Raw genomic sequence first — 288,358 nt, forward strand, 5'->3', positions numbered from 1 at the left:
TATACGTTTGTGTATGTGTGATTGTGTGGGTGGGTAGGTACTACAATAACAAGGGTGAATAGCTCTTTTAGCATTACTGAGGTTAATTAAAAACTGAGACAAGTAGAAATGATTATCTCGCCCTACATCCCATTTTTCTGTTAATTTGTTTTACAAAGTTATTTACCAACCATGAATGAATACTTAGTGGTTGTTTGAATATACTTATTTTCCATAAGCTAATATGGTACATTTACCTACAATGTTTCTTTTTTAACATTGCAGTATGCTTAAGACAAGCAAAATACAAGCATCAGCAGTTATCGTTGGAAAGCTACAAGCAAGAAAGAGATCAAACAAGTGAATGAATGAAAGTGACTTGAAGGAAAAGAGATTCTGTGAGAAGGAGACTTCCATAATTATATAATTTATGTCATGAGAGGAAAATATAATCGAGGAAAAAAACCCAGCATGCTATAAAATGTATAGATTAAGAAAACAAAACAAGCTCTTGGATATTATAAATATGATAGCCTACCATTCTTGGGCATTTATCCTAGACAAATGCAAACTTAAATTCAAGCAAAAATGTGTATACTAATGTTTATAGCGGCTCCATTTGTAATAACCAAACAGTGGAACAGGCCAAATGTCCTTCAGTGGGTGAGTGGTAAAATAAACAGTAGCATATCCATGCCTTGGAATACTACTTAGTAACAAAAAAATGCACAGTTTATTAACACATATAAAGATTTGGATAATCTCAAGAGAATTATCCTGAGTGAAAACGCATCTCAAAAGGTGACATACTGTGTAACTATATTTACATCTCATTCATGAAATAACATTCTAGAGATGGAAACAGATTAGTGGCTGTCAGGGGTTAGTGATGGGAGAAGAGGGGATGGGTATGCTTATAAAAAGATAGCACAAAAGAGTCTTGTGTTGATGGAACAGTTCTGTGTCTTGATTGTGATAGTAGTTACGCAAATGATAAATTTGCATAGAACTGCATACACGCACGTGTACAAACAGACACACACAAAAGTGTTTGTAAAACTGGTGAAATCTGAATAAACTCTGTGGATCGTGCATAAGACGATGCGCATATGACAATGTGTGGGTTTTGATACTATACTATAGTTATGCAAGATGTTACCATTGGGAGAAATTAGTCAAAAAATTCATGAAACCTCTCTGTATCTTTTTTTTTTAACTTCCTATGAATCTATACTTATTTCCATATAAAATTTTAAAAATATGGTAGACTAAAGAAAAATCAGTACAAGTTTTTGGAAAATGTAGTTAAGTGTGTTTCCGATAAATTAGAGAAAAAAAAACACAAAACACATGGAAAACAGAAAACTAAAATTTAAAAACGAATCTAGCAGGTTCAATAATTGACTAAAAGAATACTGTAATTAGAGAAAAAAGAAAAAGGAGAGGAAGAGTATTCAGAGGCACAGGCTGCATAATAGTTTACATTTTCTGATCCATAAAGATCTATATTTTATTTCTACTTCAAAATGGATTCTGAGCTTAATACGTAGTGGATATGCAAAAACAGCTCACTCTCACTTAAGTGATGTTAACCAAATGATGGCCTGATGGCCGAATCTGTCCCAACACCTATTTTTGTACCGCTTGCAAAATTGAACAATGTTTTTTAAAAAATAATTTTAATTGATTACATTTTAAGTGGTTATATAAGTAGGTACACAATATCTTAAATTTTTCCTCTTGGCTAGCAAGCCTAAAATATTTACTATCTGGCATTTTAAGAAAACATTTGCAGCCCTCTCATCTAGAGGAATCAGGACAATGAATGTTCCATAGAGGTCAGGTTTGGATGACACCAAAGAGTAGCCTACCTGTCAAAATCGGGAATTGTTCAGATGGGAAACGTGCTCCATAATAGAGATGGACACCTGTTTTATTTAATTCAATTTATTCAATTGAAGAAAGGGTCACACTAACACTTTCTTATTTTAAGTCTTTTCTGTTTTCTTCTTCTCCTTTTTTATTTAGTTTCTTTTTTTTAATATTTACATATGTACATTGTTTTAAGAAACAAATGGCTCAGCAGGTTTGTTATGAAAACAACAGCTTCCTCTCCTCTCTTCATCCATTTCTTCTTCCCAGAGACAGGGACTTTCAGCTTCTTCACCAACAATACCTCTTTAAAGCTATTTTGCATCAAATAATCTATCAGTTTAAAATACTTGAAGAAGCATCTCTATCAGCTCTAATCTGGGTTGGTAGTTAGCTGGGTCTTGTGCTTTACTGTCATTTTGGTAACTTTATTCACTCTCTCTCCTGGATAGAATATTCTGTTTCCTTTTTCTCTTTCTCTCCCATGCCTTACTCATTTTGGTGCTTCCATTACTAGTAACTTGAGAAAGAGTGCATAAGAGGTAATTTTTTTTTTTTTTTGAGGAAGATTAGCCCTGAGCTAACATCTGCTGCCAATCCTCCTTTTGTTGCTCAGGAAGACTGTCCCTGAGCTAACATCCGTGCCCATCTTCCTCTAGTTTTATATGTGGGACACCTACCACAGCATGGCTTGCCAAGCAGTGCCATGTCCACACCCGGGATCTGAACTGGTGAATTCTGGGCTGCTGAAGCGGAATGTGTGCACTTAACCAATGCGCCACCAGGCCAGCCCCCAGAGAGGTAATATTCTTTAGGTTATGTTCTCTTAATTAACTTCTCATTTTTGATTGACTGTTGGTTGGGTATTGAATTTTAACTCAAATGCTCTTTCTTTTCTTTAATTTTGAAGACACTGCTTCATTGTTTACTTCCAGAGTTTCCAATGAAAGCTCTGAAGTCATTCTATTTTATGATACTTTGTATGTGTCTTCTCTCTCTCCTGCTTTCTCTTTCTCTCCCCCACCCCATACAGGGCCATAGCTTCCCATGCTATGAAATATCATAATTTTCTACATATAGATCTATTTTTCTCCATTTTCCTTAGCAGTTAGTACATTCTTTCAATCTAGAAATTCAATACTTTTTAGGTATAAAAATGTAAGTTCCATAGCTCTTTCCCCTAAACTGTGACAGGTTACATCTCCCTAGGCCTCACTGTTTTTATTTTTAAGAAAAGTGCCCTTATTTTTCTAAAACAAACTGCATAAAGTAATAATTGCCAATCTGCGTTGATGGGTACACAATGTATAAAGACATGATTTGTTATCAAAAATAGCATAAAAGAGGGGGCTGGCCCCGTGGCCGAGTGGTTAAGTTCACCCACTCCGCTGCAGGCGGCCCAGTGTTTCGTTGGTTTGAATCCTGGGTGCGGACATGGCACTGCTCATCAAACCACGCTGAGGCAGCGTCCCACATACCACAACTAGAAGAATCCACAACGAAGAATATACAACTATGTACCGGGGGGCTTTGGGGAGAAAAAGGAAATAATAAAATCTTTAAAAAAAAAATAGCATAAAAGAGTGGGAGAACAGAGCTCCATAGGAGAGCAATTTTTAAATATTAATGAAATTAAATTACTATTAACCTGAACTAGCTTGTTATAAATTGTGATATTAGGGGAGATAACTTATCCTTATAGCTTTAGAAATTCCTTAAGGAGTACAGCATTCTATTGAGAGAATATCAAGTAATCTTTTTTTCTTATTCCAAAGTGTAGTAACCAAATTAGCGTATGTCTTAGATGCCCTGGGAGACATTACAGGTCCTAAGAACATGTAAGAATGTTACCTTACAGTGCAAAAGGGACTTTCCAGATGTGATTAAGGTTACAGATCTTGAGAGGGGAGATTATCCTGGATTGTCTAGGTTGGCCCAATCTAATCACCTGAGTCCTTAAATCTGAGAGTTTTTCCTGGGTGAGTGAGAAAAATAAGGTGGAAAAAGGAGAGACTTGAAGTATGAGAGAAACTAGTCCCATACTTCCTGGCTTTCATGATGGAGCATGGAAAGCAGACAGAGCTAAGGAATGTAGGTAGCTTCTAGAAGCTGGAAACTGTCCACAGCTGATAGCTAGCAAGGAAACAGGGATTTAACTCCTACAAAAGAACCCAGTTCTGTCAATGACTTTGATGGGCAAGAAAACGGTTCCTACCCCAGAACCTCTAGAAAGGAACATAGCCATATAGATGCCTGATTTTAGCCCTGAGAGACCTAATCAGACTTCTGACATATGCAACTGTGGAATAATACATTTATGCTGTTCGAAGCCGCTAAATTTGTGATAATTTGCTAAGGTATCAATAGGAAACTCGTACCCACATTGTTAAATTTTCCCTAAAAATATATGATAAATACATGAATGAATTAGCTAGCATAAGCAGTGGGAAGAGGATCGTGGTGTCTGAATTCTTCCTGAAAAGTGACATTTAGACCTGTAATTTAAAGGCGGGTTACTTTTAACTAGGTGAAGAAGGATGGAGAGAATGACTCTAGACATAGTTTGAGTGCCCTTAGGTAAGTCGGTGAACATTACATTTCCTAGAACCAGAAAGCAACTGATGTGGCTCAACCAGTTGACTATATTCAATGAACAATGGACTAAATACTTAATCATATGTCTTTAAGTTCTAAAATTTTCTATACCTACTAATATCACTTCTTTTATGCATTTTCGTCATTATCAATTTCCATGAAAATCAAAGCAAAAAGAGAAAAAGAACTGTAGGATAGAGAATATATTATTATGTTGCCTTTTGATGAGTTAATTATCAGTAGATTTACAGAATGTAAGTGCTGAGCAGAACCTGCAAATAATCTAGAACAGTTCCTCTTCATGTAGATGAGAAAGCAGAGGCAGAGAAGACAAAAATTGACTTGCCAAAAATTATATTAGTTAACATCAGACATAAAAAATCCTCTGCTTTTCTGATTTCAATTTCAATGTTTTCTTATTTCAGCCAGCTGTCTATCTGCTGCATCTTTTTTTAATTCCTTTTAGCACATATTTAGTGCTTCTACACACTTCTCCAGGTTACAGTGTTTTGTCTGTGTGTGCATGTGAGAAAGATTCACCCTGAGCTAACATACTTTGCCAATCTTCCTCTTTTTTTTTTTTGGCTTGAGGGAGACTAGACCTGAGCTAACATCCATGTCAATCTTCTCCTATTTTGTATGTGGGATGCCTCCACAGCATGGCTGATGAGTGGAGCAGGTCCACACCTAGGATCCAAACCCACAAACCTGGGCTACTGAAGCAGAACAGGCACAAATTTAACCACTTAGCCATGGGCCTGGGCCCATGTCTTCTAACTATTACATTTTCAGAAAAATTGTTACATTTAGTCTCTGCACCACTACTTTGATCTCTTCTGATAATTTGTTCACTAAACATACACATTCAGTCTATCATCCCTAGTAAGTGAATCATTTGGGGATGCAATTATAGAACAGAAAAAATGCTGCTCTAAATGGTGACTTGTATGAAAATAACTAATCTTTGTAATTAAAGTGAAATTTTTTCAAAGAGCTCTCTTCCTCAGACCAAGACTTCCTACCGCTAAAAATTAAATTACTTTGGCGACATTTTGAAGATCTGAAGTCTTCTCTCAGAGTCACTGGGACACACAGAGTTCTCCAGCACATGGCCCCGGGGAAAGCTTCACTTCTGAACAGATGCTAATGTTTCATGCAATTTAGCAGTGAATATGGTAATGAAACAATTTTATTTAACTTCAGTCTAGAAGGGAGACACAACCTGCATGACTCGATAATGTTCAACTTGAAACTGCCTTAAGGGTATGGAAATTGACACCACCTAAAGTTGTCTAAAATTTACAAAGTACTTAAAATGTCTTTTTGTGAATAAAAATGTTGTTTACTTTTATCTGTATTTGGAATGAAGTTTTAATCATTCTAACCATATTATAATTGGTGTGGCAAAGACAAGAGATTGTTTTATTGGCCTTCTGTCTGTGTAGATGAAACGTGGTTTTTTTTCATAGTAATAATGTCTGATAAAAAGAATGCATATTTTAGAATGATAAGATATCATGGCTGAGGAACAGCAAAGTTCACATGAAATGACTTTCTCTCTGCAAGTCTTTATAAACTATTTCAAAGAAAAACGTATCTTGATGAATTTGTGGGTTTGACTGATGTTCACATTTCTTGGATCAGAAAATAATGAATAAAGAATACCCTCCAAAGTTGCAGTGATTTCTCTTTACAGCAGCGGCTACACTAAAGCATCCAAAAAACACTGATCTAGTCTACAGCTATCATCAATTATCAGCGTACCATGGCTACAGGTCAACTGTAAGCACACCAAACTGACTTTTAGAAAGAACTTTACATTTTCCTTATTTGACACCAAATACTTAATAAACTACTCATATTTATAACCAGGACTCTATTGGCATATCATTATATCCTGTCAAATATTCAAATTTCGATTGCGTTTGCTAGTCATGGTGATATTTAAATTTTTCTCTGTCATTTTAATAGTAAGAGGATCCTGAGAGACTTGGATGTTAGGATTTCATTCTGTTGTAACCAGGAGAACTGGGAACAAACTGCCGTTTTGATATAGTAGCTGGCAAAGCAAAATAAAACAAACAAACAAAAACAAACGGCACCATAACAGGTAATCAGGAAGAGTTTAAAGAAGGGATTATTTACCTGAGTGGCTAGGGTTAGGGCAAATCAAGAGAGATGTTACTATCTGTGGGAAAGAAGGGTCAAGGGGTAAAATATGGTTTAATCCAGAGAAAGAACTGGAGCTGGAGCTTTAGAAAGGGCAACAGGTAACAACTTTAGATTTCTGTAGAGAAGTGAAGCCACTGGCTGCCCTCACCCTATACCTGGCCTCTTATCTCCTGCCAGTGTCTCCCAGTAGCCAAACCCAGTGGGTCCAGAGGTCACAGAATTCTGCCAATTTAATCCATAAATTCAGCTTCCTGGAAGATTCATCAGGATAGAGAAATGTGGAGACTGGATCTTGTGAGGAAAAGGAAAATATTCTTCATGGGAAGAATTCTATTTTACTACTTTCAATATTTCCTTCAACTTTCCTTTTTCTCTGCTCTGTCCTTCATGTGGTAGAAAGAAATGTATGATTTGGAAATTTGGAATGAATAACTGATGCTTTTTTTCTCTGAGGATTCAGTGTGCCCATGGAAAATATGTGTTCTCTGTTTGCTATACTGGTCTCTAATCTGCACTGATCTACATCTGTATTACCTCTGATGGCCTGGCCTAGTCTTCCTAGCTCTGCATTAGAGAGGCCGTTTTGTTTTTATGCTAATCTATGTCGTTTTACTGGGGTCTATCCATAATAAAGGTAATATGTTGGCCTTGATATTTACTCCTTATTTCATATCTCAGCTTGTTCAGGATCTGAGAAGAAAACAGAAATGCTCTATGTTGGGGGATCCCTAGGAATCCCAAGCACTGGGAATTTACTCTACATGGTACTTCATTGCCATAATTACTTAGCTTTCTCAATAGAAGATATAACCTGTTTTCTACTTTGCTAGGAGGAATAAAAACTGTTTTGCCATATACTTGAAATGGAGTATTGATAGAGATATGCAATCAGCATTCTCCCCTCTCAGGCAGAAAGGATACTGCCAAGTCAATCCTGAGATGATCACCGAGTTCCGTACAGAGTGGTTATCCGGTAACCACCATCAATAGAAAGAATAGTGTGGTGACTTGAGAAAAGCAAGGGTCAGAAAATAATAAGCGTCAATTCTTAAAATATTTAAAATAAGTTTTGGAAAACATGTTCAGAAATACCTGGAAAACACTATGGAGCCAGGTGATTTTTGCTAATAAAGCAAATGAATCCTTCTATATTCCTAACTTGCCTCACATAATGATTTCTCTGTTGAATCAGAACCAATACCATCAAGCCTAGTTGATTTCTTGCCCATCACAGGACAAATAAATTTAAAAAGTAGTATTTGTTTGCCTTAGTTCATCTTTAACATTGAGCATAGTTCTACTTTTTTGTCATTTATTGAGGTTTAAATTGTATACAATGCAATGCACCCATTATAAGTGTACAGGTCAATGAGTTTTGTCAAATGCATACACCCATGTAACCACCACCATGATCACAATACAGAGTACAGAACTTTTCCATTATCTCACTCCTATTTTCAGTCAATACCTCCCCACTCTGGGGCCCAGTAAACAGTGTAGTTCTTTCTGTCACAACAGATTGGTTTTGCATGTTTCATAATTTTACATAAATGAATTAAAATTGTACGAAATTTTTGTCATTGCCAGCAAATGTTTTTGATATTCATTCATATTGAGTGCATCAATAGTTCATGTCAATTATTGCTGAGAAGTATTCCCTTTAAAGAAATTCATTACAACTTATCTGTTCTCATACTGATGGGCATTTGTGTTATTTCCAGTTTTTGATTGTTTTGAATAAAGTTTTGTGAACTTTCATGCACAAATCATTTTGTGGACATATATTTTCATTTCTCATTGTTAAACACCTAAGAGTGGAATTGGAGTATCCCGTAATAAGCGTAGATTTAACTTGATAGAAACTGACAAGCAGTTTGTCAGAGGGCTTGTACCATTTTACAATCCCACCGGTAGTGTGAAAGACTTCTGGTTCCTTCACAAACTCACCGACCTTTGATATTGTCCATGGTTATAATTACAGGCATTTTAAATGGGTGACTAGTGGTATCTCATTGACTCTCACTTAGTTTTGTAAAATTTAAGAAACTATTCTTGATCCAGCCCTGATAGCCCACTTGTTAAAGTCTGGCCCTCACTGCTTCAGCGGCCCGGGTTCACTTCCTGGTCACAGAACCACACCACCGGTCTGTCAGTTACCATGCTGTGGTGATAGCTCACATAGAAGAACTAGAACAACTTACAACCAGGATCTACAACCGTCTATTGGGGCTTTGGGGAGGAAAAAAAATGAGTAAGATCAGCAACAGATGTTAGCTCAGGGCGAATCTTTCCCTGACAAAAAAAAATTAAAAAACAAAAAGAAATGGTTCTCATATATTTATGCAAAACATTTTCTAAATTAATTTTTATTTGCTACCAATGAATTGATGATACCTTGATGATATATGCAAATATATTAGTGTGTGAATTAATATTTAATTTTAATTACAGTAATTTCTAAAATTAAGCCCATCTTCTCATGTTTCTTGATGTTAAACAATCTTTAATCCTGCTAAATAAGAGTTACCACTTCTTTAGCACTTACTATATCTCAGACACTCTTCTAAATGAACACATATTAACTCAATTATCAAAACAAACTGAGTCATGGAGAAATTAAGAAAGTTGGCTAAGATTTGCAGTCAGAAGTGTTGGAGCTAAGATTCTTAGTCTGGTTTAAAAAGCCATTCCTTTACATATATGCTATTCTTATTCTTAGGTTTTTTTTGTTAAGTCCTCTTTATGTGTGCGCCAAATTTTAAGCTGAATAAGCGAGGATAAGGAGAGGAAGATTAAAAATGGAAGAAAGAGGTAAAGAAGGAAACATGCAAGTGAGGAAAAACAAGTTTTAAGTGAGAAGCAGCTGATTTTCCTTTTACAATGTATCTATTTATATCTGCAGGAATAAATCTTACATCACTCACGTTTACTCTGAATTCAAATGGAGTTTCTTATCGGGGATATATAAAAGCTGGTTAAACCATTTTAAATCCACTGGAAACATACAAATAACGAATTTGTAATGTAAAAAATTAAGCAAATAAATATTTATATATAAAATCAAATTTATAATCTTTTCTCTGTGTACTCTCAAATTAAAAAAATGATATTTAAACAAAAACTAGAGCTAAGAACACAGATTGTAGGTGTCTCTGAATATTTGATATTTTTGCTTACTTAGAAACCTTTTTTTAACCAGGTAATTTATTAAAAATATAGATTTGATAAGCATCTTGACACTTCAGAGCAATTAAGAGGAGAGGAAAAAGGAGGCTATCTGAGGAAAATTTCTCCATATGGAAACATGAAGAGTGATGAATGTATGTTTCCTTAACATTTATGATTTTATCATAATTATAAACATGTGCATGCCTTATTATTGTTGTCTTATAGTCAGTGGGGTCATCTGGAATTTAAGCAAAAGAGCAAAATCTATTGACACTTTAAATAAAAAGGCAAGGGGGAGAAGCTTCAGATATCCGTGGATACAGGCTTAAAGGTTTAGGGGATATAAGCCTAAGTAGCTTTCTGGAGATTTAAAGAGATTTTGCTTCATGTAATCCCTTGCTTCTGGATTCCCAAGGCATCATGACATCGCTCGTGGTCAGCAGGCATAGGCAGTCTAAGTATATGTTGTCTCCTCTTGGACATTGGGAGCTCTCTGGAGACAGCAGAGCACACAAGCTAATTAAGTTTCTATTTCTACAATGGCTTCTCATACTAAACGTGAACAAGGTAAGGTAAACGTGATATGAAATTGTCCTTTACAAAATTCAGCTTTCTGGGTGTACCAAGAATGATCTGAACCATCATTGACCAAAATTCTAGAAAGTTAAGAGAGCAGCCCTATACCATCAGCCTCAACACTCATGGTAATATTTTCCCATTATTCCAAATCTGAAACAAATTCCTCCCATGTTCTGACTTCAGACACACATGACCAAAAAATAAGAACAGAATCTTGTTGCAAGCCATTGTCCCATCTGGAAATGGGAAATTAAAATGACAAAAACTTTAGCTGACTTTTGTTAACCACTTACTAAAAACCCCAATAACCATTGCCATGGAGAAGAAACTGAAGTTCTAAGAGAGCTAGTTACTCATAGAAGATCACACAGATGACAAGTAGCAGAGCTGTGATTAGGATCAAAGTCTCTCTGATTTCAAAGCTTGTCAGATCACTAGGCTCTGCTCTCAGGGCAAAAGAGAATCTTCACTTTATGCCTCAATTGAATCTATCTATAAAATGTAAAATGATACATTTGATTGTCCATTCTCTTGAACAAATGATAATGGTAATGTGCGTAGTATCCTAGAATTTGTGTAAAAATGCATTTGTTTCACTGTTGTGTATGTGTGTGTACATATATCTACATAAATATACATATCCATCTACCTGTCTATTTATCTCTCTGTCCATCTATCTAGTCATAGAGCTCTACTTTGAATGTTTGCTAAGCCTTCCAAACCAAGAACGCAATTTTTCCTAAGTCCCATTCAAAATTCACCCTCATCATTAGACACATCTACCCCACGTGGTGCTAGAGGAACTAGAAATCACTCCACCTTCTTCCTCTTCTTGCCACAGGGGAGATTAAATGTCTCAGTCTGTGGATAACACTACCCTTTATCACAATCACATTGACCAATCATAATTCTTCCCTTGAACTTTATATACAGACACTAGATGCAGGAAATTATCACTTCTCTCTGGAGATGGAAACAAAACAAAAACAAAACAAAAAAACATTGAGGTGATATAAACCTGTTATATTCTGTGATCATGCCTCCTGCTTTCTCCTTCCTTCTGGTTCAGAAGGAAACCACAAGAATAAAGCTAACATAGACAGAAAACCACCCAGGTTGTTTGTACAGGGATATATTAGTTTCCTATAGCTGCTGTAACAAAGTACCACAAACTGGGGACTTTAAACAAGAGAAATTTCTTTTTCTCACAGTTCTAGAGACTAGAAGTCTCAAATCGAGGTGTTCTCAGGGCTACGTTTTCCTTGAAACCTATAGGGGAATGCTTCCTTTCCTCTTCCTAGCTTCTCATTTCCTAGTAATCTCTGGCATTCCTTCACTTGCAGCTGTATAACTCCAGTCTCTGCTGTTGTTATCACATGGTACTCTGTGTGCATTCGTCTTCACTCGGCCGTCTTCTTATAAGGACACCAGTCATAATGGAATAGGGACTCATCCTGCTTCACTATTACCTCTCATTACTAGTTACATCTAAAATGACCCTATTTCCAAATAAAGTCATATTCAGAAGTACCAGGGGTTAGGAATTCAACATATCTGTTGTCTTTAGGGGGTGGGGGTCAAGGTCCACCCATAACATGGGGCCAGAAGGGGAAGGGAAGAGATAAAAGGAGAAATATTTGAATCTGTAGGTCCTGTTGTACAACAGGCCAATCCTAATCCTGAAAATTCCAGATACCAGAGCTGAAAAATTATATTTTATGTTTAGCTAGTTTACTACAAATAAAATAATTTTAATATACTTGCTTTACTTCTCTAATTACGGGCATTCCTATTGCTTGTAACAACAAATTCTGCCTTTTTGCAAAGACAATTATATTTTGCCAAATGTAAGATCTGTGATTTAGCGATGTACCTTCTGTTCTAGAGCAAGGTATTTTATTAATGCATGAGTATTTTATCCGTCAAACTAGGATCCATGCTCCCTGAAGGTTCTGTTAGCTTTAGGAATGATTAGAGTGCCAGGAGCCTTAAGTCTCTACCCTCTTTACCTACAAACAGTCTTCTGAGTTAGTTTGGGGGAGTTGACCCTTGCCTACTTCAGGGTTTCTCATAGCATATTCCATAGCCCTCTTGTATCAAATAATCTGAGACCATTTACTAAAAGTACAGTCTCTCATGCCCTGTTTCCAACTATAGAATAAAAATCTCTGAGAAAATTTATGGAATCCATTTACATGAGATCGGTGTCCCCAGTAACAAGCAAGTGTTGGCAACAGCATGGGTGAATCCCAATGCATCATGTCTCTTCAGTGAAAGAAGCCCAACTCAAAAGGCTACATGTTATCTGATTCCTTTTATATGACATTCAAGAAAAGGCAAACTTACAGAGACAGAAAACAGACCAGAGTTTGCCAGGGCCTGGGGTTATGTGGAGGGATTGACTACAAAGGATCATGAGGGGATGGCGAGGGGTGGGTAGGAACTGTTCTATACTGGATTGAGCTGGTAGTTACATGACTGGATGCATTTGTGAAAACTTATGGTACTATAAACACAAAAAGTCAATTTCACAGCATGTAAAATATGCCTCAACTTTGAAAATAAATTAAATTTGACTACTTGAATGTTTTTATTTTCCTTTATAATTTCTGAAATTAATCTTGCTGTGTTCTTTGACTCATAGATAATTTAAATTTTTGTATTTTAAGTTGTATCTTAACTTTAGAAAATGCCTCTTTCATATCTAATGTTGTCTTATTTTATGCTTTCCCCTTATCTGATAATAAGACTATGATTCATGCTTTAGTTTTACTTAGACTTGCTTCAAATTACTTTGTCTGTGACTTTATATACAGCTTTACAGAATCACTTCTTTTTATGTCTCTTGTACTCAGTATTGAGTTAGGAATATTTACATACTCAACCTGCAATCTTATATTTTTCATAGGTAAGTTTAATATCTTTCCCACACTGATTGTTACAAGATGAAGAATGTATAATCATATTTCTTCTTCGTGGCATACTGAAGACAGAAAAGTTGGAAAAAGAAGAAAATACTACTTTAGCACTTTCTTCATGACTAAAACACCCTGCAGTTTTTTCTAGCAATTAAAAATCAGACAAAACTCTTTCCATGTTGCTGAAATTGCCTATGCCCATTTGACTGGTTTTCTAAATGCATTTGACAGTGTGACGATCTGTGAAAGATGTGGCTGCAGCTGTAACCTCATAGAGATTTCTGAATACCCAGTTAGGAAGGAAAGGCCCGTATTTAGTGATGGAGTCCCCAAACATGCATTTCATTTTGTGCATGTAGAAGGAGCCATATGCTTCACTGAATGTAATGATGAATTATAAACCACCCATGAAACAGGCACCAGTGAGAAGGCAGAAGGAGGAGGGAAGTTAATACAAATCAATGCGCAAGGCTGAAATAAATTGAACCAACCATGCTTTCATTTTCTACATAGTTTATATTTATTTTTTCATGGGGGTCTATATTTAAGGAGTTCATTGTTATTTGTGTGTTCACTTTTTGACTTGGTCTTTAGAAGAGGATGAATGCCATTATTCTAAGTATTCCAATTAATCTTATACTGTGTTTCTCTAAAATTTATATAGTTCATACTAGCTAAAGGCTATTGGTTTTTAAATGTGTGATAAATAATTATTTTCATTACATTGGGGAATTTTTCTCTGGTGTCAGGTTACTAAGAAATTAAGACTTGAAGGACTGCAACTTTTTGAGACTGCTATAATGAAGTAACTAAAATTATTCTCTTACAGCTATGGTTACGATATAGCAACCTTGCCCATTCACTGTGTATATATGTTGTTTTACTAATAGTTAGTAAGCAAGGTTTACATGAAATTTGCATAGATTCCAGATCTATTTACTTAATAGTGGTAAAATTCCTAAAATCCAAGGCCGAGAGCAAGAAGAAATTAAAAATCAGAGTAAAGGAAATCTTCTGGCATAAAAAAGATATATTTGCTTATTTCACTGATTTTACTATTTCTACCTTCTTCTCTTCAGTACCCTGAGTAAATTATAGTTCATAATAGCTCTTGCACATATGGTGTAGAATAAATTCCATAATTAAAATAAACTGACAATGAAAAAATGCCATTTGAATATATTATGCTACTCTTCTTAGGAATAACTTGTATCACATTTTAAATTTGTAAATCATGACCGCATCTAAGTCTAGTAACTGTCTAAATGTTCTAAATATTTCTAGTCCAATTATACCAAATATTTGCCATCTTTGAATACAATTAGTTAACAAAGAAAGGGGCATTAGTGGCAAATTATATATTTCTAAAATATTAAGATTTAGGAAGAAAACAAGAACAAAACAGATTTAAAGGGATTTGGTAAATCTCTGTAGTCAACACAAAGAGAAACATCTGGAAGGCTGACACTATACCTTATGTATCCTTTTAGTAACTGTTCCTACTGTAGTGTCTGACAAATGATAACTGCTAGAGTTAGTGCAGGATTTTCTGGTTGTGGGATCTTGATTGAAAGTCACGTGTAAAATAAACGGCATAACAATAAAATATTATAAAAGAATATGAGGGACATAAAAATATTTTTAGCCATAGTTATAGTGGAATAGGAGCTATTCAAAAGGCAGCAAAGCTAGTTTTGATTTTCTTTAAATTTGAGTTGCTATAGTGAGAGGATAGGCTAAATCATTGGGGATATTTCATAGGAAAATATCTTAATCTTAATAATATTTATAGATAGTTTCAGAGAAAGTTCTTGCCCTTTGAATTAGGTTTGAAGTGGCATATATCTTATTCCCACGATGCCAGTGGACAACAGCTTTCACAGAAGCCCAAAAAGTTTTCATGATACAGAGTGACACCATCCAGTCTCTGTCTTCATCATTATTCTAAGACCCTCCAAGACTCTTGCTGCCAAAAGATCGTTTTGGAACGCAATAGCAACAGGCATGGTGGCCACATGAGCACACTAGCAGACCTCTTCCTATAAGGAGTACAGTTGGTCAAGAGCCCTGGCTTATGCCTTGAAAATCCATCGCCATGTTTGTGCTAAGGCCACGACACCCATTATGAAGCGCAGTGGAGATGCTAAAGGAGACTCATTCTAGAAGACTAAAGACTACTTTGTGAGCCAAATTTGGCTTGAGTATGTCATAACTTTAAAGAACCCCCCATAGCATGAAAGGTAGTCTGCAAGACTTTTTTTTGTTCTTTTTCTCCCCTACTTGGGGGCAGAATTGCACTGTACAATCTGAAGGCACCCACTCTAGCCTCCTTCGTACAGGTATTCCTCTTGATCAATTCCTTGACATTTAATCCTTTCCTGGCGTGCTTGTCTGAGGATCTAGATTAATATCCTAGCATTATAATTTTTGTTTCTAAAGAAGATATAAAAATTTCATGCAACTCCAATGATAAGAAAATATTTTCCTGGAGATTCTGATCATGTGATATCACAGAATTGGATTTATTTTCCCTTACAAATCTGTCTTGAAAATTTATAACTTGAAAGAGCGGAAACTCTTTATATCAAGAACGGCAATTCTAATTTTACCTGGAATTACTGTCTTAAAATCCATTGGTAAAACACACACACACACACACACACACACATGTTTTAGCAGTAAATGAAGGGAGGACTATTAATGGAGTATTTCATTATAGATAAGTAATATAAATTGGAACTTTATAGTTGAAGTGAGAGAAACCCAAGAAATCACACAGACCAACTTTCTCATTTCACATTTGACAAAATGGAGAGCCCAAGAAATGAAGAGGTTTCTCTGAACAGAACAGCTTGATTGCTGCAAAGATGGAAAATATATATTGAGCATTTACAATGTATAAGTCACTCTAATAGGTACCTACATGAACTTTGTAACGTTTAAACCTCAAAACATCCCCATAAGAAAGACATTAACATCATTGCACCTGCTTAATTATTAGGAACATATTTCTCAAAGTGCTTTAAGTAAGTTGCCTCGAGTCCCATATTAGGAAGTGGCCGATTCTGGTTAATTCACATTTCACAAGCTGAAACTTGAATGGCGTCTTTGTCTGATGGTCTTCACTCCTTTCTAAGAGCCTCGTCTGACATTTTTAAAATATGTTCTTAAAAATCCTCATATCAAAGTACAGCCACTTTCCATCACTTTATTTCACTGGTAGCATGAATTTTTATTTAAATATATGGGCAAATATATAGGATTTATCTATCAAATAAATATTGTGTCTCTTCTTTGCAGAACATGACCATGACATTCTATGTACCTACAATGTGTTTATTAAGGAGCAAGCTTCTTTTTCATGCTTAAGTGGAAGCATGCATAAAATGATTATAAAATAATGATCAATTTATCTTATATTATTGGAAGCTAAGTGCACAGACAATATACTAATTTTTAAATATCAATGTTCTCCTATAAGTAAAGGTTGATTAGTATTATAAAATTCCCATTTTGAAAAAGTTTTAAGATGACCCACAGCATTGCTAGAACTTAATGTGATAAAACCTAGTGCTTTAAAATAGAATAGGCAAGCACACTTTTACTTAGCAGTAACAATATTCTTGTCATTTTTTGATTACTCCACTTTTTAAGCAAATCATTTTTATTTTAATCTTGCTATATATGGTACTACATAGACAGACATAAGATAGTAGCTGTGACCAAAAAGGTCCTTAATGACTACACGAATTCTAAGTCTACACTTTACTCTTTCCTGAACCCTATCATCCAACTTACTAGCCGGCCTTTTGTAAAACCATGGACAGAAAAAAATAAAACTCTTTAAAGTGTGGCTATCACTGACAACTATAGAAGAGCTGTTTATTCACACTATTAGTCCTCAATTTTTAGACCTCAATTTTAGACCTCAATTTTTAGATCTCAATTTTTAGTCACTCAGCAAATGTTACAGAATTAGACCACACATAGCATAGAAAAAGCTTCCTAGGACTCTTCAATGGATCTGGGAAGAGACTGACGTAATATGCTGTTACAGGTAAAAACTAAAAAGAATTCTGTATAGTGGAAAATCCCTTGCAGGCTTTGTTCAATGCGAAGAGAGTTGTAAGAAAGCTTGTGTGTGTGAGTGTATGTGTATTGGGCAAAGTTCCCAGAATAGACTTAAAATGAGGCTTCCATTGTGTGAGGTCTTTGACATGGTGGGAAGCACCATTAAAAAATTCTCACTGTGCCTTACTCGGGCCAAATTCTGTCTTCTTATGGTCCATCAATGTCATATTTCATAATCATTAAGACACAAGTAAAAATAAACTATTTTTATTTATCTTTGTACCATATCTTAGAACCCCTATATACTTGGTTGTTTTTACTTTCAAGCTATCTTTGCAGGCATAGATAAATCATTTAAAAATAATAACAAGAAAATGAATAAGAAAAAAGGCACTTGGCTAAGCTCTTTACAGGTAATATTATATTTATTCTTTGTGACAAATTTATGAGATAGGTACATTAGTCCCATTTTATAGGCTCAGACACTGAGTCTGAGGATACTCAGCTAATTTCACTATGGATGCACCTCAGTGAGTGGTGGACCTAGAAATCATGGGGTTAGAGAAAATATAACATAGAGAGCATATCATTTTCATCATTCTTACTCTGATATGAAATTAATGACAATGTCAACAAAGGCATGTCTATAAAACAGGTTCAGAATTGCAAAATATTTCTTACGCAAGTTAGGCTATACTTTTCCTTATCTCAAATATTTCAAGAACTGCTTACTCTTTCCGTATAAATTATGCAATATTCACACTGATACACTCAATATTCTCTGTTCTGTGTACCTATTGGAAGCTCCTTTATTCACAAAGTACACTATTTCTAGAAAATGCTCCAAAAGTGCTCTCTTGTTTTTGTGTATGCTATCTCTTATGTTATGCCACTGTACATTTCCTTTCTGCTTCAAATTCCTTGAAGTTTCAATGCCTGAGAAATCACATAATGAAAGCTAGTAAAAGCCAATGACCACACTACAAGTGCAATCTTCCAGTGGTTCCATTCTCTATATAGCAGAGCATTTTTCAATTCTATTCAGAATGTACTAAACCTCTTCTCCTTAACATGAACTTCAACCTGTATAACTTCTGCCCATAGCTTCATGACACTAACTCTTCCAAATTATATGCGGAATTGCAAATACACAATGATACCTTAATGGCAACCAGAAATAATAAGCGGTAACATGATATCATCAAAATATGTATATATACATATATGTGTGCGTAGGGAGGTGTATATATATATATATATGTATGTATTGGGGATATATGTATATATTCCCCAAATGAATCATGATTCCAAGAGAAGTAACTCGCTTTTCAGTATGAAAAATCATCTTCACTCTTGTGGAAGCAGTTACTCCTACAGGCCTCAGCTTTATACAATAACTCCATTTTAGAAAAGACTATTTGCTTTATATTTGCATAGATAAAAGGCACATTTAGTGGCTTTACAAAGCAAGAGATCATCAAAGGTGATTTCAAGTCTTCACATCTTGAAAACAGAAAAATGGCTTGTAGCCTTCATAGCAGTGTTAAACATTTTCTTTGTCTTCTTCTTTAGATAAAAGAGTGAATTTTGCCAGCACTGATCTTCATAAGGAAATAATGGGTCTCTAGTTTTCTGAGGTGTAAATGTGAAGGAAATACAAATATATACTAGAATCAAGGTGCCAAGTAGAATAGCAAGTTATTTGGTCCTGAATATATATTTATCTTTCTCCTAGCATAGATAAACTTGCAATTGACAAAAGTAAGTCTTCTAGAAGTCTTAAAATGTTGTTGATCTTTGTCTCAGAAATTAGGAAAAAACCCCACAAAACCCTATTTTGATGTGTGAGGGAACACATTCTATTTTGCAGTCTTTTTCGGATAGATAGAAACAAAGCCTAGATTATGTTGCTCTCTAGATAACAATATCTGATTTTCCTTCCCTAATCTTTCAATTAAAATATTTCCAAGTAAAGAAAATACACAAAATACTTAAGTAGAACTTTCTCGCATTTAATGAAATGCAAGAACTAATGAATTGTACTTAATGATACGTAAAATTAATTAATGAAATGTAAGCTATTGCCCACCATCCTAAACCAGTTGTGGCAAGTGCAGACCAATTAGTCCCAACCCTTAAGCAAATTTTAACTCCTCAAACTGTGTTATTGCTACATAAGATGGATGGATATTGGGGAAATCAATTACTAAATCTGCTGATGCGTTTTTATTAAAACTCAAGAAAACCTAGAATATATGCATTAGGATAGAAAATATTTGACTCGGAAAACAGATTGAGATGAATGTTGGATGTCTGAACATGAGAGGGATGTTTTGTGATTTAAAATTAGCTCTAAACAGTCTTCCAGCCTGGGCCTGCATAACTATCATGAAACTTAATTTGCTGTTGTTGTTTATGAATACCCCAGATAAGCCCTTGTTACTCTAACTTCATGGAAGTCAGCAGAGACCAACAGCTTTTTGCACTCTTTCTCTTGACCTTGTGGCAAAAGTCTACTTACCTTGTTTAACAAAAGAGCAGCTATAGTGAAATTAATGCAATCATCTGCCAACTTGGTTTTAAGGCATCCCTCAAACTTGGTGGTGCCTTACACTGTGCAATCTTCATTGCTTACTGATAAGAGGCAGCATTCTCATCAAGTAAACTTATCTCCAATGGAATTCAATTATAAATCTCCTCCATACGTTTCTACCCATTATTTTACTTTATTTTATTTTTTTCTGATGAGGAAGATTGGCCCTGAGCTAACATCTGTGCCAATTTTCCTCTGTTTTGCATGTGGGATGCTGCCACAGCCTGTCCTGATGAGTGGTGAGTAGGTCCACACCTGGGATCCAAACCTGTGAACCCCAAGCAGATGAAGTGGAGCACTTGAACTTAACCACTACAGCACTGGGCTGACCCCACTAACCATTATTTTAAAATTTTTAAAACTGGCATGAAATTCATGACTACTTAGCCTCTGTCGAAGAGCTGTCCATACACAAAACATATTTATTGAACATCTTCTAAAAAATCTAATATCTTTTTTTATTGATGGGTCTTATCTTGTGACTGAAATAAGATATTATTAGGTTGTTTACACCATAGTATGTCTCAACTCATCCTTAGAATAAGATCTAAGACTTGTAACTTATTCCATTCATAAGAAATTGCCAACAATCTGAAGATAAATATGTATTTTGCGTGTAAATAAGAGTTTTGGAATGCTTTGAAAACAAGGGAATTTTTTTCACTTCAGCAGGAACCCCAATTTAAAATATTCAACTGATTAAAGAACTATAAAGTATACTAATATTTCCCAAGGTGGTGGCTATTGTAAAGAACCACCGTGGGGTATGTGAGGGCAGGGCAAGGGAGACATAACATGGAGAATACGGAAAATGTCCCAGCTGATCATTATGTTAAAGAGACAACTCTCGCTAAATCTTAGCCTTTGTATTACCCCAAAACTTCATATTTTTGAAAATTTCAAACAGGTCATAGAAAGTCATTAATCAATTCCAGAATATAAAAAAAATTATGGGACAATATCTGGATGCAAATTATACAAGAACAATCCCTAACAACCTCAAGGTGGCTGTGTAATGGCAGCAGAGGATCTCAAATAAAAATCTTTAAAATTTTTCATGAATTTATCCATCACAGCAAGGTCAAATTGGCCACTGTACTCAAACAACACAGGAGGGAAATTCTTAGAAAGTTGGTGAGGATGTCTCTGGATCATGCCTTGTATGTCACCAACATAAAGCTGGTAAGACTATCAAGACAAAATTTGGAAAAGAACTCAAACAAGCCTCATGGTCCTTTGGAAGACTTCCAAATAGATTTCATACAACTGCAGCCTGCAATTGTGTTAAATATGGTGTGATTAATGCTTATTTATTCTCATTATGGATTGAATAATTTTCTTTCTAAAGTCTCTGGCACTGACAGTGAAAAAATTTTCTTGATCTCATGTGGGAAATTCCAACCTAACCATCCATCCACCAGGCACACATTGAAGAGCTTCACTAAGACTTGAGATGTACTCAGAAACCTGCCCATCCATATTGCCCCAATTTACAGTAAAGGCAAAAGACAAACAAAATATAGAAATCTAAACCAAAATGAGTAAAGTCTCAGATAATGTCAAACCTCTTCTGGAAAAGACATGTGAAAAAGATTGCTTCAAATCCTACTGAAGAGATTTTACCAGGTAGTACTAGTAATTATCAAAACAATGAATTCTCAAAGTGAGACCATATATACATATATATTAAATATATATAAATATATATAATTTTTTCAAATAATAAAAAAGGCAGGAAAGGGGAATAGAAGACACAATCAACAACAAAAAAACCAGAGGTGACAAACAGAAAGCAAAAATAAAATGATGTTCCTAAGTCTAGTTGATTAGTAATACTGGTTAGTAAATCTAATGGAATTAGCCAGTTAGGCTATTAAATAATAATAGCATAGACATTGCAATTAAAATGTGGATGTTGACATATTTGATTTTTAAAAAAAGCATGATTCAAATATATACTAACTACAATAGGTATACTTTAAAGACACAGATGAGTAGCAAGTAAGCAGATGTTAAACAATGTGTCATGTAAACAGATTAAGGTTAGGGTATAAAATTTAATATCTAATAACATAGATTTCTTTTCTTTTTTATAAAGATTGGCACCCGAGCTAACATCTGTTGCCAATCTTCTCTTTTTTCTTCTTCTTCTTCTCCCCAAAGCCCCCCAGTACATAGTTGTATATTATAGTTGTAGGTCCTTCTACTTCTGCTATTAGGGACACCGGCTCTGCATGGTTTGATGAAAGGTGCCATGTAGGCTCCCAGGATCCCGACCGGCAATACCCTGGGCCAACCAAGCGAGTGCGTGAACTTAACCACTCAGCCAGGGTCTGGCTCTCATAGATTTCAAGAAAAGAGTACAGTCAGCCCTCTGTATACTTGGGTTCCGCATTTGCGGGTCTGGAACCAGCAGATGTGGAGGACCAACCAAAGGAGTCGAGCATCTGTGGATTTTGGTATTCTCCATGTGGGGGTGTTTTGAAACCAATCCCCTGCTGATACCAAGAAAAATGACTGTATTACCAGAAAAGGAAAGAGACACTCCATAAAGATGAATGGGACAATTTATCAGAAAAACATAAATGTGTGTGTCTAATAAGACAGCCTCAAAATACGTAAAAATAGATACTTCTATACTATAAGTAAGACATTTCAATACCTCTTTCAGTAATTGATAAAAAAGCTGTACAAAAAAATTTCATGAATACAGAGGAAAAAACATTATCTACTTTGTTCTATTCCAAAAGAACAAAATACACTTTTTTTCCAAGTGCACATGATATATTTACCAAATGGACCATATGCTGAACTATAAGAGATCTCAATAAATCTAATGAATCAAAATCATACAAAGTGTACTTTGACCACAACAGAATCAAAGTAGAAAACAATAAAAATATCTAGAAAAATCTTCCAAATATGGAAATTAAAAATATGCATTTTAATTATTTATGGGTCAAAGATGAAATCACAAGGGAAATGAACACACTTTGAAATGACAAAAGATTACAACATATAAAGTGTGCTTATATAAGAAAAGAAAGAGCAAAATTTTGTGAATTCACTTTCCACATTAACAAATCAGAATTAAAGAAGAAAAATAAATCCAAAATAAGTAGAAGACAGGAAATAAAAAAATAAGAGCAGAAATCTATGAAATTAAAAGCAGAGAGATACAGAGAAAATTAAAGTCAAGTGATTTGAAGTTTGACTAACCTCTAGCTAAACTGATGAAGAAAAATGAGAGAACCCAAATCACCATTCTTAGGAATGGGAAAGAGGTTATTATAGAGGTTCCATAGATACTATAAGATTAACAAGAAAACAGTATGACCAAACGTACACCAACAAATTCAACAATTTAGATGAAATAGACAAATGTCCTCAAATACACAATTTACCACACTTGACATTAAATCTTAACATAGAAAAAATATTACATTATCAAAAACTTTTCCAAAAAACTTGCTGGTCCAGATGATAGCAACGGTAAATTCTATTGAAATGTTATAGGAAAATATAACACCATCTTACATAAGCTTTTTCAGAAACTGTTGGATGAAGTATTACAGCCCAACTCCTTTTTCTTCCTTTGGAGGCTAGCATTACCTTAATATCAAGAACTGACTAAACTATTGAAAACAAGGAAGAGAAGGATAAAGAGAGGGTAAAAGGGTGAGAGAAAGAGATTACACATCAGTATGTCTTACAGATGGAAAAATCCTTTCAAAAAAATCAACAAGTTGAAACATTGAACTTAACTATAGATAAAGTGGGTAACACATCAGGACCAAATACTGTTTATTCCAAGAGTGAAAAGTTGGTCTAACATTTGGAAAACGCACAATGTAATTTACCATATTAACAGGAAAAAAGGACATGATCCTTTCAATATATACATAAAAAATTTGAAAAAAATTCAACACATTCATGATAAAAATGTTTAATAAATCAGGAATAGTAGTCTAGTGGTTAAGATTTGGCACTCTTACCACCACAGCCTGGGTTTGTGTTTCAGTCAGGGAACCACACCACTCATCTGTTGGTTGTTGTCATACTGTGATGACTGTGTGTTGCTGTGACACTGAAAGCTATGCCACCAGTATTTCAAATACCAGTAGCATCACCCATGGGAGACAGGTTTCAGTGGAGCTTCTAGGCAAAGACAGACTAGGAAGAAGGAACTGGCCACCCACTTTTGAAAAGATTGGTCATGGAAACCCTATGAATAGCAGTGGAGCCTTGTCTGATACAGTGCCAGAAGGTGAGAGGATGGGGCAAAAAGACTGGGCAGCATTCTACTTTGCCATACACAGAGTCCCTAGGAGTCGAAATTGACTCCGCACGCTAACAAAGTAGGTGAAACTTCCTCAAATTATTCAAGGGCTTCTATGAAACTCTGCACCTGACATTATACTCAATGGTGAAAGACTTCAAATTTTTCTCTTTGAAATCAGGGATAAGGCAAGGATGCCCACCTTCTTCTCTTTTCTTCAGTATTTTACTGAAGGTCCCATCCATTGTACAAAGCAAATAATAAATAAAGGGCCTAAAGAGAAGAAAAAAAGAAGTAAATACTTCTCTAATTGTTTATGATATGATTTTTACAAAAAAATTCCAGAAAGTTGCATGAGAACTACCAGAACTAAGTAATAAATTTAGCAAGGTCATAGAATTCAAGGTTAATATATAAAAATCAATATTTTGCGTGTACTCTGGTTACTATTAGAAAAATTTAAAAATTATTCCATTTATAATTGGGTCAATAGCATAAATACCTGGAGATAAATTTAACAAAAAGATGTCCACAACCTGTGATCTCAGAACCACAAAATATTGAAGTTAAATATAACATGAATAAATGGGAAGATAGGTAACGCTCATGAATTAGAAGACTGTATTTTTGTTAAAACAGCAAATCTTCTCAAATTTACCTATAGATTCAATTCCATACCAATGAAAACTCCAACTGGCTTTTGGTGAATATTAGCAAGTTGACTATAAGCTATAAGCCTAATTGAAGAGTACATAAAATAATCAAAGAAATTAAAACACAAAAAGATTGGAGGACTTGATCTATTTTCAAGATTTACCATAAATTATAATTCTATACTAATCAAAGTGATTTGGTACTGGCAAAAAGATAGACTTGTAAATCAGTGGTAAAGAACAAGAATTCCACATCTGCTCACATATATAGTTAACTGATTTAAAGCAGATTCCAGAGCAATTTCATAGGAAAAATGAAGCCAACAAAGTATGCTGGATCAAGAAAATATCCATTGGAAAAGAAACAAACATCAAATTTCACCTCATACCATAGAGAAAAATTGACTCAAAATGGATCATTGACCTAAATGAAAAACTGAAAACTATAAAATTTTTAGACAGAAGTAGGAGGATATCTTTCATACCTTGAGGTAAATAAAGATTTCTTAGTAAAAAAAATTCATGACTTGTAAAACAGAGCAAAATGAGAAGTTGAATTTCATCACAATTAAAGTTTTTGTTCTTTGAAAGATACATTTAAGAAAATGGAGAAATGCAGACTGAGAAAGTATCATGAATTTGTGTATCAGATAAAGGTTCTGTAACCAGAATATTTTAAAAACACGTGTCAATAATAGAAGAATAACAACAACAAAACCACAATTTCAAAGCAGGTAAAAGATTTGTACAGACACTTCACCAGACATAAGAATAGCAAATAATCACATGAAAACACGCTCAACGTCATTAGCCTTCAGAAAAATGCAAATTAAAGCCACAATGTGATAGCACTACACACCCATTAGAAGAGCTAATATTAAAAAACAAATCGATTATGCCAAGTGTTGGTGAGTTTGTGAAGCAACTTTGATTCTCATGTATTCCTGGAAGGAATATAAAATGGTACAAAGTTTGACAGTTTTGTTTTGCTTTTTTTTGGCCGAGGAAGATTCACCTTGAGCTAGCATCCATTGTCATCCTTCTCTTTTTCTGCTTGAGGAAGATTAGCCCTAAGCTAACATCTGTGCCAGTCCTCCTCTATTTTACTTTTGCATATGGGACACCTCCACAATGTGGCTGGTGAGTGGAATATGTCCGCGCCCATGATCCGAACCCACGAACCCAGGCTACTGAAGCAGAGTGAGCAGAACTTTAACCACTTGGCCATGGGGCTGGGCCCTGAACGGTTTCTTAAATGATCATTGTTTACCTACAATATGACCTGTCAATCCATTCCTACCAGCCCCCTCAAAAAATGAAAACACATATCAACACAAAGCCTCATACACAAATGTTCATGGCAACTTTATATATAGTATCCCCTAAATGGAAACAACTAAAATGTCCATCATTGTGTGAATGCACAAATGGTGGCATAGTCATATAATGGATAACCATTCAGCAATAAAATAGAAGGAAATTTTGACACACGAATCAACAAGGATGGATGTCAAAGTCATTATACTGAGTCAAAAAATCCAGGCAAGAATGCATATATATTGTATTTCCATCCATTGAAATGTTCTTTGCAGCATCATTTAAAATAGCCAGGGTACAGAAAGAGCCTAAGTGTCCGTCAATGGATGAATGGATAAAGAAAATATGGTATATCTATACAATGGAATATTATTCAGCCATCGAAGAATGAAATCTTGCCATTTTTGACAACATGGATGGACCTTGAGGACATTATGCTAAGTTAAATAAATCAGAGATAGACAAATACCATATCATTTCACTTATATGTGGAGTCCGAAAAAAAATCCCACAAAACCCAAGCTCATAGATACAGACAACAAATTTGTGTTTACTGGAGGTGGGGATGGAAGGTGGGTGAAATGGGTGAAGGGAATCAAAAGGTAGAAATTTCCAGTTATAAAATAAATAGATCATGGGATATAATGTACAGCATGACAACAACAGTAAATAAAACTGTAGCACATATTTGAAAGTTGCTAAGAATTAGATCTTAAAAGTTTTCATCAAAAGAAAAAAAATTCTATAACTATGTACGGTGACAGGTAACTACACTTATTGTGATGATCATTTCCCAATATATACAAAATATGGAATCATTATGCTGTCCACCTGAAAGTAATATAATGTATGTCAATTATACTTCAATAAAATGCGTATATATTGTATTCAGTTTATACAAAGTTATGCAAAATACAAACTACTTAGAAGAAAGCTGGTCAGTCATTGTGTTGCCTGGGGTTGCGCATGGAGGGAGCTTTGCTTTAAAAGGTATACTAAGGCAGTTTTGGTGGTGACAAAAATATTTATCTTGATTGTGGTGATTGTTTCAGGGGTGGAAATATGTATCAAAAGTGATAAATTCTTCACTTTAAACATGTTCAGTTTATTGTAATTCAATTATCTCACAATAAAGTTTAAAAATTGAAAAAACTATTGGCTCCTAGCAGAAAGATGAACAGGAATTTCCTATCTTGGTCAACTCATGCTTAAGTTCAGCCCAGACCCTCATGGCACATAGGGTTAAATTTGATTGATTAATTCTCCCTTTTGGAAAAGGTGATCGCTACCTAAGTTAGTTCAAAATGAAGAAAAAAATGAAAACATAAACAGGTAGGCCTTGATTTAAAGCATAGCACCTTAACGACTAAAGGGGAATTCGGAATTAAATTTCTTTCTTTTATCGTAAAGCTTTATTTCACAAAGCATAAGAGGCTCAGAAAGTGGGAAAATCCTGCAAGCTATGGTTCAGAGAAAACAGAGGCAGTACCAATAACCCAAAAGCCATAAAAGATTGAGGGGTGCATGGGAGTTGACAGAGTGTAAAACAGAGCAGTCCTGAATATAAAATTGTCCTTTCTAGGTTGAATATGTTTCATCTACGGAGAACATTCTTTTACATACATCATTATAAGCATTCCCAGTGTCTTTAATATTACAAAAGTCATCTAGGAAACAAGCAAGGACATCATATACGGGGCTTTGTGGTCTTTTGGGATTAAGGAAGGGTGCTCTTCTTCGGTTTCATTTGTCTACTCTGGGCTTAGTAGTGGACTGAAAATTCTGGTCACAATCAATCTCCAAATATTAGTCGGTGTCAATGTTCAAACATGTGATTTCCAGAGTCTTAAATGCTATTTTGGAATCTCTGTTCTGTCAAGTAAGCCAAAACAAAGGATCATGCAACAAAAAGAGTGAGAAAACTGATTGCTCGCAGAGAATAAAATACCGCCAGTGGGACACTGATATGCAGCCTCTACATCGGAACTCACTATCCCAGATGGTGGTTTATCCTCCAACTCTGGATAAGAATGTACACAAGGAGGGGACTGACAATCGAGGCTGCCTGAGTCTGCATTACTTAGCTGTTTGCACCAGGATATTTTTGTCTAGGAAGTCAAGACGGCAAAAGAATAAATAATTTCTCATTTGCTTCCGAAAACTCTTACAAACCAATTTTTCTGGGTAAATGGTTTTCTTATTTGGGCATATGGTTGCCTTATCAGGCCAACAGTGTGCTTACCTTGACAAATAGCTAACCTATGAGAACAATTATCTGCTCATCAAACTTGACTTCAGTAAGTGTTAAGTTTCTATCTACTTTGTTAAACACAAACTTTATAACAGGAAAATGATATTACCCAAAGATATAGAGAGAGAGAGATATATATATAAATATATATAATAACTGATAGGCTATATGCGTTAACCAAAGAATGCCATTAAAATCTATTGCTTCCCTTCTCACTCCTTCAATGTCACTGGATGGAAACTCCAGCAGGCCAAAGGCTTTTGATCGATATTAGATGTTAGAATAGACTTACAGTTAAGTTTCACAACACAGTCTCCAAGAAATGAGATTGTTCATCCGATATGTTAATTATACTTCAGTCATTGATCAAAGGGGAGATTTCTCACTTCACTTCCGGAACCTGGAGGTTTCCACTTGCCCTCCATGCGGGGAATATGGTCCTTCTTCCCTCTTCCTTGCCGTCCTCCCCCTCTACTCACTAAAACTGTTTCATACCTTGCCAGAGTTCAAACATGGTGGTGGTAAGTGGGAGGAGGAAAGCATATAGCCAAGTTCTCATTTTGCCTCTGTCCTTTCTAGTGGGCACTTCAGAGAATCCTCACTCAGAAGCAGTGCCTCTCCTTCATCTGGCTTCTCCTGCTCCCTTTCCAATACGTGATTTTTCTTTTGTCTACCTCGCTTAGACCTGCTTTATGATCCTGCCATCCTAGCCTAGAAGATAGTCTGAGGCAGGATCCCTTTTAAAATGCGTACCATGACTACCCCCTGGGTTTCATGTTTCAGTTGCTATTTACAGTTGTTAGAAAGAAGTGCAGTGATTTACAAAGTAAGCAACAACCCCCTGGAAGCCCACATTCTTTCTCTCCTCTCTTCTCTACCCAAAGTGCTGCCAATGACAGGTAGCCACAGATTGGTATCTCTAGATTCCTCAGGCAAGTGTCCAAAATCATTCCTGGGTCAGCCCAGAACTGCAGGGCACCACGTTGCGGTTCTCTGAGTGATCTCCCTGCAGGGCTTCTCATCAAGTTTAGGGTCACAAGTCACCTTCATCCTTCATTTCTTGGGGGTGACAGTTGATTTGGAATTTGGAGGTACTTTCAGAGCATGGCAATAATTTTCCTCAAGGACATATCTTCAGAAACACACAGTTTTAAAAACCCCTCTTGACTTTTTATATCCTTGATTTAAGTGAGGTTTTTCAAAAGTGTTGGAAAGTGGAATGCTTAACTGTTTCCTTGGAAATTTGCATTTTGGCCAGTCTCCCAACTCACTTTGGAATCTGCTACCTATGCTATCTCAGACATTCACAGGAAATTTCCAAATTAACATCTCGTCACAATGTTTCAAAGTTATACTCCAGAGAGACAGAGAGAGATGGAGCTTAGTGTCATTCGTAAAAAAAAAATTAAATGAAAGTCTAAAATTTTTTTCCTCTACCCATTATCATTATATTTAGTGGGAGAAAAACAGATTACTGATAGAAAAAGAGCAATCAATGTTAATTGTTGTATTGTGTAGAAATAGGGAAAGATTTTACGTTTTTGAAATATATTTTTTATTTTTCATATTATTTATAATAATTACGTACTGCACTCACAATCAGGAAGCAAAGTAGTTTTTCTTTTTTTCTTATAGAAAAGAAACTTGAGAGTAAGAGAGAAGCGTTCTGAATAAACAGTTTCAGGGCTTCTACCTTTATTTTTTCTATTTCCTCCTAGGTTATCACCTCAATTCTCACAAATCCTGCCAACCAAAGACTAGGGTGCATGCATATGTCATACAAGAAATTGCAACATTGTTAAGTCTCTTTTGAAGTATGTTGACCCGAATCTAAAGTTAGAAATGCATATTTTGGTGTCACACTACCTTCTCTTTGGTCCTGTCACTAAAGTTTTAATGCCCTCAGACGACAGCAGAAAGTTTTTTTTCCTTTTTAACCTCGTTTTCACTCTCTGAAAGTCTAAATATGCCTAACTAACTACATTGGCTAAGGTTGGCATTTGAAAATGCCAGCATATCTTCACAGTGTAAAGGATCTTTCACAGTTTAAGAAAACCCACACCCAGGGTAGGTTTGTTTGTGTCAATTAGTCAGCTTAGATATCCCACAAAACACAGGATCTTTTCAAGGCAGCACACATCTAGTTAAGACTCATTCACTGGGACAGGAAAATATCAGACTTCTTATTTCCTTCTGTGAATATAAATATATATTTAAAATACGGTAGATAAACATCTTCAAAGACATTTCTTTTAAAAATGAGATGTTAGCATTATTTTACTGATGTCTGTGACTGAAAACCACCTTGAAATATTTAATGACTAAACATCTGCTAATTTCTCATCAGAAAAACTCCTGCTGAGAATGAGGTGGAAATTCAGCATAATTTAGATGATGCAACACTGAGCAATCAGTATGAAAACAGCTTGCAAACTTATGACAGTGGCTTGAATTTTACTGATAAAAAAATGAAAAAAAAGCTATAATTTTCCTATTTTATCATTTCCCCTTGCAAATAAAATTGTATTTTTTAATTGAGCCTCTAAGCAGACTTCTGAACTTGTTCCAAATGACAGCTGCAATGTTAAGATGTCAAAGAAAATGTATCACTAATCCCACCAATTTTTAGATTTCCTTCATATATCTATACATTAAAAAAAATAAACAAATATTTACTTGTTATTGGTGCATTGGTCTTATCTTCTTTACTTCACTCTCTCTTTGGTGATATTCAAATATGTTTCACATTCAGATTTCCCATACTACTTTGTATTTAATATATATATATATACACATATTTTTAAAATTTCAATTGTGGTGTTGAATTTCATGTAAATTCATTGATTAGTAAGTAGTAAGCAGCATGATAAGACAGAGATAATCCTGTGTAAGTTGACGTTACACATGCAGCTTTGGGTTTTTATGGTTGTCCACTTTGAAAAGCAGAATCTTAAAACCAATATTTAGAGTTGGCTAAGAAATGTATCCTTAAGAATAATTGAATTTTACATTTTGGTTATGTTTTACTCTCAGACTTCATTAAGATACATTATTTGTTAATAATGTAAAACAATTCTATGTTGTCAATTTACTTTTGGAATAAGAACAGTTGAATATGTAGTTATAGAAACCTGGGCTTAGCAAACTTTTTCTGTAGAAGGCCAGGCAGTAAATGTTTTAGGCTTTGTGGTCATATAGTCTCTGTTGCATCCATTTGATTATGCCATTTCAGCATGAAAACATGCATAGACAATGCATCAATCAATCAATCAATCAATAAGCATAGTTGTCTTCCAATAAAACTTTATTTCAACAACAGGTAGATGGTTTGACTTGGCCCACGGGTTATAGGGCTAACTCCTTAATCTAACACATTGCTATAGAAAGAGATAAGTTCTATTATTCAAAATATTTCTAATGTTAATACTCCATTTCCTTTACACTATTAATTGGTAAAAATTTTTAGTTGAAAGGAGAGTCTTTTCTGGTCTTTTTTGAATTCTTCTTTTGTTGTCTATTCCTATTTTTTAATGTTCATTTTTATGATCATATAGAGTTCCTCACGGGGATGTATTTGTTTTTATAATCTCTTTTGCAAATACTTCAATATTTTCTTGAGTTCAGTTTCTCAACTGTATTAATGAAATATCAGTGGTGTGTGTAGGATGGGATCTTCCTCACAATATTCTCTATGGAGTTCTTTCGAATGATTTGCTTCCTTGGAAAGTCTAAATAATTCCATGGTTATGTTGCTTTTTTTCTCCCTAAACTATGAATTCCCCTATTTTGAATTATTTTTCTATCTAGTTGGCTCAGGTGTTTGACAATTAACAAAGACACACAGGAAAGGGTTGAGGGGAGAAGAAAGGACAGGCAGAGGAAAAGTGGGTGGGCATATGAAGGAAGAAAAAAGATGTTATTTTGTTGCTTGGGAGAAAGATTGGCTTCCTAAATGAAAGTTGAAATGAAAAAATTCACTACTTACGGTTTTACTGAGAGTTTTCATAAGACTCAAAGTATGTCTAGCAGTAACACATTAAATGGACACTTGTTATAGCTGATTACGCTATTCCCAGTTACCGACGCCCTTCGTCTAATTACATTTCTCCCCTAAATTCCATGTGACCTTCATGGATTCTTTATGGCAGGAACTTCTCCTCCTCTCTCATTGACATCAACTTTGACCTAATGGCTTGCTTTGGACAACGAAATGTAAAAACAATGGATGTGTATTGCTCTGAAAGAAACCTTAAAATCCTTTTGATGGTTGTACCATTGCTTTCTCCAATCCACCACACTAACAGCATGGCGTAGCTTTGGACTCTTCTTTCAGAGTGGATTCTTAAATGAAGAAGATACGTGCAGCAGAACTGAGCAGCACAGCACAGAGCCAAAGCCGATTTGCAGTTGAAATGTAGCATAGGTGAGAAATAAGCCATTTGTTGAAAGAGATTTTGAGGTTATTTGTTACTATAGCATAATCTAGTAAGAGCTTAAAAGTATGAAAATTGTCTAAGGAGTGGCCTGATACAGTCACTAAAACCTAATACAAGTGGCATTGGCTTCAGCACCAGACAGGAGATAGCAAGAAAATTGTTCCTGGAGATTGGACATAGAGAGTCATGTTCTGCCCAAGCCCAAAGCAACTGTTAAAATTTGTATGATAACCAGAGAGTTATGTATTATAACAATTAAGCCTATAATTTATTAAAGATGTCTGAGAAAACTGTTTCAAGCATGGCTTAGTGTTTACAGGCTAGGTTCATTAAGAACCTAAAAGAAAAAATTTAGTTCAAATAAGATTCAGTAGCTAACAAGAGAGTCAGCCTGTCCTTTGTAGCTTTGAAGTATGCATTGATTTCTCCTCCTCACTTCCTTTCCTACCAAGTTCTTTCTGAAGAAGGACCCAAAGTCTCACACTGACCTAGTTAAGAGAATGAGATATTAATCAACGTTGCCTCTGTTCCTTTATTTTTCTTAAGAGAACAGATTTATTAATGTCAGATATTGTACTTTACTGGTCAGTTCATGGAGATGAGTGTGTTTAGCTCTGGTTTATGACATATTTAAAAAAATTTGATTTATGTGTAATTAACATGACTAATACAACTTTTCTGTCTTGAATCATAAAGGGAAAAGAGTTAGCATTCTCTACAAAAATAAAACTAGGCTCCAATCTATTTTATTTTTTCATAATCACCTCCATTTTGGATAATCATGATAAAACTTAGAGAAATTTCCTTTCCAGATAATTTGTTTAGTATCAACACATTATGAGCTTATTTTATCTCAAGCCATAGACCAATGTTAACATTATAAAAGGAAGTATGTTTTTTAAGTGAAGGTAAGTAATATTCCTTTTATATGCAAGCAATCCAAATCTGAGTAATATTGCCCTATAAATATTTTTCTTATTTGGAATGTAACCTGTAACATTTTTTATCAAGTATTCAGAATAATTCAATTGCTATAATTATTCTTACTGTAGCAAACCTAACTTCCATTTCCTTATTTTTTGGAATTTCAGTATAAACAAATAAAATTCTCAAATAAATTCCATTTTGATTTGAATACATGTGTAACATAAATTAGCATGCATCATTTTTTTCTCTTTATATATACATATCCATAAACATTTTACGATAAGCTAACATTCTTTTTACTGAATTTATGAAATCGAGAAATTTTAAGACTTTTGAAACATTTTTATCGATTAAAAAATGTGATATCATTGAATCAGAAGACAAAATGTAATTAAGTATTTGAGTCCCAGTATATATATGTTTCATTCTATTGACATTTTCCCTATCAAAAGTCAATGTATTTAAAAATAAAGGAAAATATTTAAATTCATGGTATTTATTTTTCCTTATCCTAAATTATATTTAAAAATATGTGATGTCATGATATAATAATAAATTGATAAAAGTGCATGTATCCTTCAACATGGAAAGTGTTGTAGTTGTTAATTCATGAACTCTGGTTTTCAAATGCCTGGGTCCCATTCATGTGTTAATATGTATCAACCAACAAAATTGTCAACTTTGCTAATCCTTTTAATATTTAATTTTCTTATCAATATAATGAGCTGAGTAAGGTATAGAATTCAAAAGATTTTTGTAACAATCAGATGAGATATTACTTGGAAGACACAACAATAGTAGCACACTCCCTAGGTTAAATTTATACTACCTAATTTCATCAATATTCTTTATTTTTAATTATTTTTATTTAATTATTATTATTTTTTAAAGATTTTATTTTTTTCCTTTTTCTCCCCAAAGCCCCCCGGTACATAGTTGTATATTCTTCATTGTGGGTCCTTCTAGTTGTGGCATGTGGGACGCTGCCTCAGCGTGGTTTGATGAGCAGTGCCATGTCCGCGCCCAAGATTTGAACCAATGAAACACTGGGCCATCTGCAGCGGAGTACGCAAATTTTACCACTCGACCACGGGGCCAGCCCTTATTTAATTATTTTTTAATTATTCTTTCTTATAAAAAATTCCTGCTTCATAAACCTAGGTAAAGACTTTTATTACATAATATTTGATATTTTTTGTGTTACAATATTGAAAAAGAGTAAAACAAGTGACATTCAGAAATTTGAATAGAACTGCTTAACACCAATATTTATGTCAAAAGTTTATATTGCTTAAGTGATGACAATACAGATAGAAAAATAGATAACAATACAAATAGAATAATAAGCTACTACATAGTTCATTGGAAATGTGCATTTATCAAATATTTTCATCCTGAATTTTTATTACCACCAATAAAAGTACAAATGTGTTTATTTTGAAATCTACAATTCAAATTACACTTTAGCACATAAATAATAATAGAATTACTGCACATGCGCTATTGAACTAAAACTGCCAATTTTAAATTCTACTTCATCAAACTACTGAAATACAATATAGTATTTAACCTCTTCTCACATTCAAATGAAATACACTAGTATAATATATCCTAGAAACCTACTCTAATTTGTGGATGACATGCAGTGTGATAAATCTAATTTATTGATGTAATTGTATCAAAATACAAATTTTACACTACTTATTTATAAAAAAATCTCATAGCAGATCCTATTAAACCGATTAAATGACTCAAGTTATTCATGAGAAAGAGTCAATAGCCTCGATGTATTGTACCAAAAAGCTAAAAAGAGTAAAAACTTTAAAAAAGGCATTTATTTCAAGGAGTTATAGAAATAATTTAATAGTAAGGAATAATAATAAATTATATAATAATAAGGAAAACAGAATGAGCCCTTAAAAGTGAAGGAGTGAAACAGAAATTAATGGATTAGATAAGAGGAAAATTGTAGATTTAATAATAAATAAATACAAGAATCTATTCTTTTAGAAGAGAAATGATAAGGGTAACCCATAACTTTGACCAATCAACATTAAAATTTAAGTAAGATCAATAAGCTACAAAGGAAAATTACTTTAAGTATTTGAAGTAATTTTGAAAACTACATGAAATGAAAAATTTGCTAGAAGAAAATATAAATTAAAAAAACTTACCTTTAATGAAAATTTTAAGTCTAAGACAAATTATGTTTTAGAAAGAGAAAGAGAAGCTTTACTACTAATGTATTTTGTGGTAATACACAAACAGTGAATTTCAGTGGCTTAAACGATAGTTAGTTTCTCTGTTACATGTTCACGATGAGTAGTCTGAGAGTTCTGTTATGCCTTGTCCTCACTCAGGACCCAGATACCAGAGCAGACACCACCTGGAGTACTGTTGATCCCTTTGAGTGAAGGAAAGACAAAGTGATGAGTTGCACGCTGGTTCCTCAAATTTGCCTGTTTTATCACTTTTGTTACATTCCTTTGGTCAAAACAAGTTATATGGCCACATCTAACTTTAAGATGGTGGGGAAGTACAAGTGAAAATATTCCGTGGTTAGTTCTAATGGTTGATATAATTTTCCCTTCCAATCACCAAGTATTTTCTGTGCTCTCCTTCCTATGTGCATGTGGTAGTTAATGTTATGTGGCAACCTGACTGGACCATGGGGTGCCCAGATGGTTGGTCAAACATTATTTTGGGTGTGTCTGTGAGAAAGTTTTTTCAGATGCAATTAACAGTTGAAGTGATAGACCAGTAAAGCAGATTGCACTGCCCCTTTGTGGGTTAGGTTCATCCAGTCAGTTGAAGGATGAAATAGAACAAAAAGGCTGACCCTGCCTAAAGTAGGAGGGGATTCCTTCTGCCCACTTCGTTGAGCTGGGACCTAAGAGTTTTCCTGCCTTCCCACTGGAACTGAAGTATCTGCTCTTCTTCAGTCTCCATCCTGCTGGCTTTCAGAGTTGAATTTAAGCCATCAAGTCTCCTGGTTATTAGGCCTTAAGAGTCAAACTGAGACTACACCATCAACTCTGTTGGTTCTCATACCTCAGCCTTGGACTGAACTGCAGCATCAGCTCTCCTGTGTCTCCAGATGGCCAATTCACCCTGCTGATCTTGGGACTCCTCAAGCTCCATGATTGTGTGAGTCAATTCCTTGTAATACATCTCTTTCTGTATATATGTATATATCCTGTTGGTTCTGTTTCTCTGATGAACCTAACTAATACACTGCACAATACCTTCTCTCTCACCTCAAAGGAGACAATTTGAAGCCCTACTCATTTTCCGCAACCACATCAAAATCCAGGATCTTTGGCTAATGCACAGTGATCTCTTCATCAGGTCCATCAAATATTTAGGAAAGTTGCCTCCTCCCCTCTTGCAATATACAAAGTTTACCCACAATAAACACATTTGTTTCCAGTAGGGTAGATTGGAAATGCAGGAGTGATTAATCCATATAAATCTTTGTAGGTACTTTGAAGACTCTTCTATATGGGAGGAGAGAATGTTCCTTGATTAGGTTGTGAATCAACTCCCCAGTTCATGTTCCCCATGGTCTTGTTCTGACCTCTTAGACCTGCATTCTTTTTTACTTCCCTGGACGCATCTGAGACAACCATGCTTTCTTCCTTCAGATTAAGTGACTCTCCTTCTTTTATAACTGGGAAGTTTTCTCAGTCTCTTTCCTGCCTATATATGTTTGCTGACCATAGGACATTTTAGTCTTGTAAAGTCACAGAGATCCTTTTGAAAGCATACAACTCTCCAAAACATAACTTTTTATCTATATAATTTCACTCAGCTCTATTTGTAATAGTCACACCTATGCTTCTTTGCTGGATGAACTTTTATTTCTGCTGTGTTTTCTTGGTTTCATTCCCACAGTGCGATTCTTTTTCTTTCCCACATTAAGGTGGCAAATTAGACTCTATCAAGTCTCTGTAGGAGAGCCATGCCACTGGGCTTTTCCCTAAACTATTAAACACAATTGCAGTAATTTTCTGGAGCCCTTACCCTAAATTAAACTTGTATTCTGAGACAACTTAATTCATTCAGAGATTTTAAAAATAGATATGCCAACCATAAAATTGCTCTGTTCTTTCCAAAGAGACTGAGAATCAATCAGTCTTTGTCACTCAAGCATTTTCAAGTTTATATTTTGATATTTGAAGATAAGAGTCTGGTGCCTCTTCCAGTCCTACAACTAACTGAAATCTCGTAGTGCCTTTATTCACTTTCGTGTATGCTTGCAGACCGGCCAATTCTCTTCTGAATTTCTCTCCTCCTTGTGATATCTTTTCTTACAGTACTTTTTCAAACATAGCTAACTGGAATCTGCGTGTTTTAAATACTTTTAGGCAACATATCAAATTCTCTATTATATAATAGAATTCAGTAGAAATTATGATAAACATTACTTAATCAAGTATAGTTGGTTTTATCCCTTATCCTCCATATTTCCTTTCATTCTTACATCCTTTGCCAAAAACAACATTAAGATTTTTATGGTACTGACTTGTATGGACACTTTTATTTTTTCACTCATCAAAATAGCAAGTAAATATGATTGAAATATTTATCATTAAAATGAAGATTACAAAAACAATTTAGGGGAAGAAAAATAATTGTATCCATACCTAGGATGAGATCTTTACAGCAATTAACCACTTATTTTATCTCCCAACTTCCTAGTAGTCATGGCCAAAGTTAAAAGCAATGTTATATAGTTATGTTAAAAGGAAGCCCACAATTTTACTTGGGGAGACATTTTCATGGCACTGAATTCCTGGACAATGGTTTTCTATTCTGCAGCATAAAGGAAACAGTAAGCCATAGAGTAGGTACAATGAAACTAATAGTTTGTAGGTGATCATGAAATATTCTTCAAATAATCCTTCCTTATGTCAAAATTTAATTTAAACAAATAATAAGTACACACTTTATATAAATAAAGTTCTTACTATATGCCAGATCTTAGACTTTGTCACTGAACTCATGCAGTTTAATTGGGCAGATACGTAGTAAGTAAATTAAAAATTACAATTAATATTAGAACTCTAAAGGAAAGAAATTTGTTTTTTATGAGAATTTATAATACTGTGATTGACCTATACAGGGAGTAAGGAAGGGTTCTGTGTAGAAGTAATTCTTCAGTTTGATGTGAATGATCTTTATCACTGGGATGGATAAAATAGAGCCCCAAAGATCACATGTCCCGAATTAATTAACAGAGTTAGAAATATTGAATGTTATACTATAAATATATATTCATGTGCTACTCAATGGCTAACTAGAATAAGCTTTCTTTCTTTTGATCTTTGAATTTTCACAATTAATTTGAGAGTACGCACTTGCCCCTTTGTCATTCATATATTTTGACAACTTGCTTTAATTTCAAAAAATTATGTTGTCAGTAATCTAAATTTTACTGACATATCGAAATTATGATTAATAAAATACATCATTTTAAGGAGAGAAAAGTTGTACCACACACTTTTATTTTGACCTCAGCATGCAAAAATATTAAATTATTTACTATTCAATCATATCTTACTATGTATAAATGAACCTTAGATAATATGCCATTTACATCTTAAAATAATTAATATTAGAAGACATAAGCCTGATAGGCTCAAACCCTTACAATGTTCATAATGAATTTTTTTCAAATATGTCTTCTTGCAAACATAAAACATTAACTTGAGCCAATCACATATATTGCCATGAAACACTAATATGTAGAAACAGCCATATTTATTTAATGGAATTTTGTGCTTGACACTGTGAGTGGAAACAACAGAAAAAGTAAATCAGAAGCAATACAGGAATATATCAAGTTCGAGAGTTGAAGAGAAATATATATTTATAAATGTATGTGTGTGTAGTTTTATATATATTTAAATATATACAGTTATATATTTTTATATAATTATATAATCATGATCACATATATTTGTATTTTAAAATATTTCAGCAGTTTAGTCTTTGGGAAGGAGATTTCTAAAGCTTTTTTCAAAGTAGTAATTGATAATAAAACAAGGATGATGTTTGCTTTTTTGTAACTGTTGAAAGCAATTGTAGAGTCAGAGACGATGTAGTTTAAAACCTGTAATTATGGGACTTCTCGGCGGAGCAAAATGGCGGGGTGAGCTGACCTGGGATTCTCTCCCCTCCAAAATACAACAAAAGATTGGAAGAACTGAATTTCAGAGAATAAACATAATGCCAGCTCGTTAGAGACCTACAACACCAAGAAGTCAGAGATCATACACCTTGCTTACACCCTCGGAGGTGCTGGAACGGTAGGAGAGAACATCGCTCCCTCCCCTAGAGTCTGCGATCGCTGTGGCGCATGTCGGGAAGGAGTGGGGGAGGGGCCGCACGACCGGGGGATCATCCAGGACTCCTGCCTCTGATTCAGTGGAGACCCGCTGATGGGGGGAAAGCTTCCGTCTGCGGGGACCCTATAAATCAAGGGCCTTGGGAGACCAGAGAACAGAACTGATCTGAACCCAGACCGGCGCGTGTAACAGCCCCTCCCCCCTAACAAAGCCAGTGAGCGCAGCCATCTTGCCCCAAGGCGGAGAGCTAACACGCCGCTCTCGACCCCCATCTAGTGGTGACAGGCTGTAACTGCAACTGAATTCTACCACCATGAGAAAAAACCGCTCCTCTACCATCCAGCAATTTATAAAAGCCCCAGACCAGAAGGAAAACAATAAAAACACAGAATTAAGTCCTGAGGACTTGGAATTAGGTAAACTAAGTGATAATGAATTCAGAGCAGCTATAATCAAAAAACTCAATGAGGTAGAGAGAAAGATAGAGAAACAAGCTGAGTTCTGGAGTTACTTCACAAAAGAGATTGAAATCATAAAGAAGAATCAAACAGAATTACTTGAGATGAAAAACACAATGGACCAGATAAAACAGAATACGGATTCCCTGAATGCCCGTGTAGACAACATAGAGGAGCAAATCAGCATAATCGAGGACAGACAGGCTGAATGGCGCCAGACAGAGGAAGAAAGAGAACTAAGAATTTAAAAAAATGAGGAAAATCTCCGAGAGATAATGGATTCAATGAGGAGTAAGAACATAAGGATCATAGGAATTCCTGAGAATATGGAAAAGGAAAATGGAGCAGAAAGTGTGCTTAATGAAATTATTGAAGAGAACTTCCCAAATCTAGGGATCAACGGAGAAATGTGTGTAGAGGAGGGTTTTAGATCTCCTAGATTTGTCAATGTAAAAAGACCCACCGCAAGGCACATAATAGTAAAGTTGGCACATAGGAATGATAAGGAAAGAATACTCAGGGAAGTAAGAAAAAAAAAGAGAATAACCTATAAAGGAGCCCCTATCAGACTGTCAGCAGATTTCTCTACAGAAACCCTACAAGCTAGGAGAGAATGGAGTGATATATTCAAAGCTTTAAAGGATAAAAACCTTCAGCCAAGAATACTCTATCCAGCAAGAATTTCCTTCAGATATGAGGGAGAAATTAAATCTTTTCCAGACAAACAAAAGGTAAGGGAATTTGTAACTAAAAGCCCTCCATTACAAGAAATCCTCAAGAAGGCTCTCATACTTGAAAAAAGAAAAAAGGGAGAAAGGGGACACAATCCACAGACTAGGGAGACCGATGGATAGAACCAGAACAGGATAGCAAATATTCAACTATAGCATTAGGGTAAAAATAAGGAAACTACCAAAACAAGGACGATCTTAGCACTCTAACTACAAATTAATAAGACGAGTTGGAATAAAAAATGAAAATAATTATTTAGGAGGGGAAGAGCAAAGGGTCTAAATCAGTATTGGTTGAGTAAGTAAGAGACCACCAGAGAATAGACTATATTATACACGAGATTCTAAATACAAACTTCAAGGTAGACACTAAAATAAAGTACAGAACAGAGTCTCAAATCATAGATAAGGAAAAATCTAAGAAACCCAGCATAAGAAATTGCAGTATTAAATGGGTAGTCTAAAGCACACAGGAAAAGAAACACAGGAAAACAAGATAATGAGCGACAGATTGACAGCATTAAGTCCACATGCATCAATAATCACTCTCAATGTGAACGGATTGAACTCTCCAATAAAAAGACACAGAGTGGCAAAATGGATTAAAGAACAATATCCAACAATTTGTTGCCTCCAGGAAACACACCTCAGCCCCAAGGACAAACACAGACTCAGGGTGAAGGGGTGGAGGACAATACTTCAAGCAAATAGCAAGGAAAAAAAGGCAGGTGTTGCAATTCTCATATCAGACCAAGTGGATTTCAAAATAAGACAGGTAAAGAGAGACACAGAGGGACAATATATAATGATCAAAGGGACACTTCATCAAGAAGAAATAACGCTTATAAATATCTATGCACCCAACACAGGAGCACCAAGATTCATAAAGCAACTATTAACAGACCTAAAGGAAGATGTTAAAAACAACACAATAATAGTAGGGGACCTCAACACCCCACTCACATCAATGGACAGATCATCCAGACAGAAAATCAACAAGGAAATAGTGGAGCTGAATGAAAAACTAAAACAATTGGACTTAATAGACATATATAGATCACTCCACCCTGAAGGAGCTGAATACACATTCTTCTCAAGTGCACATGGAACATTCTCTAGGATAGACCATATTTTGGGAAACAAGGCAAGCCTCTACAAATTTAAAAAAATTGAAATAATAACAAACATCTTCTCAGATCATAGTGCTATAAGGCTAGAAATTAATTACAAGACAAAAAGCTGAGAAAGGCACAAAGATGTGGAGACTAAACAACACACTACTGAACAAGCAACGGATCGTTGAAGAAATTAAAGAAGAAATAAAAAAATACCTGGAAACAAATGAAAATGATAGCATGCCATACCAACTCATATGGGATACAGCAAAAGCTGTATTAAGAGAAAAATTCATCGCAATACAGGCACATCTTAACAAATAAGAAAAATCCCAAATAAGCAACCTTAAAGCACACCTAACTGACCTAGAGAAAAAAGAACAAATGAAGCCCAAAGTCAGCAGAAGGAGAGAAATAATAAAAATCAGAGCAGAAATGGATACTATTGAAATGAAAAAGGCAGTAGAAAGGATCAATGAGACAAGGAGCTGGTTTTTTGAGAAGATAAATAAAATTGACAAACCACTAGCCAGACTTACAAAGAAAAAAAGGGAGAAAGCTCAAATAAACAAAATCAGAAATGAGCGAGGAGAAATAACAACAGATTCTGCAGAAATACAACAGATTATAAGAATACTACAAAAAACTATATGCCAACAGAATGGATAACCTAGAGGAAATGGATAAATTCCTGGACTCCTACAATCTCCCAAAGCTCACTCAAGAAGAGGCAGACAATTTGAACAGACCAATCACAAGGAAAGAGATTGAAACAGCAATCAAAAACATCCTAAAGAATAAAACCCCAGGACCAGATGGCTTTCCTGGGGAATTCTACCAAACTTTCAGAGAGGATTTAATACCTATCCTTTTCAAGCTATTCCAAAAAATTAGGGAAGATGGAACACTTCCTAACACATTCTATGAGTCCAACACCACGCTGATACCAAAACCTGACAAGGACACCACGAAAAAAGAGAACTACAGGCCAATATCACTGATGAACATAGATGCAAAAATTCTAAACAAAATTTTGGCAACCAGAATTCAGCAATTCATCAAAAGAATCATACATGAGGATCAGGTGGGATTCATACCAGGGACACAGGGATGGTTCAACATCCGCAAATCAATCAACATGATACACCACATCAACAAACTGAGGAATAAAAGCCACATGATCATCTCAATAGATGCAGAGAAGGCATTTGACAAGATCCAACAGCCATTTATGATAAAAACTCTGAACAAAATGGGCATAGAAGGAAACTACCTCAACATAATAAAGGCCATATATGACAAACCCATAGCCAACATCATACTCAATGGGCAAAAACTGAACCCCATCCCCCTGAAAACAGGAACAAGACAAGGATGCCCTCTATCACCACTCTTATTTAACATAGTACTGGAGGTCCTGGCCAGAGCAATCAGGCAAGAAAAAGGAATAAAATGAATCCAAATAGGGAGGGAAGAAGTGAAACTCTCGCTGTTTGCAGACGACATGATCTTATATATAGAAAACCCTAAAGAATCCATTGGAAAACTGTTAGAAGTAATCAACAACTACAGCAAAGTTGCAGGGTATAAAATCAATTTGCATAAATCAGTAGCATTTCTATACTCCAGTAATGAACCAACAGAAAAAGAACTCAAGAATACAATACCATTCACAATCGCAACAAAAAGAATAAAATACCTTGGGGTAAATTTAACTAAGGAAGTGAAGGACCTATATAATGAAAATTACAAGGCCTTTCTAAGAGAATTGGATGACAACATAAGGAGATGGAAAGACATTCCATGTAGATGGATTGGAAGAATAAACATAGTTAAAATGTCCATTCTACCTAAAGCAATCTACAGGCTCAACGCCATCCCAATCAGAATCCCAATGACATTCTTTACAGAATTAGAACAAAGAATCCTAAAATTCATATGGGGCAACAAAAGACCCCGAATTGCTAAAGCAATCCTGAGAAAAAAGAACAAAACGGGAGGCATCACAATCCCTGACTTCAAAACATACTACAAAGCTACAGTAATCAAAACATCATGGTACTGGTACAAAAACAGGTGCACAGATCAATGGAACAAAATTGAAAGCCCAGAAATAAAACCACACATCTATGGACAGCTTATCTTTGACAAAGGAGCTGAGGGCATACAATGGAGAAAAGAAAGTCTTTTCAACAAATGGTGCTGGGAAAACTGGAAAGCCACATGTAAAAGAATGAAAATTGACCATTCTTTTTCACCATTCTCCAAAATAAACTCAAAATGGATTAAAGACCTAAAGGTGAGACCTGAAACCATAAGGCTTCTGGAAGAAAACGTAGGCAGTACACTCTTTGACATCAGTATTAAAAGGATCTTTTCGGACACCATGCCTTCTCAGAGAAGGGAAACAATAGAAAGAATAAACAAATGGGACTTCATCAGATTAAAGAGCTTTTTCAAGGCAAATGAAAACAGGATTGAAACAGAAAAACAACCCACTAACTGGGAAAAAATATTTGCAAGTCATATATCTGACAAACGCTTAATATCCGTAATATATAAAGAACTCTCGCAACTCAATCACAAAACATCAAACAACCCAATCAAAAAATGGGCAGGAGACATGAACAGACATTTCTCCAAAGAAGATATACTGATGGCCAATAGGCACATGAAAAGATGCTCATCATCGCTGATCATCAGGGAAATGCAAATCAAAACTACACTAAGATATCACCTTACACCCGTTAGAATGACAAAAATATCTAAAACTAATAGCAACAAATGTTGGAGAGGTTGCGGAGAAAAAGGAACCCTCATACACTGCTGATGGGAATGCAAACTGGTGCAGCCACTATGGAAAACAGTATGGAGATTCCTCAAAAAACTAAAAATAGAACTACCATACGATCCAGCCATCCCACTACTGGGTGTTTATCCAAAGAGACTGAAGTCAGCAATCCCAAAAGTCCTGTGCACCCCAATGTTTATTGCAGCACTGTTTACAATAGCCAAGACGTGGAAGCAACCTAAGTGCCCATCAACAGACGAATGGATAAAGAAGATGTGGTACATATATACAATGGAATACTACTCAGCTGCAAAACAGAACAAAATCATTCCATTTGCAATAACATGGATGGACCTTGAGAGAATTATGTTAAGTGAAATAAGCCAGCAAGAGAAAGATAATCTGTGTATGACTCCACTCATATGAAGAATTTAAAACTATGGACCAAGAATGGTTTAGTGGATACCAGGGGAAAGGTGGGGTGGGGGGTGGGCACAAAGGGTGAAGTGGTGCACCTACAACATGACTGACAAACATTAATGTACAATTGAAATTTCACAAGATTGTAACCTATCAATAACTCAATAAAAAAAAAAAACTGGAAAAAAAATGAAAAAAAAAAAACCCTGTAATTATGTTTATTGTAAAGAGCAGCTTAATCTTTTTATTATGCAAAATATTTGGAGGCCATAAATTGTTAAAAAAAGGCATTCAAAGACTTGAAACATCATATAATAAATATAATTAAGTAAATATGAAGAGGCCAGCAGCATGGTGGAGTGGTTCAGTTCGTGTGCTTGGCTTTGGCAGCCCAGGATTTCGCTCATTCGGATCCTGGTGATGGACCTAGCACCGCTCATCAAGCCATGCTGAGGCGGTGTCCCACACAGCACAACTAGAAGGACCTACAACAAGAATATACAACTATGGACTGGGGGGCTCTGGGGAGAAGAAGAAGAAAAAAGAGATTGACAATAGATGTTAGCTCAGGGCCAATCTTTAGAAAAACAAAAAAAGTAAATATGAAATTATTGTTGGTATCATCTAGACACTTGTCAGTCATCCAAAGCAAATGCACATAATTTAAATTTTTATTGAAGTTTTATAAAAAGGTCTAAGGTTAGATTTTCTACTAGTCATTGTGTCTCCTCAAATTTCAAATATTATGGTATCTGCTCCCCCAAAATATTTTTCCTACTTTTTCACCCAAAATCTTTTCAGTTTTCCCATTTATGTTCATCTTCTCATTGCTTTCTCTAAAGCTATCCTCTACTTCCTATCTCATTGTGTATGTCCCCATAACAAACCCATTCTAGACTTCTATCATATTCTTCTGTGACATGCCGTTTTTGTCCTTTTAGTGTAGAATTCAATTTAGTCAATTCTCCCATTTATTAAAAAAAAAACCTTCTCAGCTCTATTTTTCCAAGAAAGATGAGAAAATTTGAGTACCCAAGCAAACATGATGTCAAGAAAAAAAGTCTGGAAAAAATATTTATAAACAAGAATCAGGAGTCTTTCCCTCCTTTGTTTACTTTCTAGTCAGAAGTAGAATTTAGTAAGTTACACTTATTTAGAAATACTCAAATATAAATTTGAAAATTCACGATTGCACTTTTTAATTAAAGGAAAATATAAACACATCAAAGAGATTTTCAATTTCCAAATAAGATGAGATCAGTTGTCAACTGTTGAGAAACTGAATCAAATTACCTATTAACTTTGAGCAGCAGGGTAGCTGTTTCAAGCAAACAAAACTAAATAACAGGGACACATGTTCAGGACAGAGTGCCTAAAGTTTTAAAGCAAAGTCAGAGTCTGTCTCTCTCCCTCCCTCCCTCCCTCTCTCTCTCTCTTTTTCTCTTTCTCTCCCAACCATAATTTTACCAAAGGTTTAATAATACTTGACAATTAATGATGTCAAGGACTAAGGCCTCAGAAGCAATTTGCTCCAAGTGTACTTGTGTTTCAGATTTTAGGCTAAAGTTTGTTTTCTGCTGATGATTTGTGATCTTCTACAGACCAGACACTACTGGAATTTATTCAACAGAAAATCCATACTTTCTGGCCCCAAGAAAGGACCCCCAAGTACAACAGCGGTTAAGTGCTTTCATGTACTATGGTTATTGGTACCTGAATCATATGCTAACAATTGTCCCATTGTGTGCTGAGCTTTAGTAGATGGTTTAGTTTGGAACACTGTATAAGTCTTCTTCTGGAAATCAGGATTTTCCCACTAGGGGTGGCCTAGAGTATTTGTGCTATTAAAGATATTGGAAATGCTGTATTTAATGGGATATTCATGCTATAGGAAAATTTGGTATATTTATGTTAAAATTTGAATTTGTATCCCCTCAGTCTACTACGACCTGTGAAAAGTGAGGGTGCATGTGATAGGAAACAAAACTACCTAATTCTAAAAATGGAAGAAATTACTCCCTTAGATTATTCTCGATAGAAATTCTTCTCGGGCTTTAATAATTGTATCTGTGCTTACACACCAGACAAAACCTATATGGGCATGAGAGAACAGAGGATGGTAGGAGGGATGCAGGGTAATGGGAAAGTGGAGAAGGATAGGTGAATCCATAGATTCAAACTCACTTTCACAAATTTCCCCAGAACTTTTAGAAAGTGAACATGTAAAAGAAAGTGTGAGGTAATACGAGAATCACCAGATTGCTAAAATATACTTCTACAGATAGAGATATAAATACAGATACAGATGTAGATACAAATATAGATGTTGACAGATATAGATTCAGATGATATAGATAGATGACATATAGATGTAGACATACATAATTCAGTAGTATACTTCTAAACACATTCTGTTGAGTTTCAGGAATAAATGAAAACTAAACCTTGTGGATAAATGAAATGCTGCTACTTCATAGATTTACATTTAAGTTGTTTCTTAGTTGTCAAATTTGGCATTACTTAAAAATTCTTCAGTATTTCTGTATCATGTCTCATAATTACACTTAAACATAAAGTAATTAATTAAATAATTGTGTGTAACATTGACAAGTTAACAACTTAGGCTTTCATCTTGTTTTGACTGGTCTTTTACAGTATCTTCTAAATTAGTCTTCTTTTCATTTACATAGGCTGTTATAATATAGTCATTCTTTTCTCTGTGGATGGATCATTATTAAGGACAAATCAGATCATGGCATTTTCATTTAACAGGTTTTAATGGTGCCTTAACTTCAAGCTGAAATAGAAACAACTTAGCATTGCATACAAATCCCTTTGTGATCTGGCTTCTGCCTCCATATCCTTGTATTAAAATATACTTTCAGTTCCACTAATCATTTCTCTATACTAGAAATTTCCTAAAAGTACAACACAATGTAGTGTTCTATGATATGCATAGATTTCTTTGGTCTAGTTTTTGCAAAACACTAGTCTTATTTCACAAGACTCAGTTTAATATGTTTAAAATGGCACCAGGATTGTATTAAGCTTCACTCCAACTACATTCTTTTAATGAAATCTTATTGATTTTTTTAAGTCATAATATAGCTTACAAAATTCAAAATGTCTTCCTCCATCCCTTTTCATCTTACCATAAGGTCCCTCTCCTAGTGACAACAAAGTGATAAAATTCTTTGTGTGTACACTTCTAGAGTCACTGCGTATGTAAGCGAAGACTATTCCAGATACCTATGTCCTGTGCTTCACTGTTATTGAAGCATCATGTTAGATATGAAGGACATAACATGAATAAAACACAGTCTTAAAAACATAATTTGTTTTTAAGAGAGTATATTATAGAAGCAATTGAAATACAGGCTTCTACAAGAAGGTTACAATTTAATGGCCTACAGACTTTGTGTTTGACAAGTAGATACACTTTGTTTAGTCTACAGAATATTTAGAATATAAGCCGTAATTATTTATCAGCAGGTAAAAAAAATAATTTCCATTTTTTCCTTGAAAAATAGGAAATATGGACACCATGGACCCACTTTATTTCTTTCTCTCTGTGTGTGTAACTTATATATTGTAAAATTCACTCTTTTTGATATGTGTGTGTGTGCAATTCTCTGAATTTTGATGTGTACTGAGTCATGTAACCATACACACAATCAAAATAGAGAAAGTTTCATCACTCCCTCAAAAAATCTCCCTTGTGCCGCCCCTTTGTAGTCAAACACTTTCCCCACTTTTAACCACTGGCAATCAATAATCTGTTCTCTCACTAATTTTGTCTATTGCAGAATTAGATTAAAATGGAATCACAGAGTATATAGGGACAGATGCCTTCTCTGAACTAGCATAACATATTCGAGAGTCATCTGTGTTGTTGCTTGTTCAAGAGTTTGTTCCTTCTTATTGTTAAGTAATATTTCATTGTATGAATTCATCACAGTTTATCCATTCACCAGTTGAAGGGCATTTCAGTGGCCTTGTTGTAACTGACCAATGTTGTAATTGTGAGCAAAGTTTCTATCAACATTCATATAGACATGTTTGTATGAACCTAAGTCTTCATTTCTTTTGGGAAATGACCTAAAAATCCTCTGTGACCTGCCTATTCATTTCTCGCTCCTCCCTTACTCCTAGCAAACATTGAACTTTTACTTTCTCAAGAGTTTTGCCTTTTCCAGAATGTCATATAGTTGGAATGATACCATATGTAGACTTTTCAGACTGGTTTCTTTGACTTAGTAATACACCTTTAAGATTCCTCCATGTTTTTTCACAGCTTGATAGAATATTTCTTTTTAGCACTCCATAAATGTCTCATTGTTTGATATACCAAAGTTTATTTACCCATTAACCAGCTGAAGGACATCTTGGATGCTTCCAAGTTTTGGCAATTACAAACAAAGCTCCAATAAACATTCATGTGCAAGCTTTGGTTTGGATATAACTTTTTAATTTGTTTGGATAAATGCCAGGTGTGTGATTGTTGGATTGTATGGTAAGAGTATGTTTAGTTTTGTTATGAAACCACCAAACTGTCTTCCGAAAGTAGCTGTACCATTTTGCATTCCCACCAGCAAGGAATGAGAGTTCCTGTTGCTCCAAGTCTTCACTAGCACCTGATACTGTCAGTGTTTTGGATTTTTGTCCTCTTAGTAGATGTGTAGTGGTATCTGGTTGTTTTAATTTTCATTCTCCCAGTGATATATGAGGTTGAGCATATTTTCATATGCTATTTGCTATCAGAATATCTTCTTTGGTAAGGTGTCTGTTGAAGTCTTTGGCTCATTTTCTGATTGGGTAGTTTGTTTTCTTACTGTTGAGGTTTAGGAGTTCTTTGTGAATTTTGGACAACAGTTCTTATCTGTACGTCTTTGGCAAGTATTTTCTCCCAGTCTGTGGGTTGTCTTCTCAGTCTTTTGAAAATGTCCTTAATAGAGAAAAAGTTTTTAACTTTAATGACATAAATCCAGCTTATCAATTCTTTCTTTCATGGATAGTGGCTTTGGTGTACTATTTACAGAGTCATCACTATACCCAAGGTCATCCAGATTTTCTCCTATGTTCACTTTTATAAGAAGCTGCCAAATGGGTTTCCAAAGTGGCTCCCCTATATGAGAGTTCAAGTTGCCCTATATGCTCAACAGGATTTGATATGTTCCTTTTTTATTGTAAAGCCATTCTAATAGGTATATAGTGGTGTTATATTATAGCTTTAATTTGTGTTTCCCTCTTAAGTAACGATGTTTAATATCTTCACAAATCAAGGTTTCTGCTTCCAAGTTCCTCTGATCATGGAGAAGTTTCTACTTTTAGTTTTTCAGGTGACAATGCTGTTGATTCTTTATCTAAATTACACTAGGCAAGTGGAGTTGGCCTCAGGACAGGACTGGGAGAGAATAAAAAGAAATCAAACAAATAAACGCAAAGAAAGAGGACTCCCCTCACACTCCGGCAAATAGAAGTCTCTTTTCCAAGTTCTCTGCTTGAAATTTGGGTTTTCTCCTGAAATTTATGCTGCCCAGCTAGCTGCTCACTTCTGTGATTTGCCACATTCCTGAGGCAAAAAGTAAAATAAAAACAAAACACTCATTCTTATTAAGGTATGTTATTTAAGTTTTGTCCTTGATCCCTATCCTGTCTGCTATTGTTCATTTTTTGGAGTCTTCAGGCAGTTGGCAGATATGCACTGTGGTCAGCTCACCCTACTTAGGCCGGCACCAGAAGTCAGGACCTGATATCTTGAATGGCGCTCTCTGACTGCTTTATAAAGAATGCGATTCCTGGAGATCTTCAGAGAACCCGACAATCAAGATTACACGCAGACGCGTTTCATGTATTAACTATGGACCTTATTAGCTCCTACATACGGTTGTGACCACTTCTACAGCACAAGACTGCGGGAGTTCATAGGAGGAGCAGATAAGATAATTGGGGGGAAGCAACTATTCTGAATTGAGCCCTAAAGGATGACCAGACATTATGAATGCACCATATTGGTAAGAGTTGAGGGAGAAGATGGAACGACGTTCCACACAGGGATAGTAGGAAAATAATTTTGAGTTGTCGAGATTTCCCTCTGGCTGCTTCCAATCTTGTTCTCTGTTGAGCAAATAGAATTAAAGGCAAAATTTCTTTCTAATCCAGAAAACCTCTTCACAAAGGTAGAAAGAAAACAAGTCTATTACTGAATAAGTATTAAAACAGAATGTGATGTGCACAATGAGCTATCTTCTAAGACATTGCAAAAACAGACAAAAACCTTACCCTTTTATCTAGCCAAGTAGACACAACTCATTACAGACATTTTCTCAAAATAAATAATAACTAGTCCTGAAGTAACACAAATTGACAGCACCATTTGTCACATGTAGTTCATCCTGGATTCACCTGGTAATGGAGATAGATGGCCGTGTTTGCTAATTTGCTTCATTCGTAAGAAAAATAAATTTCTCATATCTTTATAACAGCTGGTAGTTTTTACACTTGAGGCAAAGATGCTTCAAGTTAGGCACTTAGCCTCCTACAGAAACTGGGAGATGGTGATCCCATCTTCCTTGATGATTCCATTTCAGAGAAATAATGCCCAAGTCCTTGAGAAAGACATTTCTGGCTCTTAAACTAGAAAGAGGTCATCTTTCAAAAAGGTTTACATACATTTTAAAGACAAAAAAAGAACTTAATAATTACTTAGATTACAATTACTTAGAATTTACAGTTACTTAGATTAATGCTCCAAGAAAAGGAAAGGCAGGGAACTCTCTTCTTTTATCTTCAAAAGGAGAGTTTATTGTTAATTTATATTTGTCCTTACATCCCCTACAGTCTCATTGCAACATGCCACTAGAGTAATCCTGCTAAGACTTAAGTACTATCAAGTCATTCCTCCGCCCATAAACCTCCCATCCCACTTAAGCCTAAAAGCCAAACTATTAAAACAACTGTTGTCCCCTGTACCTGAAATCGCATTAATCCAAATATTCACTGAGATCATTCCCTCAGATGCTTTAGGTTTTTGCACAAATCTCAGGATCTCAGTGAGGTTTTTCCTGACTCTTCTATTTAAAGATTGGCACCTGAGCTAACAACTGTTGCCAATCATTTTTTTCTTTTCTGCTTTTCCTCCCCAAGTCCCCCCTACTACATAGCTGTATATTTTAGTTGTGGGTCCTTCTAGTTGTGGCATGTGAGATGCCACCCCAGTGTGGCCTGACGAGAAGTGCCATGACCGCGCACACAATCCGAACCAGCGAAACCATGGGTGGCTGAAGCAGAGAGCTCAAACCTAACCACTTGGCCACAGGGTCGGCCCCCTGACTGTTCTATTTAAATTTGCAAACACCCTTCCATGCTGCACTCCTTGACCCACATTCTATTTTATTATTCCAAGGCATTACCAATATGTAGGCCAACAATAGTGCCATGGTTATCATCCAGTAAATAATTGTTCATGTGATGGTATGCAATTTCTATTAAACAAAGATTTTCTGAAGTAATGAATGAAAGGAAAAGGTTACAAGAATGGAGGAAGGAGGGGCTGTTCCTAGGCTGAATAGTCAAATTTCCCCGTGCTCTGTTTTGAAGGCCCAAGGTTCACAGGTTCACAGCCAGGCTGTGGAGGCATCCCACATACAAAATAGTGGAAGACTGGCACAGATGTTAGCTCAGGGCTAAGGCAGGCAAGAGTCTGAATTTCAATAAAAGGAAGAGGGTGATAGTATGTTAATGGCTTTGGGAACTTGTTAACATGATAAAATCAACCAGACTTAGTGGTTGATTGGAGATGAGCCATAAAATATAGAAAGCAGTCAGAGTAACTTCCATGATTTCAGAATGAGCAAAAGGGCAATTAATGTTAGCACCCACTAAAATGTGAAATGCAAGGAGATCACTTTGGGGTGGATAATACTGATTTCTATTTTAGTCCTGAGGTTAAGCTCTGCCTCTGCCATTTACTAGGAGATGTTAGAAAACATCCATAACCTCCCACTCCTTCAATTTCCTCACCTGTAATAATAAAAGATCACTTACTTCAAATACATATAAAGCATTAAAAAGAATATCTGGTATATAATAAGGACTAAATGCATACTCATTATTTTGAGACTATTATTTATATCATTATTATATCATCCAGAAGCAAATGGATTTATGAATATGGGTTTATATTTACGCATTTCTCTGTGTGTGTGTATGTATTCAGTCCTTAGACCAATTTGTTTATAAATTAGATGACAATTCCTGTTCTTCTGTGAGCTTCCTGTGGTCACAACTCTATTTATTTACCAGGTTTATAAGAACTGCTAATACGTTATTCATGAGGTAATTCAGTCTACACAAATTATTATGTCCATAATGACAGTTGTCCAGAAAATTTTAAATTTTAAAATAATATTAATATACGGTAAATATATTCTGGTTATTGACAAGATTCAAGAGAAGTAAAATTTATTATATTTTAAGTTTTCTGTATCCAATTATTTATGATACAGATTTCATAGGCAGATCAAAGTAAAACAAATTTTCAGTTTTGTACAGCAATGAAACTTTTAAAATAAAATGTTCATAGAAATCTTGTAAAAGAGTTGAGATTGGAGATGAAAGCACTAAAATATGTGACTATAAAACAATATTTTTTTAAAAAAACTGTATTTTGGTCTTATTTTTAGTTGTTCTATGTAATTGATTTTGGGGATATATCTCTTCTGTCCAGGTGAACAGAAGTGGCAGTTATAATTGACCAAGATGTCCTTAATGTTCCCCTCAGCTTGACTAAACTTTAGACAGATTTCTTCCTCATACATAGGCTCCTGACCTCTCTTTTCTTAGAGCATTTACTTTCAAAAACTTTTAAGAACAAATTCTTTCTCTGCCCCTTTGAGATGTAAATCTTCTTCCAGCCTCTTGGCAATTTTACAACCTAGAAATATCTTTCTCAAGGCCCAGGGAGCCATTTCTTTGAAATGTAATCATCAAGAAAGATGGCCCTTATCTTCTTATCTCTGTAAGGGGAAAGGAGCTTAACTTCTAGAAGCACCAACTAACAAATTCTGATGGCCTAGTCCCATTGACCCATCTCCCTGCTGACAGTCCTTTTCCTCAAGTTTACACCAGTGCTTAAAACTCTCCTGCCTTCTCTTTTAGTGGAGCTAAGTTAGATCTCTCTCCTCTGTTGCAATAGCCTTGAATAAAGTCTCTGGTGCCTGTTTAACTTATCTGGTCCAACTTTTCCATGATATAATATAAAAATGAACTGAGGAGTTTTTTAGTGTTTGTTTTTGTTTGTTTCCTTGTTTTTGTTTCTGGGGATATATTCACTTAACATTATATGAGATTGGCTGACCATTTACACCAGGAGATACCTAAGTTAAAACCACACATGATTATGTATTATGGATGGGAAAACTTCACTCCAAACATTCTACTCTCTACATATATAGTATATGACACTAGTAGCTGTGCTTAGATCATGAAATATCGCAACATAGGAAGATATGCAGAATAGAATGGAATGTGTTTTTCTAAGCTCTTTATCCAGCCTTGTCTCCCCAGAAGAACCATAAACAATGCTTTCATGAAGGAATATTAAAAGGAAAATAACCCCAATGGATTGCAGACTCTTTCACATGTGGCACATGTGGCTGATGTGTAACTCTAAAATGATTCTCTTCATTTATTTATTTTTATTTTTTTATAACTGTTGCCAATCTTCTTTTTTGTTTTTCTTTCTGCTTTTCTCCCCAAACCCCCCAAGTACATAGTTGTATATTCTAGTTGTGGATCCTTACAGTTGTGGCATGTGGGACACTGCCTTAGTGTGGCCTGACAAGAGATGCCATGTCCGTGCCCAGGATCCTAACCAGTGAAACCCTGGGCCACCAAAGCGGAGTACGTGAACTTAAACACTTGGCCACGGGGCCAGCCCCTTCTTCATTTATTTTTGAAAATAAATCCTAGATGCCTTTTATCCCATTCCTGTTTACTCACAGAAAAGGAGTAGTCTCTTCTACAACTTTTCACAGACACTATTGTCTGATGTAATAACAATTGTAAAATATTGATGAAGCCAAAAACATGATCTCATTCTTTGGGCAGAGATTTTCAAAGCTGGAAGCTCAAATTGGACACAGCCTTCACTTCTTCTCATGCTGTGACCTCTAGAGCTCATTAGAGTTGCTGATTCTGGCACATCTCTGGGTGAGCAAAGAAAGCATGTGAGAGGTTAAATCAATCTGTGTTTTGGTAAATAGGGTGTGGAAAGCTCAAGTGCAAAAGCCATGTCTAGCCTGTTTTCTGCTTGGCCACAACTATTAAATAGGATAAGTAGCAAATGTACAGTGTCAAGATGCTCGCCCTTGACAAGAGAAGGAGAAAAATACAAAGGTAGTAATGACTCTGTCTTATTACCAAAGGAAGATAAAAAAGCCAATTGCCCTCTGAGCTACCCATTCACTGCCAAATTGCAGGAAAATAAAGAGCAGCTTTAGGCCCCTGGTACTGAGAAATACATTACTATCTTAAACCATGTAGTTACTCGTTATTCCTTCATTATGGAGAGCTATGACCTTCACTTCTTGACCACTAGATGTTTTATAATGAGTAAACTTTTCTTTTAGGAAAATAAAAGTTGTTTTCAAGTTTTAATAGAAAAATATGGTTTAAAGTACTCAGTTAATATTTTATTCAACATTTATTAGGGAAAATACATATTTAGTGCTACTATATGCTAGCATTGTCCATGGCACAGGGGACAATGATGATCATAGAGTAAATACAGTCTTCAGAGAGAAAGCTTCCAGTGCAGTGAAGGGAGAGACATTAATCGAATGCATAATTACAATGATGATAAGTGCTCTAACAGAAAAGGACATGGAAAATTGAAAGCATGCAAAAGTTTCGTAAGAACAGTGAGATATACAAGTTAATATATTGTACACCCTCAAGTGTATAAAATGGATAAAGCCATAGTATGAAAAACTTAAAGGATATTTAAACAGTCTGCTAGCTGTGGCTCGGTCTTAATAATTAAATTACTGAAAATCTTTATATTCTTTATTGTGTTTTTCAAATTTTAATAATGAAATTGTGAAATGATGTAAATATTTCAAAAGTGCTGTTTTATTTTCTGATTAAAATGAATAACTTGATAATACAAGTAGAATCAGGAAAAATATTATTGCATAAAGAACATAAAAATGCAATTCACATTCTCTGACAGATAGATGTAAGCACTTCTTTAAGCACTTAGAAACATAATTTACTGGGTCAAAATGTTAAATATTACTGATTTGTTACAATTTGTGTATAAAATATTTCATTGATTTTCATACACTTATGTTGTTTATAGCTACACTGATAAAAATAATTCCATGAAAAAAAAACCTTGTAGATATAAATGAGGTTATTTCTCTGATAGAAAAAATAAAACCTAAAATTTCTTATTAATACTCTACCATTACTAACCATCATCCTCTCACTTGATGAGGGAGAAGATATTCAGGAATTTTCTGTCATTTTCAGAAAATATAAGAGAGATTTCATCGTGATAGAAAATTGCAAAGACTCTTAGCATAATGAGTCGAGGATACAGATTTCAGAAATAGAGCCTAGGATATACACTTGTGTATTTAATTGACATAGAAAATGGCTACAAATTCCTCCTTCTGCTTTACAATGCGATTTTCCCACTGCTCTTCTCAAGAGGTGGGGTCTATTTCTCCATCGAGTAGAATCAGGGTTGGTCAGGCGAGTTGTGTTGACTGACAAAAGGCAGCGGAAATGCATTAAGGGCATTCTGATACTGGGCCTGAAGAGGACTGGAAGTTTCTACTCTCACCCTTTCGGCAAAACGATCTGAAGCTGCCGTGTAAAAATCCCTTATCCTCCTACTGGAGGATCATAGGTCACATTAAGCAGAACTCTCTTGGCTGAGTCCCTCTAGAATTGACAGCCAGCAACAAACATCAGACATGTAAGCCCATGTTAGAACATCCAGCAACAGTAGAGTGGCAAGATGACTATGGCCTTATGATTGACCCCCGGCAAGATTAACAGGAGACGTGCCCATGTAAGCCCATTCCAAATTGCTGACATACAAGATTATGAGAAAATAAATTGGCTGTTTAAAGCTACAGGACTTTGTGGTAATTTGTTATGCAGGAAAGGATAGCTGGTAAATCTCCAAGACATCTAGTTTCTTAAGTAAAATTAAATCTGTCCGAGAGACTCTGCTATAGTTCCATTGAATAATAGCCAATAATAAAAATAGTATGCAATATTTATTGGTAAGCAATGTGCTAAATATTTTACATTTATTGCCCCTAATAATCCTCAAAGTAATAAACTTAGTACTTTCTGATCTCAAATTTATTGATATCGAAACATTGAGAGAGAGATAAAATGTCCAACTTCCAAAACTAGAAAGATATACAAATAATTCAAACTCAAGTCTAAATTTTAAGGTAATATTCTCAACCAGTACACACACTGCATCTCGTTCCTCTCTATTATCTCATAATTTCCAAATATACTGTCTATGCTAAACAGTAAAAATATTGAAACTTGGAGTAAAACCATACCTTAAAGATGAGAAACAAACCAAACAACAATGGTATAAAATGGGATAATTTTTTCTCTATCTGCTCACACAGAGATTCAGAATGCCTCCTAATAGAAGTTTCAATAACAACGCCTGTAGGAAATATATGTTGTCTTATTCAGCTAACAGAATTCATCATTACATAAAGAGCAACGGCTCATATTTAGCTTATCAACAAATAGGGATGGTGGTAACTGGGGCATCCTCAGAAATGTAGGATTATATAAGCAATGGGCTATAATCACTGAGTCATCAGAAAGCTCTTACAAAAACAAATAAAAATTATATGATAGCATCAGGTTAGGACAAGAGAGGACAAAATTAAAAAATACAAACCAATACACTTCCTTAATATGATGTTGCTACAAGTGGAAATGAATTAAAGATCAAATATACACTATTAACATTTATCTGGTAGATATCACATGTGTAGTGAAAAAAATATGTAAAACATAACATATCCCCAATATTTTGAATGATTGTAGGAGAATAAGCATGCATTTTACGAGCATTCATAATGAGAAACAAAATGAAACGCTGCTTTTCTGGAGCAGGTTCTGGTCTGTTTGAATATTTCTCTTTCCGAGATTAAATGACAACATTTATGAAAAAGAATATTCAAAGACTTAGCAAGAAAGGTTTGTTTCCCATAAATTTACAACTTTAGTAAATAGCACTTTAAGTTCACCTTTGACGTGGCCTCTCTTAATGCTTTAAAGTAGCATGCAGCTATGGATAAAACGTGTTCTCTCTCCTCCATGTACACATACACACACACACACAAATGTATGTATATTATCTATACAATATACATATAGAAGATACCTCTCTCTATATATATATGTATAATTATACAGCTGCATTTTATTTCTATATACTGTCATCAAATATCAAATATTTACAAGTAAATTTAAAATATATGTAACAATACAAAACTATAAATGTAAAATGTACAAAAATTTAACTAAAGATGACAAAAAGACACAGCATGTTCATGAATTGGAAGACAATATTATTAAGATATCAGTTTTTCCCACATTTATCTATAGATTCAATGCAATTCTAATAAGAGTACCAGTAAGGCTTTTTTTAAATAGAAATAGAAAGGTTGCTTCTTAAGTTTATATGAAAATGCAATGAAAGCAGAATAGCTTAAACAATTTGAAAACATAAAACACTGAAAGACACAAATAAGACAACTAAGGATACGATAAGTAGAATGATGAAACAAAAAAGATTGACATACCAAATATCAATGAGAAAGTAGAGCGTCCAGAAATTTTATGCATTGCTGATTGGAATGTAAAATATTACAAATCCTTTGGAAATAAGTTTTTCAATTAAACGAAATGCATGCCTATCCTAGACAGTTCAGAGGTTTGTTTTCTCCTAAGAGGAATACTTATAAAAGAAGACTGATTGCAATCTTTCTTTTCTAAAGAGAACTAATCTGGAAACAAATGAAATGTTCAATAGTGGAATATGTATAGAAAAACACCTAAGGAAAAATATTGATTTAAATGGCCCTTGAGATATCAGATTTGTCTTTTTATCCCATCAAAATATTAAATGACACATTGGAATATGATTTGTAAGCTGTTAAAAATGTTTTTAGGTCAAGCTATCATGTAAAAATTCATGAGTCCTTGAATAATACAATATTGGAGAGCATAATGAGAGATATTTTGAGTGCTACGCTGAGGTTTTATTTTACTAGTCAGGCCATAGCTGTATAAAGAGGTTACTTAGCTCTGCGCTTATCATTTTCTTCTCTCAAAAGATACTGCATTTTAAATTTAGGTCACTGACCCTTTTATTGTACCTTTCATTTTTATTTCCATTGAAGAATAAAGTAAGACATATTCATTCTCAATTTTCTCTAACATGATCTTTTTTTCAAGTGCATGCAGTGTCTTTTTAAGTAGAATATTGAAAGCCCTACCAATGTATAAACTAATTATATATGGATAATTAAGAAATTTTCACTTTTTCATAATTAAAAAAATATCATACAAATTAGGTTTCTCATGTCTTTTTAAAGACCAATTCAATTGTTCACAGCAGCATAGCTACAACCAAAACATAACTATACCAAACACTTTCTAGCAGGGAAATAGTTGAGTATATATGCAATAACATAATGAAATATCATGTTGCCTTAAAATAATAAAAGTACAAATATATTACTAATATAATCTCTATGCTATATTTTTGCTATGCATGTTATTATTTAAAATAGACGCAGATGATGTACAGGACACATTTGTTCCCCCAACATTAAAATAATGCATAGCTATAAAAAATATATAGATCTAAATCTCAACTAGATCTAATTTTGGGTCTTGTTTATCCTATTTAGCTATCAACACTCACTTAAGTAGTAGTATGCAGAGGCACAAAATTTGTCCTTCAATGTGGTACATTCACAGACATATTTTGTTCGTGGAAAATTATATACAAAAATATTAATAAAAACCAACATAGGATCTGTATTACTGGAGGGAAGGAAGGATTTGTCTGTTGAATTTGGTGTTCAAAATACATCTATTGCTTTTGCTTTCGCACCAGAAAGATTATTTTGACAGTTGGATTTGGGACAATTTTTACTTTGTCTTTATATTGTGCTGTTAAATATTTTAAAAATCTATTTTAATCGACAAAATTGAACCATTAGTTTATTCTTGAAAATAACCCAGGAATAAAATGATAGAATCTAAAGTGGATATTTCATATAAATATGTATGATATTTTGAGGGCTGGCCCAGATGTGTAGTGGTTAAGTTTGCACGTTCTGCTTTGGCAGCCTGGGGTTCGCTGTTTCAGGTCCAGGGCATGGACACCTATGTACCGCTTATCAAGCCATGCTGAGGTGGCACCCCACATATAAAGTAGAGGAAGATTGGAACGGATGTTAGCTAGGGGCCAATCTTTCTCAGCAAAAAGAGGAGGATTGGAGGCTGATTTTAGCTCAGGGCTAATCTTCCTCAAAAAAAAAAAAGAAAAAATATGTATGATATTTTGACTTCCTATAGGCTATAAAAATAATAGTCATAAAGAATTAAACTATACACAATCATCTACCTATCCAAATGAATTAAGACAATATTCACACATAATTTCATCTCCTCAATATTTTAAATCAGTCTCAGATATTACATGCATTCTGTTTGTTTACCTCTGTTATGGGTATGCCACACTCAATAAAATTTTATAAGAAGTTGTATATAATGAGTTTTGCAAAATTTTCTCATGTAATTACTACATTTCTGATTGCATTTCTGTCAATTATAACAGCTTATCTTCCAATATATTCTCACTTTGGATTTAGTTTCTCGGGAAGATAACTCTAAAGAGAGAATGAAATGTAAGGAATAACAAGAACACATAAATGAAGCAGATGGAAGAGGAACAGAAAATGTCTCAGTTCTACTTGAGAAGAAATTTGAAAAGTTTCCTTGGAAAAGTGCAATGTTGTTTTTGATTAGAAATGGAGCTAAAGATGTGTGTCCAAGGGGGGCTGATAGAGCCAGGCCATGAGAAATGCATCTCAGAACCTAGTACCCATGAGGGGCAGACAGAGAACAAATTTCCCCTTTGCAGGCATATTCTCTCCTATGAAGCAAGCCCGTTAACCATTGTCTCACAGAAATGAAAAGGCAGAGTCACCTTAAATAGTGACTTCATTGTAAGAGATGGTAAATAATTAAAAATATGGTATACATGAATATTTCTAAGGTTAATAAATGATTATTCACAAGACATAGTGTGCGTTTCATTCTTCAAGTGAGTTTTTTCTTTAAGATTAACATCTCTAGAACATTACAAGTTAGGCTACCAGAAGCTGAAAGTAACAGAAACAGAGCTCAGAGGAGCATAAACAATCATGATTAACTCATAAAAAGCCTGTCCAGAGTGTGAGGCCCAAGAACACACTGGAGCACCACAGACAGAGGGCAGACTCGGAGCCAGGTCATACATCTCTTCTCTGGTCATATGCTAAATCTCTTCTTGTGACACTTCCCTATAGTATTAACATAATAGTGACTTCTTTATAGAAATGGATGTATGTGAAATGAAATATCTCTGTAAAGCGTTTGGAACCAAAATCCACTCACAGTAAGAACTCATTATATTTTAGCTAGTAGTATTATCATGGTTAACAGCAGTAGAAACAGTAGTAGTACTAGTAGCAGCAGCAGCAACAGCAGCAGTAGTAATAATAGTGTAGTACTAGCAGTAATAGCAGCATTAGCAGTAGCAGTAGCAGTAATTAGCGCTCCATAATATCATCTGACTTCAGCCTCTTTCTATTCTTTCACTGAGCCATCTTAAATGCTGTCTTCCTCCTCAGCCTGGTAGCAATAACCCTAAAGAATACCCAGGCATTGTGTTGTTCAAACGTTGCTCAGAAAATTTGAAAGGTCACCCCTTTCTTGAACTTGATTTTGCTGTAGGTATCCTTTCTGCCAGATGCAAGGCATGGCTTCATTTTTCTCTCACTGAGGAAATTGTTCTGTCTTTATATTTCTGATCTGTCTGTCTTGGATCCCCATTAGTCTGATGACATATATTTATATTTATACTCTGGGAATTTATCTTTGAGGCTTTTATATTTCTGAAAACAAGTATTACCAAGTGTAAGCAGCTTCTAAAATGGCTCCCATTGACATGCTGCCTCTTTTGTAATACCCGCTCCTTGCTGTGAGGTGGACTCTGTGTTGCTTCTACCGAGGGGAACATAAAAGTGATGAGATGCTATATCTGAGATTTGGTTATAAAATGTCTGTGACTTCCTTCTCTCTCTCCAGGGAGACAGCCTTGGCTCTTGGGGAGAGGAAGCTCTAACGCTGTGAGCAGCGCTGTGGAGAGAGGCTCATCTGGGAAGGAACTGATGGCTCCAGCAAACAGCCAGTGTAGATCTAGTGCCTGCCAACAGCGACTTCAGTGAGTGTGGAAGTGGCCTTGTCCCCTAGTTGAATCTTGGGATGGCTGCAGCCCCAGCCAACAACTTGATTGCAGTCTTATGCCTTGTTAGAGTCCCTGAGCCAAGGGACCCAGCTAAGACACACCCAGATTCCAGCCCCACAGTCTCTGTGAGATAATAAATATTTGTTGTTTTCAACAGCTAAATGTCTGAGTAATTTGTTACGCAGCAATAGATAATTAGTAGATTCAAAATTAGCAGAATACCAGAAAGATGTAAGGATTGATTTGCACATACCAAATTTAGATACTTTTCTAAATTTACCCCTTACATATTTACAGATATTATATTCGTAGAACAAAGAATATCTAAAATTTTTATCATTGTAATTTTCATGGGAAATTATGTCATTACCACAGTTATTGTAATTATTTTTAAATAGGCAATTTCAACTAGATTGTTTACTCTCTTCCCTTGAAAAGAGTTTTAATGAAATCACGAATCTTGTTAAATGGGTGGTATATTTTTTAGAACATTTTCTTCTCACAGCCAAAATTATCAATATGTTATTCTGTACCCGGCTCCATTTGACTGGAGCAGATGTGGATGCCTGGTCCAACACGTATATACCAAATTCTATCTTTAGGAATTTGATACCAGTCTTAGACACAGGGTTGGTACAAAGATAGAACTCTTTATCACCCACAAAATTCCCCTGCCCCATTTGTACACAACACCTCCCCCACGTTCAGGCTCTGCCAATCTGTTCTAGTTTCTCCACATAAAGTTTTGCCTTTGCAAGAAATTCATATAAATGGAATTATATAATAAGTATAATTTTGCCTGCTTTTTTGTTTTTTATTTATGATAATGCATTTAAGATTCATCCATGTTGTTGCCTCTTTTATGAGTTTGTTATTTATCCATTCCCTGAGATATATTTATGTTTTTTCTAGGTTTTGGCCATTGCAAATAAAGCCACTATAAGCATTTGCATCCAGATAGTACTTGCGTCAACACAGGATTTTATTTCTCTTGGGTAAGTTTCTGACTTTGTAAGAACCTGCCAGTTTTGAGAGTGGCCATAGCAGTTTGCATTCCCTTCATCGACTCACGTGGACTCATTTTTCCTCTTCTTCACCAGCACTTCATATGATTTTTTTAGTTTCTTAAAATGATATCCATTAAAATAGCTGTGCAGTGATAGCTCATGGTTTTAATTTGCATTTCCCTAATGACTTATGATGTTGACTATCTTTTCATTTGTTTATTTGCTATCCACATCTCTTGTGGCAAGATATGTTTAAATCTTTGTTGCCTTTTTAAAATTGGGTTATTTGATTTGTTATTATTAAATGGAGTGTGTTCTTTATATGTATTATGAACGCATTTTTAAAATCAAATTCATTTGTAATATTTTTCTTCCAGTGTATTGCTTTTCTTTCATTCTCTTGACAGTCTCATTTGAAGACCAGATTTTTTTAGAATTTAATAAAGTTCAGTTTATCATTTTTTTATAGATAGGTTTTTTGGCATCATATCTAACAAAATTTTTGCTTAACCTAAAGTCACAAAGATTTTCTCATATGTTTTCTTTTAAAAGAGTCATAGATTTAGGTCTCACACTCAGGTTATTGATTGATTTTTACTTATTTTTTTTATACAGTATGAGGCAGGGATTGAAGTTCTTTTATTTGCATGTGTATGTCACTGTTCAGTACAGTTTGTGTTTATTAAATATAAATTGACAATATGTATGTGAATCTTCTGGATTCACTCTACCATTCCATCAATCTTTATGTCTACCCTTTCTCCAGTAACAATCTCTCTTGAATAATATAGTTTTCTTATAGGTCTGAACCTCAGGTAGTAAAAGTCCCTCAACTTTGGTCTTCTTTTACAAAAGTGTTTTGAGTATTATAATTTATTTGCCTTTCTCCAAATATATCAGGTAAGTTTGCTAATATATATATATATGTGTGTGAATATACACACACACACATATATCCTACAGTGAGGTTAATTATAATGCCTTAAATCTGTAGATCAGTATGAAGATAGTTAACATTAGTCTTCTAGTCTATGAACATGGTATACATCTCTATTTGTCTTTCTTGATTTATTTTAACAGTATTTTGAAGATTTTAGTGTACTTGTATTGTACATATGCAGTAGGATTTACACCTAATTATTTTACATTTGGCACTACTGTAGATGATAGTGTTTATTTTTATTTCAGTTTCTAATTGTTTATTGCTTTGTTGTAGAAATGTAATTCAGTTTTACATTGATATCACATTGAGTTTTGTATTGGCCTTATAGGGACTTGTTAGCTAATATTGTAGTTCCAGTAACTTTGTGATTTTTAAAGAAATTTTTAAACATATAATTTGGCTGTTAGTAAGCAAACATTTTTATATCTTACTTTTAAAAGTTTCTGTCTTTGTCTTTCTGCATTTGCTAGGACCTTCAATATGATACTAAAGAGAGTAGATATTTTTCTCTCATTCATGATCTTAGTCTTTCGCTCTTCAGTATGAAATTAATTTAAAATTTTCTTTGATATAGTTAATAAACTTAATATATTCTTTTATTCCCAATTTACTCAATATTCGTATCATAAGTGGATGTTGAATTTGCTCAGAAGCTTTTTCTGAATTTTTTTATCGTTGATTTTGGTTAGTCTGTTCACATGGTGAATTACATTGCTTGATTTTGGAATGTTGAATCAACTTTGATTCACAGGAGAAAACATTCTTGGCTGTATCTATTATTCATTTTATAGAATGTTAAATTGAATTTTCAACTATTTCTTAAGATAACTTTTGTGTCTATATTTATGAGGGGTATTGGTGTCTAGCTGTGTGTTCTTTTAATTTCTTTGCCATATCTGGGGCATGCTGAACCTCTGAATGATTTTCAATATTCTGGAAGAGTTTGTGTAGGATTTGGGATTAAGTTCACATTAAATGTTTGGTAGAGTTCACCACTGAAACCATCTCAGCTTGAATTATGTATGTGTGTATGTGTTTGTATAAATGTATTTAACTAAAAATTCAGTTTTTAAAAATATATAGTGACATTTTGGTAATTTATCTTTCTGTGAGCTTTGCTGGTCATATCTTTTGAAGGAATTTGTCTGTTTCATCTCTATAGGTAACTTTTTAGTATAATCTTATATTCTCTTATTATTCTTTTAAAATATGTAGAATCTGTAGCCCTGCCCCCAGTTTCATTACTGATATTGACCATTTGCACCTTCTATCTGATTTTGTCTACTCATCTGATTAAAAGTTTAACAATTTTTTGGATCTTTATAAAGAAATTTAAGAATATTTTTCTACTGTATCTCTGTATTTACTCTCTGATTTTTCTGTTATCTCTATCATTTCCTGCTTTCTACTTCCTTTAGGTTTATTTTCCTCGTTTTTCCCGTAGTTTCATACACTGGTAGCCTAGATCATGGATTTCAGTTCTTTCTTTCTTTTTAATATAAAATTCTAGTGCAACAAAATTCCCTCTTAGCACAGGCTTAGCTGCAACCCATAAACTGATATATTTGTTTTTATTTTCATTCAATTCACAATAATTTATAATTTCCCTTGTGATTTCGAATGTAATTCAGAAATGGTACAAGAACACACTTTATATACATTTAATTATTTTTAATTTGTTAAGATTTATTGTATGACCTAGAATATAGTGCATCTTGTGAATGTTTCAAGTGAATTTGAGAGGAATATACATTCTCTTAGTGTCAGGTTGTAGTGTTCTATAAATTTCAACTTCATCATGTTGGTTTATCGTGTTGTTGAAGTATATTATTGTAATTTCTGATATTTTATCTGCTCATTCTATCAACTACTAAGAAAATAATTTTGAAGTTCCCAACTATAGTTATGAATCTGACTATTTCTCTTTCAGTTTTGTTTTATATTTTTCCAGCTCTCTTACTAGGTGCTTATACATTCTGGATTTTTATTTATTCTAGAAAATAGGTTCTTTATCATTATAAAAGTGTCCTTCTTTTTCTTGGTTATTTTCCAAATTCTCAAGTCAACTTTTTATAATATCCATATCCTTTGGTTAGTATTTGATTTGCACATCTTCTGTCACCTTTTACATTTTAACGTATCTATAGACATATATTTTAAGTGTACCCTCTGTTTTTACTTGCTGCGCTTAGACTGTTTATACTTATTGTAGTTATTAGTATTATTGGATTAAAATCTACTGTTTGACTATTTTCTACTTATTCCATTAAATCTTTATTTTTCCTCTTTTTCTGCATTCTTTGTATTGTACATTTTTAAAGATTCCTTATTATCTCCACTATTGCCTTATTATTTATATTTCTTTTAAAACTTAGTTATTGGGCTAGATTTCATGATATTCATCTTTAATTATTCAGAGTCTACCTTCACATAATTAGCTTGTTTAACAGCATATTGCCATTGCTGCTCTCCAATCCCCTGAGATATTTTTTGCATAAATTTTAATTTAATATATGCTAAAAACTCACACAACATGACTAATCTTTTTTACTTTAGACAGTTAATATCTGTAACAAACAAAAATTTAAATAATATATTATGTTTTTAGCTTTTTTATTGCACGCAATGAATGATGTTAACAATAGTTATTTTAATTCATGTTTCTGTTTTTTTCTTGCAGGTTCTACATTATCGTAACTATTTTTTCTTTAAACACTCTTCCATCCAATATTTACTTTAAAACATATAGTCTAAAATTACACTCATTTGTTACACCTAATATTATAAAGTAAAAGCATAATTTGTATCTTAAGGTACTTAATTTTCTCTGATACAATGAGAAGAATAGGATAATTTGTTGCTTCGGAATTTTCCAGTGTCAAATTTGAAAGGTCCGTTTATATGTTAAATTAAGCTCTGAAAAATATATTTATTGAATTTGAAATTATTATCTTCAAGCTACTTTTCATTATTCATTTTTATTTTACTCAATATTCATTAAAATTGGTAAGAATATACAGCTGGTCATGTTTAATTGATGTTTTACTCTTTAAAATTCCTGAAATAATTTATCATTACTTGTTTTCTATTAATGAATATAAAAAATAAAAATGAGAATATTAATAATTAAACGTAATAGTTAATATACTGTGTGATATTCCTGCTCCTTGTTTCGGGAACAACCGTTCACTAATTCCCTTTTTTCTTCACCTACAAAACCTTATAACTGTCAATTGCAGAAGATTCCGGGGATCACCTACATAGTTATTGCAGAGAATATTTAGGTCAAACGAGCGAATGAAAACTTGCAGAAAGAACAGAAATATCTTAATTCTGTTATGTCAAATCTCAGAAGGAAAACAGTAGGTCAAAAAATGGATTTATTAGTATTTTTAAGTAGGACGTTTAATACACCACTAACATCATACAATATTCAATAAAGGACATACATATGTATTCAAACACATATCTCATCTCTTCATAGTCAGTGGTTTCTTCTTCTTTTTCTTTTTTGAGAAAGATTAGTCCTGAGCTAACTACTGCCAATTCTCCTCTTTTTGCTGAGGAAGACTGGCCCTGAGCTAACATCCATGCCCATCTTCCTCTACTTTGTATGTGGGATGCCTACCACAGAATGGCTTGCTAAGCGATGCCATGTCCACACCTGGGATCCGAACAGTCAGTGGTTTCTTAATTAGAGTGATAAGTAGATTTTTCACAACAATGGCAAAATGAAATTGTCATCGTATGTCATCCAAATGGATAGCTTTAGCTTGAAATAGTTATTTTGATGTCTGCTTTTCCTTCAAGATTTTTCCAAAAGCCTATTATAAATTGGACAAGATAATTTCACAGAAAAAGAATTAATACTGGAGATTTTCTTTTGCCTCCAGAAATGATCAAATATATTACAAATATCACAAAATTATGTCATTGAATCACATGCATTATAACTATAACCATCTATAGTCTCTCTAAGTACTATGATTAAGGTCTCAATGCCTGTGGACAAGAGAGTTAACATTTTATAAGCATTGCTTTCATACTGACTTGCCCCTTGTATAACCATGAGAAAGTTATAAGAATTATATCTTAGTTTTTTAAAATCCAAATCTAAGTTTCCAGTATTTTAATAATAAATAATATGTATGTCTCTGTGTTTTCTTTTTGCCTATGCTGTTCTGTATAAGGTAATTTGACCACTGCTTGTTTGATTTTATTGCTTTTGAACATATATTTTATATTTATTTTTAGTGCTTATCTCTGTATTTATCATATGAATATTTAAAATTCAAATTTTCACAAAATGTCTGGAATTCAATTGCTACTTGTATTTGGTGGCCACACCATATGAGGTTTTGTTTCCCTCTATTCTCTCCATTGCTTAGTCCCTACCTTCGGTATAGATTAGTTGGAATTTTAAATCAAAATTAGTACTTACAATATTGCAATATTAAATTTTGGCATCAATTATTAATTACATTTAACAAAAAATAATGAAAATATATTTTAATATTGTGTCTTACATCCTAACACTACCTTCTTGAATTTATTATCATTCTGATTTTCCTCATTGTTGTTTATTCTTTGAGCTGTGTAAGGGTTAGTTATAATCTAACTTCTTGTATTATAAAAATCGTATTTTTTCTTCTAACATGAATAAGCATTTGATCGATTATCTAATACTGCACTCAAAACTATTTCCCTCAGCACTTTGAAATAATTGCTATGTTGTCTTTTATATCTATTTGTTGTTGATGGAAAATCCAATGACTGTATTTTATAATCTTCTTTTCCTTTCTGGGTGCCTTTAATGTTTTCTATCTTCCCTTTATGTTCTGAGATTTTACTACTATCTTCTTATTTGTACCTGGTGGTGATTTCAGTGGAGAGAATACTCTTGAAACTTTGCTTTTTTGATTTTTCTTCCTTAAATTCCTCTTGAGACAGGAACCAGCCTAATGAGACAGGGCCACCTTCAAGGCCCCTGGCCTAACAAGATAAGGCCACTAACCAACCCACAAGCTAGGAGAATCACATAGAGACCACCAAGATCCTCACTCCACAGCCTTTGGCCTTTCTTGGACTTACCCATGTGCCCTAACACACAGGAGTCCACTCCTGAGTGGACCACTAGCCCCGTTAGCATAGTAAAAATCACACCCAGGGGTGGAGAGCTAACATGCTAATGATACATACGTGGCATGTAATAGCATGCTATGTGACAGCTCAGGCACAAGCACAACCCCACCTCTACATGCCATGACAAGGCCCTCCTCCCCAACCTTTGCCTAATAAAAGCCCCACAATCCCACTCCCTAAACAGCCAGCCACCCGTCCCTTTCCTCTCTGCATTGGCTCCCTTGTGCCTCTCCTGGGCATAAGCTGATAAACTTTTACTTTTCTGCTCCTGTTTGTTGTCTCTCTTGATTTTTATCCTGGGGGACAAGAACCCAGTGTGCTGGTCACACCCTCAACCCAACATCACGTACAGCTTGGAAGGTAGGAAATTATCAGAAAGGGATGTGAAGATATTCTATCAAGAGAAAGGGATATTGGCATTATTTTGAATTGAAGATGATGAAGGAAGTCATAGGTAATTTTATGGATGATCATATAAGATTTATTTAGCATAAGTAAATGGAGTCAGTATTTTTTTCTGCCATCTTTCTTCTTCCCTGTGTTAATTTCTTATGTTTCTAATAGAAGCCCCAGAGCAGAAATAATTGCATTAATTACAAAGATTAATACCATAACCAAAATACTATATTATGTGTACATATTCTTTCAAATAAAATTTCCAGGCAGAAAGACTGAATTAATTTCCCAAACCCATAGTTGAGCTAAAATCTCAGAAGAAATTATGTAAAAAATCACCAAATAAAAGATAATTAAATAAACTCCATAATATTAGAGTAGGGGTACTTTAGCTTATGATGCATAACAGATTATAAATTACTATTTTATGAAAATTCAGTCATAACCCACGAATAACTTCTAGTTTTGATCTTTCTTTCATCATTACTCTCCGGTAATATTAACAAGCATCAATACAAATTTCAGCTGCATTTAAGTTGAAAAGTTGTTTCTATATTAATATTACTTAGTAAATTAATATTACATATTTATATTAGTCATTTACAATGTGACAGGCATTACGCTATGTTTAGAAATCTGATATAAATGGAATCTAAACACTTCTATGACATGCTCATTATCTAAGGCAAGAATCTTTCTTCAAATGTGACCCAGGGAGCCCTGAAGTTCCTTTCAGGAGGTCCATGAAGTCAAAACTACTTTTATAGTTATATTAAAACATTACTTGTACATTTCAAAAGTTTTCATCACAAGAAAAAATTTTGTAACTATGTATAGTGATAGATGCTAACTGGATTTCTTTTTCTGCTTTGTCTCCCCAAATCCCCCCGGTACATAGTTGTATATCTTAGTTGCAGGTCTTTCTAGTTGTGGCATGTGTGACGCCACCTCAACGTGGCCTGACGAGTGGTGCCATGTCCACGCCCAGGATTCGAACTGCCAAAGTCATCAAAAACAAGGAATGTCTGAGAAACTGTCACGGCACAGAGGCATGTAGAAGACAACACTGCTAATCAAAATGTAGTATCTCGAATGATAACTTGGAAGAGTCAAATGACATTGGGAAATCTAAGGAAATTCGATACGGACTTTAATAATAATGATCAATATTGGTTCATTAATTGTAAACATTGTGCCATATTTATGTTAGATGCCAACAATGGGGGAAACTGTGCCAGGTAGACAAAAAAATCAATATAATGTGTTCATAATTTTTCTATAAACCTAAAACTATCTTAAAGATTATGTTTATTAAAAACTTGTGAGAGAAATGTTTTTTCTTTCTATTATTTTATTGAAATCACATTGGTTTATGACTGTGTAAATTTCAGGTGTACATCATATTTCAGCTTCTCTACAGACTGCATCGTGTTCACCACTAAATGTCTAGTTCCCATCTATCACCATATACATGCTCCCCTTCACCCGTTTTACTCTCCCCACACTCCCTTCTCCTCTGGTAACTATCAACCTGTTCTTCTTATATATGTGTTTGTTTGTTTCTCTTCCACATATGAATGAAATCATACGATATTTGCCTTTCTCTGTCTATTTCACTTAGCATAATACCCTCAAGGTCCATCCGTGTTGTTGCAAATGGCACAATTTTGTCCTTTTTTGTGGCTGAGTAGTATTCCATTGTTTCTCCATTCATCCACTGATGGGCACTTGAGTTGCTTCCACGTTTGGGCTGTTGTGAATAATGCTGCAATGAACATAGGAGTGCATATATCTTTTCAAATTAGTGTTTTCATGTTCTTTGGATAAATACCAAGAAGTAGAATAACTGGATCATATAATTTTTTTAAATTTTTTGAGAAATCTCCATACTGTTTTCCATAGTGGCTGCACCAGTTTGCATTCCCACCAGCAGTATATAAGGATTCCCTTTTCTTCATATCCTCCCCAACACGTGTAATTTCTTGTCTTTTAATAATTGCCATTCTGATGGGAGTGAAGTGATCTCCTTGTGAATTAGATTTGCATTTTCCTAATAGTTAGTAATGTTGAACACCTTTTTCATATGCCTGTTGGCCATCTGTATATCTTCTTTGGAAAAATGTCTGTTCATATCCTCTGCCCATTCTTTGATCAAGTTGCTTTGTTTTTTTTTTTGAGTTATATGAGTTCTTCATATATTTTGGATATTAACCCTTTATCTGATAATACGGTTTGCAAATATTTTCTCCCTGTTGGTCAGTTGTCTTTTTGTTTTGTTGATGGTTCCCTTTGCCAAGCAAAAGCTTTTTAGTTTGACATAGTCACATTTGTTTATTTTTTCGTTTCCCTTGCCTGAGCAGACACGGTATTTAGAAAGATACGCTAAGACTGATGTCAAAGAACAATCTACCTATGTTTTCTTCTAGGAGTTTTATGGTTTTAGGTCTTACATTCAAGTCTTTCATTCATTTTGAGTTAATTTTTGTGTATGGTATAAGACAATGGAAATATGTTTTATTTAAAGTAAATGACGTGGGCACAAAAGGGAAGAAAATTCAAGGGTGAGGGACTAACAGAGATATTATAATGATTCTTCAAATTAAATATTGAGGAGGAGATCAAATCAGATCCTGAGATGATAAATTACTTACATTTCTGAGTTACTATTTCAGATGTGCATGCATGTATATGTAACTATGTCGTGTCTTTCTCTAATCACATCAAAATATGTAAATATTTTTAATTACAAAATACTTTTAGAACCCATAAAAACTTTAACCTTTATTTTTTTGATAATGTGATGCTTCCAGGAAATTTAAATAATTAGCCATTTCTTAATCACAGACTGAGAACAAGTTCATGGGGAGTAACATATATGTCACATATATGCCATAAGTCATCAGTCTCTTAAAGAAAACCTGTAGTGTCGCAGAGTCAAATTTGGCTTACCAAATTTGGTGATACTATAACATAGGGTGGATATTTATGCTTATATTTATATTCAGGGTATGCTTTCAGTCTAGGAACTAACTAAACCTCACTTCATGATGATATAGAATTTTTTAAAACTTTTATATATTTAGAAAACTCTTCATACGGGATTTTCCTTCTGTACCTATGAAAGAATAAGTAGACATATTTTTGCAATAATTTCCTAATAATTATAGAAACTCCGCCAGTTAATCCTGCAGTTCTCAAAATGTGACCCAAGACCTCACAGTTAACTCAAAGGGACACTAAGGGATAGTTTAAATTTTTAGCAAAATACGGTGAGATTTTTGGATTCTGTGTGTTCTAATAGTATTCATAACTACTTCACAAATGGAGCTATTAGTCATTTCTTCTGGTGCAGCAATGAAAAATAACTACTGAGAAAGTAAGGGTGCTATAAACCATGAAAGGTTGGTACCTCTGGTTTAGTAACCTTAATGAATGGTAGAAGAGCGTGATAGCAACATATTTGAATGGTTTTGAATTTTTAATAGGATCATTGTGATTTTGTAACATAACAATATTTCTTCCACACCCTAGAAACATTTTATTAAATACTAAGTATAACAAACTTTCTACAGAGGAAAAGTTAAAATTACTCCTGTGTGTATGTGTGTGTGTCTGAAATGTATTTTTTAGGAAAAGATCATAGGAGAAAATGGCTCAACGAAGTTCAAATCAGTGTTTTCAAATTTTCTAAGAGCCAATTCATACTACTTTGATTTTAACCACTGATACAGGTAATTGATGGAAGAAAAATCCAGTTGCCCCATGAAGTAGTAAGTCATATGGAGGCATATAATGTAACTTAAGAATGTTTACATAATAAGAAATAAATTAAGATTAAGGATGGTTTGCAATACTTAGGTCATGTTAATGGGAACAATTAAGAAGAATATTAAATTATAAACAGAGTATAACATGTGGCATAATATTGAAGTTGAATTGATCATTTGGCCATAATTGTATTTGACTATAAAATTAATTGCATGATTTTAGTGGTAATAAGCAGCATTTTTCTTTGTTAGCTGTATCTCACATCAAATATTATTTTAAAGTTGTTTTCAAATGTTTAGTTCCTTTCATTTTACTTTTACTTCAGTTAAGGTTTTCAACTTTTAATAGTGGATCAATGGCATTTTAGGCTATTATACTGAGCTAATAAAATATAATAACAGCGATATATGGTTTCTGTGATAATCTAAAAATAGCATATAGTAAGCAGTCAATTTTCTCACTTCAATTAAATAATGACTGTATTGAGGGCAGGAGTGCAGGATGGCAATTGGGAATACGCTGATTCAGAGAACAGCCAGTGCAGGAGCTTTAGAAACGTATTTAAATATCTCTTACATAACTTCCTAGTATTACTTGCCTCACTTTTATAGATCCTTTTAGATTCATTTTGAATTAGGAGTATCTAGGCACCAAAAACTAAATTATCTTTAAAATGATGTGATTATATACATTTGTATTTATACTATGTGTGGTACCCTTCCATCGTTTGCAAACCAATGAATATCAGACATTTCAAATAAAGAAGCTATCTGACAGAAAACTTAGGTAGAATAATCCCATTTGTATAATTTCCTCTATAAAATATGGTCCCAAATGCATAATCAGGAAATGTTATTTCCTAAAGTGGAGCTTGGCCCCTGTGCACAACTGTTTTTGATTGAATTTCCATTGGTAACTCTTCTCTGTATGATTCTAAGAGATGGATAGATTAAACATGACTTTACACAGGGTTCATTCTCCCCTACTTCCAACTAGGATGATTACATGTACAGTTATTCTAGCCTCACTTTTAAAGAAAACCCATACTTTAACAAATAAAAATTTTAAAAAGCTTTTAGCTCTAGAGGGAAAGCAATCTATCTACCAATGTGAAAAAGTAGGGAATAATGTCATAATTTATGAAACATTCCCGTTAATATTAATATCCCACCTTTAATTGGTTCCTCTGGACATTCAATCAACTCAACATATTCAATTTTACTGAGAACACAACTGTTTCAAAGAGTTTTTTGAAACTCAAAAGTTTCAAAGAGTATAACTGCTAAAAGTGCAGACAGGAAATTATGGTCATTAAGTCTCATACAGCTTCAGCTACTTTTGAAAGTATTTTGACATCCTGTAAATATATTAAAGAACCATTGACATAAAAATTGTATGTTAAGTTAAACTGTATTATTTATTTTTTTAGAAAAGCATTCATCTTTGACAGGGAATACTTTCAAAGGAAAGTTACTGATGTGATTTAGGATACTTGTAAGTGTATGTGTGCTGCACTATTTTCCTGGAATTTTAGGGGAAGATATTCTATCCAAGGATTTTCTTTTCAACCCTTTAAAATTCTCAGGCCCTTAAAGAATTCAGGTAAAAATATTTATTGCCGCCTCTATCGTTTGACCAAATCTATCCCAACACACAATGAATAAAGACAAAACATTACTCAGATTCATAGAATGAAATTGTTTTTGTTAAGAACAGCAATGTATGTGAAACATTCTCCTTTAGAATAAATAGCAAAAATTCCATTCATGTGTCAACATAACTATCCTAATATCATCAAGGTCAATGAGAAACTACAATACTCTCTAATCCCGTTATATCTGTTCTTCTTTACTCAAGTCTCAGTCCCATAAGTTGCCCACTGAGATCACCATACCAATACAGGAATGGGGCATAGGTTTGGGTATATTTTCTTCTCTTTCAATAACTTGTTACACTCAGAGTTACCAGACAGTTATTTACACAAGGCCTTCAACTTTTCATCATTTTATAATTTCCAAACTCAGATTTCCTAATATTGAAATATTACCAATATCATTTAAAATGTACTTGAAAACAAGTTCAAAGACCATTTTTTATTTTGAGACAAGAGCATTTGAAATGCAACGAAAGCTATGTGCTATTTAGATCCTAAATGGGAATCCAAACATGAATTACTAGCGTAAAGAAAATTGCCGTGAAAAAGAATATGAAATATTTAGGTTATTTTTAAAACTCAGCTAATAGAATGACTAGAGGACAATCCCAAAGTTTACCAAGACACGACATTACTCCACAGGAATTTTGGGATGTTTTCCCAATAACCTAACTATCAGCATGTATTTTTGCTAGTCCTGTAGCTTATATGAGTTTATTTTGCACACTTTTTTCTTTTCAAAGGGAAATTCTTACTATACATTCAACCACATATTTACATTACAATATTTCAATTTGAAAGTGACCTTTTTCAAAATATTCCCATTTGAAAGCGATGGAACTCTATTGTTTTTGAAACTATATAAAAATAATATTTGTCTATTTAGTATTCTACTCTACTAATATACCATGAGTATTGGGCAGAGGTTCTGTAGTTTCAAATATACAACTAAATAAGCTAAAACGATGAAAATCCCTTTATGTAAACTTGCTTTGCTCTTCTTATATTTTTGTTTTGTTTTATTTTGTTCTAAATTCTGGTGTGTAGGATTTTCTGTTGTTGTTCTGGTAAAATATTTATAACAGTCTTGATTCATGTTTACACATTTTATTCTGGAAATAATTTTGAAATCAACTTATGGTTTTAACAGTATCATTTTATTTGTATTCTGTTTGTTCTTGAATGATTGCTTTGTTTTAATTCATGTTATTTTATAGAGCATATTGCTGGATTTAGCTCTTTTGAGATGAGAATTTTTGTTACCATATAAAAGCAGATTACTGTGGTAAATATGACTTGTAAGGTGTGTATGTTTCATTATTTTTGTAATGTTTAAGATTATCAGTAGAATTTTATCTTATGTTACAAGGTCAAAATTAGGTGTGAAAATATCTACCTTCAAGGAGGATGTAGTAGTCACAGCAGGTCAATGCTTCCTATGAAATAATTAGAAGAAATGAATACACAAAAAATTACATTCTAAAGACATTTGAGAGATATATATGCTATTAATCAGAGTGTACCTTCAAACAATTTTCAATTGCAATGTGAGAACTTTAAATTACACATTCCTAATTCCTCTCTTTTACCTTTTGTGGTATTTTACATTTATATGTTATATAATACCACAATGCATTAATGTTTATATCACCATTTAACTTTTAGAATGATAACAATAGTAAATGTTATTCATATTTAAATTCATTTCCCCCATGTCCTAAGATTTTCATTTCTTCAAATAGATCCAAGTTTATATCTGTATCATATTTTTTTCTTCCAGAAGGTCTTCCTTTAACATTCTCTGTCTACTGGTAATAGATCCTCTCAGTTTTTGGTTATATGAAAGAAAGTTTTATATTTCCTTCATTTAAGAAGAAAAATGTAGAATGCTCACAGAATAGGAGAAAATATTTGCAAAATATAGATTATATAAGTTTTGTATCTAGAATATATATTTAAAAATCTTACAACTCAATAAAAATTTATAAAATGTCACCTAAAAATGGGAAATTTTTTTTGAGGAAGATTAGCACCGAGCTAACATCTGCTGCCAATCCTCCCCCTTTTGCTGAGGAAGACCTGCCCTGATCTAACATCTATGCCCATCTTCCTCTACTTTATATGTGGGATGCCTACCACAGCATGACTTGCCAAGCGGTGCTATGTCTGCACCCAGGATCCAAACCAGCGAATCTCGGGCCACTGAGGCAGAACGTGTGCACTTAACCACTGTGTCACTGGGCTGGCCCCATGAAAAGGGGAAATTTTTTGAATAGATACTTTATCAAAGAAGATATATGGATGGCAAGTACTCGTGTGGGAAACTGTACAACAAAATTAGTCTTTAGGATAACACAAAATAGAGTCACAATGCCATACAACTACAAATCCTCTAGAATGGTAAAAATGTAAAAAGACTGTCTGTACAATTGTTGGCAAGGATTTGGAGCAATTGCAACACTAGCATATGTAGTGTAGAGATGATTGCATTAACACTTTGGAGGACAATTTTCCAGTTACTTAGAAATTTAAATATTTACCTACCAAATTGCTTAGCTATCATACTCTAAACATTTGCTCAAGAGAGATGAATATGTGTCTGTTCAAAGATTTGGTTTATTGCAGCTTTATTTGTAAAAGCAAAAACTTGGAAACAACCTAATAAATTTTGGTTTATCTACAAAATGGAATACTACACAGCAATGAAAAATAATGAACTGTTGATACACACAAGGGTAAATCTCAAAACACTTATGTTGAGTTTTTAAAAAGCTAAAAAAGACACATACTGTACTATTCTTTTTATATAAAATTCTTCAAAATACAATCTAATGTATAGTGGCAAAAAGCAGCTCCTCAGTGGCCTGGAGTCAGAAGACGGGAGAGTGAAATGTATTATAAAGAGGTAGGAGGCACAGGAAAACTTCTTGTAGTGATGTGTGTGTTCACTATCTACATATACCAAAATTCATCAAGATGTATTTCTAAAATATGTATATATTATTGCAAAAGTAAAAGTTAAAAAAAAAACCTCTAGAAAATAAGAAAACATATCGTGGTAGTCTTTTCGTAAAAATAAACAAATTTTTAAAAATGTAAAAGAAGAGGCCAGCCTAGTGGTGTGGTTGCTAACTTTGCAGCTCTGCTTTGGTGTCCCATGTTCAAAGGCTCAACTCCCAGGCACAGACCTAGTACCACTCGCCAAGCCATGCAATAGCGCCATCCCACATAAAACAGAGGAAGATTGCCATAGATGTTAGCTCAGAGATAATCTTCCTCAAGAGGAAAAAAAAGGGAGAAACTAGAATAGCTAAAACAATTTTAATTTTAAAAAACTGTAGAACACATACTACGTAATTATCAAGAGTGTGTCATATTGGCAAAAGCTCAGACACACGATTCAAGAAATAGAATAGAGACTAAAAATGAAACCATTTATAAGTAGTCAACTGATTTTCATCAAAAGTCAAAGCAATTCCATTAAAAAATGGTCTTTTCAAAAAACAGTCCTGAAATAATTTTGTATCCGTAAAAGAAAATCTCAACTGATAATCCACATTGAATTTAAAAATAAACAAACTCAGAATAGATCATAGATCTAAATGCAATAGCTAAACCTAGAAAATATGTGGATGAATGGGAGAAAATTCTTTTCAGCTTTGGCTTGGCAAAGTTTTTTTTCTTTTAGATAGAACACAAAATCCACAAATCATAAAAGAAAAAAATCAACAAGTTGAACTTCATAAAAATAAAAAAAATCTTTGTTTTGAAGGACGTTGTTGTAAAATGAGAAAATGAGTCAAACAATACAAAAATATTTTGAAAACACATCTGAAAAATCATTTAAATATATATTGATAATAATAATTTAAACAAGTGGATAATGAGAAAATATTTCAACAGACACTTCACAAAAAGAAGATATATGAGTGGTAAATATATGTATAAAAATAGGTTTAACATCGTTATTCATTAAAGGAATACAAATTAAAACCAAACAGATACTTCTCTCTACCTAATAGAATGATTGAAACATTTTTTGTAGTTTTAAATGGCAGTATCAATTGCTGGTTCGTAAGCAGAGAAAATAGAAATTTCATACACTGTCAGCAGGAATACAAAATTGTAAAGTTACTTGCCAAAGTAGTTTGGACACTTCTTAAAATTAAACATACACTTATTATATGACGAATCATTTTCTTTCCTAGGGAATTATGCAAGAGTAAGGAAATCCGTGTCCTCAAAATAGCCTGCATATGAAGGTTTATAGTAACTTTATTCACAATTACACAAAACTAAAATCGAAACTAATGTTCAATTGATGACTAAATAAGCATACTGTGGTACAAGGAAATATTACTCAGCAATAAAAATAAGGGAGCCATGCAACATGGTTCACACGTGGTCAACACGTATCACACATGATCAGCGGTATCACAAAGGTGATACATCAAACACCACCACACACAACACCATGTGATACATGCGCAACATCATAGATAAATCCCATGAATTATGCTAAATGAAAACAGCTAGATTAAAAAGTCTACATATATATGATTCAATGTTCTTAACATTCTAGAAAAGCCAAACCAGATCAATGGTTTCCAGGAACTGGGGTTTTCAAGATGACTGCCCACAAAGAAACACAAACATTTTTTGTGTGATAGAAATGTTCTCTATTTTTATTTTTGTGATGGTTAAATAGCTGTATACTTTGCCCCCCACAATTTATAGGACTGCACATCTAAAAAAAATTTTACTATATATAAAGTATATCCCAAAAAACTGACTTAAAAATATCTAGCAAGACTGGTCAGGAGAAAGAGAGAGATTTTAGTTACTAATATCAAAACTGAGAAAAGAATACATCATCATAGACAGATTCTATAAATTATCAAAGAAAAGAGAAAAGAGACTTTTAAATGCTTTATGTTAATACATTTGGCAATGTATGTAAATCAGATAAATTCTTTGTAAATACTCTCTTACAAAACTGAAATATGAAAAAACAGAATTTAAAAAATACAGAAGTCTTTTATCTATTAAGAGATAATTTCATAATTAAAATAGTTTCCACAAAGAAAATCCAGGAATGGATGACTCAACTGGTCTAAAGCTCTGAATATTTCGGGATAAAATACCAATGAAGTATACACGTATTCAAAGGAAAAAATGAAAAGAAATGAACATTTCTCGCATCATTGTACGAGGCCAAGATATGCCTTAAGGTGAGGGCACGAGGTGGTAAAGAACTTTTGCTACCGCAATAAACAACTAGAAACATAGACACATTTATATACAAACAACTATTTTCAAATATTTAGACAATAAGGACTTGTTATGGGCTAAAATTATGTCCCATCCACCCCCACAAATTCATGTGTTGAAGTCTCAACCCTCAGGCCCTCAGAATGTGACTCTGCTTGGAGATTGGGCTTTAAAGAGTTAATAAAGGTAAAATAGGGTCATATGAATGGGTTCTAATGCAATATAACTTGTGTCCTTATAAGAAGAGCAGATTAAGACACAGACACAGAGGGAAGACCATGTGATGACACTGGACAAAGATAGCCTTCTACCAGTGAAGGAGAGAGGCCTTAGGAGAAATCAAAACTGCCAATCCTTGATCTCAGAAATCTAGCCTCCAGGATTGTGAGAAAATGAATTCCTGTTGTTTAAAACCACCAGTGTGTGGTAGTTTGTTATGGCAACTCTAGCAAATGAACAAGCATTGCAGGACTGTGACCCTGAGAAAAGGGTAACAAGGTAAGTCCTCCTATCACAAAGTCTTTCTGCCTGTACCAAGTTTCCGGACTGCAGCATATGAGGAAGTAATTAAAACAGAGCATAGCTGTCCCACTGACTTGAGGACACAAATATGGTAGTTTTTGGAGGTTAAGGGAGATGGAATTTGAAGGGTAGACTGCTAAAGAGGAAGAATCTATGGAGATGCAGAGCTCCAAAAGTTTTCATAGGTGTCATCTTGAGTCTTTGGTTGAATATGAAACTGTACATATGTACGGGGAAACTCCCTCAGTCTTAGCAAAGGATTATCACTGAAGACATATAAGTGAAACAACTCTTCAAATAATCTTTCAAGAATGGAAGATGTTTGAATTCCGTCTAACCAAAGGAGAAACACCTTGAATAAACACTCACTGTGATTACCATAGACAATAAAAAAGCCATTCACTAATATTAGGGCTTAATCAGCCTTAAAGTAATGTTTGCTATTAAATACATCTTATCAAACCTTAATATAAGTGTTGAAAGGATCAACGTGATTTCCAAGTAACTAATCTTCCTGCTAATCTTAATTTTGATACTTGACAAAGTAAGCCTCTATTATCCAAATTCACAAAAATATAATATTAACAAAGACTAGATTGAATAAATTTACCTAAGAGAAATGAAACCATATTTTCACATGAAGGCTTAGTCACAAATGTTCATGGCAGTTTTATTCATGAGTGATGAAAAGAGGAAACAACCCAAATGTCCACCAAAAGTTGAATGACTGAAAACATTTTAGTATCCATAGAATGGAATAGCAGGAATGAAAACCAATTAACACACAAGGGTGAATCTCAAAATAACTATGTTGACCATCTTTTCATGTAATGATCAATTGCTCTACCTTCTTTTGTAAAGTGTATGCTTAAATATTTTGCCCATTCATACTGGGTTATTTTTCTTCTCATTAATGAGTTTTAGGAGTTCTTTATATATTCCGGATGTTGTCATTTGTAAGAAAGATATTGAGTTAATAGACAAAAATCAATGCATATTGTATGACTCCATTAATAAAAATTCTGGGGATAACAACCAATTTTATACTGACAGAAAGCCGATTGATTTATTTCTTTAGGAATGCTCAGTTTGAGAACATGCACATAGATTATTTGTGCATTTATTTGGACAAAGGTATTACTGATCTCCCTTGACACTTCACACCCAAAGATTCTCTACTGTGGGTTTGAAGGTAAGAAAATATCATTCATATCAACAGCTGGTGTGGAGAGTCATTTAATTTCACCATTCTAGAGGTTGTATAATGATATATCTTGGTTTTATTTTGTATTTCCCTAAAGGCTAATCATCTTAAGCAGGTTTTCACATTATTATTTGTCATCTGGATATCTTCTTTGATGAATTCTGTTTAAAATTACCCATATTTCAGTGAGATTGTCTTCCTAATTCCTAGAGTTACAAGAAATTGATACATTACAGGCACAAATCACTTGTCAGATATACGTTTTGCAAATGTTTTCTCCCAGTCTGGGTGTTGTCTTTTCATTTTCAGAACTATGAGAGAATAAATGTCTGTTGTTTTGAGTCATTGAAATGCTGTTAATTTGTTATAGCCGTCCTAGGAAACTATGAAAACAACTGAAAGAGTTGCAAGAAACAGACTCTTTCTGAGGAGGATTACTAAGGGAAGCCCAAAGTCAAGAGGGAAGAGAAAAACATAGACACGAGAAGAATCTAAAACCAGGGGCAACTATTGATAAAGCAAATAATCAATTAACACAACTCCTAGACAGATTGATGTAAATCCTCACAGCAGAGGCCCATTTGCCTTAATTCCTAACACGGGATAAATCAGGTCTGGCTTTCAATAACAACAAAAGCAATAAAAATATATGGCACACCAAAAGGAATGAAACAGTCTGAAGAGACAAAGAAGCACAAGAACCAGACTCAGGTATAATGTAGATATTTGAATTATTAGGCATAGTATTTAAAATAATTATGATTAATATATTAAGAGCTGTAACAAAAGAACTAGCATATAAAAACAGATCAGTAGTATAAATAGAGAAATGGAAATTCTAAGAATCAAAGGGAAATGATAGAAATCAAAAGCAGTGTAACGGACATGAAGACTGCCTTTGATGGGCTCATTGGTAGACTGGACACAACAAGGAAAAGAACTAGAACCATGAAGATACGCCAACAGAAACTTCCTAAGCTGAAATGCAAAGAGAAAAAGAATGGACGAAAGAGAACAGAACTTTGAAGAAAGGTGGGACAACTTCAAAAGATGTAAAATACGTGCTGATGGCAAAATAGAAGAAACAGAAAGAGAAAATGGAGCAGTAGAAATATTTGGAGTAATAATGGATAAGGACTTTTAAACTTAATGAGAAATACCAAACCACTCCGGAAGCTCAGAGAATACCAAGCAGAATAAGTAAACCAAAACAATACCCCTTTCCCCCAAAAACCCCTACATTTAGGCATATGATATTCAAACTGCAGACAACCAAAACAGAAAGAAAATATTTAAGAAAGCAAAAGGGGGAAAAATTACCTATAAATGGCCAGGAACAAGGATAGAAATTACCATGGGCTTTATACCACAAATCACAAAAGCAAGTAGAAAGTGAATTGGAGTATTTAAAGTGTTGAAAGAAAAATACACTAACCTAGAATTCTATATGCAGAGAAACTGTCCTTCAAAAATGAAGGAGAAATAAAGACATTCTCAGACAAACAAAAACTGATGGGATTCATTGCCAGCAGACCTACTCTGTAAGACATGTCAATGATTTTCTTTAGGCAGAAGGAAAAGTTAGATGTCAGAAACTTGTATCTAAATAGAGAAAGAAAGAGTGTTGGAGAAGGACTAAATGAAGGAAAAGAAAATATCTCATTTGTCTTATTCATAATTTATCTAAAGAACAGCTTTATTTAAAGTAATAACAGTAATAATGTATTGGATGATTATAGTGTTTGAATAAGTGAAATGGATGACAGTGATATATAAGGGATGGGAGAGGATTGGGAATACTGGTAGACATTTCCTGCACTACACAAGAGGTAAAATAAAATCTGAGAGCAAAATTAAAACCTGAGGATACAGAAAAATAGGTCTTTGGCAACAAATAGAATACAATCACAAATTGGTCGCTATTAATCCAAATATATAAATAACCATTTTAAGTAGGAATGGTAAGTATACCAATAAAGGACAGAGATTGTCACAATGCATAAAATAAGGAGAACTAACTACATGTTGTTCACAACAAACCTATTTTACATTTAAAAATTCAGATAATTTAACAGTAAAGGGACAGAGAGTGATAGAGCATGCTGACACTGATCAAATGAAATCTGGGGTAGCTATATTAATTTCAGACAAATCACACTTCCATACAAGGAAAATTGTCAGCGTTACCTTCTTTATAGAAGAGCACTACAAAATCATAAAGAGGTTATTTCTTTTTAAGAAGTTGTAACCATCCTACACTTGTCTGCACCTAACAACGTCTCCAAATACGTGGAGTAAAACTGATAGAATTGAAAAGAAATATGAAATCCACTATTTTAGGCGGAGACATCAACATTCTGTGTTAATAATTGATAGATTGAGGATGAAGAAAATCAACAAAGGTTGGTCTGAGCTGCACTATCAATCAATTTGATCTAATTGACATGCATATAATACTTCCATTAAATAGCTGCAGAACGCACACTTTTCAAGTTTGCATGACATTTTTACCAAGGTAGGCCAGATTCTGGGACACAAAACGCACATTAACAAATTAAAAAAATAGAAATTACATAAAGTATATTCTTAGATTACAGTGAAATTAAATGAGTAAACAATAACAGAAAGATAGCTGGGAAACCAAATATTTGGAAATTAAACAACATATTTTTAAGTAGCAAAAGTGTCAAAGAAGTTTCAAACGAAGTTTTAAAAATGATTTTCAATTCAATAAAAATGAAAATACAACTTGTCTAAATTTGTGCGACGCAGCAAAATCTGTTCTTGGAGGGATCATTAAATGAAGATATTTGAAAGGAAGAAAGTTCTAAAATCAATGATCTCACCTTCTGTGATACTATGATTTGTAACAAGAAATATATATTTGGTCTTTGTCCCTGTTTCTGGCAGTGCTTTGTAAAACTCTTGGGATTTCCTACGTGATGAAAGTGATAAAAGTGACTGGATATTCATAACAAACCCCTTCAGCTCCAGGAGGTGACTTTTGGAAAGCACCTTGGGATGGGACCGGTCACCAGAAAGAGTAAGTGATTACAGGGTTGGAACTTTCAGCCCCCTAATCCCCACCCCCCACACACAGGGAGAGGAGAGGCATTGAAGATTGAGTTTAATCACCAACTGCCAATGATTTAATCAGTCATATTTCTGTAATGAATCCTCCATAAAAACCCAAAACAATAGAGTCTAGAGAGCTTCCAGGATAGTGAACATGTGGAGGTGCTGGGAGAGCTGCACGCTTGGAGAGAGCAGAGAGCACGGAAGCTCTGCCCCCTTTTTCCCATACCTCGCCCTATGCATCTCTTCCGTTTGGTTGTTTCTTAGTTATATCCTTTTATACTCAACCAGTAATCTAGTATATACAATGTTTCTCTGAGTTCTGTGATCTGCTCTAGCAAATTAATCAAACACAAGGCAGGGAGGATCATGGGAACCTCTGATGACCTCTGATCCAAAGCCGATAGGTCAGAAGCACAAGTGACAATCTGGACTCGTGATTGGTGTCTGAAGTCGTTTGTTGGGGGGTGAAGTCTTGTAGGACTGAGCCCTTTACCTGTGGATACGCAGTATCAGAACTGAGTTGAATTGTAAGATATCCAGCTGGTGTTCCAGAATTGCTTGGCGGTATTGGAAAATAATATATATTGGAGCTTCCATCTTAGGAAACTAAAGAAAAAAGAATGACTTAAGTTTAAAGGAAGCAAAAAAGTAATAACCAAAAATTAGAACAGAATTCAGTGAACTTGAAAACAGGAAAACAGTAGAAAAAAATCAACATAAGATTGACACAATATGGCAAAAGCCAGTTCTTTTTTAAAAAATCAATAAATTGCTATATCTCTAGCAAAGCTAACAAACAAAAAAAAAGCAAACAACAAAAAAAAACCCCAAAAACAAAACACTACTAATATCATAAATGAAATAAGCAGCATCCCTACTGATCTTATGGAAATGAAATGATAATAAAGGAATTCTATGAACAACTTTATGCCCACAAATCTGATATCTTCAGTGAAAGAGAAAACTCCCTTAAAGGACACAAATTAGCAACATTCACACAATGAGAAATAGACAACTTGAATAGACATGTATCTACTAAAGAAATAGAATCAGCCTTTAATTCCCTTCCAAAAAAAGGAAAGCACCAAGCCCAGATGGTTTCACCAGAGAATTCTACCAAATGTTATAGGGTAAAATTATACCAATTTTCCACAATCTCTTCCAGAAACTAGAAGAAGAAGAAAAAGTTGTTTATGAACATGTGAGGTCAGCATTACCCTAACACCAAAACTAGATAAAGATATTGCTAACATGAAAAACAACAAACCGATCTCTTTCATGAGCATAGATACAACATTCTCAACAAAGTATCAGCAAAATGAATTCAACAATGTATAAAAAGAATTATACACTACTGCCGAGTTTTCAAGACTGGTTAAACATTTGATTATTAATCAAAGCATTCCACCACATCCACAGGCAGGCAAAGATGTCCTTTTCCATTACTACTCTTCAATATCATACTGGAAATTATAGCTAGGGCAATAGCACAATAAAAGGAAATAGAAGATGCACAATTAAAAAGAAAGAATTGTCTCTACTTGCTGATAATTGTTTCTACTTGCTATAGAAAATCACAAGGAATTAAGTAAAAACCAGACAAACATGGAAATAATAAATGAATACAGCAAGGTCACATGATAGATAGTTAATATGTAAAATTCAGTTACCTTCCTATATACTAGAAATGAACTACTGGAATTTGAAATTGAAGGGAAAAACACTACCATTTGCAATAAAACAGCCCACAAATTAAATAATTACATATAAGTCCCCCCAAAATATATAGAACCTATATGTATAAAACTACAAAACACTGAAAAAATCAGATAAGTTCTAAATAAATGGAAAGATAATCAGTGGTCATGATTTGAATGACAGACTATTGTTAAGATGTCAGTACTTCCTAACTTGATCTATAGATTAAATCTAATCCTAGTCAAAATCCCAGTAAACTCTTTTGCAGATATTGACAAACTGATTCCAAATTTTTATGAGAAGGCAAAGACCTCGAATAGTCAGAACAGCACTACTAAAGAGGAAAAGCAAATTTTGAGGACTCACACCGCACACCGCCTGACTTCAAGATTTTAATGCTTCAGTAATCAATACAGCATTGTTTTAGCGAAGGAATAGACACATAGGTCAAATGGACTGAAACATACTGGTCAACTGATCTTTGAAAAGTGAGAAATGCAAGTCAATGAAAAAGGGTAGTCTTTTAAATCAATGATGCTTAAACAATTACAGATTCATATGCAAAAAAAAATGAAGCTAGACATAGGGCTTACAGCTTTCACAAAAATTAATGTAAGACAGATTTTAGGTCTAAATGTTAATTTACAAAATTTCTTGAGTAAAGGTGAAAGAAAACATGTATGATCTTTAGTTTGGTGTTGCCTTTTTAAATATAGCACAAATAGCATGATCCATCAAAAAAAATGATGTGGACTTTATTATAGTTTGAAAGTTCTCTGCAGAAGACACTATGAAGAGAATGAAAAAAGAAACAAGAGGCTAACAGAAAATATATATCTGAAAAACAACATTGTATCCAAAATATAAAAAACATATTTAAACTCAATATTAAAGAAATGAAGCCAATTAAAAAAGTGGGCAAAAGATCTGAACAGACATCAGCGAAGAAAATACACGGATCATAAAGAAGCATCCGAAAAGATACTCAACATCATTTGTTATTGGAAAAACACAACTTAAAACCACAATGAGGTATCATCACATACCTATTAGAGTGACTAAAATCCTGAAAGACTGACAATATTAAAAGGTGACAATGATACAAGCACAGGAACTCTCATTCATTACTAGAGGGAATGCAAAACGGTACAGCCACGTGGGAAGACATTTAGGCAGTTTCCCATAAAACTAAATATAGTTTTACCATATGATTCAGCAATCAAGATCAGAGATATTTACCCAACTGAGTTGAACACCTGTGTCCACAAAAACCTACACACAGATGTTTATAGAACCTTATCATAATTACCAAAATCTGGAAGCAACCAAGATATCCATCAATATGTGAAAGGATAACAGACTGTAGTACATCCATACAGTGGAATATTATTCAGTAATAAAAAGAAATATGCTATTAAACCATGAAAAAGACAGGATGAAACTTAAATACATATTGCTAAGTGAGGAAAGCCAGTCTGAAAAAGCTGCATAGTTTACGATTTCAATTATATACATTTTTGGGAAAACAAAACTATTGAGACAGTAAACAGATCAGTGGTTCCTTCAGACTCAGAGGAAATGAGATAAATCCTTGAAGCATAGAAGATTTTTTAGGGCAGAGAAACTATTGGGTATGATATTATGATGATGAAATCCAGACAGTAAGCATTTGTCAAAATCTAAAGAATTTTACAGCCCAAAGAGTGACCTTAATCAGTGTAAAGATTTAAAAATTCATTCAGAGTTTGGAGATTTCAAGGTGGAATGAAGAATGTGACCAAATAATCTAAATGTATTACAAATCAATGAAACAACTTCAATAAAGGGAGTAGGGCAATAAAGCAATAATTTAATCAACTTTGGATATGAATGGAGTCTGTAAGATAAAGGCAATGGAACTGCACATAAGCACAGAGTAGTGTTGTTTTCCATAGGGTACAGGTTAACTATTCTGAATCTACTCCACATATATACTGGAATTGAATAAGTAAGTAAATTGATGGTGGGTGTGCCAGGCCAGGTTTCTCACTGTTGGAGTGAGAGTTTACAGAAAACAAGTGGAAGAAGTGAAAATAACTCATGTGTTAATGGATTCCAATATATTGGAGACATCAGTATGAACTTGTTTTAGCTTAATACAGACACAGATGATTCCATATAGAGATAATTCTATATGACATGACATGTCTACATGATATGTCTATATACATGACACTCCTGTAGCAATGAGTACAACTAGCAGCCAGATCTTGTTTTCTTAATGTCATTCTCCAAAAAAAGAGCCCGAGATCCTTGCAACTGCTGAATCTAGGTCTGGACAGAAAATATACAAGTTGATCTAGGTAGTGTCTCACAGAGCAGAAAATAACAAAAGGTTTGTTTTAAAAAATCCTATGATGATAGAGTACATCAGAAGGACCCAGGAACAAATGGAAAGAACTCAAATGGCGAAATACTTGTATAAAACAATTTAAGGGACTTCTGTCTCCAGCTCCACATAAAAGGAGCTTGGAAGTCACCACTTCATTTTAACAACAAGTAAAAAGCTGGTGGAGTGAAAAAGCAAAACCAAAACTTTTCTTAGATCAGAAAGAGAGGGGAGGACACATGGCAAACCTCTGCTGCCAAGATTTGAAAGACAAGCAAATACGGAGAGTCATGGTGTAGAGGCACTAGCCTACATGCCCTTTAAACCATGTGTCTTTGGGGTCCCTTGTCTGGGCTACACTCCAGCACTCATGATGATAACAATCCTGGACTTGGCCAACCTGGTTGTTTCTTGTGGGATAATTAGTACAAAGACCGTCACAGTCTGAATGAACACGGAGGCCCTCAGGAAGCTCTGGGCCTAGGAATGCAGGTCATACAAGGATAGTCCTCCTTGGCAAGCACGCAGCTTTTATTCCTCTGCCTAGTTAAGCAAGCCTCTCTCAGGGGGTGGGTAGCAGTGTATGCTTCCATCCAGCCACCCACCACTGGATCTTCCCTGTAAGTAACTCCTAATAAATCCACATGTCTCATTCGCCATCTCTAGGTCTTTTCTTCTGTCTCTTGGCAGCCTATCCTGCACTGCTCACCCAGCTGGGTGTGTGGCTAAACACATAGCTTACCTGAGCAGAGACTCACGACAGGGAAATTGCCCTGGGAACCAGTGCCAGGGCAAGAAAACTGGGCTGGAATTGATGAATCGCTGGAGTCTCTGTGTGGACAAGTCTGAGAGTTAAAAATTCCAAGAGGACCTAGTCATGGGGGCCCCACATTATTGTGAAATTTTCCTCTGGGAGCTATACCACCTTCCCCCAATAAATATCAGAAAAAATTCCCTTCTGCTACTGCAGGGAGAGGGGAAGAGGAACCATTCTGAAATACCCCAGAGCACACTGTTTTTCTTAATAAGGACCACCCCCCCCCCCCCCGACCAGGGGGAAACTAGTTAACTAAAGCCTAACCTGCTGGGGTATTATCAGAACCTAACTGACCTGGGAGAAGGGAAATACCCAACTCCAGCCTGCTGTAGCCAGCCTGTCCCACCTAAGGGGGAAGAAAAAAATTGAGAAGCACTTGTGATGTTCCCAGTCCAGAGATACAGACTCATTAAGACTGAGACCCAATCTTAGAACTGTACAACGCTTCCCCTCCCTGCACACCTCACCATCACGTCACTAAGGCCTATTTATAGTAGTTCCTCTTACCTAGTACACCTTGTCCAGCTACCAAGAAGAAATTACAAGGCATTACACAAGGCAAAAACACAATTTGGAGAGAGAGAGCAAGCATCAAAACCAGACATGGCAGGGAGGTTCGAATTATGACACCAAGGATCTAAGATAATTTAACATGATTCCATACTAATATAAATAAATTATGGAATAAATAAATAGAATTCTGTGCAGGAGAATTCCAAATAATGAACGTAGATACTCTGTCCTTATCAAGGTGGAGCATAACTCCCCATTCCTTAAGTGTGGGCTGCGCATGATGACTTCCTACAAAGAATAAGGTATGGAAAGAGGATTGAGTATCTTAACCATGGTGAAACTTGACAAACACTACCTCAGCCAGGTGATCAAAGTCAATATCAAAAGTGGAAGTAATGTTTTTGTAGATACTCAATATAGTGTGATAAGAATTTCACGTTACTTCCATGTCTTCCTTCCAAAAACCATTACTGCAAACTCATCATGAGAAAAACATCAGACAAATCCCAATGGTATTCTTCAAAACTGTCAATTTCATAAAAACAAGCAATGTCTGAGAAACTGTCAAAGCCATGAGGAGCCTAAGGAGACCTGACAACTAAATGTAATATGGTATCCTGGAACAAAAATAGGATGTTAGGGAAAAATATGGAAATCTGAATGAAGTACAGTCTTTAATTAAAAATAATATACCAATATGGGTTCATTAATTGTGACAAATCCACCATGCTAATGTAAGATATTAATAATAGGAGAAACTGGGTGTGGAGTATACAGGAATTTTGTTCTATATTCTCAAAAATTATGTAAACCCAAAACTGTTCTAGAATAAAACAGTTTATTATGAATATATAATTCGACTATTTTATTAAGAAAAATGATATGAATCAATAGTGCAGGTATAAAAACATGAGCTTATTTTTTCAGTAGCATAACTCTGTCATTTCAGCATTTAATACCAAGCAAATATTGTTTCCTCACAGTCTCTTTTAACCTTGAATGGTTGATGGTTTTTCTCTTTGTTTCTATTGCTTACTAAACAGTCTTGACCTCTCTTTGCTATATCTAATATATCCACAAAAATGCAGTTATTCTGTTGTTAATCATACCCATCAATTTCTCTGAGAGTTAGATAAAACACTAAGTGAAAATAGATTTAATAAGGATAGACAGTGATTCACAGTGTTCCAAAGATGCCATTAAGATAACAAATAATGCATGTCTCTTTGAATAGATGAAAAGGAAATTACTAAAAAATAAATAAAAGTCTGCATTAGTTTTGTTTATGACATAGTTTAAACCATATTTGTTTTGCTTTTTCTAAAAGCTTTATAGTTATAACCATTTCTTCTAATCAGTGATGTTGCATCTTCCCTCCAAGTGATTAATACAACAATTGGTACTTCCATACAATTACTAATGAAAAGGCATTAAACTTTAATATCAAAGAGTAAGGCATTTTATTTAGGTATGCATATATAGATATTTTTAATAACTTTATAGATACATAAGTAAGTCTACAAGATGACTGGACTAGTGTTCATATTAAAAGTAGACAAGAGATAGAAATCATTTATGCGGCGTATTGTATTGTAGTTCCATAATGCAGAAGGGTATTTAAAACGCTTAAACATTTTTAAGTTGTTCTTCTGAGGTTTTAGGCCTATGGAATGTATGATCTTTAATTTATAAATTATATCAGTAAGCCTCTGAAAAAAATTATATACTGGAAATTAAAACTGAAAAATATAAACTTTAAATAGAGAAAAGCAAGTAGAAGTGAACAAGACAAATGAACAGAGTATGGGAGTTCCTGAACAGTAGTCTTATCGAGGAGAAAGAAAACATAGAGTAGATACTAGTGGACTCTAGGCACAACACACACACACACACACCCCTACACAACCCTTATGCTCTTTATTTGTACTTCACATTTTTTACTCAATTTTTTCCTACTGTACAGATTTCTACAAATGCTGGAGATGAGATCATCCTTATTCATTTGTTGACCCTCACATTCATTTATTGAACAAATGTTATCTACATGTCTGCCATGTACCAGCTATTTTTCTGGGCACACATGATCCCTGCCTGCATGAAAATTTCTACTGAAGTCTGTTCCAGCTCCTTAGAAGGATGATCTTTTTCCTCTTCTCTAAGGGTTTTCGGTGGGAACTTGATGTCATTACTGAGCTTCTTTGGCCTTTGGCTAGAAGAGAATATAGCTCTTAGTTTGAATGATAGCTAGAAATGGTCCCCAGCATCCTAGATGATCCCTATTCATTGATGAACTGATTTTCACAGGTCACTGACCCCTTCAGAAGATGCAGCACAGCTTCAGTAAAGCCTGGCTCTTTCACACTCCACATTCGTGCACATTAAATAAGCACTGGGAAACAAAGCTCTAGATCACAGCTTCCATCATTTAAGCACGAAACAGTAATGTATTAATTGTAAAAACAAAACTGGTAAACATATATATCAAAGGACTGTAATGTTAACATTTTGATAATGGAGGATGAGAAGTGAGAAGATTATTACAAATGGGCCATACTAAAAATTTTATGCTTTATTAACCCAAATTGGATTAGATGTTGCATCCAGACATTTAAAATAAATAATCGTAACAAGGTAATTTATGGAGATATTACCATTTGTTTCTTTCTACTGTGAGACTATGAACTAATGAGGTATTTATTCTTTTCTTCTCTGTCACCCAAAAAGGTGGCTAACCCTAGGTGTTTGGGTACTAGGACACAAATTGAGGGGCTACTGATAACTTTTGTGTTGCATAATTGAAAACTGAAAATGCTGCAAAGTGGGATCATTTCCCCAAGATCTTGTTCTGTTTTGGAACCTGTACTCTTGTGATGGACAGCTCCTATACTCACCAAAGCTTTCAGTGCCCACTATTTGTCAGGAATCTGCCATGAAGAAGGAGCAAAATTGACCATGATAAAGTCCCAGGAAACTCTTATATTATTTAGTTATTTTTTTTCTATATCTGCAGGAAAGGACTCGAAATAACGTGACTGAGATTGAGTTTCTCACTACCAGAGGAGTGGAACTTGAGCCTAATAATATTTATATCAGAAAAAAAAGGTGAATTGTAATATTACTTGACTATGCATACTATGAGGAAAACTTATACCAATTAGAGAATGGTTTATCTGATTTTGGTTACTCTGACTTCTAATAGCTTCTGATAACTAGATACAAGGGACCCTTCATCTGTGGGCCCAGTGTGTACCCAGTCGGAATAATAGCATATGTAGCTTAAATACTGAATGTATCCTGTTAATTTATTCAATTAATGTCTATAGTGTAGTAACTATGTGCTTGTTCTTTTTAAAGTATTTAGGATACAACCGTGTACAAAACAGAAAAATTACTCTTCTCCTGTGTAATATCATCTAGTTAACAGAGACAGCCAATGGGCAGTTTAAACAATGGGGTAAACAAGAAAACACGTTATTATAATTGCTTTGATAAATGAAATCAAATAATAGTAGGTGTAGAGAGAACCGAGTACTACTCTATGTTGGATGGTCAGGAAAGGCAATTGGAGAAGGCTGCATTTAAGTAACTGTTAGAAAGAACTGGATATTTAAACGGAGTAACTTGTCAGGCAGGAAAATTGGGTGAAGGCCTTAAAATGACAAATTCAGTGCAATCAAGGACCAGAGAGAAAAGCAATGTGGCTAGATGGTTTAACCAGCTACAGTTTAGTGAGTCATGAAGAGGAAGCTCAGAGACATTTCGGAGGAGGAGTCTTGGGCCAAGCCATGATAGGCCTCACAGACTAAAGCAAAAAGTTTAGATTTTATGATGAATGCATTTGAATCCATTGCCTGGATAGTTTTGATTTGGTGAGTAAAACAATATATCTTATGGTTTCAAGTATTCCTCTAACTTCTTTGTGAGTAGTGAGAAAGCCCAGAAGATGGCAATCAGGTGACTGCATAGCTTAGATGGTTATTAACGCTAGCTTGCTCAAGAGCAAGTGTAAGAGGAGAGGAATAAAGTCAGCATGTTCCAGATGTATTTTGATGGGCAGAGATGTAGGTATTGCTGATTTACTGAATGGAGGGAATAAGAGAAAAAGAGGAATACATGCTAACTCCTTTCTCTGTGGCTTAACAACTGAGAAAAAGTCTGCCAAATTCTGAAATGAGGAATTTTGGTTAGGGTTAGTTTATTGGTACTAATAATTTTATTACTACTCTTACGTATATAGTATACTTAGGTGAGGCAATGTGGAGTTCGGCTGAAATATTAAGTGGAGGATATAAGAATCTAGTGTCCAGTGAGGGCCAGAGATACAAATTTGGGAAACATTAACATATATAGTATGCAAAATCATGTCTATGTGTGATTAAATAGCAGGAAATTAAATATAGCAAAACATTAAGGCTGAGGATGAAAACTTTAGGCCCTTCACAGTCAAGATTTTACAATGGAGAAGATAGTAAAGATGACTTAGGGTATGTAGCTAGTGATATGGAGGGGAAAACATCTAAGATACTGAGGGATTATGGTATCCAAGGATAGAAGGTTATTAAAAAAGGAGGAGTACCCAATGCTACTCTTAGGTCAAATAAGTAGAACACAAAGAAGTGACCATGGCAAGATGGAGGTCATTGGTGATAATGACCAGGAAATCCGTTGGGATAGTGAGGGAGGAGGGATGGTTTATTTTGGCTTGATGATATAAAAATGTAGAGGAGGAAATACAAGCATTGATTATAGACACCTTCCTGAAGAAGTTTTTCTGTGAAAGGAGGGAAACAGAAATAGTAGCTGGAGGGAATGTGTGCAGGTTTCTATGATGGTGAAAAGGTTGAGAGAGAAACTGGTGATGGAAGATGGCCTTTGAGAAGCCACTAGTGGATGGTATCCATGGCACATGTGAAGAATTTGGACTTAAGTAGTACCAGGGCTATTTCATTCACAGTAACAAAGAAAAGGTAGACGAGTGTCGATTCAGATTAAGGGGTTTGGGTAGAATTGGTTATAAGAAAATGAGGAGAGTTCTTTACCTAGGCATGCTCTACAGACCAAAACGCAAGGGTTCGTTTTAGTGTCCCTAAATGAAGATGGGTTTTAATTCCAGATATTTCCACCCAACCCTAAATTCTCTCCAGCTGTTAACTTGCTCTTGTTAATTACCAGAGTCTAAATGTCGTTTGTGATAACTGTTAATTTTCTTTTCAAACACTAATTCAAAAAGAGATTAAGACCAGTTCTTTGAGAACATATTTGAGATCTTTTAGAAAAAATATTTAAATTGAGGAACTATGGCTCAATTTCATTGCTTATAGTGGAAATTGATAAAAATCAAAGTAGAGAAAGATAGCAGCTTGATGGATAGTAGTGACTTTTAGCATTAAAATAATACCTTTCTGAACATACGAGGGTGCTGCGTACTTTCTAAAGTGTACTTGCTGGAAAATTATTGCAGAAGAAGAATAATAAAGTTTGTGTTTTTGAACTTCACCCTTTTCTTTTTTCAATGTCAAAGCAACTCATATTTCTCTTGGAATGTTCAGGTGGAGAGACTGTATCTGGATGAAATATATTCCAGTGGGGAAGAGATCACCAATTTACTTTAACACTTCATCTGTGAGAATTTACTCTTTCCTATGGAGGGTAGGGGCTGAGAGAATGAGGCTTTGCATTTGTCCATTTACATTCCAGTCACCGAAATAATAATAGCAACATGGGATCTAGAGTAGAAAGGGTGCTTTAAAAATAAAGGCCTGCTCTCAAATCTTAATAGCTTCCACTATAAAAATTGAAGATAGTTCTTCCTAGATTCACTGTTTCAGAGAACTGTTATTAGTTGAGTCAAAACTTTAAATGGCGTTTGTTGTAAAATAAACAATTGGTATATGGCATTCGATGAGAGGGATGGTCTGGGAATGGTTTATTGTGACAATGCAATCACTTTCAGGTATTAAATCCCAGGATGAAAACTATAAATCATTCACCTTGCCACAGTGAAATTTGACTTATTCTCGTGGCCAACATCGGTAATAGACACCAAGGGCAAATGAGTCAGAATAACTTGATGAAAAAAACTCTAAGGAAATCACACATATTTTTCACCTCTCGCATGAACAAACGTGTTAAATCTTCTCTACTATCAATTCTTTAACTATATATTAGCCATGATTATTTTTCTGTTATGATATATTTTATTATATAACATTTATTAAAATATGAATGAGTTAAGGCCAGGAACATATACAAAGAATGTAATTGGTTAGAAAAAGTATATGTTTAGTTTTTACCATGATCACTTAAATTGTATCTATAATTGATAAACATCCCAGTTGATAACTGTGTCCCTGATAACACGGCGCTGGTATCTTTTGTTTGATTTTCTGGGTGCAAAGTATACTTTAACCCACACAAGTTATGAAAACAGTGGTATAAATAGCCATATAATTTATTGCAGAGTTGAATTTTATATTTATGCAATTACACGACCTTCAAGGTACTCCAGAAAGTGTTTCTCAGATTTTACTGTGTATATGAACCACATGGGATCCTGTTAAAAAGGCAAATTCTGACTCAGTGTGTAGGGGATAGAGGTTAAGACGAATTTCAAACTCCTTAGTAACACCCACGCTGACATTCTGCTGATCACTGTTTAAGTAGCAAATAACTTAAGTATCTATGCTCTGTGATATCAATAGATAAATGAAGTGAAGTAAAATGTTCTCGGTACTAAGACTGGTTAAATTCTAACGTGATTTTTGCCCAAATGAAGGAAACAATAGGCTATTAAAAGTACGTTTTTGGTTCCCTTTTTTTCCCCCACATTTCTTATTTCTATTTTAAACATTCAAACTAAAAATACTTTCATTAATGACTCTTGCTGACTCCAAAATCTACAGTACAGCTCAGAAATAAGAGCACCTTTTACAATAATGTGTTTTTTCTGGGAAATGGTAACTTTTGTAGCCATTCTCCCAATCATTCTTGCTCTCTTCTCCCTGCTTCTGTACAAGGATCTGACAATGCAGCCTCAACTTGACTTGTTTAAAAACGGGAACAGTGGCAGAGATGAATGCCCAAGTCCAGAGACTTAAAGACCACAGACAATCTCTTTACTCTTTATTTTATTGGAAAATATTAAAATATCAACTTTCACCATATTCAAAACTTTCTTTCAATCATGTCAAGGCACTGAAAAGATTTATTCAAAACTAACAGCTGAATGGCTGAAGATATTCCATTTGGGGGCTCTCAATGGAAAATTCAGGAATGCTGTTTATGCTTTGAAATTCAGTTTATTAATAGGAAGATTTTTTAAAACTCCATAAAATGATGTATATGTTTATATTCATATAAATTTTTAAAATACAACTCTTACATAGAATATAAAATATATTTTTATGTAATTTTTCTTCCCTTGAATTAACGTTTGCATAGTAATAACTACCACCTGCAGATCCCACAGCAATGGAATTCCAGGTCAACAGCTGCAAAAGCAACAACAGCAGCCGTAACCTGGTTTTCGAAGGAATTGGAATCATCTTTCACAGGTATACTTCAAGTTGGTGTAAACACATAATTTCCCGAGCCAGGTTTCAACTTTTGTATAGTAGTCATAAAGACAGTAGTATAACAAAGAGTTATATATATTAAATTTGAAAGCACAGTCTCTTTTGCTCCATCATTATCTTCAAATACATCGTGTAGGCTTGATTAAATTTATAAAAATAACTGCTGCTATTAGAAAAAATGTAAAAGTTTGAGATCTAGGGAGGTGGGCACACAAAAATAAGGCATATTTTTAGAAAAATAATTTTAACCTATATGATTATAAATTCTTAGCAAATTAGTTTATACATTGATTTATTATTAGTGACAAAGTTAACAGTAGTGTTCCATCCTTTGCTCTTGAAGAGATGACTTAGGAGGGGCTCAATTTTACTCCCAGTCCTGCAATGTTTCTTACAGCACATTCTTAACTAACTTTCACGTGTAGAAAAACTTGTTCTCAGAATTGTTCATAAGCAATCTGATGAAATATTTTGCCACTATGATAGTGGACTTTTCAAATGAATAAAAAACTGAGTTCAGAAGATACTATTTTCATGAGAATATCACAGCAGCAAAATAAATGTAAGGAAAATGTTCAATCTACTACGATTAGTGCAAATAACTGCAAAGATTACAAACATAAGCAGATCTCTTAATAATTTCATCAATCCTACCTATTTTCTTCTCTCATTGAGTCTTCTATCATTTTATCTAATATTTTTTATTATTGTTTTGGAGAGAAGAGTGGCCCTGAGCTAAGATCTGTACCCATCTTCCTCTATTTTGTATGTGGGACGCCACCACAGCATGGCTTGATGAGTGGTGTAAGTCCGTGCCTGGGATCCGAACCCACAAACTCCAGGCCACTGAAGCGGAACACACAAAACTTAACAACTGTGCCACTGGGTTGGCCCCTCTTCTCTCATTTTAAATCCAATAAGTAAGAAAAAAATGTTCTTCCATTATTGATTTTAATGATCCTTAGTTTTAAGTATGATTATTGAATAAAATGTATTGAAATGAATTTCAACATGAGTTGTATTTGACCACAAACAATAGTAGTGTATATTATTTTGATTCGTAGTTAACCGTAGAACTACTTTAACTGAACTCTGAAATGAATCACTGTACTTTCATCATGTTCATTGGTTCACACTTAAATTACACGTACTTTACCCATATTTGCTGAATCAATGAGTGGATGAGTAAATGAATGGTTGCCTATCAATAAAATGAAACTGGTTATATGTTTATTTTTTGTCTGGCAACCATCTCAGATCATATTTATCATGTAATTGAAAATAATTTTATACTTTTTCTCAGTCTTACAAAATTTTTCATGGTTAATTTCCTTTAGAGTATTTTAGAAAATATTACTGCATTTTCATCTTTCTTAAATCTAATGTACTCTTTTAGACTTAAGATTAAAGAAGGCTAAATGATTGGATACATAAAATTCTAGCCTAGGCAAGTAAATAAACTATTCATAAGTTATATGTGAAAACTGTTTCTGACACTTTCAACAATGTTTGCTTTATATTACTCATCATTTCAAATTTAATAACAAAATACATTTGTCATAACATTGGATTAGACATAATCATCTATGATGGTATTTTTGAAAAAAAAAAAAGATATAATTTGAAAGTCAGTGAATATCCATGGTTCTTCTCAGAGAGAGTTTTACTTTTGAGGCATTTCATGAATCATCACTCATAAGAAAATGTCTACGTTACAAAGTAGTTCTGAATCTCACAGTGACTTCAACCATGAAATTTAGGATTTTATAACAAAACATGAAATTTGACAATAATCAAAAGCGTAGTGGACACTTAGTGGTCACAAGAGGCTAGGCCCTCTTCTGAATGTGGAGATGATACATCGTGGTGTTTAAAGGGCAAAAGGTTTAGGTCAGTCGTGTTTTTCTTTGAAAAATTGTCATTCAGATAATTTTGTGACTTTGTGTTATTTACATAACATATAAAGATATGTGTTCATTTGCCTCATGCATTTATTGTATGGGATTTAGCAGTTTACTGCTCTAGCACTGAAGATGGAGTGCTGGAACCAGACCAGGACTGAGAAATCTGCTATCCACATGGCAGATATATAAACACATTGTTCATTCATTCACTCATTTGTTTTTATTTAATTTTTGCTTTATAATTTATTTTTCCAAGCTTTATTGAGATATAATTGACACACAACATTTGTAAGATTTGGCTATACAAAGGTGTACTTGCTATGATACACTTATATATTGTAAAATAATTACCACCAAAACCTTAGCTAACACCAGCATCATATTAGATAGTTGGCTTTTTTTTTTTTGTGGTGAGAACATTTAAGATCCCTCTTAGCAACTTTCAAGTATGTAATACAGTAGCATTAACTATAATCACCATGCTGTACATTAGACCCTCAGAATTTATTCATCTTCTAAATCACTTTTAAATGTTTCTGTGGATGAAGTCAGGAACCAGGATAACTTGGCAGGTTTCTATTATAGTCCAGAAAGTTCAGGATGGAGATTTTGCAAGATGGTGACCAAAGTGCAAACTAAGGAAAATCTAAGAAGCATCTAAATATAAATGTTTTGATTTTTCCTTTAAAAATATTGGGTTTGAAGTCAGTTTTCTTCCAATTCATAAGTTTAAAAATTTATTTTAAAATATAGAAAATCATTAATATCAGGAAAAAAACTTTTATTCAAGTCAATTTAACTTCCCTAACTGGGTAATTACCTAATTAATTTCTTCTCCTTGATCTAAAATTCATTTTTAAGCTAATAATATATTTTTTACAACTGTTTGCCAGATAGAAAACTTAATTTTCTGTATCCACAAAGTAATTAGCTGGTGGGCTCTTATCTCCTTTAAGTGATATAGCCAATAATGGAGAAAGAAGGGAAAACATTCACTGTTGTTATCACAATTCTCAAAGGAAACATTCAAATAAATGATTATTGTGAAGTGTTCATTTTATGAAAATATGAATGTATGAGTATGAAATTACTAGTATGAGTAGTTAAATTTGTTAAATGGTTCCATGAATTAATGATAGTGCCAATGAAAATTAAAACTAGAAATTGTTCATTTTTTTCCTGCAAAATTATATGTTTCATTGATACAGAAGAGCTATTCGTTTTCATAACTACATAGTCTAAAGCTATTTCTTATGTATTGGTTTGCAATTTTAATACATTTTGGCTTCATAATTTATTTTTCCTGCTACTTGTTATGTGGGAAACAGTAACTCTTTACATGACAAATGAAACAAAAATATGTATCAAACAAAACAGGCCTTGAATGTCTTCTCCTTTTTATAAACCTTTAATCAAATTTCAAAAAGTTAACTTTTTTCCTATGTAATCTGAGTTCATAAAAATTGGTACTACAGGATAATTGCAAAGTTCCATGCTTTCAACCAAACTAAACAGAAGCAAACATACAATGCATGCAACATAGGTGTAAATTAAATCTATTTTTAAGTTTGGGAGCCTAGCAATTTTCTTAATGCTATTTAACCATGGCATAACGTGCAAACTGTACTAATAAATTAGAGGGCAAAGAAATGTGCCTCAGGTGTTAGTCCAGAATTTATGCTGGTGATAGACGTTAATTTTATGCATTATTGAGCAGCAATTATCTTGCTTCACATACCACCATAATATTTTAAACTACTTTCATCTGAAATGGCTCCTAGTTATCATGAGAGCTAGAAGTATACTAAATTGCATGGCATATCGCATTTGTTAAGAAAACAGAAGCTGATCACTCGATTAGTCAAGAATTAGATGAGTCTACACAGATAGTTTCTGTGCTGAGAATACGAAGGAACAGATGTATTAGCGTACTTATGTAACCATGTTGAAAACATGCCATATTATATTTATTCCTCTTCTAGAAATATAAATAATCAGTGAAACTACATTTTGACTTGGCTGATTATTGTTAATGCTCACATAGAACCTTATAATTTCAACTTAATGTTTAAAATAGATCACATTTAATTACCTTTAAGTTGGACCTTCTTTAAAATAAAATATAGTAACTATGTAATGTTATTAACATGATATTTTGTGTTTTTAATAAAATATATCTTTATTATCTATAAGCCATAATTGTCATAAAGTATGATATATATATTATTTTACATATATAAATTTACATTTATGTCTCCTTTCTATCATTTTACGTATTTATCTGTCTATGACTAAGAGAATTGGATAAACTGAACATGAAAGAAATGAAGAAATCAAGAGTGACTTCTGATTATTTCCACTGAGTAACTGTTTAGATGATATATTTAGAGGAATATTTTAGTTTGGGAAAAGGTCTATTCAGGGGAGATCCAAGTGTTCATTTTTAGATGTGTAAAAATTTTGAGAAATCAGTCTGACATCCAAACACACCGATTGATCAATAGGATCTGTGACTCTCAACATGCTCAGAAGGCAAAACAATAGTCATCTTCACAGAGATTATTTTTACACCCATAAAAATAGATGAGATAATCTAAATAGAACATAGAGATTAAAGGAAGCATAGTATTGACAATGAGGACAAATATCGAAGAAGAGAGGTAGATGTGGGGAAAAACAAAAGGTAACTAGAGAAGGAAAAACCAGAGGAGAAAAAAAAAGTGTGGTGTCAGACCAGCTGAAGCAGAAATAGTCAAGGGGGAAGAAAAAATAAAAGACCAGTAGGTCAACTGTGAAGAATACTGATGAAGGGTCAAGTGAGATGAGTCCTTGGCAATATGAGATTATTGGCCAGTTTGACGGCTCACTGTAGTTCTCTCATGAATTAGAAGTGGTGAATATGATATTTTTCGGATGATTCTTTTTGGCATTTGTCTATGGACAGAGAAAATGAAGCAATAACTACAGGGAATGGTGAAAACACTTTCATTTCTTTTTTAAGATTGGCACCTGGGCTAACAACTGTTGCCAATCTTTTTTTTTTTTCTTTTTTTTTCCTGCTTTATGTCCCCAAATCTGCCCTGTACATAGTTGTATATCTTAGTTGCACGTTCTTCTAGTTGTGGGATGTGGGACGCTGCCTCAAAGTGGCCTGACAAGTGGTGCCATGTCCGCGCCCAGGATCGGAACCCTGGGCCGCCGCAGCGGAGCGTGCAAACTTAACCACTGGGCCCCGGAGCCGGCCCCAACACTTTCATTTTTAAAACTGTTTCTGGTATTATAATTTCCACACAGTGAAATGCACAGAACTTAAGTGAACAATGACTTTTGATGATTATCATCATGAATGTAAACAACAGTCAAATTAAGTTATAAAATTATTGATGTAATTAACACCTAAATTAAGTTGTAGAAGCCACTTCACATCCCTTTTTTTGTCTGCCTCCTCAAAATCCCTACACAGAAGCATCAGTGCCAATTTCCGATTTGTATCACAATAGATTAGTGCTACAGTTTTTGGGGCTGCATAAAAATCTGAATCCTTCATTTTGTACCAGACATTTTTCTCAACATATTGACCTCGAAATTCTTGAATATCATTATGCTCTTCCTTAGTTTTCTCTTTTTCATTGCTAAGCACTATTCTATTGTAGGAAAATATCCCATTTAATCATTTTTCTCTTGATACATGTTTTCCTGTTGATGCACACATTTCTTTCCTGATTTGAGCTATTATAGGTAATATAATGTAAGACCAACCTTATTGTTACAAGTGTTTTGTGGTCACATGATTTCATTTCATTGGGCAAATATTTAGAAGTTGAGTGGCTAGGTCACAGAGCTAGTTGTAGATGTAACTGATAAGAAACTGAAACAAATTTTCAAGGTGTTTTTACAATTTTACATTTCAGGTATGTATGAGTTATAGTAGGTCTTGCAATCTTGCCCATGTTTGAAATTACCTTGGTATTATTAGTCTTTTAAATTTGTGTCCAGTTTAGAATGTGCAAATAATATCACACATGGTTGAAATTTGCATTTTCCCTGGTGACTAATGATGTTGGATAATTTTTCATGTTCTTATTGGTAATTTCCATATCTTCTTTTGTGAATTGTCAATTGAAGTCTTTGGCTCTATCTTATTGGAGTTTTTAAAAAATTAAGTGTCTTTCATATATCCTGATCAAAATTTCTTTTTCAGATATATGTGTTTTTAATAGTTTTTCAGTGTGCAATTGATTATTGATTTTAAATGGTGTCTTTTGATAACTTTAATTTTTCATTTTGATAAATTCCTTTTACATATTTGTATGTTTTATATGTTCTTTGAGCTGTCTAAAATTGATTTGCCTATCCCTAGATTCACAAAGATATTCCCATATTCTTTCCTTGAAGCTTTATGATTCCAATTTTTACCTTTAGGTCTATGATAAACCGTGAATTAATTTTTATATATACAGCGCTATAGGGATTGAGTTTTAATTTATTCATACTGGTATCCACATGTTGAAGCATAATTTGTTAAAAAGATTATCCTGTCCTTATTAGATTTTGTTGGAACTTTGGAGCCTTGCCAAAAATCAAGTGTTCTTTATGTGTGCCTCTATGTCTGGAATCTCTTCAATTCCCCCTATCCATTAGTATATACCTAAACCAATACTGCACTTTTGTTATTTTTGTAATTTATTTTTGAGGAAGTTTAGCCCTGAGCTAACATATGCCCCCAATCCTCGTCTTTTTGCTGAGGAAGACTGGCCCCGAGCTAACATCTGTGCCTATCTCCCTCTACTTTATATGTGGGATGCCTGGCACAGCACGGCTTGACAAGCAGTGCATAGATCTACACCCGGGATCTGAACCAGCAAACCCTGGGCTGCCAAACTGGAACATGCGAACTTAACCGTTGCACCACCAGGCCAGCCACCTATTTTCTAACTTTAGAGAGTATAAATTTTTCCTTTTTTTTTTTGGTGAGGAACAGTGGCCCTGAGCTCACATCTGTTATCAATCTTCCTCTTTTTGCTTGAGGAAGATTGTTGTTGAGCTAACATCTGTGTCAATCTTCCTCTATTGTGTACACAGGACACCACCACAGCATGGCTTGATGAGTGGTGTGTAGTAGGTCTGCGCTTGGGATCCAGACTTGCAAACCCCCGGCTGAAGCAGAACACGTGAACTTAACCACTACTCCATCAGGCTGCCCCCCAAATTTTTAAGTTTTTATCAAAAATGTTTGGGGTATTTTTTTTCTTGCCACGTTTGTTTCAATCACCCTGCCATTTGCTGTCAAAAAACAAAAACAAACCCTGCTGGTATCCTTATCGATATTACAACTATAGATTGGTTTATAAAGAATGGACTCCTTAGCAACACTGAGTCGTCTACACAACGGAAATAGTACAGCATATCTTCCCATTCTTTAGATTTTCTTTTACTTCTCTCAGTAATGTTTTCCAGCATTTAATGTGGAGTTCTTGTTCACTTTTCTTTATATTTACTCTTTGGTAATTATTTGTGTTGCAGATATAAATGGTATTTATTATTCAACTATTTAAAAATTAATTATGGTAAAATACATATAAAGTTAAATTTACCATGATAACAATTTTAAGTGCACACTTCAGTGGTACTAAGTGCATTCATATTGTTGTGCAAGGATCATCACCATTCATCTCTAGAACTCCTTCACTTTGCAAAACTAAAATTCTACACTCATTAAACAATAAATTCCCATTTCTCCCTACTCGTCTCCCCTGGCAACCACCATTCTGCTTTCTGTCACTATGAATTTGACTACTCTAGATAGTTCATGTGAGTAGACTCATACAGTATTTGTCTTTTTGTGACTGGCTTATTTCACTTAGCATAATGTCCTCAAGGTTCATCTACGTTGTTACATGTATCAGAATTTCCCTTCCTTCTTAAAGCTGAATAATATTCCATGGTCTGTGTATACTACATTTTGCTTATCTATTCATCCATCAATGGATATGTAGATTGCTTCCACATTTTAGCTTTTGTGAATAATGTTGCTATGAATGTGGGTGTACAAATATCTCTTAATACTCTGCTTTCAATTTTTTTTCAGTATATACCCAGAAGTGGAATTGCTGAGCCATTCTTTTGTTTAATAGCTTTATTGAGGTATAATTGATATACAGAGAACTGCACATTTTTAATGTGTATAATTTGATGAGTTGGGACATATGCAAATACTCATGATGACATCACTATAATCAAAGTAATAGACATATCTAATTTCTCTCAGCATACCCTGGGCTCCTTTTGTTGTATGTGTGTTAAGAACACTTAACATAAGATCTACCCTCTTAAGTAATTCTATTTTTAACTTTCTGTGGAACCATCATATTGTTTTTCAAAGTGGCTGGTCCATTTCTCATTCTTACGAATAGTGCAAAATTGTTTCAATTTATCCACATTCTTGCCAACACCTGTTATTTTCTGTTGTTGCTGTTTCTAACAGTAGCCATCCTAATGGGTGTGAGGTGATATCTCATTGTGGTTTTGATTTGCATTTCCCTGATGATTTGTGATGTTGAGCATCTTTTCATATGCTTGCTGGCCATTTGCATATCATCTTTGGAAGAACTTCTATTTAAGTTCTTTGACCGGTTTTTAGTCAGGTTATTTGCTTTTGCGTTTTTGAGTAGTAGGAGCCGTTTCTATAGGCTGGATATTAATCTCTTATCATATATATGATTTGCAAATATTTTCTCCCATTCTGCGTTGCCTTTCCACTCTGTTGTTTCCCTTTCTGTACAGAAGCTTTTTAGTTCAATGTAGTCAATTTATCTATTTTCTTGCTTTGGTTGCCTTTGCTTTTGGTGTCAAATCCAGGAGAATCATTGCCAGATCCAATGCCATGAAGAATTCTTCATATATTCCTCATATATTTTTAGAAATATAATTAGTTTTATGTCAAATATGTGCCCAGCAGCCTTTTGAAATTCACTATGAGAATTTATTTTTTTCAGAATTTCTTTAGTATTTTCTGTGTACTCAATGCACCTTCTGAAAATAGTGCGCTGCTGCTTCTTTTGTTTTGCTGAATTTCATTGACTGTGAGCTTTGGTAAAATGTTAATGAGTGGGGTGAGATCAGACTTCTTTGCCTTGTGCTCAAACATATGGGAAATGTTTGAACTTTTAGCTTAATGTATGATGATGGATAAATGTTTTTCTTAGACTCCCCTGATTTGTACTGAAAATGATCTCTTTTATTCCTAGTTTGATAAGAATTTATAATCATAAATGGATTTGGCATCTGTCCTTTTATTTTCTGCTTCTATTGAGATAATTATATTACTCCTACAAATTTTCCTTAATGTACTGATTTACACTTTATTTTTATAATTAAAACAATCTTGGATAAATGGAATAAACCTAAAATAGACATAGTATTTCATCCTCTTTCTATATTGCAGAAATAGGTTTGGTAATATTTTGCTAAGGATATCTATGTTCAGGAAAGATATTGATCTATAATTTTCTATACTTCTAATATCCTTAACATGTTTTGGTGTCAGAGTCATCAATAAAATTGATGACTGTATCAATTTTACTGTATCAATAAAATTATTTGATAATTATACTTTTTTTCCTCATTTTTGAAAGAGTTTGTATAAGCTAATTTTTCTTTTTTACTTAAATGTTAGGTAGCATTCAACAGTTTTATCTGGCTTAGAGTTTTCCTTTCAGAAAAGTTTTGACTGTAAATTGAAATTTCTATGATAGATAATGAAGTGCTATTTAGATTTTTATGTTCTGTTATGTCATTTTTGGTTAGTTGTATTTCTCAAGGGATGTGATTTTTCCTCAAAGGTGTTGAATTTATTGGTAGAAAGCTATGTGTGCATGTTTTCTACTCAATTATTTTAAATTCCGTCCCTTATCTAGTGATAACTACTTGTTCACTTCTGATTTGGGAAATTTTGTTTCCTCTCCTTTAAATCTTGATAATCTTGCTAGAGTTATCAGTTTTATTTTTGTTTCGAAGGAACTTTTTCCTTTTTTTGTTTTTTTGCTTCTTTGATTTATACTTTTTATTTTCAAATTTTATCTTTATTATTTCTTGTCTTCTCCTTATTTGGGGCATAATTTGCTGTTCTGTTTCAAGTTTCTAAAGATAAAAACTTATATTATTGATTTTAAACCTTATTATTTATATCATTTTTGTTCCTGTACAGCCATTTAAATCTATACATTTTCCGATAAGCACTGTTTTATCCACATCATACATAATTGAATAGAATGTATTCTCATGTTGAGTTGGAGATATTTTATAAGTTCTACTGGGGTTTCTTATTTAAATAATGCATTATTTTGTATTGCATAATTTAATTCCTAATTATTTGGGGATTTTCCATATAACCAATTGATACTGGTTTTACTCTGTTACTAGCGTTGTTAAAGAATACATGGTACATTATTTCAGTCCTTTGAAATGCATTGAGATATGGTTTGATGCCCTAGTATATAGTTTATCATGGTGAATGTTGATCTATTTTGGTGAATGTTGCATACATTCTTGAAATGAAGGGGTTTTCAAAAGTCATTACATTTAGTATTCTATAAATGTGAATTAGGTTAGGGCTTGGAGAACATTGTTATGCTTTAAGCACTTTTTTGGTTCTCTTTCTTTCTATTACATAAGCAGAATCATTAAATTATTTGGATATATTTGTGGATTCTTTTTATTAATTTACTTGGCATTTCTTGGTTTAATTGAGTATTTCTAAGTGTTTCTTCTTTAAATATCTTCTACTGGCTTTTAACTGTAATTCTTTGACTTATTATATAGTGTTTATCCTAGAGCAATACTGTCCACTGAACCTTTCTGTGGCAATGGGAATGTTCTGTTATCTGCACTGTTCAATATGATAGCCACTAGCTACGTGAGCCAATTGTACATTGAGAATATGGCAAATACAATTACGAACATGAATTGTTAAATTGTTTAGTTTTAACTAATTTAAACTTAGATATGTGTGATTCATGTCTACAACACAGCTCTATAGTTTACTATATGCTTCATCACTAAAAAAGGAATTTTCAAATGGTATTATACTCTTTCACATAAAATATGGTATGAGAAGTACCAAATGTTAAGGTGAACCTTGTGATTACAAATTTAGGGTGAAACTATCTGCTTTAGAATGGGTTTTTATCCAGCAAATTTTATTTGCTTAGGAAACCATATGGAGAAGGTAAAGAAAATATTCTTCTGGAGTTGAAGGTTTTCCAGGCTAGTGTGAAGGAGTTGAGATTTAAATGATGGAGCAGATATTGGTGAGGGTAACATGTATCATGAGACACAGTGTTAGTGGGCAGGATGACTTGAAAGCAACTAGCACTATGTTTAAGGAAGTAGAAAAAAAAATTGAGATCAAGTCATTTGTTTTCCTGTAACAACATGAATTTGAAGTCTTTGAGAAGAAAATAATATGAATTACTAAGACACCAAAGAATCATTACTTTATCTCCTTTACTAAAAGACACAGTTTCTGGAGTGTTATTGTAAAGATGAGGTGAAAATATGAATAGAATTTATTTAGCACAGGGCCCATTATGTTGTAAGCTCTTAGTATATGTTAGTTCTTTCAACTATTGTTATAATTTGCCTTTTTATAAAGTGTGATGCTATGCTGCTCAGTATGATGAACCTGTCACAGCCAAAATCATAGGCCCCAAAACCAGACTTCTAGCTCAAAAATTGTATTACCATATAGAAGCTTTATTTTTTTAGCCTTGGATCATGAAAAAAGGGGATAATAATAGTATCAACTGCTTAGGGATTTTGTTAAGATGAAATGAGTTCATACAAGTATAGTGCTGAGAACTGTCTGGTCCTTGGTAAGAGGATAAAAATATTAACTATTATTATTAATCATTAACTATTAACTATTATTTACTGTCTCTGGTTTATGAGAGAACTATTTCTGGCTTGGTGGGGATTGTGCTGAAATATGGAGAGTAGAATTTAACTAGAAAAATTAATGGGGTAGAGGACTATTTAAAGACAAAGGGAATGCTGGTTGCAAAGCATATTAGAAAAACTAGAGGAATTCCAGCATGGCAGAAATACAAAGAATAGACAGAAAACCTGAGATAGTTTAGAATGGAGAAGATCAAATGGGGAAGAAACAAAGTGCAGTGTGGTTTTACCCAGAGAAAAGTAGAAAGGCAGTAAATTGTTTCAAGCAAGGAATTATTGCCCATTTATACCAAGAATTGTGAATTCAAAGGCCTACAAAGGGCAGGTAACTACCACAAATACATGGAGCATCAAAGAGAAGACTCTGGAGGGTAATAAGAGCAGACACACCACTTAAATAATTCACACTCTAAAGAAAACATCTAAAGTCCCCACTTTCCAAATTCTAATTGAGGCCAAAATATATAACTTTAAACAAAAAATTATTTAATGATCTTATTCTGTAAAACAAACATTTCAAGAAAAGCATTCATCCTAAGTTTAAATACAACAATGATAACAAATGTAGGCTTATATATGTGTGCATATATTCTTTTATAAAGTAGACATAATCAATTTGTAATGATAAAGAAGCTATTGATTTTTCTTTATTGCTTAAAATTGAGGTAATTATAAATGAAAATGAATAATACCATTTTTCTTTTTTTTTTTTTTTACAGGGGTTTGCAAACTATAATCTTCAAGGCAAATTCACTTTGTGGCCTGGTTTTGTATGGCCTGAGAGCTAAGATTGTTTTTCATGTTAGCAAAGGGTTATAAAATATAAAACAAAACAAAAACAAAGAAAACCATGCAACAGAGACCATATGGTCCTTAAATCTTAAAATATTTAGTGTCTGGCTCTTTGCACAAAATGCTCGCCAACTTCTGTTTTAGGTAATAATAAACACAATATTATTTAAACTTAAAAATGAAAAAGAATTCAAGGGTTTAATGGACATAAACTTTAATTTCATAGTAGAAATAATATTGAGATTTTGACAGTGAAGATAGTAGGTTACCTAGAAATTTTGGCCCTTAGTATGATAGCTTCCCATATATATATACAAGAAATATATATATATATGCCACATACAAACACATATATATGTTTAAATAAATGTTTATTAAGCATATATTAAGTTTAAATATATGAATATTAACAGGAGATACTGCCATTTTTTAAAGATTACCATTAAAACGTGTATATGATATGGAATAAATGTTTGCTGTAATAGATGTCAGTGGAGAGCTTAAGGACTATAATTTACATAAAGTATAATTTAAATAAAATTATAAAAATAACTATCTCTTGTAGGTTATTTCATGAATAGTCCTCAAAGAATCAGGCGCCTGTATCCATGCCCTGTTTCAGTCCTCTCATATTTTGATATGGGGCTTGGTCATGTGACTTTTTTAGACCAATAGGATAATGAGACACAAGCAGAAGTTTAAGGACTTATGCATTTAGGGCTTTTTTCTCTTAAATGTTGCCTGGAGACTGTCAAGTAAGGCCAGAGTAGCCTTGTAGAGCAGGGAGATGAAAAGTACAGCCCATTGGCCAAATCCGTTTTGCTACCTGTTCTTATAAATAAAGCTTTATTGGCTCATGCTCAGTTTGTTTGCATGCTTTCCATAGATGTTTTCACACTACAATGGCAGGATTGAGACGTTGTGACAGAGACCCTACGGCCCAGAAAACCTAAAATATTTACCACCTGGACCTTCACAGAAAATACCTGCTGAATCTTGTATAGAGAACGAAGTCCACACAGAAGAGGACCGAGGCAAACATGCTGACAGGCACACCGCCTGCTAAAGACGTGAATGAAACCATCTTCAAACTTTCATCCCAGGCATATGTTTGAGCTAAGGTGAAACCAACTGAGAATCACCCAGAAAACTCACAGAACCTTAAGAACTAATAAACCACAGTTGTAAGTCACTAAGGTTTTGAGTTGATGTGTCACTTTGCAATGGATAATTAAATTTGGTGCTTTAAAACGTGTGGCATTTACTTTGGGTTTGTGTGGCAGGTGGAGTTAGAAAGGGCCACAAGGAGACCACAGGTAGAAGCTGGCAGAGCGAGGAAATAATTACCCAAGGTTAGATAAAAAGCAGCACACGCTACAAAGTGACAGAAAAATTGGCAAAAATTTTGCCTCCAGCAACTTGGAAAAATGGAAAATTTGCCAGATTGACTATGTACCTGGCTAAGGACTGTCTTGGTAGAATGAAAGAAGTGCCAACTGGCTCTTCTTAGTTGCAATCAAGATCTATTGGGTTAAAAAATAAAGCTGTTTGTCCTCCCCAGTCTCTGCATGAGAAAAAAATTTCTCAAAGTAAGAACTGGCCTCAGTGTAATGATTAAATTAAGGGTGAATCTAAGATTTCTTAAGACCTCTTAAAGAATTATGGTGTTGCATAGTTTACCCTTTCAGCTAGGTGAAAAGACTTTTAGGAATCTTAAGATTCTTTCCACAAATAGCCTCCTATATGGCCCAATGTCAGTGGGATTCAAGAACTAGTTCTCAGGGACAGGGGTAGGCATTCATGTGACGTGATTTGTGACATTCACGTGGCATAAATACACCCATCTTGGCTGGCTCACAAATTTCCTTACCATTTGACAATTGGCTTTCACCAGTCGATGTCAAATGGCATTCCACTGTAAATTAGACACACTCAGAATGAGTAGTGAGGGGCCGGCTCCATGGCCGAGTGGTTAAGTTCGTGCGCTCGGCTGCGGCGGCCCAGCTTTCGGATCCTGAGCGCAGACATGGCACCACTCGTCAGGCCACGTTGAGGTGGAGTCCCACATCCCACAACTAGAAGGATGTGCAACTAAGATATACAACTGTGTATGGGGGGGTTTGGGGAGATAAAGCAGGAAAAAAACCCACAAAGATTGGCAACAGTTGTTAGCCAGGTGCCAATCTTTAAAAAAATTTTAAAAAGATGCAAAGCTGAGCCTGAGCCTAGATCCTTATTGTTAAAAAAAAAAAGAATGAGTAGTGAGTTTCAGACACCATTATTTTTGTGTGTATGAAGAAGAACCCTCACCTCTCAGCTTCAGTCTCCCTGAAATCGCAAAGTTGTACCGAAATAGAGCCATGAACCTGAGATTGACAAAAGCAGTATCAGAGAGGCCTGAGATACTTGAGAAACCTGAGGCTTGAACAGAGATGAACTGGATTCTTTACGGAAGGGAAAATCTTTTGGAAAAAAAAAGGAAAATCACTTCCATGAGAAAAAGTGGAACTATGAGAGTGAGAGTGAGAGTGGCAGAGACGTGCCTGGAGGAAGTTTACGTGAAAGAAAACCTCTTACTAGTTCTTGGTTTTGTCTTTCCAGATTTGGGGTGCTAAAGAGAGGAAGAATCTGGAAGGCACTGTAGACAAGTGCACACCTTGACATTGAGGGTCAAGGAGTCCAAAGGGCTGAAACATAGTGCCGAGGGGAAGGGTATATGTTTATTGTGGTCTGCTGATTTAGCTTTTACACTTCTCTTTTGAAGAGGTCACAATTTCCATTAATTCAAAGTAGAAGCAAGAGATTGACATCAAAAATTGGTCATTGAGATTTTAGGATGATAAAATTAGATAAGATTTTCAGCTGGTGATTTAATAACCTTAGTTACAATTTAAGAGAAATAAGCATAGACAACGTGAATTGATCTACTAAAACAACAAAATCAAACCAAATGCTTGAGAAAGTACCATTTCAAGGCAAGGAGCTATATTTGGGTATCAAAAGAAAAAGGGAGGGGCTGGTTCCACTGCATAGTGGTTAAGTTCTGTGTGGCAGCCTGAGTTCTGTTCCTGGGTACAGACCTACTCCACTCTACTGCAGCCATGCTGTGGCAGGGACCCACATACGAAATAGAGGAAGACTGGTACAGATGTTAGCTCATGGCAAACCTTCCTCAAGCAAACAGAGGAAGATTGATAAAAGATGTTAGCTGAGGGAGAATCTTCCTCAGCAAAAAAAAAAAAAAGGAAAGGGAGAACAACACTCATCATTATGGATTTAACATCCATGTGAGTAAATGTGAAAATATGCTTCAGGCAACAGGAGATTAAATAAGTTTGAAATGTCATCTCAATTAGAGTCGGACTAGAGTTTTTAGTCTGCCAATAAGACTGTGGTGGTATAGACAATGGTTTGATTTTATCTTTTATTGAATGGCTGCCTGAAAGAGATTGTATTTGTTCCGTTGAAACCTATATCCCTATAGTAATCAATGATAAACACTTTTAACTTACTGACGTAGTATAAACTGATTCTGAACTGTATAATTTTGCAAATTGAGAACATTTTCCAGTGATAGGCTTTTATGATCAATTGAGTGTTGTTAGGACTCAAGCAATTTACTCAAAATACTGTTGTTTCTTAGATTCAAATAGTAGTTATTAGCACAAGCATATAAATGTACAGGGCTAGAAACACTGTAGGAAATATTTGTGCAATACATTTAATGAATGTCATGAGGTTATCCAAATGGTTGCAAGTGGAAGGTCTCAGCATGTCTATAGTTGCATGGAAAGGATTCAGTGATTAAGACGGTTGGCATTTTAAAACGGGTAGTGAATAATCTGAACTATCAAAATTAATTTTAAGTATTCTGATTGCTGTTGTTTTTAAATTTGGAAAGGAATATAGCTTGACCAAAAACAAATTAAAATTGTTGCCACAAAATGCATTTCCTTGTTTGTGTTAAAATATGCCATTAAAACAAATAGTCTTTACATGCCTACTGAGCTGATAAATCCCATCACACACTCATTTTTCCCTGTGACACATTTTTATGGCTGCTATTCTGACACTGTTAATAACTTGCATGATAATAATCGCATGATTTTTGTCCCCCCATCTCTATTGTGTTCAACCTTCCATTCTTCACAAGACAGCCCAGAAGAAAACACCGACGGGAGTCTAATTTTAACAGCAACTTGGATCTTGCTGTACAGAATTTGACTCGACCAAAACGGGTAATGTTAATGTGGTGTTTGGGTTAAAATGCAGTTTCAAAGCTCTGAATACTATTATTTTAACCTCAAAAATAATTCTTGGAACACTATTGAAAAAAATCTTAGAATGTAATGTTTGACATAAAAATAACCGAAAACATAAAGCATGCTATTGAGCTGCCCATCAAAAAGTCGTACACCTGTGAAAGTAAGAGCCTATGAAACTGTCGAGAGTAAATTTTTTAAAATAGTCCTGGTTCTTTATTTTATCATCTGTAATAGAAGAATTGCATGAACTTGTTCAAACTAATCATTTCAAATTAATAACCTACAACTCTAAGGTTAGGAAAGTAAACTTTGATCACATCTCCAAATTTATTAAATGATAATTTTGTCTCAGTAATTGCTGGTATAATATTATTCTAGTGTTGGCCAAAATTAAGTAAAACCTTACTTATGTGGCAGAAATTATATTAAATAATAAAATAATATATGAATATTAGTTATTGTAATGCTTACCACAATATATGATGTAGTTATTTTTAATCCTCATTTTACAGATAAAGAAACCAAAGCTCAAATAATAAGTGGTTTGCTAATAGTACAGATTTATTTTATTAAGTGGCAGAGGCAGGATTTGATACATTTTCTTGAAATATACTGCACTTCATTGCCTCTTTGATCTCAAATTAGTTTAACTTCTGACAACAATTATGTGTTTTTTTACCCAACCTATATTTATTTAGTGTGTACTGGGTGTTTGTTGTTTTCTTAGACTCTCAGGATACATTGGAGAACAAAATATATTACGTACTTCTTCTCATAGAATTGATGTTGGATTCGAACTAATAATTGGTAAATAAAAAAAATAAGATACCATCTTAAGAAGACTAAGAAAAAGGGCTCACATAAACAAGAATACAAGGAACGCTTTTCAGAAAGTGATATTTAAAGTGAGTCTTAAATGGTGAGACAGCCCTCATGAGACAGTTGGAAGGGTTACAAAGGCTTACCACATACTGTTGGATTCTTGGTAAGAAACAAAATAGAGAATGTGGTGGAAGTAATTTAATGAGACATAAAGTTTCCCCAAATTATTAAAAGATATCAACAAAATTAAGACACCCAATGGTAGAGCCGGCCCGGTGGCACAGCGGTTAAGTTCGCACGTTCTGCTTCTCTGAGGCCCGGGGTTCACCTGTTCAGATCCCGGGTGCAGACATGGCACCACTTGGCATGCCATGCTGTGGTAGGCATCCCACGTATAAAGTAGAGGAAGATGGGCACGATGGTAGCTCAGGGCCAGGCTTCCTCAGCAAAAAAAGGGGAGGACTGGCAGTAGTTAGCTCAGGGCTAATCTTCCTCAAAAAAAAAAAAAAAAAAAAAGACATCCAATGGCATCCATATAAAAAATGACTAAATAACTTTTAAAGAGATTTGCAATCCAAACACATACAAATAAAACTTTAGAGAAATTGCTACTGGAATACTACTTGGGAAACATATACATATGTAAACCAATATATATAGTAAATTGCTATGATCATTACGATGGTATAAATAATTAGAAGAATATTACAGTTTAAGTGAGATAAATTATATATTTAATTAAAATACAGGACAGTAAAAGTATACTCCTGAGGATGAGGATAATGGAATAAAGTATCCAAAGTTTAATACTGCACTTGAGAATATAGTAAAAGTACAAATTAAACATGTTGATCTGTTAAATCTGGGCTATTTAGGGATGATCCAGTTTCTAACAAAATCATATTAGTAATAGAACAACAAGATATTCTAAATTTGGATATGCCTGTTAATATGGTTTCAGAAACTTAATGCAAAAACTACATGGAGAATCATGGAGATGTAGCTTCAACATCATCAGATTCACATTCTTTTAAAAAATATACAGTATGTTTGCAAAAAAAGTGATCATATACTGGTCATAAAGCAAATCTCAACAGTTTTCATAAGGTCAAAATCACACAGCTTACATTTTGGCATACGAAACAATTAGTTTGAAATTAGCATCTGACATGTAACTAGAAAATACCCATAGTTTGGTAAATTAACAAAATACCCTAATTAAATAAACCATTAAAAAAAATCCTAATTGAAATTATGACATTTAACTGAATGACAAAAAAAGGAATACCTATCGACATGTGTGCAATGCTGCCAAAGTAAATTATGTTACTTTAGAGGCAAATTTAAATAAGAAAAATAGTTTTAAGTTCATGAGCTAATATTCATATTAAGAAGTTAGGAAAATTTGTGGAAGGAGGAAAATAAAAAGATCAAAACAAAAATTGATGAAATAGAGAGAACTGCACTGGAGCAAATGAAATCAAATGTTTGTTTTTAAAAATACTAAAATAATATACGTACCAAGCAAAAATAATGAAGACAAAGATACCAATTATCATCTCTTTGATTCAATATTGAGGATTCTAGGCAGTGTAGTGATGCAAGAAAAAGAAATGATGTTATAAAAATGGGAAAGGAAGAAATAAAGCTCCCATTTTTCATGAAGATGTAGAACATGAAGATGTGGAACACTTGAAAAATCTAAAGACAAATTTAGGGATATAAAACTGAGTTTAGAAATCGTATAGGATACAAGATCAAAATAGAAAATTCCACTGAGTTTCCATAAAACCACAAAGACTTGGGAATGTAAATGCATACAAATTCACATTTCAGGAAAATACATAAAACATCCAAAATATTCAACAAAATGTGCAAGATACATACAAGGAAAATTATAAGACACAAATGAGGGAAATTAAGAAAAAATATCTAGTTAATAAATATATCATGTATATGGAAGCCTGAATATTAGAATGATGCTCATTGTCACTAAACTAATCTAAGATTCAAGTCAATCATAACAAAAACTCTAATAAGTAGATTCTAAAGCATAGATGGGAAAAAAAGGAACAAGAACAACCAAAATATTCTTAAAGAATAGAAAACAGAAAAGAATTGCTCTTCCAGATATCAGGGATTACTATAAATCTGAAGTAATTAAGTGTGTAAATTAGGACATGAATAAATGAAAAAAAAATTAGTTGAATAGAGCAGTAGACAAAATATTTTTCAATAAATGATACTGAGGCTATTGAATATTCACATATAAAAAATAAACCCTGACTCCTCTCTTCTGCCCGAACATAATTCTAAGTGAATTGTTTGTCTAAATTCAAATTTAAATTGTACATGTAAATTGTATATCATAATATATAAAAATACATTCTTGACCTGTAGATCCTTTTAAACCAATACTCAAAAAATCACTTCCCACAAATGAAATGATTAATAAACTGAACTTTATTAATATCAAAAACATCAAAAGACCAAGAAGAAAGTGGAAATAAAAGCCATGCTTTTGAAAATGTATTTTTAACTTACTTGACTAAAATATCATCAACAAAATAGACAGATAGATAACAATATGAGGAAAATATCAAACTATAAAATCAGCAAGAGATGTTATCAGCCACTTTAAAAAGAGAACATCCCAAAGTCTGATATGAAAATTGCCTCACCATCATTATTTATCAGGAAAGTCAAAATTTGAAAAACGAGCCTACCCTGATGACTAAAATATCGAAGATTGAAAATCTAAATAATTCATGAAGATATGGATCAATGGATCTTTCGGTGCAACAGTTAATCGGTACAACTACTTGGTAAAAATAACTACTGACATTCAGGAATATCTACTGAAGTTGAACATGTGCATACTCTGACATGGATGCCCATTTGCACCAAAAAATATGTACAAGACAGTTCTGAAAACTTTAAGTAGCTAAACCTTAAAACAACACAAATGTCAATCAATGATATAATGTAAGAATGAATTGGGATATATTCATATAATGCAATTTTATTTAGCAATAAAAAATAAGGGACTCCTTCAAGCTGTATACAAAGATAAAATCTCACAGATGTAATCAATGAAGTCAGGCACAAAGAAATTCATTTCATGCTTTCCTTGATGTCCAGTTTATCAATAAGCAAAATTAAACTGTAATTTTAGGTGTAAATACATAGGTGAAAAAACTCGAAAGAAGAGCTACAGAGTAGTTACATAGAAGTTAGGATAGAGCGAAGGAGGAGCTTTGAGTTTCTGATAATGTTTTCTCTTTCCGTGTGGTAATTACAGAAGTGTTTAATAATAAATATATTAAGCTATACCTTAATATTTCATACTCTTTACCTTCACCATAAAAAGTCAAAAATTATCTATACTTAAGACAGAGAATAGAAGTGAGAAACTAGAGATAGTAGGTATAAAAAGATACATTGGAAGAAATATGCTGTTCACAAAAAAAGGGAAATGGCTGGCGGTAGGGGATATGTGAGTAAAGTTTTTGGGGATTTTTTTTCAAAATTATGGGAGGCATTACAAAATGGATATATAATCGTCAACATAGTAATATTTAGAATTTCTTAAAAATTTATAAACTGAGAATGATTAGTTATAATTACAGACAACAGAATCAGAAAGTTTATACATTTGCATAAGAGGATAGAAAGCCATAGGACGATATTCAATATCACTGTAGTAAAAAAGATCAAAAACAATATTGAAATTTCAAATATATGTTTATCCTACTACATTTACAAAAAGTAAAAAATATATATGTAATGTGTATATTGCGGGACAAGTGTATATTTTGAGGAGAAACTTTCTGATACACAGTTATTTATAGTAAAATATTGTTCAAAATTCTAGAAGAATATCTGATAAAAGTCCCCTAAAACTTTAAAATATGTGTTCTTTTAGAAATTCCACTTATAGGTATTTAATAAAAATGAATAACATTTCTATATTCATAATAATCATATGCAAAATTTTATGACAACATTGTTAACAGTTTCTGAAATAGAAAATAATTAAAGTTACTATCTATGGAAAATTGACCAAAATTATTATATTTATGGATATATGAAAAGGCACCTGATATAGTTAATTCTTACTTATAAAAGTAGTTTGCGAGAAAATATTTGGAATTCTCCTATTTTTTGAGTGGAGTACCTAATACACTTTCTAGTTACCCGCCTATCTTCCCACATATTTTCATAAAGAATTAAAAATAATAATGATAATGGACAATATTCATGTACTGCTTAATTCAGGTCAAACAGTTCAAAATTCTTAACATTTATGATCTTATTTAACCTTTACAAGCGCCTTGTGATAAAGATATTCTTCCAAAATCATCTGTGTTTTTTCAGATTCAAAAATGTATGACATAAAAGGTTAATTAACCTGCCCCTAACAATCCCTAAGTGGTAGAGTTGAATTTTAATTTAAGGATTTGCTTCAGCGTTTATACTCTTAAACAGTAAATTGAACTCTCCTCACTAGAAGGTATTGTCTTAAAGCAAATAAGGAAACAAACATAATCTCAATAGTTTCTGTTTTTCCATTCTGTCAGCTGTTAAGTCTCATAGATGCCTCTTTTCTGGAGAATTGTCCTCTGCTGAATGGAGCTGCCTCACGAGGGAAGTTCCACGCCCATGAGCAGCCCGCAGCCAATGGCTACCTGATGTGGGTTACAAAGGCTGGACCAGACCCTCAGCAGGGATAACTCTTTGGTACAGTTGATGCTCCAGAGGGGTCCCTCAGTGGATAGGGCCAAAGCTAGGCTTTATCTGACACCAAATCTTTGCTCAGCTCTGTCTTACTTTCCTGTTCTGGCCTACTTCCTCGCTGTAGGCGCTTCCTGAAGAACCCTCTCCCAACAAACTCTATGCACTTGGATCTTTGTCTTAGGCTCTGCTTCTATGGAATCTGACCCAAAACATTTAAACTTCTCACATCACATTTTCAAAATGTGGATACATAGAAAGTTGAGACAATCATGAAAATAAATGAAGTCGACTACAGATAATGGACTGGAGAATTGAGGCCATTTCAGAGAGGCAGCTGTTCTGGAAGAACGCAGCCAGGTGTGAGTTTATCATCCAGGCTCAATTTTCCCAGATATCTATTTTTGAGAGATTCAGAAAATATTTAATTTATGTGAAAAATGTGATGATTTTAAATTTGACAAATCCTGTAATTAAAAAAGTTATATTATTTGAGATAAAATATGTTTATAATCTCATATGGCATGCAGGATCCACTACCAGATTTCTGTATTTATAACTTTCTGTATTTCCTTCTTATAATCAGAAAATAAATTACAAAATCCAGACAATATTTTATATTTAAAGTCTCATCTGATCCGGTTGGGTTTTTATGTAGCAACTAATGTTTATTTAAATCTCTCAGCATTTTTATCTACTCATTTATAGCATTATATGTATTAATAATACTTAATAATGATTTTAGAAATTAATTTAGTAATTAATAATATCATTTAGACAAGAGAGATGAAACAGATACATTAACTAAATTTACTCTCGGGGTGACAATGGAAAGGTGGTGGATCAGACTATTAAAGATTACATTTAAACACTATTAAAGATTATGTTGCCTGTGATCAACAAAATTGATCAGTTTTTCTGTTCCACCTTGAAATGAAATGAAATTATGAATGAAAGTATCAATTAGAAAGGTTCCTTAAAGGATATTGAACTGGTATAGGACAACTTATACATTCACAGGAATAATCAGTTCCTTGTAAGAACACCTAATGAATCTATTGACTGTTGAATTGAATTGACCAATTTAAATAGTGGATTAGGCTTCAAAGAAATACTTCTTTGAAGGCCGATCACAAAGCCGAGACTTAAGGGGAGAAATGTCAAAGAATATTAGAGCCAAGTTTGAAAACTAATATACACAACAGAAGTACACATACGCACGGTTTCCAAACTGAGTTTTCTGTTTTCTTCTCTTATGCTTAACTTTGTTCACCACAAATCATTTCAAAATTCATGTTTAACATGAGAGTTTCACATTTCTGAATGTCTATAAAGCTGTTTCATAAAAATAACTGGTCGATAATGAAAAGATTTACATCAGAGACCATTAGGTTTGGGCGAATGAGCTGGCTGAGGAGACTCTTGAGGAATTAGTGACAGACAGTAAGTCTGAATCAGAAAAAAAAAAAGAAAATATAAGGTCTGCTAAAAAAATATAAAATAATCCATTAAATATTTATTAAATTAAAATAGAGAGAAAGAGCAGTGTTTCTCAAAATTGATCCCTGAACCAGCAGCATTGACGTTACCTGGGAACTTCTTAGAAATCCAAATTCTTGCAGCCCACCCCAAACTTATTGAAAATTAATCAGAGGGTGAGGCCCAGAAATTTGTTTTAATGCATCTTGCAAGTGATTCTGATCTACCCAAGAGTTTGAAAATGACTAACATATACAGTAAAATAGAGATTTTTGAGCATAGAACTCAGCATGACACTCAGCAAATTTTGCAAATTAGAAATTGTGTTTATTTTCATTTAAATGATATCTTAACTTACAGATCATCAGGTCTACAGATATTTGTCCCTACTAAACAATCTAAAAAGAACTAATGCATAATTCAAAGGGAAACTATTAATTTCCTAAAATAGATTGATGATTGATATGTTAATCAAGGTTTTGTTATAAGAGCAGAAAACACTCCAGGTATTTTAATAAAATGGGATTTATTCAGGAAATTTGTTGGTTTCAAAACAAGTGCAAAGGGATGGGGAACAGATATCACGAGGAATCATAGAAGAAGATCTGGAAGTATAGAAGTTACGAGAAACTACCAGTGGCCCAGCTGCCTGCATCACTTAAAAAGGCAATTCACTACAGATGTCCTGGAAGCTACTGCAAGCATCATTTCTTCCATCTGCCCAAGCCTTTAGCAATTTTTGAAGGTGTTGGAGAATAATAGCTTCTGCTTTTCTTCCAATTTCCAAATCTCACAAATGTGATTTGAATTTGGGATCCTGCAGTCAAGGGAGTCTGGGATACTAGATACACGAAAAGATATTAGAAGGCAATGGTAGGTTTTAACATGAAAAGAAAGCATCCTACACAATCAGTTTGTCTCTCTAGATGCTCAGCTTTCAAACACATCCTTCTATACACGTTAAAGTATAGAAACGATAATAACCAAAAGCATCATGTTTCCACTTTATATGATACAAACATCATTGTGCAAAAGAACAGATAATCGCCCTTCTCCCCAAAAGGGAAGACACAAAATCTGTCAATCACGGGAGCCATCTCTGGGTGCCCCAAAGAATCTTCTGCTTTCCAAAAATATACCTCCTTCCCACACAGCAGTCTCATTTCTTCATGATATTCAGGATCAATCACCACAGCCATTGGTTATGCTTCAGTGGCATAAGGAACCCCCAATGGCCAGATGGTATGAAGAGATCAAAATGGACAGGAAGTAGTATTAATCTCTAGTTCACTGGAATCATTGCTGTGTTCCACAGTGGAAGAGCTACTATCTTGGAGAAAACATTTAAATCATAGGAAGGCAAAAGTGGGGGAATAAGAATTAAGGAAAATTAAGAGTGTAATTAAGGGTTGCAGTGAGAGAGCATTCTGCTTGCATCTATTGGTTCTTATATCTGAGTTCTGGCTTTGAAAAAAGTACTATATTTTAGACTCATATGTCAATATTCTGTTACAACTCTTTCTAGATGATATGTATACAGAAAGACCATTAACCACCACAAGGTGTTGTTCATTGCCTCTTTTGCTGTACAATTATTGACTTGTCAAAAGCAATGTTGTGGGCCAGCCGGTGGCACAGCAGTTAAATGAGCACATTCCACTTCTCGGCGGCCCGGGGCTCGCCGGCCGGGATCCCAGGGGTGGACGTGGCACCACTTGGCACGCCATGCTGTGGTAGGCATCCCACACATAAAGTAGAGGAAGATGGGCACGGATGTTAGCTCAGGGCCAGGCTTCCTCAGCAAAACAGAGGGGGACTGGCAGTAGTTAGCTCAGGGCTAAACTTCCTCAAAAAAAAAAGCAATGTTGTGTGAGGTAGCAAGAGAATGAATAAGATATTCTCTAAATCCACATGTGACAATGTGGACAGAAGATCAGAAGCAAGGAAGGTAAGTCCATATTAAGATTAATTCACTTTTCTAATAAAGAAAAATATGCTCGCTTTGTCAATTTTGCAAGAGATGCAATGTAATCAACCAGCTACAAGGTAGCTAGTTTGTTCTCTCCTGGAGAGATGGCATATTAGTGGCTCAGCACTGGTCTCTACCATTGACAGGGTACTCAGAAATGGTGACAGATATTGTGGCTAGATATGACTTAATGAACAAGTATGGTCTGGTTGAGAAAACAAGCTAACAATTATACAAAGACTGAATATTCAGTTCTCCTGATTACCAAGATGCTCCTCTATAGTAGGTAAACTTTGGTGTACATTCAAATAGGACACAAAATATGCTCGAAATACCTATGTTACTATTGACATAAAACTGTCACTAATCTTCAAGTCAACGAGTCCATGACCATACATCAAACAATTACTGGCTATAAATAAATGTATATTTTATCTCTGGTTATATTCTATACTAAGGAAGGCACGCACCAACATCTACTTTGACATTCTAATCATTGGGAGGATTTTTCCATTGTTTCCAACATAACCATATAAATACTGGGTTACCATGCATCATCAGACCTCTTTAACTGGTACCAGAATCTTCCAGAAGACAAGATTGAAAAATGTTTTGTATTATTTTTCCTTAAATTTCTTTGGAAATATCCATAAGTCCAGAAGAGAGGTTTGGATGGAGAAATCTAAATATATCATAAGCACCTTCCATGCAGTTGAAATCATTGTCAAAAATTATAAAAGGTCTGAGATTTTTAAAGTACTTGCAAGCCAACAAGTTAGGCTGCCATGGTTTCATGGATGCTGGTAGTTGACAAAAGATTCCTGAGTTTGACAGAGATGAAGAGAAGTTTACTCCTCATGGAAATGGTAGTAGCCAGATCATCAGCAATTTTTACCAACCTCCCAAGGCCAAATTTCCATAGGGCAAGGTAAAGAGAGTCCAATGACAACAGCAGCCGTGTTGTGTTGCATTATAAAAGAAGAACTTGAGCTTAGGAAACCTGGATCTTTTAAAATGGGCAGGAAACATGCCTTTCTTTGCTCTTGAAGAATATATTCTATTTACTATACTAGACAATAATTATACTTTCTTTTGCTGTGGAGAGATTAATTGAAATATATATGTATGACAAAATTGTATCTAGAATATACAGAAAACAATATGACTCAAGTAGACAAAGAGTTGAGTTAAAATATGGGCAAAAGTTTTGAAGAGACACTTCACTAAGTATACAGAAATATCTTATAAGCACATAAAAGTATGCTCATTACCTTTAATCATCAGGAAAATGCCAATTAAATTACAATAAGCTTCCTCTACACCCAAAGGGTATATAATATTTAAGAGACTGAAAGTACCTATTCTTGGCAAGGATATGGGATGATTTTTTTCTTCACACATTGCTGGTGGAATTGTAAAAATATACAACCACTTTGGAAAGACTTTGGGGTTTCTTATAAATATAATTTATTTTAGAGGATGAATTTTTAAAATTACTTTTCTGAGGTCACATTGGTTTATAACATTGTGTAAATTTCAAGTGTACATTATTATACTTCAGCTTCACCGCCAGAAGTCTAGTTTTCCATCCATTACCATACATATTTCCCTGGCACATACAATTTTATTTTTAATATACAAATCATCAATGCCACTCTCAGGTATTTATGTGGTACCTTACCTGTTTATCGTTTTTATCCTGTTACCAGAATGTAAACACTGTAACAAATATTCAAATTAAATTTCTAAATCAGTGGCTTCCAACTCTGGCTGCATTAATATCTGGATATTTAACTGTTTATATATATAATATGTATATATGATACACATATTGTTAACTATATAATCAACTATCTGGACTTTTTTTTACATACCTTTACCCTTTGTCATCACACACACACACACACACACACACACACACTCACACACACAGGCCAGTACTTAAGCCTCACTCCAAATAGAATCAGAATCTGTAGGGCTGGGTCTGAGGATCACTGCACCAGATGAAGCAAAGCCCATAGGAGCTCAAAACTATGTCAGCCATTGTCACAAGTGTCAGGATTCCCAGTTGCTTTAATTGTTTGAAGGAACAATTAAACAGAAATACAAACTCATTGAGGCATACTTTGTAAGTAAATCTTAAAATCATTGGTGCCAAATGTCTCCACGACCAAAGTCAGAAATTATTTCTATCCATAAAATATTAGAAATATTACAAATAAAGAAAACCAGTATATGATAATTGGGTTTGAAATCTAATTCCTTCATTGGCCAGCTGTGTATCTTTGAAAAACTTAATTATAAATTCCATTCCACATGTAAAAAAACTGCCACCTAAGGACCATCTTGGAATTTCCATATAATCAGCATAAACCACTTGGAAGAGTACTTGGCACCTGAGCTTTCAATGTGTTAGGTATAATACTATTAGTACCTAATATCAGTAGTAATATGTATATTTTTGTCTTTGATTTTTATCTTCCTGCCAATATCAAGATAGTGTCTTGTAATGGATCTATAGTCATGGTATCTATTTTGTTTTTAATTCTGATTCTTCCAGCTGATATTTTCCACAAGAGTAATTAAATTGATTTTGTATAAATATTTTATTTTTTTTTTTATTTTTGGTGAGGAAGATTGGCTCTGAGCTAACATCTGTTGCTGATCTTCCTCTTTTTTTTCTTTCTTTCCCCCAAACCTCAGTACTTAGTTGTATATCTTAGTTGTAGATCATTCTAGTTCCTCTATGTGGGTTGCCACCCACCACAGCATGGTTTGATGAACCATGTCCGTATGCCCGTGCCCAGGATCCGAACTGGCAAACCACAGGCCACAGAAGCAGAGCTTGAGAACACAACCACTTGGCCACAGGGCTAGCCTCCAATATTTTTATTTTTTAAATAAGATGGTGATATAGCCTGATAAAACAATGAGACCCTGTAGCCAGTTGAGAGAATTAAATAGGAGCTAACTGATGAAGATTTAATTATTAATATGTATTAACAAAGCCAAATTAACCAAACTTTGTCTTGATATTGCAAAATGAGAATGGTAGTTTTAATCTGTTTCCATGATTTTATCTTGTATTTACAGCATCTGTATTTCACAGTTGTTTCCAGCTGCATGACAGAGGCCTGAATTACATCTTCACTAAGTGATTTCCAGGTGTAAGGCTAAATGATTTCTGAAATATAAGTTCATGTATGTATGTGTGTGTGTTTGTATGAATGGCCAAAATTAGTTATTACATCACTGACCAATTTTACTTAGCAACTGTACTTAACTGTACGTGAAAAGATATTAGATTTTTAATTTAAAAGCTATAGACAATCCAACTATGCAACTCTCATTAGAATCAGGGACCTGATAATTTTCCTCTCAACACTGATTTTTTTTGGTATGTTAAGCTGTTTGTTCATGTGGTTAGAACAATAAAAAAAAAATTAGTTGCAGTGGGTAAAATGTATTTCAGACCATACATATCACCAACTTCCATTTGCCACTACTGACATTTAGATTATGAGCAGCAATTAAATTTCCAATTTGATTTTTGCAGTCTAAGTTAAAATGATCTTTGATAATATAGAAGTGAGAAAATATTCTCTACCTTTTTTAGAGTCCACATCAGATGATGGTTACACAAGCCACCAAATTTCCAAAAGCTAGTATTGTTACTTATTGTAACCCGTATAAATATGTTTTTATACCTGTAGCATCACATGCAAAGATTTACACTGTTTTTCTTTTTAGTTATATATCTCCCAAATAATCTTGCATCATGATAATTGATATTTTTGTTGCTTCTGCCATATTTAACGTTGGTCCTGGATATCATGGAAAATACAAGGAATACCACAAACAAGTTAGAAATAGAGTTATTTGAGACCTTGTACCAATATCTTCAATATTAAGTATTATGTGTCTGTAGGAACTATCTATTCAGAAGCAAGAGAAACTATACAGTTCATACAGTCTTACAGAATCTTTTAGAGTGAAAGAATGCCTGCTGCCCTCTTCAGTAATCTCCTACCACCTGATACAAATGGGTATCAATTTTTAGGTCGCATCTTTTTCCATGACTCCCAGCAATGTTTCCTTATGACATCAGAGCTAAATCCAGCATACACTTTTAGGCTATGGTATGGATGCTAGTCTGAAAGAGATGAAAACTCACTGTAGAGATTCAGTCAGAAGTGTGATGTGTTCAAAAAGATATGTACATCTCTATGTTCATCGCAGCATTATTCACAATAGCCAAGACTTGGAAGCAACCTAAGTGCCCACCATAGATGAGTGGATAAAGAAGACGTGGTATTTATATACAGTGGAATGTCACTCAGCCATAAAAAAGACAAAATCGTGCCATTTGTGACAACTTGAATGGACCTTGAGGATATTATCCTAAGTGAAATAAGTCAGATAGGGAAAGACAAATACCACATGATTTCACTCATATGTGGAAGATTAACAAACACATAGATATGGAGAAGAGATTGGTGGCTATGAGAGGGGACAGAGGTGGGGGGAAGGTAAGAGTGGTAAAGGGGCACATATAAATGGTGACGGATAGAAACTAGACTTTTGGTAGTAAACACTGGGCAGTCTATACAGAGCTGAAATATAATGATGTACAATGTAACATTTATACAATGTTATAAACCAGTGTGACCTCAATAAAATAATCTTTAAAAACTTGAAAAAACAATATATCAGTCAGAAGCCCATCGCAATGTTCTAGGTAAGAGGTAATGTGGTTAAGGTGATAACAATGGGAAGAGAAACTGTTTGGATTGAGGTTATAAATATTCTAAGTTTTAGCCAAAAGAATTTGATTATGCTGGATATAGGATGAGAGCACAAGAGAAAGAGTCAAATCCAACTCAAAGTTTTTAGTCTAAAGGGTACATAAAATGAAGGGACACTGTGGGCAAAACTAATTTTTTGGAAAAAGTGAAAATCAAGAATTAGGTTTGGTTATTTCAATTTGCAGATGCTAATTAGATTTCCAAGAGTGGAATTTCAGATGGCAGTTAAATATGTGAGGGTCAATATCTGGAGGAAAGTATGAGAGATTTTATGTATTTGGCGACTGAATTAACCCTCAAATCTCTGTGTCTTAACATAACAATGTTTCTTAATTCACAGTTCAGAATCTGTTGCAGACTCTCCAAGAAACGGACCGGGTGTTCTTGTCCCTGTCATTTTGTGATGCCATTGTCTTAAACACACGGCCTATGTAGCCATCACAAAGAGTAATAGAAAATATAGAATATCACGTGTAGGGGTCATTATTCCTATACCTGCAGAGTTCCATATACTTCTTCCCACATAATATTGACCAGCATGCAATCATCTGGCACTAAACTAATTTCAGAGGAAAGCTGAGAAAGGGGTTTATGCTGTCTTCTCACGAATAGCAAGTGACCAGTAAATACTCTGCATCTGACACATTCTATTAAGTAGAATGAAGGATCTCTTGACAGAATTGCACTTCATTGTGGGTAGATGGTTCTTATTTACTCTGTACAGAGAGATTTCTTTTGACACAGGTGATATTGTGGGCAGAGTTATCTTGTGCCATAGAACACAATTAGGCAAGGCTATCTCATGCCATAAGAAGCCTTGGAAACGGAGTTGGGAAAAGTATCTTGTGCCATAACAAAGGGATAATTGGACGGGAATATCTTGTACCACAAGGGGGCTTTGGACAGAGGCAATTTGTTATAAATGCTTGTGTTTCCTTAATTGGGAGAATCAACTGTGTTGAATGTTGCTCACAGGCTAAGTAAGATGACTTCTGAGAAATGATCATTGGATTCAACATTTAGAGGTTAACTGTTCTTTGAGAAGAATGATGGAGACAAAAGCCTGTTCAGAGTGGATTCAGAAGAGAATAGAAATATTATAGCTGTAAAAATCAGCAGAGAAATGAGTCAGTAGGCAAGAGGAGTCAATGAGTCAATAGGAGAAGATGTAGGGTCATCAGAGGGACTTGCTTTTTCTTCTTGTTTTGTCATGTATTGGCTTGTGCAATTACAGGACTGATTCCATAAAGATGAAATAGTCAATCACAAAGAAGTAAACAGGAACAACTGCGTAAGTAATGTGATCAAATAATCAAACAAGCATTGGATCAAGTACACAAGAGCACCTGGCCTTACACAGGACAGTAGATGTCTCATCATTCCATCAAGAGGGGAGGAAGACAGCTAAGAATTCTGGTAGTTTTGCCTGTTTCATTTTGGATATATTTTTATCCAAAAACCTTTGGGATTCAAATACCGGAAAACTAGAGGGGATGCACTGGAACATCATGAGTGAAAGTGGAGTGTGGGATACTGGGCACTATGAATGTTGTTATTACTGATAATGACAAAATCTAGGGTTTCACCATGGAATAATGGCTGAATAGACAAGAGGAAAAGATGTTTAGAGAGGAATTCAAGGATTTGAGGATGCATAATCTGTGTAGCTATATCAAACATAGCTTTATTTACTTTTATATTTCTCAGAGTAGATATCCTCCAAGAAGATTCGAGTCTCTCATAAAAATAGACCAAAGTGATCAACTTGGACCCCTAAAGCATAAACTAGATATTGCAAAATCTTGCTTAACAACTTTAAAGAAAATATTCCTGTTGTTCTGTCTCAAAATAAAGATAGACAATTCAAGTTTAGTTAAATGAAAACTAAAATTAAGCTTATGAAGTTTGACATCCTAATTATTTCTATTTATCATTAGTAATTACATGAAAATTAAATGTAAAAATTAATTCATTACTCTTGTCCTCAATGCATACACATCTATCAATCAGAAAGGCAAAAAGTGGTGCAATAAAAATTTTGCAAGAAGAAAATTTTAAACTGAATAAGATTAAAGACCAATGCCACATAAGTATGCCATTATAAAACAGAATCTAATATAAAACAAAATTTTATTTTTTGAGGAATATTAGTTTGACCCAAAACCTCACATTTAATTAAATTACTAAGCCCCATTTTTATTTTTTATCAATTTTGATGATATAAATATATAGGTGCTTAAGTTTTTAACAAAAAACTTCAATGTCATATTTTAAACACCTTTAATAAAGAAGTAAATGTAATGTCAAATTAATACCAATTTATGACCTAATCTGTATAATTATTAAAACATAGCTCAGGAAATAATATGAAGACCTGAGCAAATAGAAGTCCAAAATTTTTTATATAATTGAGTCTTTCTTAAACTGCACTCCAAAATATAACAGGACAAAGGAAGAAAGAAGAGAGGAAGAGAAGGAGGAAGAGAGAGAGAGAGACTGAAAAAAAATACCCAAGAATATTTTTTCCAATTCCAGGAGAAATGATGCTACAGTACAATATACACTTAAAATTGAAGGAACGAAAGCTCAGTTCACTGTGTTCCCGCAACTCTTCTTTCTGGAGTCCTGCCAAATGTCAGTATCAAGGTGGCTATTTACATATAGTGCCATAACATGGTGAGCTTAAAGGTTAAAGTCTGTAGTGGAAAGAAGTTCGCTAAAAAGGCCACCCTTTAGAAATAGGAATGTCTTTTCACAAGTAATGTTAAATGGGGAATTAAGGCAATGACCCAAATATTAAAGTAAAACAAACTCTATGAATCTGAGAGAAAAATAGAACTTCGAGGCTTAAATCATCACAAATTACTGTCTACATTCATCAAATTAAAGGGGTGATTGCTCAGCAAGCACTTTAAATGGGCTACGTATCCTCCAACTGAAGTCATTTCCCTATGCAGACACTGATTTACTGACTTTTGTTTTGTTCTTTCCAAAATCTCAGTAATTCATTTCTTCTAATAATGCGTTAATTTTGATATCAATATAGGAACCAATTTTATAGTTAGTCTATACTAAGTAGTTGTGCTGATTTTAATTTTTTTTGAAATGCATACATTATAAGGGTCAGACAAATAAACTTGTATTGCAGGTACAATAGGTACAAAGGTATAAATTGCATAATAAAATTTTATTCATTCGAGTTATCTAAAACATGTAAATTGGAAGCACATGACCCCTACAATGCTACATACCCATTTTTTCCTAAACTCCTTTGAGACCAATGCTACAGGCTGGCCTAGTGGTGTAGTGGTTAAGTTTGTGTGCTCCACTGTGGTGGCCTGGGGTTCATGGGTTTAGAATCTAGGCACGGACCTAGCACCACTCATTAAGCCATGTTATGGTGGCATCTCACATAAAATAGAGGAAGATTGGCACAGATGTTAGCTCAGGGCCAATCTTCCTCACAAAAATAAATAAATGACTAAAACCAATGCTGTCGGAGCCAACTAACTCAAGTATGTGACAACCATCAAAGGGCCCTAACAATTAACGTGCGCTGGTAGCCTGGACAACTTTCCGCTTCAAATTTTTTCCTTCCTTCCTTCCCTCTCCCTCCCTCCTCTAGCTCTCATTCTCTCTCTCTCATAGTTCTTGCTTTACTATAGGACAACAATGGAAATTAGGACATTGTAAAGGCTCTAAGAAACATTCACTAAAAATGGGATACTCTCTTGGAGTTTTGACTGTTTAAGCCTAACCTAAGTTATACAACTTTTTTTTTTAAAAAAAAGGAAGTTCATATTTTAAATAAGATGACAATTTTAAAGTGAAATTTAAAAGAAAATATAACGAGAATACTACAAGAACTGAAGCATTGTAGAAGAAGAAAACAAATGAAAGATATCTTAACTATGTGAGCCTGAGTGTTGCCTGGGTATGCGGCACGAGTGCAGATAGGAACCAGAATGCCACACCTAGGAAGTGTTTGGAAAATGTCCTACAGGAGAGATTGTTACACTTGTAAGACTAATTGAGCATGTCTAGGAGATAAACTTCTTCCATCTCCCAATCTCTCCAAGGAAGCTTGAGCAACCGACAGTCACATTCCTCTGAAGGCATACAAAGTGGCACTGAGGGAAAAGGCATAACTAAACATATCCCCTGTTCCAGACAGTTGAATTAGAGAGAATGAGAGTCGTAGAAATGCAAGACACTTTCGTTGTAGATTTGGCAGCATGATTAATACCAGCATTATGTAAGGGGTTTTGGTGACCTGTAGGGAACTGGGATGATGAAGTGAAGAAATGTAGGGGACAGGATAGGTCAAATCCAAGTACAATTTGTAATTCCCCCAACCTCAAACACTTGCCAAATGACACTTCCGGAAGCTTTGTTTGACCTTTAAGTTGAATCCCACTGCAGACTACAGGAACACATCATATACCTCTTGTTCTAGATAAAAGATGTCAACTGGACACTGTGGTAAGGGAACCCGGAGGAAGGTAAAAAAAGATGAAAATTGAAAGTTTATGGGTCAGTCCCCTTTGTGTCTAAAATTATATTAATTTTGAATGTGAGTTTGAGAGGCTATGTATATTTGCTGTCAAGGATGGGAAAAATAATTTAAGTAGAATTAAAATAGCACTTGTATGAGAGCAGCTCAGAGGCACATCGACTGATGACAAGTACACAAGCAAAAGTTTGAGTTGGAATGAATTACTGGAAATCACATGAGATCTGCCTAATTTGTTAGATAATGTTACATCCAGTCCTTGAATTGTTATTGGAAAAAATTAAATCCGTATGATTTAGCAGGGAATGGCAGCGTCTCTATAGGTCGGAGAGAATAGTGATTGACTATTATTTTTCCCACTTATTAAGGTGCAATGTGGCCCCATGCCCCAATAGACTTCTACATTCCTACTATATATTCTTTCTGGAGCTCATTACTGGAAGAAGTAAATTTGGAATTGTCACACCGGTGGACCTATCAGGGTTCACACTGCAAGGCAACTTCTGTGTAGTTCCAGGAGGACTTAAGCAATGTATACAAGAGCCCTGGACTTGTCTGCAATCATTGTCATAGATCTGTGGATTTATGGATTAACTAAAAATCACGTCCAGAGCTCCTACCTCATAAGGGACTTTTAAATTGGGGAGGTTTGGGGAATTGTCTCTTGCCTTCATTCTCTATCTTGAATATCACTAGCCTTAAATTTTATGCAAATTATACACTTCGTAAGAGCAACTAGATGTTCAAAAATCATGCAAGCATATTCGATTTTACTATAACAGACAAGTTGCCCAAAATTGTGACGAGATACTAATTTTGATATTAGAGGTCACTTTACCAAATATGTAGATAATCTGACAATTATTTAACCAGTATTAGGGTAACTGCTGAGATTTCCATGAGTGTCCCTAAATTCACAGACTTAATAAATGGATAAAGTTGAACACTTGAGGTAAGGTGTTTTCTATCTCCAAAGTTATTCATATTCATACTGTATAGAGTGAAACTGAGGTTTAACAGGTAAAAGAATGTTTACCCAAAAGACTCTGTCAGGAAAATACACATCATTTGATCATATCTGTTAAATCTTACTGCTCAAAAATTGGAATACATCAAGCAACAAAGACAAACTTCTTTCTTTTCTAGGGGTCAGGGTTTAGTGGCTTGTTTGCATGTGATAAAAGGAGGAATAAACCAGTCTATCCAGCTATACTTAATTCAAATAGCGGTCGTGATCTGACTAATCCAAGGGAAATATAGGATATGCAAATTTTTTTCAATTGCTTCTTTGGTTGCTTTTCAATTGCTGTACGGCATACATGTAGACAGTATACAAACCTTATGTGTATGGTTTGGTGTTCGCTATATACCTGTGCAATCCCCCCACTTCCAACAAAAGATAGAATATTTTCAGCATTTCAGAATCCTGTCTCATGCTCCCTCTGTGGCACTATCAATTCCCCTGGTAAATATAATGACTATTTTTATTTCTATCACCAGAAATTAGCTTTGCCTGATCTGGAATTTCTTACTTATTTTATTCCACATGGTATTTGTGAGATCCATCAATGTTTTGCATGTAGCTATTTTTTCTATTTATCCTATTTTTTTCTATTTCTATTTCTATTTGCCTCTATTTTTGTATTTCTATTTAGATTCAGTGCTCTCACTGCTGAGGTCCAGATTCATTTCCCAGTCAGGGGACCACACTGCCCATCTGTTGGTTGTCATACTATGTCAGCTATGTGTTGCTGTGATGCTGAAAGCTCTGCCACTGGTATTTCAAATGCCAGCAGAGTCACCCGTGGTGGACAGGTTTCAGCGGAACATCCAGACCTATGCAGACTAGAAAGAAACAGTCACCCATTTCCAAAAAAATTGGCCATGAAAACCCTATGAATAGCAATGGAGCATTGTCTGACACAGAGCTGGAAGATGAGAAGATGGCACAAAAAGACAGGGCATGGTTCTGCTCTACTGTACACAGGGTCACTAGGAGTCAAAATCAACACGTTGGTTTTAACTTACATTTTCTAAAGAATAATTACACTGAAAGCAAGTTTATATTTATTGATCATTTAAATAGTACTTTTCTGTGAATTGTCTTTTTCTGTCTCGTTTTTATTATCTTTGTCTTTTTCTTTTGGACATAAGGATTTTTTTAATATATTTTTACACAGCATCGGATATATGTATTACCAAAAACTGCATGTGTTTTTCAGGAAGGGAATAACAATACCATGAATTGCTTTTTTATTCCTTTAATTGGGTATTTTCACTAACAGAAATTCTTAATTTGATTGTAATCCATTTGATTAATTATGTTTTTGTGGCTAATGCCTTTTACATTCTAATTAAGAAAACTTTATCCCAAGTTACCCCAAGTTTATAAAGATATTCTTTATGTTTATTTTTACAAGCTTTATTTTATTACATTTCGGATTTTCTTTACCAAACATTTGGAATTAATTTTTGTGTACAGTGTGAATTAAGGGTAAAAGTTCATATTTTTCAGTCAAAGACAGTCAATATATCCAGCACAAATTATTGAAAAGATCATATTTTCCCCAGTGAAATTAAGTAACTGTTGTAAATTAGGTGACTATAGTTTTGAACTTCTGTTTTTGGATTCTCTATTCTGTTCCATTGGTTAATTTGTCTATCCTTGAACCCATACTACATTGTTTTAATTATTATAGTTGCATTATTTGTCAGCAAGCCTGGTTGTGTAAATTCTGCAAATTTGTTTATGCTTACAATTATCATTCAGATTTTAGAATGTTTTTCACGTCTCAGCATTTTTTTTAGTTTCTATATTTTTATTGAACTGTTTTTTTCCAGTAGACAGACAATACAGATTAAACTCCATTCAGAGTTGGTTTTAAACTTTGTTCAGACTGGTGGGTTTATTTTTCCCATTAAACCTAAGCTATAGTCCATTCAGGATGTGACCATCTTGTGTTTCTCTTGAACATCTGGGATATTTGTGTGCTATGGATCCCGTCGTCTGTGTTACCAGTAGCTCATGGCTGCTGAAATTTTTGCTTAGCCTTCAGCCTCCTCACTACTTCTTTCTGCTGGAATTCTTGGTGTCTCACCTCGTATATAAGTAGTTTACATGTAAGCAAATATTTGAAGAGGGGTGAGCTAGCATAATTTGAGGTTAGTTTTATCAGTTTTCTCCTCTCCATGATTTTGTTTCTAGAATTAGCTGCTTTGGCTATCATGAACTCAAGTCTCAGTTTCCTCATTCCATTTCTCTCTTCTGCGTCTCAAGTTTCTCTCTTTTCTAGACTTTTCCATCGTTACACAGACATATATTAATGTCCCTTATAATGAAATATATACACACAATCACATCTGCACACATAAACGCACTTATGCAAAATCGCTCTCTTCTTTCACATTCCACTACAAGTATTTATTCATTTCCTTATTTATTTCATCCAAATCTCTTTGAAAGGACTATGTTATTCTCTCCAGTTTATCACCTCCTTTCTCTTCATAACTCATTCCATTCTACACCATTTCACTTAAATTGCTCTTATCAAGATCACTAATGACACTCCTATTGCCAAATTTCATGCTTGCTAGTCTGTCAACATCTTTATCAGCTTGTCAGCATCATTTGATGTAGTTTTCTATTTCCTCTATAACAAAACATTCTTCTTGTAGCTTCTGTTACTTTGATCTTATATATATCTTTAAAACATTTCTTTATCCCCTGGATGGGCAATTGACTTTAAAGATTAAAGAGTGAAAGGAGAGAGACATGTTAGGCAGCTATTAGAGTAATCTATAGGTGAGTGCAAATCCTTGGATATGAGTGCTAGAGAAGTATAGACAGATGAACATGCACAATGAAGACATATTTTCTGGGAGTGGCCCAGTGGCACAGCAGTTGAGTGTGCACATTCCACTTCGGAGGCCTGGGGTTTGCTGGTTTGGATCCCAGGTGCAGACTTGGCACCACTTGGCACGCCATGTGGTGGCAAGCGCCCCACATATAAAGTAGAGGAAGATGGGCATGGATGTTAGTTCACAGCCAGTGTTCCTCAGCAAAAAGAGGAGGACTGGCAGAAGCTAAATCAGGGCTAACCTCCCTCAAAAAAAAAAAATTTTTCTAATTAGAATCAATAGAAACTAAAGGCAATATGGACTGGGGAGTGAAAAGGAATGATATATCAAAATGGCTTAATTTTTAGGTATGACAATTGGCTGAAATGGGTTCAATTTAACAAAAATGGGTGTTTGGGAAAGGAACAAATCTGGGGAAAAATAAATTTCTCGTTTAAGTGTATCAAGTAGGTGATTGAATATACAAGACTCACGGATTTGAGATAAATTTGAAAGTCTTTGAAATACAATGTGAACCACAGGTAAGTACTTATAGAAAGAAAGTAGAAGGTAAAGAAAAGCGAAACAGGATTGAGTCCCTGCTTTTCTCAATATTTATAAACAGATCTCAGAGGGTGAAAGAGTTACTGAATTACTCTAGACTCCAGATGTATCATTCTCGGATCTGATATTCCATCCTCAGAAAGTACTGGGTTACCCGTGGACTGCAGTATTAAAACCTGACTCCTTTCACCTCTTCTCAACTTTATCTGAGAGATCATTTGAAAGCAAAGGGAAAGGCTCAAGGTATTGTCCAGCATTGTAGGACAATAGAAGTTATTTTGCCTCAAAGTACACAGGATCCGAAACTCTTCCCTGAGCTCCGTTGTACATTCCAGCACTGTCTTATCTATTGGCTCCACCCTGCCTTGCCTTGGCTACCACTGTTCCCCGATGTTGGAACTGATAGAAAATAGCGGAAAAGACAAGTCCTTGGGCAAATGATGAAACTGTGCAACGTATTTTAATGAATAACTCGTCTGTGAGCTTTAATTCTCTGTATAATCTGCTGAAGACAAAACTTTATCCCAAGTTCTACATTTATATCTATGAGCTTACTATCCTGTTCCATGCAGCAGGATTAGCAGGAAATGATATCCTCCTGGCTGTCATATCTCCTACAATTAGAGGTGTAAGACAAGGTATGGAAAAATGAAAGTACTACGTTTTCTCTACCTTTAATAAAAGAAAATGGTCATAAATAGAAGAAAGCCTCTGGACAAAGGGACAGGAGGAACGAGCAATCAGTGATGAAGATGATGAAGATGGAGAAGAAAGTTTTTCCTGGCTTAAAGAGATAGGTGTGCAAGACAAAATTTTAAAAAAAGCAGACATACTCTCTGTCAAGCTATGTAAAGAGAAACATGAATACAAAAGGATCACAGACCTGGGTCTGTTGTATTGGCGAATGGAATCCACGTCTTTGCTGTAAGAGTTTCATTGCTACCTTAGGTCCCTGACAGGACTTCCACCCACCTTCTTAATCCTTATGGCTTTCCAAGGTACCACAATGCAAATACTTAATGCATGCAGTATAAAGGAGAAGACACTAACTCTTTCTGGATGGGAGATCAGTTAGTTTGGAGATTACGGGTCCTATTGTGCCTCATTTTCTACCTTCTGTGACTGGGCTATTCAAATACTCACACAGTAGGTTGTTTTCTGAAGGACTATATAGACATGAGCCAACCGCTTTATTTAATATCTGCCTGCCCATGGATAAAGTACTGGATAAGGAGACTGTTCATGAGGAGCTTGCTAATTATGGACTACACCCTAAGACTGTGGACCAATTGAGTCAAATACTGTTACTGGGGAAATCATCTTTACGGTATGCGGAAATGAGTGACTACATTTATCGCTGGAGATCCTGAACACCAAAGCAAGCCTGAAAGGGAAAAAAACCTTCTAGCAAGGAAATTAAAGATTTTTATACCTTTGGTTTTAAAGTTCATTTTGGAAGCTAAACAAAGGGAAATATAAATATGTAAATTTTGTTTATAAACAGTAACTTTTTACATTAACTTTTATTACATGCACTAAGCAGTAGGATTAAGATTTTAAATCAACATTTTCTGTTTTTCCTATTAGATATTCACATATGAAGATAACTCAAAGTTAAAAAAAACTCACATAACTTGAACGAGACTTCTAGATCCCCGCCACTTAATTATAAACTGAGTAGAAAACTGAATTAATGTTTTGTCTTGCAAATGAGAAATTAAGGCTAACTTAGTAGCAATTATCTTATGTCACTGTTACTAATGGCATCAGGGCAAAACCATAGTACTTTAAAAATTTACTTAAGATTATTTGTAGGTTCTAGTTTTATAAAGATATAAAATAAACGCGGTCAATATCTACTAAGCTGATTTTTGGTGCTTCTATCTTAGCATCTTTCCTACAGATTTCCAATTTCTTTATTCTGAAATATATTAAATTTGTTTTATGATGCATGTTAGTTCAGATAAGGGTATTTTGCATTCCATATAGAATAGTGTTAAGAGTTCTGAAGTATGCTTAGCTGTCTTGGCAAAGCAGTATTTAATGTGCTTATAAGTATTTGTGTATGTATAGATATAATTCAAATTTTCTTAAATAAAAGTGCTTAGAAATTAAAAAAAAATGAAAACTACGGCAGGGGAGGCGCAACTTTGAGATCTTGGGAACAAGAAAAATAAAATATTTCAAGAACACATGAGCTATCTCTTGCTTCAAATAATGGTGGGAAGTTGATTAATACTGTTTCAGAAAGGAAGTCACTGGGATTTGTCAACATGGAAGCTACTGGTGATCAACAAATAATAGCCTTGGTGACAAGGAGATGATGAAACTCAAAGTGTCTTGAGGAGAGAACGAGAGGTGAAAAAATGAGAGTATTTAAAACAACTCTTTAAAGAAGTTTGAGGACAGGTCAGCAAACTGTGTTCCATTAATTCTCTGACACTGAAAAACTAAGACACAATGAGAGACAGTTTTGGAGTAAGAAAAAATTAGAAATGAGGAAGTAGATTTATTACTGAAGCAGAAAATTAAGATAGACTGAGGATTGGAGACATTTACGGTTTATCTAGCAGTACAAGGAAAGGGAGAAATATTTCATAGAACTCTTGTTTCTTTGTGGGGACAAGAAATTGGCTCTGATTTTCTCTGATGTGCACTATGTAACTCTTTAGAATAGATGCTTGTGTTGGTTAAAATAGGCCTTAGGATTAATTTATTCATACTTTCCTCTAATTCATCTCAGAGGCTTTTGGGAGCAACATTAAAACCAGATGAATGGATAAAGAAGATGCAGTGTATATACATACAATTGAATACTACTTAGCCATAGAAAAGATGAAATTTTGTCATTTGTGACAACATGAATGGAACTTGAGGACATTATGCTAAGTGAAATAAGTCAGATGGAGAAAGCCAAATACCATATGATTTCACTCATATGTGGAAGATAAAAAATGACAGCAACAACAAGCAAACAAACACACAGACACAGAGAACAGATTGGTGGTTACCAGAGGGGAAGGTGGGAGGGGAGAGGGTGAAAGGGATAAAAGGACACATGTGTAGGGGAATGGATGGCAATTAGAGTTTGGATGGTAAACACAATGTAGTCTCTACAGGAATTGAAATATAATGATATATACCTGAAATTTATATAATGTTATAAACCAATGTTACCTCGATAAAATATTAAAGACAAAAATAAATTCTTAAAAGTCCTGAATCAAATAGAAACAGTGACTCTGACAAGGGAATGTCTCTAGAAAAGTGTATGATTTCTCGCACATGCCATGGTTGTTACTACTCCAATCCAGATCCTAGAAATTAACCACACTCCTAGAAGACAATGGCTCAGCCATTAATTCCATTAAGGTTACTGAAGAAGAAGAAGAGGGGAAAAAAAACCCCAAAACTACACCGATGAGTCAGTCAGCCATTCAGGATAAGTTTTGGCTCAGAGTTAAAAGTACCTATTTTATTTCTCTCTTATTTTATCACTCAGCATCAACAAGGCGTCAGGATTTGCGTATTTCCCTCTGCCTTGTCTAGGTATTCCCTTTGTCTGATGTGAAGTTTTCACTGCGGTTGACTTTTGAATGCATGTGGTGTGCACTCACATTTTCCTAAACCTTTTTTGGCTATTAGATGTTTTTAGGATTTTTTTCTTTTCAGTGATGGAATTTGATTCACATTTTAAGCTTGTGGGCTTTGGGCAGATGAAGGCAAACCTCCCTACTGAGGTTACTACTGCCTGCATACCATGAGGCCTCTCCGTTCAAAATCACAGCCGAGTCATATAGTATATTAAATTTAGGAGTCAGATATCAAGACAGAATGAAAATACCATCTGGTCACGCTTCATCGTCTGTGCATAAATGTCTCTCTTGAATTTTGAGAGGAGGGGTGGCTGGTTAAGGATGGAATCAAATTTAGGGAATCTAATGTTACAGGTGTCTATGTTTTATCTATATGCATCCATTATTGGTGTGACTAATATCTTTTGCCTATTTAATTGTTGTGAACAATAAAAAAACCTCATATTGCATTTCTAGTCTTACATATTTTAAAGAGATGTCAGGAGGTTTTCCTTTTTTTTTCCTTTAACATGGAAAATCTTCCTGTTTAGAGGAAAAGAACAAAATCAATGCTCCCTAAGCCTCACGAATGAGCTGAATATTTGTCATACTTTTAAACAAAAGATATGATAATATAAACGGTGTTTCAAATGTCTGAAAGGAATATTAGCATTCAAACTAAAACCACAGCATTTTAATATTCTCATCAGAGCTGATCAGTTAACAAAAGTGGGTCGTTAGAAAACAACTAGCTATGCCTTTCATTAATGCACAAATAAGCCAAAATAATACTAATATTTCCACACTTACCAAATGTGCACGTAGACAACAGCGTTCAAACATTGACTTCTTTTTCCTATGTTATGGAATTTTCTTAATTACATATTGTATTTTTATCTATTGATAGAAAAACACTGGGGAAAGAGAAAATGTAAGAGGCAGAAAATGAATTCAGGGTTCATGATTGGATGGCGGGAGTGAGGGTCATTGGATAGCTAGTCAGATGGATATTTTTTAGGTCTTTTCTAATTTGATTTTGCAGTGCACTTCTTTGTTTTTGTTTTTGTTTTTTTTTGAGGAAGATTAGCCCTGAACTAACTGCTACGAATCCTCCTCTTCTTGCTGAGGAAGCCTGGCCCTGAGCTAACATCTGTGCCCATCTTCCTCTGCTTTCTATGTGGGACGCCTGCCACAGCATGACTTGCCAAGTGGTGCCATGTCCACACCCAGGATCCAAACCGGTGATCCCCGGGCCGCTGAAATGGAACGTGCGAACTTAACTGCTGAGCCACCAGGCTTGCCCCTGCAGTGCACTTCTTACTCCTCGGAATACACTTTTCTCTGGGGGACAGAGCCCTCACACTCCTGATTGTCTCCTGCTTCTTTAGCTGCTTCTTTTTCACATCTCTTTGCCCTCATCCCTGCACAAACTGCAAAACTGAGACTCACCTTTGATTCCACTTTCTCCTTCCTCCCCCATATCCAATAAGGACAAATTTGTCACTTCTATTTCATCATAATCTAGATTTTTCACCTATTTATTTCACTCTTTTGGCCCAAATCAACAAACTCTTTTGTCTGGCCACTATAATAGCTGTTTTTTCTCTTTTCTACCAATGAACTCACACATCCCCTAGCCAAACACCACCAAGGTTTGTTGAGTAAACGTTTCTTTTTATCATTCTTGTTCTTATTATAGTGAAAGTGCTTCACATTTGAAACACTATTAAGGTGATCATATCTGTTATAATTATTAAGGATGTATAATCTATTATATGGTATCATTCCATGCCATGACTATCCCTGTACCTTCCCTGCGTGCTTTCATCATAGTCACACATTTCATTCCATAGTCATCTTATACATGTTCCTTAGGAGAAAATAGGTTATGTTCTTTCTTAACTCAGGGCATGCTTTACTTACTGTCTTAAATAGTCTTTCCATATTTTTATTTTGGTTAATTCTAATTTGCTACTTAAATATATGTATAAATGTTACTTTATAATCAAGGATTTAGTGATCTCTAAAACTGATTGGTCAAAGTGAATGGACTCGCAGCATGTTGCATGTTACCTTTACTAAAACTTATAACATATTTCGTAGTTTATTTGACTGTCTATCACACTAGAGTGTAGGCTCTGGGAAAGAAAGGACAATATGTCTTGTACACGATTGCATCAACAGCATTTCTTTAGTGCTGTGACAGAAAAGATTAAATGGCAAATTAATGTATCTTATAATTTACTTGATTTGGGGAAGCTATGAAAATACAATTGATGTTAATCTCTCAAATGAATTAAAAACTGTCCTTTATGGTAAGAAGTATCTTTTATCCCCCCAAAATCCCCATTTGTTGTATGCTGTTAAGATCTTAGAATAAGGTAGTTTAGTATAGTTTTAAAAAATCAATAAAACACTATAAGATGATATACAGGGCGTTAGTTAAAGCATTCTAGAATAGGCATGTCAGTTTATAGCTGCTCTTTAAAAAATGAATTTACACGAAAGTAGTGGGTTTAAACAATAAATAAACCCAAATGACCAAGACAATGAGAATGGAAAAAAGGAAAAAACAAGCTTTGGAAACAGGAAAGCAGAGGGACAAAAGAACATTAATAAATAAATGGAAATTATGGGACACTGTGCGTAAGGCTGAGATTCTCAGAATGGATCAGGAATTAGATGAGCCAAATATGTCTGAAATTGTAGGAAGCCTGTGAAGCTGACAACAGAAATCATATGAAATCTATAAAAATAGAAAGTAGACCCATGATATTCTTTAACATCCATTCCAACTGGTAAATTGCCCCTTTCTCCTTTGACAGTAGACTGTAAATTTCCTCTCTGGAGACACTGAACCAGAGAGACTCAGAAGGGGTCCCAGGGCACAGCTGAACTTAAAGGTACTATACTTTAAACCTGGAAATAATTAGAAAGGTGATCCTCAGAACTGAGGTGATAACTCTGAAGACTAGCTCCTACTAGCCATGAGCGCATGGTAGCCAGGTATAAAATCTCACATGGAAGACTGAAAAAACTCTTTTCTGGTAACACTTATCCATATAAGAAAAAACTCACAGATAGTCCCGTTTTGAGGTATCCTTTATGTAAGGGTCTGGAAAGATCACTCTAAAATAAAATAAAAACTCAATGAACCTCATCAACCTACACGGAACTTCCAATTAGCTAGATACAGTCTTACTGCTAAATATGAAGAGAGAGCCAAGTCTCATCAGACATTTGCAGAAAACCTCTAACACGAAACACAGCTGCTAGAGCAAGCAGACAAATAAAAGGAATCCAAGGAAAGAGAAAATCAGGAAAAAGAAAAATTCAAAAGAAGAGTTAATTAGATAATATTAATATCCTGAGAAAAATAATATTAATTAGATTACCCATGCAAAACACCAGTAGACTCTACAAAGAAACAGTGAGAAGGACTTGAAAAGAACTTTCTCCAAGAGATTGACAAAATTGCTAAACTAGCTGAAATTACTGAGAGGAGAGTTATACTTTGGGTGGACAGTTAAGGTATATTTTATTGCAGATGCATAGGAAAATTAAGCAAACAGAAAATGAGTCTATTACTAATTTGAGGGAAAGTACAAATTGTATACATAAAGGAATAAAATCATAATATGGTAGATTTGCATCCATAAGTAACAATTACCTGGTATTTATAATGCTAATATGTAATACTAAAGTAGTATAAAATTATGATACAATTACAGTAGTCCCCCCTTATCTATGGGGAATATATTTCAAGACCCCCTGTGGATGTCCCGATCCCTATGTATACTGTTATTTCCTATACATACATACCTATGATAAAGTTTAATTTATAAATTAGACACAGTAAGAGACTAACAACAACTAACAATAAAATAGAACAATTATAACAATATACTGTAATAAAAGTTACTGAGGATCTGAGTAACCTCATCATATGATTTTTTTCTTTCCTTATTAATTCGAGAATAAACTTTTCACTTAAAGAAAGCACTTTCCATCTTCTTTTTGGCATATCCAAATTTCCAGTAACACTACTCTTACTCTTTGGGTCCATTATTAAGTAAAACAAGGGTTATTAGAACACAAGCACTGCAATACTGCTACAATCCGTCTAATAACAGAGACTAAGTGACTAAGGAGAGGGTAGGGTATGGATACGCTGGACACAGGGCCGACTCACGTCCCAGGTGGGACAGAGGGGGACAGTGTGAGATTTCATCACACTACTCAGAATGATGTGTAATGTAAAATTTATGATTTTTTTTATTTCCGGAATTTTCCATTTAACATTTTCTGACCATGGTTGACTGTGGGTAACCGACCTGCAGAAAGGGAAATCGTGGGTAGAGGGGACCACTGGATATTAACAGTATGTGGAGGGTGATGTGCATACGAGCACAGATATAAAGAGCTAGTTGGATTTTTTCCTTAGTGAGACTTCTTAGTTTCCCGCAGTAGAAATGTTTCAAAAGAGATAAACTAAAATATATAAACATATTCTTTTTGAGAAATGGAGAAATATTCAGAAAGTAGCTAAAGATTGTAAAGCTTTTGCCTCTTGAAAATGGGAGATAGAGAGGCGAGGGATGCGAACATGCTGCTGTTTTCCATTATCTGACTGGTAGAACTCTAGGAATATTTTAACTATGAAAATTTGCATCTCTAATGCAAATGTTTACAAACAAATAGAAAAGCTTCATGCCCAGGTATTCTAAAAAGCCTTGTGTACAGAAGCATATCTTGATAAGTTTTACTCTCATCCTGACCAAACACATTATTACTCAGGTAAGGAAATTAGTGAGAATTCTCTTTGAATTGTATGGATTGGATATTTTGTATATTTATTTCTCTGAAATTATTTTCAATAATTAACATGACAAAAGTTATATTTTAACAGTTGATTTTTATTCAAATATACTTTTACATGTATATACATGTAAAAATGCAATGAAGTGAATTAAAATAAGATGTCATTTTCCTAATACAAATACAATTACATGCAATTATTTTCAACTCTGATGGTGGTGTGGTGCTATAGAACCATGCATGACTTTGTGCTTTGAGTACAAACCAAGAAATTGTAAACAAGATAACTTCTTTCTTTTGTCCTACAAACGCTGGCAAATATACCAATATGCATGAAAAAGTTCTATCCAATATGTTTGTGAACACCCGTTAACTCATAATAGGATATATTTCATTGTAATTTGGGTAATTCTGATTGTTGTTTGTAATAGGAAAATCTGGAGACAGCAAAAGTAATTTGAAAACATGAAAATAGTATTGACAAGCAAGGTTGATATATATGACAAAATTGTATATCGTTATTGAAAATAATATGTTCAGACAAATTTACTGACTTTGGGAGATGTTCACAAAATAAATATAAGCAATATTGGGCACAGATATCATTATATATATTTTTTATATATATTTTATATTATATATATATCAACAAAATTTTATTATGATTAGTTTTATTTTATATATCTTTTATTTACAAACATATTTTAAAATGAATAAAGTATTACACATTATTAAATATTACTGTACACCTTAATATGATCAATGTGGCATATTTTCATTTACTAGATGCCAAAATAAGTTAATGCAATGGTGTTTTTGAAGAATTAAACAAATATAATGAAAAAATTTTATTAATTCACTCACTATCAACTATTTGAAGTATTATGTATTTGCTAACCAGTTTCATGTGGTGCAGAAACAAATAATTTTTTAAAAAGGAGTTATTATTTTAAGAATTTTATCTTATCTTTCAGATGACCTGAATAGACTCATTCTAGACTCGAATGCAGTATAGTGTATGGCTATCATTTTATGATTGTTAATGCCTTTTGCCATGAACTTTTTTCATGCATATTGGTATATTTGACAGAGTTTGTAGGACAAAAGAAAGAAGTTATCTTGTTTACAATTTCTTGGTTTGTACTCAAAGCACTTTAATGTACAACAGATATCCGTCTTCCTTTTGCCCATCAGAATTGTATATTCTGTTTTTCACAATAGAGTTTTATTACACAAGGTTATCGATCAAATCCATCTATCAATTCTCAAGACACTACTAAAGTGACACTACAGGAATTCTAATAGGAAAAAGGAATGAAGTATCAGTGGCCATAAGTCAATTAAAGAGTTGGAATATCAAGTGAAAGATACACCTCGATGTGAAATAAAATACTAAGTGAAAGAAAGAGAAGGAGAGAATTAGAGAACTGGGAATCCAGTGTCTGTCTATTATAATATTCAGGGAGAGAACAAAGAAAATAAAGGACATTATCAAATATTCGTAGGCAGTAAAATGAGGGTTGAAATTTAAAACATATATATGCCTCAATGTTCAGATACAAATTCTTTAAAAAAAAAAAAAAACTAAATAAACCACAATCTGAAGGAAAATATCTTGCAGTGAGCAATTTGTAAAGAGTCGGGGAGAAGTTTTAATGCAATCTTAGAAAATAAAATTCCTGTTCTTGGCATATGTTTGATCCCAAAAGCTAAAATGAAATTAAACCATAAAATAGAGTTATCACAAATAGAAAGACTAAATAGATGAAAAAGACATTTATGAAGAAGACTAAATTGTTTCCTTTGCCCGTATTTTAAGGATATGTTAATAAAAGGATGTGGATATATGAAGCTAATAGGGTCCAGATGTAAGTAGCACACTGCCTCCAGAGCTATACTGAAAGGGGGAATCCTGGCTAAAGTAACAGAAAGGACAAAAATGTCTTTATAGAATTTGTATAAATATTGCAACATAGGCCAGACTTTTTGAGATCTTTCATGATATTCTAGACTCACTGCTTCTGTCGCTGACTTTGGACAAGTTATTTTGTCTAATAAAACAATTTTGTTGCTTTGATCTTCTTAATAATCTATGTACATCAAGGTATGGTGTGTATAGTGGAAATCATGAACTAGGAAAAAAGCACTGTCTCCTCTCCACTGTTTCCTTGTGTGAGTTTCTCTGAAATTGGAACTATTCATCCAATCTGTCCTTTGGAATTTTCTCTCTCTCATTTCTATCCTCTGGAGCACTAAACTCACAGATGAGTGGCAGTGAACCCATGTACATAGACATACAAATAGATAATAATAGGAAATCATAAAAGAGTGCAAATGAAATATGCTGTGTGTAATATATCTCAGCAGGACCACTGCAAAAGTACCTGAGTATGAATAATTTTTAATTTAGAATTCCATACCCAACTAAATAATTAATGAGAGTAAATTAAGTTGATTTTCATCCTCATAAGTAGTCACAGATTTTGATCTGGATCGACTTTATTCTCACAGAGTTAATGAAGAAGGTATTCTGACAAAATAAGGACAAAAAAATAAAGAAACACTGTGGTATTTAGGAAACTTTTAATTAAACTCTGTAATGTCCTAAAAGAAAACCTCAGGAAGGAGGCTGTGCAGAAGAAGTAAGAGCAGTCATTAGTGGAGCAGGAGGACTATGGGCTCTGGGTAAAAGGATTCTGGAGGTGTGGGGAGAAAACATGTATGTGTTATGCATGTGCATTGGGAGAGGGGTGGAGATTCAAAGATCTCTTGATATAATGGGTCATATGAAAACCTGAAAGGAGTTACCCTGATAAACAAAAATCGTGAAAAGAAAAAGGTGATTAGAGAGTCAAGAAAATGTAAGGACCTGTAGAGGAGCTACACTTGGATTTAGAATAAATACTATTTTGTCTTAGATGTCTGGTCCTTAACCATATGACATAGACTCAGTTTTTCCCCATCTAACCTCCATTACAACTAAATACCCTGGAAATAATTCAAAAGATAACCATGAAAGGACTCTGAGATGTAGAAAGAAAAGGTAGCTGACTGGCAAGCTCAGGACTTGAAGAATGACAATGTGGTGACTCTTGTTTTTGTTTTATCTGCCATTTTTTCTTCCATATAGACAAAATTGTGCACCACAGAGGACTCCAACCCAGAAAAACTATCAGGAGTAGACAAAATCAAACAGGCAAACATAAAAAAATAATGAGAACAGCCTAGTCTCTTTGGTCTAAGTACCAGAATTTAAAAGCCATTTGGAGATCTAGACGGGTTATTCATCTAATGACCATACCCAGGGATAACTTTGGAGCTGATCTCCCCACGGAGATTGGTGCCAGCAGAGCCTGGCTAGGCTGACCCACCTCCATATGTCACAGTCATCAGCAGAGGTGACTAATCTGCTCTCAGAGGCAACATCAGCTGGGCAGTTGGGCCAATGCCTCACTCACCCCAAACCCACTAGCAGTAGTAGATGCCATCAGTGTACAGCTGTAGAGTCCGTGGAGTCTGGTGGGCCAACACATCCTCCACCCCAGACTAAATGGCAACAGCAGCTCCAATACATTCTCAGTGACAGGCAGTCTCACCAGAGACAAGATGGAGCAACCAATTTTCCACCCAACACACAGTAAATGTGGTGGATCTGATCCATGCCCACCACAAAGCCAACGACCTCAAGTGGGGAGAACTAGATCTTTTTCCACAACAGGGAGCAACAGACAGCCCCTTGGACTGAACAGGAATTACCATGAGACCTAGTTTCTTCTGACTCTCCATCTCATGGCCAGAGGCAACCCAGGCCCAGCAACTCCCAGACATCTCCCCAGCAGCAAAAGGTAAACTAGTTCCAGTACACCAATGATCCTCCACCCCGTGACATAGTTACATAGATCTAGCTACTCCTGGCCATCCGCTGAGCAGCGGAAGACAACACAGGCCAGGCATTTCTCTCTCCCCATGTCAGGAGTCAGGTCAAGTAGTTGCTTCCCTTCCCTGAGGTCATTGGCAGAGATAAGGTGAGGAGCAACAGGCACTCAGTGGCTGGAGAACAAGCCAAGGCCATGCTCTCTGCTCTTCAAGTCCAGCATCCATCTCCTTCCCCACCTAGCAACACTGGTAGCCAAGGAAACTATAGTGCCACCAACACATGTGGAACCAGTATGGATCCAACAGGTGCTCCAGAGAAGCCCTAAGAAGAAAGCAGACCCGAATAGTATTACCAGGCCTCAGAATGCTAAATTGGAATTACAGCCTACAAAAGTATTCCAGAACGTACACACTAAACCTGATCAGGGAGACAGCCTACCAAGATTTCTAACATAACTTCTCAAATGTCAAGGGTATTATTAAAAAACCACTTATACCGAGAACCATTAAATCACAAATGGAATAAGAAAAGACAGTCAACTGATGCCAATACTGAAATGAATCTAATGAATCAGGTGTGGGAAATATCTGATGAATATTTTAAAGCAGCCATGAGAAAACTCTTTCAACAAGTGATAGCAAATCCCATTAAAACAAACATAAAAATCTAGACAATCTCCACAAAGAAATTAACATTATAGAAAAAGAACTAAGTAGAAATTACAGAACGGAAAAGCAAAGTAACATAAATCAAAAACAAAAAAGACTCAGTGGATGGGCTTCATAGTAGAGTGGAGATGACAGAGGACATAATCAGTGAACTTGAGGACAGATCAATAGAATTTACTCAATCTGAACAACAGAGAGAAAATAGACCAAAAAAAAAGAAAGAAAAATAACAGAGCCTCAGTGACCTGTGAGGCTACACAATAAATCTAGCCTTCTATAGTTTGCTTCACTGGCATCCTAGGATGACAGGAGAAAAAGAGTGAGGCTGAAAAGTTATTGAAAGAAATAAAGGCTGGAAACTCACCAAATTTGGCAAAAGACGTAAACCTAGAGATATATGAACCTAAGAAGATTCACATAGAATAAACCTGAAGAAATCCATACCATGCCATATCATTGTTAAACCTCTGAAAAATAAAGACGAAAATAAAATCTTGAAAACAGCAAGAGAACAACAACATCCTATCTGTGAGAGAAAAATAATTTGAATGACAATTGAATGGCAGTGGTTTTTGCAACAGAAACTGTGGAGACCAGAAGTGGTACAGTGCTTTTAGGCTACTGGAAGTAAAGAACTATCAACCCAGCATTCCATACCCGGAAAAAAATATTCTTCAAGAATAAAGGGGAAATCAAGACATTCCCAAATCTTTGGGGGGGGGGCGGACATTATGGCAAGGAGATCTATCATTAATAATGGTTAAAGGAACCTCTCAAAACAGAAAGAAAATGATAGAAGAGGCGAGAACTTCAGAAAGAAAGAACAATCGAAAAAGTAAAAGTAGAGGTAAATATAATGAGTTTTTCTTCTCCTTATGAGTTACTTAAGATATATTAGATTCTAACATCTGATGTGGTGACTAGTGTAAACAGAGGAAATATTCAGGACAATCATATTTTTAAAATGAGGAGTAAGAGATCAAAATGGAAGTAGAGTTTTAATACTTCACTTGAAGTTAGTAAAACAACGTGCCATATAAACTGTAGGCTGTGATACTACACATATATGTTGTGCTACCTAGAAAAACCATTAACAAAATTCTATCAAGCAATATACTGGAAAATCCTATAAATAAATCAAGACAAAATCTTAAAAATGTCTAAGTAATCTACAGGAAGTCAAGAAAAAAAAGAAATTACTGAAAAAGAGAAAAAAACAAATGACAAATGACAAATGATATGATGTCAAGATTAAGATTTAAAGAACTCTCAGTAATCAACATTTTTTAAAAATCCAATTAGAAAATGGGCAAAAGACATGAGATGTTTCAATGAAGAGGATATACAGATGGCAAATAACCATAGGAAAAGATTTCGAAAGTATTAATCATTAGATAAATGTAAATTAAAGTTGGATATTAATATATACCTATCAAAATGGCTTCAAAATTGGGATAATATCAAATAATGAGGATGTGGTGAAACTGGCTCACTCATACATTTGTGCTGGTATCGGAAAATGGTATACCCTCTCTAGAAAACTATTTACCAGTTTCTTCTAAAATAAAAATTCATCTACCGTATGACCCAGCAATTATGATCTTAGGCATTTATCCTAGAAAAATGAAAACTTACGTCCACACAAAAATTGCATGCAAATATTCATAGTAGCTTTATTTGTAATAGTCAAACATTGGAAACTATCCACATCTCTTTCAATGGGTAAATTAAACAAACTGTGGCACATCCATGTCATGAAATACTGCTAAGCACTAAAAATGTACAAGCTATTAATACATACAACTTGGATGGACATCAACATTACGCTGAGTGAAAAAAAAATTCAGTATTAAAATATTACATACTGTGTGGTTCCATTTATACAACTTTCTTGAAATAAAACTATGTAGATAAAGAACAGATTGGTGGTTGCTAGGGGTTACAGATGGGAGAAGAGGTAGTGGTGACCGGGTCTATAAAGGGTAGCATGAGGGGGCCCTAAGGTGATGGAAGAGTTCTGTAATCTTGATTGTGCAGGTGGTTCCATGATGCTATACATGTGATATAAAATCATAGAATCACACACACACACACGTGTGGCACATGTATAAATGAGTGCATTCATAAATGATGAAATCTGGATAAGCTCATTGGTTTGTACCAATTTCAATATTCCGGTTTTACCATTGTGCTATAGTAAGTTGTCGACATTGGGGGAGGTATGGTGAAGGGTGCACAGGACCTTCCTGCAAATTTCTTTGCAACCTCCTGTGAATCTATAATAATTTCAAAATTAAGAACAGTTATAACAATGTGAGCACTGGCAACGTAAGCACAAGCATTAATACGATACCCAAACCAGAACAAGACATTATTGAAAAGGAAAATACAGACACATACTCACAAATATGGATGATTGATTATAGCAAATCATATCCGACAACAAAAGACACATCATAACTAAATGGAGCCTGTGAAGGAATGTAAAGTTGATGTGGCTTTTAGAAAACAAATAATGTGTTTTATCATATCAACAGACTAAAACTGTGATATCTCAACACCTATTCATGATAAGAATATCTGGCAAAGTAAAAATCCGGGGACACTTTCTTAACCTAAATAAAGACACCTAACAAAAACTTACAGTTCACACCATACTTAATGGACTGAATGATAGTCCTCTAATATTAGGGACAGAGCAGAGATGTTCGCACTCATCACTTTTATTCAGTACTGTATTGGAAGACATAGCCAGTGCAATAAGGCATAGAAAGAATCATGTAGATTGAAGAGGAGGAATTAAAACTGCCCAGCTGAAACATTCCTGATTTCCTGACCCACAGAATCTGCAAGCATAATAGAATTATTGTTTCACTCTGTTACATTTTTTTAAGTGGTTTGTAATATAGCATAGAAAACTTAAGTTTCTGAGTAGGAAGCTACGGCAATATTCCAGGGAAACTACGATGGTGACTTGGAAAAGGTTGTAAGAGTGGTGTTAATAAGATCAGATACTGGATATATATTTTAAATATGGGAGATATCTTTTAGATATCTAAGTGGAGAGGCTAGGGAAGCAGTTGAATACAGAAGATAGGATTTCCAGAAGGATCTCTGGGTAGGAGGTCATCAGAAATTATATGGTATTTGAAGCCATGCGATTGGATGAGAAAAACTATGGTGGTGAGTTTAGTTAGACAAAGAAAGAAATTCAATAACCCTTGGATTTTCGTATCGAGTGGTCTGAGAGAAGAGTAATAACCAAAGGTAGATGCTGAGAAGTCAACGAGGCTGAAAAAGAACAAGGATTTCTTTTTCATGAAAGACAAATGAAGCAAATATAATCAGAAGGCAAACTGATCAACAGTATCAGATTATGCTCAATTAAGTGAGATAAGAACTCAAAATTGATGACCATTTAATTACTATGAAAGTCACTGGCAACTAGGTCAAGGTCAATTTCAGTGAAGTGGGAGGCAAGATTCTGATTGGAGTTGACTAGCAGAGTAGGAATTGGACTCATATAGACCATTGTTTAGATAAATTTGACTCACAGGGAAGCAGAAGGGAGGTGGGTCAAGAGAAGATTTTTCTGTTCTTTTTTAAATAGTAGTGAAGAGATAAGAGCACGTTTGCGTGCTTACAAGAATAATCCAGTGACAAGGAAAAAAGAAAAAAAAGTAGCAAAGTTGTTTAAGATTTATCTTAAAATTAGAATGAGTGAGATTTTGTTTGTGGATTGATGCACTTATATGTATTGAAGAATCAGGTCAGATTTTTTTCCATGACTGAAAACTAAGTCTGATTGTTTTGACAACATAGAGTACTTCGCTGATTAGTTTATAAGGCAGATAATTTCCACGGAATGAAATCAATCTGTAGCTGTATATATTTAGAAAGTTAAATTTAAAACATATGATAACATACAAATATTTTATAAGATATACTATTGTCATGATATGGAAATTTAAAACATATTTTGATTTTCTAAAACTAGACGTATATGTTTTAAACAGAATTTCCCTGAGTGAAAATGTAACAGGTGTATTTCTATAATTTCTTCTAAACCACACATTTTTTTTCACATTTTTTGCATCACTAAAATTAAGATTTTTTTATAATTGAAAATTAGGAAGAATAATATATCTTAATTCACCTAATTTTGCCCTCTTAGCATTACACGCAATAATGGATGACCTCTTCTTAGGGGATATCTTAGAAACTACGTAATACATTAACATGTCATGTAAAAATAATTTTTCTTACGCTTCCAGAAACTGATGAAATAATGACTCTAAAGACTGAGTAAGAAATTCTTTCTATAGTGAGATTTCTATTTATTTATTTATTTAGGAATGACCGCATAGTTTTAAGCTAATCAGCAAAAGTCATTTTTGAGGAAGGATAGTTATGTGAAATTCAGCATATAGGAATTTAAAAATTTAACGGTACTAAAATAAAAGTCCATTTTCATGTTAATGTAGACTCAGGAATTATATTACAAAAGTGAAAAATACAAATTATGACGCAAAATTTAAAAGATACATGGACTTAATGATAATTGGTCAGTGCAGCAACACGACATGTTGATCTAAGGATATCAACGAAGAGCAGCAGATTCATTGCTCCCTCCCAAGGTAGAATTTCAGCACATTTTTACTATTTAGACTTAATATCTACTTATCGAAAATGTTCAATATATTTATGCTAACTCAACCAATTATGGGCAAATTGTGTTAAAGATAACTCAACTCCCCTGAAAACTCTTAGATCTTTATCATCATTGAAATTAAAATATAATTTAAATTCATATTTGTTAGTGAGGCAAGAAGATTGATAAAATAATTTCAAGCGTCAAGTGACGTTGTCATAGAATAAATATCTGTATGAGAAAAATGGAAAAGAATATTAGTTCAAGAAGAAATTTAAAAAATTTAATATTACCCACTGTTAAAGAAAAGCCTTTTTATTTCTAAAACAAATTGCTATGGGTATTAAATTACTACGAAATTTAGATTTCACTAAATATGATGATTATATTATATTTAATCATATATTATATTTAAATATCATATTAAATGATTATGAGAATCAACATAAAATATCAACTTTTACAATATAAATTGTATTACTTATCAATACTTAAATTAAAATGAAAACGCTCAGATGTTAAATGAAAATGGTAAAAGACATAAAGCATAAGAATTACTTAAGCAAAGAATCAAATACCAGTACTTGGTATCAAATACAATTTTTTTGTATCAAAAGATTTGATTTGTATCAAATCAAATACAGTACTATGCTGTAAAGTATGTCTCAACAAACACTGAAGATTCGCTCTCAGGTAGAAAATAATCTTTGAAATATTCTAGTTGGTTTGGAAGACAATTCAAAAAAGGTCAATAGGACTCTTAAAGATGAATTTTTGGAATGACAATATTGGCAACACCCTGGCAAATATGATCAAGGAAAAAATGGAACTGGGTCAAATACGCAAAATTAAAATTACAAAAGATATAAACACAATCACTGCAGAAATTTTAAGTATAATTATAAATCAATATAAAGTGTTATGCTAATACGTGGAAAACATAGACAAAATGGTGAAATTCATTTAAAAATTATTACTAAAAGAGATTGAATATATAATACACCTGAATAGTCTTATAATCGTGAAATATGGTAATTAAATGTATTCCAAACCTATTTTTATGGGTATTAAATGGCATATAATTTTGCTCCTTTTATTCTATTAAGGTTATGCATTTCAATGATTTGTTTTCTAATCTTGACTCAATCTCATGGCTGGTGTAATCCCCAAATGGTGTTCTTTATATATTTTGTATTAAATTGTCTCATACTACATTAAAGTTTTTTAAAATGTCAATTTTGTTGGTATTAAGTTGTTCTTAATATTCTTTACCATTTTAAATTCACATAATCTATAATGACTTGGCCTCTGTCCTCTCATATTAATAATTTATATTTCAGTCTTTTCTTGATTTAAATATTTATGATTTTTTTAATAATTAATAAAACAGCTTACTCTACATTGATTTTTTTTTATTGTTTCTGTACTTTTTATTTCACTAATTACCACTCTAAACTTTATTATTTCCTTTCTCATACTGGGTTTAATGTTCACTTTTCATTCTAACTTTTTAATATGGAAGTTTACATCATTGATATTGAAACTTTCTTTTGTCATATAAGTAATCACAAACATAAAGATCTAAGCATTGTTTTAATTGCATCCCAAGAATTTGAATGTGTGGTGTTTTCCCTACCATTCAGTTTATAATCTTTTCTAATTTCCTTCATGATTTTCTGTTTGATTCATGAACTATTTAGAAGTGTCTTAAGTTTTAAATATTTGAGAATTTCCTAGATGTCTTATTGTTTTTGATTTCTAATTTGATTACACTGAGCTAACACCTGGGCCCATCTTCCTCAATTTTATCAAGTGGCTTGATGAGAGGTGCCAGGTCCACCCTGGGGATCCAAACCAGCAAAACCCCAGGCTTCACAAGCAGAGCACGCAAACTTAACCACTACACCACTGCGATGGCGCCATCAATAGTGTTTTTAATATTCCATTCTAACCCTTTTATTTGTACTTGGCTATGTGGTCACTTTTTTCAAGAAATTAAAATTTGCTTTCTTAATTTATCATATTCTACATGGAATCAATATTGTATGAGTTCACATAAAATGGAAAAATTCAGAGCAGGATAATTCTATTTCTGCTACCCATAGTAGACTATATATCTAATCCATTACTGAATTCAATTTGCCCTTTATCTTTAATAGCTTACTAGACACACTTTATTTTTGTCACATCTGCTATTGTCTTTCACTGATGCTCTTCATCTCTTGGAGCTGCTATTGTAAAATCTACGTTAACATTTCCTCTACCTTCTATCTCACAGTCCTCTCATCCAACCCTAGAGTGATCTTACTATGATATGCACCCCCATATCACGTTGCTGCTAATGTTTTTATGCTTTTGCATTATGTACAAGATGAAATTGAATCCCTTGGAATGGCACATAAAAATCCCAAATTTTATTTCTCTCTTTCTTAGAATGTACCCTCTAGAAATACAGGTTTATCTTCTAGCAACACATTGCACCTTCTTGTTTTTCAATATGACACATTCTGTCACACATTTGTACCTCTTTGCACATGGTTTTCTTTTTCCTGGCTGAAATACCTCAAGGGTCAGTTTTAGGATTAGTTGTCTTTTTCATTTTTTTTATATGCAATACTGCGTTTTTTATATTTTTCCATTTTGAAGTTATTGAATTGTATCTTTCTTTTCTGCTTACATTACTGTTTTAAAAATAGATCATAAAATCTTAGAAATGTTTTCATACTTTTTCAGGGACTTTTCAATAAATATTTGTAATGTAATAAATACGTCACTTTCAACAAGGTTACAAGGACACACTTCAGTAGGCAAAGGATAATGTTTTGAACATATAGTTATTGGATAACTGGATATACACCTCCAAAAGTACAAAGTTGAACTATTCCTTAGACCATTCACAAAAATTAACTTGATATATCATATACCCAAATGTAAAAGCTGTTACTATGAAATTCTTAAAAAAAATTAGAAGTGACCACAACTAGAAGGACCCACAACCAATATATACAACTATGTACTTGGGGGATTCGGGGAGAAAAAGCAGGAGGAAAAAAAGAAGATTGGCAACAGTTGTTAGCTCAGGTGCCAATCTTTAAAAAAAAAAAATTAGAAGTAAAGTCCATGACCTTGGATCAGGCATAGAAAAGCCTTTTTAGAGACTATACCAAAAGCACTAGTTAAAGAGAAAAGTATAAAAAAATAAAAATTGATACATTTTCATTGTATTTAAAGATGTTGTTACTCAGAAACCACATCAAAACAAATAAGAAAATTCAAAGAATGGAAGAAAATATTTGCAAATCATATAGCTAATAAAGGACTTGTATCCACAATACATAAAGAAATACTTTCTACTCAACAATCAAAAGTTATCCAGTTGAAAAGTGAACAGAGGAATTATATAGACGCTACTCTAGAAGAGATGCACAAATAGCCAATAAGCACAGGAAGAGATGCTCAACGTCATTAGCAATCAGGGCAATGAAAATCAAAACCACAATGGGATATCGCTTTATACCCACAGGTTGTTTATAACCAAAAGACAGATATTAACAACTATTGGCAAAGATGTGGAGAAATTGGAACTCTCATACCTGAACTGTAAAATGATGTGACTACTTTGGAAAACAGTTTGGCAGTTTATCAAAATGTTAAACCTACGTTTACTAGTAATTCCATTCTTAGATATAGTATACCCCCCAAAAATAAACTATATACCCACATAAACATTTGTACATGAATGTTAATACAATTATTCATATTACTCAGAAAGCAAAATCAGTCCAAAATGTCCATTAAATTATGAATGGATGGACAAAATGTGGTATAGCTATGCAATGCAATATTATCCAAAAATAAAAATAAATCAAGTACTAATATAATGTGAAAATATAGACAAACTTTGAAAACATCACGCAGAATGAAATAAGCCAGTCACAAAAGACTGCTTATTATGAGTTTCCATTTATAGGAAATCTCCAGGATAGGCAAATGCATAAAGACAGAAAGTAGATGAGTAGTTGCTTAGGGACTGAGGAATGAGGGGATGGGAAGTAATTTGCAATAAGTATAGGATTTCTTTTTTAGGTGATGAAAATATTCTAAAATTGATTATGGCAATGGTTGCATAACTGTTAGTATAGCCATTAAGTGGAGACTTTAAATGTGTAACTAGAATTGTACATTAATTTTATCTCATAAATATGTTAGAAATAATTAATTTAATGGATAAAACAGGTCCAAGATTACTAAAACAGATTACACAAAGTAGTTCTTTTTAAATTTGTGTATTTTGCAATCAGTATTATGTATGACCTGACACTGTTTACAATGTTGGGCACCTGTATTAACTGGTTTGCATTTTTGAACCTGATTTAACTCTTGCTACTTTTCTGGTAACTTAAATAGTTTGTGATCCACATGCAAATTCTAATACATCAAAAGAGTTATATAGTTTCCTTGTTTTCTTCCTAACATAACGTGACATTATTCTCATCTTGTAGCATTTTATTTGAAAATCAATATTTCATTAGATATATTGAAAAGTGTAACTAATTAGGAAATGTAATCAAACGCAAGCTAAATACCTTGCCCAGGTTTAAATGAAAACGTTTTCCTGTAAAAATATAATTAAAAGGAGGTTGAAAAGTTAGCTTATAATGAAACATTATTAATATTATTTTTCCATATAGGGACAAATGCGATGTCAACAAGGTAATCAAATGCAAAGAATTAACACTTCAAACACAAGTTGTGATATTTTCATTAATGTTTCACTGTATGTCATTTTCAATAATTATTTTGATTTCTCTCGTGAGCAGTTTATTTTTTGGCCTGAGTCAACTTAACTAAAGCTGAACAGTAAAATGCATTTTTGTCACTTCTTAGCTTCCTTCCAATTATCTTCAGAGACTCACTCTAGAAACGAACAGGAAAAGATGCACAGATGCTGTGACTAGACATACTAGGATTAGTACCAGTTTCTCTATAAATGGGGAAAAATAAGTAATTTTAAGCAACTTCTCTATCAGCATCTACATCTGTAAAATATTTATAACAACCTTCCTTTCAGAGTGGTCGGAAATAATAAACACAATGAAAGTAGATTATTTTACTCCTAGAATTTTGATGTCACCATTTTTTAAAGGACATAACAGTCTTAATGCTATACTACATATTATATTGATGTACCTATCACTCATGTTATGATTTTATGCCATTTATATAAAAATAACATCAGCTTCTCATAACTGAAATCCATATAATAAACTTGGCATGTGTTATTCATATTTTAAATATTTATAGGAAAATACAATGCTACAGTACAGGAATAGCATATTGCACAAAGAAACACATTCTCCCTTTAAATTTTATTAAGCACTATATACAATATCAAAAGCTTTGAATTCAAAAGAAAATGCACTATCTAAATGGTATTAAATCATAAAATACTTAACATTCAGATTTTAAAAATTATTAATTGATATCCTTGATATTTAATAACTAAATAAAAATTGTAAAAAAGACAATGCATTTGAATGCATTCAGATGTATAAAATTATTGATTGTTTTATAGCTAAAAATCATAACCACTTTACGAGCAATTTTTAACATGTCCTACTACATTCTTATCTTTTTACTCCCAAATGCAATGTAAACAGATGAACCAAAGGTTACAACACGTAACAACTGGAAATATAGAAACATTTAAAGTTCAAAATTCCTATTAACTTTCCAATTTCAGTTTTCAAAATTGCTGCTTCTTTCATTTCACCTGATGACTGCAGAGTTAGGTCTGAACTTACACTCCCCATTAAATGCCAGATTTTTGAATTTTTATCATGTACACCATGGAAAATGAAAGCATTGTTGCCTGATAAGCCTACAATAAAGGATAGTGTATTAAGAAAAAGAGATGTCAATTAGATTAGCAAAATAGAACCACCACTTGACACAATACGAAATATTTCTTAGATATTGTCAACGTTTTGACATATTACAGATGATCTTTAAAAAGAAGAAAGCTATTTGTACCTTTTAAAGCAAAATTACATTATTCTTAAAAGGTATATATTTGAGTAGAAAATTAAAACTTGCTGTTTTTCCCTAGTTAGACCTAAAGACATTTTAATTTGATAGCTGATTTCAAAAATAGGTTAGATTTTCTTTACATAAATGTATATGTTTCTTTACACATGTGCATTAAATTTATGCACATACATATTTTCTTTGATATGTCATTATTATAATACATGATAAAATATAAGGGGATAGCTTAAATCAGTACCATAATTACAATATTCTTGTTTTACACTGTGACATTTTTCTATCAATGCTTTGTGGAAAGAAATAAGAACTTGGTCAATTATGTGCATAATTTCTTTGTAAAAATCCATTTAGAAGAAAATCAGCGCACCAGTCTATTGATATAAAAGATGGTAATTATCTAGATTCAATGATAAAATGATACTCTGCCTTCAAATTTGCAAACTTCGAAATTTATAATCTAAATGTACGAGTTAAATGAAGTTATGGTAAGTTTTTTTTTTCCTCACAACCCCTTTTTCGCATATAACTTTTGTGTGATTCTTATTGAAATTAAATCATCCTAAATGCGTTTTCAAGTTTATTTTACAAACCATAGTATTTATGATCTCATTATATTTTTCATTTGGCAAAGTGGCTAGAAAAATTCCTTTCACATTTCACACTAATAAATCTTCATGATTTGTATAAATATAGAATAATTTCCTGTAAGAAGTATATTGTTTATTAGTGCTTTTTAACTGCAGTGGTCTTAGACCTCCTTAAACAATCTCATGAAAATTCTGGATAAAATCCTTGGATAAAGAATATACACATAAATGTATTTTGCATTTTGTTTTTCAAAATCCCTCAAAGAATTATTATGCTGTATCTTACAAAAGTATTCTGAAATGATCCTTTCATTCTTGAAATAATCATCAATAATAAAGAAAACTGTTCATTAGCATTTTATTCTATATGGTTTTCAATGTAAAGAAAAATAATTGATGGAGATAGGGTACTATATATAGAAAACTGGTTTTAATAGTATTCTATCTAAGACAGGAAGGAAGATGACAAATTATCCATTAGCCATAAACACAGATGGTGGAAAAGAAAATCTGAAAGCCACTTTACCATTTCTAAAATAAGAAACAAACACAAAAGGTCATGGCAACCAATCTTCTCTAAAGAAAAGGTAATTTATTTTGTAAATTATGTTTTTAAGTGATTTATTAAGGGAGAATCAAGTTGCCCAATATGGCAGATCATGTAAATGGGCTTACTCAACATCCAGTCCAAGCTCCTTTCATATATCTTCCAAAAGATGCCTGCTAAGATGAAGTGCTCAAAGAGAAGATAGCAATGCTGCCGAGATTGGAAATATAAACAGATCCCTTTTCATCAAAGACCCCTTACAGCTCAGGTGTTGGATTTGGTTTTCATTCTGCTTTTAGTGTGAAGCTTGAATTCATTTTCTAGTAATGGAGGAGAGACGCAGGGCAGAAGACTATCTTATGGGTGTGGGCTGTAGTGGGGAAGGTGGCTTTGGGGACTGTAGCTGTATTGATAGATTCTCATTTCAAAAGGCAGCTCCTTCCTCATGGCAAAAGGAGCAGCAAATCAAGTTTAGAGAGTGATTGCTGAAACTCACTTTGAGTCTATCTGCTCATCTCTCTTACTGATATTAGGAGTGATTTATTGCCCAATACCTAGTCACTCTGTTTCACCTAGCTATGCTGTGTCATATGCTTTGCAACTTAACCCTGTCCATTGCATCCAACAAGATCATTTTTTGTCATTATCTGGTATTTATTCCTGTACAAAATTTTTAGTATCATATATACTCGTTTTTGTCTTCTCATCCTAACTTTATTCCCCATGTTTAGGAGATGGTTCTCCCCCTACTGTGTCCTCTTACTCTCTCAATCTGCACTCAGTACCTGCCACCAATCTGTCAATGATAGGGATGGAAAAATGATCTGTTTGACAAATGTGGGTATTCAATCTTCTGGCCAAAGTGATTGATTGAAGCAGTGGATAAAAATCTCCGTGTTAACAAATTATTTGCTAGGACTATATATAAACACTGACTGACTCTGACGCTCTACAATGCAGACAATGCTTCTTGATAGGGAAGGGACCAGGGGAGAGAATGAGTCAGAGACAGCTAAGAATAAAAATCAATGAGACAATGCTTTGGGTAGATGGGGTCTTCACCTCCATTCCTGGGACCCAGGTGATCAAAAAGCTTCTCTCCACTCTGTGAGATTCCCAAAAGGCCAAAACAATTTATTTTTCCTTCAGATAATATTATTTTTGTTTCTAAAACAAATGAGTTCTTTAGGCATTAATAATAATACTGCCTTGCCCTTTTAATTAATAGTTTGGAATCAGATGACTTTTGCATGAAGTAAGCCATTAAAATTTTGATGGCAGTTACTTATTTCTTTCCATCTCAAATATTTTAAGTGTTACGTGCTCTGATTAAAAGTCTGTTGTTCTTTGCATGGCATTCTAAGATAAAAATTATCCTTTTATATTTTAATTCCTAATACCTATGTTAAATGTTGAAAGGCAATAACATCAATAGATTTTAATTGTGTTACCTAAGTGTCCTCCAGAGGTGCTTAATTCATATTTCGCAAATGGCTGAATGAGTGAATTTCACCAAGGGAATGATTAGTTTCTCATTTTTAAAGGGCCCAGGGAAAATTTCCTGCTTCACTTCTTTTTAGGTAATCGGAAATAACTTTGGTACCACCTAGCCTAAAGTTTCATTTCTAAATCATATTTGGTTTATTCACAAATGTTTATCTCTGAAATATTTATTTTAAGTTCTAGTTCCATCTCACATGGAAAATTTCAATCCTCATATTTCTTGATGTGAGCATTTAATGAGCATGATATTGGTTACCTCAAACTGATTCACTCATGGCTTACTTCATTACACCATTTAAAGTGATAAAGGAAAGTAGTCATAAGCTGTGCTATTTAAGAATATATAACTATTAAACAGTGATACTGTTTTGACTAGGAAATACTATTTCCTTATGTAATTTAAAAATAATATTTATCATTGATAAGAAAAGAAAAACAGACTGACTATAAAAATTAATTACTTTCGTACAAAATTATTTATATATCAAGTGTCAAGGACAGTGATAAATAAATGTATATATAATGATTCTGTCACAGTTTTCTCAAAGTCAGTTTGTTACCAAATAGTAAATATACAGGCTAATAGAGAATTTGCTTATCTTCATAAAATTTATTTAATTGAATAAAGCATCAAAAATAGGTAGCTTGCTTAACTCATATATAGTTGAAAACCACATGAAATTAAATAAGGGAGTTGGAGGAGAGAAAGAGATTGATGTGTATCCTATCAACAGATCTGGAAGTTTTCTTTATATTCCTCTCATTTACCCTTCTCGATCAATGACCAAGTACTGATAGGTTTCCCAACTAAGTATTTCTCAAATTCTGTCAGACTCTTTATCCCTACTACCACTGTCTTAAAAATCAGTACTTTACCGTGTTTGCTCAGCAGCAACTCATCGCAGCCAGCTTGTTTCATTATCCTTACAGCAACCATATTTATCATTCTAACATAAAGAAATGTGCGTCCATGTGTGTACATTTATATATGTGCGACTATGTAATACATTCATAGATGCATATGTGTATATTTGTGTGTGTATGTGTGTGTCCTTCCCTATGGGTATAAAACCAAAATGTCTTCACATATCTTACAAAACCCTTCATAATTCAACAAGAGCTTATAGTTGCAGACCATCCAATAAAACCTATTTCATACTAAGATCATTTTATATTTACACAATAAGCATTTTCCTTACATTTACAATCTTCTACTTAATTTCCTTCTTTTTTCCTAAATAGCCACTACATACTATATTAGAAAAACTTGCACAGAAAGTTTTAGTTCAAGTATTTCCTTTTTTGTATCTCTTGTCCTTCGCTCCCTTCCCAAATAAATTTGTTATTTTTTTCTCTGTTTCCCGGAGAACCATCTACATAACTCTCATGTCAATTGACAATTTGTGTATGTGTAAATATGTATATATTTTGTGTGTGTTTAAAAGTTTTTTTATCTCCATACATAGCTAAAAAACATTTTGATCTCTAATTTTGTCACTGTATTCCCAATCTCTTTATGAGCAGAATATAAAAGAAAAGCTTCATCATGTTTATGTATTTAATCAAAAACTCTCATGCTATAATAGCCTCAAAAGATTCTTTAAAAATAAAAAAATTTACGTAGTTATAATGCAAACTTTAAGCAATCACGTAGAATGTTAAAGAATAATTTACCTTCTATATACATGTAAAACAGATAGATAATAATTTCAAATTCACTTATTTTGCTACCCTGTTAAATTGGTCTCAAAAGAAAGGCTTTGTCAGTGGTAGAAATATGAAGTATTTCTGCAGGACACACTGATTGCTTGACAATGAACTGCTTTGCATGCAACTGAGGTCAGAAGTTTCTCAAATGAAAGCCAATGTGCTTTCTTATATCCATCATTAGGCTTCATTACATTACGAATGACACATTCTTTTGTAGCAACTTTTCTATTTAAATCTTCAATTCACTTCAATATATTTGGAAATATCCAATTACCATTTTTATTTTCAATTGTGCTAGAATATTCATCTGCCAAATGTAGTACTACTTATGTTCCTCAGTCTTTGCCATGTTATACTGTATGATATCAGGGTCTTGGATTTTCAAGCTCTAAAATTTCAGTTATTCTTATAAAAAGCATGTACTTACTGTCCTGTTTGATCTTTTATTTTAGATGAAACATAATCTGACATAGTTTTACCAAACACATTTTACTAATGATTGATTTGAAAGATTGTACTGTGAGAAGGTTAAGGGCATGGTTTTTGGAGCCAGAATGTCTGAGAACAAATCTTAACCCCACCATCACCACCCCTGCCTTGCCACTGTCTAGCAGTGCGAACTATGTCAAATAACTCAAATCTATGGATCTCAGTTCCTCCACTTGTAAAAATAGGGATGGGAAAAGTGTTCATCTCGAAGGGTTTTTGTGAGGTTTATATTAGTTCATGCTTGTAAAGCTCTTAGAACGGTCATAAACATGGTAGAAGGGATTGGTACTATTAGTCTTATTTTAAACAATAGTTTAACACATACATAACCAAATGGATTTCTATATTCTGAGGTTAAAATTGCAATCAATTTATATTTTAAGTAATATTTCACCCGTTACTGTTTTGACTGTTTTGTCTAAGTTATCTTGGTTCCATTCCGTTTAGTATGCTTGCTTAGTCAGCCTTATAAGACAATCCCAATTCCAAGCAGAGACTCAGCCATCCATTATGTTAGCGCTGTTATTTAGGATCAGTGGTTAATGGATGTCTGATGCAGATGGAAGTTTTTGTGTAACTGAGAGATCACTTTGACAGATGAGGTCAAAAGAGCTTTCACGGATGTTCTTTCCAGCCTGAGGAGGACTTGCTTACACAGGCTCAGCTGAAGCATTTCAGAAGCAATGCATGGTACCCAGCAGTCTAGATTATCTATAGAGACACATACTTTAAAAAAAAAAATTGTTTCAAGGCTTTTACAAGCTTTACAAATTGATAAAAGCAAAATTCCTGTTAATTAACCATAAACTTTTCAATAGATAGTTTGAAAGGGCTAGACATCCTCAGTACAATGAAGTGCTGTCTTTGATCTAATTTTCATTACTTTGAATTCAAAGTTATTAAATTCAGTTTTTTCTTAAGAAACCCCTGCTGTTTCATTTAGATTGTCATATTTTCCGAGTAAAAGGTGCTGAAACAAGAGCAGTTAAAGAAATAGAATTTTCTTTGAAATATTTTTTCCTTCCTATTATGCTGTTCCTATTATCATAATAATATTAAGATGCCATGTAATTCTGTTTAGAAAACTAGGGCATTAAATATTTTTGGATTATTTTCTTCATTAAGAAAAGAACAAACAAAATTGGAAAATTACCTTTAAATCTTTTTCATCCCATCTTGAGTAGTCAAAATTTCAATTTATAGTGCAAGTGAGATCAATTTAATTATTTTTTTGTACGTTGTAAAGAAGCAATATGAATATATGTATGTGTGTTGATAATTAAAATAGCACGATGTATTTTCAGACAAGTGGATCAAAAGGAAAGAAAAATTACATAAAATTTATAGAAAGCAAATAAATTTAAAAACATCATAATGCTCTCAATAGAGTTCATACTTAAAGTTCAAATACGTAAATGAGCTAGAACGTTGCATGGATTTTGTATTTAAATAAACATATTTCAGTTCATCAGTAGCAGGAAATCAAATAATCCAGTGAGGGTTTGTTTTTTGTTTGTTTTTAAAGAAGGGAAAATTGATGAAGCTGGAAGAGAAGGTCAAGTGAAGATAGTGGCCTTAGGAGCGTGGACAGTTCAGCTGGTATAAGAGGAAGAAAGTTAGAGAATATATAGGTAAGAAGAAAGTAGGTCACAAAATTTGGTAGAGGGAGCATGTGGAAGTTCCTTTTCAGTGCTTCTACTTTTCATTGAAATACAAAGTAAGTTTGTTAGCTGAGAGTCAGGAATGGAGAGTAGGTATTGAGAAATTGAGAGAGGAGAAAGTAGGAAAGAGTAAGTAGGGAAGAATACCAATTGACTAGGATATTAGAAAAATAATAATCCAGTGTTTTCTAATCTTTCTCTTCCTCAAATTCACTTGAAGTATTTGTTGGAAAGAGAGATTCTTGTGAAGATTTTGAGTCCACGTGCAAGTTTCCCTAGGAGTCTGGTTTTAATAGGGATCACAGGCAATGGTATGATTATCTAAAATTAGAAAATCAGATATGAGTAATTTATTAAGAGTGTTTGGTCCCTTTTATGTAAGTAGTGCACTGGATAATATCAGAATTCAAAACAATGAATAATGTAGTCATTTATACGAAATATGGGAAATATGATCCATATAGATGCATTAAGAGAATTCCAAATAAATATTAAGTATAATATGAAGCAGTCAATTGAAACTGATGAATATGATATACCAATATGTAAAGAATCAGAGGAAGAAACTTTACTCTATGGATAGATGATTACATGATCACAGAACAGAGGAATAAAGCCTGAATTCAGGCATAAAGCTTTTTGGTTTTGTTTTTATTTTTTAAATCAAAAGTCTGAGTGGAAGGGCAGGAATGCATCATACATAGGAAATTGCATCAATCATGATGAGGTGGGGGGGGGGAGCAATGTATCCTTGGAAGTTTGCAGATAGATTTCTGTGAGGCAGTTTCCTTATAATCAAGAATAGGAGATGAGAAGAGAGATTTAGGATACTTTCAGACATTGGGTATACATTAGTTGCTTATGACATGCAAAGTACAAAGGAAAATGAGGAAGGAATGAAAATAAAAAAGATCCGTTTTCTGAGAACTTACAATTTTGCGTGGAGATAAGCATTTAAACTACAGAGTGATTTGTGCCATAGGAAGGTAAAGTAGAGGATCCTACAGGAGAACATAAGGAATCACCTTCTACAGTCTGGGGTGGGCGGTGGCTTGGTGAGGCAGTGTTTAGGGAAGCTGTGTGTAGGTTGGAAGCTGAGGTGATAAGCCAAAATAGCATGTGGATGTAAGTGTGATGCGTATGAATGTGTGTGTGCATGCACCTGTGCCGATGCATACATATTGGTGAGTAGAGGATCAGGTTGGGCTTTCTAGGTAGTGTAAGCTCAAAGTAATCCGGTATTCACAGGTGTACAAGTCTAGAAAGTAAAAACAAAAATAAACAAATGTAATCATTTATTGAACTACAGTTGCTTCCAAGATATTTTTCTAGGTACCAGATATATAGACGAGATAGTTGCTACCTTCGCACCCATTGAAGGGAAAATCCTGAGACTAAAACATGAACAAATAAATGAACAAGACAAGTTAAGATAGTAGCAAATCTTATAAATGGGATATACAGTGATTGGAAGTAAGAAACATTGGTAACAAAGAACACTCTTCAGTGGTGGTGGCTGATGAGCTGATTGACTAAGAGAGAGCAGCCATGGAAAGTCCTGCAGAAGGGTCCCACCAGAAGCTGAAGAAAAAGAGCCTTAAGTGAGTACAGCTTATGTTTAAGTAACAACAAAGGTAGTATGATCTGAGTATAATATAAGTAAAGAGTGTGAGTTTAAAAAGTTAGGCCCAGAAAGAAAAAGTTAAGGCATAATGGTTGTGACTATAAGTAAGGTAATAACACCGGAAATGAACAAAAATAGATCTATTAGTGATACAAAAAGAAGGCTACATCAGTCAGACCTAGCAATTAATTTGAAATGGAGAAAGAAGTAGAGATATTTCTTGCAGTGTGGGTCTGTACATAATGAATAGCTAGGAACTGAATTGTGTCTGCCCAAAATTCACATGTTGAAGCCTTAGTCCTCAACGTGATGATATTCAGAGGTGGGACATTTGCAAGGTAATTAGGTTTAGGTGAGGTCATGAGGGTGGGGGCCTCCTGATGGAATTAGTGATTTTATGAGAAAAGAACAGAGAGCTTTCTCTCTCTTCCTCTCTCTCCCCATCACAATGTGACGAGACAGCTGGAAGATGGCCATCTACAAGCCAGAAAGTGTCCTTACCAGAACCTGACCCTGCTGGCACCCTGGTCTCAGACTTCAAGACTCCAGAACTGTAAGAAACATGTTTCTGTTGTTTAAGCCACTCAGGCTATGGTATTTTGTGATAGTAGCCTGAGCATACTAAGACATGAATTATTTCAGCTTTCTGTATGCAAAAGAAGTACTTATTTTGCCCTCATTTTGAAAGATATTTTGCTCCTAACAAATTCTACGTTCACAGGATCTTTCTTTCAATGTTTTAAAAATGCCAATACTCTCCTTCTTTGCAATCTTTGGAGAAAAGTTTGTTGTTATTCATTTCTTTACACTTCTATAACTAATATGTCATTTTTCTCTGACTGTCTTTAGGAGGTTTTTTTTTTAATTTACATTTATTTTCCCCAATTTGCTTGTGATGTGCCTTAGCAGAGCTTTCTTTAGGTGTATTCTGATTTGGGTTCATGAAGGTTTTAGACCTGTGAGTTAATTTTTATTAAATTGTAAATAAATAAATAAATAAATAAATAAATAAATAAATAAATAAATTACATTAATTTTTCAATGTATTTTTTTACTCTCCCTTCTCTAACTTTTCTTCCTGGGACTCCAAACACTTATATTTTAGACTGCTTAACAATGTGTCACAGATCACTGATTTCTCTAGTTTTTTCTTTCTCTCCTTAATTTTGCATAACTTTTATTACTATATCTTCAAGTTCATCAATCTTTCTATCTGCAGTGTCTAATCTCCTATGACTTGCATCCACTGACATTTTCATCTCAGATATTGCGGTTTTAATCACTTGATGTTTCTTTTGAGTTATTTTTCTATCTCTCTCATTGCCATGTTTGTATTAACTCCATCCTCTTTAACATAAGAAGTATGTTTAGAATCATCATTTTAAAGTACTTTTCTACTAGTTCTATCATCTTTGACATTTCTTAGTCTAGTCTAATGAGTCTTTTACATGTACATCGGTCATGTTCTTGCATGCTGGGTTTTGTTGAGTTATTTTAAATAATCGTGGTTTTCATATGATATTCAATTAAGTTACTTGGAATCAATTGGATCATTTCAAGTTTTAGGTTTTTTTTAAAAAAATTAACAAACTTTATATTTTAGAGCAGTTTTAGGTTTACATATTTTTATTAGATACAATGAAATGTAGATTAATTAACAGCACTTTCTCATTCTTTTAGAGAGAAATAATCCAATTTATTGGGGACAATCAAACTGAAAATTTTCCCTACAAAAAATCAAGTTGACCCTAAAATACTGAGCTCTATTTCTTCCATACTCCTATTACCAATGAAGTTTCTTTCAAAGGTAAATAAAATAGGATTAAGACAAATTCCTTGGAATATACAAAAGTAGTTGTTAACATAGATTGTAAACTCAAAGAAACAGATAGAAATCTAATTTCAAATTAGTAGAATCTAGAGGAAAACAACGCATACCTGCAAAGTTTTATTTTGAATTACCAGAAAGTTTTAGGATTTATTCCCACAGCTACTCCCTCCCAACACTTATTTAGTCCTATTGAAAATGATCATTGTGTTGTATAGTGAAAGAATAAATCAATAAGAAATATGTTAGAAGTGTCTTTAATTTTCTTCCTTTTCTCTTGACATTTACATTTTATTATCAATTACTTAGAAAAAAATGCTCTGCAAAATGAAACTAGATGACTTCCTTTTTCAGAGAATAAAGTTTCAAGAAGAATATCAGACATATCTAAGTTTAAATCTTTAGATGATTTAACTAGAATCTGTGAATTTTATCTATATTTGACCATAGGAAGAAAAATATTTTATAGGGCAACCACATAGGTCATGCATGCCTATGATGTGGAGATATAATCTGAAAGAAAATATTTAAGAAACAATATCTATGCTTTATGCAATGTACACTATTATTTATTCTATTCAATTACAGTCTATTCTATTTCATATTTTTAAAAAAATGGAGATTGCAACTCACTAAATTGTGTTGTGACCCAACAATAGGTCATGACCTGCATTATGCAAAGCATTAATCTATGCAGAGCGTCCTGCGAAACTGGATATACCAATGCAAAGCAAGTTTGAGCCATCATCATTGGTGAATGCATGTAGTCATTGCTAAATATTATGTGACTTACTAAATTTTAGGCACACTTCTAAGCAATCTTCATACATAACTGTACACAACAAATCCTATAAGGAAGGTATTTCGTGGAGCTATATTTCAGTCTCTGAGTTTTTAAAATAGTATATTTCCAGATTCAGGGAAATTCTCTTATTCACTAACTTCTTATGATTTTTTTTCTTTTTCTTTCAACGATTTAAATATCATTGATATAGAAAAGCTTATATGTAAAAAAGGAGGAGAAACAGATTATCAGTATGTCTGGCATATAGTTTTAATATCCAGCAAGCACTGACTGTTACAACTGAAAGCTAACAAGTCTTCAAGGAGTGATTGTATTTTATTTAGAACACAGGTGAACATAAAAATTATGGTTTTATAAGGTGATAACTTGCATAAATGGTTTAAAGAAGGCATGGAAGACTGATTTCATGGGCATTTTCCTGGCAACCAGATGTTATATATCTGTGTCTAAAATGCCTAAAATTATGGTCACATTGAATTATGTGAGCAGTCTTGTCATCAGACAAACGGACATTATGGATAGATTAAAGGAAAGTTGCGTTTCCAAAATTGGTACCACAATTACATTCTTTGTTCATCCAAGTAATTATTATTTTGCAAACTAAAATGAGAAAGTCATTTTTTATGTTTCTTAGGAGTTTTTAAATATAAGTAAATACAATTTATGTCTGTTTTCTTCACCTGGAATGTTCATTAGAGATCCTAGGATTGTTACTAAAAAACAGCTGTTCTTCCATTCCACTGCCACATCTTACCCAAAATTCTCAGGACTAACTCTCTCATCTCATTTCAATTCTTCAAGAGATATTTACTAAGATTAGCTCCCAAGAGTGTCCGGGACATCCTCCAGATAATCTCTTTCAACTGTAACATCCAGAAGATGGGTGGATGGTAAAGAGAAGCTCTAGATGACTAAGAAAGCACATAACTTCTAGAAGGTACTGGACATCTTATATCTCAAACATTTTGAGTCCTCTCTCTGCTCTGATTATAACTAGATCTTACGTCTCTTTCTAACCTTTGCCTCCTACCCCCTCCCCACCCTTGGCCAGGGTTCCTGTAAGACTAGACCCAAGCATTCTGCATCAAAGGAACATAAAAACTATATTTATATTTCATTTTAAAGTTACAGATATTATCCAATTTTACCTTGAAATAGTCCTATGACTGAGATGTTATCAACACTTTATAGAACCAGGGTGGAGAATCCTTTGATTGATCCTCCACTTTATTTGCTGTATTATTTCTTTTTCAATAGAAGAACTGAGGAGATTTTTAGGACCACTTTTCCTGAAAAGCATTATTGTCTTCAAACACAGCTTACAAAGAGGAAAGCTAAACCTCCATTAAACCTGCAGCACAAATAATCAGATATATATGGTAGAATGAATACACTTCACTAGCTAATGTGGAAGCACAATTTCCCTCTCAGCTTTGCAAATACTCTATAAAATTTTTCCGTGTAGGACAGCATTAACACTGATTAAAATCTGTAATCATTAGTATTGATGACTCGCATTACATAGAGGAAACAGTCTGTTTTCTTTCTTTACATTTTTGTGTTTAAATGCAGCCTTAACCAGATATTTTTCTTTACTATGCTAGTGCTATTTAAATTATAATGATATTTGCTAAGAAACAAATGTAAGACTATACAATGAAAACATCAAAACTTTGTGACAGTTCTGTTTTCACATCCTAACACAAGGTAGAACAAGAATCTATTTTTTGCCTTAAAATATGTTACTTGGATATATTCTTAAAGTTATTTAACTGGTATGAAAAATTTGAAGAGAAAAGCAGATATAATACATGTGGTTAAATGCCCGTTCCTGCAAAAAACCACATTAAAATATAGCTATAGGTATATATATTTTTTTTTTTTCTCATACCACCAAATTCATTCATTTCCCAAGATCTTATTACTTGAGTGTTACTTGAAATAAATAAAAATTTCTAGCCTCATAATGCTGAAATAATTTTATACTAAGCTATAAGAAAATATAAAATGCTATATTACATACTATAAAACCGTTAACTTGCTTTTAGGAGGATAAGACTTAGAAGCACAACATGAATAATATTTTAATGAATAATATTTTAATTGTTAAATTCACTTTATAAAGATTGACTAATGCCTAGACAAACAAAGTTATAAAGGATCTACAAACCATTCATTAATCCAAGCTTGGCTGATATAAACAAAGTTCTTAAGATACGCTGTTTCTAACCTAGTGTTAACGCATCACTCTGGCATTACCTTAACTTTGCTTTCTGTTGTTAAATGCACAGTCCTGCTTTTCCCAGTAGTCATGAAACAACTATGCCACTGTTTGTTGTTTGTTTGTATTTTGTTTAAAAAGAGGTTTAACAAGCGGAACTTTCTCTTCCTCCATGCCATCGTTCCAATAATGAGCCTATCTTTTAAATGATACATTAGTAGATCTTGTTAAATCAACTTCAGCTAATTCAAAGGTATTTTAAAAAATTTTTGGTTAGAACAAACATACTAAGCTCTGCTAAAACATATGTAGTGCCATTGTTCAATGGCTCATAGCTTTGTGGTTGTAAATTTTAAACATAATCTGTGTTATATATTTTGATTAATATTTTTCTCTAAATTTAGTAAAATGTAATAAAGCCTATGGAAGCAAACCCTCATATTTAAGTTTATAATTGAAAATTATTACTTGATAAAAGTTAAACAGAGTTCCTAGGATGGACTTTAGATTCAGGGTGAACATTGTGAATGAATCTGAGCAATTGAGTTGTCTCTGGATTTATAAACAACAATTTTTATCTAAATAAATCATATTGTGTCGTGAGACTTAGGGTCTTAATGCTCTATCAAACATGGTATACAATTTAATGTATATTTTTAAAATTCATTTTAACAATCAACTATTAATTATTATAAAGATATAATCAGAAGGTGAAATCAACAAGATGGTGAAATAGGAAGCTGTGGACTCTCCTTTCTCCCACAGATATGACGATTCAACAATAATACACAGACCATTTCCCTTTCTGAGAAATCCAGAAACTATTTGAGAGGTTCCTACATCCTAAACAAGCATGGTATCAGCCACAAGGAAGCCAGTAGGAAAATGAGACATCCTCTTTCTATAATCCCTACTCTTGGCACAGTGCCACATGATCAGGAAGAAACACCCAGCTCCCAGTTTCTCCCTGGAGAGCGAAGGAAAGCACCGGATCAAATGTCCAACATCCTGATTTTCTGGGAGGGATTTTCTTTATGTGATTGCTTTGTTATCAGCTTAAAACAGATTGATATAGCCATAAGATATTTTGTGTAAGCCCTATGGTAACCACAAAGAATAGACCTATAAGAGATACACAAAAGAAAATGAGAAAAAAAATTAAAGCATGTCACTACAAAAAAAAAAATGAAATACAAAAGAAGACAGCAAGAGAAGTAAAGAAATATAGCTATAAGATGGAGAGAAAACAGTGAACAAAATGGCAATAGTAAGTCCTTCCCTATCAATAATTATTTTAAACATAACTGGATTAAACTCCTTAATCAAAAGCCATAAAGTAGCTGAATGGATTAAAGAAAACAGATCCAACTATATTCTGTCTATAAGAGACTCACTTTAGATTTAAGGACGCACACAGGCTAAAATTTAAGGAATGGAAAAAGAGATCCCAAAAGAGGAGTGGCAATACTTTTAACAGACAAAATAGACATTAAGTCTAAAACTGTCACAAGAGACAAAGTAATTCATTACATAATGATAAAAGGGTCAATTCATCAGGAAGATCTAACAATTATAAACATATATGCACCCAAGATTACTGCACCTAGGTATATAAAGCAAATGCTGAGACAACTGAAGGGAGAAATAGACAGCAATACAATAATAGTAGGAGACTTTGATACCCCACTTTCAATAATGGACAAAACTTCCAAACAGAAAATCAACAAGAACACGGTGGACTTAAGCAACACTGTATACCAAATTGATCTAACAGGACCAGATGGCTGCACTGGAGAATTTTACCTAATATTTAAATTAGAATTAAGGCCAATCCTTCTCAAACTCTTCCAAACCATTAAGAGGGGGGAACACTTACAAAATCATTTTTATGAGGCCAGTATTAATCAGTTGTTAAAGCCAGACAAGGACACTACAAGATAAAACAAAAAAACAAAACAAACTGCAGGCCAACATCATGATAAATAGAGAGGCGAAAATCCTCGACATAATACTAACAAACTAAACTCTACAGCACATTGAAAGGATCATACACTGTGACCAAGTGTGATTTATCTTTGGGAGGCAAGGATGGCTCAACATCTGCCAATCAACTAATATGATACACCACATTAACAGAATGAAGGATAAAAATCACATGACCAACTCAATAGATGGAGGAAAATCATTTAAGAAAATTCAACACCCTTTTGTGATAAAAACTCTCAAACTAGGTATAAGAGGAATGTACTTGAATATAATAAAGGTCAAAAGCCCACAGGTAACATCATACTCAATGGTGACAACCTGAAAGCTTTTCCTGTAAGATCAGGAACAAGGCAAGAATGCTCACTCTCACCACTTCCATTCATCATAGTACTAGAATTACAAGCCACAGCTATTAAGAAATAAAACGCATCCAAACTGTAAAGAAAGAAGTAAAATTGTCTCCGTTTGCAGGTGACATGATCTTATTATATATAGAAAACCCAAAGAAACTACAAAAAATCTGTTAGAACTAATCAACAAATTTAGTAAAATTGCAGGATATAAAAATCACCATATAAAAATCAGTGAACAATGAAAACCAAAAAATTTGATAAAATAAAGTATCAAAAAGATATGTGAATTCTCATGTTTATTACAGCATTAATCACAATAATCAAGACACAGGAACAAACTAAGTATCCATCAATGAATGAATGGAGAAACAATGGAATATTATTCAGCCATAAAAAAGAAGGAAATTCTGTCATATGCAACTACATAGATGGACTTTGAGGGCATTATGCTATGTGAAATAAGTCAGGCAGAGAAAGACAAATATAATCTCACCTAAATGTGGAATCTAAAAAAAATCTGAACTCAAAGAAACAGTGGAATGGAGGTTGCCAGGGGCTGACTAATCAAGAGTATAAAATTCCAATTATGCCACATGATTAAGTTCTAGAGATCTGCGGTGCAACATTGTGTCTATAGTTAACAGTATACTGAATTGTGTGCTTAAATATTTAAGAGGGTAGATCTTATGTTAAATGTTTTTACCACACACACAAAAGTTATAGTCAGAGACATTCCAATGCCTCCCCATTGTCCCCTACCTGCACAAATGAAAAACAAATATATTTTATTCTAAAGGAATGCAGTATAATATTATAGTTCAGTGATACTATTTGGATGAAATACAAAATTCACTCTCTATTCTTATTCAATCTGTTTTTAAAGATACATACACTACAATGTCAGCAATAATTACTGAAATATGTGAATGATATTTGTGCCATGGAATTATTGGTTCATGGAAAGGGATCATGACTGTACTGTCGTTAAAGGTCAATTACAGCCCTGGGGTGGTGGCACTGCATTTATATCAAGCTGTAACAGGCAATCAGGAAGGTCAACCTTGATGAGAACTGACACAGAAAGAGATTAGCAATAGCATTTCAAATGGGCTTGATTCAAACAGCTCCTGTTTCTAATTTCAATGGTCTTACAAATTGGCATAAACAAGCTAGGATAATAAGTGGAATTCATAATACTGTAAATATATGTCTTAATAGCCATAATTTCATTGGATCTATTTTATTTTTACATCACAGCAAACAGCATATCTCAGATTGGATGGATGAAGACTAAACTGGCTTCATAAATATTGAAATAAATTTATCCTTATGCAGAATAGTGTGAATTTTTGATAGAAAGTATGAAATAAATTTAATAAGTCCTGTTAAAATATATCCATCTCCCAAATATTAAAAACATATCAAAAATAATTATAAATATTTGAGATGATATGACATATTACACATACGTGTGTGTAGTACCCATACACAAATATGTTATATCATAATTTACATATTTCAAATAAATTCTAAAATATGGACATGTATTTTTTCCACCATTTAAAATTCTTCAACCCATTAACCTCTGGCAAGACCTATGCATATTAGCATTATAATATCTAGCACACTAGATAGACAGCTTTACAAAATACTAATGACTAACTTGTGGCTGGAGTATCAGTATTTAAAAAATCTCACAGGTAATTCTCTTACGCCACCAAACTGGAAAATCAACATTCTACATAATATAGGAATCACTTTGAGGAATCCAGAATAAACAGTACCACTTTTTCTTAAGAATCACTCTCCTAATTATTTTTGCATTCAAAGAGAGATTGCGGGTTTAAACAAATATAAATGTGTGCCAAATTAGTGTGCATATCTCCATTTTACATAATAAATGTGTTACAATAAGCCTACATCATATTTGAAGGAGTGGAGTGACCAACGAAAGATGAAGCTAGTCTGTAAACGATTTCTTGAACTCTACTAAAGCAACTTTTTTCATGGAGAAATAGTATATATCTTGACAAAGGGAAAGTGAGAAGCAGGATGTTAAAGAAGGCATGCTGATGTATTTAACAACTCTGTAGTTTGGCAACAGCTTGTCAAATTGTCAGAACTCCCACTATTATAGTTCACAGCTAAAACTTCCTGAAGCTCCAAAAGGGGCATGGTTCTAGGCACAGGGTGTGCCATTGCATGACGTGTACCAACTTGACAATTTCAAGGGGAGAAACAAATGTGGGTAAAATAAAATAGCTTTCTTCCAGCTTATTTCTTTCTCCAACTACTTTCGGTTTAATAGATCCATGCATGTATACATAGATGCACTTTTAATTTATGGTATTGGTTCCCGTTAACAAGGACCTGCTGGAATTCAAACAGAATGTATAACCAAATGACCCTCCTATCACCCAACCAGCCTGCAGTTCACGCTATTTTAAGTGAGTGGGGTATCAATGCAATTGTTCTGTAGTCCTTTTTCTTCAATGCACAGTGACAAATTTCACACAGAGTTAGGGTATAGGTCCCATCCCTGCATGATTCACTTTACTTTCACGCATTTCTCAAAACAAAGGCTTAATTACTGTCATTCAAATATAGCAAAATGAGTAGAGACCTAGAAAAAAATGCTCTTATATGTTTTCTTCTTTAAAAAATTCGGTTGTCCTTTATACTGTAGAATTTGCATAATGCTCCAGAGAAACCATTTTCATCAATAAATATAAATTTGTAGTTTATTTTAATCAGTTAAATAGGGACTCACTAATTTTTTGTATTTAATGTCTTAACCATGAAATTTTTATGTTAATCATGAGGAAATCTGCAACATTTACCTCTTTATTTCTGAAGCACGTCATTCTACCTAGATGTACATTGAAACATACTGTTTTAGTTTTTAAATTTACCAAAATTATTGAGTATATATATGTTTGCATATGTTTATGAACAGATGTGTATAACTGTAATATTGTTTTATTTTGTGTATATGTTTCAGTTGTTGATTAATGTCCCGGGAGTCCACTGGTGTTTCCTGACATGCATTATAATCTCCTCGGAAAGAGACCTGTGTTTGCACCTCTATCTGCAGAACATCCAGGCTTGCGTGAGAGTACATTGTCCTCACCACTCTCTCCTCCCTACTGTCATCTTCCCTCAAGCTTGTTCTCTCTTCTCTGTGTTAGCCTCATATTTTGCTTGGTGATATTTTTACATAAAGATTTTCCAGAGTGGGAATATTTCAGATAAGCGAGACCGAAAGGGCAAAAATGATAGGTTTTCAGGTTATAAATCAGGAAATTTTACAGCTGACTATATGAGAAAGGATATTCAGAGGGCTGCTCCAGAAATAATCACCTCAATGTTGGATCTATAAATAATGGTAAGGATGGTGACACTATTAACTGAGACAGGGAAACGTCAGAAGCAGCAGTAGGAAAAAACACATTCTTTTTCAAAATAATTATGCATTTAGTCTGCCTCCTTATTTTAAGAGAATTGAGCTGAACATACAGAGATCAATTTTTTATCCTTTGCTATACAATAGAAAGTAATAAAATCTCTACTCAATAACCATTACATCACTTTTTACAGGAACTCTGTACAAAAATAGATTCTATAAATATATTTACTTTGAAACATTTCTGTTTCATAATTTTGAACATTGGGATTTGGATTTGATATCGAATTTCAAATTCATTTTGACACGAATACTCATGTTTTAATTTCATATTAATGTTATTTTACATTAAATTATGAGTATTTTGAATAAAGAATATAGAACATGATAAATGAATTATGTCCAGAAAGTGGGGCATAGGAGAAAATGTGAATTACTGAATTATATTCCATCTGACAATTTTCTTGTGATATGTTTTAGATTAATTTTTTGCCCTAAGTCCCGTTTATTCTGAGCAGATATCTAGAATTCTATATGGAAATAAAATACTTTTTTTTCAAAAACATATTGCTTTTGCAACACTGGTACAAATTTTCTTGATATCGGTTAAAAGTCATCAAAACCATTTTATTTATATAATTCTTTTCAACAAAGATGACTCTAGGTTAAACAGAAGAAGCAGATGTACCATTTTTCAGGTTGTACTACCTATTAGAATGACAGTAGTAGTTTAACTGATTTCTATGGCAACTGTACCTATGTCCATAATTAGTCATGTTATGTTTGAATTCTGTGTTTTATGTGGTGATTTCTATAATTGCTTATTTCAGGTTTTCACAAAATTGCCAATCCTCATAGCAAATACCCTCAAAATTTTTTCCTTTTGCAAGACAAAATAGATATTTGCAGTGTCATAATGAGCAATGAACAAGTTCTAGAAATGAGACATTTATATAGTTATCAAAAGATATAAAGTATTTACAATTAAAATATTTATAGAAACACCCTTTATAAAAAAATTAAATAAAATTTTATTATAAAGCCTTAACTATATATCTATATACCTATATATAGATATCTGTAGTCATTTTTTTCCCTTGAGTGAGTTGTTCTATAAACGCAAGATACATGTATTTACACATGTGGGATTCTGACATTCCAGGCAAGTTTTCATCAATATGTTAATCTTAGAAGTTTTGGGCTTATTTTTATTTATTTTTTATTGTGGTCATAATAGCTTATAACAGTGAAATTCCAGTTGTACATTATTGTTTGTCATACACCATATACATGTGCCCCTTCACCCCTTGGGCCCACCCTCCACCTCCCTTCCCCTGGTAACCACTAATTTATTCTTTTTGTCTGTATGCTTGTTTATATTCCATATATGAGTGAAATCATATGGTGTTTGTCTTTCTCTGTCTGGCTTATTTCACTTAAGATGATGACCTAAAGGTTCATCCATGTGGTTGCAAATGGGATGATTTCATCTTTTTTATGACTGACTAGTATTCCATTGTGTGTGTGTATACCACTTCTTTATCCAATCATCCAATGGTGAGCACTTGGCTTGCTTCCATGTCTTGGCTATTGCGAATAATGCTGCAATGAACACAGGGGTGAATAAGTCTCTTTGAATTGTTGATTTCCAGTTCTTTGGGTAAATACCCAGTAGTAAGATAGCTGGGTCATATGGTATTTCTATTTTTAATGTTTTGAGAAATCTCCATACTGTTTTCCACAGTGCCTGCACCAGTTTGCATTCTCACCAGCAGTTGATGAGGGTTCCCTTTTCTCCACAACCTCTCCAACATTTGTTGTTTTTTGTCTTCGTGATTATAACCATTCTAATGGGTGTAAGATGGTATCTAAGTGTAGTTTTGATTTGCATTTCCCTTATGATTAGCAATTTTGAGCATATTTTCTTGTGACTATTGGCCATCTGTAGATCTTCTTTGGAAAAATGTCTGTTCATATCTTCTTCCCACTTTTTGATTGAGTCATTTGGTTTTTTGTAGTTCATTTGTGTGAGGTCTTTATATGTTACGGAGATTAACCCCTAATCAGATATATGATTTGCAAATATTTGGTCCCAGTTGGTGGGTTGTTTTTTCATTTTGATCTTGATTTCCTTCACCTCTCAGAAGCTCTTTAGTCTGATGAAGTCCCACTTATTTTTTTCTTTTGTTTCCCTTGTCTGAATAGACATGGTATTCGAAAAGATCCTCTTAAATCTGATGTCAAAGAGTGTACTGACTATATTGTCTTCCAGAAGATTTATGGTTTCAGGTCTTACCTTCAAGTCTTTGGTCCATTTTGAGTCTATCCTTGTGCGTGGGGAAAGATAATAGTCTACTTTCATTCTTTTGTATGTGGCTGTCCAGTTTTCCCAGCACCATTTACTGAACAGTCTTTCCTTACTCCAGTGTATGTTCTTGGCTCCTTTGTCGAAGATTAGCTGTCCATAGATGTGTGGTTTTATTTCTGGTCTTTCAATTCTGTTCCATTGATCTCTGCATATGTTCTTGTACCAGTACCATGCTGTTTTGATTACTATAGGCTTGCAATATATTTTGAAGTCAGAGATTGCAAGGCCACCAGCCTTGTTCTTGTTTTTCCTAGTCTTGCTTTGGCTATTTGGGGTCTTTTGTTGCCCCATATGAATTTTAGGATTCTTTGTTCTATTTCTGTGAAGAATGTCATTGGGATCCTGACTGGGATTTCATTGAATCTGTAGATTGCTTTAGATAGTATGGAAATTTTAACTATGTTTATTCTTCCAATCCATGTGCATGGAGTATCTTTCCATTTCTTTATGTCATTATCAGTTTCTTTTAGTACTGTCTTATAGTTTTCTTTGTGTAGGTCTTTCACCCCCTTGGTTAAAATTATTCCTATATATTTTATTTTTTTATTGCGATTGTAAATAGAATTGTATTCTTGAGTTCTTGTTCTGTTAGTTCGTTATTTTAGTATAGAAATGCTATCGATTTTTTAAGTTGACTTTGTACCATGGAACTTTTATGTAGTTGTTGATTGCTTCTAATAGTTTTCTGATGGATCCTTTAGGGTTTTGTATATATAAAATCATGTCATCTGCAAACAGTGAGAGTTTCACTTCTTCAGGGCCTATTTGGATTCCTTTTATTTCTTTTTCTTGACTAATTGCTATGGCCAAAACCTCTACTACTATGTTGAATAAGAGTGTTGAGAGTGGGTACCCTTGTCTTGTCCCTGTTCTCAGAGGGATGGCTTTCTGTTTTTCCCATTGAGTATGATGTTGGTTGTGGGTTTGTCATATATGGCCTTTGTTATGTTGAGGTACTTTCCTTCTATACCCATTTTATTGGGAGTTTTTATCATGAATGGATGTTGGATCTTGTCCAACACCCAATGAAAAGGTATTTCCCAGTTATGTGGAAAATGCAAATCAATAACAAAAAGATATAGACGTCTGCCCAAATTAGAATGGCTAATATTAAAAATTCTTACAATATTAATTGTATGATGGTGAATATGTATTGCAACTGGAATTTCCATACATTGCTGGTAGGAGTTTAATATGGTACAACCACTTTGGAAACTGTCTGGCAATTTCTTATAAAACTAAATGAATACTTAACATTTGACCTAGCAATTACTCTCATAGGCACTTACCCAAGAAAAACAAAAACAAAACTTCTACGTAACGACATGCACAAGTATGTACAGAGCAGCTTTGGTAATGGTCAAAAATTGGAAACGACCCTCATGTTCATCAATAGGGGAATACATAAAGAATTTGTGATCTATCCACACAACAGAATACTACACAGCAATAAAAATGGTTTAAACTTCTAATATCTACAAAAGTTTGGATGAATATGAAAAAATAATGTACAAAGTGAAAAAGCAAGTCACAAGGAATGTATACATGTGATTCCACTTACATGGAATTCTAGAATAGGAAACACTAATTTTTATTGACAGAAAGCAGTTTAGTGGTTAAATGAGACCGGGCTGCTATTTGTGATTAACTGCAAATAGGCATAGGGGAACATTTTCTGGTGTTTGCAAATTTGTATTTATTTGTCAATGCATGTATTGTATGCTTAAAATGTGTGTATTTTTAATGTGTAGTATTATCTCAATTAGTCATTTAAAAAATAAATCTATAAAATTTAATTAGCTTCATCTAAAAAAGGGTCATTGCAGTTGTACCTAAGTTAACATAAGGTCATCCTGGAGTAGAGTGGCCCCCTATTCCAATATGAGTCGTCTCTCCTCATTTAGGAAGAACACCATGTGAACATGAAGACGCCATTTACAAGCCAGGTAGAGTGGCCTGGATCAGATCCTTCCCTCATCGCCTTCCAAAGGAATAACTCTGCCAACACCTTCATTTCAGATTTCTAGTCTATAGAACAGTGAGACAATAAATTTTTGTTGTTAAACTACCCAATTTGAGGTACTTTGTCACAGTAGCCCTAGCAAACTAATATACCTACATAACATAAAAAGATATATGCTAGAAAATATACACCATGTTTAATGGTGAGAGAATGAATACTTCCTTGTTAAGACTGAGAACAAAACTAGAATGTCCTCCTCTGTCATCACTACTATTCTAAAGTTTTCCAGAAGTGCTAGCCAGAGCAACAAGAAAAAAATAATAGTCATTCTGATTGGAAAGGAAGAAATAAAACCTTAAATTTTATAACAACATGACTGTCTACATAGAAAACCCCTAAGACCCTACAAAACAACAGCTGGAATTATTAAGCAAGTTTACTAACATCATAAGATACAAGAGCAATATGCAAATGTCAATTACTTTTCTATATACCAATAATGAACCGGAATGTGAAATTAAGAAAACAATACCATTCATAATAACACCAAAAAAGTACTTAAGTACAAATTAACAAAATCACGCAGAATCTGCATATGAAAAACTAGAACACAGTGATGAAGAAATCAAAGAAGATCTAAATAATTGCAGAGAGACTGTTTTCATGGAGGAAAGGACTAAATATTAAGATGAAAATTGTTCCCAATTTTATCTCTAATTTCAAGGCCATCTTGGTCAAAACCACAGGAAAGATTTGTAAATACTGGTAATCTGTTTCTAAAATGTATATTGAATAGCGACTGTGCTAGAATAGATAAGCAAGAGAAAAAGAAATTTCTGAAAAAGAAAATCAAAGTGAGAATGCCCAGGTAACCTGATTTCAATAAAGCTTCAGTAATACAGTGTGGTAGTAGCAAAGGAATAGACACATAGGTCAAGAGAACAAGCTAGCACAAAAATACACCAACACAAATAAAGTGAAGTGATTTTTGACCAAGGTATAAAGGCAATCAATTGCAGAAAGATAGTCATTTTAATAAATGATGTTGGAAAACTCTGACGTCTCTATGCCAAAAAAAAAAAAATCCTAAAAAAACCCAGAATACCTTAATACATGCATTTTGCACAAAAATTAACTCAAACTGTGTTACAGACCTAAATTCATATTTAAAATTACAAAATTTCTAGAAAAATTTGTAAGACAAAATATGTAATTTTGGGCCCAGAGACAAGTTTTTAGCTATAATGCCAAATTCTCAATCTGAAAGAAAAATTGCTAAATTGAACTTTATGAAAATTAAAGTTTTTGCTCTGTGAGAGACATTGTTATGAGAATTAAAAACAAATCAACAACTGGAAGAAAATCATTGCAAATTATACAACTGATAAAGGAGTCATATGTAGAATATACAAATAACTCAAAAGTTACCGAGAAGAAAGCAAGCAATCCAACTTAAAAAATGTGCTAAATAGCTGAGCACATACTTAATCAAAGAAGATACACAGATGGCATATAAACATTTGAAGAGATGCTCATCATCACTGACATGCAAATTAAAACCATGATATACTACTAAACCCTTAAAAGAATGACTAAAATCCAAAAAAACTGACAATATCAAATGCTGACAAAGATGAGTACTATAAGAAACTTTCCTTCATTGCTAGGAGAATGGAAAAAGATACAGCCACTTTAGGAAGTTTAGCAGTTTCTAACAATGCTAAAGATAGACATATGCTAAAATCCATCAGTTGAGCTGCTAAGTATTTACTCAACTTATTGAAAAACATTTGTCCACATAAAACCTGCATGTGAACGTTTACAGATTTTTTTTCATAAATTCTAAAAACTAGATGCAACCAACATGTTAATATAAATGGCTAAACAAACTACCTCATCCGTATAATGGAATACCATGCAGCAATAAAAAATAAACCATTAATTCAAAATAACAACATGGATAAATTTTAAATATATTTGACAAGTGAAAGAAGCCAGACAGAAAAGGCTACATAATGTATGAACACATTCATATGCCATTTGAAGTAGGAAGGATGATAGGGATGGAAAATAGATCAGTGGTTGCCAAGGAAGTGGCAAGAAAGTAATGTTTGACTAGGGGAAGGAAAGGGGAAATTTCAGGGTGGTGGAACTAATTACCATCAATTTTCATTATTTCTGCGTTTTGTGTTTGCAAGTTTGCCAACTTACTAAAATGTATTTGCAATCCTAAAATGAAAATTCATAGCGCTTTCAAGGTCACTGGCAGACATACACAGAGTGATGAATATTTTGAGTCACCACAGCACACGTTCTCAAATGAGGTCAAACAAGGAGAACTCCGCCTTTTTGTTTCAGATCCTATACTCTAAACAAGTCCTCCTTTTGTGATCTATTTAGAGTCATGTCTTTTTTGTGTTTTTGTGCTTTTTGTTGGTGTTTTCATTATTTGACCCCCAAATGAGGGGGTGAAGTGCTGTGTAGTGTTGCTAAGGAAAAAGAGCCTGTGATGCGCTTTACTGCCTTACAGAGAAAGTACATGTATTAGAAAACCTTCATTCAGGCACAAATCATAGTGCTGTTGGCTGTAAATTCAATGTTAATAAATCATATATATGTATGCCTTTAAATGGAAATACGCATTTAAAAAGATTATGTATTGATTGGTTGAAGAAAATATTTTGACCAAAACATCGTACAAAACTTCCCCTTTGCTTCTGCTAGGATCAATGGTTCCGTATGCAAAAATTCTGTGTTCCCAGTGACTTTACAGAACATAAATACTATGAATAAAAAGAACAGACTGTATGTGGCACTGTAGTATGAATACATGATGCTATACGTTTGTCAAAACCAATAGTACTTTCAGCACATTTAAAAAGTCAGTTGGGATGTAGGAGGATCTCAGAATGGAAAGCAGGCAATAGAATCTACCTATATTACACATATATGATGTAACCACATTGAAGGCAATGGGGGAAAAAGGACGCTGACCTAACTAACTTTGGGGAACATTGTTTATTTTAAAAGACTAAAGACCAAAGGAACTATACATAAATATTATATTCTAGTTGATAAAGTCTTTCATCATAGCAATAATTTGTAGCACTTCTGAAATGTCTGTACGTATACACTAGGATTGAAAAACAAATAAATGGATGGAGGATGGTGGGGGCTATGTTTCTCAGTGTTGAAAAGTTGATTACAGGCAAGCGATGAGGGAAGGCTAGAATGACTCGTGTGGTACTGGAGTAGATTCAAAGAGACCAGTGTATTTTCTAATTTTTTTGCCTTTTTAAAAATTAAGACACTCATTATTTAATATGTGCAAGACATTTTCTTTTATGGAACTAGTAGGTGTACTCATTTTTATTTTGTTTAGTCTTGCTAGCACTTCATCAATTTTATTAGATTTTAAAAAGAACCAAATTTTGGCTTTATTGATTTGCTCTGCTGTACATTTATTTCTTATTTCATTAGTTTCGGTTCATATCTTTATTATATAATTACTTCTAATTTCTTTGCTGTCAAATTGCTGTTCATTTTTAGTTTCTAGGGACACGTGTATACATCATTGATTGTAGCCTTTATTCTTTTCTCATACATGCCTTTGAATAATAAATTTCTCTCTCAATATGTATTTAGCTTTATCTCACAAATTTTAACATGTTGTAAGGTTTGCTGTTTCAATTACAATCAACCCAAAGTATTTTCTAATTTCAGTCTGATTAATCTGACTAATGGGTTATTTTGATCATGGTTGCTAAATAGACAAATATTTAGGGACTTTTTTGATACTTATTTTTATTGATTTTAATAAAATTCGATTGTGACCAAAGACCTCATGTTAATCTCTGTCATCAACTTGTATATAAAGGCAGTTGTACTGTGGTTCTCAGTTAATCCGTGTTAAAGATCGATAAATTCCTCATCTGAGACTCAGCCCTCATGTCTCTTTAAAAATATCTGGATAAAGGAGTAAAACTTTTCTATGCTCTTGTATACAAACTGTTTTTGAGGCTCAGCAGAAAATAGAGATAAAAAGGAAGATACATATCATAAAATTTGCACAGATATTTGCATCACTCTGAAAACGGCACTTTTTGGGGTTACTAAAAATGTTCCTGGGGCCAGCCTCATGGCATAGTGGTTAAGTTCCCACACTCTGCTTCTTTGTCCTGGAGTTTGCAGGTTCAGATCCCAGGCGTGGACCTAACATGGCTCATCAAGGCTTGCTGTGGTGGCATCCCACATGAAATAGAGCAAGATTGGCAGAGATGTTAGCTCAGGGCTTATCTTCCGCAGAAGAAGGAAGAAGAAAGAAGAAGAAAGAAAGAAAGAAGAAGAAATGTTCCTGGTCATGTGGTAAACTTTGAAAAGTTAAATGTGACTTATAGTTAATGATAATTTGCTAAAATAAAATTGAATCTTTCAAGCAGATTTATTTTCACTTATTACTACTAAACTCTGTTTTCTTTTTCCTCTGTGGATAGCTTTCTGCTTCAATATGATCATACTATTGCTATATTTTATAAAATATAAACCAGCAATAAACTCTGTTTTGAATCTCTGGCATCAATTTTCTTAGTAAATAGCTAATCATCAAGGGTAAATGATAGTGTCTAATTTGAAATACACAAGGTTCAGTTTTCATAACAGTTTTTAAAGCAAATTTTACAGCATGGCATCATTGATAAAATCATTGTGGCTGATGGTTAGATATTAATCAGAAATCTTTTTGTAATGCACCTATCTGTTAATTTAATATCGTAATCATTTACAGATAGAATGACAGTCATTAGTTTAAAAAAGGGCAATAGAGCAATGGAGAAGCTTCTTTTCAAAATCTAATATGCTAAGTAATTTCAGATGATTTAAAAGTTAATTTTACTGCCTTGATCTTTATTCATTTAGTTAAATCTCTTAATAGGAAAGGGTTTTAAATATTTCTTTAATAATCAGTGTTCTTTATATCATTTAAAATATTCTGAATAAAGTTATAATAGAATTGTCAAGAAACAAACAAATTTGATTGATAAAATCAAATAGTGTTAAACAAAGTAACCACAAACAATTGTTTTCGGAAGCATTAAAAGAAGTTGTGGGAAGTGATAAGTGGTTATAAAATATTAGAAATACTTTCATTAAAAATTGGTGTTACATTATATAAGTTTTTATCGTTTGGATTTATTATCAATGTCCAATACGTCCCTTACATGCAGAAAGAGGATAATCTTCAAGTTCTTTAGGAAGTCTGAGCTACAAATCTGGTACCTGAAAACCATGGATGAAGGTTCTCTTTGCTCAGGTTCATATTGTAGAGGAGATCCCCTGGCACAGACTATGAGGGATGCATTTATTTGCCTTTTTTATGGAAAAATTATTTATGCTCACTGACAAATGCTTCAGAAGAGTATTAAAGGTAATTCCTTTGGGGAACACAGCATTTTCTATTCCCTTAAACCAATCAAATATGATTCTCTTTCTATACTAATCTGGAATATTGGTAGCCTCGCGTTAAAAAGTCAGGGAAAGAATTTTTTTCCTTCATATTATAAAAACACACACAGATACTTATATATGTGTGATACATTTATATTAGAATACAGTAAGACTGAAATATATCAATAAATTCCCATCTTGTTTGATTTGTACAAAAGCTGAGTTAGTATTATATTTTATTTTCTACTTATGCTGTTATCATCTGTATTCTAATATTACTTTATTCCCTCATTATTAGTTTACATTTATTTTATTTCTGTTGTGAGAAATTACACATTTAACTTATTTCTGTTTATTTTTAAATGTATCTCAAATCTTGTAAGTAGTAAACAATATGCCTACCCCAAACCAGAGAAAACTTCCAGCCCTCTACATCTTTATGTTTTCTCTGGAAAATAAATCTTCATTTTTCTGAAGAAATCATGTAGGAACTCGGTAGGCTCCATGTTTGAGGAATGATCTGTGAGGTTCATCGTCAATGTCGTGAATATACTGTCACTTTGGGGATCATCTTACTATCTTTTTCTCTCTATATATGTATATGTTATATATATAATACATATTATATATAAACATATGATTTATATTCCCTGCATCTGTTAGTTATTGTAAAAACATGATTAAAATGCCAATGCCATTGATACGTTGTACTGTAACACATTATTAGTTATTGAACAACGATAGTAATTTGAGAAAATTCTTTAATCTGTGCTTCAGCTTTCTGTTTGTACAATGATAATAGCCCTACCTTCATTGGATTATTGGGTACAATTGTGAGTGAAGTTTTACATGGTTCCTGGCACAGCAAAACCACCCAATTACCTTTTCACTCTTTCCCCTGTTTTCTATTCTACTCCAGCCCCAAACTCCCTTGAAGTCTATATTCTACCCAGCAGTCAACGTTCTACAAATTTAACAGTTTTTGTCTGTTCCCTGTACAAACCCTGTATCTTACTCAGGATAGAAGGGTCAGTTCTTGCAATGGCCAACAAGGCTTTAGACAATCTTGCGTCAGCTCCCACTTCCCACTTACATCGTTCTCCACGCACACTGTCCTGTGACTCTTCTGCAAACCATGTCTTTCCTTGGAGCCCTGCTCTAATTGTTCGTTCAACCTGGAATTATTTTTCCCACAAATCTTGCGACAACTGCCTTTCCACAATCAAGTCTTTGTTCAAATGTCACCTTCAAAAGATGAAACTGACTCTGGGGACCCAATTTAAAATGCCTCCTTGTCCTTCACAATCTTTATCTTCTTTAGTTTTTAAGTACAAACAGTGCCACCTATCATACCATACAATTCACTTTTATGTTATAATGAGTCTTATTTGTCCTTTTCTGTCCCCCAGAATATAAACACCATGAGAAATATGTTGGGCTGTTTTGTTTGTTCATAGTGCTCATGATCTGAATGCAGCCCCAGGATCACAGTAGGCACTCAATACATATTTGTTGAATGAATGTCACAGTGGCTTCGGAGCGAGGAAAGCAGGGCTCAATGGCATCACAGGAACCATTATTACCTTCTTTCTTTTAATTAGCACCAACTACATGCAGGTAAAGTTCTTCGTGGGCCACATATCTAACATAAAGACGTGTGTCACTTCAAGACAAAACCATCTGTCTCTGTAACAGGGAAGCTTTTGCTCCTTCAGTTGTATTTAATCGCTTATGGAATGAATGAAATGATTTATACCTTTGACATTCATGTAACACATATAGAATCATGACAAGAATTTTAGATAATTTCTGAAAATCGTTTGATGTAAGACAGTAGTACGTTGAAAAAACATGTATACATGAGCCAGAAACGCAACGTTTGACCAATTATATATTTATAGAAATCTCTTGACAAAGACAAGAGAGGAAAAAAAATGAAAGAAGCCTTCTTCCAAAGAAAATAATCATTTTCTGTACCAAAACTGAAATGTTACCATTTAAAATTTATTTTCCAATGATCTCTAAAGTAAAATACTTAAGCAGAGATCTGAATGCAAGGTTGTAAACTTGAGTCTTATCTTATTTGAACCATTTAAGTTAGGAATCTAGATCAAAAGAGCCAATATCCTCTGAGAAACTAAGTTAAAATATTGTAGTTTTATAACAAGATGAAGTATTAAGAACAAAAAGTAGTTTAGAAAACAAAGTATGGGTTATTAGGAATAACAGTTGGGAAATTTAAATGCCCATTCTCCAGCTAAGATGGCCATTTCACAAAGCATTAAGATTTCAGTGAACTCTGTTCTGGGCTATTGAAGTCCTGGCATCTCTTGTTTTATAAATAGGTGGCTTATTGCAGACCAAATGCATTCATCATTGTTTGAAATTGGATGTCTGTAAAATAAATTATATAACACTAAATGATTCACATTTAGTTAAGAATATTAGTTAAGGTTAATTTCCAGCTTTTTCAGTGCATGTTCAGCTTCTCATTTTTAGTTTCAATGTTTCCTGACCCCATTATACTTTGTTTATCATGGGAAGGTAAGTTTCCATAGTCTCAGTAGGTACTGACAAGGGACTTAATTACCACTGCAACCTGGATTAATTTAATTCCATTCAAATGAGCATTGATTGGCATCAGCATTATAATTAGGACATTTCTCAAAATGGACTCAGCTTCAAATATTTCCTTTGTTTATGTGCCCTATATTTAACCTTCTCATAAAATTAGACAAATTAAAATATAAAATAATAAGAACTTATTTCCATAAAGGTAGATATTTTCATAATCTTTATCCTACAGTAAATAGCAGATTGTAAAGAGGGAAATTCAAGAGCTATGTAATTTTCTTAAAGGAAGTTGATCAATAACTAATTTACGTAAATGAGGTGGGCAACGATAGCCGCCTTTGTGTAAACCAGTGGATCATTATAATAGCAGTAATGCTTTTTTGAACCTGATAATGATGACAGCAAATATAGGTCTGGAAGTTCAAAATATCATGCCATAAAAGTAAATTTCTGTTAGTAATGTCCTCATTGTACAATATTATGACAGAGGGACAAAAATAAGTTATGCTAAAAAGTGTCAAAATATCTATCTAAACCAGCAGGATTAAGAGGTTGGGAGATAACTCCCTTCACAGACTTTTTCTGCCTCTTAAATTAGCAGCAGTTCATAAGGAAAAAATCTGTTTGCTAGTAGGAAATATAAAGACATAAGAAATGTTAATAAAAATATTGTGTCTTGGCTCCACCTAGCCCACTTCTGTGTCCCTAACATTTTATTTGGGGGAGATTTGTTGATAAATTTGGCAGTACCTTTCCATATCCCATTGTATATCTGATTATAGCTAAGCCCCCGTAAATCTAACTTTCTCTCAATTATCTATTATGAACTTTAATAGTTACTGTGCTCTTTTGCCAAATATTTTCACCTCTCTGCCTTCCTAGTCCATGTTATTTTACCATTTACTACTTTGGTTTGGTTGAGCCATCTGACTAGTTTAGGCCAATAAACTGTAAGAGGCAGTCGTGTGAATCACAGCCAGACGGAAGCTTTTAATTGCCAGTAAAAAGTCTAGTGAGATCTCTTTCCTTCTGCCACATCGACAGAAAAATGCCAACCTAATGGCTTTTCTAATAGCCCGGATCCCTGGAGTGAGGAGATGTAGGACGCAGCCCCTAGTTTGTCTGAATTGAAAATGTTAACAAGAATGAGAAATTAATCCTAGTTGTTTAAGGCCACTCTACTGGGATTGTATTTTTACACCACTCTAACCTAATCTGATACCTGAAATAATTTAACAACTCTGTAGAAAACCAACTATCTATACATCTAGCACTGTTCTTGGCACAGTGAATACATTGGTGAACAAGACTGACAACCTCCCGGTAACAGAGGTTAAGGCCATAAACACACAAAATAAAAAAACTTATATAATTTCGGTGACGTGTATTTACTACAAAGTAAGTAAAACAGAGAATGATAAGGAACATGCAAAGACGGTGTCTGAAATAGTAACATGAGCTGAGAAGACGGTCATGAAGTAGCAATATGAAAATCTGGAGAAAGTGCATTTTAGAGATAAGAAAACAATTCCCTGCAATAGAAATCATCATGGTAAACTGAAGAGACAGAAGAAAGTCCCATATGGTGGAGGATGCGAGAGAGAGAAGTATGAAATTACATTGGGGAAAGATATGAGACCAGCAGGTATAGGAACGTGTATGGCATGGGAAGATATTTGCAATAGCAATTTATTGGAATGTTACAGTGAGCAAGGGAGTAATCTGATCTATGTTTTGACATTATATGCTACATTGTATAAAATTAACTTTGGTCAGACAAAAAAATGGATGGAAGAAGAATCAGTTAGTTTCCTACAGCAGGATGTAATGTGTAAGAGGCTGTTGACATTGAATAGCTTTTGATGGTGGGAAATAGTGAAAAAGGGAAGAATTTGAGCTATATTTGGAGGTAGTGCAAAAAATACATGTTATTTTTTTTGGATGAGTCAAGTTAAGGGCTAGAGATAGAAGAAAAAGGATCAGTCTTAGGGTTTTGGCCTAAGCAAATATGTGCATGGTGATGTAATTATGGAGAAGGGAAAGTAAGGAGAAGATTTGCTTTCATCATGTATTTACTCTAAAAATTATGTTCTTTAACCTTTAATTATAATACAGGGCTGCCTCAAGAACACCCCATCTTGCCAGAAATATGTCTTCAATATATTAAGGACTGACACAAAACAGTAGCATTTAGATGCATAAATGATAACTACAAATGCATTAAAATACATACCATTAAGAATAATGTTAAAATTTATTAACAATATAAACATTAAGATAATATTTTCAATGTTACCGGTAATTATTAATTAAATATTAATTAATTTGGGGCCAAATTCTTCTGAAATTACCTTTTTTATAGACTTCATTTTACCGGCCTTTTCAATTTTACTATTAGGCAGGAATATTTAGCTATATGACAATTGAGAAAATGGTGTCAGAGAATTTTAAATGAGTTGCTAATAAACAATAAGTTGGTGGCAGAAGTACTATAAAAATTCAGAAATGATGACGGCTAAACTAGTGAGTTTGGTGGCATAGTATGTTGTTCTTTACTAAAATTTCTTCTGTGGGATATCATCACACATTGGAGAACCAAAGGCAAGGTCAACAGAGAAGAAAAATGAGTCTCATCTATCACAAAAGTGCCCCATTTGATTTCTTATTTGCAGATAAAACTGTACAGGTACCATAGTTCCAGAAGATAAATGGATATCAAAATCTCAGAGGAGAAAGAAAATGACCAGAAACATATCATGACAGATGAAGTTTTTGAGAGGATATTCAACAATGTGACACTCCTTTCAATTTCCATTCTAGTGAAATCAACTATAGTGTGTCCAAAAATAACACGGAATTTTGTTTGCTTTAAGTGACAATGTTACCCAGGACAGTGGACCTAATAATAAGTTATCTCAACTTATTTACAATTAGGCGGAGGAAGAGGAAGGTTCCGTGTGAGGGAAAACAAGAGGATGACATTGTTTCCCATCCATCTCTATTGCACAAAACAAAGCATTTGGAGAATCTTCTCAACCCCAAGTCCTTTAAAACTATTTCTTTCTATGACTTGCACTGTTGAATCACAGTTCAATGCATCTGAAGGCCTTGAAGTACCGTTTCCCAGGATAGTAAGTACATTTGCAAGTGCTATCAATACTGTTTGTAGTCTTTGAGACATCACAGCTATCAGAAAGGAGAAATACACTGCCTAAAGCCTGCTCAACATCTAATCTTTGTATTTTTGTAAGCAAGACAATATTTCTTGCCAAGGTGATTTAAAATTCAGTTTCTATCAGTTTCTGCCAAAGAATTTTAAATAACCGAAGTGAATTATATAGAACAAGTATTTTTATTTCCAGTAGGGAAAATTATATTGTCCAGGAATCCAAGTGTGTTATCATTAAGCTCTAGAACTTAATATTAAATACATGATTGTAAATAAAAATACTTAAATAGAAGTAAGTTTAATTATCTAATCTAGAATCAGGAGAGCCAAAGATCACACATTTAAATCTATAATGCACCCTGAATAATTTTCATGAATGACATTTTAGGGGATCAAAGTTATCTTTTTTCTTCCACTAGTATATCAATTGCTCCAAGCAAACCTGATTGAGAAGATCAATCATTTTTCAAGTAAATTGCCCTGGCAACACTGCTGTAAATAAATTGACAGTATGTGTGTCTATTCTGTTACTTGGGTCAATTTATCTGTCTTTGGTAAACTCCACTCAATTCCAACGACCCTAGTTTCACTAAAATTTTAAATCTGGTAGTATCTTTATCCTTTAAATTTCCATTATTATCTTTAATGTAAATTCCTCCTCAAGAAAACAAAGCTTTTTGATGATTTGGCTGAGATTTTATTGAATGTATAAAATGTTGGAAAGTTAAGCAAGGGTCTTCTAAACAACTGCTTAACCGTATGGAGTCTTTCAAACCTTAAACAGGCATATTTATTCAGATTTAATTTTTCATAGAAATTTCTTTCTGAACCCTCAACAGGCATATTTCTTTAGATTTCTTTAATTTTTCATGGAAAAATTTCTCAATCTTTGAACAGGCATATTTCTTTAGATTTAATTTTTCATAGAAAATGTTTAGTAATGTACATTGTATTTTCTTATTTGATGTAGGAATTGCTTAAAGTATCTTGCTTAATTTTCAAACATTTGGCGATTTTCACTTATCTTTTATTTATTTCTAGTTTAAATCCATCATGGTCAGAGAATACGCTGCATGATGGCAATTTGTTTTTATTTTTTTTCCATACTCAGCATATGACCAATTTCCTAAAGTGAAGGAAGAATTTTCTGAAAGTTTTAGATGTAGTGTTCTAAACAGGGATTCTAACTAGATTCATTAATCATGCATTCAGAGTATATATTATTTTTTTTCTTCCTGATTTATCAGTCACTGAAAAAGTTTGGTTAAAATGTTCAATTATGTGTGTTGATTTTTAGATTTCTTTTTAATATTGTCAATATCTTTGCTTCACAGAATTCAAATGTATGTTATTAGGAGCATAGAATTTTAGGAATGCCACGGGCTTCTGTTGATTGAACATGAAATCATTATTTCACTTCACACAGATTATACATTAGTCTTAAGATTTATGTATTTTGTTATTAAGAGATTCAAACTCTTCCATTCATTAGTGTTTACAATATAGAACTTCACAATATATAATATTTTCCTTCCTTTTAGTTTTTATCTATGTTCTTATATTTATAGTATCTCTTGTAATCAGTGCATAGCTAATTGCGCCTTTTTAAATCACATCTGGAAATCTTTGACTTTAAAAAAATGCCTATCTTTAGATAACTTTAACATACAGAAGAGATGGAAATATAGTAAAGAGCATCGCTGTTTGCCTTTCCCAGTTTGTCCTCATGGTAACATCGTACATTTATCAAAGAAATGGCTGGAGAGCCAGTGCAAGAGGCACATCTCTTCCCTGTCTTGAACCTTAGTTCCTCTACACATTGTTTCTTCCACAGCCCACCAATGTCTTTAAAAATTTGACGTATTTCAATGTTTCCATTTATTTCTGGTTATTGAAGAAGGAACCATGGCCTGATGTTACTTACACCCTATCAGGAAACGAAACATTCTAATTTAAACTGATTGAGGTTCAGGAATCTTTCCATATTATCTAATGATTAATAACGTAGGGGAAAACATTTAAGTTCTTGTAAAACATTTCCCAATATATAATAATTCAAAGGATAAATAGATTATTTCAAATGATGAAGTAGTCAATATTATTCTTCACAAAGACACCTACTGACTTTTTATTAGTTGATATATATATCGAATCATTATTTCCAACAGCATGAGCAGATTCACATTTGCTTAATTTCTCACTCCTTTATTAGGTTTCCATAGGAATCAATGCTTGGATATGAAACATCGATTGACAAAGATAGGAGTAATTTTGTAACCACTAAACCAACCAACTTCACATGGTTTCCATAGCAATTCCAGGACACTGTCTTATAAGTAGAGCAAGTTATTCCTAATTTAATAAGATTTCTTGGGTGTTATGAATATCCTACACATGCTCAATCCCTCCCATGTTTTCGTCACTTTCCGAAAGCTGCCTAAAATTCTATAGAAAAGCCTTCTTCATTTAGATTCAATATATTATGGTTTTGAATGAGAAGATACCACATAAAATAGAAAATAAGCTATTACCAAATCAACTTAGTTTGTAGGGACAAGAGGCACGGTAAACTGTCGCAGGCTAGAAAGACCTGACAAGAGAAGCAAGAGGAAGAGTTTGAAAGCAGGAAACAGGAGAATTAGCAGAACACTGGAGGTCCTAAAGCAAACCTTCCTCATTTTCTAAAGTGATAAACAACTGGCAAATTCATCTGTCACCAGCTAAATTTCCAATAATTTTAAAATACTCAAGTTGCCTGGCATGACAGATGCAAAATATTAACAAGATATCCAAAGCATAGAGATAAATAAAGTCTTTCCCACCAAGGATTTTAGAACAAATGAAAATAATTTTATGACAGGAGTAATTTGGTGCAAAGCCAAATATATTTAGTGTTACTGAGGTCTCTAGAGGTGTTGAACATATGCTGGAATGAATGAATTTGCTTAATTGAGGTAGCATTAATCATGAAAAGGGGATGGGAAATGAAGAGAAATAGACAGTGAAAAAGATTCCTAGCTTGAAGTTTTAAACAACTCTTTATTCAAGAGATCATCCTGAGTTGTATTTCTACTTTTTTTTCTAAATTGGTATATTGTTATCATTATTAGCTATCCTAAACATTTTATAATTTTTACTTTGTAAGGATTTTTGCAAGTAGAGAACTTTATGCTCTAATTCTTTCTTTTAAGATTTTAAATGGACCGTATATCTCTATGAACAGATTTAGTAGCTAAATCCCTGTCACTTTAAAAGATGGCTTTTGATATTCAATGCCAATTACTAAGTCATTTGCTTCCTCAGCTGGCTTTCTGCTCCTTTTCTGTTAAATCACAACTAGTTGTGCCACACTGTGATCTTCTCATTAACACTTTAGATACATATAATTAGCACATTATTTATTGCTTTTTACCTAATTGCCTATTCAAAAAGATTAACACTTTACTATATATTCTGCTGTGGTAACCAAAGATTGTTAAAGATGTGTCTTTTGACTTTCTTTAGGATATCAGCTTATCTGGGGGCAAGCAATATACCAGATTTGATCTGTAGCTATATTGAACTTACTATAGTTTGATGCATATGAGAATATGCTTTCTAAAATTTTGGTTTGCACATCTAGATCTAAATATATAGAGATGTACAAATAGATAAAGAGCTGCTATCTATTTGTGTATCTATATTAATTGTTTCTCTGTCTATACATAGATAGATACATATAGAGATATAGATTCTCTTTTACTGAATGAATTTCTTCAAAAACTTAGCTTCATGTGGCTTTATATTACAAAGGAAATTGCTAAGAAAAGGCAAAGTTTGGGGAAAATTTGAATGTATCTTTATGTATCAGATATTTATAATCAATTTTAACAAGTAATAGGCTCTGAAGAGTTCCACAAGTTAAACTTTGCTTAAAAGACTAATTCCTAAGACAATTTGACAGACGACCCTTTGTTTATGCATTAATACATATGGTTAGTCCTCAGAACTAGTTGTTCTGCCAAATATACATTTGTAAACACTTGAGCGTATGTTAGAAATTCAGCATACTTTTTATATAAAAGAATATTGCATAAATCTCATTTTACTTAAATTTAAGGACATACATAACCCTTTAATCAGTACTATACAAATTTTTTTATAACCCTTTAATCAGTACTATACAAATTTGTTTATGTTTCTAGCATTGATACTGAAGACATTATTTCTATGTTATGCATACCTTCTCATTAATAATTTTTGTTGTTACTTTTCAATAGACAAAATCATTTAAAATTTGGTTTCTACAACTTTTGCAAGAAGCATGTCTATATCAATGTAAGAGTGGAAGGAAAGAGATAATCTGGAAAATAATTGGAAAGTGATGTTTTCATTTAGAGAAAGCTTTGAAAGAATGTATTCCATTTAAAACAATTTGGTTTAAAAGAAAAAGGCCCTTCATGATTCTTGTTTGGAATACCTCTTAAAATAGACTGACTTCGGTTCTCTTCCTGGCTATCCTCAATTCACAGGGCAAAGGGAACAGAAAGAGAAAGAGAAAGAGATAAGAAAGAAAAGTAATAAGTAGGTCTATATTTTTTAAATAACAAGAATTTGCTAAGAAAAAATTCACCTCCATCTAAGTGAAATGATGGTCTTCAAGAGATACTATGTCTATTCTACTAAATAATAGCTCTGAGAGATCACGGATATAAAGTATTCATCTTTGTTTTCCTGCATCAATTACATAATCTGCCATATTCCAAGTTCAATAAATTTTCATGTTATACAATCTAGAAAAAAAAGCTGTGTGTATGTGTGTGTAAAAGGAAGATGAAACAGAAACATTTTGGAGTAAAATCTTCCAGTTCTCTATTTCCGGCTCAGGTGAAAAAATAACTAAGTAGAAATTTTAAGAGTTATAAAATTGTACACACATCAGATAATTTTGTCTTTAAGATGCTCTTTGTGGTTTTCTCAATTGGATAAGACAAGAAAAGGTAAGAAAGAAGATAAGGATATTTGAGTGTTGGATATTGTTGTTGCTTCCCTTTCTCTAGATGATTTAGGCTATTTTCCTTTGAGGATTCAGTCAGTGAAATATTCTGGATTGAAAATTTACAAAGAATTCCAGAAAATTTTGTATCATAAGATGTGGGAATTAAAACATTGTTTCCCAGATATGTACTTTATGAAAAACTTAGATCTATGGAAGATTAGAAATTGCACTTTCAGAAGCTCGGAGAACTTTATACAGTGAGAGGTTAACTCTTCAGTAGGGAGAAACCTGGTAAGAAAGCTTAGCTTCATCTAAAAGATTGAGGGTGCTTCTTTGATAGGCTAAACAGTTCAAGCTTTGAGATCCAGATATATGCGTCTAGTTCCCACTTAGAACAAGCAAAACAATCACATTTTGGATCAAAAAATAGCCAATTCTGGATTGAAGTGAGATCATGACCCCAGAGAAAGAACGTTCAGATGGTGAGAATCTTCTATCTCTGGAGCATTAGAGGATTGGGTGATAAGAATCATTCAACATGATTGCCTTAAAAAAAAAATGAGTATTTTAAAAATTGACTTACTTTCATTTTATATTGCCTGGTGTTAACAAGTGCTTAATTTGGAAGAATCATTTTAGTAGATGAGGGAGAACTTTACAATTGTTTGTGAATAAATTAATTTAGCTCACAATAAAAAATGTATTTGTGAATATCTCACCTAAAAAGAACCCATGTCTGTCTGGTTCCAAATGTACTGAGTGGCAGTATGATGAAAGACTATCACCTTGGCTCTTTACATTTTTATTAACTGATATCTGTTAGCAAATAGAAAAATAGATTTCAGCAAACATATAACCATATGACTCTCTCCTTTTCCTCTAGCCTTCTCTTTCTCCATAGTGTAACTCATGTCTATATTACAGTCTCAATAAAAGGAATTTTCTATAAAATCTTTTCACCAAATTATTCATAAAAAAGTAACCATCTGTATTGCTCTTTACAAAAGAGGCATTAATAGAGAGATTCTCTGTGAATATCTGCCTTTTAAATCATAAACCACCAAAACAGACCCAGGTTTTGTACTGAGTGATGTTATTAAACAAAGAAACATAGCCAGGATGGACCACAAACCAGCCAAAGAGGTCTTGAACAGTATTCTCAAAGGTTTTCTTGTAAGCAATCCTTGGACAGAGTCTGCATCTCAGAGTTCAGGAGAGCACATCAATAAAATGTATTTGTCTGGAGATGATCAACAAGGATGGTAGTCATGCCTCAGCATACCACATCAAACTGTATTCTGCAGTTATATTTTTTCCATAACAGTGAGATTGATGGAGTGGTTTTAACTCAAGTATAGATATGTGTGTTTGTGTGTGTATGTGAGAGAGAGAAGGTGGGGGGAGAGACAGTTGTGCTTCCACAAATAGTAACTTGAACCTCATTTACTGTGACATAATTATCTTCTCTGTGCTCACCTCCCGCTGAAAATTTTAGTGTCCATAAATTTTCACACCATATCTGGCATATTAAAATGCTATTGATTAAAGCATATTTTTAAACATACTTCTCTTTCTTAAATCACTTTATATCTACTATTTTTCAATTGATTCCATTTTTCAAGTCAACAATTGCAATCCTAACAAGTTATTATAATTTTCTGTCTTCTGGAAACACTTATATTTTATGCAGATTAATTGCACAAGATAACAATATTAAGAAGAAGTTCTGCCTTATGTTTTGAAATGGAAACAAACAAAAGGGCCTACATTATCTACTTTCTACTCTGAATCTTAAACTGACTTGTAATAATATCTGCATCTAACCATCTTGTCAACTCACATGGCTCCTGTGAAAAGACTGACAATATCAGTAGTGACAGGTTCTGAAGAATCCATGTAATATTCTAAGAACCATGTAAGACAGAAATCTAGTGAGCAGGTGGTAACACACAACTGCTGAATGTGCATCTTAAACTCATTAAGAGCATCAGGGGTGGGGGTAACTCAAGAGAAAAGTTATAGATGCTAAACAGAAACAGAAGCAAAGCCATCAGGCCCAAACTATTTTTTATTGTGTTACAGAAAAATTTTGCTGTACTCAAAGAGATGGTGTTGTTAAAGATTTTTAAAATGTATTAATTGTAAAATAATAGTGTCTAATTATTTTTCCCATTATAATACAAAATACAAATACATAATACAAAAATAATTTTATATTTTCATTATTTTTAGAAGTATCTGTAGCTTTTACAATTCGTTTATTCATAAACACTGACATTAGTCAATTTTCTATTTTATTTTAAAGCAAAACAGCAATTATTAAAATAATTGAGACATCAATTAACTATATAAAACTGATAAGTTACATAATAGCATGGTTATTATGGGTTAAAATCAAGTCATTGAAATTTTTCATATTTCAGTTTTCCACACAACAATGGTAATTATCACTAAGCATTATGGTTAAAGTTATTTAGGGTAAATTTCACGAAGTTTGTACCGAATAAGGTAATTCAATGTTCTGTAACACAATTCTGTTAAATAGGATACTAATATTATTTATTTGATAGGATTTTTGTGAGCATTACATGAAAATGTATGCCTAGCGCTTAGTAAAACAGATGGCAAAAAGTAAGAGTAAAATTATCAGTTAAACAAATTAACCCTATTGGTCAGCTAAATCATGTATTTAAAGTTGTCTTCAGATTCTACATTTGTAAACTTCCCTAACTCATTACTTAATGCACAGAATCTATTCATGAATAGTTCTATTTTACCTTAACTATTCTTTGGTATTTTCTTATAAGTATGTAATTTTTGCTTTTATTGAATACTACACATGAATTCTTGCCTAAATTGAATATTTTCTCTATTTCAGATACTCTGAATTACAGTCTGTTATTTGACACTACATATATTCTGAAACTATTCTGCTACAATAAAATCATTTTTTCCCTGTGCTTGGGGCCTTTATTAAATTATATTTTGAAACAATTTCACACTTACTGAAGAAAATTTGCAAGATCATCAAAAACAGCTCACTCAGAGATCCCACTCAAATTTTGTAAGTTGCCCCAACTGTATCCACAACAAAAAGTATCCCCTCCTGGATCACGTGCTATACTCAGTTGTGTTTCTCCAGTCTCTTTCAATCTGGAACAGTTCTTCATTCTTTCTTTGACCTCCATGACCCTGATATTTCAGACGATTGCAGACTAGCCATTGTACGATGTCTCTCAATTTGGGTTTGCTTGATATCATCCCATGATGAGGCTCAAAGTATGCATGTCTGGCAGCCATGTCACAGGAATAATGCTATTCCTCCCAATGCATCTCATTGGGTGGCGCATAATGTTGACTAATTCCATTTCTGATACTGTTAACCTTAATCTTCGATTGATGATATTTTCCAGATTTCTCCCTTATAAAGTCACCTTTTTTGTTTGCTTTTACATTTGTTAAGGCTTTATTTTTTTAGGGAAGTTTTAGGTTTACAACAAAATTGAGAGGGAAGTACAGAGATTCCCCATATATACCCTGCCCCCACACATGCATAGACTCCTCTCTTACCAATGTCACTCACCAGAATGGTGTTTTTTTTAATCAAGGATGAACCTACACTGACACATTATAATCACCCAAAGTCCATAGTTTACCTTAGAGTTTACTCTTGGTGTTGTAGATTCTATGGGTTTGGACAAATGTACAATGACAAGTATCCATCATTATACTAACGTATATAGTATTTTTACTGCCCTAAAAATCATCCATACCCTGCCTATTCATCTCTGCTCCGCACTCCTCTACTTCATTTCCATCTCCCTAACAACCATTGATCTTTTTTACTCTCTCCAAAGTTTTGTCTTTTCAGAATGGCCTATAGTTGGAAACATACAGTACACACCCTTTGTAGATTGGCTTCTGGCTTCTTTCACTTGTTAATTTGCATTTAAGTTTCCTCCATGTCTTTTCATGGCTTGATAGCTCATTTCTTTTTAGTGTTGAATAATGTTCCATTGTCTGGATGTACCACAGTTTATCCATTCACCTACTGTTGGAGAAGGTCATCAAGAAGACATGACTGCCCCTTGACCCTGAGCTGGACCAGGCAGTTAGAAGATACCCAGCCCCTGTCTTTGGAATGTACATTCTACTTGCCTTTCTCATTCCCAGAAGCTGCCCTAAGGATACAGCCTTGAGATAGTAATGTGGTGATAAGACTCTCTGGAATGGGTACACAACTAAACCCAGTTAAGATCCTCTGTGTGCATATCTGAACCCAGTTAAGGTCCCTATCTAAATTTTAATATTTGGTAGGCAGGTGAGAAAATCTACTGGACTGGCTGCCGTCCAAGAGAAATCTCATAACTAGGTTCCCTTGTTTATTAAACCTTCCACCTACCAATCTGGAGCAGGCTGCTTCTTTCTTTCTTCAGTCTTTCCCTGCTCTTTGTGAGTATGAGGGTGGTTTGGGATTACACCCAGAAGCTCCTGAGGAGTTGTGACCCAACGCCCACTGAAGGACATCTTGGTGCTTCCAAGTTGTGGCAATTATGAATAAAGCTGCTATAGACATCCATGGGCAGGTTTGCGTATGGCCGTAAGTTTTAAAATCCTTTGGGTAAATAACAAGGAGCACAATTGTTGGAGGATATGATAAGAGTAAATTCAGGTTTACACGAAAACACCAAACCGTCTTCCAAAGTAGCTGTACCATTTTGCATTCCCACCAGCAATGAATGAGAGTTCCTTTTGCTCCATAATTTTGCCAGCATTTGGTCTTGTCGGTATTCTGGATTCTGGCAATTCTAATGGGTGTGTAGTGGTATCTCATTGTTTTAATTTGAATTTCCGTGATGATATATAATGTGGAACATCTTTTTAAATACTGTATATCTTCTTTGGCGACATGTCTGTTGAGGTCTTTGGCTCAATTTTTAATAGGGCTGTTTGTGTTCTTATTGTTGAGATTTAAGAGTTCTTTGTATATTTTTGATAACAGTCCTTTATCAGATAGGCCTTTTACAAATATTTTCTCCCAACCTGTGGCTTCTAATTATCCTGATATTGTCTTTTGAAGAGCAGAGTTTTTAGAAAATTTTAATGAAGTCCACCTAATCAATTCTTTATTTCATGGACTGTGCCTTTGGTGAAGTATCTAAAATGTCATCACCAAAACAAAGTCACATAGATTTCTTCTTATTTTATCTTCTAGGAGTTTTATAGTTTTACGTTTTAAATTTTTAGGTCTGTGATCCATTTTAAGTTAATTTTTGTGGAGAATGTAAGGCCTGTGGCTACATTCATTTTCTTTTTTAAATGACGATGTACAGTTTTATTACCTTTGTTCCTTGGTCAAAGATCGGTTGACTATATCTATGTGGGTCTATGTCTGGGCTCTCTATTCTATTCCATTGGATTGTCTATTCTTTCATCAATACCACACTATCATGATTACCATAGATTTATAGTAAGTCTTGGAGTAGTGCCAGTCCTCCAATTTTGTTCTTCTTTTATAGTGTGTTCGCTATTCCAGGTCTTTTGTCTCTCTATATAAACTTTAGAATTAATTTATCAATATCTACAAAATAACTCTCTTGGATTTTGGCTTGGATTGTTTTGAATCTTTAGATCAATTCGGGAAGAATTGACATCTTGGCAACATTGAGTCTTCCTCTCCGTAAACATGGAATATTTTAACTTTGATTTCATTCATCAGTTTTGCAGTTTTCCTCATATAGATTTTGAATGTATTTTTCTTAGATTTATACCTAGGTATTTCATTTTTGGGGGTGCTCCTGTAAAGAGCATTGTGTTTTTAATTTCAAATTCCACTTGTTCCTTGCTGGTCTATAGGAGGAGCATTGACTTTTGTATAGTAATCTTGTATCCTTCAACCATACTATCACTACTTATAAGATCTTGGAGTTTTTTGTCGATTCTTTTGGGTTTTCTACAAAGATGATAAGGTCATCTGTGAACAGAAAGTTTTATTACTTTCTTCCCATTCTGTCTATCTTTTAAATCCTTATCTTCTCTTATTTAATCACCTAGGATTTCTATTATGATCTTGAAGAATAGTGGTGACAGGGAACATAATTGCCTCATTCCTGACTTTAGAGGGAAAGCTTTGAGTTTCTCACCATTGAGTATGATGTTAGCCGTAGGTTTTTACAGGTATTCTTTATGAAGTTGAGTAAATTACCCTCTATTCCTAGTTTACTCAGTAGTTTTATCATGAAGAGATGTTGGATCTTGTCAAATGTTTTCTTCATCTACTGATATGATCAGGTGAGTTTTCCTCTTAAGTCTGTTGATGTGATGGATTACATTAATTTATTTTTAATTGTTGAACCAGCATTATATATCTGGGATAAATTATACATGGTTGTGGTATATAATTCTTTTAATACGTTGTTGATTTGCTTTGCTAATATTTTGTTAAGGATTATTGTATCTGTATTCATGTTCTTTAGTTTTCTTGTAATGCCTTTCCCTGTTTTGGGTATTTAGGGTATTGCTGGCTTTATAGAATTAGTTAGCAAGTATTCCTTCTGCTTCAGTCTTCTGAAAGATTGAAGAAAATTAGTATAAGTTCTTTACAAGTTTGGTAGAATTCACCATTGAACCTGTTTGGGTCAGGTGCTGTCTTTTTTGGAAAGTTATTGTTAGAACTTTTGGTAGTTACAAGTCTATTCAGGTTGTCTATTTCTTCTTGTGTGAGTTTTGGCAGATTTTATCTGTCAAGGAATTGATCCATTTCAATAATCATCAAATTTGTAGGCATAGAGTTGTTCATAGTATTCCTTATGTTTTAGTGTTCATAGGATCCATTCTGATATTAGTAATTGTGTCATCTCTCATTTTTCTTAGTTTGCCTAGAGGCTTATCCATTTTTTGATCTTTTCAAAGAACAAGCTTTTGGTTTTGTTGATTTTCTCTAGAAATTTCTTGTTTTCAATTTCATTGATTTCTCTAACTTTATTTTTCTTCTGCTTATTTAGCTTTAATTTCTCTTCTTTTTCTAATTTCCAAGGGTAGAAACCTAGCTGATTGATTTTAGATCTTTCTTCTTTTCTAACACATACATTCAATGCTATAAATTTTCCTCTAAGTACTCACTCCACGGTATCCCACAGATTTTGATAAGTTGTGTTTTCATTTCAATTTAGATCAAATATTTTTAAATTTCTCTTAAGATTACTTCTTTGACCCCTATGTTATATAGAAGTCTGTTATTTAATCTCCATGCATTTTGAGATTTTCCCGCTATTTCTCTATTATTAATTTCCAATTTAATAGCACTATGGTCTGGAAGTAGACATTGTATAATTTATATTCTTTTAAAGTTGTTAAGGTGTGTTTTATGACCCAGAATGTAGTCTATTTTGGTGAATATTCCAGACTGGATTGAGAAGAATGCGTATTCTGCTGTTGCTGGGTGAAGTAGTCTATAAATGTCAATTATATCCAGTTGATTGACGGAGATGTTGAGTTCAATTATGTCCATATTGATTTTCTGCGTGCTGGATCTGTCCATTTCTGATAGAGGGGTATTGAAGCTTCCAACTATAATAGAAGATTTACCTATTTCTTCTGTAGTTCTGTCAGTTTTTGCCTCACATATTTTGATGCTCTGCTGTTAGGCACATACACATTAAGTATTGTTATATTATACCTCTCTTTATAATTACATAATGCCCCTCTTTATCCCTGATAACTTTCCTTGCTCTGAAGTTTGCTCTGTCTGAAATTACTATAGCTACTTCTCCCTTTTTTTGATCAATGTTAGCCTGGGTGTGTACATATTTGATCAGTTGTTTTTTTGACAAAGTTGATGCTGTGAACTGAATTACATTCCTTCAAAAATGTATATGTTGATGATCTAACCTACAATGTAACTACATTTGGAGACAGGGCTTTTAAAGAGGTAATTAAGGTTGAACAAAGTCATAAGGTGGAGTCCTAAACTAACAGGACTGGTGTCCCATATAGGAAGAGACAGCAGGGGTGTGTGTGCATGGAGAAGCGGCCACGTGAGGAACAGCAAGAAGACGGCTATCTCCAAGACAAGGAAAAAAGCCTCAGAAGAAACCAAACGTACTGACTTGACTTGACCAAATGTGCTTGATCTTGGACATCCAGGCTCCAGAACTGAGAGAAATGAATTTTCATTAAGATATCCAGTCTGTGCTATTTTACTATGGCATCCCTAGCAGGCTAATATAGCTGAAAAGGCAATTCAATGGAGGTGCAATGTCTTTTCAACAAGGGGCCTGAGATAATTAGATGAAATATGCAAAAGAAGTAACCATGAACCATACTATCCATCATACGCAAAGTCAACACAATATAAAGACCTGATTTAAAAGCAAAAACTCTAAAAATCTTCTAGAAGAAAATATAGGGTAAACTTTCCTTTTGATGTTAGGCTAGGCAAAGATTTATTACACAAAGTACAACAACATAATCCTTAAAAAATAATAATTGACAAAATTTAAAACTTCTGCTTATTGAAATACATTGTTCAGAAAAAGACAAGCCATGAATAAAGAAAATAGTTACAAAATACGTGTCTAAGAACCAACTTGTTTTCTGATTCTAAAAACTCTGTCATAAAGAATCTATGAAGAATTTCTATTAAGATAATGAAATTAAAAAATGAGAATGGGAGAAAATATTTCTAACACATATATCTAATTAAGGACTTATAAAGAATTTATTAAAAAAGAAATTCTCAGAACTCATTAATAAGGAAACAAATAAGCCAATTAAAATATGCAAAAGTTTCTAATATAAATCACACCAGAGAAGAGATATAAATGACTAATAAGTATGTGAAAAGATGTTGAATTGTATTATTAAGGAAATGCAAATTAAAATCACGCAGAGATACCACTATAGACTCATTAGAATGATTAAGATTTTAAAACGATGAACATACCAAGTGTTGGAAAGAATGAGCATATACAAATACTTTGGAAGATGGATTGGTAGTTTTTCATAAATTCAAAATGCATTTACAAGTGACTTAGTAATCCCACTTTGAGGTATTTACCCAAGAGAAATGAAAGCATATGGTCATACCAAAAATAAGAGCACGAATGCTTATACTGGGTTTTATTCATAAAAGCCAAAGAGTGGAAGCAACCTAATTATTCTATTAGGAAACAGATAAAACAATCTTTTAAAAATACATACAATGGAATATGGCTTAGCGATAAGAAGAAAAAACTGCTGACGTATGACAGTGTAGATGAATCTCAAATAATGTCAAGTGAAAGGAGTCAGACTCAAAAAGCTGCATTCTGTATGAAGAGGGACAACAAATGCAATGTTATAGCGGCGGAAAACAGATCAGTGATGGCCAGGGACTGAGAACGGGATAAACTGATTATAAAGTGGAACAAACACTAGGTGGTGATGGAATTGTTCTAATAATGACTGTGGTCGTTACACAATTTTTGTGTATTTTTTTAAACTTATACTGTTGTTGTAAAGTAAAATTTATCTATTTTACTCTATATAAATAATAAACATAAACCCAACTTTAAAAAATGTAATCATAAAAGCAAATACGTTCAGCTCATCAATTCCGGTTCTAGTAATCAAGTCTAACAAAATGTGTGTAAAAATGTTAATATCAGTCTATTCCAAAATATATGGTAATGTCATTTTTAATGAAGATAATTCAATATAAAATTTATTACTTATCATCATGCTTGTAGGGAGACAAATAAAAACATTATACTGCGCCAATTTAACTAATGTCTATGTAATGATTCCTAAGGATGATATAGAGCAATCCGTTATACTTTCTTCTAAGACATAAAGATAACCATGATACATTATCAAATATATAATTAATTCATGAAACTTGTAGTGTAAAATCCTCTTTTGTAAGTTATTTACATGCGTACGCATAGAAAAATGCCTACGGTATATGGATCAATGGCTTTAAAGTTGTTATTTCTGCATAATTGGATTACACTGATTACCCCTTTTTTAATGTCTCACTTTTTCGTAATAAGGAGGATAAATTTATAACAATATTTATTAAAATAAAACAGATTTTAGAGTTGTGTCATTTGCAAATTTCAAATCAATGCTTTTTGGAAAAACTTATTATAGATAATATACTGCGGGAGCCCTGGTGAAATATGGAGATCTAAAGAAAATATTTCAACCTCTGACTGTCACTCTGAAATCATAACTTTTCTTCTCATGTTATTTGACTTTAAGAAATAGGCTTAGGGGCTGGCCCGGTGGTGCAGCAAAGTTCACACGTTCCGGTTTGGTGGCCCGGGGTTCATTGGTTCAGAACCCAGGTGCGGACCTACACACTGCTTGTCAAGCCATGCTGTGGCAGGTGTCCCACATATAAAGTAGAGGAAGATGGGTATGGTTGTTAGTTCAGGGTCAGTCTCCCTCAGAAAAAAAGAGGAGGATTGTAGCACATGTTAGCTAAGGGCTAATCTTCCTCAAAAAAGGAAAAGAAATAGGTTCAGGGGTCCCCCAGGTGGCAGTGCCATTAAGTTTGCACACTCCACTTTGGCACCCTAGGGTTTGCTGGTTTGGCTCCCAGGTGCGGACCGAGCACAGCTAATCAAGGCGTGCTGTGGAAGGCATCCCACATATAAAATAGAGGAAGATGGGCACAGATGTTAGCTCAGGGTTAATCTTCCTCAGCAAAAAGAGGAGGATTGGCAGCAGATGTTACCTCAGGGCTGGTCTTCCTTGAGAAAGAAAAAGAAATAGGTTAGCGTAAACATTGGTCGCCTGCAGCTAAAAAACCCAGAGATATCTATGGATTTTACAGATAATGCTAGCAGGGATTAGGAGAACTTCTCCCAGGTATTCCTAAATTGTGACCCATCTTTAGGAATGCCACTGGCCCTGCTGCAGTGTTATAAGAAGTTGTCTCTTCTACCAAACCTGCCTCTGACATTCTCAGTCCCAAGAAACGAGTGAGTGACACTGAGGCTCAAGAGAAATGAAAGGTTAGGAAGTAATGAAAAACTAATAATACAGGTTTACTCCAAAATGTTTTTAACATAAATATAGTATAATTTTTTTTAAAAAAAATGCTTATATGAAAATAGTTTAAGTTATTTCTGGAAAATAAAGTTGATAATTACATAAAGTCTTTTTATTTCCATTCCTCAGTTTAATGCAATTGTCTATACTACTATTTTTAAAGATTTTATTTTTTTCCTTTTTTCTCCCCAAAGCCCCCCGGTACATAGCTGTATATTCTTTGTTGTGGGTCCTTCTAGCTGTGGCACGTGGGACACTGCCCCAGCATGGCTCGATGAGCAGCGCCATGTCCGCGCCCAGGACTCGAACCAACGAAACACTGGGCCGCCTGCAGCAGAGCGCGCGAACTTAACCACTGGGCCACAGGGCCAGCCCCCTATACTACTATTTTTCAGACTAAGCGACTTTCAATAAAATGATACATGTTTATTATAAGAAATACAAGCAATTTCTAAAACAAAAGATAGTAGATTATATGACTATAAATTGCACTAATAACTAAATTTTTTTAAAGAGTAACTATTTTAAGTGCGCCAGGACATATACACACAGATAAAAGACAGGGGGAGTTATTACTTAAAACTCTGAAATTTCAGCCTTCTGCCCAAATAATGGGGTTAATAAAAACTTTAACTCCTTCCCATGGAGGAATCAAAGAGACACAGATGCACAATGAATAAGATAAAACAATGATTGCTACATAACTGGTCCCTAGTTATTAATTGCACAACTTTACCGTGTTTGTGGAGGCTAATGTAGGAGGAGAAATCTTTTGGCTAAGGTCTAAATAGTACCCTTAAAGAAATCTTTTAAGAGGAAAGAGGCCTCAAGCTATGAAAACTGCAGTGATCACTAAGATATTTAAGAATGTCTGAAAACCACCTAGGAGAAAACACATATTCTTAGATTAACCAAATGGAAGTGATTTCTCTGTAGCTGGTGATAGTAGTTGCAATTAATGTGTGGTTAAGTTGACTTAAACAAAGCCCATAACGCATAACTCTATTTTAGTGCTTAAAAATGCTCTGAACATCTTTTAATGTCAAATCATAACATGTTAGACTGAGAATTAACCTTGAAGGAATCTACTCGTACCTACTTCTAACTCTTATATCCACTAGGAAAGGAAGGACCAGGGATTTAAATTATATTCTGTTTAGGGAAAGAGAATTAAAATCTATAATTCCTAACTCCAATTTAGTGCTGTTTTCAAAACACCTGGGTAAATGGTTTGGTCTTTCCAATTTTCCCTGAGTTAAACTAACTGACAAATTGCACGTTCAAAATATGGAAAATGCAAAGAATAAATCTACCTTTCTGGAAAGATAACTTTCTCCTTTACCTCTCCTATTTTTAAAGAAAAAAAGAAAACTTTCCTGAAGAATGACTTTCCTTTTTGCCCTTTAAATTATATGGGTTTAGTGAAAAGAATTCAGTATTTTACTCCCAACATAAACTGTATAATCTTTAACATCTGTTTTATTCCTCATTGCCCAAATGTAATTGACTAAAATAAAATTAGTTCAGCAGATTTTTCTTCAGATTGTTGAAGCTGCAAACATTGATTGCTGAACTAACAGCATTTTTTATAATAATGATACAGATAAAGATCAGCATCATTAGATTATGGAGTACAATTGCCCTAATATTCTTGGAGATAAATAAATTGAAAATTATTAAGACTATTCTCATCACAGTTCCTTAAGAAAACACAGAATATCTATTGCAAACTTGGATACAAACCATTACTCTGCTATTAAACAATTTTAGTCTAAATGTCTATAGTTTAACACAATTATTATTTTGTTACACAAGATGTTTATTTTATGTAGTGTATAGTTCATTTTCTTTTTCAAAAATGAAACAAATTACAACTTCAATAGACAAAATGTACACTAAATTTAAAAGAACCTAATTCGATAAAGGCCTTTATGATGCTATCTACTAAAATAATGAAAATAATCAAAATAACTAAAATGGCTAGCCTCCTCACAGAATCAAACATCAGTTCAGAAAGCACTGACTATGGATGAAGCACTTTAAAATATCAGCATGTTTGCTGAACTCGCCAATAAATCATTTGAAGTGTTTATTGTCTCTAAGAGAAAATCCTTAGTTTACTAGAGACCCCAAATTCTGAATTGACTGAACAGAATGAATATTGTATTATAATTTTCTTACACTCAGGGACATTGCCACAATTTGTGGCATAATTAAATGATTTTACAGGCAGTCAGTCATTAAGCTATTTTAATTTTCCATCTCTAATGAAAGAGAAAAAGCCCTGTAACAGATGTATTCCGTGACTATCAAAACAGTCTAAATCTTCAAAACTGCCTGAGGGACTTTTTGAATAAATGGTCCTTGAAAATTAATACAAAAATGAAACTATTTTTCCCATACCTGTTTTCATATTTTATTGAATAAAAAACTGTATCTTATTTCAAATATGGCAAGTGTTATGGATTGAATTGTATCCACCCAAGAAAAGAGATGTTGAATTCCTAACTGCTAGTCCTTCAAAATGTGACATTATTTGGAAATAGGGTAATTGCAAGTATAATTAGTTAAGTTCAGATGCGGTCACGCTAGAGTAGGTCGGGCCCCTAATCCAATATGACCGGTGTCCTTATAAGAAGATGGCATGTCAAGACAGACACACAAGAGGACACCAAGTGATGACAAAGGCAGAGACTGGAGTTAGGTAGCTGCAAGCCAAGAAATACCAGAGATTTCCAGCAAACCAACAGAAGCTCAGAAGAGGCAAGGAAGGATCGCTCTACAGGGTTCAGAGGGAACATGGCCCTGATGACACCTTGATTCTGGACTTCTAGCCTCCAGAACTATGAGACAATACATTTTTATTCATTTAAGCCACCTACTTTGTTACTGCATCCCTAGGTATTTTCATACTTTCAGCTCTCAAGGAGACTATGAACTTGAAAAAAGAAAAGTGATACCAAATTCTCATCAGTGATTGATACATAAAACACAAGTATAAAATTATTTAACTGGAAGCTTTTATGAGTGTGTTTCTCAATAATTAATAAATTTATTTGTTTTCCTTGGGTAGGGATTCATGCTAGGTGTCTGCTCAATGAGGCTCTTGTGTGTTTAGACCTTCCAGTCTACATAACTATCTAATAAGATTGAAAGTCAAAGAGTTATATTGCTATGAAAGTGGTTGGTAATCCTTCTAGAGAGAGGATCATCCCTGTCCTTTGTAATCAAGGACATTGCTATTGTAGAATATAAGGTGGCTACTTTTGTCTTCCAGACCTAGCCTTGTGCCTATGCTTTAGCATTATCATTTTGCTTCAATAGTCCCTAGGTTATACCTCCACTCCAGATCTTTCTGCAAAATAAAAAAAATGAAGAAGCACCACTTGAAAAATTTTATTTTTTGTCTAAGGGAAAGAAATGTATTGAAGTTCCTGCTAAAGGAAAACCACTGATTCGGATAAAAATAAGTGCGATAGTATATTTTTCTCTAGCAGTATTCAGTGACAGAGGAAAAAGATATTTATGCAGGTGGTTCAGTTGATCAAAGACCAAAAATCTTTAGGCAGGAAAAACAGAAAAAAATTAGAATTGTGGGAAACTAGTTTAAGCAATAGTGTATGTCTCCTGGTAATATTAAAGAAGTTAAATACAATAGGATGAAACAAGTAGAAGTCTCAATAAGGAAGTAAAAAGAGAATAAGAGAATGATAAGGTTGACTACTGCTATAGAAACAATTATTAAATACAACATTTTAGTCAGTGGTTTTGTTCAAATACACAGATTCAAAGATTGTATGTAGGACAACAGATTTGGTTACAGAAAGAAGAGAATAGCTGGATAGAAATTAAAAAATAACAACTCTATGTGTTTTGACCAGAAATATGAGACGGTTTGGTATGGAATATCATTGGTAATATTTTTTCAAGTAAATATATATTGATAAGGATTCATATTTTTCAATATCCATATAGCCATATGCTTAAATTTCTACCACTGTGATAATAAAAAAGAATCAGGGGGCTACTATCCTAGAAATCAAATTGTTCAGCATTTTAAAGCTCTAAGCACTTTATTGATTCTGGCATCCTTCTTTCCCCATTACAAAGATTTGGGAATAAAGGTTCAGTAAATTTGTGACTTTCCTAGATTGCAAAACATTTTGCATCTATGCCACTCTTCTTCAATTTCATGCTATTATTTATTTATTACATAAGTAAACCAAACAATTTAGTGGATTATGGATTATCTTCAAAACAGCATGCTACATAAGAAACGAGTAAATTTACATGTATATTTAAATTCACTAATATTCAATATTTATATGTAAATACATAAAACTAAGATGAATAAGTTTGACATGGAATATGTTTAGCATTATTCCATATAAAGGAAATTAAATTTTATGAGTAGTACAAGTAGGAGTTTATAACCATCAAAATACCTATGGGCTTTGAAACACATGCTGGTTTTAAGCAGAGTAACGAATATGATAATAATAGTAACATGGACCTAATAAAAGGAAAAATGAAACACAAAATCCGCTGAATCTTTCTCCCACCCACAGAAACTAAAATGGAGTTCAAACTCATGGTCAGTATGCCTTCTGTTTCCTTTCTAGTATGTTTTAAAACGATGAGTAATTATGATTCATCTTCTTTCTGTCATAGTTTTTTTATTTCATACTAGTATATACTCCGTCACTTAAATGACTATCATATAGGAAAGAAATGAGCCATTAGTATTAAACAAATGGATTTGAATTTGGGAAATGCCAATTAACAATTTTACACTTACGTTAAATCTTTTGTGTAGCAATACGCATTGTCACCAGAATTGTCCCTATTTACATAAATCTACAAGTCTGGTTGTAGCACTTCAAGTGTCAATGGATTCATGATAAATATCTTAGAAAATCCTATCTGCTAGAAAATATGTGGCCTTATTAATTCAGAAAATATCAATTAGAAATATCGTAATAAATAGAAATGTACTAGGAATCAGATATTTTTCTCTGCAAAGAAAATCATTAACAGTACAGGCTTAATGGAATTTGTGAAGAAACCTGGCAAAGTTGGTAATTATTAATTAACACTGATTACATTAAAACCTATTACCCATATGGGAAATATTGGGTAGTTTTACACATATAATCAATGAACTTCACCAAATTTACATTCAGTTGAAGACAAAAGTGTTCTGAAAGAATCATTATAAATTTATTAGTACTTAACACTTACTTGAAATGAACACATTGAAACTCAAATTTCATTTTCAGAAAATAAGCTTAACAGCCATGGGTCATTTGGTTTGCTGTTCACTCTCCATTTTAGCATCGAAACACTTTTTAAAAGTTACTCTACAAGCAAAACCAAAACAGACTGTCATTCAATTATTCCAACTTAACACTCACCACCACCAACTGCACAATCCTTATGGTTGTAGTGAAAATCTGGCTTATGAAAAATATGAACTCAATAAATGAACTCAAGGAACAGCAGCTCTAAAGTCTGTTCACAGTATTTACATTCTTCTCATTCAAGCCTTGTTGTCAACTCTCAGTTTCCTTGAATAGAATCTCACAGTTCATTCAACCTGTCTACACATGTTCCTCCTAAATTTCCTAATGCATTTGTGTGTACTTTTGGAGAGATTCTGCAATAGAAAGTTTATCTGATATAGCTTTGCTGATAGACTCTTGTAAACATTTCTTTTGTTTCTAAGACAATAGAAAATATTTCACAAATTAGCAACATATCCATCTTCTATTCCACAGAAGCTACAATTATCTGCAATAATAGAGCTCAAAAGAGGACTAACTCATTATAATCACAGGCATAATAATAGATGCTGGAGTTCTGCTATTGTAGACAGTTCAACATTGTCACCCTTACGTTCAAACGGACTTTTGTCTCTAGCAATCCACACCTTCTTGGCTGTAATCAGACCAAACATAAAATCTAAGACCCCTAGAGTTACCAGAACTTACCATGGTATAGTTGCAGCTTATTATGCAATGTTTATTTTACAAATGGTGCTTGAATAAGCCACATCCAGTACAACTACAGCTTCAAAGATGGCAATATAATTTGAAAGGCATCACCACAAAACATGAAAACATTGAGAAAACACAGGAAATCAAGAGATTCAGATTCCAGTCAGGACACAGAAAAATACCTATGAATCCTGCCTCCATTGCTTAGGTTTTCAGGACCTTAGATTTTCCATCTGTACAATTAAGATATATTCTTGATTTTCTCTAAGATCTTTTCCAATAGAAATCTCACCTTCTATGCTTTAGGGCAGTGACCTTTAGATCCGTTATTTATCATGCCACATAGTGGCATTTATCAATGTTAGAGATATAGCTATCCAGTTAAAATTTTACAGATTGAAAACCAACAACTCTATTGATTGGAGGATATGGTAGAGTATAAGGTACAATATTTTGTGCTGAAGAATATTTACTTTAGGCTTGCTAATTTTTTCTTGTGTTAATACCTACAATACGCATATACAACATTTCCACTTTTGGTTAAAGCACCTACACATATTCAGCATTTTAATATTCTTACGATCATCATGATTTCAAGCGGTGTTTCTTTTATAGTGATGCATCTTATTTTTATTTCCATTGACTTACAAATCAAATCACATTTTGCAAACAGTGAGGTGAACAATGGAACAGTTTTTAGCTTGATAATTATTGCTTATACCTTTCACTGTCATCTGAAACTGAGACTAACAGGCTGCCTTATGGAGAAGACTGCTTATTGATTTTGCAAACATTGGAACAGAAGAGGCTGTACTCTTTTCTCTAACTGTAACAGGTACCACCTGCTATATTGATTACTTATGTCTCATTGTTACAGTAAATTGGTATTGTGGAAACATAATGATGCTGAACATTTGTAGCCCAGATGATAGGGTAATGTTTAAACACTGTGTGCTCTGTTCTTTGTAGATTTACTAATAACCTCTTTAATCATTTCTGTTCAAAGTACCATGCGTTCTGAAGCAGAAACCAGACTAATGATACAACTAATTTATGAAGCATAGCATTTAATAATTTCAAAAATTTTTCCATCCTTTAAACAGTATGACAAATTTTTGCTACTACTTTTCCTAATAAACTTAAAATAAGTTCATAGAAACGTTAATTCTATTCCAGCTCTTTTGTCCTTAAACCAAAGTTGACCAGGGTAATTGTTTATATTTTATAACATGAATTACATGTTAAAAGAATATTTTCCTATAAAAAGAACATAGATATTTCAAAAATAAGCACATTTTAATTTAAATGTCTGTGGACACACACATGTTGGAATGAGATGTCACCTAAAATAACCTGAGTGTGGGGGATATAGGAAGATTATCAAGAAAAATATTGTATAACAAAAATGCTCTTTCAAAAACATAGCAATATTCATCTATTACATGCACTAAGTCACTTCAAATAAAAGTGATTATTGAAGATAAACTTGTCATCCTATTACAATATTTTCCTTCTGGATATGAAATACAACTGAGATGGACTTGAGTAAAATAGTAAACACTAATAAGACAAAACCTGCAGACATATTGAAATCAAATGCAAACAATGAAAAATGGTATAAACAATTTAAAAACTGAAATTGTTAGCATATGTGTTAATTTCCATCTTTATAAAACAATATAAACTCTAGCTCATTTCCCCTAAGAGAAGTTGTCAATAAAATTAGTATTTTATTGTTGTTGTTCATTGTTAATTTTATATTCACTTTCTATTGAATGAATTCACTTAAAACCAAAATAATGATTATAGTTTCAGTATCATCATTCTCTTGGGATCTAAAATAACCACATCTTACTACACTAACCTGACACCAACATAAGAACCATTTTTAAATCAGGTTTGTTGTCATCAGTCTTGCATTTATTCTTTCAAAATATTTATTAGTTATCTAATATAGTAAATGTACTAGGGAATGGGCTGGGTATATGACAATGATGAGAACATACACTATGTCTATTACAGAGAACGTAAATTCCCTAACAGAAATATAAATGGAAGGATCTATAGGGACAAATAAAAAGGTTCTATAGGTATGCATTTACGTTTGCCTGGAGAATTCAGATCAGGCTTCTAAGATGAGGTGTTATTTAAGCTGATCCTCACTATCTGTTTTCGTTTCTCAATGGTGTGATTTGCTAAATGAGACTAAGTGATCTGTTCAAAGTCAGAGAGAGTAATTTTAAACTGATGCTTTTGTGCAAAGACTTCATAATTCATCAGCTGAAAGAGGTGAACTTAAATGATCTGTTTGAACATATTTCACAGCACATATTTGATGCATTTAAAATTAATTTGGTGTGAAATTTGAATATAAAATATAAAATTGTGTACAATTATTGAACATATGATACACATAGAAGCATTCTTAACAATATATGACTTAATTTTTCAATTTTACATTTTGTGAAATTTGTCTAAAGTTCTCCTTCTTCTAAAGTATTGGTTTACATGATACTCAATAGTATGTCTACTAACATGGAAAATTATTCATCTTAGTTTAAGTCTTTTAACGTATAATATTTCCACTTTCAACTATGACAGCATGCTGACATTAATAATTTAAAAATCAATAGAATAAGGTAAATTTTGTTTTTTAGAGTTTTAGATTACAGCATAATTGAGCAGAAACTTCAGAGTTCCCATAAACCCCTATTCCCCAACACACATAGCCTCTCCCATTACCTATCGATTTTTATCATTTTTAAAGATATTCAATGCCTTATATACTAATTTTTGAAAACCAGATTTTTCTCAATGATTTGAGAGAAATATATGTGTAATAATAATTCTAACACTAAAAATTCTATTATACTACATAGGAATAAAATTTACAAAGTTGGGTGATTATTTACAACTAAGGTAAATGTACTTATAATTCATGTTAATTGCTTCACCTAGATAAAATATTAAAGTGCATGTGTCAATTATATTTTTTACTTAAAGACTACATATGTGCATACATATCCATAATTTGATGGTTTTTCCACTCTGTTTAATATATATATATCTTCACACTCATTATTTTTCTGTTCTTGAAAAATTCAAAGACACTCTGTAGCATTCTTCACATTGCTGAGAACCAAATATAAAATTCATTTCTCAAAGGCTTTCATGAGTGAGTGAGTTAAATGGTAAATGAATTTTCTAACTAACCACAAATTATTCACTTTCTATCAAATCTGTTTGTGGTCTTTGCTCAACACCTATACAATGTCCTAGAGATAATTTTGAAGTTTATACAATTTATAATGATTTGCAAGTTCTTTAGGCATAATTTATCCCATTCTTATGAGATGTAATCTTTTTTACACTTTGATATTCTTCACATCAAGTCTTTAAAGGCTCTGATTTCATCACTTGAAATACAGTTCATTTAAGCTTACAATGCTTTATTGTTTATTGCCTTCACACAGTTATAGTTGTAATATCCACTGCCTCAGCTTCCAGTCACATCTCAACCCATGGCAATCCCATTCCGCAGGCAATATGCCAGTGAAGTGGTTTTCACTAAGGTCACTAACAAATGCCAGATTTCCAATCTTTATTTGAATTTTAAGTAGATGCTCCACAGTGAGCATCCCTTCCCATCTTCAAATGGTCTCTTCCTTTGTTTTTCATGTCAATGAAAACTCTTTTGTTGGTAGGGTTTCTTAAGGCTTAAGCATAACATACGTAAATCCAGTCTGACTAAATCTATGTTTGATTGACTACAGTGTCTTATATCACAATAGAAGTAGGGTGAACTGTATTACTGCTTGGTTCTAAGAAGAAATCCTACATAAATGTTTGTCATGTACGCGTCAGTCCATGGTTACTCTGCATTTGTGAATGGTTTTCCATTTTAGCCGTTTTTTGTGTACTATCAAGACAATGAACAGTTAAGAGAATCAGTAAGTCTTTTGTTTTTATATTTTAATGGTGTTAGCAAAGGGTTAACAAAATCATTCCTCTTCTGCATGAGAATTTTAACTTCAGTTAAATTTCCTAGCTTTGTTTCCCTAGAAACATGTAAGGATGCTATTCGTCAACTAAATTATTAAGCAACATTGCTTATGCTAAAATGAACCCTTAGCTGTAAGCTGGATTAAACCAGGGCACAATAAATATTTCATAGGAAGCCCTATTGTGAGGTTCCTGTGAATGTGGAGTCTTCCATAATTGGACTCTTACCTTGTGGGGCCTGTGAAAGGTCTCCCTGTGGAGATGATACAAAAGATTATGGCTCCTGTGGGACATGAGGCTTTTATTCAAGGGTGGTTTCCACACATGTAGATTGTGGATTTTATCTTCATAAACCTGAGCTGCTACCTGGGGAGCAGAGAGCTCACCACAGCTTTATGGAGTCCTGCAAGAACTACTACGAGACTCCCACTAAGAAGAATACCTGATACGGCCCTTTGGACACACCGAATTTCCCACCCTATATCCTTTTGAGCAGATTGGTGCCAAATATCACCTTTTGTGGTCTTGTGAGTCAGAATGTTTAGTTGACCTTATCAAATACTCCTTGGTGGGCAATGCAGATGGCACTTAGATGTCTTAACTAAAATCGATTCAATTTCCAGATGCCTTGGTATTTCCAAATTCTTCTCATCTAGGTAATTTTCACTCCATGTCTTTCTATTCTATGTGCAATATTTATATGCTAAATTTTCAAATTATGAAAATTCTTAATATAGAAGGACCAACACATATTTGGACTCCAGCACACACAGAATAAGTGGTTGTTCTTGCATGTTCCTTCTTTAATAACTCTTATAAAATAAGTATTATGATATAAGGGGATATACTGATATCTCTCCACTATGGAAAAATGTAATTTTTCATGCAGATTCTAAGATGTACACTAGACAAAGTAGGAAAGGAAACAAAAAATATTACATCCTTCATCATATTATATATACAGATTAACAGCATATATCATGGTTTATATGTTTTATAGAAATGGGAACAGGGTTTAATTTTCACAACACAAATACTCAAAATAAATATACTTTCAGGGGCCGGCCCAGTGGTGCAGCGGTTAAGTGCATACATTCTGCTTTGGCGGCCTGGGGTTTGCAGCTTCAGATCCCAGGTGCAGATATGGCACTGCATAGCAAGCCATGCCATGGTAGGCGTCCCACATATAACATAGAGGAACATGGGCACAGATGTTATCTCAGGGCCAGTCTTCCTCAGCAAAAAGAGGAGGATTGGAGGCAGATGTTAGCTCAGGGCTTATCTTCCTCAAAAAAAAAAAATACTTTCAGTAGCTTGAAGATTTTATATAAAATATACAAAATTTGCCATAATTGGCAAGGAATACATTAAACGCATGGACAAGTAAGGAAGTATGTAAATGAATGGCTTCCAATTTATTTGAATATGAGTTAAATGAAGATATTCAAGAATAAGTTAGCTCCCTAGTGATTACTATACTGGGTTGTAACATGCTTAATAGATTATAACCTAATTTGGTACCAGAATTATAGAATCAGGGTAAACGATCCTCAGAAAAATGTACATTCTCCTGGAACTATGCACTGTATAGTAGCCATAATAGTATAGAAGATCAAAATATGTGAACAGAAAATTAGGTAGAATAAGATTTATTTTTTTCCCTTCTGGTTCAGGCTGATTCTCTAGAATAATAAAGATCATAGTCTGATTACCCTCATATTCTTGTACTGAAATTTAGCCAGGCATTCAAAATCAAACTATTGTTGGTAATAACTGAAAACATCCAAGATTTAAATAATTCCCAAAAGAGGGTGAATGTTCAAATAGTGTCTCACTTTCAGAAATGAAGAAAAACACGAATTATGAGGCTAAATATTCATTAAATTACCAGCATCACCTCAAAAAGCATGACTTAGAAATCTAAGTTGAAAGGATCAGGAACTATAACACATGTGCTAAGATCCATTGTGATAGTCAGTTTGATGCCTCAACTTGACTGGATGTGTGAGATATTTCAGGAAGAGCTTAGCTTTTGAGTCAGTAGACCAAGTAAGGAAGATCTGCCCTCACCAATGGGCGGGCATCGTCCAGTGTGCTGAGGGCCCCAACAAAACAACAAGGTGGAGGAAGGGCAAATTCTCTCTCTCTCTTCTGAAGCTGGGATGTCCATTTTCTCCGTTCCACAATCTCCCATCTTCTCAGCTCTTACACCTATGTTTTGGACCAGGAGTTACACCATCAACTGCCCCTGGTTCTCAGGCCTGTAGACTCAAACTGAATTACAGGGTCTCCAGCTTGCAGAGGGCAGATTGTGGGACTTCTCAGCCTCCATAAGCCAATTTCCATAATAAATCTCCTCTTATATATCTCTGTCTATTTATATCATATTGATCCTTTTTCGCTGGAGTATGCTAATACATCCAACTACATCCAACAGTTATCAATTGTTTTTCTAATCTAGCTTATAAATTGAAAAATAAAGAAACAGAGAGTACTAACTTGTTTGTCTTTCTGCACTCCTAAAGCTTTCTCTATCTCTCCTCAACAACAAGATGACAAATGAAAACTGATTACTAGTGCTGTAGACTAGTAGGATGATTTTTAAACAAGGCATGCCAATTAATATGAAACCGAAAGGAGATCTCCATTCTGTGGTAGGGGTTTCTCTACTTGGGATATAATTTTTTAATATCTTTTACTATTATCATTTTGATAATTATTCATTTTTATTGTGGTTATTAGCTAGTTTTCAGAATAAACAAGAAAAATAGATGATTAATTAAATCAATATCTCTCAAAGTGGGGTCTTGCTAGTCTTTCATTTCCCTGAGACACTTCAGTGAGTCCAAAATTCAAAACTATATTCATAATACTAGGAGATTATCTTTTTTTGCTTTCCTTCACTAATTAGTGTCAGTGAACTTTTCTGGAGGCTGCAATAATGTGTGATTTAATGCAAAAAGACTTATAAGAATCCAGTTATATTAAGTTGTATATGAAAGATTTGAAAAATGTAAACAGATTCTCAATTCTTTTATTTTGGAAAATACAGCCACCATGAGAAAAAAAAGAAAGTTTTTATGTTTACAGAAAATAGACTCTCTATTGTTATCTTTGAATCAGTTAACAAATTAATATTTTTAATTTAATTATTAGTTTTACTTTCTAATTTAATAATGATTGATAGATATAATCTACATAAACAAAAGCCTTTTGGGATCTTCAATAATTTTGAATTATTCTGGCTCTTGAAAAACAATTTCTGAGAACAAAATGTTCGAAAACAAATGAGTTAAATCATTAGATTTGTAATTTGTAATTCAATAATATCAAAATAGGAATAATGACAAAATATCAGTAATGCCTAAAGCACAATTATAGTCTCATACCTGTAGAATATCATGGAAAATGGTGAGTATACCCATGTCATGTACAATCATAAGACAACATGTTCAAACACAATTCCTGTCAGGATCCAAAACATCCATGACCTGAATGAAGATAAGTAACAGTTTCCCTGGACTCTAAATGCATCTGAAATAATATGGATCCTTGAGTTATCACTTCTGAATTATTTAGGGCCTCACAATTTTTAGGTAAGGTAATATTTTAGAGAATTTGTATTAGGAATTTATGATTGCATAAAAAACTAGCACAAAATTAGTAACAAAAGAAACACATTATCTTACAGCTTCTGCGGATCCAGAATGGGCACAGTTTAGCTCAATCTGCTTCAGGGACTTCATAAGCTGCAATCAGTTTGCCAGCCAGGATTGGAGTCTTCACTGAAGGTTTCATTGGGAACCACTTTCAAGTTTATAATGGCCACTGACAGAACTCAGTTGTGGGAGACCGTTGGCCTCAGTTTCTAGCTAACTCTTGGCTTAGGACTGCCCTCAGTTCCTTGTTACATGGGCCTCTGTAATGTGGCAGCTCACTTCATCAAACTGCAGTAGCTGAGAAAGCAATAGAGAGAGTCTGCTAGAAAGACAGAAGTCACAATGTTACGTAACCTAATTGTGGAAGTGACATCTCATTCCTTTTGCCATATTTTATTGCTGAGAAGCAAGTCAGTAGGACAGCCAGTCCAATCTACCTCAACAAGAGGGGATTACACAAGAGCGTGAATACCAGGAGACAGGGATCATTGAAGGCCAGTTTAAGTAACACTAATATACCTTGTCGAGACATCCAAGCATAGAAAAAGCAAGGTCTGATTATTATAAAAAGCATGTTTTTATTCATTCATGCATTTTCTGATCATTAACTTTGTGATGTGCTTGTTTTATGTGTTAGGATGAAAAGACAACTATGCAATTACCTCCTGTTCTAAGTAAATTTGAATTTTCTAGAGGAAGGGCAACGAGTAAATATTTTCCATTAGTAATTATAATAACTTGCTATGGGTACAACAAGAAGTGGCACATCAAGCTTACTAAAGTAATTGCTAAGGCGACACTCGAATTAAATCCTGGAGAACTGGGGACCATTAGCGAGGTGAAAGTGTTTTTGAGGAATGAAGACTGCCATGCGATGGGTCTAGTAGAAGCGCATTCAGACAAGCATGAAATCACTCGAAACCTTCAGGAAACTGCGAGGCACTGGGCTACACCAACGGACGGCTTTACAAACTGGAAAGGGGTCAGATCGTGAAGGGATGTGTCTACTAAAAGAAGTCATTAAACTTACACAATTTAATCAATTATTTAAATAATTATAATATTTATGGATATCATGCTGGAATTGATTGGGCGAAATAATTTGTGAGTTTAGACTATTATCAGCAGAAAATTGAATGGCTTATTATAATTATCCAAGTAAGAAGTTTTGAAGATTTAAATAAAGGGTATACTATTGGGAAATAGACAAGGAATCACATAAGGAAGGCATTCAGAAAGTGGGCTCTGTTAATTGGTAACTTTTTATTTGAGAGGGTGATAGAATAGTGTAGACATTTCTCCTCCTTCAACCCCAAATTTAATGTATATCCAGTTCACATGTAGATTTTACAGGCCTAGAGTAGTGCCTGATATTCTGCATTTCCAGTAAGCTCCAAGGTGCTACTTATGCTGCTGGTCCTCAAAAACCGTATCTCAAGTAACACGGGACTACATTACTAAAGGTTTTGTGATTAGAAAATAGCAGGAGAGATCAGGACAAAGCACGTAGAACACACACCCATACACCCACTTGGACGTAAAGGAAAGAATACAAGTAGTTGAAAGGATATCTGGACTATACCACCTTAACATAAAGCAAGGCTGATAGTGATAAATGAAATTGTAGTTATTTATATCTAGAGAGGAAGATTCTCAGAGTGGTCTTATCAGTTGTAGTATGATTTTAAGGTACTTTTAATAACATGCAGTCTATTCTAGTACTTCCTAGACCTTTGGTTCAAGAAAATTAAATGCTCATTAACCTCTACAACTGAAAAGGAACAGGTTAATGTTGGGAGGTGTATTGAAAGGAGAGAAATGATGTATGTGGCAAATGGCCCTCACACTTTGATTATCTCTGTTCTACCTCATTTCCTCGTTTATAAAGCAGGATGCAAATAAAACACCAAAAGAATGGTAAAGGTGGGATGAGTATAAGGAAAGATTTAAACCTTATACTTTGAGGAGAATGGGGGGGGGGGGTGAAATTGGCTAATAATACTTAAAAGTGTTACTAGAAAGAATTGACAAGTATGTTTCAGCTGTGGATTCAATTTGAAGTAGCACCAATGTACCTAGCTGCTTACAATTTCTCCCCTTTCAGAACAAATGCCTTTTCTGTCATCTACTCTACATCTCTTCTTTTTCTGGAAGAGCAGTACTCTTTTCAGTGTGGTAATTGTACTTTCTTCCTGCTCCGCATCTGTTTCCTAACGATCTGTTAATTTCTGATCCAACTCCCTGTTTATTGGGCATAGTTGACTATAGAAAGGGTGTATCTTTTCCTGGAAACTTTTAAACTGAACCTGAGATTACTCATCATTCTCTGTTGGAATGTCTAATATGTCAAATTTGGAGATTATCAGTAGCAGTGAGCCCCATCAGTCCATAAAGCTAGTTGGAAATGAGAGAGAATGGAGCCAATATACAAAGAAAAATAAACATATGAGATAAAGAAAAAATTGTTCTAATCAGTCTCTTGTTCAAAAGCTTATCATCCAACATTCCACAAATACTGCAGGTACATGATCACCACCACCTCCTAGCGTCTAAGCCAGGGTGGGAGGAGATTTCTTTGGCAACAAAAAAGACAGGACAAAGTCATCCTTAAAATAACATTCTCACAGTGAAATACAAAATAAGGAAGAAATATATTTTCCATTTCTTTCCTTTTCTGAATGTTGTCATAGGCACTACTCTGTAGGGTTCAATAAAGTTCATTTTTATGTCAACCAAACTTTATTGATTCGGTTCAGCTTCATGGGTTTGCACTGAAGTATTGCTCACCCTAAAAGAACACTAATCAAGTAATTCTCTGACATCTATGTAACCTTGCAGGAAAAAGCACACCAGTGGAAAGGTGGGTGAATTACAGTCTATTTGATGCTTGATTTACTTTACAGCTGTCTCCAGCAATGAAATATAGCAGAACTGAAGCTGGGGTGCTTTTCAAACAGATTAGGAGTTACTTGGTGAAGGGGGTGGACCCCTGGGGGAACACTGAGAAGTAATTGAGTTATTTAAAACCTTTTTTGGTTTTGTTGGGATCTGGTTTACATTTGGATTTGCTTCTGACTGAAATAAGGTAGAAGTTGGCACAGTCACACCTGTTTATCTTTCTTTGTTAATCTACTTAGGATCACTAAGAAGTGTTTCATCAAAGCTACTGAAGGAAAGGTTAATACCTAAAAATATTTATTGATGTAAAAGAAAAATAGAATATGCTTAAAATCAGGGGAGAGTCAATTTCTACATATGCCACACCCACTTAACCATGACACTTAGGCACTAATCAAATACCCTGAGGGTATAGTTGCACTGAATATTTACTAATAAATATCAAACTGGATATTATGTTTTTGAAAGTGGATAATATTGTCAGATTATTATTAAAAAAAAAAGGCACCTTTATCTGCAAATCAAGTTTAGAAAATGTGGCAGTGGCGACATATTTCTATAGTGATATGTAACCACAATAAAGGTGACATGATATTCAACGGACACTTTTAGACATATCGTTTTACTTGTGAACCTTAATAATGTCTTCAACGTGTAAACTGGTATTTAACAACTGTCTAATTAACATTCATGCTGGTCATAAACAACACTATCTTTTTCAAAATAGAGATATTTAAACATTAATCAATACAAAATCATTATTTCTAGTTCTTAGGCAGCAAAATATTGGTTTGGAATATCTCCTTGAAATGTGATATGGAATTAAATATTTCAATCATAGATAGAACAATAAAGTCATATGTAGTTATTTTATTATGCAAAAAATAAATATTTTTAAGGAATAATTTAATCAAAAATATTTTTTCTTCTCAAAGGTATCAATTTAGAATCAGTATTTACACTGTTTCTATAAAGTTCATCATTATATACATGGAGTAACTTAGAATTAACTGATAATCTTGATAAAGTATACGAAATTCATAGAACAAAGGACCAAATTTAAACCGGCATGATTTGAAAATTGAGGAAATTTCAATTTTTAATATCTGTGTGGTTCTACCATGTCTCTGAGAACATACCATATATACAAAATATATGGATTTTGCTATGAATTCCCCCTTCAATATATGATTCATTCTTCAATAAGAAAACAATTAGATGTAAACAGGGAGAAAATACATTCAATACTAGAGATGAAGAAATAAAGGATATTTCGAATTTTCATTGCAGTGTAATTTACAACCATATGATATTACACATCTTACTTGGGCTGCCATCTCTTCTCCCTTCCTTTAGTCACGTCAACCCTTTTCTTTGTGGGAAATCATCTAAAATTATTTCCATTTTCCTTTTCCTATTAATCAAACAAGAGATGAAACATTTTTTTAAAAAACTGGTTCACGAATACTTATGAAATTCACTTCCCCTCCCTTAGACATCACTGACATTGTTATACACAATTAGTGATTCTACTTCATAATTATTCAAATTAATTTCATTATCCAAAGTTAACTTTTTGCTAGTTGATTATCCTTGCCTTTGTTTAGAATGGTTCTGAATTTAAGATGCATTTCCATTCCAGTTTCAGATTTCACAATCTCTACTGGCCAATTTGGTTGTGTAAATAAATGTTTCATTAATAATGGTCCTAATGCAAGAGCACATGAAACTACTTTGTCACTAAAATATAGGGTGCATGAATAAAAATTCCTGTGACAAAAATCACTTTTTACTTAATAGCCAAATAACTGACCCTTGGCAATATTGATTTGTCTAAATATTTCGGAATCAACCTGTTTATGCTAATCTTTGGTTAACTCAGTCAAAAATCCACACTGATAATTTGTATTATTTAATTGTTTGAATAAATAAAATGAAACAATTTCTGAATACTCATAAGGAACAGTTTTATAGCTGGCTAAATTATTTGGGATTATCTCAAAAATCCCCCTATAAACAAATTCTGGATTTCCATACAAAGGATATTCCTCAAAAATAAAAACAGTTGGAATGTTGATACATGCGCCAACATAGATAAATCTCAAAAATATCTCTGCTGAGTGAAATTATCTAGGCAAAAAGAGTACACACTGTATGAAAACTTGAACTGATCTAAGGGACTGAAATCATAGCAGTAGTGATCTGAATTACAATAGGACATGAGAATTTTTGTAGGTGATTACACTCAACATATCGATTTTTTGATTCGGGTGATGGTTTCACAGGTGTATAAATATCTAAAAACATATCAAATTATACATTTTAAATACATGCAGCATATTGTATTAACTACACCTCAATAAAAGTGTTAAATAACATTCTTTTCATCATAAATTATTTTAAAAGTGAGCAAAATTTCAGGAAAGCAAGATACATATGGAAGATGGCAATAATCCCTTGGATAGGAAATAAAATTTGAGGTGGAGTTAGGGATTTGTGAGAATGTTCTATTACACAAATAAACATATTGAGAGATCTCAAGCTATTTCTATCTACAAAAACCTTGGAGAGAGTGGCAATGTTTTTGCCATGTCCATCAAAACCTATTTCAAATTAATACTCACCTACTTGCTGTAAAATCTATACTTCCACTAGTGTAGCTCCATATATCAATTTCTTTTTTCTGTTGATGTAACATACAGTGCATATAAGCCCAATCATAGAGTGTTATAACTTTTCTTTAACAGTCGCATGCCTTTTAGGGGCTGGCCCTGTGGTGTAATGGTTATATTTGCGTGCCCTGCTTCAGTGGCCCAGGGCTCACCATTTCAGATCCCTGGCATGGACGTACACACCACTTATCACACCATGCTGTGTGAGGTGTCCATATACAAAATAAAGGAAGATGGGCATGGATGTTAGCTCAGGGCCAATCTTCCTCAGTAAAAGAGGAGGGTTGACAGTGGACGTTAACTCAGGGCTAATCTTTCTCAAAGAAAAAAATAGTCACAATCATTTTACTAAATGGTCTGTTTTGCTTTTTTATTAACTTTTTAAAATTCACTTTTCTTTTTCCCCCATGTGTTTAGCTCTCATGTTTTTTTCTTGTCCAATAATTTAGTTTGAAAGTTGGGCACTGTGTGTACTAGTTTGTAGCAACTCTGGATACTATTTGTTCTTCTGATGGTTCTTCCTTTTGTGAAAACATATTTTAGGAGGGAACTGACTGCACTCAGACTGTAAAATCTTCCTCCTGTATGATGAGTAACTATTGATTTTGATTTCTCTGCTCAGTTTGTCTGTGTATCTGTCTGCCTTTATCTTCTATCTGTCAATCCATCTGCCTGGCTCCCTGGAGATTTTCTCTGTGCCTTTTCAGGGTAACTATCAACCCATAATTATGTGCAGCTGCCTTAAACCATCAAGGCTATAGGTGTCCGTCTCTCCAACTGTGAGTTGAGGAACATATTCAAAGCTGTACCAAGTTCACAAGTACCCTCGAGGCTTGTATTTTTCACTTGTCTCTGGGCTCTTCCATGAACATGTAATGTTTGTCAGTAATCAGAGACTATTTCAACCTTTTCATGGTTCTCTAAATTCCAAAATCTACTCCAAATTTCTGGCTGCTCTGCAACTACCTGAACCTGGCTAGTAAAGTTTTCACCACTCAAACTGGGGGAGTAGATGGGAAGGAGGTGACAAACTTGCAGTATTTATCAGAGGCAGTAGCAATTTGATGTGAGTAAATAATTCTCTACTATTATCACGTGCACTGATATGGTTGTTTTAAACAATGCACTCCAGTTTTATACACGTTTTCTGTGCAAGGGAATTGCCTAATCTCATGCCACCATTACCAGAAGAAGAGCTCCACGAAGCTTTATTTTCACAAACATTTTAATTAGAAATATTCCTTTAATCCAATATTGATGTTTGAAAGTTTGTGCAAAATTGTCAAAATTATACCTGTCCTTTTCAAAAGACTATCTATCCAACTCTCTCTAGTATATTTTATTACAACTTTTATATATTAATTTGCATTTGGCCTCTGGGAAGGAGGAAATATACTCTTTGGAAGAATACATACACAAATTATCAAAAATATTCAGTCTTCTTGGTGTTTGTATGCTGAAGGGTGTTGGAGACGATGTAACCATAGGCCCTATAGGACCAGTTCAATGGGTCCCATCTTATCAACAGACTAATTAAGAGTGGCTTTTCATGAATTGACAGAAAACTCCTTGTCCGGCTGCTTGAGACCATCAACTAGGCCAGTGCAAATGCCCAATAAATGACCTTTTTGACTTAAAGGGGCTGAAAACTCCACCCTCAGATCATACAAATGCCACCATTTTGTGAACATGCGTCCTATGGAGAGCCATGAAGCTTGCCTATGCTCGTGTAGTTCATCAGTTACCTCACTCCTTACTTCCAATCATCTATCTCCACACTTCAGACCATCCTGCCCTTCAACCCATAAATTTCGTCCCAAGCCCTGAATCATGGAGACGAATTTGAGAGTGCTGCCTCTTGTCTCCTTGCAGGTCTATCTTGCAATACAGGTTTTTTCTTTTCTGAAAAGCTGATGCCATAAGAATTGGCTCTTTACGTGCATCAGGCAGGATAACCCCATTTTGTGTAGTACCAAGGACTTTATCCTTGGACCTTTGTTGAACATCCTTCTAAGGGTTGCCTAGCTACCATTAAAGCCATGCTAATTTAAAACAGATGATGTCAAATAGTTAACTGTCTCTAAATAATTATTTTAAAAGTCTTAGTTTGGCAGGTCAAGTTCTATATACCAGACCATCTCATGGATATAAAAACTTGAAGGGTTTTTATTTTTTTTAATTAATTTTTATTTTTTTCGGATGTACATCATATTTCGAATTCTGTATACATTACATCATGTTCACCACCCGAACACTAATTATAGTGCATCCCCTCACATGTGAGCCTAATCACCCCTTTTGCCCTTCCCCCTCTCCCCTTCCCTAATGGTAACCACCAGTCCAATCTCCAATGCTATGTGTTTCTTTTTTCATTTTTATCTTCTACCTATGAATAAGATCATATGATATTTGACTTTTTCCCTCTGACTTATTTCACTCAGCATAATACCCTAAAGGTCCATCCATGTTGTCACAAATGGCAGGATTTCGTCATTTCTTATGGCTGAGTAGTAGTCCATCGTGTATAAATACCACATCTTCTTTATCCATTCGTCCCTTGATGGGCACCTAGGTTGCTTCCATGTCTTGACTATTGTGTATAATGCCTCAATGAACAGAGGGGTACAAGTATTTGTATGCCTTTGTGTTTTCAAGTTCTTTGGATAAGTACCCAGCAGTGGGATAGCTAGATCATATGGTAGATCTATCCTTAATTTTCTGAGGATACTCCATACTGCTTTCCATAGTGGCTGCACCAGTTTGCACTGCCACCAGCACTGAACAAGGGTTCCCTTCTCTCCACACCCTCTCCAACATTTGTTGTTTCCTGTCTTGTTAATTATAGCCATTCTGACGGGAGTGAGGTGATACCTCATTGTAGTTTTGATTTGCATTTCCCTGATAGCTAATGATGTTGAGCATCTTTTCATACGCTTGTTGGACATCCGTATATCTTCTTTGGAGAAATCTCTGTTCAGATCCTTTGCCCATTTTTTAAATTGGATTGTTGTTTTTTTTGTTGTTGAGCTGTATGAGTTCTTTGTATATTTTGGATACTAACCCCTTATCTGATATGTGGTTTGCAAATATCTTCTCCCAATTGTTAGGTTGTCTTTTCGTTTTGTTGATGGTTTCTTTTGCTGTGCAGAAGGTTTTTCGTTTGATATAGTCCCATTTGTTCATTTTTTCCTTTGTTTCCCTTGCCCGGTCAGACATGGGACTTGAAAATATGCTGCTCAGACCAATGTCATAGAGTATACTGCCTATATTTTACTCTAGCAGTCTCATGGTTTCAGGTCTTACATTCAAGTCCTTAATCCATTTTGAGTTGATTTTTGTGCATGGTGTAAGGGAATGGTCTACTTTCATTCTTTTGCATGTGGCTGTCCAGTTTTCCCAACACCATTTATTGAAGAGACTCTCCTTTCTCCATCGTGTGCTCTTGGCTCCCTTGTCGAATATTAGCTGTCCATAAGCGTGTGGGTTTACTTCTGGGCTCTCAATTTTGTTCCATTGATCTGTGTGTCTGTTTTAGTGCCTGTACCATGCTGTTTTGGTTACTGTGGCTTTGTAGTATAATTTGAAATCAGGGAGTGTGATACCTCCAGCTTTGTTCTTTTTTCTCAGGAATCCTTTGGCTATTTGGGGTCTTTTGTTGTTCCATATAAATTTTAGGATTCTTTGTTCTATTTCTGTAAAAAATGTTGTTGGAACTTTGATAGGGATTGTGTTGAATCTATAGATTGCTTTAGGAATTATGGGCATTTTAACAATGTTAATTCATCTAATCCAAGAGCACGGAATATCTTTGCATTTCTTTGTGTCTTCTTCGATTTCTTTCAACAATGTCTTATAGTTTTCAGTGTACAGATCTTTCACCTCTTTCGTTAAGTTCATTCCTAGGTATTTTATTCTTTTTTTTGCAATTGTAAATGGGATTGTATTCTTAATTTCTCTTTCTGCTACTTCATTGTTAGTGTATAGAAATGCAACTGATTTTTGTACATTGATTTTGTATCCCACAACTTGACTGTATTCCTTCATTATTTCTAAAAGTTTTTAGTTTTTTAGTGAACTCTTTAGGGTTTTCTAGATATAAAATCATGTCATCTGCAAAGAGTGACAGTTTCACTTCTTCTTTTCCAATGTGGATCCCTTTTATTTCTTTTTCTTGCCTGATTGCTCTGGCTAGGACTTCCAATACTATGTTAAATAAGAGTGGGCATCCTTGTCTGGTTCTGTTCTTAGAGGGATAGCTTTCAGTTTTTCTCCATTGAGAATGATATTTGCTGTGGGTTTGTCATATATGGCCTTTATTATGTTGAGGTATTTTCCTTCCATACCCATTTTATTTAGAGTTTTTATCATAAATGGATGCTGTATCTTGTCAAATGCTTTCTCTGCATCTATTGAGATGATCATGTGATTTTTATTCTTCATTTTGTTAATGTGGTGTATCATATTGATAGATTTGCGGATGTTGAACCATCCCTGCATCTCAAGAGGTTTTAGAGTGCACATATTTTTAACAGAGAATTAGTGATTGTGTTGTGGATGAATGTATCCTAAAAAGATAACACAGGAAAGGATGACATAGCTAATGAAAGTGAATTTATTTTGGTAGTGACAGTAACTTTGTATTTGATAAAGATTTGGTCTGAGGTCAGAAGAAAACCATATGTTGATGGTTTTTGTGATTCTGTGTTTACATTTAAGCTAAGTTGATTTGAAAAAATAAAATTACTTTAAAATGTATTATCTAATGGTTATATTTCCATTCATAGTTTCACTTGCATCTAATAGTTTTTGCATTTGTATTTAGACTTCACAGGAAAATAGCTACAGATTTCTACTCTCATCCCAGATTAAGTCATGCACAGTATATATGGCATCTCAAATGGAGCTTAACAAAATGCAAAGTAGTGCTGTTAGCACCCACAACCTTTTGCAGCTAGACATTTATTAGTAATATATATTTAATTGTAATATTCTTAAAAGAAGTATTCCTTTGTAATGTTAGTAACTTAGAAGAGGTAGACGCCTGCCTCAAATCATTCACCAAATCCAAATTAGGGCTGGAAGATGTTGTATTCATGTTTTAAAGATATGTGTTGCCACCGTTACTGAACCAGGTTCGTTTTTGCCCACCGACCAGAAAGCCCAACACTGAGATGACAAGATTGCAGCAGAGAGAGAATTTACTCACAAGGCAGCCATGTGAAGAAGCAAGAGCACGAGCCTCAAATTTGCTTCCTCGAAAACAGGGACTCAGGGATATTTATGGGATGGGGGCAAGGTGGTCCGAAATGTGGAGAGAGGTCATTGGAGGTGAGGAGAGGTGAGGTAATGATGATCTGCGCAAGCGTAGTCAGACTCCACGCCTCTTCACAGGACCCATGTTCACAAAATGGTGGCATTAGCGTGATCGGAGGGTGGAGTTTTCAGCCTCTTGACATCAAAAGGTCACCTATTGGACATCTCTGCGGGCCCAGTTGATGAGTTAGTGGTCTCAACCATCCCGAAGTGGACAAGGAGCTCTAATTCCTGAAAAACAGCTCACACGCCCATTACCATGGTGACCCAGGCTCCGGGGAGCTGTTATCTACAGGAGCCTGGTGGGAGTCAGATAGCATATTGCCTGAGCAGCACAGTTAACAATGGGTGGGTTAAACAGCTAAAAGCTATAATCAGTAATTGCAAAAAGGAAAAAAAACACTTTAGTTCCTATCTACTTAATCATCAATGACTAACCCTCTGCCATTTGCACCATTAATGTTTTTTTAAAAAGCGCTTAGTTTTTATAATATCATATTTATTATAGCTCATTTAAACAATCACATGTCAATCTGCTTTCTCTCTCCTCTTCCACTCACCTTTTCTATTCCTCTTGCCATCTATTTATCTCATATCTTACTTTATAACAATAAGACAAAAGCTTTTTTCATTCTAAATCCATGTAAAAATGAATACTATCCCAAGCTTTAGAAATAATCACAATAATAGAGAGAGCTATTTCCAAAATTGAGGGATACCAACTGAAATCAGCCTGGTAGTCATTTGAGAAAAAAGGTAAGAAGGAAAGTGACAGTTTCATTATAATTTGTTTGGCAAAAGAAAAATCAAAAAACAGATTAAATCTGTCAAACAATTGTCTTCACTTTTACTAGTAGCTTTTGTGGTTAGGGATTTTAACAAAAGGCCTCTTAAGCTGAGTAAAACTACATTTGATTTCCATCTTAGACTTTGGAATTCAGGTGTTTTCCCTGTACAAATGTTCAGAGAAGTTCTTTTAAAGATTAGTTGGCATGTGAAATCATTTCCAAGTAAACATCAACTCCCAGACTTAGGAGGAATGTTCTGATATTCAGGCATTTGCCTCATCTCATGCTCCAAATCTAAAATATTCCTGGCAGATATTCTGTTCCCGTTATTACTCCTTTAAAACTGATAGTCCACAAACTTTCTAATAATATTCTCTTGTATTCTTAATTGAGACAATGACAAGTCCCATCAGTGTCCATTTCGTTTTTAAAATGCAATTCCTCTGGTCTTTTTGTATGGCATATGCACTCTATGATTCTAATAATTTCCTTAAATATGAGAAATCACACTTTAGATATTTACTTTTCTTTTTATTTATGTTTTTTATTTTTTTGTGAGGAAGGTTGACCTGAGCTAACCTCTGTGGCCAATCTTCCTCTTTTTGCTTGAGGAAGATTGTCACTGAGCTAACATCTGTGGCAATCTTCCTTTATTATGCATGTGGGATGCCTGCCACAGCATGGCTTAATGAGCAGTGTGGAGGTCCGTGCTCAGGATCCAAACCTGCAAACCCCAGGCCACGAAAGCAGAGCATGCCAACTTAACCACTACACCACCAGGCTGGCCCTAGATATTTTCTTTCAAACAGATTCATCATCTTACCTTTTTTGTACATATGTATGTTACAGAAGTATTTCTTTTTCTACAGAAATATTGCATAAAATCAAGATGCAATTTCTCCTTTTGTTTACCATTTTCACATAGTATTGTTGATTCCTCATATTAAAATACATGGTGAGACTGTATTGCGAGAACAATCCCCAGTAGGATTTTTACAATATTTTTAGGAAAAATTATTAACAAGAACATAAAAGAAGAAATGACAATTGAGAAAAGTTGGAAGAAAAGAATTTAAAAATGCTCAGAAACATTTATCAGAAAATGAGTTCTTATTCTTTGAAAGTTTTAAGGAGAGTTATACGGAAAAATAAATACTAACGTTATTCTACCTTTTGCCTACAATAATTCATTCCTGGGTAGGAGATTTTGTCAAAAATTGTGAAATTGCTGGAATATTGCAGCACAATAAATGAGAATTTGAGGCTTTGTCCATTAGAATTTCTAAAGGAGAAAAAATAAAGCTATGTTCTAGAATGTTTATTAAAAGAAATCATGTATACATGGAGTGAAGCTATTACTTCTGTAATTCTGGCATACTTCACTTCTGAATCCAGAGTTCCATACACGAACAGCTTGGTTTTTGACACTTTTAGTTTTCATATTATTTTATAATTTGACTTAAAATCAGTAGTGTTAGGGGAAAGGTGAGGGGAAATAAGCAAGTCAATACTAATAAGATGACAAGGAGGTAATTCCATCCATGATTTCTTGCTGGAATTCTGAGAATTTTCTAGGGCTGAAGAAACCCATGGTTCAGAAATCACAGTATCCCACCATCAATACAAATAAAAATACTTTAGTAACTAAGATAGTAGTAAAACTAGAGAGTAACATAAAGCATGAAATGATGGATTACCCACAAAGAATGATAGTGAGATTGACAGCAGACTTCTCAACAATGAAAACAGAAGGAAAGGTCAATGAGAAAATATCTTCAAGATGTATAAAGAAAATGCTGATCCAATAGCAGTGTGTACTTACTGCAGGACAAATGCACAATAGCAAAGGTCTCTGAAGGATCCCTTATATTTGAAGAAAATAGTTGTTATAGAACAACAGAATCATGGCTTGTCAGGGGTTACACGGAAGTTTCTTCCCTCATTCCAATGGAAGCTTCACAATGCGCGTTCTGCAGAGATACTGAGGGCAGAAAACCCTCTGAAAGTTGCTTTCAGACATTTGTTAACCAGTGAGCATGTGCAATAGAACATAAATGTCACATTTATAGAAGGACAGATTCAGCTCCAGCTGCTCTGGTTATTATGTATGAAGTTTTTACTATTGTGCAGTTGCCCACTTATATCTATAGTTGATCAAAATTAGGCCTCTCTACTGTTTGCAGGTTTTATTAAATCCTGCCATATCCACTATGCTACAGGAATCAATTTAATTAAAAATTTTGAAGTGAGGCAAAACAAACATTTTCAGGAAAATAAAAAGCAATTTAACACTGTAAAATGCTCATTTAAAAATTAGTGAATAAATTGAAAAAAAAAAGAAAGGGGCAATGTTCCCAAAAGTAATATCTGAAATTCAACATAGAAAGACTATGAGAATTGTCTTAACCCCAGAAATTGGTTAACCCCTGGTTAAGTCAAAATATCAACAGATGGTATGAAACTCACAAAACAGTATCTAAATTACAGGGATACTCAAAAGGACCAGACTAAGTTACTGGTTACCAGAACGATACAAACACATTAACTGGTTCCAGGGGAGGTGAGGGTGGTGAGAAAGTCCTTTACATTTCTAGTATTGTTTGGAAGGAGAGTAAATATATTTGCTGAATTTGGAGGGAGGTTCAGATGTTAAAATATTAGAACTGTTACTGAAAGAATAAAAATGGACTTTGGGATTACAAAGATAGCAGTATACAATGGAGTGAATTCAGTAGAAGGAAGAATAGAAAACATTAAAAGGTGGTATAAATACATATACACGTAAAGTAATCATAACCAATGTAATCAGAGTAAATGTTTTTAATAATAGATATTGAGACTAGATAGAAAGCATTACACTTCACTCTTCTTTAGAAAAGACACCCCTAAAACAGAGTAACAAAGTTAAAAAGAAGGAAAGCAAAATGTATGAACTAAAAAGGGCAAATATTGAAAAAATTTAATATGTCTAAGACAAAAGAGACTAATCAAAACAGGGTAGGAAAATAAATAAAAAGTTGAGAGCAAAATCTAATGATTGAGAAAATAGAGTATAAAAAAAGGTCATTTAAAAATAATGAGAGAAATCCTAAAAGATCAAGAAAAAAGTGAAACAGCCACAAATATATAATGCATGTATAATAGTAGATGGGAGAGAGAAAGAGATTTGTGAATAATTACAGCAGAGATTCAGAGACAAGAAGAAAGCTCTGCCAACAATATTATGTAAATAAACTGTAATATTCAGTTGAAGAAGAAAATATGCAATTCATCCAATGTAATTTTACTAAATGTAGAATGCTGGAATTGTTTAAGCATTAAAAACATTTGATCAGTAATGTAAATTATTCATATACCCTGCTCACAAGGTTTTAAAAGTTAACTCCTCCAAACATTCAAGAAAGAATCCATTCTAACCAAAACTTGTCCAAATAACTTTTTAAAAAGAGATCTCTCCATTTTATTTTATGAGACTTAAGAGTCCTTCCTATGGATACGAGTCCCAGAAAGTACAAGAAATGAGAAAGACCGGCCAATCTTACTCATTGGCAAAATACTAGTAGCTAGTATTGAACACTGTCCAATAAAAAGTAAGGCATTGTGATCAAATATTTACTCAAAAATGGAATGTGTTACCGTAGGATCTCTATTTTTATAATCTACCCTATCTGTAAATTAAAAATAAAAGAAATAGGTGATTTTTTTACAGAAAAAATTCCTGAAATTTAATTCCAAGTCATCCAAAAAAAAAACTTTAGGAAACTAGGAATAGAAGAAATTTTCTTTACCTGCTTAAAGAATCTAGCAAAAATCTACAGTAAGCATCATACATATTGTTGAAACATAGAAGCCATTTCCTTTGAAAAAAGCTTTAAAAGGCAGCTGCTATTCTATTTAATGTTGCACTGAAAATCCTAGAGTGATTAGTCAGAGAATACAATTATCCATTAAATTATAGCACAGAAAAAGAGTAGAAATACTTTCAGGGCAAAATCAATATTTCATGATACTTAAGAATGGTTTAAACTATCTTTAAATGTTTGGTAGAATTTACCAGGGAATCCATGCAGTCCTGGAATTTTGCCTTTGAGAGATTTTTGATTTCTGTTTCAATCTCCTTACTAGTGATCTGTCTATTCAGACTCTCTACTTCTTCTTGATTCAGTTTTGGAAGGTTGTATGACTCTAAGAATTTATCCATTTCTTCTACATTATCCAATTTGTTGGTACATAGTTTTCATAGCCTTGTCTTATGATCCTTTGTATTTCTGTGTTATCTGTGGTAATTCTCCTCTTCTGTTTCTGATTTAATTTAAGCCTTCTCTTTTTTCTTAGGGAGTCTAGCTAAGGGTTTGTCCATTTTGTTTATCTTTTCAACCAACCAGCTCTTAGTTTTATTGCTCTTTTCTATTGTCTTTTTAGTGTCCATTTCATTTATTTCTACTCTGATTTTTATTATTTCCTTTCTTCTACTGATTTGGGGCTTTGTTTGCTCTTCTTTTTCTGTTTAATTTAGATGTATTCTTAGATTAAAATTTTTCTTGTTTGTTACAGTAGGCCTGTATTTCTATAAACTTCCCTCTTAGTACCACTTATGCTCTATCCATAGATTTTGGCATGTCATATTTTTATTTGTCTCCAGATATTTTTTGATTTCTCCTTTTATTTCTTTGTTGACCCAATAATTTCTCAGTAGCATTGTGTTTAATCTTCACATATTTGTGACTTTTCCAGTTTTCTTCTTGTAGTTGATGTCTAGTTTCACACCACTGTAGTTGGAAAAGATGCTTGATATTATTTCAATCTTAAATTTAAAAAGACTTGTTTTGGAATCTAACATGTGATCTTTCCTGAAGAATTTTCCAGTGCCTTTGAAAAGAACATGTATTCTACTGATTTTGGATGGAATGTTTTATATATATATGCCTACTAAGCCCATCTGCTCTGATCTGTCATTTAAGGCCAATGTTTATTTATTGATCTGTCTGGATGATCTACAACCTGATTTAAGTGGAGTGAAAAGTCTCCTACTGTTATTGTGTTACTGTCAATTTCTCCTTTTACGTCTGTTAATATTTGCTTTGTATATTTAAGTGCTTCTATGTTTGGCACATGGTTACAAGTATTATACCTTCTTGTTGGATTGTTCCCTTTATCATTATGTAGTGCCCTTCTTTGTCTCATTACAGTTTTGGTTTTAAAGTCTATTTTCTCTGATATAAGTATCCCTACCTCAGCTTTTTGTTTCCTTTTGCACAGAAATAAAACAAAGAATCCTAAAACTTATATAAAACAAAAAAGACCCCCAAAAGTCAAAGCAATCTAGAGAAAAAAGAATAAAACTGAAGGCATTACACTCCTTGCTTTCAAAGAATCTTACAAAGCTATAGTAATTAAAACAGTATGGTACTGGTAGAAAAACAGAGAAACAGATCAGTGGAACTGTGAGAGAGTGCCCAGAAACAAAATTTTTGACAAAGGAGCCAAGAACATATCATGGAGAAAGGAAAATCTCTTCAATAAATGGTGTTGGAAAAACTGAACAGCCACATACAAAATAATGACAGTAGACCATTATTTCACACTATACACAAAAATTAACTCAAAATGGATTAAAAACTTGAATGTAAGAACTGAAATCATAAAACTCCTAGAAGAAAAGAAAAGCAGTACACTCTTTAACATTGGTCTTAGCGGTATCTTTTCAAATATGCCTCTTCAGGCAAGGGAAACAAATGAAAAAAATTAAAAATGAGAGTACATCAAACTAAAAATCTTCTGCACAGCAAAGGCAATCACAATCAAAATGAAAAGACAACCTACCAATTGAGAGAAGATATTTACAAATCATATATCTGAAAAGCAGTCAATACCCAAAATATGTAAAGAACTCATACAACTCAACAACAATTACAAAAAACAATTTAAAAGTGGGCAGTCAGTCTGTTTTTCCAAAGTTATACAGATGGCCAACAGGCACAGGAAAAGATGTTCAACAACACTAATTCTTAGGGAAATGCAAATCAAAATCACAATGAGATATCACCTCACACACATCAGAATGGCTGTTACTACAAAGATAAGAAATAAGTGTCAGAGAGGATGTGGAGGAAAGGGAACCCTCATACATTGCTGGTGAGAATGTAAAGTGATGCAGCCACTATGGAAAACAATATGGAGATTACTCAAAAAATTATGAATAGAACTACCATATCATCCAGCTATTCCATTTCTGGGTATTTACCCAAAGAATACAAAAACACTAATCCAAAAATATACATGCACCCCTATGTTCATTGCAGCATTATTCACAACAGCCAACACTTGGAAAGAACCTAAGTGCCCATGACAGATGAACAGATAAAGAAGATGTGGTGTACATATATACATATACAATGGAATACTACTTAGCTATAAAAATGATGCGATCTTGTCATTTTTAAAAACATGGATGAAACTTGAGGGTATTATGCTATACAAAATAAGTCAGACAGAGAAAGCCAATGATATTAAGATAAAAACAACAACAATGAACAAATACATAGATACAGAGAACAGATTGGTGGCTACCAGACAAAAAGTGGAGTGGAAGGAGGGCCAAAAGGACAAAGGGGCAAATCTGTTTGGTGACATATGGCAACTAGACCTTTAGTAGTGAACATATTGTAGTCTGTATAGAAGCTGAAATAAAATGATGTACACTGAAATTTATATAATGTTGGAAACCAATGTTACCTCAAGTAAAATATAATAGTTTGAAGAGTAGTTCAAGCATCATAAATTATATTATACTTTGATAATCCTTCTCAAATATTAGTCATTCAGTTGAATTTCATGAAATTCTGATCAATTTCTATTTGTGAACTGAAATAACTGATTTGTGAAATAAAATAACTGATTTTATTTTAATGCTCCAATTTCTTAGTTGCAATAGGCAAAGATTTACGTATTTTAACAATAGGAATTTAAAATTCCTTTTTTTTTTTTTTCCCTCAGGAGGATTAGCCCTGAGCTAACATCTGCCGCCAATCCTCCTCTTTTTGCTGAGGAAGACTGGCCTGAGCTAACATCCGTGCCCATCTCCCTCTACTTTCTTTGTGGGACACCTGCCACAGCACGGCTTGTTAAGCAGTGCGTAGGTCCACACCCAGGATCCAAACTGGCTAACCCCAGGCCGCCAAAGCGGAAAGTGCAAACTTTGCTGCACCACTGGGCCGGCCCCTAAAGCTCCATTTAAAAAATAGGTTTCCTTATAGAAACTTAACATTACAACATGAAAGTCACAGTCAATACTTTGAAGACAATCACAGAAAATAAATTTTGAAATTCAGTAGCATTTTATAAGAATTTATAAGAATCTCAATTTTTTGTATAAGACTAGATATTTTGCGGAGGAAAGAAAGTGAGATCTAGATGCTACACGTTTGACAGGGTACAGGTGTGGATATACATTGAGACATTCAAACATAAATGTCTTTAAATTCTTTTGTTTATAGATGATGGGGAACTTATATAATATTGACCGCATTACAATATTCAGAGAATATTCATGATATCACCTTATGAATTTATTTTGTATCATCCCATTTTTTCTCTTCTCAAATCTGCTCTAACAGTAGTGCAGCATTGACAATTTTTCTATATTTCCCATTATCTTCCTTATGAAACAATATTAGCAAGTATTATCCTATACATGATGCTATGTATTAAGGATTTTATTACAAAATTACTACGCGCTATTTTTACTTTTGCCATATTTTACACATCGCTTGAGAAATTTTGTAGTTTTACATTAATTATTATCTGAGTATATCATTTTAAATAATTCATATTTTCAGCTCCTTAATCATATTATCTTTTTCTGGCACTCTCTCCAGAATGTGCTCATTCCCATGATCAAGAAATATTGAGGCAAGTTTCTCCAACCAAGTTCAAATTTATAGACATTCTGAGTTATGGCCATAGGTATTATCATTTTTTTCTTTCCCTTGAGGAACGTTATATTAGAATCCATGCAAAATGAAGACTTTCAAAGCTACATGGCAAATTCTTTGCCTTAAGTATGTTTCTAACTTTTTTCAACTTTTTTATTTTCCTCTGCTTCAGAAGTTTGAAATAGTCGATTTTGGACATTATAATATATTCACATTTGAAAAACGTTTTAAACTGATATTCTTATTTCCCCTAGTTTCACATTCAAAACATACTCTACAACTTAAACTTGCTGTGAAGTTTATATTCTATCTAATATTTGTTATGTTAATTTTTAAAGGGCCTTTGACAAAAATTTAAAAAATAAGAAATTAGATACAACATCAATAAGCATTTTGATAGGATATCAAAATAGTTATTATTCATCGTACCAACTCTGGAAACATTCAAAAGCAGCAGGAAGGTAAAAATAAGTTCAAATGTTAACCACTGTTTTACAATCCAATATAAAATGAAAAGTTACAAGAGATGAAAACAGTGTGGGGAGAAATAAAAATAATGTATTCTTTCATCTTGGCTGGTGAAAGAAACAGTATCCCTACACAGTGTTTCAAAGTTTTAAATGAGGTAGCCAACCAGATGAGTGGTGTACAGAGGGACAGAAAGCACTTCTAGAAAGAGAGAAACACATATGAAAGCATGGAAAACACTCCATGACTATGCGGAATGAACTGGATATTCTGTTTACCTCCTCAGATTTTTCTCCCCTTATGGTTCTGCCCTTGTAGGCTATAGCTGTAACTATAATTAATTATAATCTCTAAGGGAGAGTGCTAACAAAGGATCACTCAGGAGGAGCACAGCTGTGGGTCTTAATAAAGGAAATGGTTACAGCTCTGTCTGCTTCCAGGTTTTTGTTCCAATACCCAGCTCTCTCCCTTGTCCTTTCAAGCCTGGAGGTAGTAGTGCTCCGCTCCCTCCCATGGTGGCAGCCGTGCAGGTGGCAGTATGCCTTACAGTTTCTCTGTACCCATGCTCACACACTTGTCAATAATCCCTGTGGGAAACTCTCCTCAAATACTTTATTTGAATGAACTATTTCCTTCTGCTGGGCACCTGATGATAAAAAGGAATATAATTAATTTTACATTTCTGGAATGTAAACTGGTAAGAGAATTGGAAAAAGATAAAATGAAAAATTACACATGGCTCATAGAAGAGGGAATTTTGTTTGCCATGACAAGGAAATTATGGAACCTCTAAAAGACTTTAAAACCTGGTCTGTTAGGGTACACTTCCCAGGGACACCATGAAGAATAGATTTGCTGTTCTCGAAACTGGAGACGAGGAGATCAATAAGAACACAATACTCAAGGTTCATGAGGACAAGAGCTCAAGTTATGGCCATAGTGGTTGAAGAGGACATTAAAATATATTTACTAACAAAATTAATCATTCCACATTCAGTTCATCAAGGACAGTTTCAAAAAAGGTCATTTTTTAGCAGTGGAAGTACTATCAGTACTACCAGGGATTCATGAATCTGATTCACAAAATGTATTTTTAGAGGCCAAATTTATCAATATATAAAGCAGTAGTGTAGCATGCTTTTGAATAGTTTCTGACAGGGAATTTGTGACAGTCAAAATAGACAATGCCATTTGCTAATAAACAGTCTTATGAAATCCACAGATAGATAAAACATCAGGAAAGTATATCAAATTCTAGTTTCAGACCCACCTTTTAATTATCTTAACATCGCACCAAATACAGAGGGCATGTCATTATTAAAGTCAAACAATAGCCTCCATGAAAATGTAGCAATATCTAAATATCTTTTCTCTCAAAAACATTTCTGTGTGAGAAAATTTCAAAACCTGAAGTAGAATGGTGTCTTTTCTTCCATATGAGTCTCACAAACAAAAATATTTGGGTCCATTTGCTTATAAGCTCTAATAGATCGTAATACCAGAATTTGTAATACTGGAATTTCAAATTTTACCTTCCCCCCGACAACTATAAATATTTAACATGAATATGGAAGGAGCTCATGAGCCAAGGAAAGTGGGTGACTGCTAGAAGCTGGAAAAGGTAAGGAAATGGATTCTCCCCAGAGCTCCCAGAAAGGAACACAGCTCTGCCACCACCTTGATTTTAACCCAATGAGATGCATTTCGGATTCTGAGATACAGAAGATGGTATATTTGTATGGTTTTTGTTTAATAATTAAAGATTTTTTTTTAGAGTAGTTTAGGTTCACAGCAAAATTAAGAGGAAGGTACAGAGATTTCCCCTATACCTTCTGCCCCCATACATGTGTAGCCTCTACATTATCAACATCTCTAAAGTGTTATATTTGTTACAACTGATGAAACTACATTGAAACATCTTTATCAACCAAATTCCAGAGTTTACGGTATAGTTCAGTCTTGGTGCTGTACATTCTATGGATTTGGACACATACGTATGATGACATGTATCCATAATTATTGTGTCATACAGAATGCCTCATTGTCCTAAACATCCTCAGTGCTCTGCCTGTCCATCTCTTCCTCCCCACTACGTGTGTTGTTTTAGTCCACTGTCGGTGATAATTTGTTACGGCAGCAACAGAAAACTAGCACATGATGATGAAGATAATGATGATAGGAAACATCAATATATGTAACATATTTGAAATCAGAGTAAACTGATTTTCTGTAATGACTTCAGATTTTTTCCATGTCATGATTCTCCTTTTGTCTGACACTCTAAAAAGATTTTGCAAAAACATGTTTTTCAATATCACTCTATGTTGTATTTATCAGAACATCTCAAATACTTTTAGTGTGTAGATGATATCTTGCTACAGTGGTGATGTAATATTTTCATTATTGTTCATTTTAAAATTTACCCAGAAAGGGACAAGTATATGACTATTCATCTTCACAGATAGTAAGGTTATTAAAGCTTTATAATAGGATAAAATTTTTTAAACTGCAACCCAGGAAATTGATAGCAATTTACATCTGCACCAGCAGTGTATCACTCCAGCCGCTTCATGCTTAAGTCGATTAATATATGCATCAATTAAATGACTAATTCTCTTTTAAACTTTGTCAATTTGGTAAATTAAAAAAAAAGAACTTTCAGTGCAATTCTTTAATTCTGAATGATGTTGGCCCTTTATAACTGATTATTATTTGAAGATATTTTTAACTGTTTTATAAATAGATAATTCAACTCACATGAAAAAATTGTCAACACTGTATTCATTTGAGGTAATTTATGTTTGAATCATGAAAAAACATCACAGAAAGATATGAAGTACATAAATGGCAAGGAGGAAACAATTATATTTAAAGACACATTACCTGTTTAAATTACTGCATTAAGGAGAGAAAGTGAAACTTGAGAAAAAACGAAGCAGAATGAGAAAGCTGTTTCCTACAGTTGCATGTGAAAACAAAAAGTTTTGGAGAAATGGTCTACACTATTTAATGTTAACTATAGAAGGCTCTCTGTGGGAGTGTCAGAATATCCCACAAGTTTATACAAAACATTTAATGTCAATATATTAGAAAGCATGGCAAAATACTGAACTTACCATCGTCACTATGAATGTAACTCAAACAATTAGTTAATACTTAGATGTTAATCAACAATTTCAACAATTCATAAATGTATAAATGCATCAATTTTCAAAAATTCTCTAAGGTGGGTTTTCAAATTTGCAACAAAATGCATTAAAAATAAAAATTTCTGAATTTACAGATGAAACATTAACTTAAAAAGAGTTTATGTCTATATCTACGTGAATAAAGGGCAAATATTTTTATATTTCAATTTGGGTTCTCTAAAATGGCAATATTAGTTTATAATAAAATCAATTAATAGCCAAATCTAAGAAAGAAAAATGATTGTTTTTTATAGTTTAAAAACATATACAGTGGTAATATATAATTGAAAGATTGACAAACTATAGTAAGTTATCTGTCATATATTTTTTAGTAAATTTTTTAGCAGTCCATGATATTCTATTGATCATATATTTTTTCTATACACGAATTTGCTTAATACAAACATAGAAACATTTGCTTCATTTAACATTTTTCTCATGAACATGCTCTGAAAATCACAATTATAGAAACCTTTTTCACATGGTTACACAAGATCCATAGGCATATATAAACAAAAAATAAAGCAATTGAGATACAGTCATTAATACAGTAATGATAAACTCTGTAATTCTCTTAACCTGCAGATTAGTTTTACATTGTGGATGACAAACAACATATAATGATGATAGTTACCATTGTCAACTATGGAGAGATTTAATTATGCTATATTCTACATTTTCACATGAGTGCATTAAGAAATATGTTATGGCCAAATGCACAGCATTTCCTATAAGCTGCATAGATAAGTAAATAAATCAAACAATTATTTCCTAATCACACTAGCAACCATGAATAGGCTTAAGAAATCCAAGCAGTAGTAATTGTCTCCTTAGGCTAGCTATTAATTTATCATGGTGGCAGTATGAAATGCAGTCTCTGCAAAGACGCTCAGTAAAATAGTATGTAAAGCTCAGCCACTAATGGTCTATGATTAGTAGAATAAAGCAATAGGGAAAATCTAAAAGGTGCAATTGAAATATTTAAGAAGATCTATTTGTGATTAAATGTGTATAATATAGTACTGCAGGCAGTTATGTCTGATGTTTTAAATGGAAGTATCTGTGGCTCACCATATAGATAGCCAATATGTGTGCTCAATTTAACAATAGAATTTGATTAAAATTAACTCTACCATTCAGGCATTTGGCTTTCTTCAAAATCACCCTAGTAAGAATAATTTTGAACAGAATCTAGTCAGACAAGTTAACAGATATCTAACACACTTTGCCCATCACATGTTATCCTTGAAACAAAATATTAAACACAAAAATCTGGAAAAATTGCAAGCACACTGGAAATGCTTTATAAGATTTAGTGACATTCCATGCATGAGGAATCATTACTATTAACAATGAGGGTGGAATCCTATTTAAATACTATGAAATAGCTCACTGTCCAATCAAAAAAGTGAAAGATTACCTTGAGGAAATTTGAGTTAAACCTTTACCATAGATTTCTGAAGATCCCATTCAAGAGAGACTATAAGGACCTGGGGGAACTAAACTATTTGCATGTCTAATAAACGACATTTAAATTCACTACTAAAACTGTGAGGTTAGAGTAAGTACCTGATTTTAGTACTCAAGCAAAGCAGAAAAAACAAAGCATACATTAGAGATGAGAAAAGGGGTGGTAAATAAATATCTATGATCTAAACAAAATCTTATTTTGTGAAGATATACTGTAGAAAACGCCCTCCTCCATTCCCAAACTATAGAACTCTAAAGTGTAAAATAAATGTATTATTTATATAAATAAGACTATTTTTTCTCAAATGAGATATATACAGAAATTGATCCTTTCATGTAGAGCCTATACTGAGTTCTGACGGATCCCATATCTAATTTAAATGGTACAGACCAGTTGTGAATGCATAGACTGCCTCAAAAACTGCTAAGCAAATAGAAAGTGTCAAAATTTCATTAAAAGTGAAAACCATGGGCAGGCCTGGTAGTGTAGTGGTTAAGTTACTGCACTCTGCTTTGGCAGCCCAGGGATCACAGGTTTGGAACCCAGGCACGGATGTCAACAGCACTCATCAAGCCATGCTGTGGCAGCATCCCAGGTACAGAATAAAGGAAGATTGCCACAGATGTTAGGTCAGTGACAATCTTCCTCACCAAAAAGGAAAAGTGAAAACCACAAAGAATTCACTATGAAATTAATTTAATGGTAACAAAAATAACTAGCATTAAGATTTTTGAGTTAATACCTTCAATAAGATTGAGGGAGATATTGTATATGTGAAATGAAACAAGTATTTACAAAAAAATAATCAAATGAGTAGTAAGTACACAGGACTGAAAAAAAAGAACACAGTTCTGCTTTCAAATTATGATGGAGGTAGTGAACAAAAAGTTGCCACTGCAGAATCTTGAACTGTTGATACCCTCTGGGGAATGCATTCACTCCTGGAAAAGAAAGGATCTGACAGTAACTTAATCCTGGAAATCCTTGGTAACCCAAGTGTGGTTCTGGAGCAGTAGCATCTAGGAATGACTTAGAATGCAAAATCTTGGACCCCACTCTCCAGAATCAAAAGCTCTTTTCTTTTTTTAAACAAAATTAACTACTGAGTCATATACAAATTAAAATGGCCGAGCATCATCCTAAGGTCAATGATTCTAGAGTCACCTGTGGGTTTACTATCTGAAGTCTTTTGCAGCCTGTAAGACCAATGAATAGTATCTGTGAGATAATATAGATGTGAAATAATCAATTTACAGGCAGAGTTTTGAGCAAATCTACATAAAAATGATTATGTTGGACTTAGTTCTTTTATACATTAACCTAGTGTATTCCTCATATTCTTTATTTGCCACAAATCTTTCCCAAACTCATGCTTAAATTTTACAAGGCAAAAACAAATGGACCATCTTTTGCTCTGTCCTTAATAATCACTTATTTTGCGCTGTTTTTTGTAATTATGAAATATGATTATCACTCTAAAAGGGGCCTCCGAGTTATTCTTTCAACGTACCATTTTCTTTTATGCTGCTATTTTTTTTTTTTTTAAGATTTTATTTTTTCCTTTTTCTCCCCAAAGACCCCCGGTACATAGTTGTATATTCTTCGTTGTGGGTCCTTCTAGTTGTGGCATGTGGGATGCTACCTCAGCGTGGTTTGATGAGCAGTGCCATGTCTGTGCCCAGGATTCGAACCAACGAACCACTGGGCCGCCGGCAGCAGAGCGCGCGAACTTAACCACTTGGCCGCAGGGCCAGCCCCTGCTATTTTTGTTTTTGACAGAATGTAACATTCTGAAGTTTGTTTTTAATGCCTCTTACTTGTTTTTGTTTCTACCTCAAAGTCTTGGTGATTTGAACACAGGCCCCTGCCTGCCATGACTTTGTTCATTTTAATTATAATTTAAAAGCCTGAAATGCTTTCCTTCTTTGTAACATACATTATCTTCTAAATAACCAATGCTTTTGATAATCAAGTACAAAACATTTTCAAACTTGATCACAATTTAGAAAAGACTAAAGTGAGAAGCAGGACCAAAGTAGTTGATCCAATCTATGAATAATAGGAATTATAGAAAAAGTGATATGAACAAAATAAATAAGATGATAAAACTTTGCTACTTATAATTTAAAAATTGAACATTCGCAAAGTATTACAGACAAAAGCAATGTAATAAAAAAGTTACCTAAAATTACTAAAACCATCAAGAAAATATTCCAACATTCAAAAAAACATTCAAAAGTGGAGTACAATCATCACCACATAGAAGCAAATGCAGCAACATACATAGAGCTTGGAAAAAGGGACTTCGGTCCTATGCACAGAAAAAGATAGGAGATAACCAGTAAACTTTCCAAATAAGTGACTTGAAGGCCTATATCCAAAATATCAACTATATCAGGAGAAAGTTTTGAAAAATATTTTTTTTTTTTAAAGATTGGCACCTGGGCTAACAACTGTTGCCAATCTTTCTTTGTTTTCTGCTTTATCACCCCAAACCACCCCTGTACATAGTTGTATATCCTAGTTGCAGGTCCTTCTAGTTGTGGGATGTGGGACGCTGCCTCAACGTGGCCTGACGAGTGGTGCCATGTCCACGCCCAGGATCCGAAACCTGGGCTGCCACAGCGGAGTGCGCAAACTTAACCACTTGGCCATGGAGCCAGCCCCTGAAATATATTTTATAAAAAAAAATGAAAGATATCAAATGCAACTGAATACAGAATTTAAGAATATAAACTAAGATAGTAATCTAAAAAAACTTGTGTAGCAAAAAGCAAATAGAAACAATTTGATATCACTTTATATTAAAAACAAAAATATAGATACAATAAGTATAGGCCAGAAATGATGAAATGGAAAAGTTCAGGCACTGATGCCAAAAGCATGAAATGAAGTAGCCATTTCGGAGAGTAGTTTGTCATTATTTAGTGAACCTTAACTCTACAATTCTACCCTTGGGAATATACTCCATAAAACTCTAGCATAGTCATGAAAAAGGACATGAGTGAGAATATTCATCAGAGTACTGTGTGTGATAGCAAAGACTTGCAAAACCATAAATGTTCTTCAATTCTTGAAAGGATAGATAAAATGTGGCATACGCACACCATGTAATGTTACAGCTTTCAAAATAAGTTGATCAGGTTTTCACAAAGCAATTTTGAATGGTCAAAGAAACACTGAGGAAAATAAATGAGAAGCTGAATAGCTCAGCACCATTCATCACTGTGTAGCAATACAGACCACGCACATTAAAAAAATATAACAATGCATATTGTTTATAGATTTATCATTATGTAAATAAATTTATGGTAGATTGAATGTAAAAGCACAAAATAATTATATGAAAGTGATTCTTATTGGGAAGAAGGCATATTTAGGTTGAAATAAATGCATACTGATAGTTCCTAACATTGCAATCAATGACTAATTTTTATTTGGGGCAATTATTTTATAAAATGGTGTTATAATCTTCTTCCTTGGAAATTGAATTTCATCTTGATCTTTTAGGAAAGTTTTTTTGAGGAGTATGCAGGATACTTCTTAGTGGCAAAGCAAAATTTTTTCTTATGTCTGAATATGATATTACATCACTGATCGCTTGGGTGAAGTGAATGTGGATCTCAAATCTTAAAGGAACATGCAGAAAATGAGTATTTGAACCCCTGTGGATGAATGTAAAAAAATTAAAGATATTTGAAAATTTTAGTAGCTATGAAAAGCAATTGCTATTATGAAACCTGCTGTTTTCTCTTAAAACATGGCAATAATGTGTAAATTAAATTGCAACAGGAAGTGTATATTATAGGATAATATCCTAGGTTGCTTTTCATGCAGAGGTAGATAAATGGAAAATATGATAATTATATAGCAAAAAGGATAAAAGATATTTAATCAGCTTAAACCATTTAAAATTAGCTGCTTGCAGAATAAAGACTAGTTAAATTTTTAAAAATCAAATTAAAAGAAGTTGTTTTCAAGATAATAGAGATTCAAGATATATTGGCCTAAAATATACATTTTAATAAAATTAAAGATATTTTATTAATAAAGATTTCTTATAGGTTAGAAAGGAAAGAAATTAGAATAGCCAATTTGGTACTTTAAGCTTAATGAACTACATGAGCATATGGTGAAGTAGCTTCCCCTCATAAAATGGATATTGCAGGAGTGTATTCTCTGTATGAAATCTGCTAAGATGAGGATTATTTCTTTGAAATACATTAAAATTTTATAAGAAAACCGTTTTAATACTACCCCAAAAATGATGTCCCTTGATTCAAAATAATTTTGATCATGTAAATTATTGGTCTTTATTGTTGACACTACTCTTCAATAGTTTGGTGCTACAATTCCAATTTTCAGATAGGAGGAGGAAGAATAAAGTGATTAAGGACATCGGCCATTGTCTTTGAGAAAATCTAAAGAATAGATATAATATTACATACAAAATCGAAATATCATGATAAAGGCACATTTCCCTAGGAACAATATACAACGTCTATTATTTTTACTTGTTCTTGTCATGTCAGAAATGAAAATATACCACCCTTGATTGATGCCTACTTAAGCACCTATGTTCTCCCTCCAGCAGCTGATCCCTAGAGAATAGCTTGTATTATGACAACTGTCACTATAGGTGCTCACTTAACTTGATCTTCCATCATGTTCAAGATGCTGTTTTGAACACAGCCTCGAGAGAATGAAGCGACAGAATGTTCTGTCTGCCCCACAGTTAAGGCTCTACTGCCATACTTCACCCTAGGAATTCTAGTTTAGTTTGGCAGGTTCTCCCTTTGACCCATGTGTAGTTGGGAACCAGACTGATCATTTTGTAGCTGCTTTGGGATATTGTTGACAAAGGCAGGCCTTGAGAATAAACAGTGTTCAAGGTTTAATGAAGTACAGGTTGTAAGACTAGGGTTAGGCAGATCAAGAAACTGGGAGAAGAGAAAAAACAAAAGGTGACTATCCTTACATATCTAGATCAGCAGAGGTCTGTGAGAACCAAAACTATTTCATAATAATACTAAGATGTTGTTTGTATTATTTGCCTTTATCTCTATGTTGACATTTGGTTTGATGCAAAAGCAATGGGGGGCAAAACTGCTGGTGCCCAAAGTGAGGCAATTACAAGTCAACCTACTAGTCATGATCTTCAATACTAGATATAGGAAAAAAAGGTCATTAAAAAGCCAGTTTCAGTAACAAATGTCCTGGACAAAGCCATAAATATTAATTCATTAATCTTCTTAAATCTCAATGCTTTTTAATATTCCATGTGACAAAACAAGAAATACACATGAAGCACTCCTGCTTCATACCAACGTACGATCACTGTACCAAGGAAAACCACTTCTGAAAGAACGACGAACAGGCAAACTATGATTGTTCACATTTGGGTATTTGGCCAATTTTTTTTGAAAATGAATGAAGTGAGCCTGTCATTTCAAGGAAAAGAACAAATTTGTTGCCAGTGACATAAATGTAAGCTTTCAAATATAAATTAGTATTTTGGAAAACTTGGATCTGCCATCTTAAGCTTGACATCTCAACGCTTAAAGAATTTTCTGATGACATTGGTCTTGATTAATGAATGTGATCTTGATGGTGTTTAGTGAAATATGTCAATATTTGCAAGATCTGTAGAATCATTAAAATTATACTTTTAAATTATGAATGCATAACTACAAAATTATGTATAGACAAAACAAAATTTCACAGAGAAAGATAGATCAATAGATTTTAAGGAAACAGAACAAATGTTCTCTGAAATGATTTTAGATTCCATATTGTAACTAACGCTTAAACTACAACTAGTCAAGTTTTGGTCTAGTATTAAATTGGAATATTCATGATTAACTTAAGAAGCTGTTCAAATACTTGCTCCTTATTCAATGTCATATGAATATGTTTTTTCAAATACATCAATCAAGTAGCATCCTGCAACATTTTGAATGTGAAGCAGACTACGAAAATGAGCTGTTTTCTATTACACCAGACATTTTACAGTGTTGTGAAAATATTTAATAATGCTACTCTTCACACTAAATTTTCATTTTAGAAGATATATTTTCCTAAAAATATAATTCATGTTAATATTGAGATTATTTTTTAAAATAGATATTTTTAAACTTCTCAGTTTTAAATTTTAGTATATTGATAGATAGGCCTCATATAAACAAAGACATTTTGCACAAGACAAGGACAATTATCTTTCAATAATTGTTGAGCAATTAAAGTGTCCTGAATCCGAATGGTAGACAACTTCTGACCTAGTACTACCAGAGTGGTTAGAACCCCTTCACAGAGCTGTCGCTTGCTGAAGATTTCTAGGCTGATTTGTTACACCAGACATATTTTCAGGTTTTAGTGAGTAGATTGCCTGGTGGGTCTTGCCTTTGCATGCACATCTTTGTACCCTTTACCCTTAGGCCAATTCAGGCTGCATTAATAGAATATTGTTTAGAAAGAAATAGTAAAATGGTAAATTTGGGGAGAAGTAACGTTTTATGGTATTAAATCTTCCCAACCTTGAGCATATTTTAAATTTTTATTTCATATTTTTGTAATATTCAATAAGTTTTGACTATTTTATTAATTTGGATGGTTTGTCTTATTTATGTCCAAGATTGCAGAGTTGTTCTTTTTGATTAGTGAAAATGTAGTTTCTACTACAATATTTAGGTGCACATTATCAGAACAGAAGAAAATATTGCTTTTGAACAGTTATCTAACCAGATCACCAAAATTCTTTATTGATTTTAGTATTTATTAAACTGGAATTGCTTATTTTTCCAGTGTTAAGGTATTTTGCTGAATTTTCTTATAATCATTTCAATTTTATTAAGCTTATTCCATTGATTGTATCATCTTGATAATACTCATTAATAATTGCAATAGCATGGTTCTAATTCATGATTTTCATGGACATGGTTTTAATATTTTATATTTTAGGTTAATAATTACTCATTAATATCACTAAAAGATCTTTCTGATATTTAGTAATTTATTTTATTCCTATCTAAGAGTTTGTATGAGAAATATTAGCATTTTTCTAAAGCTATAAGTTGAAATTCTTTAGATAAAATTGAAATGTTCAGTTTTTTAAGTCAGGAAAAAGGAGATAATCATTTTCAAATCTTTCCTATGTTAACTTAACTCTAACTTGATTAATTTTGACCATTTTTATTTTGATACATCCACCCCTTCGTGAGCCAAAAGCAATTTGAAATGATGTCACTTGCTTCTACTATTCAGTCATTTTTTCACTAGAATTTAAATGTTGATTGCTTGGTACCTGTAGATGTCTTCCTTATATTTTTTTCATTATTACACATTTTAATCACTATGAATTTCTGTCTTTAAATCGTTTAGTAATTTTTTTCTAAAATTCTACCTTTGTGATAAAAGGAAATATTATGTTTTTTTTCCTTTCAATTGACCTCACATCTTTTTGCCAAGGAGTTTCTATGAATACTTTCCTACCAATTTGTTTTCAGTGTGTATTTTATATGAATAGACTTGATATGCTTTTTAATCCACTTGAAAAACCCTGTATTTTAATTTAGATTTTAATTAGAGAGCATTTAGTGTCATGATGGATATGTTTTGATGCCTCCATTAATTATTTTAAAGGGTATAGAGGGAAATTAAGCAAGCAAAATGGAACAAAAGACACTTCAGATATAAATCTGAGTTTCTGAATTATTTTACTGAGAAGAATAGGGAAGGATAAGTTCTAGGGTGTGGTTTTAAGTGGATGGCTAAAATGATACGGTGAAAAATATCATTGGACATAAAGAACTCAAGAAATGGCAGATTTAGGGTAACGGTTTGTTTATCTACATGGACATCAAAGTCTCCCGGACAATGAAAGGGTGAGGACAGAAACAAATATCCTGAATCAATGCCACTGAATCAAGGGAGAGTACAGCGAGCATCTTGAGCAGCTGAGTGTGGTAACCCTGACAGCTTAAACATAAACCATTATTGTTTTTTGAATATTCTTTAATTGGTATCATGTTTTGTTTATGATGTTTAACTGTGTTTTTCACTTCCAATGAAATAAATGGATTCCGTTTACAGTTCCTGAAAATAACTGCATATTTAATGGAAAAATTATTTTACTTATAATAATTTTTCAGCTTATCCTAGTTTGGCCTGAAAATTGATCTGTTATTTTGTAATCCCTAGGATACCAAATGGGAAAAACTACATAATTTATGGGGTCTAGTACAAGGGAAAATGTGAAAATCCTTGTTCAAAAATTATGAATTTCAAGACAGCAATAGTAGAGTATTAAACCAAGTGCGGAGTCCTTCTGATCACAGGGACTGATGATAACTGTGCAAGTGGCATGCCTAGGAAGCCAGCCTGGGACCAAGATAAGTATTTAAAATAATCTATCTTGAATTTTCTTATTTTAAGTGAGTTTCAGTGAGGTGTTTTGTTTTTGTTTTTGTTTTTGTTTAGATACTAAGGCTTATCTTCCTAGCCCAGGCATCTAATTTTAGTCACTTCTGCTTAGGGAGAAAGTTATCATGACAGAATGATAAAAAAGAGAAGACAAGAGGGAAATCTGGGAATTTTATTGCTAAACATCTGCCATGTCTTTAGCTATCACTTCACCTAGTTTTCCAAATCAATAAAGAACCCCTGTTGTAGAAAGTGTGAGAGAAAATTGGAGAAGAGAGAGAGAGAAGATTGTCATTAGTGAGAGTCTCTGAGCAAAAGACCTTCCTCTTGACTACAAAGTTAGTGTAAGGAGAATGACACAGGTGCAGCAGACAAACTTAGGGAAATGAGATAGCAAAGACCAATGCCATGGTCCCCTCAGAGGCACCACGGTGTGGCACACAGTCTCTAAACCAGAAGGGTGAAAAAATGGTAAAGTCAAGTCTGCTTTATGGAATAAAAGTGGAGTGATCCTCAAATTCTTCCAAAAAATGGAAGATGGGTGAAGCTTCCCATGGCCATTAGGTGGCCTGAGAGCTCCTGAGTATACTGCCTAAACACGTCTTTTACTTTTAGAAGATGGGAAGATGGGAAGAAGGAAAGCCTCAGTTATCCATTTATTCAGATATCCAGTCTGGTAGTAGGTCCTTTAACAGTTACCAACAAGGAGATGTCATGGTACCCTGATTAGCAGCCACTTCAGGACACACTGACACGCAGGAGTAGGCAGCTCCTTTCCAATGATGCCACATGACTTGATAAGCCTTTGGTATTTAGAATTAATCCCAGGAAGAAGGTAGGGAAAATGCTTACAGTGGCTGAGTTTTCTGGAGATTTTATAATTACATTTTCTTCCTCCTAGTATAATTAATGTTCATTAACTTGAAGTATAGAAAAATAACTTTCCTTTCCATGTATACTTGAGGCTTTATTTTTAAAATATTTTACTTACTAAACTAAGATTTGTCTTTTTGTCCGTTAAAAACCTGTGCTTTAAAACTAAATGTTTATTTATGTAAGTAAGAATAGGAAAATCTTAAATAAATTTTCAAAATCACTTATGAAGAAATAATTATTTTTGTGAAATTTAATTAAGACATTAAACTTATATAATACATTTTAAATTGCTGAATGCAAATAGTTCATCACATAAATGACAGATTCATAGAATCACCTTACCAAAGATATAAATCTATTTTTGAACAATTCCACATGACATATTAGGCAAACACTTTTTAACCTGAAGGCAACAAGTTTTCATATCACTTTTTCTGCATTCCATTCTATTCTGATTCTCTTACGCCAAGGAAAAATAATATAACATTTGTTATTTGTTTCCACTTTTATTATGCCTATTTTGAAATGGCTCAAAGGTTTAATATATTGAACTATCATGTTCCAAAATAAATCTAAACTTTTAGAATGTTGTAACGGAAAATTTATTCTATGTAATATATGCTCACATCAAGGCAGATTGATTTTATGTTGATTTGTCATATACATTTTCAATAAGTGCAGCACATATCTGTCATGGAATCCCTCTATAATTTTGAAATTGGAATAAATTATCTAAACTGAAACAGTCAATAACCTATATTTAACTATATTATCCATTAATAGACCAACTTATTAATTAAAATTAGGGATCATTCCTGTGTTAGTTGTCTAGGACTGTAGAACAAAGTATCACAAACTGCATGGCTTAGACATCAGAAATTATTGTTTCCCAGTCTGGAGGCTAGAAGTCTAAGATCAAGGTGTCTGCGGGGTTGGCTCCTTCTGAAGGCTGGGAGGGAGAGTCTTTTCAATGCCTCTCCTCTATTTTCTGGCGGTTTGCCTGCAATTTTTGAACTTCCTTGGCTTGTGGCAGCATCGTTTCAATCTTCACAAGGCATTCTCCCTGGGAATCTGCCCCTATGTCCAAATTTCCCCTTTTTAAAAGGACATAGCCATATTGGATTGGGGGCGCATCCTAATGACCTCATCTTAAGTTGATCATCTACAAAGACCCTATTCCCATATAAGACCACGTTTACAGGTACCGGGAGTTAGGAATTTTGCATCTTTTAGGGAGGATACAATTCAACATATGGCAGTTCCTTTTTCAAATATAGTGGGCTTCAGTTGTTTAGTTAATATCAGATCTCCAAAAGTTGACCCACTGTAACTTTTCCTCATTCTCTCCAGTTGCTGGTTCATTTTAAGATTATCATTAGGAGTTAAGAAAGAATGGTTCTCTTGGTTTCTAAACCTAAGCTGATATCCAAACCCAGTTTCCCAGCAAGTATTGCTTCAGGAATTTGAGCATGGTTCTGTTTTTTTGTTGTCAGTGCAGTTGAGTCGATTCCAACTTCTAGCTCCCCTGTGTACAGCAGAGCAGAATCCTGCTCAGTCTTTTTGCCCCATCCTCTCACCTTCTGGTGCTGTATCAGACAATGCTTTGCTGCTATTCAGAGAGTTTTCATGCCCAGTTCTTTTGGAAGTGGGTGGCCAGGTTCTTCTTCCTGGTCTGTCTTAGTCTCTACTTCTCTTAAACCTGTCCACCGTGGGTGACCCTGCTGGTATTTGAAATACCAGTGCATAGTTTCAGCGTCACAGCAACATGCAGCCACCACAGTATGACAAGGACAGATGTGTGGTGTGGTTCCCTGACTGGGAAACGAACCCAGGCCATGGTGGTAAGAGTATCAAATCTTGACCACTAGACCACCAGGGCTGGCATGAGTCTGGTAGTTGTCAGTATTTCTCCATTTACTATTCTTTTGGGAGCCCCATAGGAAAGAAGTGTGATTAATAAAAGTATTTATTTCTGTGACCCTGGAGAAACATGATCCAATAATATCTGGTTATTCAATGTGACTTTTAACTAGAGATTTCTCTTTGAAATGCCTGATGACAGCCCATTAACTTGAAATAAATTCAAAAGTTTGCGGTTAACTATAGAATTATTCCCATCTCAGACATCAAGAAAATGCATATGAAAATATGTATTTCCTGTTCCAAATTGAGAGGCAAGAATATCATCTGTCTTGTTAAAACATACTCCCTAAGGACAGTAGGAGGGACCTGGTTGAAATCAAGCATACAATGTTAATACTTAGACAGGTACCTGACATTTCATCAGAGGACCCACAAGCCTTTGGAGCTGTAGTAATAAGGCTTGAACGCACTTTTGAATTGGAGAGTTATGAGTGGGGAAAGAAAGGATGAGGAAGTTAAATCATCTCATCCTTTATTTCTATCTCCTCCTGAATAAATGTCCTTTTATCTTCAAACCCAAGTTTCAAGAATGGCTAATTAGCATAAACCACATGTTGAAATAAGGAGGCCTAGAAGAAACTATCCATAGTGATGGAGTAGTCATGCTACTCTTTTGCTCTTTTTAACTCATTCCTTATTTGATTTTATGGGTAGGGCCAAATACTAAAATCTGAGCTCAGCAGCAAAGAAATTGCTACTGGGGAGGCCTAATGGACTTAAAGATTTCAGCTTTAGTTCCCATTTGGTTCCTGAACTGAGAAACTATTATGCAGCGTCCTCCACGCCTGGCAGCTATTCCCCATGAAATATCCTATATGACCTTAATTTTAACTCAACATGTATCTTTTGGATCAAGGTAGCTAGATGCTGCCTAACTTAAAGTCTCTGAAAAAACTGGCACCTGACAAGGCTTTCTTAGGTAAGGGAAGCTTTTGAAAATAAGTGAAATTAGAGCTGTGACCTGAAGGATGAGATAGCATCTTCCAGGCGAGGACAGAGAAGTGGAGTGTTACCAGCATTGGAATGTAGTCAAGGAAGCACTTGATGTGTTCAGCGACCTAAGAGTAGTTGAGTGACATTAAAGAAGGAGAGAGTTTTGGGGGTTTGAGGCTGCAGGGGAAATTAATGTTTAGGTAATGATTTCCCTTGATTGTATGTGTTTTAAGCAGTGTGGTAGTGAGCAACTGATTCAGATTTAGGTCTGAGAGGCAGAGAATCAATTAGGAGGTGGTTGAAAGAATAGAGAAAAAAACGTCATTCTGGTATAAACTATAGAAGTGGAAGAGGGCTAGAAAACATGACAATATTCAACAGATATCTAAGGGACAAGATAATACAATGGCTAGCACTAGAAACTCTGCAATATGACATACCTAGGTTTAAACACCATCATCAGTGGGTTTCTTTCCTCTTTCATTCCCTCCTCCCCTTCTTCTCTCCTTTTAAACAAGTCCCAATCAATTTCAAATTATTTAAACCATACAAAGTATGCTTTTTTAATAAAAAGGAATTAAACTGTAAACAATAACAAAGGGATAAGAAAAAGTCACAATTATGCGGAAACTAAACAATACTGTTCTTAATAACCAATGGTCCAAAGAGAAATCACAAGTGAGAAAATACTTTGAGGTAAATAAAAACAAAAACACAACAGACCAAAAATTATGAGATGAAGCTAAAGGAAGGCTTAGAGAGAAATGTGTAGGTATTAATGACTATATTTTTTTAAAAATAAGAGATCTCAAATCAATAACCTAAGTTTATACCTTAACTACGAAATAACCCTCAGGAAAATACTAGTCAACCAAGTCCAGCAGCATATGCATACATGTATTAACACCACAACAAAGTGGAATTAACCACAAGAAGCCAAAATTGATTGAACTTAAGAAAATCAACCAATCTAATGCATCATATTAATAACACCAAGGACAAAAAAAAGCCATTGTATTCAGTAGATGCAGAAAAACCACTTGAAAGAAATTCTTCACCCTTTCATGATAAAAACACTCAATAAACAAAGAAAAGAAGGGAGCTTCCTCAACTTGATAAAGGGCATTTCTTCAATAAGATACGCAAATTCCCAATAAGTACATGAAAAGATACTTTATATTAATCATTAGGGAAATGCAAATCAAAACCACAGGATAACACTTCACACTAACGAGGATGGCCACAACAGATAATAATACGAGCTGGCAAAGATATGAAGTGAAACGCTCATACATTGCTTTTGGGATTTCAAAATGTGCAGCTGGTTTAGAAAACAGTTTGGCAATTCCTCAAAATGTTGCTAAATGTTACATAGTTACTATATGACCTAGAATCCCACTCCTATGTAAATAACCAAGAAAATTGAAATTATGTTTACACAAAAATGCACACACAAGTGTTCACAGAGGCATTATTCATAATAGTCAACAAACAAAAATAACTCAAATGCCCCTAAATTTGTGAATGGGTAAATAAGATATGTATATATATCCATGCAATGTAGTATTATTTGGAACAAAAATAATGAATTAATGGTACATGCTACAACATGGATAAAAACATTATGCTAAGCGAGAGAAGCTAGTCAGAAAAGACCATACATTGTATGATTCCCATTTGTATGGAAGATCTAGAAAAGACTTAAAATAGATTATTCTGTGAACAATAACAAGAGAGAAAACAAATTATTGGTTTCCAGGGAAGGGTGGAGAGACATATTAGGATAGACTGTTAATAGCTTCCAGGTTTATTTTTAAGGTGATGAAATAGTTTGAAATTAGATGGTGTTCATGATTGTTCAACTCTGGGAATATACCAAAACAAAACAAAAATGCTGAATTGTTCAATTTAAAAGGCTAAATTTTATAGCATTTTAATTATAAAATATAACTTTTGGTTTTGAAATAAGTCTCTTACACAGGTAAGTGATTATCAATGTTTGATCATAGATTTCTGTGAAGAATATTTGATTTTTTCAAAATAAAATAATTAAAATTAGAGCAATTTAAACAATTTTCCCTTGTTCCTTTACTTTGTGGGCAATGCCTAGAAAAATAGGTATCATTTCTTTTTTAGATAAACTTATAGCTATTCATTTTATGTTTCCGACACCTTGTAATTCCTTAGGTCAACATTGTGAGAATAGTATTGTTACCCTGTCATATTCTCCAATTACATATTAGTTGAATACTAACTTGGTGAATCCATGTGCAACTGGCTAATTTTATTTTGTGCATGTGATGGTGATAGAGCTGTGAAATAAGTCATCCCATTAATCAGTTTATCTGGAATGGTGCCTGAAAATCTTCCCTTCCTCATTGGTGCCTGTACATCCCCTCCAGAACTGTTCAGTCAGTCAAGATGACTCTCCTAAATTCTTAAATTGTAAATCTGATTAATAATTCCCTCCCCTTATGAATACTAAGACACTCGTGTGCTTACTGCTTACATCATTCATATTTTCGTAACCAAAAAGACTTATGAAGAGTAGCATCCTAGATTATCTAACCCCACGTTGGTTCCGTATGGCTGTCATAAGAAAGTACTACAAACTGGGTGGCTTAAACACCAGGAATTTCTTGTCTTATGGTTCTGGAGGCTAGAAGTCTGAGACAAAGGTGTTGGCATGGCTGGTTCCTTTTGAGGGATGCAAGGGAGATTCTGTTCCAGGCCTCTTGCCCAGCTTTTGGTGGTTTGGCATTCCTTGCTTGTAGAAGGATGACACCAATCTGTCTTCATCTCCATTTGGCATTCTCCCTGTGTGAGTGTCTGTGTCTAAACCGCTCTTTTTATAAAGACGGCATTTATTTTGGATTAGGTCCTCCTCCTCCACTGCAGGAAGACTTCATCTTGGGGCCGGCCCAGTGGCGCAGCAGTTAAGTGCGCACGTTCTGCTTCGGTGGCCTGGGCTTCACCGGTTCAGATCCCGGGTGCGGACATAGCACTGCTTGGCAAGCCATGCGTGCCACATATAAAAATGTATATGTATAAAATAGAGGAAGATGGGCATGGATGTTAGCTCAGGGCCAGTCTTCCTCAGCAAAAAGAGGAGGATTGACAGCAGTTAGCTCAGGCCTACTCTTCCTCAAATAAAAAAAAAGACTTCATCTTAATTATATCTGCAACTGCCGATTTCCAAATGAGGTCATATTGTTAAGTACTGAGGGGACTTCAACATATGAATCCTGGGGGGGATACAGTTCAACTCATAACAAACCCCAAAATTATTTAAATTGTATATGTCCTTTTTACAAATGCTGTATGTTTCACATTTTATATAAAAACTTTGTCTAAAATTGGTTTGTATACAAAAACTATCATGCTTTCATATTACTTTGACAATAAGTCAAAAAATACAATAACTAACACATAATGAATGCAGTTTATATGGTAGTCCCTAGCTGAGCACTGTCTGAAGGATTACATTATGAAATGCTCAACACATCCATAAGAAAAAATACTATTTCTTTATCCCTATAGTTGTCAAGACAGCCTGAACCCCAAGTAGCTTAATAATCTTTCCATCTATCACTTAGCCTGTGGCAGATTTTTTCTGCCAAATCCTGTGTCCTTAACTATGCTCTACTGTCCACGGTCTCCCAAAAAATCAACTAGTAAATAATGCAAAAAAATGTTAACAGAAAGTCACCCACTCCTGGAAACTGGAAAAGCTTGTTAGCAAATACAATTATTTTTAAATAAAGTAACAATATCATCTAAGACCTATTTGGATAGAAATTGTTTATTCATCTTCAAACCTTCCCTGAAACATGTGAATGCCTAATATTTAAAAGTAATACTTGTCTATTTTTTTTTAAAGCTGAGATGGGAACCAAGGAAGTCTGTTTTCCAAAGGTGAGGTTTCAATCATTATGACCCTCCAGGGAACAACATTCAACTAGGAGGTACTGCAAAAGCTTGATGTATCCCATTTTATAACATGATCCCTAATTTTGAAGAAATAACAGCAGCACAAGTAATTTTTAGGGTGCCAAATGATTTCACTTTAATTTTTCTTATGATTACCATATATTTCCCATAAGTTAAAGGAAATATATTTAGTCTCATCTGATAAGTGGACTGAAATAAATTCTTGTATGTTCCTACAGTTACTTTGGGGAAGTAGCAGTGAAAAAACTAATGTTTTAATTGTCAATCTAGTGTTATTCCTATTGAACCACATTACCACCAAACCCACACCAGTTGCTATTTGGCCTAAAGCACAGCGTGCTGTTAATTAAAGAACATGAGAAATGTATTTCTGTATTTTGTCTTACCTATTCATAACTTTTATACAACTCCATAGCTCTCAATTCAAAGTTATCTCTCACATTTTGCCAATTTCATTCACAAGAAAACTTAGATATCAGAGCATCTTAGGCTACAAATCCATGGTTACATTTGGATTAAACCTCAGCTCACTGATAATCATATTAAAGAAAACTGTCAGGTAATCTCTGTCTTAAAATTACAAGTATCAGAGATTGAAACTATCTTTGGTTGTTGCCACGGTTTACTAATGAAATCAATAAACTTAAAGAATGTGAATCTTTTCCTAGAAAATTTTGTATGTAATGTTGAGTTCCTTTTGCTAGCATTATTAATTCATATTTTTTTCTTTGACGGGTAATTAGCACGTTAGTTGGTTACCGATGTCAGGCTTAATGTTAAAACTAAGATTTAATGTAACTTTCTTTTGATACTGATTTCAGAAAGTATCAATTCTAGAATGTGAAGACAGTTAAAAGTCTTGAGAAAAGAAAAATAAATGTGATGAAAAAAGAGACAACAGTAACCACAACACAAAAGATCTGAGCACAGATTTGTGCTAGAAGAGCAAATATAGTGGCAAGAAAATTGTGAGCTTTCTTTCTGTTTCCTAAATAGGAAGTTTATCTTCACCTTTGTGTTTTTATTTTAAAGTCAGCCAAGTGGAAGTATAAATAAAGCATTTTATGATTTCTATTCTTTCCCTTTACATGGCAATTTAAAATCATATATATCTGTATTTCCCTAAATTTAAAAAGAAACATCTTTTAATAAGTTGATTAGTTGTGTGAATTTTATTTTTGTAGTTTTGTGTTTAGATTTTATAAATATATTGACAATATATTCCGTATTCAGTCACAGTTAAACTAACAATATTAATTTTCAGTAATAATTTTCTAACTTTTCTCAGCTAGGGTCACTTATCTGAAAATAACATGCTTTGCAATCAGCATTTACAACACAAGCTTTGTTTCTTGTGAATACTTTCATGCTTATCACAAAGCTTGTGAAGATCACACTATCCATTTCAGTTAATGCATTCTGTGAAAAGTTTCTTTTAAATCAGAAAAAAAAGTTGCATCTTCAATCTAGAATGTTTATACCAATCATAAAAGAAATCAACTTGTATAAAATTGGTTCTACAAAGGACATGTTAACTGCAACAGAGTTCAATGCACATGGAAAATGTTAGATGGAAACTAAGACTTGAACTTTTTTAAATTAAAAAAAGTTCATTAATTTGGGTTTGTCAGCACCATAATCTAAATATGTCCACCTAAATATGGAGTCATTATTATTAAACTATCTGTAGATCTGGAAATAAATACAGGTATACCTTGGAGATACTGCAGGTTTGGTTTCAGACAACCACAATAAGGCAGGTCATGGGAATTTTTTGGTTTCCCAGTGCATACAAAAGTTATGTTTACACTATATACTGTACTCTGTTAAGTGTGCAATAGCCTTATGCCTAAAAAAAAAATGTACATACCCTAAAAATATTTTATTGCTAAAAAATGCTAATTATCATCTGATCTTCAGCGAATCATCATCTCTTTGCTGGTGGAGGATCTTGTATAAAACACAGGATCTGTGAAGCTTAATAAAGAGAAACAATAAAACGAGGTATGCCTGTATCAGTAAAGCAGGTTTTCTTCAGTTATGTTTTTTTCTTCCTGCCCCCTACCCATGAATAGAGAAAACTATTCTTCAGCACCTGCCAAAGATCAGGAAAAAAAATGGTGATTTCTTAATTTACTGTTTATAAATCCAGAAGTGATAAACTTTTTATGCAAATTAGGAAGAGAGTTCTATGGCTATAACAACTAGCACCAGGAGAAACCATCCGAGTTACAGATATTGGTCTGTAAAATTACGTTAGGTATAATTCATTACTTTGAGCTAGAAATTGTCTTCTTTTGCAATTCACTTTTTTTCTGGTATGGATACACATCGGAAGGGCATATTTAATTATTAATTGACATACATGTGCTTCTGGGTGACTCAGAGAGAAAAGAAAGCTTCAAGAGGGTGAGCTAAGGAGGATAGTGAGAGAAGGGAAAAAGATACAATCAATTCTAGAGTTTAAATGAGAACTAAATTGTCCTCCACCCACAGCATCTTAATCTCCATAGAGAAAAATACTCTAATAAAGGACTAAAGGAAATATACCCCAAAAGATAGTATCAATGTTCATTTTAAGTGTTCAAGGAACAGAAATAAAAACAGATCATGTGTACTCTCACAAGGGAAGATTTCAACAAATCCTAAAATGAGGAAACACTGAAGACAAGACTATAACTACTTACACTAAAATAAAAGGTCAGCAACATAACCAGATAAAGAAAGTGCAATTTAAAAAATAACTGCTATATGATTGCATTGAAAATAATTAATCATTCATGGATCAAATTAATTCTGATATTCTTCAGAATATACACACATGTGCACACACGTATAATTAAAATTCTCTATCAGTCCTAATGAAACATAGCTAAAGCTGAGTAGAGAGTAACAGTAAAAGTATTAAAAGAACTTTTAATTTTAATATTTTTTTTAAAAGAAATGCATGGATTTAAATATTCAGCAAAGGAAAATAAAGACAACTACTACCTGTGGAAGAATAAGGAAACAACTGAAGACGAAGGTAGGAAATAGCAAAATGTAAGACAAAAATATGATGGAAATAATACATAAACTGAAATGTAATTATCTGATGATAATAAAAACAAGGTGTTAGCTAACTTAACCAATAACTTAACCAATAAAAATATAAAAAATTAAGACATTCATAGTTATTAGGAAATCACAACATATTCGGATAATTAAATAATCAAAAGATTTCTTTGGTCGATGCTCTTCAATAAACTTAAAATAAAGGATAAAAATCATATGATCGTATCAACAATGCAGAAAAAGCATTTGAAAATATTGAACATCCATTCATGACAAAAACTGTCAACAAAGTGAGTGCAGAGGGAATGTACTTCAACATAATAAAGGTCACATATGACAAGCCCACAGGTAACATCATACTCAATGGTGAAAACTGAAAGCTTTTCCCCTAAGATCACAAACAAGACCAGGATGCCCACTCTCACCACTTTTATTGCATGGTACTAGAAGTCTAGGCAGATGAATTAGATAAGGAAAAGGAATAAAAGGATTCTGATTTGGATATCAGAAAAGGAGAAATAAAACTGTGTCTATTTGCAGATGGCATGATATTAAATATAGAAAACCCTAGAGACTTCACCAAAAAATGGTAGAACTAATATGTGAATTCAGTAAAGATGCAGGATACACAAAATCAACATTCAAAAATCTGTCGCATTTCTATACACTAACAGCAAACTATTAGAAAGAGAAACTGAGAAAACAATCCCATTTGTAATTGCATCAAAATGAATAAAATACTTTGGTATAAATTTGTCAGGGAGGTGAAAGATCTATCTATACACCGAGAAGTATAAGATACTGATGAAAGAAATTGAGGAAGCCACAAAAAAATGTGAAGATATTCCTTTCTTACGGATTGCAAGAATATTGCAAAAATGTCCTTACTACCCAAAGCAATATACAGATTTAATGCAATTCCTAGCACAATCCTAATGGCATTGTTCACATAAATACAATAAGAAACCCTAGAATTTGTACGGAATCGCAAAGACCCTGAGTAGACAAAGCAATCTTGAGAAGGAAGAATGAAGCTGAAGGAATCACACTTCCTGATTTCAAACTATATTACAAAGCTATAATAATCAGAACAGTATGGTGTTGGCATAAAAAACCCCACATAGATCAATGGAACAGAGAGCTCAGAAATAAAATCCATGCATATTTGATTGACTTATTAGAGAGAAGCCAAAAATATACATGGGGAAAGGACAGTCTCTTCAATATATGGTGTTGGAAAAATTGGCCAGCCACACTCAAAAGAATGAAACTAGACCCATCTGACACCATACAAAAAAACAGTCAACTCAAGAGGCTGGCCCCATAGTCTAGTGGTTAAGTTCATGTGCTCCGCTTCAGCTGCCTCGGGTTCATGGGTTTGGATCCAGAGTGCAGACCTATGCACTGTTCATCAAGCTGTACTGAAGCACATCCCACATAGAAAAGAGAGGAAGATTGGCACAGATGTTAGCTCAGGGCCAGTCTTCCTCACCAAAATAAAAAAGAAAAAGAAAAAAAAACAAAAAAAGCCCCTCAAAATGGATTAAAGAGTTGAATGTAAGGTCTGAAACAGTAAAACTCCTAGAAGAAACCATAGGCGGTTAACTCCTTGACATTAGTCTTGGCAATGAGATTTTGGATGTAACACCAAAAACAAAGGCAGCAAAAGCAAAAATGAACAAGTGGGACTATATCAAAGTAAAAGGCTTCTGCACAGCAAAGGAAACCATTAGCAAAATGAGAAGGGTACTTTTATGGAATGGGAGAAAATATTTGTGAACCACTTATCTGATAACAGGTTAATATCCAAAATAAATGAATAAATAAATCACAACTCAATAGCCAAAAATCAAACAATCTGATTACAAAATTGGCAGAGGAACTGAATAGACATTTTTCAAAGACATGTAAATGTCCAAAAGGTACATGAAAAGGTGCTCAACATCCCTAATCATCAGGGAAATGCAAACCAAAAGCACAAGGAGATATCACCTCCCACCTGTAAGAATGGTTATCATCAAAAAAACAAGTGATAAGCATCAGCGAGGATGCAGAGAAAAGGGAACCCTTGTGTGCTGTTATTGACAACATAAACTGGTACAGCCAATATATAGAACATTATGGAGGTTGCTCAAAAAATTAAAACTAGAACTACCATATGCTCCAGCAATCCCACTTCCAGGTCTATATCCAAAGGAAATGAAAACAGGATATCACAGAGATATCTACATGCCTACATTTATTATTCACAATAGTCAAGATAGGGATACAACCTAAGTGTCTGTCAACAAATGAATGGATAAAGATGTGGTGTATGTACATACAACAGTATATTGTTCAGCCATGAGAAAGAAGGAAATCCTACCATTTGTGACAACATGGATGGACCCTGAGGGCATTATGCTAAGTGGAATAAGCCAGATAGCGAAAGACAAACATTACATAGTATCATTTATATGTGAGGTCAAAAAAAAAAAAGAATGAAAGTCAAACTCATAGAAACAGGGAATGGAAAAGTGGTTGCCAGGGGCTAGGTGAAAATAAGAAGTCAGAAAGAGTGTATCAACTTTCAGCTACAAGATAAATAAGGTGTGAGGATCTAAATGTAAAACATGGCTGTAGTTGATAACACTGTATTGTATAATTGAAATTCGCTAAGAGAATTTAAATGTTCTCAATAACAACAACAGAATAGACAAATAGGTGATGGATGTGGTAATTAACTAGATAGGAGAATCCTTTCACAATTTAAACAAATAAATTTAAGGATGAGAATTGTTAAATTTCTAGGAAAATGGAAATTAAATGGAAATTTGTTAAAGAAATTCAAACATAGAATGTTCTAGATAACAGTTTACAATGTTAAGTTTAATTCATTTTAACTGGCAAATACACTGTAATAAGTTTCCTAATAGTATTGTGTATTCACACAAAAAATTCTTTTAGGTAGAAAATCTTCTCTACAATTTTTTTAACATCTTGATGCAATTTAAATATTCCATACCAATTTCTTATTTGAAAAAGATTATTCCATGCTAAAAGTGAGTGTTTATAATGCTACATATTTCCAGAAAAGTGATTGTTATGGACTGAATTGTTTTCCTCCAAAATTCATAGCTTGAAGCCCTAACCCCCAAACGTGACTATATTTGGAGTACAATCTTTAAAGAGGCAATTCAGGTTAAATGTGGTCCTAAATGTGGGGCCTTAATCCAAAATGACTGGTGTCCTTATTAAGAGGGAGAAGCACCAGGGATGCACGTGCATAAAGACAAGGCCCTGTGAGAAGCCTGTCACCTGCAAGCCTAGGAGAGAGGCCTCAGGAGAAACCAACCCCACTAGATCCTCGACCTTGACCTTGGACTTTTAGCCTCCAGAGCTGTGAGAAAATAAATGTCCTATTGTTTAAGCCACACAGTCTGTGGTATCTTGTTAAGGCAGCACCAGCCAACTAATCCCTTGATAATGGAATTCATCACAAACTGACATGCATTTGAAAAGGTTCACGTTTAGCCAGGCACAGTCAATTACCATTGGCTTTACTTTCTCAGGTGGAAATACAACACTCTTCACGTGAATATAAAATGTTTAAGCACTAAATGTGAATGCAATATGCTCAGAGTGATAAAATACTGAAGTGCCTTTTGATTTTCTTAAGACAATACTGGACGCTTTCTATAGTTGTTCAGAACTATCCTTTCCAAGTTCAGTCACTTCTATCGCAGGCAAACCATTTGAAACTGCAGTCCTCTTCTAGATTTCCAGAATTCGTTTTCTCAAAAACAGCATAATAGTTTGCTTTCATCTACGGTTTACTGAGTGCCTTCTACACTCACACTTTGTTCTAGGTGCTGAGGACAAAGAGGGAACTTAGCAAGTCTCTGCTCCAGAGGAGCTTCTCCATAATGAGGGAGACAGATAACAATCATGATATGTCAGCTGGGGTGCTGATGCTAAGAAAAAAAACCAAGTGGAAAAAAGGGAATATTTGGGAGTGTTACTTTATATTTTATGAAAGACCCCTCAGAGAAGGTAGCCTCTGAGCAAAAAAATAAGTCATTTCCTTTATATGGTACCATCACATGAATTGCAGTATACTTTTGTTTGTGGAGATGATAGCACCAGTGACTTTTGTCAATATGACACGACAAATCAGGATATTCAATCTTCCTGGAATGGCTTTTCAAATTGTGACTGAGACTAAGCCAAGAGGTGTCAGATTCATCAATTGCTACCCACTTCGACAATACGACTTGGAAAAAAGAAAAAGAGAGAACTAGACCATGTGTTTTAGGTACTTAAATGTCCAGGACAGAAGATAAATGTCTTGAGGCTAAGGTTGTATTTTCATCTTTGGTTCAAGATTAAATGTCTTCCTCTTGAAGAGATAAGAGGGATACGATGAGAGAGAAAACAAATTAATTAAATGGATGATGAAGAACGTGGTATAAATTTCTGGAACAAGTTTCCTAATATTTTTTTCAATCTCATATGAATCTTGTGAAAATGTGTCTCAGAGCGAAGATTTAATGGAGAAAGGGGAAAAATAATGAAGACAAGCAATGAGTTTGGAGAAAGAATTTCTACACTGGGAATGCGGTTAGGTTGGCTGATTTGTAAGAGATATTCTTCCTATAAGAGTCATTAAATCTCTTCCTCTAAATTTCACTCATTGTCAGGACTCAAGAACAGAAGGGCCAGCAGATGGAGTGGCCCCTACTTACTCAGCCCCCTGTGGGTGGGAGAGCTAGTCCCTGTACACCTCTGGTCACAGCGTGGGTCTACACTCCACCAGACCCTTCTCTGCTGTAGCTCTACCTTCTTAAAATACAATGGCACAGGTGACCTTGTCATTGGGTGTCAACTATTTCGAGCTTGGCTGCCCAAGTTTCTGCACTTACCAGTCATCTGTTTAGACCTTTGGAAATGCCTAGAGGCCTTAGGGAGGGCTGAGATTAATTGCAGCCTTGATGTTGCTCATCACGCACCTGTGTTAGATACAAGTGTACTCTTGATTGTGTACCTCTCAAAATTATATGTACACACATGTGTATGTGTTTGTGGCGCTCATACATGTAAATATTGGAAATTGAATACAATTTCTAAATGGCAAGCATATGTCAAAGAAAAAACAAAGCTGGATAGTGCTTAAAGCAGTTAAAACAGACTTTATTCAGGACTGTTGCAGTAGAGGAAAAGTGATTTCAGTACAGAATTGGGTTCAGTTAGGAATATGGAATTTATAGCCCAGGAGCAGAGTGGGGAGTCAGTGGATGGAGAATTACTAAGAGGAAACATCACGGATACTGGGGATCCTGGCTAAACTGATTTAATACGATTCTGTGCTGAAGACAGACCAGTGTGATCAGACATCATCTAGAGAATGGTGGAGGGTAAGGAACACAATCAGATATCAAAAGTGGGGGGTTCTGGTTAAATTAACTTTGCAGAGTTCTTGCTAAAACTGGATTTTATAAGAGTGCACATATGGGCCCATGAGAAGGTTCAGAAGCTTGATTATTTGGTTAAGCAAAGAATCACGGGGCCGGCTCCGTGGCCAAGTGGTTAAGTTCGCACGCTCCGCTGTGGCGGCCCAGGGTTCGGATCCTAGGCGCGGACATGGCACTGCTTGTCAGGCCACGTTGAGGCAGCGTCCCACATCCCACAACTAGAAGGACATGCAACTAAGATATACAACTGTGTACAGGGTGTTTTGGGTAGATAAAGCAGGAAAAAAACAAAATGAGTGGCAACAGTTGTCAGCCCAGGTGCCAATCTTTAAAAAAAAAAAAAAAATTTGCCATGTGTTAAAATGTAACATTTCAAAATGTCTACAAATTAGTTATGAAACAAAAACATTTATATAATAATTGCAAGTTATTGTTCTACTTCCAAAATAATTTGAAGAAAATAGTAATTAAGTAAATATAAAATGCATATCAAATTATATACTAGTATTGTTAAACTTACAGAAAAATATGGGCTAGCCCAGTGCTGTAGTGGTTAAGTTTGCACACGGCTTCAGCGGCCTGGGGTTTGCAGGTTCAGATCCCAGGGGCAGTCTTAGCACCCTCGTCAAGCCACACTGTAGCAGCATCCCGCATAAAATAGAGGAAGATTGGCACAGATGTTAGCTCAGGGCCAATCTTCCTCAGGAAAAAAAATTACAGAAAAATATTGAACTGAGAATTGAAGCCATGCTGAAAATTAGGAGTGTGGTTTTATACTTAGAGCCACTTGCTATAATTTAATTATGGATGAAATTCACAGGAATGAGTTCCGTTACAAAGCAATACATCCTTCGGATGTCCAATTCCCTCTTCCACAGTATCCTTCCATTTGCAATATTATAGTTGAGAAATATTACCCTAGTCCTTCCCAAATAGAGAAGTATTTTAGACAATACCCTTTGAAAGAAAAACTCAAACAGCAAAGTGACAAAGGATAATTTACTGGAATGTTAGAATAGCCAATGGAATTAAAGGATTTAAATAGCAACTCATATGATGTATGGGAAAAGAGCTGGACTTCAAAGAAGTATTGGCTTCAGAGGGTTTGCTTTCTCCTCTCTGTTTTGTACTATATCTGACTTCATTCTCTCCTGCTGTGTATGTTTTTCCTCTATCTAGGGGAATATAAGAACCAACAGGTGCCAATTTGAATCATTTAATTCCTACCATCCAGAAGGACTTGATGCTATTATTATTCACAATAAAATTATTCCACGGAAAATAATCCTGTTGGTTTGCTTCATGTAAAACCCACCCAGGAGCACTGAATCGTGCTAGGGTCTATAAGCAAATAACACTAGCAAAGAAGAGGCCCATTTGTGCAGTTAGGGAAGTGGTACAATCTCTTTACACCACTTGTCTGGAGCAAAGTCAAGCGTAGGCCTGAGGCGAGAACAGCTCTGGTCAAAGGACAACATCCGTAACGGCTCACAAATAATGCTTAACCAACTCATTCCATTTTTTGAACAGTTACAAACTTCATAAGAATAAAGTGGATCTTAATTTTAAGCAAAACCTACCAATTAGTCTTAGTCCTGAACTCTGGAGCTATGCCAGGTCATCCTCCATTACATTGCAAGTTATGTCTTCAAGCATTTGAAAATGTTTTCCACATTATGCGCCATAGTTCTTCATTGTTGCATTTACACCTCAATATGCTGCTTATTTTCCTCCTGAATACTTTCTGCCTTAATTTTGTATCCATTAAAATCGACACCAAGAATTGAACAAAATCCTCTAGCTGCAAAGTAAATATGAATTAAAATAGAAGAATAAACCTACTACTTCTGAAATAAAGCTTTTTGCAGCTTGATTTTTGATTTGTCTTTGTAGTCATATCAGTTTCCCTTCTTAGAGTTGGGTTAAATTAGCACATATATTCAAATCAAAATATGTTCTTTCAATTTCTTATATGAAATACTATCAAACCAAATCTACATAGTTAATTGGATATATTTTTTCCTCAAATGGAGAATTTTGTATCAATCCAATTGTTTGAATCCATTACTCAAATCTTGATGATTTTATATAGTCATTAATTTTATCCTTTCATTATTTCATCTTTACCTCTTTTTATTTTCACATACATGAGTAAGAATTCTGTGAATTCACATCTGAGAGTGTGGCTAAGATATATACTTCAAGTTTACATTCTTATATTTAAGTTTTATCAGCTATGTTGCAATGAACCAAGTGCAACATTAATTTAAGCCAATCTACTGATTCTAGCACGTTAAACATTTTGAAGTATCTTGTATAATTGTTATAAATTTATATACATGTGTGCGTATATACAGATAATTTTATAAATGTAACCATTTTGTAATCATATATGGTAAAAAGACGTATATTTTAGTCAATCTATGCTGGATTCTAGTGATCACGTCTTTTTCTAAGTATTTAAATATAGTCATCTTATATAGTTAGACATCCATCACATTGAACTATAATTTAAAGAATTTGCTATGTTCTACCCTCTCTGGAGCATTTCCTTCTTTGTATTTTGGCTAGCTAAGCAATACTTCTCAATTACTAATATAGTACAAAGAGGTATTCTGTAATAACGTGTGCGTTATTTAATATACTGTGAGTGAAGTTAATTTTAAATTTGGAACCATTACCTAAACTAGTGAAGTAACCTCTTACTAAGTTCTTCTTGAATACTTCCCGAATTCTTTGTTATGATCTTTATGTCATTCTCTTCAGATTTCAAATACTTTCCCTCTATATGGTAAATGGTATTAACAGTAGTTGAGAATTTTCATAGTATGTCCTTTGTGGCTACAGCATCTTCTCCTCAAACGTTAACTATCCATACTAACAAATTATTTTATTGAAGGCACTGTGCTATCTTTATTTCATGAATCCATTAATCTTAAAATATTATTTTTGTTGTAGATAGTATATTTTCTGGTCATTATTGTCTCTGGGTTTTCTAAAACTCTACTACCATTTATGAACTCATGTCAAATACTTCATATGTATCCAATAACTCCTCTTTTAAACTTCTAAGCTTATTAGCCACTTTCTTTTGCCATGATGAACTTTAAAGTTTCTAAATCTTTAAAAGACTTAGAGCATCCTAAATTTAATCTTTACCAAATTGTTAGGGTTTTGGGAAGAAGAATCATGCCTCATTTCTATTACCACTCCTACTCCTAATTTGGTTCTATAACCCATTCTTAATATATACTTATTGAATTGTTGAAAAGCAAAAAAATAAAGGCAGATCAACAAAATAGCTATGGACACACCACACACGCATACAAACTGTTGCATCAAATGTGACAGACAAATAAGGCCCTAAAATGTCATTTATTAAGAAAAAAGATTGTTAGCATCTATATGAAAAATTTTAGAAATTTTCTGGCTGTTCAAAAAATGCTATAAAACCTTTAGAACATTAAAAAGGAGAGAGAATAATATGGATTATTTTCCCCTTTGTAGTGTTTCTTCCTTATCTTCCAAGAATTTTTTTCAATCTTTTCTAAGTTCTTTTAATCACTAATGGTGTTCAGACAATATGGTAGTGCATTTTTACTTGCCTAATTGATTCAGCTTTTAAGCAATCTTTAAAATTCAAGTAAAATTTGCTATTCTGCTGACTCTGGCTAAATGCCGTTGCTTATGTATCAGTCAAATGCTTTCATAAATCATGTAAGAGAAAGTACCTGCACTTTACACAGTTGTTAAAGTCCCATCATTAATGATCGTTTATGCTTTTATTTTAGATTATCTATCTTAAAAAGGTTTTCTTATGTTTTAAATATCCCAAGTGGGTATTTAAACGTTTATGGGGCCAAATGTGTACCATTTAAGCACAATTTACTAATTGTCAAGAAATGGCTCTATCTGAAGTGAGGAAAATAGTGTGTCTCTGCCGTGATGTTATGGAATGCCATTATCATCCACATGGGCTTTGCAGTAAGATCTTAAAATAGATTTGATAAAGGAGGGCATCCGAGAGATGTGCATTCAAATCTTCTCTATCATTTGTTAGCTTTACAATATAATTTACACAATTGTGAAATGAAGCTGTGTCTTGCTTACTAAATTATGAGAAATGACTGAGATGTATATCACAAACTTGGTATTTAGCATGCTTTAAATAAATATCACTTTATTTCATATTTCCTAGATGCAAATAGACAAACCATTCCCTTTTACTCAGAGAAGTGAAAATTTTCCTGTCTGTGTTAGTTTCCTAGGGCTGCCGTAACAAAGCAGTATAAACTAGGTGACTTAAAACAATTCAAATTTATTCACTTGACGTTCTGCAGGCTAGCAGTCCAAAATCATGGACCACGTTCCCTCCAAAGTCTTCAGGGGAGGATCTGTTTCATCCCTTTCTTTTGTCTTCTGGTATTACTGGTAATCCTTGGCATTCTTTGGCTTGCGGCTACATAACTCCAATCTCTGTCTACATCTTCATACAGCCATTTGTGCCCGTATCTCTGTGTTTTCATGTGGCCTTCTACTCTCTTACAAGGGCACCAGTCATGTTAGATTGGGGCCTATACTAATGATGTCACTTAACTGATTACATCTGCAAAGATCCTATTGTCAAATAAGGTCACATCTACAGGTAACAGGCACCAGGACTTCAATATGTTTCTAGGGAGGTGGAGACACAATTCAACTCATAACACTTTCTATTTCAAGAAATGTATTCCTATCCCAAGCAATATTGCAATACTTCCTCTTCTCAATTGATACAGTTTCTGCACTCTGATTCAAAAATCAGATAAGCCTCCAAACAGTTATGGAAATGCTACATTTACCATTGTATAATCATGTAAAAACTTTTCTGCTTTATTCATTTTTGAAGCAATGTAATTCCTGTAGACAGGAGAAAATCTGAAAAACACGATTCCAACGCAATTGGCTTCTTAAACTGCAAAGTATATAGGATTATATTAAATATTATAGGAACTAAAACTTTGGCCCTTTCCATCAATTGTTGATGAGAAAAATAAAACATTCCTCCTGCTTTGTTATATTGTGTCCTTTGAGGCAACAGTGAAGTGAACCATTAAAAAAGTAAATCACTCCACTGAACTGAAAAACAAACTCTGATTGGGAAAACCAATGCCCTAGGAAAAGCAGGTTTTGTAATCTCTGCTTTTATGTCTCCTTGTGTCTTTGATGGATGATGAAAAAAGCTAAATTGTAAACAAAAATGGCACAGTGACTGCAATACTGTTACTTATTTTGCATATCAAGTGAAATTTTCAAGAATTCTCCAAAATGTCAACCAAATGGAAAGTGACAGGACAATGAGAAAAACCACCATATCAAATTTACCATTTTATAGTTCATTTCCTAATGATAAATGAGACTTATCTATTTCACGGGTCTTCAATTTACCTGATGAAAAAAGGAAGAAAAATTTGCTCTTGGATTGCTTATAAGTTGATTGTTTTCCAAGTTTTCAAACATAAGATTAATTTCACAATAATTCATATTTAATATACTTATCAATTTTGGCGATTTCATTTGTGTCATGTTAACAGAAATTGATACAATGTTCATAGAGATAAAATGCACCTTTCTGAAAAAGCTAATTTATTAATAGAGAAAAGGAGTCTTCTTAGAGTATGTTGCCTGGGAAGAAGAGACTTATAGTCAATCTGAATCTGAAAGGCAGATATAGTCCTAGAATATATACTTATGACCCAAAATGTGTGAGTTACTTAACCATAAAGTCAGTAAAAGAATTAGAGCAAGGTAAAAGGGAATTGGAAGTTCCAAACAGGACAGGAGCAGGTGAAAATAGCAAAGAAGGTAAACAAGGCAGACCTGAGTGTGAAGATAAAATTTGTGCAAAAGCATGAAGAAAATTAGGCAATTGGCCAAATGGCAAGAGCTTCCTAGAGTATGTGTCCTAAAGCAGGAGTGCCTGGGACACACGAACAAGAACAAATTGGCTTCAGGAGGAAAAGTAGGGGGAGAGAAGTAGAAGAGGGTACCAGAGAGGTAATATGCACACAGTATGTAGAGTCTCACAGACCCTTGGCTATAAGTTTGAAAAGCTACTGCATAGGGTTGACAGGGAGGGATGGTAGCAGATTCTGTCTTTTGCTTTAAAGGGCCAATTCTGGTTAACATGCTGAGAATAAATTATAGGGAGTATGGGCAAAAAAAGCACAAAAACCTGGTGGATGCTACTGACATCATCCTTGAAAATAATGATGGTTCATTTGACCACCATTGTATGTGGCAAGAAGCAGTAAATTGCTGGTTATATTTTGAAGAGAAGATTGGCATGATTTTGTGAAAAATTAGACATCAATTAGAGAGGGAGAAAATTGTAGGGGTTGAAAGGGAAGGTCAAGGATACCTCTATTCTTGAGTTTGAACCTCATCAACTGGAGAGATGAAATTATCAACTGAGAGGAGGAGGTGTGAGGGTGGATCAAATGTGAGCGCATATGTGATCTGGAAGAGGGACTCTCAGGAGCTCAGTTTTGGGTCAGTTAAGTTGGAGATATCTATTTGCCATCCATTTAGCAGCATCAAGTGAAGTTAAATGTGCTTTGACTAATCTTCTCCCCCATGACCTGACCATGGATGATTCAGATAGGGAAGAACTATAGAAGTGTAAAGCGGGACAAGATTAGAAGATAGAATCAGTCTTCCCTTTCCTACTACAGGTCACAAGCGAGTCATCAGTCCAATCTAACCTTGAGCAGAGACGTAAAGCTTAAAGTAGATAGGAGATGAAAGATGTAAATGGAACTGGATTACAGATTTTCATATCCAAAGGTAACTAGAGGTTTTGCTTTAGATAGCATTAACTGTGGAGATGGGGAGAGACAAGCATGCATGAGAGCAACGCTAAAGTACTTTCCAGCTTATACCCCAGCAAAATTATCCAATAACTTAAATATGTCTAAGACATGCTTATTACAGTAAAATATACAGGAGACAGGTAGTCAGATCTATGAAAGCAAGGAACTATCAAAAATCTATTTTGCCATGTAGAGTCATGGAAAGAACAGGATTTAATAATTAGACATCTGTGCAGGACATAATTGAGATATATTGAAATATGTTTAAGCAGAAGTATGTAGTTTATTGTGATAACAAGCTGAATGAAAATATTAAAAATAAGTCTGAAAGTATAGATTATAGAAATATTTTATGTAGATGGGGTAGCAAAATGGGTTTCTTGAATGCAATATGGAGTAAGGATGCTACTTTGCACTGATTGTGGATCTATCCTTTTTTAATGCAGAATGTTATTTGCTATCCCATTAACAAGAGACATCTTAAAATGTAGTTTTGTATGTTTTCAAAACTGAGAAATTGTGTTCGTTTTTAGTAATATATCAGATGACATTTGCAGAGCAACATCTCCTAAGTAAAGAAAACCTAAAAATACTGGATTGAATGATAAAAGGGAACATTTTTAAGCATATATGAGGCTTACGATAGAATAAAAGAACTGATCAGATACTAGATAAAGCAAAGCAAAGAGGAAGAAAGCGTAATTGCTGGCAGTTGAGGGTAGACTGAAGCAGTGCAAGTTAGAAGGCTGAATGAAGGAATTTCACAAAGAGGGAGACATCCTGGAGAACAACGTCATCAACGGGTAAGGAAGGGAATAAAAGACAAAAACAAACCAGCAAACAAACAAATCATCACCACCAACAGAAAATTCTTGTTTGCTTTGAGTAAAAAGAAAAGCTAAAAAGGCTTTCCTGAGAAATCCTATTTGCAGTTCCTATCTCTGATTTTGAGTCGCACTCAAATTGAAGCCTAGGTGCACAGGCCTGTGTGGTGTCAAATAATATTTTTGCATATGAAGAATCATCATAGATTGTGCCACCAGACTCCTGGCAGAATCATGTGCAAATCTTCACAGAAATTAATTTTAAAAAGTATTCTCAGGGCCTGCCTGGCAGCATAGTGGTAAGTTTGTGCACTCTGCTCTGGCGTCCCAGATTTCGCGGGTTCAGATCCCAGGCACGGACCTACACACTGCTCACCAAGCCATGGTGTGGAGGCATCTCACATACAAAATAGAGGAAGATTGGCACAGATATTAATGCAGGGACAATTGTCTTCACAAAAACAATAAATCCTTAAATAAAAGTCATAGGTCAAGATCCAAGAAATATGAACTCACATACCACTGAAAAACGTTGAGAAAGCAAGCTAATTTCAGTGAAGTAACACCTGCAGAATCAGATATAGAAGTTTCTTTAATGAAAAATAAGGAATTTACATATGAGGGAGAAATAAGGTGAATAAAATATACCAGGAAGATTTGTAAAGAAAAAGAATTTCTGTAATTGAATAGATACATACACAGACACACACACTGTGGAATGGAGTTCAAGTTGTGCTTCATTTCTAGTTATTATATAGAAGGATGTGAAAAACCTCCCTTCTTACTAAAAAAATAAAGTGAAACAAGGAATTACTAGATATACCAAAAGATTATTTATTATAGACTGAATGTTTTGCCCCCCCCCCCCCCCCAAATTCATGTGTTGAAACCTACTACCCAATGTGATGGCATTTGGAGATGGGACCTTTTGGAGATGATTAGGTCATGAGGGTGGAGTCCTTATAAGAAAGGCTCCAGAGTGCTCCCTTGCTCCCTCTGCCATGTGAGAACAACAGTGACAAGAAGGCCATCCATGAACCAGGGAGCAGGTCTTCATGAGACACCGAATCTGCCAGCCCTTTGATCTTGGACTTCTCAGCTTCCAGAACTGTTAGAAATAAACTTCTGTTGTTTATAATCATCCAATTTATAATATTGTTTAGCAGCCCAGATGGACCAAGACGTTGTTCTTTAAAGCCATCAAAGTGCTGGATGCACAAAACGATCAAATGACTAAACTCCAAGATGATACAGCCTCCCTAAGTGAGCAAGTTATGGAGGACACTTCACCTGCTGGTGATAGATGCTGAGTTCTCAGGCAGGGCAGGTGGTAGAATAAGACAGTCTTTGCTCAGGTGAAGAGAAGCCATAAAACTTCAGATAAACTTGTGTACTGGAGTGTTGAATTTGATATCGAGGAGACATCCACAAAAAATATTTTTCAATAAGTAATTCTCTTACACAGAAATATTGTCAAGAAAACAGATAATGCAGGGTGGGATAGAAAGCATATTGAGAATTCACAATCTCATAGTCTCGCAGGAATGGGCTCTTATGGTCCTACGGTTTGTTCCTCAGTTTCAGGGCTGCATCAATTTGCCTGGGATGAAGTTTCATTGTCTCATGCTTAGACAGTCTCTAATTCTCAATCAGATGATCAAAACAACTCACAAAATTGCTGTCTTAAAGTCTAGTATTCTCTAGAAAGAACAGCCTCAATTTCACAGAATCAAGGTCCAATGCATTCAAAGATTGGTGAGTCTGAGTTCTAACAGGCTCAATGGTTGGTTCCAGACCCTCCTAGAAAAGAAGCCCAGCTCTGTCTCCAAAGTGTGGAAGTCTGAAGGGAAGTGAGTCAAAATATAGATGCAAATACGTCTCCACTGAATTTCCCTACTGATAAGATCAAAGATCTTAGCCCAATGACAGCAGAGAAAGTCAGAGCCTGTGCTGAAGAACAAACAAATATCTTTTTAGACTTCTAATAGTCTAAAATATTTGTATCTCAAGTACTGATTAGAATATTTAAGCAGAACCCAGCTACAAATCAGATGAGTCTCACTGATCAGTTCTTTGCTCTGGTTGCCTACTAGAGGAAAGGGTGTATTCCTTGTCCCTGGAACAAAGGGAAGTGGTGACACACACATGCTTGGATATCAGAAATGCTATAGACCAGTTATTTTGATGTGGCTCCCATTTCCCCTTTTCCCTTTCCAAATGGGATTGTCTACTTTGATTATTCTGTCCTTTTCTCACACTTGTGTGTTGGGTCTGTTACAGGAGAGGGCAGGGGAGTTGAGTAGCATGTCCTTTTTATCTTATAGATATTTGTATCTGAAATGTTTCTCTAAGAAGCCACACCCAGGGGTTTCAGCCTCATTTGGATCTAATTTAGGTGATGAGACCGTAAACTTCAAGCCAGAGGCATTGTTACAATAAGATGAAACTTTGGGAATCTTAGAAAAACGTGAGTTTGCATGTCACAGCAATGTACAGTTTGTAGGTGAATTATTGGGGGATTTTAAATGCCAATAAGATATTTGCCACTCCTCCCAGAGAGAAATAGAGTTTCTCTTGCCCTTGAATCTTGGCTTACTATAAGTTTGTCCAGCAGATGCCAGCGACACTGTGCCAGTTCTGGACCCTGGTTTTAAGAGTCCTGGCAGTTTCTGTTTTCACCTTCTTGGATGTGTGATTTACCTTGAAGAGTGTTGGCTTCCCTGTGGGTGAGGGCAAGAGGAGAAGGTGACCCAGAAGTTCTCAGGTTTTCCGGTTGAGGCAGCAGACATACCAATATGTTAACTTGGATTTTGAGTCCCACTTAAACTTCCAGATCACTGTAACCACATAGTGACTCCCCAGGACCAGCAGAATCTATCCTTACCTGAATCTAGGCCATGGTGTAGAATTGTGAGCAAATAAATGGTTGGTGTTTTAAGCCGCTAAATTTGGGGAGTACATTTTTACATGCCTGTTGACCATTTAAACAATGCCTTTGCAGAGACATGAAAGGCTTTAGGTCCTTGACATTTAATTTTTAACTGCAAAAATTTGGGGGCAGCCTTATCCATTTCTCGTACATCTGAAGTTTCCACATTGTCTTCCTAGGTTTCACATTCTGATTCTTTAAAGCCATAGATTCATTTCAGAAGTTTTTTCTTTTGTTACTTAACAATAAATGCAATAATTACTAACAAGGTAAGGCAATTTTTGGGTCTGCTAACTGATAGAGATGGATGTTATTGCTCTAGCAGCTTAGTAAATCAGAACCAAAAGCAGGCACTGTTGCTTCAAGAAGGCCCCATGGCATCATCAATGTCTAACTGTTTATCAAAGGCTTGTTTTATTCTTTCAAATAGTCAGCTGCTTTTTCATTGTTTTCTTTTAGTTTATACATATTCATTTTAGACCCACAAACCTCTTTAAAAGCATACCTTAACAGAAAATCTCTCAGGTCAGGGTAAGAGTAGGGCTGTTTTGGGGATTGCGACTAGGATTTTAGTCATTCTCTTGTCACGTTTCCTGACATTGGAGAATATCTTATGTGCTTAAGTCAAGGGCGATCTGTCTGCAGACTTCCTTCTGAGTCTTGTAATTTTTAGTTCCACCTCATAGTTTAGAGATTTTTTTATTATACCTTTGAAGTATTTTCAGTTTCATGGAGAAATATTGCAAAAGTGTGATATTCCCTCCTGCCAAGAAGTTTCCTTAACGGGGTCAATGCACGTAGGCTCCTGTTGCAAGTATGGAAATTAGACTATGTAATGAAGGAAGTTCATCTGATGACTTAGAGTGTGCGATTTGCTAGGGTTTAACCCACAGTTTTAACATCAGCACACACAGCAACTCCTCCCTTTACAAGTTTCTCCTAATTTCAAAATAACTGGATAGTAGAGAAGAATCCAGATTATTTCAATGAAGTCCAACTCAAGTTCAAACTGGCAGAGGCTGAGATATGACAACACTGTCCAGGTAATTGTGAATTTACATATTCCCTTTTTTTCACATCTTGGGCTTTACTCAGGGTCCAACAGGAAAACCTCCTGATAGAATCAACTGTGGTAACATCCTAGCTCCCACAGAACATTAAATCTATGATTTTATTCTCAAGAGATCACATTTCTTTTGAGGGGATCTAGCAGGGCAGGCCCATGGGATCCTATTAGAAGACCTTGGAGAATATCATAGTCCACAAATAATTTTATAAGTTCCCCAGGGAAGTATTATAACTCAACTTTCACATGTAACACACTCAAACTGAATTATTCTTGACTCTCAAGAATCCCTAAGCAAAGCAGGCCCAGGTTATTATTTTTTTTTATTTTACTTCTTAATTCATGCAAGGAAATGTACTCATTCACTCTAAATTTCTTTCCTTCTAATTTCTTGATTATTTTTGACCTATATAGAGGAAGTAATTGACTTTTTGGTCTCTTTCATTTTTCCTATACACTGTACACTTATTTTACATTGTAGTGGAAAAAGTCAATTTAAAATAAATTCAGGCTAGCAGCCCCCTACCAAAAATCATGCTTAAAGAAAATAATGTTCTTATGTTAGTGTGGATGAAATCTAAGTTAGCAGTCCATGTAAAATCCTTTTGTTGAGAAATATGTGGCAGGATACCAAGACATCCAATTGTGGAAAAGACTTGCTTTGCACCCTCTCTGTATTACCAGCAGATGGGGGCAATGGAGATTAAAGTGTAAAAATTGGAGGGAAAGTACATAAATTATACATACATATAAAAAGCTAAGCTTAAAAATACCCTAGGTTATATGCTTTCAAAAGAGTTGGAAAATATCAAAAAAAATAGTTGCATCTGATGGAGGATAAGCAGGTATAAAGTGGCATTCTTTTTGACAATAATATTATTCATGTAATTCTTCAAATGTATTTTATCAATTTTCTGAGTTTATAGGTCATTTCAAACATTCCAAACAAGTAATTACTTG

General features: G+C 34.0%; 1 pseudogene; it reads left to right on the top strand.

The window, feature by feature from the left end:
• The first annotated feature begins 24,012 nt into the window (after positions 1-24,012).
• Positions 24,013-140,219, top strand: LOC103565148 (protein downstream neighbor of Son-like; annotated as a pseudogene).
• Positions 140,220-288,358: the final 148,139 nt, after the last annotated feature.

This window comes from Equus przewalskii, chromosome 27 (genome assembly GCF_037783145.1).
Source record: "Equus przewalskii isolate Varuska chromosome 27, EquPr2, whole genome shotgun sequence".
Classification (NCBI taxonomy): Eukaryota; Metazoa; Chordata; class Mammalia; order Perissodactyla; family Equidae; genus Equus; species Equus przewalskii.